The sequence below is a fragment of the Schistocerca americana genome, chromosome 3 (genome assembly GCF_021461395.2).
Source record: "Schistocerca americana isolate TAMUIC-IGC-003095 chromosome 3, iqSchAmer2.1, whole genome shotgun sequence".
Lineage (NCBI taxonomy): Eukaryota > Metazoa > Arthropoda > Insecta > Orthoptera > Acrididae > Schistocerca > Schistocerca americana.
The window spans coordinates 345,531,614-345,819,971 of NC_060121.1; the positions used below are offsets into that span (position 1 = coordinate 345,531,614).

Here is a 288,358-nt window from a genome sequence, read left to right on the forward strand (position 1 = left end):
ATCCCATTGTACCTGTTAAATTAAGACACATGGCCGCAGTAGATATTTTTGGTCCGATTCCGAGAACTAACAGAGGTTTTTGCTACATCTTTGTCGCTGTTGAGCTCACTTCAAAATTTGTTACTTTCACTCCATTACGCAAAGCTACTGCCAAAACTGTTTCAAATGCATTTGTAAAACATTTTCTATCTCATGTAGGGCATGTAATGAAAGTAATTTCTGACAATGGATCTCAATTCCGTAGTAGCGTATGGACACGCATGTTACGAGCCAGAAACATTTCTCCGATTTATATATCCAAGTACCACGCTTCTTCGAACCCTTGTGAAAGATTAATGAAGGAAATTGGTAAGCTGTGCCGAATATACTGCCACAAAAGACATATTGATTGGGATACACACATACTCTCATTCCAAGATGTAATTAATTCCATTCCAAATGAATCCACTATGCTATCTCCGACTGTTATACTGAAAAACGTTGAACCACCGAACAAAATTAAAGAATTAATAGAATTCCCCAAAAGTCGTCGCCTACGACACCACGAAATAATTGACATTGCGCTGAACAACATCAAACGTGCCGCAGAGCGCCGGAGAAGACAGCAAAAACAGGTTTGTACACGCCGCGTCTTTCACGTTGGACAGAAGATACTAGTACGTACACACTATTTATCCAGCAAATTAAAAGGTAAGTGCAGTAAATTTGAACTTCTATACGCAGGTCCATATCGGATTCGCAGCATCCCTCACCCCAATGTTGTACACGTCGAAACTTTGAGAACCAGAAAATCGAAAGGCAATCACCATATATCAAACATTAAACCGTTTATTGAGTGAAACCACTGTATGATTCAACACACTATGATGCCATTTACTAATGCAATTATTTCACGTGACTAATTACTGATGATTATCGTATTTTTTCTTGGCAAGTGCCCGGCAAGGTAAGGTTAGCAGGTCGCTCTTCTTGTCGTTACACATCAGACCGTGCATATTTTTCCAGATGAATTTACACATTTATGACTATTTTTGCAATTATATTTATGTGACTACTTATTGATGATTATCGTGTTTTTTCTTGGCAAGTGCCCGGCAAGGTAAGGTTAGCAGGTCGCTTTTCTTGTCGTTACACATCAGACCGTGCACATTTTCCATTTTTTTGTGTATGTGACTGTACTCCAGTTTTGTTTGTATGGACTATGAAATAGTTAAGATATAACACACACCAGTCGACTTTGACATTTTTTTGCCCTATGACATCTCAACATCGTGACTGTTTCACATTTTTTTGCTGCTGCATTGTATTATTCTGTGTATGTCTTTGTTTTTGAACACTGTCAATGTTTTTGACATATTACGTTTTCTGTCATGTTATGCTGTAGGGTTAATTATGTTACCATAAACCAGTCATTATCTAGTGGGTATATGATTTAAATGCAGGACATTAATCTTTGTTCATCAATTTCAGAAAGGAATGATGATTCTAAGAAATAAATTTAACATAAATGGGAATTTCACCTACGGAATAAACGAAAGGAGATGCAATAACTTTATGAGGAAGAGTAAAGGGATCAGGATTAACAAGCATTAACAAGACTATACTATACTCATCACAGAATAGCAGTCTTAACTAATTTTTTCTTTCAGAATACAAGGTGATTGATGCAGGCTGTCAGACTGAACTACACATCTTAGTTTTAGTGATGAAATATGCTAGAGATAAGGAATAGTTATGAAATGAGTAATGAAGTGATTTTTTGCAGATGATAATGAATACTGATGAATAATGATGAAGGATATGGTATTATGAATAATGAAGTTTTTCTTTACAGGTGATGATAATGGTGAGGTTATGATGATATGGATAATGAAGTTTTTTTCTTTACAGATGAGGATAATGTTGAAGTAATGTATTTATGCTACGTAGTTATTTAAGTATTTGTTGCAGTTTGCTTTGACAGCAGGTGTTACATTGCATAGTAGGATGACTGAAAGTTTTGGAAAGGACAGCTATGGAACACATTTTTATACACACTTCACTGCCTGTTAATTCGAAGTTCACTACTTTTCAGCATAGTGTGCGTTTCTTCTTTCAGGTCAATAATCCGTTTTTGTATTTTTTTTCCAGGAGAAGTTTTTCATGACACTTACTAAACCTGTTACTTATTATACCTGTTCTAGTACTTGCATTTTTATTTTTTACCCATTTGTGTTTATCACTTCTAAATGTGATCACATGTACTGCCTTGTTACATAATCTTGCTACAGCTGACTCATGAGGAATGACGTTACCTATCCTCATTTGTTGCAATAGGTCAAAAGCAAATAGTGTTATGTTTCAGCAATTAATTATCGATCCCAACGCAATGCATTGCTAACAAAAAAAAAAAAAAAAAAAAAAAAAAAAAAATATATAAAATGTATTAACAGTCCCAAATAGTGATACCAGTTTGAGAAAATTCTGAATAATACTGATTAGCTCTGAATAGTACGTCACTTGAGTAATGACCTCTTAATGAGACTATATTCAAAATAATGCTTTGTCACTAGCTAATAACTGCCACTGTCTATTATAATGATACTACGTATAATGCCTGTGATTATTAATGATTTGCCTGTAATTAACTGATTTTAATAATGACTTTGTAATGGTCTGAATACTACTGAAGGAGGAACACTGTTTATTGTAATGTTACCACTTATAATGCTTGTGATTATTAATGATTTGACTGTAATTAACTGATTTTTAATAATGACTTCGTAATAATCTGAATAATACTGAATGATGATTCTATTCAATACTTGCTGGCCACTGAGTGCCAATAATTAATGTCACTCCACGAATTGTTATTAATTATGCCATTGATTAGCTCTTGTTTCCAATGTTGATACTTTGTAATTTGAAATGAATGTGACTGTTTAATAATGCTTTGTAATTAGGAGAAGGCTAATAATTCTTACTATATTGGAATTTCAAATGATTAATTAACGATGCCATACTTTGTTATTGGAAATGAATGTGACTGTTTCATAATGCTTTGTAATTAGGAAAAGACTAATGATTCTTAATAGATTGGAATGACACATAATTAATTAACTATGGTACTGTTTAATAATGCTTTGTAATTAATTAAGGCTAATAATTCTTACTATATTGAAATGACAAATGATCAATTAATTAACTGTAATTAGACAAATGATTAATTAACGACAAATGATTAATTAACTGTAATTATACAAATGATTAATTAACTGTAATTAGACAAATGATTAATTAATGACAAATGATTAATTAACTGTAATTAGGAAAAGGCTAATGATTCTTAATTATACTCTGTAACTGGAAAAGAATGCGATTATTTAATAATGCTTTGTAACTAGGAAAAGAAGATTACTGATTCTATGTAAAACAATTAATGAACATTTTTCTGTAATACTACATACATGGTACAGAAATGTTCAATAACTGGGCTATGAATGCCGCACACTACTACTGTAATTGACAATATTATGTGACTTAATGTCCTTCACCTTATGAGCTAACTACCCTGAATTACTGCAATGTCCATTTGTCCTGTTTATCCTAGTGATCATGGAGCACTATCTTTGGTTTTGCACTAATTCTACGTTGGTGTGCCTTGTAAGAGTGTGGTGTTGACACGACATGCTGTCCACCACCATGAGCGATGAAGACATTATTATGGTCCCACTGTTTGGTGTACCTAATGTACTGCCAAAATGAAAACATGGAACATTACTACGACAGTTCAGTGTCTTGGCTACACTGATAAATTCTGATGGGAAAAGAACTTCAAGTTGTGTCACTTGGTGTTGTACTTCTGTGGAAAGATATGGACTTTCAGAGCAGCTGTGTGCAATCTAAAGTGCTACAACCATGATGCAATCCTTCCCTTCCCTATCCTGATTCTTGTCACATAAAGAAAAAATTTTTTTTGGTAACATCATTTATGTTCATAGGTTATACATTTTTCGATTCGCTGAACTCCAATGCGAATACACTTATGTCACTTGTCAATATAATATTTTTGCCAGTCTGTTCATTTGTTCTGAATATGCTAAAGAATTTTTTCAGTGCCTGTGCACTTTATTATCTGTCAAATAATTTGTATATACTTTTCTGATTTGCTACTATGTTTTGTACTCACATTTTGTCTTTGTCTGATATATTTTGTACTTAGTGCGTGTGCACAACATTTACTTTATGTACTACATCTAATTATTCTTGCCAGTCTGTTTATTTGTTCTGCATATGCTAAAGAATTTTTTCAGTGCCTGTGCACTTTATCTGTCAAAAAATTTGTACATATTTTTTTCTGATTTGCTACTATGTTTAGTATTCACATTTTGTCTTTGTCTGATATATTTTGTACTTAGTGCGTGTGCACAACATTTAAATATTCTGTAAGTTGTAGAATTTTGTTAGTTAAAGAAAAATTTTGCCGCGCTTGGCAAGTCCAAATGACTCACCATCGCTGCCAAATTTTTGCCCCCCCAGTGGAGGGTTATGAAACACGTATGTAACATAGCAGCGATGGCGAGGCATTGTAGCATCTGTGACCAGAGAGTATGCGCTTGACCGCGCGAGTGTTGCGAGCGGTTCTCAGTCAGTAGCAGTCAGTCTGTCGTTGCGAGTCTGTCAGTTCAGTCGTTCTCAGTCTGTCAGTAGTCGTTGCGAGTCTGTAGCTCGTTTTAGTCGTCATGCAGAGCGGTAGGTCAGTAGTAGCAGCCCAGTGCGGTTGTGTGATGTAGGCGGTCGGCAACACTGGTCAAGATGAGGAATAAGGTATACTGTTAATTAATATAATTATTAGATAATGAAAAATTTTATTTATTGTAACTATTCTCCAACAAGTTCCCCAATAATAATTTTTATTTCAAAAGCATTTTTTCAAAAATTTAATTTTTTATGGAACTAAAGATTTCGTTGCACTTCCCTTTTCACTCCACTTCTTTAAAAGAAAATTTTTAGTAAAATCACAAAAAAGGAGAATATTATTATTTGCAATGCAGTTCCTCCAAGCGGTGCGCAACAACAAGAGCAGATATGTGACATCCATTTATTCTGAGGTAAGACTTTAATTCTGATTGTTTTACACAGGGCCAAAGACCGATATTTCGGTTTAATTGTATTTTCTTGTCACTGAATGGACTTTAATTTTTCATCAGGAATTTATATTTGAGTCAGATTGCGTATTTCACATTTTTGTTGCCATTGTCAGTACATTTGATTGTGGGCAGGTTACGCTTAGAGCAATGTCCATCAGCATTTCTAATTAGCATCGTTCTTTCTTTAAAAATTTTGTGGGGAGGTTACACTTGGCTCCCCATTTCTATTAAGTATTGTCCATTTTCTTTCTTTAAAAATTACGGTGGGGAGGTTACAATACACAAGTGGTGGTTTATAGACTTGCTATATTATCCGCAAGACTCTTCAATGGTGATTGTGCACCTGCACAGTCACAACAGATGGCTGCTGGCCATTTCTACAAGGACTACAGTGGGTCTACACCTTTGCTGACTCACCAGTACCATTATCTCTACAAGGACTGCAGTGGGTCTGCACCTTTGCTGACCCACCAATACCATTATTTCTACAAGGACTGCAGTGGGTCTGCACCTCTGGTGGCCCACCAATACCATACTCTCTACTAGGACTACAGTGGGTCTGCTTTGTGGTGACCTACCTACCAATATTCTTAAACTTGGACTGACTCTGCTGTGGGTTTGCTCTGTTGTGGCCCATTACCTGTCTGCATGCCAAGAGTAAGCACTGTCTTTCCGTTGGAAGGACAACACTACTTCTTCAAGACTGCATGGAAACCCACTACTTCCGTATGCATTGTCTTTTACTGCTCAGACTTTGAGAAAAGAAACGGCAGTTTTACTGTGATGAATGATCAGGACTGTCTTTATGGACTGTGAGAAAGTTTAGCTTTTGACCAACATTGTATCAATAAGTGTGTGCATTTGATATCTTTGTTATTGTAATTATGAAAAATTTTATCAAATCATTATTGGCCACCGCCCAAAACAATTTGTAAAATTTTTTCTGGGGAGCATGGGAGCTATGTAAGTAGGCTGTTTAGGTTTTTTTATTGGTAACGCCACCTCTGTATAAAAATCACTGGCTGTGCTGTGTGCAGTCTGTGGCTAGTTTGCATTGCTGTCTGCCATTGTAGTGTTGGGCAGCGGCAGCTGGATGTGAACAGCGCGTAGCGTTGCGCAGTTGGAGGTGAGCTGCCAGCAGTGGTGGATGTGGAGAGAGAAATGGCGGAGTTTTGATATTTGTAAGAATCGATGTTATGAACTCCTATATATATTATGACTTTTGATGATATTAAGGTAAATACATTGTTTGTTCTCTATAATATCTTTCATTTGCTAACTATCCCTATCAGTAGTTAGTGCCTTCCTTAGTTTGAATCTTTTATTTAGCTGGCAGTAGTGGCGCCCGCTGTATTGCAGTAGTTCGAGTAACGAAGATTTTTGTGAGGTAAGTGATTTGTGAAACGTATAGGTTAATATTAGACAGGGCCATTCTTTTGTAGGGATTTTTGAAAGTCAGATTGCGTTGCGCTAAAAAATATTGTGTGTCAGTTTAAGCACAGTCATGTATAATTCTTCAAAGGGGACGTTTCATATGTAGGGAGAAATTCTCCACCACATGACGGACAAACAAGAAACTATGTAAACTACCGACAAAACGACGGACGTGAATTTCATCAGAACTGGCGGGATTCTAACAGAGCTGGGCCCTCTCGGCAAGGCGAATTTGTAGAAGTTAGGTCTCCTAATCCCAATAACAACGCGCGCCAACAAAGAGACAGACAATGACTCGCGCCGCAGGCACCCATGTGCGCCGGCTGGCTGCACAGTCACAACAGATGGCAGGGTCGCCATATGAAACGTCCCCTTTGAACAATTATACATGATTGTGCTTAACCTGACACACAATATTTTTAGCGCAACGCAATCTGACTTTCAAAAATCGCTACAAAAGAATGGCCCTGACTAACATTAACCTATACGTTTCACAAATCACTTACCTCACAAAAATCTTCGTTACTCGAACTACTGCAATACAGCGAGCTCCACTACTGCCAGCTAAATAAAAGATTCAAACTACGGAAGGCACTAACTACTGATAGGGATAGTTGGCAAATGAAAGATATTAATAGAGAACAAACAATGTATTTACCTTAATATCATCAAAAGTCATAATATATATAGGAGTTCATAACATCGATTCTTACAAATATCAAAACTCCGCCATTTCTCTCTCCACATCCACCACCGCTGGCGGCTCACCTCCAACTGCGCAACGCTACGCGCTGTCAACAGCCCAGCTGCCCAACACTACAATGGCAGACAACAATGCAAACCAGCCACAGATTGCACACAGCACAGCCAGCGATTCTCACACAGAGCGCTACGTGGCGTTACCAATAAGAAAACCTAAACAGCCTACTTACAGGCATTGCTTGTTGTTTAATATTTCCGTGCGCAAATTAGTTAAGATTTCGTGTAAAATTGCTCTCTGAATTGGTTTCCTGCCTTTGGAGTGGATGGGAAGTGAGGTCATGTTTCTAAATTTCGATCGTTGTATATAGTTTTACAATTATTTAAGTGAGATGTGTATGTCTCGTTTGACTCGAGGAGGAATTAATGGTTCCCTAAATTTATTCCTCCTCAAGTCCAGTGAGCCATGTATGTCTCCATTTAAAATATTTTCTTACTAGAGACTAATTTCTAAAAAAGGAAGAAAGTAAGTATTTTGATTTCATCAAACAATTTCCAAGATAATAAACCAGTTAGTTTTGTCAACTGCTCACTACCTGAAAAATATAATATTCGTCACAAGATAAATTGAAATGGTTCAGCATCGACTTCATCCTGCTCTGCATCCATAGTAGAGTACACAGCTGTAATGAAAGCTGTAGATCGGTTCGACCAGTGTAGAGAAACATATGCTGTTGACAGTAGGTCACTCAAATGGTGGCATCGTCTTTCTTTTCTTCTTTTGGACATTGCAATAGTAAACAGATTCATTATGTGGATCTGTAATCATGGAGGAAAATGTGCGGAACTTTCTCTTCACATTGATTTTGTAAGATAGAAATCTAAAGAAAATAGGAACATAAGCATTCATCAAACAAAAAACTAACTACAAGTTCGTGGAGTTTACCATTTCACATCAAACGAAGAAAAATAAAATAAGATTACAGCACCAAATAAACTACATAAATGTAAAAATTTAAACTCAAATTTGAACAAAAGCCACAGGTAGACGTTCGCTACACAGACTGGCGATAAGGTGAAGCGAATTTAAAAGTATTTCATCATTAAATATATACACAAATTTAAATATTCCTGACAAACAGTGTAAAAAACACAATAAATACATTACCGAGCTTATCCATTACAGACAGGAAAAAAATTACGTCAAACAGCCAAAACCCAAGGCACACAATATACAACTGAAACAATTAAGCCATATTCCATTAACTTTCGGGATTGCAGCCACTCAAATAAAATTTCTTCCACTGATATTTAGGGCCAAGTATCGTCCAGCCACCCTCAGAGTGAGTCGCAAGACGAGACAATCATTATTCCGCGAAAAGGTGAAAATGCACAACAAATCGAGCGATACCTCGCGCATTAGGAGCCGAACAACGAGCCTGTTAACTCCACACGGTTGATATATTCAACACTAGTTTGCAACACCACACAGAGGTGGGACTTTCACATCCCTGTGAACACAGGAAATCACAATATAGAAAATATATGTCCCATTGGTCATGTAATGGCTAACAAATGCCTATCATTCTGTCCCCTCTTCTTGTCAATTTTTTCAGATGCTTCCCTCGCCATTGACTCTGAGGAGAACCTCTTCACTTCTTACCTTTTCAGTCCATCTGATTTTCACCATCCTGCTACAGCATCATCTCCACCGCTTCGATTCTCTTCTTTTCTGGTTTTCTCACAACCCATGATTCATTCCTATGCAAGCTGTACACCAAATGGACATTCTCAGAAATTTCTTCCTCAATTCAATGCCGATGTTTGCTACTAGTAGACTTCTAATGACCAGGAAGTCTTTCTTTGCCTGTGCTGTTTTTTTTCTTTCATGTTCTCTTCGCTTTGTTCATCTTGCGTTATTTTTCTTAGAATGCAACAGAATTCCTGCATTTCATATACTGTGTGAATCTCCAGTTTGATAATAAATTTGTCTTTAACCTCATATCTGCTTCTTGTCATTAGTTTCGCCTTTTTTTTCAATTTACTCTAATTCCACAGTCTGCGGTCATGTATCCCACTAAACAGATCTTGCAGTTCTTCCTCATTTTCTTGTAAGGATAGAACGTCATCAGCAAATCTTACCACTGACATCCTTTCACTCTGAATTTTTTCTCACTAACGATCTTTCATTTTATTTCTGTCATTTTTTCTTTGAGGATTTGACCCATACTACTTCGGAAGGGGTTGGATGATTTAATATGTCTATGTCATTCGAAACTCTTCAAATGAGTCACATTTCTAATACTGATATGCCTCCACCCATGAAAATGTTCATGCTGTCTAAGTCACATGATCCTACTCGCAGCTGAATTTCTACCAAATCAGTTCTCAGTTGTGTACAAAACATACTTGTTTTCTTCTGGTCTTCCATTCATATTTTCCCGGATAAGTTGCTGTACATATTGCATTTTACCTGTCTTTCCCTTCAGTTTACACCTATATTCCAGAGAATTTCGAACAACTTGTATCATCTTATAATCACGAACGTTTTTTCTAGAGTGACAGATCCTATGAACATGCTTTATTGTTTCTTAATTCTTGCTTCCATTACCAAGTGCAACATCAGAACTGCCTCTCTTGCGCCCTTACCTTCCTTAAGGCCAAACTGACCATCACATATCCTCAATTTTCTTTTACATTCTTCTGTATACTGGTCTCGTCGGCAGCTTGGATGGATGAGCTGTTAGGTGCGATAATTCTCGCAACTCTCTCCCCTTATCGAAATTGTGCGGATGATATTTTTCTGAAAATCTGATGTATATATGGTGTTTTTGCAGACACACAAAGCCTCCAAATCAGTTTGAATAATCATTTGGTTTCCACTTCTCCAAATCATTACAGAAATTCTGAAGTTATGTTACCTGTAAATTTCGCCTTATTTGGTTGTAAGTATTTCAAAGCTCTTCAAACATTGGATCCCTTATGTCTTATGTATCGACTTCTATTTCTCCATCAATCATGACATCACACAGTTCTTCCCTCTTATAGAAGCTTTCTGCATTCTCCGTCCGCCTATCTGCTCTCTTCTGCATGCATAATAGTGGAATCCCTCTTGCACACTTAAATTAGAGACGTTTGTTTCTAATTTTACCTATGGTTGTTTTGAATTTTCTATATACTGAATCAGTCCTTGTGTTGACCATTTCTTTTTCGATTTCTTTGCACTTTTCCTGTAGCCATATCGCCTTGTCTTTCGTACACTTCCTATTGATTTCATTCCTAAGAAACATATTGGTATATTTATGAGTTTTCCAGAACATTTCTATATTTCCTTATTTTGTCCATCAATTGAAATGTTTCTCCTGCTATCCAAAGTTTCTTTGCAGTTATCTTCCTTGTACCTATCTCTGTCTGTCCAACTTATGCAACTGCCCCATATAGAGGTGTTCACTCGTCTTCAACTGACTTACTTGCTGTGGTATTCAGTATCACAGTATCTACAGACTTTGAGAACTTCAGCTGCATCTCTTCATTGCTCCATACTTCTCTATCCCACTTCTTTACTCACTGATTCTTACAGACGAGTTTCTTAATCTTCAGATTACTCTTAACCATGACTAAATTGTGATCATAGGGTATATCTCTCCTGGGTATGCCTTTCAATCCAATACCTGATTTGGAATCTCTGTCTGACCATCATTCAATTTAGCTAAAATCTTCCTGTATCTCCTGACCTTCTTCAAGTGTATCTCCTCCGTTTGTGGTTTTTGAACAATGTGTTTGTTATTACTTGCTGAAATTTCTTAAAGCACTCAGTTAGTTTTTCGCAGTCAGTTTTCTACTTGTGACATCAACTTGTATGCCTGAACTATTGTTGTTGGTGTCGCTTTGCTATCGATTATGATGACAATAATCCTATCCTCACTTTTTGCCCTACCTTTATATTCATCACAAGTTCTACTTCCACCACACCATTTTCTGCTACTGTTGATGTTACCCCATATTTTTCTGACCAGAAATCATTATCTTTTTTCCGTTTCACTTCACTGACCCCTGGATTTTCCTTTTTAGTTTTCTAGCTTCCTTATCACATTCAGACTTGTGACATACCACACTATAAATGGTACAGTGTTACGGTTTCGTTGATTATTTAATCTTTTTTTGTCACATTCCCCTTGGACATATGAATGTGTGACAAATCCAGAATGTATTGGTGATGAAGAGGGCAACATGACACTTTTTCAAACACAAGTCATATATCCTGATGATACAAGTTACATGTCTGTAATGCTGTGGTTTCCATAGTCTTCTGGATATTGATGCCATTGATCACTGCTGATTTTTCTTTCTTTTAGGAGGATTGTCCCATGCCAAGGGTAAGAGAACGTCCTGAGCCACTATTCACTCCTGCTCCCTCTTTGACAAGGTTATTGGCAGATGGGGTGTGACTTCTTTGACTGGAAGTTTTTGGACACCATTCTGCGCTTTTATACAAAATTTAACCAGTGGTTATGTCGGATCCAAGACTAAGGCATTACTCCAGGATCAGATGATGATGATGATGATGATAATGATGATGATGATGATGATGTTTGGTTTGAGGGGAGCTAAACTGCGCAGTCTTCAGCAACTGTACAAAGTCCTAGTTTTTACACAGTACAATCTAGCCACTATCATGAATGATGATGACAATTATGAAATGATGAGGACAACACAAACACCCAGTCCCCAGGCAGAGAAAATCCCTAACCAGGCCGAGAATCGAACCCAGGATCCCATGATCCAGAGGCAGCGAAGCTCATCACTAGACCACGAGCTGCGGACGCCCCAGGATCAGAGTGACTATTTCGTCAGTCTATATCAGTTCATGAACTATGAAGGTCCAAAATGTACTAGTTGAAAAGGCTTTGATATAGGGCAATACCCTGTGACAAGTGAGTGTTAAGTTTACGGAATTTTGCTGCTGTATTTAGAAGGACTATTGTTAAGCAGACGTTTTTGTCAGAGTGTGTTTGTAACATGATGTAGTTTGCTGAGTTTTGTAGGAGACCCTTTTCCGAAATGGATTGAAAGGCAGATATGAGGTCAAGAAACAGACACATATTTCATTTTTCCTTCGAGTCCATTTTCTAGGAGAGTTGTACCTAAAGAAGGCATAACAACTGAGAAATGGTTTGTAAGATAATAAATATTGTAGAATATTACACCACTGTCATATATTTCATCATTCATAATACATAAATTTAAACTAGTTGCCTTTACTCATTTACATATCCAGTAAACACCCACCCTGTTGTTCATGCTCTGCATCAACAGTCAGTGTCCACTGCATTCTGTCTATTGTTGTTTCCCACCAATTACCTACATTCAGAGTCTCCACATTTTTCTTTACATCGCATTCCGATCTCTTTCTTGGCCTATCAAGAAGTATTTTTGCTGTAATGTGGGCAATGAAAGCTTGTTGAAGAAGTAGGCCACTGTAATATGGAGTTGGAGTCATTTACTCTATTTGATATTGCAAAACTTTGGCCTGGTACATGATCTCATAAATTTCATGATTCTTTCTTGCTCTCCGAGTATCTCCGTCTCTCACTGGGCACCAGATACTTCTCTTCCACGTTCTATAAAATGTTAGAAGCTTTTGCATCTTCATTATAGTTAGTGTCCAGATTTCTGAAATGTAGAACACAATGGGGTGAATAATGGCACTGTAGATCATTTTCACGGCATGAGATATGGCTTTAGACTTGAACATATCTCTGAGAGCATACAGACATCTGGAGCTAGCAAAGTGGTTCAAATGGCTCTGAGCACTATGGGACTTAACATCTGAGGGCATCAATCCCCTAGAACTTAGAACTACTTAAAACTAACTAACCTAAGGACATCACACACATCCATGCCCCAGGCAGGATTCGAACCTGCGACCGTAGCGGTCACGCGCTTCCAGACTGAAGCGCCTAGAACCGCACGGCCATGCAAGCCGGCTGGAGCTAGCAGAAATTCTTTTATTTACATCTGTCAGTATTTGATTATAACAATTTACCAACTTCCTAGCTACTTGAACTGATCAACAGACCTGAGCTTGTCTCCATCAACTGTGAGGTGCTCTTGTTCATATTTAGTTCTGCCTACTTGCATGTGTTCTGTTTAATGAGTAGTCTTGCTTTACTTGCTGATATGGCGACATTTTTTACATCTCCCGAAGATCGTGTTCACTCTCGCTGATTAACGCTATGTCGCCCACGTAAGCTACTGAAACGTGGCGCCTTCCATTCACAACCCATTAACTTCGCTCCCACTATGACTTTCTCCAGGATGAGATTAAACATTATGTATGACGGTACATCTCCCTGTCTTAATCCCGTTCAAATGTGAAAATGTTCTGAGCCCGGTCTTCCAGTTCTTAATATCTCTCTTGATTCATGCTGCTCTAATCATTTAAATTGTTTATTTGGTATTCGCAACCCCTTCAAATTTTTATAGAGGCAATCTCAATGAAAACTGCCGTAAGGTCTTTCAGAATCTATGAACAGTACCTGGGTTTTTCTTTTCCCAATATGTCACAAGAACTTACCCGGAATCTAGTCTGTTATTCTGCCAGGACATTTTCTGCGAATTGTTGTAGTATTCTAAAATAATTGCAGAAACGATCTTTAACGCGACGTTAAGTAACCTCATTCCTTGGTAGTTAGAGTAATTCATCTTGCTTCCTTTCGTGTGTATTGGATAAATGACAGCTATCTATCATCTGTTGGGCAGCGTTTCAATCTTCCAAATGAAGTGAATGAGTTTGCACAGCTCAGCCTCTAGTCTTCTTCCTTCATATTGTACTTCAACGTTTTTGCATAGACCTTATCCTCATCAGGCGTTTTATTTTGCTTTTCATCTTCTGTATAGCTTTCACTATGTCATATATCTAATGTCAATCTCTGTCTAATTAGATTCTTTTTATGTTCACTAAAATGTAACTCTCAGTTAGTATAGTTGAATAGTTCGTAAAAATATTCTTTCCATCGCTATAAGACCGATTCAGTATCCATGATCACATTTCCATTTTTGTGACTGATGTACTGATTTCTTACGTCGAACCTTTTTCTTGCTGTTTTCACATGTAGAAATAATGTTCTACAATTTGATTTTCGGTTACGCAGTTCCACATTTTCAAGAACTTGTTTTAGGTATTTTCTCTTTTCACTTCTCAGTACTCTTCACAAGACTGCTCACACCTAGATACGTTACAATCAGTGTCCCATTACCTGCATCCTGTAGCCATAGCTCACACGCTTTCTTGCTCCTCTTAACTGCATCTCCACTTTGCTCATTATACCATCATCTTTTCCCCTGTTTTTTTTTTCTTCCTAAGCAGCACTTAATTCACATTTGCTGTCATTGCTGTCTTCACATTGTGCCACACTTTCTCCACATCTTCTTCATTATCTGCATCTTGTAGCACATCTAAATGGTTGTTTACTTCTAGTTAAAATTCTTTACATTTTTCACACTTTTTAGTTTTGCTACATGAAACTCAGGGTTTCCATTCTTTGTTTTTAGCAAAACAGAACTTTTCTAAGTCTATGTGAAATCCACTCATAGTTACTAATATGAAAACCATCGGCTATAAAAGGGAATGACGACAATTAAATTTGTGCCAGACAAGGACTTGAGCACAGATTTCCCACTTTATGTGGGCAGTTCTCTTAACAACTTTGGCTATCTGTGCACGACTTAGTACAGGGGAGGACATTTTAGTTGAGAGTCGCTGCTGATATCGGCAGATAAATACGATATTGCAGTGCCTATTTTGTTAAGAAGCATGTTGCAAATGATCCTTTGGACATGCGTGCAGGACACATTACATTGGCGGATAAACACGATATTGCAATCTCTGTGTTGGTAAGGAGAATGATACAATGCTTCTTCGGACATCCATGCATGTCCAAAGACACATTGTATCGTACTTCTGAACAACACAGGCAGAGCAGCATCTTATTGCTAGCCTAGTCTTGCTTGCTTCGAGAAATCGTCAGTTCTACACTCCACCCTCTTGGCACTGTAATATCTCTCATTATTTGGGAGCTGCCCCCCCCCCCCAGAAGATGTTCGCAGTTTTTCACTAGTTTACTGTTTTATTTAATAAGAAATGCTGCATGTTTTCTCGGATTGTACAAGTGCATTCTTGTAATTAAAATGTTTCTTAAAAGCAGTTTTTCATTGGTTTACTGTTTTATTTAATAAGAAGTGCTGTATGTTTCCTGAGATTAGTATGACCTGCCCCCCCCCCCCCGTTCAGATCCTGGGTACGCCCTTGCATACGATTTTACCATACAGTGAGCACCATTTCTTAGATGAATTTTCTTGTGTGGGTATGCTGTTGAGCTGATAACCATATTCGTTGTAGCGGAAAATGTAATCATCCTGAAGCTGTTATTATTGGTTAGTTTGTATAAGCTGTACTTTACTGTGGTCAGAGAATAAATATTTTCTTTTCCTGCTTCAGTGACAAAAGCAGTTAGAAGTTCCTGTATGTTTCTTATTCGGACTTCTTCATAATGCTATTTAGCACTTCCTAACAGTCATCTTTATTGTCATCTGTGTTGTCTTCAGTAGGAGATGGATATTGATGATGGTGTTGTCATAGCTCTTCTGCTTGACTGTAATGTATGACAGATACTTGCTCATGGCTTTGAATTCCTTTACTTGCTTTGAATTACCTTTACATGCTTTAAATTTAATTTTGCCGTCTTCTCACCTGTATTTTCTGAGGCAGTAAGAACGGCAGTGTGGCGGCTTTGGATAGTCTGTTACATCACATTTCCGACTGGCAATCCTAGCATTACAGGTCACAAAACTGTCACTATATACTTTCTTTTGAAATGACAACATTTGGAGTAAAGTTTAAGTAAGCACCTTTCGTAGTATTAATACATAAATTCGTTTAGCCATAGTATAGAACTCAAACACATTATATTAATTAAATTCTTAACAGATTTCCACAATCGTAAGTGAGCGTTATTTCTAACCCAGAATAAATAGCTTGTAATACTATGCTTTGTTATTTACTATATGTTGAACGTTCAGAGTGAATTTTGACCATTACTAAATCGCCTGTCTGAAATGTTGGTTCTGTAGCATGCTGGTTGTGTTTAGACAGTCTTTGTACAGCTATTTGAACCAAAACATGCACTAGATTACTTTGTATTATCATCTGATTACCTTCATTAGGCAACCAGGCTATTAATAAAAGTAATGATTGCCCTATTACCTTTTCACCTACTATCTAAAATAGGGCCAATCCTACATTCAAGTGAGGCAGCTCATTCAAAGTTTTCTCAAATTTGACAATCAGCTGGCCCACCTAGAATATTTTGAGCAATGGTATATTCTACAGAGATGACCAAATTCTTTTGTTGTATGTACTACAGGATTTGTTTGTGGATGATATTTGGATATTAGTATACGTTTAATTTCATATGACAGAACATCTCTTTGAACTGGTTACTTAAAAATACACTGCTGTTACCACATAGTAATCTTTTAGGAACTTGCTAATGTATAAAGTAGTCATGAGTTAAACTTCAAACAGCTCCCTGCACAATGGCTTTTTTTAATTTATACAACTCCACATACTTAGACCATGATTCTATAGTAAAAAGTAAGTGTGTAACACCTCTCAGACTTCTGGGAAGTGGTCCAAAATAATACACTGCTACTTAATCTCACAATAATTTTGGAATGATAGATTATAGCTTACACTGCACCTTTTGAGATGTTTAATACTGATCTCACGATTCTTGTTATGTTGTTAAAATAATAATATTTCATCAAATGTTTAACATATTTCCTCACTCCAAAATGGTCATAGCCTGCATTCATGTATTTTTTTATAATAAATTCTTGAACTGCTGAATAAGATATACAGATTTTATAAGAAAATTTCCAATAAAGCACATCTTTATATATCACCCATAGTTTAAGTGGATTGTTCATGTCTTGCCCTTCCATTATTGCCTGAATTATTTTTTCTAACTGTGAATCATTCATTTGCTCAGATTTTATGGCAGCAGCAAGCTATGTGACCCACCGGAAGTGATTTCCAATATTTATAAATATAGTTCCTATATGGTTCCCAGTCCTTTGGTGTTTTTTGTATCACTTATGCCCATAGGAACCTTAGATGTGGTATGAAGACCAACATTCTGTGAAGCTTTCATGTAATGCACTTCATATTGAAATTCTTGAAGACATAGCTTCCATCACATCAATGTATGGTGCAGAAAGTGACTGTCCATCAGAAATGTTAATGCTACATGATCTATGTAAACTATTGTTTCCTATCTGTTAGTACACACCACAACCTTTGAAATACTTTGCCATTGGGTAATAGATCCTCTCATGTTTATTAAAAACACAGGTTGTAAAAACAATTGTATGGTGAAAATATAGCTCATCACATAATTGCCAATGGAAAATTTCGCACGGTGTCCCACAATCTGCACTATCTGTTGTCAACTTTAACACCTACTCAGAACTGGGATGGAACAAAATTAGTGCATTTATTAGTTCTCACTTTATACTATTATAAATGTTTTCATCTTGTGTCCCCCTCCCCGCAGTGCCACATTGCAAGTCTAGTGATAGGACTGTTCAAGTAAGTTCCCGGTAAAAATCACTTAATAAGTTCTACCATTCCCAAAAATGACTTTACCTGTTTTCTGTTTCTTGGACTAGTGCATTGGAAAATTGCCACCACACCCAGATGGGTCAGCCTTTGGCTCTCTACTGCGTATAATATAACCTAGAAATCTCACTTGATGCATTTACAAAAATGATTTGGACAGCTTAATTCTGATTCTTTCTCTTTCATCTTCACAAATACTTCCTTTAATGCTACCATATGTTCATTCGAAGTCTGATTTCTTATTAATCATCAGCAACCAATTTTTGTAACAGCTTCCCTATGAGCTATGTCTAATGCTCAAATAAAAACAGCAGCCAAAATACTTAAACCCAAGGGCAGCACCTCGAATTGGAGGGACCTTCAAAAAGGAATGCTGCATACTTTCTTTAATCCTGTTGCAAAGGCACTTATCCATATCTGACGTTAGGATCGATGCAGTAATATACTTTGACGATTCAAGTTCAACTGAAATATCTTCCATACAGATATAGTGAACTCATGCATTTCGATAATTTTGTTTAATGCCATAGCATCAACGAAATGTACACCCCCCTCCTGGTTTCTTTACTGCTAATAATGGATTATGAAAAATATTTTGTGATCTTTCAACAATTTCATGAGCTATCATTTTCGTGATTTCACTCACAGCTGCTTCTCTTCAAGTTAATGGTATAGGGGATACACATTTAAAGAACAAATCTGGGTTTTTGATTTTTAATTTACACTTGTATTCCCTGATAACCTCAGGTTCACCAAGAACATTGTGCTAAATTCCAAGAACAGTTCTTTTAATTTGTTCCTTTCATCCCTGTTTCGTGAATTACCCTTGTTCTATTTGTTTACTATTCCCTCCTCTGTGTGAAGTGCAGTGTGAAGTGCAGTAAGTTTCCTGAAACAACTACCTAAACATGGGCATTTAGCATAACCTGTTCTTTTTCTTCTGAATTCACAAATGAAACAGCCATGCCTTTATCATAGCTTTGTAGGCTAAAGAGAGCTTTTTAAATCTTTTGTGCATTATATGTTCGAAGCTGGTCGATATATAATAATAGTAAAATGCTTTACACACTGTGATACCTTCAACTTTGAGTCCTTTAATCATTATGATGGGACAGTCCCATTATTTACGTTTAGATCTGTAAAGTTCTTTGGCAATTATCTAACATCACTCCTAGAATCTAGAAAAACGTTCACTGACGGCTCCTAAATCATGCCCTTGCTTATGGCTTCCCTATAAATGGTATTTACAACCTTAATGTTTTCCAAAACCAAATTATGCTGTGAACTCCTTATTTCATCATATTAAATTAAGTTTATTACTACAGGCTAACTATTATTCATTGTTTCATGTCCCACATATCGGCCCTTACCTCGGGTCAACATTAGTTTCCCGAATTTTCAATAATCACTTCCCCTGTGGGATGTGGGTTTTCCCTTACAAACTGATTCTCCTGTGCCCTAAGCATTTCTGAACCATGTGCATTATCTCCTCTTGCTAAGGGATCAGGGTTTTGTCTATTGAGCTGAGAATTATTTCTCTTCCTTTGCTCTGAGTTACTTTCCTTACGGTACCCTTCTCTGTTACTCCTAACCTGTCAACTTCCCTAGTGTTATCAAATATATTTAATTGCTACAGGCATAGCACTAGCCCTTGATCATTCTCTTTCCGTCATTTTTTACCTACCATACAAGGGTATTCTACTAATAAGTACCATGATGAGGTGACTTTCGCTAATATGTTCGTCAAAATACTTTCTTCAGTTCAAGTGTCACTCTATATATTTCCTAAACGCTGCCCATATTTCAGCGAAATGCCCTAGATCTAGTAATTCTAGAATTTTCTTGTACCTTGGATTTTAAATTCTTTGTGTCATTCTTCTGTATCATTAAATATAGTTTTAAATACCATTTTCTGTTTTTCCTATTCCTCTTCAGCATCTGATAATACTTCGTTGATAGGCTCCAAAAACCCTTCATGAACTATATCAGTTTGGTCAAAAAACTCTGTTCTTATTGTTTTTTGTTTTTTGTCAGTTTTGTCTTTCATTTGTATTTTAAAACTCTAAGTGTTCGCTTAACATCAGTATATATATATATATATATATATATATATATATATATATATATATATATATATATATATGCTGTGGAACTGGATGCAGAAATAAAAATCTACACCCAATTCCAGAAAATTATCAAACTTTCGTAGAGACCCTCCAAAAGATTTCTCGAAGACACATACCCCGAGGCTGCAGAGAGCATTTCATCCCAGGTCTCTCTGACGAATCAAAGAACATCCTGAGGGAGTACGAAATGCTTTTCGAACAGGACCCTTTTAGTGAAGAAGTAGTCCAATGTGGAGAAACACTAATGGAAATGATTAGTGAATCAAGACAAAGGAAATGGGTCGAAACTCTGGAAATAATGGATATGACCCACAGCAGTAAAGTTGCTTGGAACTTATACTGATGTTAAGCGAAAACTTAGAGTTTTAAAATATATATACTGATGTTAAGCGAATATGAATTTCTAATTGTGAATACGTATTCTCAGTTCTAGCATGAACACTATATACCATTGCACTGAGATTATCAATCTGTAGATTTCAATTCCGCTTTTGTATTCGCAACTTATGAACTATTTAACTATGAGTTCAAACCGTCTATTTTTATATCAAAAGGATTCACATAAAGACGCATCCTCCTTTCAAAAATTTCGTCAGACACAATAGGTAGTTGTAGTTCAAGTAGGGGGACAAGGAAGGAGCCTCCACGCGTGCACTATCTGAGATAAGAGACCGAGAATCATCTGTCAGATAATGCCGGCATCCCCCGGAAACGTTGCAATAAAAAGCAACGGCCAATACTTCCAACACCGGAAAAGCAAAAAGAATGGGCCCTTCTCAGAGCCAACTCTGGCGATAGCAAGCCTAAACGTAGAGGGTATCACCAAAAACAACAAATCATATCACAACTTTGCTGCACGCACAGATGGGACATACTGTGTATACAATAAACACACAATAAAGAAGGGGCAATAAGACCAGAAATAGAAGGAATGAAATTAACCATAGAAAATCCACATCCTAAATATGGCAGCTCTGTCTTCACAAAACCTGAGATGGCCATAATATCAACTAACAGAACTACATACAATAACATAGAATTACTGACTGTCGAGTGTAGCACCTTCACCGTAACGTCAGTATACAAGCCGCCCGGAGAGAAGTTCAACTTGACTTTGGCGCCAAACTTCAACAACCAGAAAACACAGTTCATCTTAGGAGACTTCAACTGCCACAGCACATCATGGGGCTGCAAACATACAGACGACAACGGACATAAATTAGAGCTATGGGCGGAAATAAATAACTTATCCCTGATCCATGATCCCAAGCTACTATGCTCGTTCAGCAGCAAAATCTGGAGGCGCGAATACAACCCTGATATTTGTTTTGTAAGCGCAAACGAGGAAGACCGATGCTTAAAAACTGCATACGCACCTCTTCCTAAAACACAACACCGACCTATCAGAATCCAAATATACGCTGCTTTGAGAACAACGAAAATACCATTCCGCAGACGCTTCAACTTTAAAAAAGCTAAATGGATAGAATATGCTGTGGAACTGGATGCAGAAATAAAAAAATCTACACCCAATTCCAGAAAATTGTCAAACTTTCGTAGAGACCCTCCAAAAGATTTCTCAAAGACATATACCCCGAGGCTGCAGAGGGCATTTCATCCCAGGTCTCTCTGACGAATCAAAGAACATCCTGAGGGAGTACGAAATGCTTTTCGAACAGGACCCTTTTAGTGAAGAAGTAGTCCAATGTGGAGAAACACTAATGGAAATGATTAGTGAATCAAGACAAAGGAAATGGGTCGAAACTCTGGAAATAATGGATACGACCCACAGCAGCAAAGTCGCTTGTAACTTAATAAACAAACTTAATTGTGACTCTGGGACAGCTAAACAATGCTCTTCAGTAACACCCAATCATATTTCCCATCAGCTCCTACTAAATGGAAAACCCAACAAGAAATGTCAGAAAATAAAAATCAGCAGAATTCAGAGTCAAGAGTCAAGCATGTTCGAAATACCATTTATCATGAAAGATTTTAATCATGGAATGAACTCAATGAAAAACGGGAAAGCAGCGGGAGTCGACGATATATGCGTGAAACAGATCAAACAGCTTGGACCTAGTGCCAAGCAATGAATCCTGCAGCTCTTTAATCATTGCTTAAAAACGTGTAAGATCCTAAAGATGTGGAGGAAATCAAAGGCAGTGGCGGTACTAAAACCTGGGAAAGATGCAGGTCAACCGAAGAACTACCGCCCAATAGCACTCCTGTGCCATCTGTACAAACTTTACGAATGAATAATACTAAACTGCATAGCAAACATCGCAGACCAAAAGCTCATTCCCCAACCGGCTGGATTCAGACCCAGGAAATCATGCACCAGTCAAATCCTACCACTCACAGAACACATAGAGGAAGGGTTTGAAAACAAACAAATAACAGGTGTAGCATTGGTGGACTTAAGTTCTGCATACGACACCGTCAACCACAGAAAGCTCATGGAAAAACTGTACTGTACATTTAAGGATCATCAGTTCACAAAAATCATTGAATCTCTGCTGCAAAACAGACAGTTCTATGTAATGCTGGACGGAAAAAAAAGCCAATGGCGTCGACAAAAGAACGGTCCCACCCAGGGCAGTGTGCTGGTCCCCCTACTATTTAACCTATACACCAATGATCAACCAACACCGGAACGTACTACCCATTTCTTTTATGCCGATGGTCTGGCCATTACAGCGCAAAGAAATAGCTTCGAGGAAGTAGAAGGGAAATTAGAAAGCTCGCTAAACGTAATGTCTGAATACTATAAAGAGAACTCCCTCAAACCAAATCCATCTAAGACACAGGTTAGCGCTTTCCACCTCAGCACAAAACAGGCAAACCGGAAGCTGAACGTCACCTGGAGTGGCAACAAAGTGGACCATACGGACAAACCAACATACCTTGGTGTCGTGCTGGATAGATCACTGACGTACAGATATCACTGTGAAAAAACCTGCCAAAAAGGTGCTGCCAGGAACAATATTTTAAGAAAACTGACGGATAGTAAATGGGGAGCTAGTCCTACTATATTACGAGCAACTGCTCAAGCACTTTGCTTCTCCACGGCAGAATATGCATGCCCTGTATGGTCTCGATCCACACATGCCAAAAAAGTCACTCCAGTCCTTAATGAAACATGCAGGCTATCAACAGGATGCATGAAACCCACTCGACTTGGGAAAATATACAAAGCAGCTGGATTCTCATCTCCTGAATCCCGAAGAATTGCGCACGAACATACAGAAAAATTTAAACAGATTTTCGACGAGCACCACCCGATGGATGGTTCTTCATGTGGACGTAGCAGACTTAAATCCCGCAAGAGATTTCGCACTAGTGAATTGAACGAGCCTCCGAAGGACTACCCTGCCTCACGAGAAATACCCAGTGGCAGTACATCAAGCTGGAAGATTTGGAGAACACTGAACCGCATCAGAACAGGTGTAGCACCAGTTAAAGCAAACCTAGTCAAATGGGGCTTCAAGGACGAAGGAGACAACAAATGCGACTGTGGTGAAGTTCAGGATATGGAACACCTTCTACAGTGTTCCATCTGCCCCACAAGGTGTACCCTTGATGAACTATGGCTTGAGAAGAGAGAAACATTGGACTCGGCCCGACATTGGGCTGAAAGGCATTGAAACAAATCTCCGGACACGAAAAAGTAAAGTAAAGTAAGTGGTTCAAATTCTTTATAATGTAATATAAAATACCCACAACTATTTGTTAAGCACACATAACACTTCACACTATCGTTTTACACTGTACCATATAATTATTTCACTGCCAACATGAATTGAACTCATCGGATAAAATAATTGTAAACTGTTGGCTGGAATGTGGTGGAGACCACCCAGTCCCATGTAGCAAGTTGCCCTGCTGCCACCACAAGGTCATGATAGTAGTAGGGCAACAGAGTTTCTGAGACAATTGGTTAGTGTAGGTTCCATATATTCAGGGGGAAGTACACATGCAGAAGCAAACTTTATAGATTGATAAATTAATTAATTAGTCAGTTAATTTTATATCAAAGGTGTGCTTGTATTGGCGAGGGGGAGGAGAGGAGTAGGAGAGAAGAAGTGGGAGGCAGAAAGGTGGGGGGAATGGGTTCTCAGAAGAACAGGTTATCCCTAGGAGGCCATAAATCAACCACCAGGGGATCATAAACCACGTAGCCGAGTAATTGCCCCTGAATGTATGCAACCTGCAATAACGAACTGTCTCAGAAACTCAGTTGCCCTACTACTTAAAACACATCCACATTTTTGCCCTTTTGTCATTTGGTTCAAATTCTCCATAATACATACTTCCAACTAAGAGAATGTTGAGTAGCGATATATTCCATACTATTCCATTTCTGTCTTGAAATATGTATTATAGACCTCGCCACCAAGGTCTGTACGTAGATTATAAGGGATGTGGCTGCTTCCTGTCTGCAGCAATTTCTCAGACATCTGTGCAAATGGCTTATCTGTCTTTGTTTTGATGCGTAGAGCCTAGGCAAAATTCGAGTACACATCAATGACCACCAAAATGTATTTGAAATCTTTATTCCCCATGATCTACAAGATCCCCTTGCCATAAGTCATCCTAAACTCAAATTGTATCCTGCCTAAGTGAGAACTCCTTGCATGCTGGTTTATAGAGTTCTTGAACAATTGTCTCCATAATTATTTGACGATATGTCTTTCTCTGTGCTCTGAAATGCAGAAATTACAGAAATGATTTCATTCAGATGTGCTATATTCTCAGTTGCAGACGATGCTTGAGCAGCTGCAATCTTTCAACTATTTTTTTGGGCTCGTCGTAATAAGTGTATTTGTTGGGATCCGTGGTTAATTCTCCTATTCTGAAAGTCGTTAATGTCACTGCCGAGTACGTCTGCTTACATACTTTTAATAACGTTTTTCTATTTTCAACTCTTCATGAATTTTGCTGATACTCCTTTGGCCTCCTTAAATCCCTCCATCATATGTAACTTCTGACCATAATTTTGAATAAATTTTGGAGAATAGCTGTCTAGTTTCTAGTTTTTAAGAATATTAGATTCAGTAGCCCAGGCATTCTTATGAATGATCAGTCACCAATCTGTATTGCACTCTTGGTTGAACTATGGGTGTCCAGCATATATGGTTTTTCCTTATTTTGTAAGTTCTATCTTGCTGACTATCACTGTAATGTTTAATGAAATCACCATTGGCATCTTCCTCCACCTCTTCTTTAGCCGCCAATAGTCATTCAACAGGTTTTGTGACAAAACTAAATGTTTCCAGAATGAGATTTTCACTTTGCAGCGGAGTGTGCAGTGATATGAAACTTCCTGGTAGATTAAAACTCGGGACCAAGTTCGAGTCTTGGTCCGGCACACAGTTTTAATCTGCCAGGAAGTTTCAAAACTAAATATCTCTCTGAGCGATTGGTCTCTTTCCGAAATACCTAATTTCAACATTCACAGTTTCTCTCGGTTAGCCATATGTGGTTTATCGACTTTATGTTTTATTGACAAGTTGTTTTATACTAAGAAGACTTTGGAACAGTATACAACTCAAACACATTCCTGTTTGCCTTCTTTTCAATTACTTTAATCTGTGCAGTTAACTTGCTTGTCTTCTTTTCAGTTGCATCAAACCTTGCAGTTAATTCGTTGATTAGTTTCACAATGGCCTGGGAATAGGTATTTAGCCGCGTGATACTTTTTTTATGGCTTCAGGTCTAAGAGTATTACGTTTAATACTGTCACTGAGTGTCCTTATTTTCATGTGATGGTATAAACGAATATTCTGAGTTTCCCTCTTAGACGGACTGTAGGAGGACGATCTTACAAAATTCTTCATAACATAAAGAATAATGACATAATTAGTCTGTCATTTCTGTATACATACACTGAAGACACAATGAAACTGGTACACCTGCCTAATGCTGTCCAGGACAAGCATGCAGAAGTGTCACAACACGATGTGACATGGACTCGACTAATGTCTGAAGTAGTGCTGGAGGGAACTGACACCATAAATACTGAGGGCTGTCCATAAATCCAGAAGAGTACGAGGGGGCAGAGATCTCTTCTGAACAGCATGTTGCAAGGCATTCCAGATATACTCAATAATGTTCATGTCTAGAGAGTTTGGTTGTCAGCCGAAGTGTTTAAAAGCTCAGAAGTGTGTTTTTGGAGTCACTCTGTAGAAATTCTGGACGTTTGGGGTGTCACATTGTCCTGCTGAAATTGTCGAAGTGCACAAGGGACGTGATGGAGGTAGGAAATCAGATAGGATGCTTATGTATGTGTCACCTGTCAGAGTCGTATCTAGACATATCAGGGTTCTCATAGCACCCCAGTTTCACACACCCCACACCATTACAAAGCTTCCACCAGCTTGAACAGTGCCCTGGTGACATGCAGGGTCCATGGATTTATGATGTTGTCTCCATACCCATACATGTCCATCTGCTCTATACAATTTGAAATGAGACTCATCTGACCAGGCAACATGTATCCAGTCATCAAGAGTCCATTGTCCGTGTTGACATGCCCAGACGAGGTGTAAAGCTTTGTGTCGTGTAGTCATGAAGGGTACATGAGTGGGCCTTCAGCTCCAAAAGCCCATATCGATGATGTTTTGCTGAATGGTTCACACGCTGACACTTGCTGATGACACAGCATTGAAATCTGCAGCAATTTGTGGAGGGGTTGCACTTCTGTCACGTTGAACGATTCTCTTCAGTCGTTGCTGGTCCCTTTCTTGCAGGACCTTTTTCTGGCCGCAGTGATATCAGAGATTTGATGTTGTACCAGATTCCTGATATTCACGGTTCACTCATGAAATGGTCGTACAGGAAAATCCCCACTACATCGCTACCTCAGAGATGCTGTGTCCCATCGCTCATGCACCGGCTATAACACCACGCCCAAACTCACTTAAATCTTGATAACCCGCCATTGTATCAGCAGTAACTGATCTAACAATTGCACCAGGCACGTCTTGTCTTATATAGGAGTTGCCGACCGCAGCGCCGTAATCTGTCTGTTTACATATCTCTGTACTTGAATATGCATGACTATACAATTTCTTTGGCGCTTCAGTGTGGTCTATGCACACACAAACACACAATTATTTTTTAAAAACATCCTGAAAGCTCCAACGCTGTGGACCTACATTAAACTGCATTACATTATCAATAACTCAAAAGCTATACTATGAGTGATCCTACAGATCTCTACATAAAGTTGTAAATTCATCAGATGTAATGTCAGATCTTATATGTGGAAGGTAAATATGTTTTAAATTCGTATTAAATTGTTTAAGATAATATTGAGGTTTAGATAATCTTCTACTGTTTACTTTGGGATCCTTGAATATTCTGGCATAGATTAAAAAAAAGATCTCTTTGACGGCTGGAACAGAAATATTTATGTATATGGTGGTCGTTTTTCACTATGACATCGTCGAATATGAACACTGTATTAGGTTTTAATCCTTGAGGTACTGGGACACCATGCCGGCCAGAGTGTCCGAGCAGTTCTAGACGCTTCAGCCTGGAACCGCGCGACCGTTACGGTCGCAGGTTCGAATCCTGTCTCATGCATGGATGTGTGTGATGTCCTTAGGTTAATTAGGTTTAAGTAGTTCTAAGTTCTAGGGGACTGAAGACCTCAGAAGTTGAATCCCAAAGTGCTCAGAGCCATTTTTTGAACTGGGACACCATGACATTGGATGAAAGTCTTATAAGTAATACCATCAACACTTGAAAGTATTTCATTGAGTAGGTGGTACTTGGGTTGGAACGTTGATTTTGAAATTATATGTATACATTCTCGAATTGAAGACGATCTGGAAGCACTAGCAGGAACGTGAGAATGTTATTCTTCCTGCAGTCGTGAACCAACGACAATCAAACTGTAACTGCTTCGCAGTAGTGACCCATTCTTGTTATTCTGCTTTTCCAAAGTATCCTCAGACCATTCAGTTACTGCCAAGTCCTAGTGAAGAGGCTGTTTTGTTAATCCAGTCATCATGAATACTATAAGACTACACTAGCATACAGGAGGATTTGTAAGGAAAAAAAGAACACTGGTATCATATACACGCTTCATTTATTTCTACATGTAGCTGGGTATATATATATATATATATATATATATATATATATATATATATATATATATATATATATATATACACTCAAATAAAATGGCAGTTCTATGCCTGAATCATATAAACCCATGCAAATGAGGGTCTACTGAAAAATAATGCCTCCAAATTTATCATGTGAAAACTCTAAAGATTTAAAAAAAACAAACGCTATTAACATTCCACTTCTTTATTCTTCATATCTACATATTTATTTCTCAACACAGTCAAATGGTAATGAACATATTTCTCCCAATGAGAGACCCCTTTGATGATATAATTACTGTAGAATGATTGACTTTGTTGATGGAGGCACAATCTCACCTCTGCTTTTATTCTTATATACTAAAGTTCAGAGCAGTCTAGTGGCAGTGGGCTGCGAATATGTAATGTTAATAGCGTTTGTTTTCTTTCTTTCTTTCTTTCTTTCTTTAAAAACTTTAAGAGAGTTCACATAAAACATTCTGAGGCATTAATTTTACACACGCTCTTGTGTTAAGGTGCATCACACATCGAAATATGGAGGTACATATTCCTCCATGTTGTAAGGCTTATTCACTAAATGAAATAGAAGTAAATAACAGTTGGTATGGTGTATTACCACTTGGTGCATCTTTTAATGCAAATATAGTGAAAATCATCTGTTTATTCAGAATATTGATACTTTAAATACTGTTGCATGCTGAATACATGAGCAGTACACAGCCTATGGTTTACGGAGGTTGCATTATTGAGAAAAGTGTGAGCAAGCTAGTGGGTAATAGGCAAATCGAGTCACAGCCCTTCACAGTAGCAGTTGTGGAGTCTTGGAGAGAGGGTGCTGAATCAGGGGGGAATAAGCAGTTTGAACAGTGGAGGTGGCACACAGAGATTACTATTTGAGATACTCCATGATGTGTAATCTGAGGAAGGGAAATGATTTTTAAAGTCATTGTATTAAGAGACAGCGCAGTTAGCTGCAAGTGCAAGTTTAATAATTGTTGTTCTGCAAGGATTTCATTGTGTCCAATAACATCGAAGTGATGGCAACCTGGAAGAACTGTCAATCATGTTTCAGTATTCTAATTAGTCATCCCCAGTTAACATTAGATAAATAATGTCATATTACAAAGCCAAGAAAGGAAATGTTTGTAACAGAAATATTTTGTAGACACAACATTATCTGGCATGACAATATAGAGGCAGAGAATGCTGGTTATTCGTATTAGTAGGAATTCACTTTTGTGTCATGCAAAGGATTGAGTTTCAAACCACTTTCTTTGTCATTTACAAATCTCACACAAAGTGTATCCCCATTGTTCAAAGAAACATGCTTGGTAAAATTTGCGTTGCCATGCCTAGCACTTTTGAGTGACAATAATTGATAATTGTGAAAAAAAACAGAAACTTATTTGCTAAAACAGCAATTTAAATAAAATAAGAATAAGGAGGCAAACTGCTGTGCAATGATTGATTTGAGATCATCAATTGCAGTGCAGCCAGAGGAGAGTCAAATTATCTGTTGGAAGATAAGAATTTGTTGTAGGGCCTTAGCGAACATCTTTGACAGAATATTAGTAACAGTTTCCAATTAATGAAATTTCAGTAAATTCAACATATACGTTTTTGTAGTAGGGCACATTTAAATTACATAACAGTTAGTCATTGTGAGTATTCTTGTAAATCATTCCTTTATGCAATTTAATTTACAGAGAGTTAGGTACATTTCAGATTAATTAAAATCACATTCCTAAAAAAGTAATTTGCTTAAATCAGTTCATGTTCAAATGTGTGGAAGCTTTGCTAGTTCTAGATGTGAATCTGTAATCAGAATTTTAGAAGTCAAATAGTTTTCAGGTCGTTAACGAGAAATTCAGCACACACAGTTTCAGTATACAACTCACAAACTACAGACAACTTTCACCTTCAGCTTTTCTGCTCAGGATACATTCCTTTGCACTTTTTTGGCTTTGTGGTTAGATGAAGACACTCTACTCTGCAACTGTATTCACAATTTAAATTAACTGACCTGTTTGGATCTATTTCATGCATCACAAATAACATGCCTCTGCACTACAAAACATTTCTGCAGTCAAATAATTATCTGTGCCTTGTAATTACCCATTGGCTGTGTTGGAATATTTTGAGATTTTTATGTGTTGTCGTCTACAATTGTGTTACTATATTGATGACTACCAGATCCAAATGAAATGCTAAAGGTCTGGAAGAAGCTGCTTCTGATGAGACAGAGGCCTGCTCAGATTATCAGTGCAAATGAGGTAGGCGTGATAATGACAGGCATACAGGATAGGAGTAGTAATACATCAGTAATTATACATGATCATGAGAATATGATCAGAGATTTCATACTCAAAAATATGTTTCTAGTGCGTGATTTGTGACAGTATACAAATTCAGAGATTGGAGACCTAGCTTTTGCCACTGTAACACAAATACACACTGATGCAGATTTACTGTCTTCCAGTAATAACATGGAGCTTGGTAGGAATGAACCCCCACAATATACACAGGTGAATCTAATCTCTTCTCGGTAAATAGTAATTCTGCACAGCCAACCTAAGTACAGCAGTGAATGAATTCAAGTATTTGTATAAATCACGGTCGTTCACAAATGATTTACACTGACAACAGTTCAGAATGAAAACTTTTTTATTTTACTAAATCACATCCACAAAAAAAACTGATGGCCACGTGATGCTATATCAGCGGACCTTAGCCACAACGACCTTACCACACCAATGGACCATGATCAAAGACCACGACCTAAAAGACAATAACTTATTATGCAGAAGTTCTCAAACATCCTTACAACTTAATTTTTATATAAAACATGTTGTTTAACGTCCAAAATATTATACCTGCTACTATACTTGAAATTTGAGTTTTGAACTATTTCGAAGAGCTCTTATGTTTATGGAGTACTCCTATTTCAGTGATCAGATACCCAACAAATCCAATGATTAGCAAGACTAGCACACCTTACATTATTAACATATGTACCAAGTTATGCACTGAGATATAGGCAATTATGTAACTAAGTATTTCAATGTGAAACTGTTATATGCTGCCTCCTCTCTTTATCAAGAAGATGACTCCATAAATATATTGACTTGTGCTTGCTACACCCCAACTGTTCTTCCACAGTAAACATTATCACATCCAGCAAATTAGTTATATTATTACAGTATCCCTTGTAACCTCACATACCCCCACTTCATGGAGACATTTCCTTAGTAATGGCTACATGAAATAGCACCAAACACTCGCATCCCATTTTACTATAATCGGTGTGGGTACTGTTATCAGAAACACACAAACATATTACTGAACACTGTATCTAGCATAAACATACAATTTAAAATTAACATGCAATTTGATAGTTTCATATTGAGTCTTAGTGGGCTGGAAAACTCACACAAATTTATATCAAATAAATGCCCATGTTAGTCTTTGTAGGGTGGATACATTTCACATACGAACACGTCCACTTCTACACAGTTGTTTCTGTAGTTGTACCAGTGTGATTCAACTAGTTCTTTGCGTCCATAACCGTATTAATTGGAACACAGCTCTCAAACATCTCAGCCAGCAGTGCTGTGTCTCCTCTCGTCAGCCAAGCCATTCTATCAAAATTCAAACAGTTACCCCAATGAGTGATCGCTCAAACAAAAGACCCACAACTTCCCCAGCGATCAGTCAAAGTAAACCTTCCCATGGTCAGCAAATGTCTGCTGTGCATTGCTCGAGTGGAGCCTCCAGATAACAGTCACAAAATACATAATATATGAATACAAACATCTGTTTAGACCTACTAGTCTTCTTACAATAAATGTTCCAAGTGACTATAGCAGCAACAATCCTACCCCCACGCACCAGTTTCAACTCCAGGTGCCACTGATGCAGCCATAAATTTTAAGAAAACTGTAAGACTAATTGTAACACTACTTTAAATTTGGCCATCTCATAACCTGCACCACCCCCAGCACCTGTCTCAAGCTCAGAGTGCAACTCTCATAGGCATATTAATCAAACAGTCCCTCAGTTATAAATATACATTTGACATAATAGCCCCACAATAACAACAATCACACAAAACATGGCGAATCATTATGTACTTTATACATCTGAATATTTTTTTTTTCAACATACAATTTTAATTCGGTTACATTTCTTAAGCGAAATGGTTTCCTTGATGTAGGATATACTAGTCTATATGCATTTGGGTGAGGACATTCAGACACCACAAATGGTCAATCATATATTAATGTCTCCATCCAGAGTACTTGATTTTTCTTTGGTTTTGACCAATACTTTGTCTCCACGTTTGAACTTTGTTACTTTATATCTTCCATCATGCCTTCTCTTTCTTTCTAGTCCCCCTTCTCTCATTTGTTGCATGAACTTTCTCATCATTAAATAATGCACTTAGACCCATGTCTACTACCTCCTTGCAACTGTCTTCATTGCTGTTTATATTTTTGTTATTTGCACCCACAACCATTACCGTCTTTTCTTCCATTGTTTTAACAGATTTTTGTGAGCATAAACCTACATTATCTTCAACATTTATTGGCTGATTCCCTTCATATCTATCAAACATTTCCTTGATGTGTAAATTGGATTGATCATAAAATCTGCTTTTATTCCACTGCCCATCTTGTTCTCTTCTATGCGAATTTCTGTATTGTATCCCCCCCAAAACCTTTCACTTCCTATAATAGCATCCATGTGACATATATCCATTTCTACACTTCCCCTGTGATACTGATTCTTTGTTTTATTGCATCCCTGCCTGGTCCTTTTCCCTGCAGTGTCACCAGCCCCCCCTGCAGACCTTGAGTGAGGCTTCAGTTAGTTTTCCAACTGTTTTTTCTCGAAATTAGCATTTGGTGGTCCCTCATGCCTTTCCCCCTGTTCATCATTTACTCCTTCTCTGCTCAAAGCTATCCCTCCTTCCTACAAAATTCATATTCCCTCCAGGCTGTCTATTCCTCCAATTTCTGTCATGATTACTGTGGCCATTTCTGTCATCCCTCAATCGATTACCATTGCTTCCTTTAAAGCTATTATAGTTTCCCTTATCCTGATTTCTATCATTCTGTGCAACATACAAGGGCCTGTACCAGAGAGCTCTATCCATATTTTCAATGAAATTGAGAAATTCTTCCATAGAATCGTTTGGACTATGAATCAGCTCCCACTGTAAAGACTGAGGCAGCCTTCTCTTCATAGTTGAAATCTCAGTCAACACAGCTAATGGCCAGTCCAAATGAGTCAATTTGTTTAATTCTTCACACAAAACTCCCTCATGCTTTCCTTCTCAAATTTGTACTCTGGCCCATTCAAAAAATCATTTTGTAGCCTCAACTGCTTCGCTTGTCCCCAGAACTTATTCAAAAACATTGTCTCAAATGTCTTAAAATCTTCAAATTGTTCAGTATGTTGATTAGCCCAGGTTTGAGCTGCTCCTCTAACTGCCTTTTTATGTATTTAATTTTAACACACTAAGTCATACAAGGTATAAAACAGTCTTTGCAGGCAGCCATGAAATCCACTGCATGACATCTGCCCTCTCCACTAAAGGTTTAGTGGGGTATCCTTGGCCCATAGGTGACCCTAATTATACACTTCCTTGTCCAGCATCTACGCTGTTTATGGTTTCTTTTAAATTATTCACCTCCCCTTCCAATTTATTATTGTTATCTCTAATCCATTTGTTGCACTCATATACACTCCTGGAAATTGAAATAAGAACACCGTGAATTCATTGTCCCAGGAAGGGGAAACTTTATTGACACATTCCTGGGGTCAGATACATCACATGATCACACTGACAGAACCACAGGCACATAGACACAGGCAACAGAGCATGCACAATGTCGGCACTAGTACAGTGTATATCCACCTTTCGCAGCAATGCAGGCTGCTATTCTCCCATGGAGACGGTCGTAGAGATGCTGGATGTAGTCCTGTGGAATGGTTTTGCCATGCCATTTCCACCTGGCGCCTCAGTTGGGCCAGCGTTCGTGCTGGACGTGCAGACCGCGTGAGACGACGCTTCATCCAGTCCCAAACATGCTCAATGGGGGACAGATCCGGAGATCTTGCTGGCCAGGGTAGTTGACTTACACCTTCTAGAGCACGTTGGGTGGCACGGGATACATGCGGACGTGCATTGTCCTGTTGGAACAGCAAGTTCCCTTGCCGGTCTAGGAATGGTAGAACGATGGGTTCGATGACGGTTTGGATGTACCGTGCACTATTCAGTGTCCCCTCGACGATCACCAGTGGTGTACGGCCAATGTAGGAGATCGCTCCCCACACCATGATGCCGGGTGTTGGCCCTGTGTGCCTCGGTCGTATGCAGTCCTGATTGTGGTGCTCACCTGCACGGCGCCAAACACGCATACGACCATCATTGGCACCAAGGCAGAAGCGACTCTCATCGCTGAAGACGACACGTCTCCATTCGTCCCTCCATTCACGCCTGTCGCGACACCACTGGAAGCGGGCTGCACGATGTTGGGGCGTGAGCGGAAGACGGCCTAACGGTGTGCGGGACCGTAGCCCAGCTTCATGGAGACGGTTGCGAATGGTCCTCGCCGATACCCCAGGAGCAACAGTGTCCCTAATTTGCTGGGAAGTGGCGGTGCGGTCCCCTACGGCACTGCGTAGGATCCTACGGTCTTGGCGTGCATCCGTGCGTCGCTGCGGTCCGGTCCCAGGTCGACGGGCACGTGCACCTTCCGCCGACCACTGGCGACAACATCGATGTACTGTGGAGACCTCACGCCCCACGTGTTGAGCAATTCGGCGGTACGTCCACCCGGCCTCCCGCATGCCCACTATACGCCCTCGCTCAAAGTCCGTCAACTGCACATACGGTTCACGTCCACGCTGTCGAGGCATGCTACCAGTGTTAAAGACTGCGATGGAGCTCCGTATGCCACGGCAAACTGGCTGACACTGACGGCGGCGGTGCACAAATGTTGCGCAGCTAGCGCCATTCGACGGCCAACACCGCGGTTCCTGGTGTGTCCGCTGTGCCGTATGTGTGATCATTGCTTGTACAGTCCTCTCGCAGTGTCCGGAGCAAGTATGGTGGGTCTGACACACCGGTGTCAATGTGTTCTTTTTTCCATTTCCAGGGGTGTATATCAGTTTTAATTAACTTGAATTCTGTATCTGTTTGCTTTTCATATAAACGAGACCCTTGTTCCTGAACCTGAACCTGCCTCACCAGATCACTCTGTACAGCTTCAATTTTATCAGTTAGCCCCTTTTTTACTTCCTTAACCTTGTCACTAACTCCCACTACCAATTTAGCCTTGTTGTCAAGTCTACTCTCAATATCTAGAAATTTGGCCTGTAATTGACCAACTTTGTCAGATACAGTTTTTAGTTCATTCCCAAGCACGGTTTTTAATTCCTGAAATTTTGTGTTCATACTACTTTCTTGAAATCCATATTTTCTAATTTTTTATTCAATTTATCAAAAAATTCAGAAAGTTGACTTCCTGACACCCAACCGATTTCTTCCTGTATTCCACGATTACTAATATCACTCCCTACTTCTCACTCACATTCGCCCTGCGAATTTTCAGTTTCCTTGGCCATGGCTGATGATTTGAAACACTAATAAAATTACGCAACTGCTGCTGTTACTTATCTCGCTTGATGCTGCTGCACGATGTACTCCAGATGCGACGTCAGTAATCGCCGTCTGCGGTGAGGAGATGCCGTGGCGACGCTACAACGATGATGCGACGGCTGCGTCGAGACGGAGGCGGCTGGGCCATGGCAGCGTGGTTTGGCCGCGACACGCGAAGGTGACGACGATGCGGTTGTTTGTGTCGCGACAGAGTCGGCTGGGCCGCAACACGTGAAGCCAGCGACACAGGAAACAAACAGCGACACTCGGACAGCGGTGTAGCACGTGAATGTCGTGGCACCGCAATGAAAACAGCAACACTGGCGGGCAGCGGTGTACTTAACAGCGACCCGCTACTGTTGTCGGGACGTGGCACGTGGAAACAGCGACACAGCAAACAAACAGCGGTGTAGCATGTCAATTCCGTGGCACTACGATGAAAATATTAAACAAAGGCGGGCAGCGGTGTATTTAGCAATGTCCCGCTACTATTGGGCATGGTCTTGTGGTGGCATTGACACAAACACGACAGTTCTCAAATCTTATGAGACACGCGGCGGCTCCGACTTTAAGCACACATCCAGGTACTGTCTGCACTATAGTCTTATCCGTAGCCACTTATGCACATCAATTATGGTACACTGCAACTGCTGCTACTATTGCTCTGCCTGTAGCTCTGAGCCCCCACACTGACTATACATAGCCCTTAAATCTCGCTGGAACACTCGATCACAAAATAATATGGAACAGAACAGTCCTATCCCGGACGAGTCCCCAATTGCAACTTCACTCACGATTGTACACAACCTTTTATCATGACTCGTCTGCAAAAGGGGTTCGGTTATGCACAGTTGCATTCGCGCCCTATGTTGAGTAAATAGCCAGCCTAAGTACAGCAGTGAATGATTTACACCGACAACAGTTTAGAATGAAAACGTTTTTATTTTACTAAATCACATCCACAAAACAAACTGATGGCCGCGTGATACTATGTCGGCGGCTCTTAGCCGCACCGACCTTACCGCACCGACGGACCACGATCAAAAGCCCGCGACCTTTGTCCCCTATCCTCTGTCCTGTGTCCGGTCACATGACACTACGTTAGTCAAATATGTTATTTCTAAACATGGCTATCATCCATTTACAATGTTAGGACATTAAACTACGTAAAACTGAGTACCTTATATTATTTTGTAGACAATCATCAGATTATTTACATTTCAGGGCACTCCACTTTTTGGCAGTTTCACCCCTCTTCTTTTGTTTAATCACGTCTTTGCCTACAAGGTGTGGCATAGGAAATACTCTTTTTGTTCTACATAGATCGAAAACTGAACAGTACCTTCACAATAAAAGACAATAACTTATTATGCAGAAGTTCTCAAACATTCTTACAACTTAATTTTTATATAAAACATGTTCTTTAATGTCCACAAAATAATCCCTGCTACTATGCTTTAAATTTGAGTTTTGAACTATTCTGAAGAGCTCTTATGTTTATGGAGTACTCCTGTTTCACTGATCAGATACCTAACAAATCCAATGATTAGCAAGACAAGCACACCTTACATTATTAACATATGTTCCAAGTTATGCACTGAGACATAGTATTCAATGTGAAACTTTTATATGCTGCCTCCTCTCTTAAAAAGGTGACTCCATAAATATATTGACTTGTGCTTGCTGCACCCCAACTGTTCTTCCACAGTAAACATAACCACATCCAGCAAATTAGTTATACTGTTACAGTATCCCTTGTTACCTCACCATCGGAGACCTAGCTTTTGACACTGTAACACAAGTGCACACTGATGCAGATTTAATGTCTTCCAGTAATAACATGGAACTTGGTAGGAATGAACCCCTGCAATTTACACAGGTGGATCTAATCTCTTCTCAGTAAATAGTAATTCTACACTTGGTCATGGGAATATTTTGCAAAGTATACGTGACATGCTTAGACAGATCACAAAAAGTAGTAAAGCACAGGAGGAAAGCAATAAAGAGCTTGGGAAACAAGTGGCAGAAAATGGCAGTACAGGAAGAGAATCATAGAAAGTACAAAGGGAACTTCAAAGCACAGGAAGAGAATATTGGTTAGATGTTAGAAGAGTGTATCAAAAAACAAGACATTAACATTGGTAAAAGCCTAGAAAGGAATATCAAACAATTCAGAGAGGAACTGGTAGTTTACTTTAATGAATTATCAAAGCAGATTAGGAAAGAAGTGACTGAAGATGTCATGTCTGTGATAAATGAAATAGAGTCCAGACTTGAATGGTTCGATACTGTCAAAACTGCATAACTGTAAGAACGAGAGAGCCAGCATCGCATGTGCCCACAACAATTAGAAACAGAGTTTTGCATCACCTTGGTTCCGAGACTTCCGGAACCTGTACAGAAAATTGGAGTAGAGATCAACCTAAACATCATCTCTGCCCTTTTTTATTGCTCATGGAAACCACACATTGCATGTTGTACCACCACACAGTGAGACCTTCAGAGGTGAAGGGACTGTGTCTGTGATACAGTATTCACAGTCAACGCCTGTCTTCAGGAGTTCTGGGATCTGGGGTAATGCAAAAATTTTTTTGCTGTGTGTATTAACCTGCATTTCAGTATCGTCACAAAGCAATTTCAGAAACTTAATATAAGTATGGCATGTTTGTCGACAAATGCAGGTAAACAGTCTGATGACACTCAGCCTACCCACTTTGCCAATTCTAAACAATTTTTGCGGTTTAATCTATCTACAAGAATGCATTTACAAATACGTGACGTCAAACGACGAATTCTATCAAACATTCTTGTCTTCATATTGAACAGAGACAACACTGGGCCACATTAAGCACAGTGCTACTATGCTCGAAAACAATGACTATTCTGATTTTGGAAGTCCTGCACGCTTGTTCGAAATCGCGGTTGACAAATCCTACAGTCCCTCAGAACTAATATGATTTTTTGACAAAGATATCTATTCGTACTAAGACACACGGTATTAGTTGTTGTCCAGAACTGAAACCGAATTTGATAACAAGGAACGACAGCCGAATAGTAACCATTACAACAATTACAGCATAATGAGGAAATGCCACCGAGTAACAGTCGCTATAATGATAATTGCAGAACAAATTACCGACCACAGCGAGACCAGCCACAACAATGGCATTCGAGAGAGAGATTTTATTATAATTATTACAGTCAAGATGACAAGAACATTGTGAGACATCAGGACAATGGCTGGCGCCGGAGCCCACAAAAAATACGTTTGCCGACACATACAACATTTCGACTTCAGAATAAATATAGGGTCATGGAAGACGTTAGAGATACTCTGTTAGAATAGAACGACAATACACAAAATACATTAGCTCACTCAATCTTCACCATATCTATTGCAAACATCTCGTTATCGGCCATTTTGATTCCGGGAGTCCATTTACGGTTATTAGCGACACATAATTTAGTAAAAGTGAGAAAGAAGCAGTTTGTCCGACATAACAGGCAAAGAGAAAAGGAGCTATCACTGTCAAGAGCGTGATATGAGATACCAAATACGTTTAGATTTCATATGTCAAGGCCATGAATTTTTGGCCAATTTTTTAAACAATATCTCTACTTACTACAGAGATAATTTTAGGTATTGATTTCCTGAGTGAGTGCAAACCCATTTTAAATTTTAAAGGCGCTTAGGCATAAATAAACGTTAATCGTGTATTATAGCCAGGCCCCCACAACCGCACGAGTGGTCGACTGTGAAGAGCGGACAAATTGAATAGCTGGGCGGCGGCCATTAGAGTGGTAAACTGACGCGCGGAGTTCGGATGTTTATACATCGCTTTTGGTTATAAAATGCCTTCCCTTGAGATAGGTCACAAACACAATGCCTCATTTAAATACGTTACTACAATATACTTTTTAATTTATGAACAAACAGCAACTAGTCACTGTTTATGAATTTATCTTACGTACTACATGGAATCTGCCGTAGCTAAAAGTTACGTACTGGACCCCTAGCATTTTTCGTAGTTCATTTACGATAGATGTACGCAAAATGCATTAAAATACTCGAAGATTTGCCCACTATATTAATAGATATTTTCTGACTCTACCTTGCTTTAGATTTTATGACGAGAAGTGCGTTATAGATGGCATAGTGCTTTGGCAACTCACGACCAAATTATCAAGTTTCAACCTAACCTAGACCATGAAAACACTCCAGATCAGCCAACTTTCTTCAAAATGATCAGAACATATAAAATGGTATTCTGTCGGTCGGAAATGTTGCCTCCTGACAGCGTGAAACCATTTTTGTAACAGCTATGGTTTTGAGAAAGGAAACCTGCAAATAGAGGCACAGACATTATACTAATACCATGTTACAAAACATTTATTAAGCAAGTGCACTGACATACAAAAGAACTTGAAATATTCACTTACCTGTGAAATGTAATATTCGTTCCTTTCTCGAATTTATTTGTACAATTAATCGCTGCACGACTCTTCACCACTGTACTTCTTTTGGTTGGAACGTATAGACAGTAGAATTACGAGTAACAAATACTGTATGTACGTCCCAACAAATATACAACGTTGAATCAGGGTTTTCATAAACAACAGTACTACACAACACATCAGATTACAACCACTATAATGGCGTCCAGCCGAAGGTTCAAATTATCCCGCGACTGCAGCGCCATCAGTGAGTCTAGTTATTTTTTACAAGGTCTTTGATTATAGCTGTAGTCATAAACAATCGCAGTCGAGTTTAGGCTTGTTCTGCACACCTATGTCACGCGTTCTCCAAAAGCTAATGAACGTTCAGTAGCATTGTGAGGGCTTTGCTGTTGATGCTGTAGCTAATGTGAACATTAAATGTGATCGTAACAAGATGTTTAATGAATTTCTATTCCACTTGTTGGAAGTTGTCATCAGTGACCGTGGTCGTAAAGTGATTCTGCAGAAGCAAGTTTTCTTCAAGCATAAAGCACGCACATGCTCGTACCGCAACTGTCGTTTGGGATAGTGAACAATGCAATGCCTGTCTGTCCCTCGACATCCGCCAACCGCCATCGTTTGTGCATCATACTATACTGGATGTGAAGTTTGAAGATTGGATTACAAGGGAAGAGGAGGATATGAATTGCTCAGGGTTTCTTTCTCCACTTAAGTCGAAAAGTTCGACTAAATCCGTTTGTAGCAACATGCGATGCATTGTTATGTTATGTGAACCATCACTAGACTCTCAAGAAATGATACAAAATAAAGTAAATAAATTTCAGGGTTCTTCTGAGGCAGACCAACGAGATCTTACTGAATGTCTACATTCTTGGTCTGATGTTTTCACTAATAGAACAGGAATGATAAAAAATTTCCTGTACGAATTCAAAGTGAAGGAACACACAAAGTTTTTCATGTTATTCCTCTTGTGCATAGGAAAAAGATAACACAAGAAAAAATGCAGTTGATGCTAGATCAATGAATTATTGAACCAGCAGTAAGCTCATACAATAATCCATTCCATCTTGTGAACAGGAAAGATGGAGCTATAAGATTGGAACTTTATTCGAGACAATTCGGTACTATCATTGTGTGAGAAACAGGTCGACCACAAACATTAGAACAGTTATTATACATTTACTATTTGGTTATTGCCAAATTAACTTTCATCCTGATTGCTTTTCTGTGTTCTGGAATGTGTTTCCAGTTTTAACTTTTGGACTCAATATTTCGTCTGCTGCTTTTATCCGAGGGCTAAACACTTTTCTACCAAATACTTTGAATGAACAAATTACACCTTATGTTGATTACATACCAATTGCAGAAGAGCACAGTCGTGTAATAAATTTATTGTTAGAGGTTTTTTTTCAGATTTTAGCATTGTAATTGAGAAACTGAAATTTGGTAGATTCAAAATTAGGCTCCTTGATCACATTGTTTCAGCAGGAGGTATCCAACCAAACTCTTATCGTGGTTCAATGAATCTGAAGGCCTTAGCCACACCTACATTGTGTGAATGCACAGGAAAAAACACAGCTTGGTGCCAGGATGATACAACTCTGTCTGAATTTCAGAGTTTGAAGGATGCACCCCTTGCGGTAGACATTTTATATCAATTAGGTCAATCACTGACTGCTCAAGGGACCGATGACCGTAGCAGTCTGGTCCCTTTAATCCCCCAAACCAACCACCCAACCAACTGACTGCTCAAAACTGAGTATAGGCACAGACCGATTCCAAGAAACTGAGGAAGAAATCACTATTACCCAAATAAGCATAGCATTTGCTAGACATAAACTATCCAAGTCTCAAAGAAAGTATTCTGTTACGAAGCTAGAAGCACTGGCCACGGTCTAGGCTTTCACTAAATTCCGTTAGTATTCTGAGGAAAACATATTTGAGTATACGCAGGCCACTGAGAAATGGTATTTTTAATGATGATCAAGCTAACTCATAACGATTGGCAAAATGTGCTTTGCATTTACATGAATTCAATTTTACTGTAGTGTAGATTCATGGGTCTCAAAACAATGTTGCTGACACTCTGTCAAATGCTCCTATTGGGTTCGTTAGAGATAGTGAAGCGGATTGCTAAGAAAACAACTTTAGCTTAAGGTACATTCTGAAAGTATCATTTGAAAATTACATGTTGTTATCACACTGTGACATTGAAAAAGAACGAGATAAGGACCTCATTTGGAAAGAAGTGAAAGAGAAGTGCATGACAAGACAAATGCGACATGAAATAACGTTCTTTTCTGTTGTAAAAATCCTGCCAGTTCTATTTGGACAGTTTTCATACATTATGAGATAATGAACAAACGTATTTGGTGTGTACGCCTTAGCTGCTCTTATTATGTACCCAAAAAAGGCTTTAATAAATTATGTGATATATGATATTTCAGTAACATGCAAGAAAGTATTCATAGTGTTCTAACGAAGTGCTAACGTTGCCAGAAAGCGAAACCAACTATTGTTTCACACTGTGCTCTATTATTTTCGATTATTCCAGGCAAATTAAAAGAACTAGCCGCCACTGTTATTCTCGGGCCTCTGCCTACAACAAACAAAGATTTTTCTTTCATGTTTGTAGCAGTAGAACTTACCTTAAAATTAGTTTCATTTACTCCTCTGCAGAAAGCAACGGCAAAGTCAGAGTCGGAAGCATTCAGTTAACATATTTTAAGGAAAGTTCGTCATGTTGACGAAGTAATCTCAGACAGTGGATCTCAATTTTGGTCATGTTACTGATCACATACATTTCATCAGAGAAAGATTTAACAAGTTTATATCTCATACTATCATCCCAGGCCAGATCCCTCCGAATTTATTAAGAAAGAACTGGGAAAGCTGAGCAGAGTGTACTGCTATTGCCAACACAGAACTTAGGACATATATCTAAGCTTATTCCAGAACATAATAAATGAACTACCCAATGACTCTACTCTTTACCACACACTTCTAGTACTGAAAAATGAGCAGCCACCAGATCATACAAAGGAAACATTGCCTTTGTCACCACAGCGACGACTATTCCATTGTGATATAATTGACTTTGAGTTTAACCATATTAAGAGAAAAGAAACAGATTGTAAAGCGGTACAATAAATGTGAGTGATTTACAAATGAGGTAAATCTGACCAGTTATCCCATATAGGGAAACTGCTAGATACAAAATTCTCTTAGTGTATAATGGTCCAGTATACATTTGATGAATTGCACATATGAATGCAGAAGAGGTGGAAATTCTAAAGAAAATGCGAATCTACACCATGTGTCTAACATAAAGCTGTTTACCAAATAACTTAAATAGTAATTGTAAATACGTGTAAATAAATTAAAAAATGGATTAGAATCAGTGAGTAATATGAAGCTCTTAATGATGTTTGTATTTTCTTCTGCTAATGATAGTTTCATATGTTTATCCTCCAGCACTTTTCTTGTGCGATAGTAGATGACGTAAAATTTCTTGATTTGTAATGGATGATATTTGTGTTTGGAATATTTGCTAATTATGGTTACTGTTTTAGAAAAATGAAAGAGTCCACACAGTACATGCATTGCAATTAGCTACATATTTGTTCGATAGGAGAATTTATTGTCATAACGTTAAGGATACTAGAACATAAGTTTTTGTTATATTCAGATGATTATGAAATTAAAACCGATTAAGAGGAGAGAAGGCAATACAGCTTGGTGAAAGGTGTGAAAAAGAATAAGAATCACATTGACTGCAATAGAATTGTCTTCATTGATGAGCCCTGTTTCGAAGAGTCCCGATGACCACTAAATACGTGTCTGGATATACCATGGACAGTGGTGGGATATCAGTGTGACTGTAGCCTGCCATACAAACTGACAAATTGGAGTTATGGTCTGGGGTGCCATGGCTTTTCATTGTAGGATGCCTTTGGTTGTCATCCATGGCACCCTTACAACACAATGGTACAGCGATGATACTCTGTGTCCCATTTTATTACCCTTCATAGCAAGTATCCTGGGCTTACATTTCGACAAGATAATATCCTCCCAAACACCATCTGGGCCTGCAAGGTCGCTGGATCTCTCCTCAGTCGAGGACGTTTGGAGCATTATATGGCTCTGAGCACTATGGGACTTAACTGCTGAGGTCATCAGTCCCCTAGAACTTAGAACTACTTAAACCTAACTAACCTAAGGACATCACACACATCCAAGCCCGAGGCAGGATTCGAACCTGTGACAGTAGTGGGAGCATTGTAGGTAGGGTTCTCCAACCATCTTTGAATTTTGTCTGTCTAACTCGCCAGTTTGGCGTGATATCCCTCAGGATGACATCCAACAACTCTGTCAATGCAAGCTGAATAACTGCTTGCATAATGGCCAGAGGTAGACTGACACATATTGACTTGCTCAGTTTAGAAGTTTTTCTCTTGAATAAATCATCTAATTTTCAATTGTAATCTTTTGTTTGTCTGTACTTGTACATCAGATCTACCAATTACAGTGTCATTTGGACAAGTCCCTCATAGAGAGTTGTTTTTTGTCTTAGAGTGTATATGTTAAGAAGAATAAGGTAGCAGTACTGCTAATTTCTATATGAGACAAGAAAGAATAAAAAGCACTAGGTATGTCGAAAGTCAGAGAGAGAGATTCAGCGTGTATAAGTAAATAAATCAAAGAGGTCTGAATTTCATAGTAAATTTTCAAATGTAAGAGACAAATTGCTAAAGTGCAAATGGCCATTCCACTATCACACAAATAGAACACTTATATGAAACTTCCTGGCAGATTAAAACTGTGTGCCCGAGCGAGACTCGAACTCGGGACCTCTGCCTTTCGCGGGCAAGTGCTCTACCATCTGAGCTACCGAAGCACGACTCACGCCCGGTACTCACAGCTTTACTTCTGCCAGTATCTCGTGTCCTACCTTCCAAACTTTACAGAAGCTCTCCTTCGAAACTTGCAGAACTAGCACTCCTGAAAGAAAGGATATTGCGGAGGCATGGCTTAGCCACAGCGTGAGTCGTGCTTCGGTAGCTCAGATGGTAGAGCACTTGCCCGCGAAAGGCAAAGGTCCCGAGTTCGAGTCTCGGTCGGGCACACAGTTTTAATCTGCCAGGAAGTTTCATATCAGCGCACACTCTGCTGCAGAGTGAAAATCTCACTCTGGAGAACACTTATAGTTTACAGGTTTTCTTATGATATCATAAAATGATACTATGCTTGGGCAGTAAGATAGTATCAATTCAGAAATAAGAATAATGACTGACAACTGACTGACTTTTTTGCAACTGTGCGCAACTGTGCACATAGTAGTTACCAAAGTCATAGTGATCACCCTTTCTTTTCCATAACTGTGTTTAATACTTGTTGTAGTTTGAAAGCATAGTTTAGAATCAGTTTGTAAGTAGATGCATTAAAGGGTACCTTTCCTCTTTTATGATTGTTTCCTAATTGAAGTCTCTATATAATATACATAGATACCAGCTTGTAGGTACACAAGGCTGTTCATATTGCTTTGTATAGCTACGAAATAACTTTAACACAAGTTGCAGATTTTTCTGTATTTCATTACACATATAAACTATTTCCATACTTATGCCTTATGCACAAAACACAAGGTATTATAAGCAAACTCTGTTTTATGAGACAGCTGATTCTCAGTATACTTAACTAAATATGCATATATATCCAGTTAATCATCTGTTCCAGTATGGAATGTAAATTTACTTAACATAAAATCTAACTATTGTTATGTTACATGTATCATGAACAAGTATGGGAGGCAATTAGTACTACAAGTATGAAATGCATGCACAGATTGCATTGAAAGGCACTCTTACATGGGTGGTATTAAGATTGGAAGTTCCCTTTTGATTCAATGGATGAACAGATGTTTGCCTAGGCACCAAGACAAGTCTTCCACTATGGAAATACAACAACAATGTAAATTCCCTGCTTTGTCTTACTGCCTGGCATTTTATCAAATATGGACTACATGCGACACAGCTGACAGAAAATGATGGAAGAGCCCGTATTACTGTTATTCTGACAATTACTGGCTTGTCAGTGGAGGAAACAATTCAACTCTCTGAGTCTGCCCTCATGTGCACTGCTGATTTTTGTCATATCTTTGGGTTGTTGGTAGAGAAAGTAATCACTTTATTTACTCCCTGAGTCTGCCCTTTGGTCTGTAACTACTCATCCTCCTCTGTGCTGCGTTTGACTTTGCCTGTAGTCAAACATTCTCGCCTCGCATTACATGACATTGTTCCACAGGTGTTTTATATCTCAACTAAAAAAGGCAACTCATTTTTTGCTAAATGGATTTTAAATTTTTCTGTCAACTTAATGTTAACAGTTGTGGATAATTTAGTTCAGCGCATTGTTCCAAATGCAAATCACTTCATTGCCATTTTTATGATTACACTGTTACTAACTATTTTGCTTTACAAGTAACATCATTATGATGTCATTGTTTGTTCTCATGAGGTGATGTTTAAATTGAGTTGAACCACCAATCGTCTGAACTGTGCGTACTGGGCGAGAAATAATTCCCATACTATCGAGAAATGAGCTGTTAATATTCGTGGGTAATTAGTGTGGTGCTGTGTGGTGTCTCAGTCAGAGGACTTGTAGGGCCATTCGTTTTTGAAGGGCAGTAACAGGTGTATAAAGTATCTTACCATTTTGTAGGGACGACTTGTACCAGCTGTTCCCCAACTACAGTGATGAATATTGTTTCTTTCCAACAAGACAGTGTACTGTCACGTTACCATAGTGTCGTGTAGTAATTTCTGGATGAAACATTTGTTGAGAGGCAGATATACCGACAAAGAAGTGTTGAGTTTCCAGCCACATCTTCCAATCTAGCACCTTTAGACGTCTTTCTGTGGGGAACTCTGCAGGACACCATGTATGTCACAAAGCTACTTATACTGGATGACATGCGAAAGGCAGCTGTAACTGCCTGTGAGTCCATTCCAGTGGCAATTATAACACATTTGTGTTGATCTGTTCCAAGGCATAGCAGATACTGTGTCATCGCTGATGGAGGACATTTCGAACAGCTTCAACAGTAAAACATCATCAGTAATGTCATGATCATCAATGTGACGCAAAAATTCATAGCCTTTTTCTTTTTTGTTCGACTTGTGAATGTTAAAACAGTGTAAACCCCTTTGTGGCACTCATTGTATATGTTTTTCAATAGTGGAAAGTTAAAAAAGTGTAAACACCATTGTGGGACATTCTGTGTATGGGGTTTAATAGTGAAAAGACGATACATTCTAGAGGTACATGTTGTCAAGACAAACCGCTATATTCTCCTACAAGTGGATCGTACTGCATCAGGAATAGGCAAATTGGAAAAAATTTGCTTTGAAGTACTGGAAACCATTTATGGCAACGTTTGTTGACTTGGATGTTACTGTGCATGGTTAAAAAGACATCATTTCATTCCTTGCAGGGTGCTATTGGTTAAAAACAGGTTCTAATAAGAAGTACTTCATGTGTCTGTGTGTGTGTGTGTGTGTCTTCACACCGACACCACCCATAATGAATCATTGTATGCTAGACATGAGATACCTTCACCCTGCAGTGCTATCTTTCTGACAGCCAGTGAGTGATTGTCTGTGTTTTATGGTTCAATGTTTAGCGATTACATAATGAATTATTAATTTTTCAAATAAATGAATACACTCTTGCTACCAAGTGTAAAGGATCGACGTTGAAATGAGTGTACTATTGGAATATTTTAACAGCTTAGAGTAGATGTTATGTATATTGTTCATAAGACCCAAATTATTGTTAATAAGCAGGAGAAACATATGTTAGCTCTGTCTATATCGCACCACAGTTTGTAAAGGAATTACTGCTTATGACTAAGTTGCATTTGACAGGTGGAGATCTAGTGCAAACTATTATCTGGCTCTCTATTGTTTTAATTATTTAATGTGGAAATCGAGATGCTGCAGTGTCAATGGTGGTGGTATCATTTCTTGCAGAATATAGCTGATCTTAATGCACTATTTTTTGTTTCTTTGTACCAAAGCCGAGATTTTCAATATTATTTTGTCAATATAATGTTATTAGTTCCACTTAAAACGATATCAAAGTCATCCATACATTCTTCTATAGACTTGCCAGATTTGTATGTAATATTCACTTGGGAGTGACACCTCACATTTATAAGACATGTGAGCTGATACTTAAATAAATATATGCCATTAAATTACCTTCTTTTGTATTCATTTCTTATGTGGTGAGTAACACTACACATACAAAAAACACACATGCAAGTTGCTTGTCATTGCTGATGGATCCACTCTCCCACCTTAGCCCTGACCCTCAGGTATCCGTAACACAGCACACAGAAAGTGGTGTAACTGGACTGTGAGTTTAGAACTGGATTGCAAGTACAAGCAAATTTAGAAGGTGTAACTGGAAGATCATGCGACCAGAAGTGCTGCCATGTCTTTAGGCCATATGGTGCATATGTGACACTTCTGTCATTCTGCAGTTTCTGTCTCCTGGGGGAACTCTCTGTCTGGCTATGGCTGTTTTTAATGTTGTACCTATAAACTAGGAGGAGGATATTGTTAACAAAGGTGATATAGTTATCCTTCCAAGTATGAAACATATATGTAGCGCTATTGCTATTCAGTAATATGAGCACACAAAAGTTAGCTGTGTAGAAGCACACACCTTCCAGACAAACAAGACCTAGGACATAAATTGTATTCTGTCTATGTACAGTTTTTAGTTATTTGTATGTAAAGTATGCAGTAATCTATGTTATACATACAGTTCCATTTCTCTGCTCGAATACTGGGTATCCTACATAAGTAAATCGCATTTCAAAATCAGGAGAGACTGTATATACCATATAAGACTGTACTTTTAACAGAATATTTGATAATGGGGGGTGGGGGGTGGGAATGTCAGAAGCAAATTACATTTCAAACTCAGTATGGGACGTATAAGCATGTATGAGTATATCATGTAGAAGCTTATAGTTTTAATGCATATTTGTTAATGGCAGGAGGGAGTACCACACACAGAATTATACAGTCCTCTATATTATGCAAAAGCAAATTATATTTCAAAATCAGGAGAGAGTCCAATTTGCTACAGAAGACTAGATTTTCAATAGAACAAATAGCATTTGCTGGGGGTAGGCATTCTGATCATATTGCCAAGTATAGGACTATGAATGAACAAATGGTAGAGAGAGGAAAGTATTAAGCTTCGATTTATAATGGCAGTATTTAACGGATGAGGGATCGAAATCAACACCTTCTGGTCCATAGCTATCACAGTTGTTTGTACTGGTGTGACTGGTATCAGTTAACAGTCAAGTGCAAAGAAGATGTAACATAGAGCTGCCCAACATCTTTTGTGTAATGACAGTCATGGTGTTTGAATGTTAATACTGCATGCATTTCTGCACTATTTGTTAACAGGTGTTTTGTGATGAGGGATTAGCATTTCAGAAGAAACTTGTAGACTTAACTAGCTGAACTTACTTATTTTGCATATTATCATCAGCAGTTCTATTTCTATAAATTTTACCTTACAATTTGGCAGTTGGTGAAGAGGGCGAAGTCTACATGGTATAGATATTTCTTTCGACAATATTAGGAAGCACTTACTTCAATCTGCATAAAGAGGGTAGTTTCATTGAATCTAAATATTTGTCTTGTTATTCTATAGATGTTGAGAAAAATGCACCTATTAAAGTGATATACCACACATTGAAAAATTCTGTATCAGGTTGGTTAGTACCTAAAAGGACCAATGTGTCGAGCAGACTTAAGCCATTCCATATGAAAGAGTTCAAGTGTTATACAGTATGGAACATAGCTCTCATTCTACAATTTTGTCTTCTGGAAAGAAATATGGACTTATAAATTGGTCACGTGATTATGAAGTCACTTCTAGTTATTGGCGCTAATATTAGAATACATGTTAACACTGCTGACAAATATTGCGTTATGTGATTGCTTGCTAGTGATATTTTTGTCGTGTGTTAAGTCCTCCTGTCCTACTGCTCTAATGCTACAACAAATAACAGTAGAAGTGAAAATGTGTTACAGTTCCACAATGCTGTGCTAATGTCAGTATGCTGTTGTAAATTATCTCTCTTGATCGATCTAATCTATAATTATTTATTACTTGCTTAACACATTTCAGGCTAATGATTCGGATTATAAAGTGTGTTTCTTGTGGTGTATTACCCAAAAATACACCAAGTTATGGTAATCACCTGTCAGCCTGCGATCCATACCAAGTAGAATTAATACATGAGTTGTATACCATTGTGTGGTCTATAATTATTGTGCAACCCACGTGAAATGTACATTCCCCAAAAATTACCTAGCGGAGTTTTGTGAAAACTATAAGTCATTGTCTCATGACAGCAAACCTGAGAATGCAAAGAACAACTATACATCTCTGGTAATGAAGGAGAGACCTGACTGTCTTGCTAGCAAGAGGACCTCTGATGCTAAATGTAAGCACACTCAAAATAAGACAAGATTAGTAACAAATCAAGACAGTTCGCCCATTGTTACTAATTGCCTGTGTGATATAAACACAAAACAGTATCTGTTGCAATTTCACTGTGCTACACTACTGGTAATAAGCCTGAGTAAAATATGTACGACTATAACATAATCCTATAGTGTCAAACGTGTCTAAGGCATCCTTAAAGTGATGACATAAACTAATAATGTTGGGACAAGACTTGGTATGTATTTGTCACAGTGTGTTAATCTTTGTTGCAGTGTGATAATTGTTTAGTCCTGTATTTATGTTTGTGTTTTTGGAACGTTGACGGAGAATCTACGACTCAGATTTTAACTGATTTTTGCTTCATTTTCAGTGGCAGTGACATATACCTAGACGGCACCACACTGCACAAATTGTCAAATGCAAGATACCGGCTTATTTCATTAGACAACGGTGTGGGCGATTTTGTTTCCCATCAAAAATTAAACTTATTTCCTTCTTACAAAGCATCCTATCAAGTGTGGCTAAATACTTTCTCTGCAAACTGCTTCTAAGCAGGTCTAACAGATAATTCAGCAGTCAACTCAGGGTTGGGAATTCACTGTTTGACAAAAAAGATTGAAGGACCCAGAAGGGGAGGAGGAAACGAAATGAAACTTCACGTTTGGGAGCGCATGTGATGTTATTTCAATGGTTACAAAATCGAGAAAATACTTTTGAAGAACTTGGGAATATGACCTTCTATCAGTATGGCATTGCACCCTATCTGGCCAGGATTCAGGCACTGATTCAATTGGAACAGGTCTCAGAAAGTCACTGCACCTTTTCATGAGACAAGCTGGTCCACAACCCTTGTAGCTAGTCATTGATTCCTTGGATAGTGGAATAGGGCAGAGGTGACATCTCACCTGGTCCCACACTTGTTCTACTGGAAACAGTTTTGGGGCTGTTTTTGCATGTAAGAGTACCTCAACATCATATAGACAGTTCACAGAGACACGTGCCATGTGTGGACGAACATTGTCCTGGTGAAAAATGGCAAAACAATAATGTCATATGAGAGGCAACTCATGAGAATGCAGGATGAACATGATGTACCCCTGTATTGTCAGGGTTCCCTCAGTTATTACAAGCCGTGATCTGATCCCTCCTCACTTTCTGGCACCAGGAGTAACATTGCTGCAACACTCCAAAACATTGAATGAATGGGCCCTATCGCCAGGTTGCACCCATACTTGTCGACGATGTCCATATGGGGTAATGAACAAGCAGTGCTGTATTACCAGTTCTGGCTGAGATACCATCCGGTAACACATTATTAATAATGTAAGATATGGACTTCAGTGGTAGAATAAGGAAGTATCATGTTACACGTGAGGCAACTTAGCGAATTTTATTTAAGGTCACCTCCCCCTCCCCCAACGCCTTCGAACTCCATCCCCCTCCTCTCTCTCGTCCTCCTGGACCAATAGGAAACATGCTCTATCTCATCCCTTACCCTTTGATTAATAGAGCAAACGTGTGGGCAGCATCATTCTTGTTCTGTGCACCACAGTGAGAGCATCAGGTTTGTCTGAAGTCAGGATTATTATTCATTGTTATAAATAATAATAATAAAGAATTTGATTAATTACTTTTCCAATAATGTTACATGTTTGCACCTGTCACTGTCCATCAAAGTAGTCACCAGCCTTGTGTAGAACCTGTTGCCAGCGATGTGGATGGCGTAGTATACCGTTAGCAGGGCGTGTTCTGCTGATGGTGCGAATATAGCGGTCTACTGCCTGTCGAATCTCTGGAACAGTTCTGAAGCGAATGCCATGAAGTGGTTCCTTCATTTTCAGAATCAAATCAAAGGCACAAGAACTTAAGTCCAGGGAGTATGGTGGATGGTACAGTACTTCCCCGTTCCATCGACTGAACAGAGCAGCCACAGCTTGCTCTGTATGCGCCCGTGCATTGTCGTGCAAAATGACGGGTGGATTGCACAGAAAGTGCAAGACATAAGAAAGCCTCTCCTTCGCGCTCATAGCGCTCCAAGTGCGTCTGAGCAGCGTCGTAACGCATCCATTTCCGCATTTCCGTCAAGTCATGCGGAACCCATCGTGATGCAATTTTTCGCATGCCCAGGCGTTCCTTCAGGATGCGAAGCACAGTCGTTTGCCCTAATCCGTTCTCATGGGCGAGCTCACGAATCGTGTGGCGTCGATCACTGTCATGCCAATAGCATGCACTTCTTCTTTAGAGACGCTAGGACGATCTGCTCGATGCATGTCTGCCACAGTTTGCCGACCTTCATTGAAAGCTTTTACGCAGTGTACCACTGTTCTGTATGGCAATGCCGATTCCCTGAACGCCTCTTGAAGACCTTGATGACACTGTCGTGCTGTACGACCTTTGGCACATTCAATTTTGATCCAACTTCGTTGTTCCTGTTTCGACAACACAGTGACACCATTACATTAGACCGCTCGCTCACAAGTGGCTGTGTGTCCCTCGATTGTGCGCACGCCTGTGACGCGGAACGGGCGAGTCCATTTGCTCAGAGGTAAGGTAGGTATGTCAACAATGTGTGCTATCAGCGACAATAGTATATTCCACTGTATAGTGTCTCCACAACAGTGTTGCCACTATTTAAGTTCCAACCTACATATTAACGTAAGATACTCTGATGTTACAGTGTGTAGTTAAACACAGTAAATCAATGACATAATGGGATATTTTGCAAAATGGCTAATAATTTTGACAAACTGGTCCAGTAAGGAGAAAGAATCCAACACACTCATTACAAAGCAGGACATTATTCCTATATTGGGTTTTTATGAGTTACTAGGTTTCTTCATTTCAAATTCTACAAAATGTCGGAAAGTGTTACACCATTCACTCCTCTAAGTGAATTGTGTATTTGTGCTACCCTACTTAAAAATTGTAGCCAATTTTACCATAGTTAACTGTCCAAAAATGCAGCTTTGAAATGTCTTAATTAACACAATTAGCACCAAAGTATTGGCCATTTTTCTGTAAGCACTCCACATCTCAATGTTATGTATGATATTAACTGTTTTTTGCACAAATATCTACTCCAACTATGACACTGTGCAAAAAATAAACTATTGTTATGACGAAACAAATGCTCTGGATTTTTTGTGGTTGTTTCATGAATGTCTCTGTTAATCTTTCAGTGTCCATCACCTATGTAAGGTTAGCCTAGGGAGATTTGGCACAGTTAGATTAGAATAGATTAGATTTATTTTCATTCCAATTTATACATAGTGAGGAGGTCCTCCAGGATGTAGAACATGCCAGAAAAACAATAATACATGACAAATATTTACAACTGAAACAAATAAGATAATGTAGTTCTAGTAATGAAACTACCATATTGCTCAACTTGTTAATCATATTGTGTCAGCAAAAGGCATAACGAAAAATATTTAAAGTCAGACACACTCCTGCTTATACGTTCTGCAAGGACACTGACAAATGATCACATCCCTCCGTTACTGTTTATTTGTATCTTGGAAACGTGACAAGAGGCTGCCAAAATATGAAAAACTCTGCCATGCCCCTATCACCCAAGAAAATCCTCCTCTCACCCCTTTCTCTTTGGACCAATAAGAATCAAGCTCCCCCTCCCACATTTATTACTATAGAATATTTGTGGACAGTGCCGTTCTTGTTCAGTTCACCAAAGTGAGAGGATCATCATGAAGCACCAGCAGTAGGAGACAAGTAAGTACAATTAATCAACCACAACATGATATTTAAACAAATAAACTCTTGCTACATACCATATATACATCACCCTTACATTACTAATGTGTGTGTGACATCATAGTGTGTGCTCAAAATGCATGCTTTTCTGTATAAGCAGGATCACTATAATTTAATAATTTCATGGTGTTTTGTGTAAGCACGCCAAACATGACCACCATCTAGTATTCTGACGATGGTGAATGATGCCTTCTGGCATGCTCATTAGCTGCCAAAGATGATGCTTCCCATTACTTACTGCAACTTCCCTGAGAGGTAGCATTATTGCTTGAACAACCGATGATTAACAGATCCCCCTGCCATGTTGACCTTGCTCCTCAAAACTGTTAGTTAGGGAGCAAGGTGAAGTACCTGGAGGTGCCCTGGTTGCCTAGTAGAAGCCCTCTAGACCTGCCACTGACACCAAAGTCACAACCAACTTGAAGAATAATGATATGTCCAATATCTCTGGATGAGGAGACATTGTTGTTCACAGTAGAGGGTAATAGCTAAGGTACTTTTGATACCTCTGGTACATTTATCTCTGAAGCCCAGCCATTACAGTCGTTTTCCAGCAGTCAGTGTTATTTCCAGCCGTTTACAATACAGCAACTAACTCATTCAGTGCCCAAGAATGGCAGTTTCAGTTGGACTTTTGTCACTGGTGTAATGTTTTGCCGAACATTACATACTTTACTTTAAACTAAGCTTGCTGCATCTCTTAAATTCTTCAGTTGTTACACTTTGATATCTAAACTGATCAACACATAAGAAAGTGATTATACATAGGACAAAAATTTGCAACAAAATTTAGTGATTCTCTAAAGCACTGTATTACCATTATCATAATCAAGAGACATCTTGGACACATTTTGAGATCGTTAGGTTACATGTGTACTTAGCAAACACTTAGACACTATTTATAAATTACCAATGTGATCGAATGTGATCGGAACATGGTATGAGCTTTGACAGTTTTCGTAGAAATCTATCATTTGTGTAGTGTTACAGATCACTGCGTCCACAGCTCGTGGTCTAGTGGTCAGCATCGCTGCCTCTAGATCGCGAGGTCTCAGGTTTGATTTTTAGTAGGATTGGAGATTTCTTTCCACTTGGAGCCTGGTTGTTTGTGTCACTTTCATCATTTCATCTCTTCTTCGTCGACGCGCAAGTAGCCGAGGTGGCGTTAAATAGAAGGACTTGCAGCAAGTGGAAAAACAACTCAAGACGGGGTTTCTGCACCAAAGTGCTAACCGATCATTTTATTTCACATATTACCGCAGATAACGTTGCTGTCTTTGATACATGAGTGACGACAGGTAAAAATTAATGTTTTCATATGTGTAATACAACTGCCTTTAAATCTATGCACATATGTCTATATTTGTTTCAGTTGGAATTAACGGGATTGGAGGCAACGGGATACCGTCCTTTTCACTTGAGGTACACATTCGTAGTGCTGGTCACTCCGATCTGCTAACAGGCGGCCAGGACCCTGAGAAAGATCACAGTAATATTGTCAAGACCCCTTTGTTCTTTGTTATAAAAGTAAAAAATAAAATAATTTCTATTCATAACTAACTCTGTAAGTGCTGTAGAAGAAAATGTTCGAATTCGTCTTTCTGTCAAAAGATTCAGTTCATAGTGCATTGTACTGAAGCAGTTCAGTGGACAGCAATTATCGGTAACGAGGAGGTGAACGAATTATGATTCTGAACGACTTACTTAGAAGAAAAGTTTTGTAACTACGAGTATATATTTAAGAAGAAATTTGCTTATTTACAAAATAAACGTGCATCTTCAGAAATTTCAAACTAATGACAAAAACTAAATTTGCATAAATGAGTGATTCGAATTGTAACCACTGTTGTTCATTATAACGAGATGGGGCAAACGTTATGAAATATTTTACTGAAGACTCAGTCTTTCCCCGATGTCTTGCTTCTGTATAAGGCACTATAAGTGAATCTGGAAGAAGAAAAAGAAAACAATCTTATAAAATTTACAAAATAATTTTGTTAGAGAGAAATTATTTAATTTTGTCGAGGTTCCTTGATATTCATACTGAAGAGTCCATTACATACACAGTCATCGAATCTTCGGAAAGCGATAGGAGCTACTGATAATATATCTTTATATGAATGCACTATGAGAAGAAAGGAAATTTTAAGCAACTATATCAAGAAAGTTGCTTCGACTTACATTTTTTAGTGAAGAAAATGTGTAGAGGAAATTTAGTGCAGTAATTGTGTAAGAAGGCGAGTTACGGAACAACTATATTACGTGTTTTATGTTGCACTGAGGATGACAATTATACCGTAAGTGCAGCCTTAGTGATTGTATAGCGGAAACAGAATACAATGTATTTGTACTCTATATAGAAAATTTAGCTCAAGTGGAACAAATTGTTGGCGAGAAGTAATCGATCGAGGCAGCGTTGCGAATGCAGAGATGACTGAACTGTTTGTCAAGTATCTGTGATGGAGGCAGCGTTGGTAGAATGTGATTTTGTATGCTGTGATACGGAGTAAATAACAAGGTATTGTGTTGAAGTTTGCGTGCAGGTGTGATCGTGAGCAGGTGATACGAAAGAAAATGTGCGTGTACTTTCATCGACTTTTCATCCATTTACAGGCGAGTGACAAATGCCACAGGACAGCTGTGATAAAAATATCTACTCTTCCTTCATCCAGTTGTGCATTCATATTTTAAAATGAGTAAATCGCTCATTGACATATGCAAACATTAAAATGCGCTTTAGAAGTTGTATTTATTATTTGAAAATTGGGAGATTGAAGTGTGGCGTCATAGATAAGTCTCTGGAAGAGAAAAGTATTAATCGTTACCCTCCCATGAACAATGTGAACTGAAACGTTTCTGGCGGCGGCGAGCCTTAAGAAACACATAATGTTGAGTGGACTTGAGCGTTTGATGCTTGCAAGACTTTGAAGATACAAGGCAAGTAGCGTATAAGGTGAGTGAAATATGCCACGGTTTAAATTGATGTATGTGAATTTTGTGTTTATGGTTCAGATCGCATGAGTGAATTATGTTCGTTTCACACATGGCACGTAAGCTTATTAAATAGTGTTTCTCGTATAATCATTTTCATTTATAGGCTGCACTGGAACCGGTTGTTTGAACATATTATAGTATTGCCGTAAGGGTTGTTAATTAGTGCGCGATGTGGTTGACACAGAAAGCAGGTGGACGAAGAAATGATGTATGTGGACACACTCCCGATGTAACTACTAGTTTTTGTCTTTATCAGCTCAGTCAGCTGTCTTACACCTATAAATATGTCCTATGCCATCTCTGGTAACACAAGCCGTACTTACAGATATTCATACACAATCAAAGGGGTTCAGAGTAAAGACAGTAAAAAACTGCTTTCTGTGAAATTGTATTATTAGGCTATAGGGTTTGACATAAGTGTGTTGGGACAAAGCTGGTTACCAGGTTATTTAAATTATTTCAAAGTAGAGCATAAGAATAGGCTCCATAATACAGGTTTGTGGGTGGTGTTCATCATATTTTCAGATGTGCCAGTCACTGCATGTCACTTTCTTTTAGCGATCTTCTACTTCCGGCATTATATGGGCTAATGCTCTCAGCCAAGTATATCAGTCAAAAACTTGTTTTAAATTCCTTTCACTGACATATTCCTATCATTACTACAGTTTTATTAGAATTATTTTTATGAAAATATTATCATGTTGGATTGAGGAATGGTTTCATGGATTGTTCTGTATTCTTATGTAGAAGTTTGTTGCTAGTGTGTGCAGCTCATTCAAGTTGATCCTTTGTTTGGCTCTCATAAATTGTTAGAATAATGATATATTACATGCAGGGTTAAAGTTTTTTTTCTTTTTTTAAACTATGAGAACTGGAAGGATTCTATGTTAGTGCGAGATGCAAGGCTGTAGAATTTTATCCTCTGGATAAAGCCTTCTGCCACAGTGCGTAAGAGAAAGTGCGAGACCCACTACTCTCCAAGTACAAAGTGGTCAGGTGTTTGCAAGTACAAAGTGGTCAGGTGTTTGCAAGTACAAAGTGGTCAGGTGTTTGCAAGTACAAAATGGTCAGGTGTTTGCAAGTACAAAATGGTCAGGTGTTTGCAAGTACAAAATGGTCAGGTGTTTGCAAGTACAAAATGGTCAGGTGTTTGCAAGTACAAAATGGTCAGGTGTTTGCAAGTACAAAATGGTCAGTTGTTTATTAGTGGTGCTAATTATTGTTTTCAGAGTTCAGGTGTTTTGAGTGTTTGAAATTGATACCACTCAGTCTTGTCTTTATAACTATAGACTCTAGTTTTTACTGGTTGCATTTGATTCTGTTAGCATACTAAAAGTGGGTCAGAAATACCTGTTTTCGTCTTTCGTATTCATCCCCATTGCCTATGGGCCCACTAATGTGATTTGATACTGGTGATAAGCTCTTGTAAGTGACCATTGTTTTGTTTCTTCCAAAGATTGTTTAATGGGGCATTATCATATGCCTTCTTCATAATCACTTTGTTGACCCAGTTTTATATACAATATAGAAAAGTGTCGTGTACTTCTGCGTCAAGAAATTCGTTAAGAGTTTTGTGTTTGTATTGATCGGCAACCTAATAACGAATTTTGCATTCAAATTCGTTAGTATTAAATATTTCACAAGTTGGTATTTCTTCCTCTATAGTTTTTGCCTCCCCCTCCCCACCACCACCACCACCACCACACACACGCACCTCCCTCCAGTATTAAACTTGTGAGACCTTGACATCTCAGAATGTGTCTTGCTTCCTTTAATCAACCTCTGCCACAAATTTCTTGTCTCCACAATTCTTTTCAGTACCTCCTCATTAGTTAGTCGATACACCCATTTAATCTTTAGCCTTCTTCTGTAGCATCACATTTCAAAAGTGACTATTCTGGTTGTGTCTGTACTGCACTTCTGTACATCGCTGCACTCAAATACCTTCTGAAAAGATTTCTTAATACTTAAATCTATATGAAGTTTTAACACATTTCTATTCTTGAGAAACACTTCTCATGCCATTTTATATCCTCCCTATTTTGTGTATACTCAGTTATTTTGCTGCTCAGATAGCAAAATTAATCTCTTACTTGAAAGTGTCATGTTTACTAATCCCATTTCCTCACCATCACCAGATTTAATTCGATTACACTCCATCGTCATTGTTTTGCTTTTGTTGATGTTCATCTTACATCCTCCTTTCAAGATACTGCCCTTTCTGTTCAACTGGTCTTCAAAGTCTTCTGTTGTGTGGTAGAATTACAATGTCACTGACAAGCGTCAAAGTTATTTCTTCTCTGTGAGCCTTAAATCCTACTCCTAATTTTTGTGTGGTCTCCTCTACTGCTTGCTCAACATACAGACTGACAATGGTGATAGGCTACAACTCTGTCTCACTTCCTTCTCAATCACTGTTTTCATTTCATGCCATTTGACTCGTACATCTGCTGTCTTGTTTCTGTACAAGTGGTAAATAGCTTTCTGCTCCCTGTATTTCCCTCTGCTAGCTTCAAAATTTTAAAGATTATGTTCTAGTCAGTATTGTTAAAAGTTAACTCTGCAAATGCTATAAACACACGTTTGACTCTACTTAATCCATCTTCTAAGAGAAGTCGTAGGATCAGTATTGCCCCGTGTGTTCCTACATTTCCCTGGAATCCAAACTGATCTTCCCCGAGGTCAGCTTCTACCAGTTTTTCCATTCTTCTTCTTCTTCTGTAAAGTATTAATATTAGTATTTTGCAGCCATGACTTATGAAACTTTGTTAGACATTGTTCACACCTGTCAGTACCTGCTTTATTTGGAACTGGAATTGTTACTGTTGTGAGTTGGCAGGAGAGCCAACACCGGGTTACTAGAGGAAGCCGAAAGGCATGGTGAATGTCGCTCTTGACGGTACATTATTCATAATATCAATAGTAACTGGTAATGGCGCCTTGCTAGGTCGTAGCAAATGACATAGCTGAAGGCTATGCTAACTATCGTCTCGGCAAATGAGAGCATATTTTGTCAGTGAACCATCACTAGCAAAGTCGGTTGTACAACTGGGGCGAGTGCTAGGAAGTCTCTCTAGACCTGCCGTGTGGCGGCGCTCGGTCTGCAATCATTGATAGTGGCGACACGCGGGTCCGACGTATACTAACGGACCACCTAGCAAGTGCGGTGTCTGGCAGTGACACCACATTCCTCCCCTGCAAATCGGCGTACGGTTGTGTTATAAGGCTTCCGCCCGCCGTGCGGAGGACCCCATGTTGTCGTATGCGACGAGGTGGGGAGCCTAACAATAGGTGAGGCTGTGCCACCCGCACCCTGCCATTTGGATCGTGGGGAGCTAGGAAACACCTGAAAACCTGCTCCAGGGTGCACGCCAACATGCAGTCTATGCGCCCGCAGAGAGACAGGAGGGGCCGAAGGGTCGACCTGCATCGGGCCGGGGCACCTGACGGGCGAAGACGACATACGGTCCAGAGCGGGCAAGAGTTCCAAGTCGGAGGACAACTGGTCATGGAAAGCGATCAGCGGTGCGTGACCCAGGGAGGCGACCGGCGATTGCAGCGACGCGTCCACGGCGGGCGTCACCAGCGGGAGAACAGGCGGCGGTGCGTCGCCATGGGGCAAAATGGAAGGCAGCGTCGGTAACACCTGGGGCTGAGGCGAGCCAGTAGATGGGTCCCCAGGGTGCTGACCGGACGGCGCCGTCGCTGAAAGCAGACGACGAGCGGCTGATCCCATGCAACGGCAGAGGTGCAGCTGGTTGAGATGCCAGCGCACCTCACCAGAGGCCCCCAAAACCAGATACATAGCGCGACCCGAGGCTGCGAAAAATGTGCCCTTCGAGCCAACGCCGTGTACCTCGGTAGTGACGATAGTAGACAATGTCGCCTGGAACAAAAGCAGGTGTCTGCCGCTGCACAGGAACCTGATGCGGCAGATGTAGCAAAGACATCAAGGTTTGATGATGACGACCGTGGAGCAACTCAGCCGGCGAGCGACCATCTCGGGGCTGAGGGCTGAGAGCAATACGAGGACAAAAAGAGCAATAACGCGTCCTCCCGAGAATGCGACTCTTTCAACTTCAACATCTGTGACTTGAAAGTCCTGACCAATCATTCAGCAGCACCGTTTGACTGTGGTGAAAACGGCGCGGACGTCAGATGTTGAATACCATTGGCCTTGCAGAATGACTGAAATTCTGCGGACATTAATTGTGGGCCATTGTCGGAAACAATAGTCTGTGGAAGACCTTCAATAATGCTTGGATGGTGACAGATGACGTCGTGGAAGACATTCGGACAACAAAAGGAAAATTACTGAATGAATCTACCACAACCAACCATTGAGCATTCCAGAATGGACCAGCAAAATCGATGTGTAAGCGTTGCCAAGGGGAGGTGGCTTTTGGCCATGCAAAGAATTTCCGCAGTGGTTCTGATAGTTGTTCGGCACACACCATGCAAGATGAGCAAGTATTCGTAATCACGGCATCGATTCCGAACCAAGTACAGTGCTGACGAGCAAGTTGTTTCGTTCTCACTATACCCCAATGTCCTTGGTGGAGAAGCTGTAAGACAGAGGACTGTAACGAACATGGAACCATGATCCTGGACTGATCATTATCAGAACGCAACAACAAAACACCACGTCGAACAAAAAGTCTCTCCTTGTGAGCAAAAAATCGGCGAACCAACGGATCCCCGATCTGTGACTTTGACAAGGGCCGTTGCGTAGCAACAAAATGCAGAACGGTAGCAAGGACAGGGTTGGCAGCTGTGGCGGTAGCTACACGACGAAAATCAATCGGAAACGATTTGACCACGTCATCGGTTTCCGAATCAATGAACATGCAAGCAATTTCGGAGGAATCGAATGCTCTATCCTCAGCAACAGGCAAACAGGGCAACGCATCGGCATTTCCGTGATTAGCAGTGGACCGATACAAGATATCGTAGCGGTACTGCGAGAGGAAAATAGACCAGCGAATGAATTTCTGCACTGTACGTGGAGGTACAGGCTTGGTCGGATGAAAAAGCCATGTCAAAGGTTTGTGGTCTGTGATGATGGTAAAGTGACGACCATACAAGAAATCATGAAACTTTGTAACACCAAATACGAGAGCCAATGCTTCTTTCTCGATCTGTGAATAATTTCTTTGCGCAGACGAGAGCAATTTGGACGCAAAGGCAATAGGGCGATCGTGCGATCCATCTTTGTGTGCAAGCACAGCACCGATCCCAAAATCCGATGCATCCACCATCAACAAAAGGGGCTTCCAGGGATCGAATGGCGTAAGGCAAGTTTTGGAAAGCAGCACCAATTTCAACTGGCGAAAGGCACATTCGCATTCCGTCGTCCAGAAGAACGGAACACCTTTACGGCGTAAGCGATGAAGCGGAGCTGAAATGGAAGAGGCGTGCGGCACATAGTTATGATAATAGTTGATTTTTCGCAGCACACTCTGTAGCTGCTTCAAATTCTGCGGCGAAGGCAAGTCTTAGATGGCACAGAGGTGCTCGGGACTGGGATGTATGCCTTGGGCATTGAGTACATGTCCCAGGTAGGGCAAGTCCCGGGCAAAAAACACACATTTGTCCTTTCACAAACGAAGACCATTTTGTCGCAAGACCTGAAATAATGAAACTTCCTGGCAGATTAAAACTGTGTGCCCGACCGAGACTCGAACTCGGGACCTTTGCCTTTCGCGGGCAAGTGCTCTACCAACTGAGCTACCGAAGCACGACTCACGCCCGGTACTCACAGCTTTACTTCTGCCAGTACCTCGTCTCCTACCTTCCAAACTTTACAGAAGCTCTCCTGCGAACCTTGCAGAACTAGCACTCCTGAAAGAAAGGATATTGCGGAGACATGGCTTAGCCACAGCCTGGGGGATGTTTCCAGAATGAGATTTTCACTCTGCAGCGGAGTGTGCGCTGATATGAAACTTCCTGGCAGATTAAAACTGTGTGCCCGACCGAGACTCGAACTTGGGACCTTTGCCTTTCGCGGGCAAGTGCTCTACCAATATCCTTTCTTTCAGGAGTGCTAGTTCTGCAAGGTTCGCAGGAGAGCTTCTGTAAAGTTTGGAAGGTAGGAGACGAGGTACTGGCAGAAGTAAAGCTGTGAGTACCGAGCGTGAGTCGTGCTTCGGTAGCTCAGTTGGTAGAGCACTTGCCCGCGAAAGGCAAAGGTCCCGAGTTCGAGTCTCGGTCGGGCACACAGTTTTAATCTGCCAGGAAGTTTCATATCAGCGCACACTCCGCTGCAGAGTGAAAATCTCATTCTGGACCTGAAATAATGTTCTGAGATTGGCTAAATGTTCTGCTTCCCTCTTTCCGGAGATCACAATATCATTCAGATAGTTTTATGCAGTAGGGACCGACGCACAAACAGTTTGTAGATACTGCTGAAACAATGCTGGGGCGGATGCACACCCGAATGGCAGTCGTTTGAAGCAATACAAACCAAGATGCGTGTTAACCACCAAAACGCGCTGGGACTCTTCGTCAACCGGTATTTGCAAGTACTCATCTGCTAGGTCCAACTTCGAAAAATATTCGCCGGGCACAGTTTGTCATAAAGATCTTCCGGGCGGGGTAAAGGAAAAGTTGCAATCACTAGTTGTGGATTCACTGTTGCCTTGAAGTCCACACAAAGTCTCAGTTTTCCCGAAGGTTTTGGCAAAATTACTAAGGGTGATGCCCAGAGAGAAGCCTGCACACATTCGATTACACTGTGTGATTCCAAATCGTGTAATGTTTTTGTGACCTCATCACGCAATGCGTGAGGAACATTGCGCGCTCTGAAAAATTTCGGTTGCGCGTTTAGTTTCATTTCCAAATGTGCTTTATAGTTCTTAGCGCAACCAAGGGCCGGTGCAAAAATGTCTGCAAATTCTTCACATAGACGAGAAACACTGTCTGACGGCACAGTCTGGTTCACTGATAGGACCTGATTCACTATAGACAAGTTAAACAACTGAAATAATTCGAAACCAAACAAGTTCACTGCAGAAGAAGAACGAAGGACGTAAAATGACACAAGTTTTGTTTGTCCTTTGTATGTTGCAAGAAGGCTGCACTGTCCTAACACTGGGATATTTTGACCCGAATAACTAGTTAACATTTGCGGCACGCAACGGAGGTGTGCCCAGCTGTTTGTACGTGTCTTGATTGATCAGTGAAACTGCAGCTCCGGTATCGAGCTGGGATTGTATCACTTTGCCGATAATGTCCAAGTCTACAAAAAGTTTATTGTCCTGCTGACGACAAGAGTGACTGTCTCGTGTAATGTGATCTGACACTGGTACAGAATCACTTGCGACTTGACGGGATTGCCGATGATGTCGACGCACACTATTTGTGGGACGAACACAGTCACTGTTAGAGAGAGTTGCACTAGGCGGAGTGGAATGGACTAGATGAATTTCCATGGGCGAAGTTTCGCGAGCCTGAGTATCCTTGGTTCGAATTCAGCGTGAAGCAAAGGGCCTGGAATGGTTGTGAGTGTCCGATCTGAGCTTTTTCTGGCAAACACTCTGAACATGTCCTTTTTTATTACAGAAAAAGCAAATAGCTTGGCGTGACGGGCAATTCTCACGCGAATGTCTAGTAGCACACCGCGGGCATGATTTTAGCACTGCATTTGCTTGCTGGCGCGGTACACGTGGCTGAGAGCCTGGCGGCAGCGGCGCGGCTGGGCACGAGGGCTGTTTACTGCTCCGTGCAGCTCGCCCGGCGGGCCAGTTAACCTGACACACGGCTGGTGAAGTTTCAAATGATTCCCGAGCAAAGTCAAGTGTGTCCTGCCGACCCAATATGTTCATCACTTGTTGAAGGGAGGGATTGACTAGTTTCAAAATCTGTTCCCTTATACGAACATCAGAAATGTTCTGTGCAATTGCATCACGTACCATAGTATCTGAATAAGGGAGTCCACATTGGCACTCAAAAGCACAATCCCTAGTAAGGCCTTGCAAGGTTGCAACCCACTCCCTATTAGTCTGACCTGCCGCACGTTTTGTACGAAAGAAGGTATACCGCTTCGCAACTACATTGACTGATTCTTTGAAATATGCATCTTATGCAGACAAAATTTCGTCATAGGACATAGTTGCTACGTCGCGTCGGGGAAATAATTTGACTATCACATGGTACGTTTTCACCCCTACTGAGGACAACAAAAAGGGCTGCCGCTCGTTACCTTGAATTCTGTAGGCGGCAAGATGGAATCCAAATTGGCGTGACCACTCCATCCAGCTTTCCAGTGCAGCATCAAAAGGTCGAAAAGTGGTGCAACAGCGTGTTGTGGCTGCGTTAGCAGTGGAGCGGCGGCTGCCGCATCGTTTTGCATTGCGTGTTGACCTTTGACGAGCTGTCCAAGGGCATCCAGTAATGCCTGTGTCTGCTGATTCTGTAAGTGATAAAATTTGGACAGTACATCTGGAGATGGTGGCGAAACCATTACACAAGTAAATCAGGGCAATATCGGTAAGAACGCGGTTTGGCCTCATCGCCAAATGTTGTGGGTTGGCAGGAGAGCCAACACCGGGTTACTAGAAGAAGCCGAAAGGCACACGTTTTAGCTCACTCAGGCTGGCGTGAGGTCTGGAACAGGACAAGGAAATTAGAATTTAGAAAAAACGGACGTAGGTGGTGGAATACTTAACTTTAATCCATAAATGGTGAATGTCGCTCTTGACAGTACATTATTCATAATATCAGTAGTAGCTGGTAATGGCGCCTGGCTAGGTCGTAGCAAATGACGTAGCTTGAAGGCTATGCTAACTATCGTCCTGGCAAATGAGAGCGTATTTTGTCAGTGAACCATTGCTAGCAAAGTCGGTTGTACAACTGGGGCGAGTGCTAGGAAGTCTCTCTAGACCTGCCGTGTGGCGGCACTCGGTCTGCAATCACTGATAGTGGCGACATGCGGGTCCGACGTATACTAACGGATCGCGGCCGATTTAAAGGGTACCACCTAGCAAGTGTGGTGTCTGGCGGTGACACCACAGTTACATTCTTCTACCAGCCAGTTTCCTCTTTCATTCCTTTACCCCAAGTCCATATTTGCCTACTATTTTTCCTTTTCCTTCTCCTATTATCGATTTCCAGTCCTCCATCACAATTGAATTTTTGTCTCCCTTGACTGCTTGAATAATTCCTTTTATGTAGTCATACATTTCTTCAATTTCTTTGTCTGCAGAGCTAATTGGCGTATAAATGTGTGGGTCAATCAAAGTGAAGTGATCCATTAAAAATTAGGTTAGTTAGTTGACCATTTTTAAAAATTCTGTTTTTTTATGTGATTACCCTATAGTTGAGAAGTTCAAAACAGTTTTTAAAAAGATTTTACCGTGCACCAGTACTGAATTTGGTGGTCATTTTTACTTGTAAGCACACAACATTTTTGAATTAGGAGACATTATTGGTAATTTGAATATTTATGCACTGGATTAGGTTACAGCATTGCAATTGACATGATTGTTTTAAGCAAAGTCTCCTCTACAAAATTGTTTATTACCTAAAATACCTTACATTCAAAAATAGATAGTCAAAAGATCTCCAAAGTTTGGTATAGAAAATTTAGAAAATACTCTTTTTAAACTCTAAAATACCAGTCAAGGAGTGATTTATCGGAGAGGTTTTTTTTCCCCCTCTCTAGTTACATTTCATAAACTACTAGCCTTACATAGAGCAAGAACAGTGACAAATGTTTCCTTAATTTTTTTAGTAGATTTTTGAAATTTTAAAAATTTTATTTTTTTAAGTTTGGGCTAGTTATTTCTGGTTGGACTGAATATAAAACTTTGACTTTTCCACATTTTGTATGCCTATAAAGTACTATATAAACAGAAATACAGAAGCATCCGATTCCACCTGTCTGCTTTGACCCATGACGTCACAAATATGGCGGAAACAACCATACACTACGACTCCAATATGGCGCCTAAGACACCATTATGTAAACATGACCACAAACACGAAAATACATTGAAAAACCAACACACAGACACAGTCCACAAAAAACCTGATGAAACTAACAGTACAAGTGTGGTAATTTGGGGTTTTTTGGGTGGGGTCAAAGTAAATATAAACAAATTTAGACACACGCCACCATACCAAACCACACAACACAAAACTCCCCAAATTCCACTCAACACATCCTCTGGAATCGGACACTTCCCTTGACTTATATAGCTCAACAGCAGCTCCCGATCCCACAAAATGGGAATTGAACACATCCCTTGACCTATGTAGCTCAACATCAGCTCCCGATCCCACAAATAACACTTCCCTTGACCTATATAGCTTAACAGCAGCTCCTGATCCCACAAATAACACTTCCCTTGACCTATATAGCTTAACAGCAGCTCCTGATCCCACAAATTGAAATCGAACACTTCCCTTGACCTATGTAGGTCAACAGAAACTACCGATACCAAATCATAAAACCCAAAACTACAACCACGTCCACAATCATCACTACCTCAAAAAACACAGCAAATCATCAAAATTGGAATCGAACACTTCCCTTGACCTGTTATCCTTACGGCATCTCCACATACAGCCATCCCTGGTCCGAGCCGAGATGCCGGAACTTTAGTGAGCCTCATTTCTTCATGACATGCTGAACACTTCACGACTTCATCCAAAAATCCGAACAGTTGAAGAAATTGTATTAGAGACAACGCACTGTCCCCCATCATTGCCGACAACCAAAAACTGTTGACCTTGTCAGTCATATCCATACCTGCCAAAGACATAAAAAAAAGCAATTTACCAAAATTCACACACAACGAACAGAAAAAACTGCAATAACGTCAAAATGACAAAACTCTTGGTAGAGCACTTGCCTGCGAAAGGCAGTAGTCCCGAGTTCGAGTCTCGGTCCGGCACACAGTTTTAATCTGCCAGAAAGTTTCATATCAGTGCACACTCTGCTGCAGAGTGAAAATCTCATTCTTGCTAGATGTAATCAATTATTATTGCAGTTAAGGTACTGAATTACATACAAAAACTTTAAAAATTGCTGAACTAAACATTTATGTTATCTTGACATATTTATTTTTCCAGGTAACATACTTTCGAGATGCAATGCTTCCTAATCCTAGTGGTGACTGTTAAGAACACTTATTCCTTCAGACATCTTTTGTGATATACAATAAGACTTCCCAGTTGCTGTTTTAAGTTCAAGCACTGAAAGCTTCCTCAATAAGTTTTTCATTGGTATTCAGACTTCGTCACCAGTAGATTTCTTGAATGACATTATTGGGTCAACAGTATGGTAAAACTGCACAAAAACGTCATTATTTTCTAAAATTATTCTTTCAGCCTGTGCAAGCCACCATTGCCTATCATACATACGTGCCACTATGTCATACAGTGTTAAAGAAAGACATGTAATTTTACTGACACAATGATCCTTGTAAATTTCAGTTTCTGGTGGTGCATAACATTGAACCATGTTCTCTGCAGTGCCAAAGAATTTGTGGAATTGCCTTGTTCTTTCTATTGCTGTACAGTTTTCAAATCTGCTTTGAAGTGTTGTGATATGAACAACTGGCTCTTCTTCCTTGGTGGTAAGAATTTGGTCTTTGATCATTCTTTGTAGGCTGGCTTTACTCACTTCATATTTTGTGGTACCTCCTACATCATCACAGGCATTTTTACCATGGCAAGGGGCAAAAAACTGTCATTCGTCCTCCAACCTGAAGTCTACTTTGTGGTTGCAAAGATTCGGATAATTCTTTTTGTTTTTGCATTGACTTCCACTTCCATCTGAAAAGTGTATGAGCTTCTCAACCTTGGGCAACTTTTAATTCGTGTAATTTGTTCCTTATATGTGAAACACATGTACAACTGAAGTGCTGTGCTCCAAGTAGTTAGAATGCAAATTGAAGAACTGCAAACTTCCTCTTTCTCATTTTTGAAGAACAGAACAAATAAGTGCACTGTTGCCTGATCATTGATACCGTGGTAACGTTGTATTTCATCCTGAACCACAGATGAAAAGTTTTCTGTAAAATCAGCTAGGACTATGCATTCAGTTTTGTAAAGTTGTGCTTTTTTGTGCTTCAAAAATTTGCTTTGCGTGTTAGAAACATAGTGGTGACTTCTGATATTTTCTAAGTTATCAATTAAAGATTCAAAGTACTCTTCCTGGGATTTAACCTCTGTTATCATTCCTGCTGTGTCGGTTGTGACCCCACTGTCTGAAGGTAACATTGTTGGACATTTCCTCCTCAGAGTTGTTAAACAATCAAAGAGCAGGTTCTTTACCACGGCATTTATCACACAAACTCATCATGCAGTCATAACCGTTAGTGTCGCAGACCATTAAATCTAATAGCCCCTAACTCCTTGTAGTTAACATAATTGAGTTTTGCATTGTTTCTTCACTTATACCTATTCCTTTCTTCTTTCTTAAAGCTGGTTGAATGCCTTACTCTTTCACTAATTTTCTGGTTAGTCTAACCAAATCATCAGAAACATTTGAACTAGTGAACTGTTTTCTCTCTTGACCATGAGTTAGGGAGCAAATTTAAAATTTTACCTTTATTCTCTTTAGGTGTCACTGAACACTTACTTCGTAATTTCTCGATTTAGCTCCAATATTCAGTGTCGAATGATCATTTAGATGTTTTTTTTTTTCTTTTTTAGAAATGCTGTTTGTATCTGCATTATTAAAGCGTGATTCTGTCTTTTCTAATTTTGGCTGAAATTTGTTGTCCCTTGCTTTCAGTAGCTGTGTTTTTGTTTCTGCTACTCAATTTTCTTATTTTCGAAGCGGTAGATACCTTTAAATTAGAACAAGAAAAATCCCATTTGCTAATAGCTTCCTCATTACGAATATAAATGCCATTAAGAATGTGTGATTGTGTTCTGGATCATGATAAATATTTTTGAGTAACAATTTGGGCACAGTGAATTTCCAAGAGTCACATTAAGTTTCACTGTGAAGCTGTTTTACTTGCACTTAACAAGAACAAATGTTCAAGTTTTATTTCCCTCAAACCTTTAATAACTGGTTTTTAATGAATTTTGAGTTGAGAGCATTTGATTTATCCAAACTGCAATTGTACTTCAGAGCACATTTTGTCCATAATACAAACTGAATGTACTGTCAGATGCCAAACTTGATGAGTGAGTCAGTCAGTGAGGCCCTCCAGTCAGCAGCAGTGGCCTAAATACAAATACATGCTGTCGAAAGGGCATTGGTGGTGTGTTGATTGTTCATGTCTCTCTGGCCTCTCTCATGATATGCGTGCTTTATCTAGCGCCTACTATCGATCTTTGCACTACATCTTTGCTGAGTGGTGTGCTGGTGACAGCTTATACCATCACATTCCTTATCCCTTGACCCCACCCCCCAACCCCTAAAAAAAATTCCGCATCGTTTTCGTGTAGGGAAGATGCGAATGACAATGAGGAAGGAGGCAGAACACTGGACGTAGAGACTGGAGGATGGCGTACTCCCAACCGTACCCAGCCATCTGGCTTGTGAGGCAACAGGAGCATCCTCCGGGAAACTGCTACCAGGGCACCCACCCATCCAGGCCTGAAGGCATGTCCTGGGACGATGACGAGGGCACATCATCCATCTGCTCCTCCTGGGGTGCCCTGGTGGCACCAGTGAGTGACTGTGAAGGCTGCGCGGTCCTGTGAAGTCATGAATCTGGGAGAAGAAAAGCAGCAGAATCATGCATGGGCAAATGGCAAGCTCGAATTTGGCTTCAAACTGTCGGGACCTGCAGTCAAGTACATAAAAGAGTCAGTGTGTTCCTCGATCACACCTCTCTCCCAGTGCCCACAGTTGCCATAAATCCTGAAAAGAATAAGATGGCATGGTGCAAAGCGATACTTGTGGGCCATAGGCAGCACCAGATGCTGCAGTGGTGTAGTAAGTGAAGCAGTGTCTGATGGCGGCGACCACGCAGAAGTTCTGCCATGATGGTCCATGGGTGGGAGTGATAGGAGGCGAGAAAGAGTTGTAGCCCCTGTTCCTGTGTGTGGGTAGTGCAAAGCTTGGCCATCTGTTGTTTAAAAGTGCGTACGGCGCATTTTTCCTCTCCGTTGGACTGGGGGTGAAATAGAGCTCTTGTTAGATAACAAATGCCATTTCATTCTCAGAACTCCTAAGAATCACATGGTGTGAACTGTGGTCTGTTGTCCGACACAAGTACTTCTGTCAAACCTTCTATGCAAAGTATGGAGGACAATGCTACGTGTCGGGGTATAGCTCCACAGGGCGAGGTAACGGATAAGTGTCAGCTACTGGCTGTGTGTTCGACTGTAGACTTGAAGTCAACACACATGCGAATGCAACCAGAAGGCATAGGCAACACAACTAGAGGACTTGCCCATTGACTAGCTTGAATGGAGGCATAGTCCATATCAATTAAGGCAGGCTAGGGAAAAAATCTTACCTTCATAGTCTCGGATGTTGTTGAATTTAGCATATGTTAAAATGAAGGACTAAGTAAGGAACACAAATTTTTTTTTTTTTCCCCCAGAACAAATTTGTACTCAGACATTATATATATATAAAGATGATGTGACTTACCAAACGAAAGTGCTGGCAGGTCGATAGACACACAAACATACACACAAAATTCAAGCTTTTGCAGCAAACGGTTGCTTCATCAGGAAAGAGGGAAGGAGAGGGAAAGACGAAAGGATGTGGGTTTTAAGGGAGAGGGTAAGGAGTCATTCCAATCCCGGGAGCGAGAAACACTTACCGTAGGGGGAAAAAAATGTCTGCTTGTGTCTGTGTATGTGCAGATGGATATGTGTGTGTATGCGAGTGTATACCTGTCCATCCACACATATACAGACACAAGCAGACATATTTAAAGACAAAGAGTTTGGGCAGAGATGTCAGTCGAGGCAGAAGTGCAGAGGCAAAGATGTTGTTGAATGACAGGTGAGGTATGAGTGGCAGCAACTTGAAATTAGCGGAGATTGAAGCGTGGTGGATAACGGGAAGAGAGGATATATTGAAGAGCAAGTTCCCATCTCCGGAGTTCGGATAGGTTGGTGTTAGTGGGAAGTATCCAGATAACCCGGACGGTGTAACACTGTGGCAAGATGTGCTGGCGGTGCACCAAGGCATGTTTAGCCACATGGTGATCCTCATTACCAACAAACATTGTCTGCCTGTGTCCATTCATGCGAATGGACAGTTTGTTGCTGGTCATTCCCACATAGAATGCGTCACAGTGTAGGCAGGTCAGTTGGTAGATCACGTGGGTGCTTTCACACGTGGCTCTGCCTTTGATCGTGTACACCTTCCGGGTTACAGGACTGGAGTAGGTGGTGGTGGGAGGGTGCATGGGACAGGTTTTACACCGGGGGCGGTTACAAGGGTAGGAGCCAGAGGGTAGGGAAGGTGGTTTGGGGATTTCATAGGGATGAACTAAGAGTTTGCGAAGGTTAGGTGGACGGCGGAAAGACACTCTTGGTGGAGTGGGGAGGATTTCATGAAGGATGGATCTCATTTCAGGGCAGGATTTGAGGAAGTCGTATCCCTGCTGGAGAGCCACATTCAGAATCTGATCCAGTCCCGGAAAGTATCCTGTCACAAGCGGGGCACTTTTGTGGTTCTTCTGTGGGAGGTTCTGGGTTTGAGAGGATGAGGAAGTGGCTCTGGTTATTTGCTTCTGTACCAGGTCGGGAGGGTAGTTGCGGGATGCGAAAGCTGTTGTCAGGTTGTTGGTGTAATGCTTCAGGGATTCCGGACTGGAGCAGATTCGTTTGCCACGAAGACCTAGGCTGTAGGGAAGGGACCGTTTGATGTGGAATGGGTGGCAGCTGTCACAATGGAGGTACTGTTGCTTGTTGGTGGGTTTGATGTGGACGGACGTGTGAAGCTGACCATTGGACAGGTGGAGGTCAACATCAAGGAAAGTGGCGTGGGATTTGGAGTAGGACCAGGTGAATCTGATGGAACCAAAGGAGTTGAGGTTGGAGAGGAAATTCTGGAGTTCTTCTTCACTGTGAGTCCAGATCATGATGATGTCATCAATAAATCTGTACCAAACTTTGGGTTGGCAGGCCTGGGTAACCAAGAAGGCTTCTTCTAAGCGACCCATGAATAGGTTGGCGTACGAAGGGTCCATCCTGGTACCCATGGCTGTTCCCTTTAATTGTTGGTATGTCTGGCCTTCAAAAGTGAAGAAGTTGTGGGTCAGGATGAAGCTGGCTAAGGTAATGAGGAAAGAGGTTTTAGGTAGGGTGGCAGGTGATCGGCATGAAAGGATGTGCTCCATCGCAGCGAGGCCCTGGACGTGCGGGATATTTATGTATAAGGAAGTGGCATCAATGGTTACAAGGATGGTTTCTGGGGGTAATGGATTGGGTAAGGATTCCAGGCGTTCGAGAAAGTGGTTGGTGTCTTTGATGAAGGATGGGAGACTGCACGTAATGGGTTGAAGGTGTTGATCTACGTAGGCAGAGATACGTTCTGTGGGGGCTTGGTAACCAGCTACAATGAGGTGGCCGGGATGATTGGGTTTGTGAATTTTAGGAAGAAGGTAGAAGGTAGGGGTGCGGGGTGTCGGTGGGGTCAGGAGGTTGATGGAGTCAGGTGAAAGGTTTTGTAGGGGGCCTAAGGTTCTGAGGATTCCTTGAAGCTCCACCTGGACATCAGGAATGGGATTACCTTGGCAAACTTTGTATGTGGTGTTGTCTGAAAGCTGACACAGTCCCTCAGCCACGTACTCCCGACGATCAAGTACCACGGTCGTGGAACCCTTGTCCGCCGGAAGAATGACGATGGACCGGTCAGCCTTCAGATCACGGATAGCCTGGGCTTCAGCAGTGGTGATGTTGGGAGTAGGATTAAGGTTTTTTAAGAAGGATTGAGAGGAAAGGCTGGAAGTCAGAAATTCCTGGAAGGTTTGGAGAGGGTGATTTTGAGGAAGAGGAGGTGGGTCCCGCTGTGACGGAGCACGGAACTGTTCCAGGCAGGGTTCAATTTGGATAGTGTCTTGGGGAGTTGGATCATTAGGGGTAGGATTAGGATCATTTTTCTTCGTGGCAAAGTGATACTTCCAGCAGAGAGTACAATTGTAGGACAGTAAATCTTTGACGAGGGCTGTTTGGTTGAATCTGGGAGTGGGGCTGAAGGTGAGGCCTTTGGATAGGACAGAGGTTTCAGATTGGGAGAGAGGTTTGGAGGAAAGGTTAACTACTGAGTTAGGGTGTTGTGGTGCCAGATTGTGTTGATTGGAATTTTGAGGTTTTGGAGGGAGTGGAGCTGGAAGTGGGAGACTGAGTAGACTGGGTTTGTGTGCAATGAGAGGTGGTTGAGGTTTGCTGGAAAGGTTGTGAAGGGTGAGTGAGTTGCCTTTCCGGAGGTGGGAAACCGGGAGATTGGATAGTTTTTTAAGGTGAAGGGTGGCATGCTGTTCTAATTTGCGGTTGGCCTGTAGGAGGATGCTCTGAATAGCCGGTGCGGATGTGGGAGAGGAAAGATTGAGGACTTTTATTAAGGATAGGAGTTGACGGGTGTGTTCATTGGCTGAGTTGATGTGTAGGTGAAGGATTAGGTGGGTGAGGGCAATGGATTGTTCAGTTTGGAACTGGTATAGGGACTGATGGAAAGAAGGGTTGCAGCCAGAGATGGGAACTTTAAGTGTGAGGCCTTTGGGGGTTATGCCAAATGTCAGACAAGCCTGAGAAAATAAAATATGCGTTCGTAATCTGGCTAGGGTGAAGGCATGTTTGCAGAGGGAATGTAAATAAAACTTAATGGGGTCATTGTGGGGGTGTTGTGAGGGTGACATGGTATTAGAAGGTGGAAAGTGTAACATGAGGTTGAAATGAAAATGAAAGATAAAAATATATTGGGAGAGATAAGGGTGAACTGGAAAGTAACTGGAGATCTGGTATGAAAAAAGGCGAAAAAGTGTCGGTTAAGTTGATCCTGTGGTGAACTTTGGTTGGTAGACAGCGATGTGCATGAAGGTTAGGTGGTTGTGTTGCCGCTAGAACACGTTAAAGGACGGATAAATTTGGGAAAATTTTGAAAAAATGTGTAAATGTATTAAAAGGAGTGGTGTTGTGGTGAAAGATTACGAAAATGGGGCTAACAATTGTATGACGAAGAAATAATGACGTTAAAACCTGTGGGGAGCGGCTAAAAATGATCAGTGATGTGCGAAAAACGGAAGTGGAAATAAAGTGAAAGTTATCAGAACTGGCCGAAATGGTTGTTTAATACGTGAAAGCAGCTGTTATTGAACTAGAAACGGTGGATTTTATAGCAGCGGTAGTGTTGAAAGCGGAAAATAAAATTTTTTTGGTTATGCTTTGGAAGTGGGTTATGTATTATTGAGTATATGTAGGCAGGATAAAATTGTATTACGGTAAAAAGGGGAAGGTGAATACAAAGTGAGACTACTGGTAAAAACAGAAAGAGAAAATAAAGAGAAAATTAGACGACAGGAAAGATTTCGAAATGCAACAGCGACAATAACAAACGTAATTGTTGGGTTCAAATTAATGATATGGTTATGATAGAGGGAAACATTCCACGTAGGAAAAATATATCTAAAAACAAAGATGATGTGACTTACCAAATGAAAGTGCTGGCAGGTCGACAGACACACACACAAACAAACACAAACATACACACAAAATTCAAGCTTTCGCAACAAACTGTTGCCTCATCAGGAAAGAGGGAAGGAGAGGGAAAGGCGAAAGGATGTGGGTTTTAAGGGAGAGGGTAAGGAGTCATTCCAATCCCGGGAGCGGAAAGACTTACCTTAGGGGGAAAAAAGGACGGGTATACACTCGCATACACACACATATCCATCTGCACATACACAGACACAAGCAGACTTTTTTCCCCCTAAGGTAAGTCTTTCCGCTCCCGGGATTGGAATGACTCCTTACCCTCTCCCTTAAAACCCACATCCTTTCGTCTTTCCCTCTCCTTCCCTCTTTCCTGATGAGGCAACAGTTTGTTGCGAAAGCTTGAATTTTGTGTGTATGTTTGTGTTTGTTTGTTTGTGTGTGTGTCTGTCGACCTGCCAGCACTTTCATTTGGTAAGTCACATCATCTTTGTTTTTAGATATATTTTTCCTACGTGGAATGTTTCCCTCTATTATAACCCCATATATATATATATATATATATATATATATATATATATATATATATATATATATATATATATATATATATATTTTCAAAGAAATCCTCCATTTGGACTTGTGTCAAAGTTCTGAACTTTTATATAATTTATGGATTTTTTTTTTTCCAAAATGCCAATCCATAAAATATTTTGATTTGAATTTTTTTTTTTTTTAATTTTTTTTTTTAGTTGATTGGTTGCATATAGTTCTACATTACCTGATAAGGAGAGCTTCCATTTTTAGGTTGAACAGATTTTATAAACAATTGAAATTTTTGCCATACATAAAACCTTCTTTTATTACCACATTATCACACAACAGGCTCATAAAAATCAAAACCTAACGTTATTTAACATAATTTTTGTTTTGAAAGATGAGTAAGAGGCTCATTTTTCAAGCATTTTAAATGGTTCCAAAATGTATGAGAAAGGTCTAAAGACATAAAGGTTTCGATTTATACAACTTCTGTGCATTCTATTTTGTATTGAAATTAACCAGTCAATGAACTAAAAATGTGTTCCGCTGTTTCAGTATCTTCCTTTGATATAGAGTGATGCCTTCCTGTTGAACCAATAGGAACTGGAACACTTCCAATCTTCAAAACATTGTAAAGAGGAAGTGAGCACTGATGGTGTTGTTGCTGTCCTTCAGCTGGAAACCTATATCCAGCAGCTGGTCCATTTGGTAGCATAAAATTCACTACAATTTCATTTAACTCATAACTGGTGCCTATAATCTCTGTAATCCACCAGTCAGTCAGACACACATGCCACAAACATTTCCCTTTTCAGGTTGTGAATCTGAATATTATCCTGCTGTTTCTGAGGTGTTGGCTGAACAAACAAAATTTCTTCTTTCTTGCTCTTTAAAGTGCGTGCAATATGAGTTCGCCCATCACTTTGAGTCCAAAAATGTTTGTATTGAATTCCTAGTAGTTTGTTTGGACCATTTTTCTTTTTTCTGTTCATGGAATTCTTCGATTTCCTCTTTGGACAAAAGAATGAGGGCTGTGGATGTGTAAGATTTCACGACTCTTGTAAAATCTTCAGCATTCTGAATAGCAGCTGTATTTGGTCTGGAAAGATTGTTATGTAGCATGGTGCTTCAGCAGGCCTCCTAAACCACCACAAGGCCCCTTCTCGTGACCAGTAACACTGTATACCCAGTCAGTTGACACAAGTGACTTACTCAATTCAAACAGCTGGTAACTATTTTTAAGATGACTGGGAGCTTCATCAGAAGTAATGATGATCTTCTCTGCCCCTGTTTGCAGTTGAAGAATTTTGCGCATTACTAGCAAAGCATGTGCTGAGTCGTTTCCTGTGTCAACACTTATAACTGCAACACTTGTGGTCTTGTTTTGAAAATGTGTCACTCCTGTTAAAATTGAAACCGGGTCATTACTCCAATGATACCCTTGTACTTCTTGTAGGAGAATTACAGACCAATTTTCAGCAAAATCACAGTAAAGGTATTAAACATAGTTCTTTGTCCTGTACACACTCTTTCACTTCTGCGATGTGTTGTTGCTGCAATTTCTTCAGATTTCATCCATAACTTAAGTAATATCTCTGCGCTTTCTTGATGCATAGAGCTTACAACTTGACTTCACTGACCATAGTTTCTTAACAGGATTAACACCTACCTCTGTAGTTGACTGATTCAGGGTATTTAATTCTTCCTCTATGATGCAAAATCTGCATCATCTGCACCATGGGAGGCTTCACCTTGTTCAGATACTATCGCTGTTGTTATTCTGTCAAAACATTTGGAACAAAAAAAGTTGTCACTGGAAACATCTTCACTTTGAAACAGAGTCTTCAAATGAGAACACTTATTCCTAGCCAGAACAAAGTCTGTTTTTTTTTTTTTTGTTTGTCTTATATATCACTCTTTCATGGATATGCAAATAGTCAGCACATTTCACTCTCCTGTGGCCCCAGTCAGAAAACATTTCAAACAGTTCTTTTCCCGAAAAACACACTGCAACTGCGTCAACTGGCAGATTCCTCACGAAATCACAGAACTTACTGGATGTCTCAGATTTCTTAGAAGCCTCCTCACTATACAATTAGCACTGAACAACAACAATACAGAAACCTGCAATGAACAGCCACGACAAAGAAATTGACAAGAAAGTGTAAGAAATACCTGCTACAAAGAAAGTGATAAGAAATAACTGCAACAAAGACTCTAGAAATAAACATTGTAACAAAGAAATTAGTAAGAAACAACTTCAGTGAAGGTATATATACTCTTGAAAGTTAAAGAAAATTCAAAATGTGACAGTAAAAGAAATTTGACAGATATGTCCAAACGGAGGATACCATTGTAATCATAAATAAATTATCTTTCAAATAAAAAAAATCTAAACAAAATAACTAGAACTGTTACAGAGATACAGCATTTAAAATTTTTTTTCCGAAATTCACATCTTCGAAATGGTGTTCGCAGTGTCATCTTCAGAGGCCTGTATCTCGGAGCAGGAATTTTTTGGAGAAAACAAAAAATACGTGTTTCTTACGTGCTCCTGAATTTTCACATACATTAAATTCAATAACATCCAAGACAATGAACGTAACTCCCCTGCCTGAGGTGATGCTGATTATGCCGGGAGCAATTACACCATTATCTTCCAATACTGGCTACTTTCTCTCTTAACCCTCTGCTGGGCACGCCTTCTTATGTCACATGAGTGGGTGTGCCGTGGCATTTACACTGCAATTTCGTCTTCACATTGTCATCATTTTTAGGTAAACCAAAGGGTAAAAAGTGAAATAAAACAGCATGTCGTTGCATTAATTATTTATTTTGGATAAAAGTAAAAGAAGAAAATCAGTCAACTCTATTAAAATAGGTTACTTAAATAAACATCTTCAGTCAGAACTAATGTCCATCTGCTTGTCATTAGCATCGCAAGAGAAACACACAATGTTCTGATGAGAAAGCTTCTTGCAGACATTGTTTCCACAATTGTTGCACAATTTCGTCATCCTGACAGTTTTGTTTCGTCCACAAATGTGATGTGTTCCAGGTTTAGGTTCGTCATGAACTGGGCCTCCTTTTCTGAACTTTTAAAGAAATATTTGTATATCTTTCAGAAAGTTCGTTAATTTCGCTCTTTGGAGAAACCTGCCATCTGTCTTTATTGTCTGGATTATTGTGGCTAAAGATGATAATCAAATTTATTCCTGCGATATCAAGATGTTGATAGAACAGTGCCAGCGGCTATCTCCTGGTTATTCTGGCTGTTGTATATGGTGCATGCATCCGTTCCACAGTATCCACTCCTCCCTTGGTTCTGTTATAGTCCAAATTTAATGCTGATTTCCCACTTTTGACGTAAATTTCAACTGTATCATGCATCGTATAGAGGAGGATCACAGCTTTGTTTTTGTAGTGACTAAACAGAAATTGTGCTGAAAGCTATTGAGTGTTGATTTGCTTTCCCTTGTATTACTAGCCTGAAATTCAGATGGAATTTCCTTTTTTCCCCAAAGTGCCAACGGTGACCAACTTTTTATCTAGTAGATTCTGAGCTAGAATATAACTGGTGTAATAGTTATCAGTCGTAACAGTCCTGTTCATGCCCTCAGTGGGAGTTTCCAGTCTTTCGACAACGTCTTCGGGTTTATTTGATTTTAGGATTGGCCCAGTGCACTGTTTGCCACAGTACACTTCGAAATTGAGGATATAAAATGTTTTTGCGTCACTAAGGGCATATATTTTGATACCATACTTCGCAGGCTTATTTGGAATGTGTTGTACAAACCCACAATGGCCTCTAAAAGCCTACAGCATTTCATCAATTGCCACAAATTCACTGACATAATAGTAAGCAATACAGCTTTTTGCAAATTCTTGATGAAACTCACGAAGAGGAGCCAGTTTATCTGTAGACCTTCGTTCAATTCTTGTTTCAATATTGTCAAACCTAATTGCTCTAAGAAGAAAACAGAGATGTTTATAACTGTAAAGCGATTGTAAGATAGACATGCCAGTACCATCAGGTGTCCACAGTTCACTGCAGTTGGCATGATGTCCTTTCTTTATACCAATCAAAAAAAGTGCACCAAAAAGAGCATGAATTTCTTCTGCAGAAGTGTCTTTGCAATTGCAAGCTCTAGAGTAGTTGGTGTCACTACAGCTTTTCCCAATCCATCTGTTGGTATGAGCTACGATGTCTCTCTCATTTTTGGTGATAAATAGATAAAATGCACGTGAAGGTGTAAGTGCGTCTCTGGCAATCTCTTTTGGGCCTGGCAAAGCTCTGATAATGTTTTTACCACTTGTTTTCTCTGAAATTAGGGGCTGACTAATCCAAAGAGTTTCACCGTCTTTTCAAATATAAAATGTATAGTTACCTTCCATAACATCATGTGACGCTGTTTCTGACTGCCCCCCCCGAGGGGGTCCACAACTGTTTTGTGGATACGTGTGTGTCGAGCACGGGACCCCAAGCTGGTGCAGTTCTCCTTCCTTTCCGGGCTGCCCTTCCCCTTCCCTCCTCATCCCCAATCCTTCCCCCACCCCCCTTACCTCCCCTTCACACTCCCTCTTCTTGGGAGTAATGTATCAAGCCTTCGTCCGGAGACGTATGTTTCAAAATTCCAGGATCCTGTTTCCTTTGTTTTTCTCCATCCTCACGCTTTCTTCCTCTATTGGTCTTTCCATATGTTCACTCTTCTCCTTGCTTTCATACCCTTACTTCTATCTCTGCCTCATCCTCTTTGCCCTATTCTCCTTGTCTTCTTTCTCGTGTCTTATTCTCCGTTTCGGCGTTTGAGATTCTTTCTTCTCTTTCTCTCTTTCTCTCTTTCTCTCTTTCCTCTCTTCCTTCCTCCCTATGCATGTCTGAAGGCCGACCCACACATTCGCACGCATAGCCGGTGACGGATAACACGTAATTTCCCGCCCTGGGTAGACAATTAAGGCACGCACGTACCCCCTGGTAAAGGCCAGGTCCAGGGAGGGGTGATTGCCTGAGCTGTTTCCTTCCGAATGTGCCAATTGGTCCCACCGTCCGTTTCTCAGGAGGTGTGACCTGAGATGTGAACAATCACCTAAGGCAGGAGTGCCCTCTGAGAGGTCCCCCACAAGGAAGGAGCGCGCCATCAGAGACGCTGGCAAACATGGGGGATTCATCCGCAGTGGCTTTCTCTTCTTCTTCTTCTTCTTCTTCTTCTTCTTTTTCTTCCCTGTCTTCTGCCCAAAAAAGAAAGCTGGATGAAATTCCTGTTCCAAAAATTCTACCACCAGCACCAAAGTTTCTTGTTGTCACAAGATCTGACGGTCACGATTTCACAACAGTCAACCGTTTCGTCATTCAGAAGGGTGTAGATGTGATTGCAGGACCAGTGAAATCTTGTACTTGGTTGCGCAACGGTACCTTGCTGTTGGAGACAGAGAGCGCCTTCCAGGATCACTATTCCTTCGAACCACTCCCTTACACACATTTCCTGTACGGGTGGAGGCCCACTGCACCTTGAATTCGTCGTGTTGCGTGGTATATACCAGGTCACTCGACGGACTAACTCGAGAAGATTCTGTCTTCCTCTCTGATCAGAGAGCGGCGGCCGTCCATTGGGTCATGAAAAGGGTCAACAAGGACCTCATACCAACCCGAACCATATTCCTGACATTCAACAATGTGGAGTTGCCTTCACGAATTGAAGTGGGTTACGAGATCATTTCTGTTCGGTTGTATGTACCCAGCCCTACAATGTGTTACCAATGTCGGCGGTTTAACCAGTCTTGTTCAAGTGCGGCTAGATGCGTTACCTGTGGCAGGGACGCCCATGAGGGTGACTGTCCACCTCCGTCCCCTCGTTGCATCAACTGTATGCGCGACCATGCAGCCTCCTCTCGCAACTGCCCCATCTACAAAGATGAGAAAAGTATACAGGAAATTCGAGTGAAAGAGAAGGTGTCGACCTTGGCTGCTTGCAAGTTATTCAATAGCAGAAAGTCCACTGTGCTTCCGGCAGGTGAATACAGTACCGTTCTCGCCTCTCCTCGGCCTGCCAGGGAGGTAGCTACACAGATATGCGATCTAACATTTAGCGATTTGGTTATCAGATCGGCCAGTGCTAAGATCGCCCGATCAACATCTCCTCTTCCTCCCAGCAGCCCTAAGGCTCAAACATCATCATCTGTTACTGATAAGACGAGGACATCTAAATCAGATGCTCGGACCTTCAAAAAAGAACAGACATGTGAAGGTTTCTTGCGTACACAAACTTCAGAGCCATCAACTGTTCTTTTGACAAAATGTAATTCTTCAAAGAAGGGTCATAGAAAAAGAGTTCTCCATCTCTGCCGAGGCGCGTTTCTTCTCCTGCGCCACCCAGCGGTTGTCGTCCCCGGCTGTTTCAGTTTCGCCCGGCCCCATCGCTGGTAGCCGATCATCTGGCCTTTCACCAGTGGAGGAAGCTGCCCCTCCTGACCAGCTCAGGAAGGTAGCAGACGCAACTGTTGAGTCCCCCCCCCCCCCCCCCCCCCCCCCCAGGGGGTCCACAACTCTTTTGTGGATACGTGCGTAGCGAGCACGGGACCCCGAGCTAATGTGGCCCTCCTTCCTTTCCGGGCTGCATACCTTCCTTTTCCGCATCCTTCCCCATCCCCCATCTTGCCCCCCCCCCCACCCCCGCCTCTTTACTTCCCTTTCTCCCCCTCTGGGAGTATGTTTTGTGCCTACGTCCGGAGACAGACGCTCGAAAATGTAACACATTCTTCGCTTTCTCTGCTTGCAAGTCTTCGTCCTTCCTTTGTCCTTCTCTTTTCCTTGCCTCTTCTCTTTCCCCTTTTCTCCGCTGCGGCGTTTGAGACCTCTCTTCTTTCCTTTCCCTTTCTTTGTTTTTCCTTTTCTCTTTTTTCCTCCCTGTGCGTGTCTGAAGGCCAACCCATGCATTTCCATGCGTAGCCGGTGATGGGGTAACGCGTAATTCCCCGCCCCGGGTAGACAGGTAGGACACTTATGTACCCCCTGGTAACGGCCAGGCCCAGGGAGGGGTGATTACCCGAGCTGATACCTGCCGAAAGTGCCGATTGGTCCCTCCGTCCGTTTCTCGGCAGGTGTGACCTGAGGTGTGAACAATCACCTAAGGCGGGAGTGCCCTCAGAGAGGGCCCCCACCAGGGAGGAGCGTGCAATTGGAGACGCCGGTCATCATGGGGGATACTTACGCAATGGTTTCCTCATCTTCTACTATGTGTGCTCACAAGCGTAAGTTCAATGAGTCTCAGCCACAGACAGTTCTTCCATTGTTGCCACAGTTCCTTGTTGTTTCTCGGTCTGACGAAGGTCACGATTTCTCCACGGTCAACCTTTTCATTATTCAGAAAGGTGTCGACGCAATTGCAGGTCCTGTAAAGTCTTGTTAAGTCTTGTTCCAGATTGCGAAATGGCACCTTGTTGTTAGAAACAGTCAGTGCCCTCCAGGCACAAAAATTGCTGTGTACTTCATTGCTACACACCTTCCCTGTCCGGGTGGAAGCGCACCGCACTTTAAATTCCTCACGTGGGGTCGTTTATACATGCGCCCTCGACGGATTGTCCGACGAGGAAATTCAACAGTACCTGTCTGACCAGAGTGTAACGGCTGTTCATCGAGTCATGAAAAGGGTTGACACGAACATCGTTCCAACCTGTACTGTCTTCTTGACATTTGACAGAGTTCAACTCCCATCGAACATAAAAGCGGGCTATGAGATAATTTCCATTCGCCCTTACGTCCCAAACCCTACACGTTGCTATCGGTGTCAGCGGTTCAATCGTACCAGCCAGTCCTGTTACAATGTGTTACTTGTGGCAAGGATGCCCATGAGGGTGCTTGTCCACTTCCATCCCCTTGTTGCATGAACTGTATGGGTGACCACGCTGCTTCCTCTAGAGATTGCCCCATTTTTAAAGACGAAAAACTCATTCAGGAAATCAGAGTGAAGGCAAAGGTGTCGACCTTTGCTGCTCGAAAATTATTCGCCAGTCGAAAGCCCACTGTGCATCAGATAGGTAAATACAGCACTGTCCTTGCCTCTCATCGGCCAACAAAGGAGGCAGCCACGCAGACTTCTGATCTCACCTTTAGTGCCACGGTCGTCAGATCGGCCAGTGCAGAGATCGCCTGTTCAACCTCCCCAATTTCGCCTGCTTACTCTATGGCTCACCCTTCATCGGGTTCTGCTAAATCACAAGCCCAAAAGTCAGACACCCGGACTTCCAAAAAGAGCCTACTCATGAAGATTTTTTACGTACTCCAACTTCACAACCATCGGTCCTCCTCCATCCAAACATCCTGTTTTCAAGAAGGCTAATAGCTCCTCTCCTTATCTGCCACGGCGTCTCTCATCTACAGCACCACCTGGCGATAGCTGCCCTCGGCCATGTTCTGTGTCGCCGAGGCGCACTGCTGGCGGCCGATCAACCGGCCGATCGCTGGTGGCAGCAGCTGCTCCCGAACAACTTATGGATCAGGATCTTCTGCCTTCGGCTGAATGCCGTTCCACGCTGTCGGTCGCCGGCTCTGAGCAGTCGTTGAGTTGACAGCAACCTTGGTCACATTCTTCCATTTTCTGCCCACCCTATGTCCATTATCCATTGGAATATCCGCGACATTCGAGCCAGTCGGGATGAATTGTCGATCCTCAAATGATCCTACTCGCCGGTCATCTTCTGTCTTCATGAAACAAAGCTGCGTCCGCACGACCGCTTTGTTTTCCCCCATTTTCAGTCAGTCCGATTTGATCTCCCCTCTGTTGAAGGCACTCCAGCTCATGGAGGACTCATGATTCTTCTCCATGATACTCTCCATTATCACCCAATCCCCTTAAACACTTCCTTCCAAGCTGTCGCTGTCCATCTTCCCCTTTCTGGATTTACCTTCTCTCTTTGTATTGTATACAATCCATCATCCACACCAATGGCACGAGCTGATCTCCTTCATCTTCTTGGTCAGCTTCCACCCCCCCTATTTGCTCGTTGTCCATGTGGCTCACTATTGATAGACGTCTTCCATCAAGCGGATCTTGTTTGCCCCAACACTGGGGACCCTACATTTTTGTCTGCCTCCACGACAAATTTCTCTCATTTGGACCTTTCGGTTGGTACTGTTCCGCTAGCTCGGCGCTTCCAATTGGTTCGCCCTTGCTGATACACACTCGAGTTACCGCTTTCCATGTGTCCTTCGATTGCAGCCACAACTTCCATATATGCGCCCGCAACACTGGAAGTTTGCCCAAGCTGATTGGACACTTTTTTCGTCTCTTGCAACATTCGATGACTGTCACTTTCCTACCGTCGACGATGAGGTTACTCATATTACAGACGTTATTCATACAGCTGCGGAACATTCAATACCTTGCACCTCCGAATTGCCCCGGAGCCCCCCGGTTCCTTGGTGGAACGAAGCATGCCGTAACTCAATACGTGAGCGGCAACGTGCTCTTCGCGTTTTCAGACACCATCCTACTTTGGCCAACTGTATCCGCTATAAGCAGTTCCATGCGTGATGCCGTCGTGTCATCCGTGATAGCAAGAAGGCAAGCTGGGACTTCTTTACTAGCTCAATTAACAACTTCACTCCCTCCTCGGAAGTTTGGAGTCAGATTCGATGGTTATCTGACGCGCCTAGTTTCTCCCCGGTCTCTGGGCTCACTGTCGCGCATGATATATTAGTGGACCCCGTCGCAATTTCTAACTAATTGGGTCAACACTTTGCTGAGATGAGATGTCGAGCTCTTCAAATTACCCATCAGCCTTCCTCCCAAAGAAACGTGCAGCGGAAGTGCAACCTCTTGCTTTCACCTCTCAAAATCGCGAAAGCTATAATACTGTTTTCTCCATGCGGGAACTCCAACATGCACTCTCTTCTTCTCGCTCCTCCGCCCCAGGACCGGATGGTATAAACATCCAAAAGTTGCTGCATTTATCATACCATAGTCTGCGTTACCTCCTTCACCTTTATAATCGAATTTGGACCGACATTACTTTTCCCAGACGATGGCGGGAAGCTATCGTCGTTCCTGTTCCGAAACCTGAAAAGGACAAACATCTCCCCTCTAGCTATCGCCTCATTTCTCTCACGAGTAGTGTATGTAAGGTTTTGGAGCGTATGGTGAATTACTGTTTAGCGTGGTGGCTGGAATCCCGCAGTCTTTTAACACCTGCCCAATGCGGTTTCCGAAAGCATCGTTCTTCAGTTGACCATCTTGTTGCTCTCTCCACTTATATCATGAAAAATTTTCTCCGGAAACACCAAACAGTAGCAAAATTTTTTGATCTAGAGAGAGCATACAATACCTGATGGAAGACAGGCGTCCTCCGCACACTGTTCTCTTGGGGCTTTCGAGGTCGGCTGCCCCTTTTTCTTCGCAAATTTGTAGGAGAGCGCAGATTTAGAGTGCGGGTGAACACTACTCTCTCCCGTACTTTCTCCCAATAAAACGGGCTACCCCAGGGCTCCGTGCGAAGTGTTGTACTGTTTGCCATTGCCATAAATCCAATTATGGATTGTCTCCTTCCTGATGTCTCGGGCTCCCTCCTTGTGGACAATTTTGCGATCTTCTATAGCTCTCAACGGACCAGCCTTCTTGAACGACGTCTTCAAGGATGTCTCGATCACCTCCACTCTTGGAGCATCGAAACAGGCTTCCTCTTTTCTCCCAGTAAGACCGTTTGTGTTAATTTTTGGCGTCGTACGGAGTTTCTTCCACCTTCCTTACACCTAGGACCTGTCGACATTCCGTTTTCGGACGTGGCTAAATTCTTGGGTCTTAAGTTTGACAGAAAACTGTCCTGGTCCTCCCACGTTTCCTATCTTTCGGCTCGCTGTCTGCGATCCCTCAACACCCTCCGTGTCCTTAATGGTACCTCCTGGGGAGTGGACAGAGTGGTCCTTCTCCACCTCTATCGCGCCTTAGTGTGCTCGAAATTGGACTATGGAAGCATAGTTTACTCCTCTGCTCGGCCGTCTATTCTTCGGCGTCTCGACTCTATCCACCACCATGGATTACGTTTAGTGTCTGGAGCTTTTTACACCAGCCCTGTGGAAAGCCTTTATGTTGAGACTGCTGAACCTCCACTGTCCAATCGGCGAGCTGTCCTACAGAGTCGTTATGCTAGCCATCTGTCTTCCATGTCTGCTAGTCTGGCTCATGGCATTTTTTTTGACGCCTCCTTGGATTTAGGGTATGCAGGCCGCCCTTCCTCCCTACTACCGTCAGGAGGCCGCTTCTGTCAACTGCTCCATTCTCTTTCCTTCCACTTTCCTAAAACTCTCTTGACAACTTGGGGTAGAGCACTGCCTTGGCTCCATCCCCAGACCTGCCTGCTCCGTGACCTTTGTCAGTTTCCCAAGGATGGTATCCCTTCACTTGTTTATTGTCGGGCGTTCGTTGCTCTACGTGCACAAATGAAGGAAGCCACATTTATTTACACTGATGGCTCAAAAACATCGTTTGGTGTAGGGAGTGCCTATATTGTTGGCGACACCCCAAATCGATTTCGGCTTCCCGACCAGTGTTCGGTTTATACTGCGGAGCTTTACGCTGTTCTCCAGGCTGTCCAATACATACGTCGCCATCAGCGGATACAGTACGTTATCTGTTCAGATTCTCTCAGCTCTCTCCTCAGTCTCCAAGCTTTCTACCCTGTCCACCCTCTGGTCCACCGGATTCAGGATTGCCTCCACTTGCTCCACTTGGGGGGGGGGGGGGGGGGCGTCTCTGTGGCGTTCCTCTGGATCCCAGGACACATTGGTATCTGTGGAAATGAGGCGGCCGATATAGCGGCCAAGGCTGCAGTCTATCTTCTTCGGCCAGCTGTTCGCACGATTCCCTTCGCCGATCTATGGAGTGTTTTATGTCGTCGTGTTGCTCTTTTATGGCACGCACATTGGTCGACACTTCCCAATAATAAATTGCAGGACGTGAAAGCTCTTCCCTGTGTGTGTGGACCTCTTCCTCCCTAACGCGTCGTCGGGAGGAGGTAATTTTAACTAGACTCCGGATAGGGCACTGTCCTTTTAGCCATCAACATGTTTTAACTGGCGATCCTCCCCCACTCTGTCACCACTGCTCTCAGCTGTGGACGGTAAGACACCTTTTACTTGGTGCCCCTATTTTACTCCATTACGCGCCCGTCTACAGCTGTCGCCTGATATATCTTCCGTTTTAGCAGATGACACGCGCTCAGCCGATCGCGTTCTCGAGTTTATTAGTGCCAGTGAGATGGCGTCAGTCATTTGACACTCCTTTTGGGGACAACCAACCCCCTTCTATAGTGGTTTTTTAAGCTTTCCTTCTGTTTTTATTTTCTCCAATTTTTTGAGTTTCGTTCCCATTGCTGCTGGTTTCCAGTTTCGTTTTTTTACCTTTTCCTAAGTCACAGACCGGGCGCTAATGGCCGTAGCAGTTTTGCGCCCTAAAACCATAACAAAAAAAAAGCAACTGTTGAGTTGATGGACCATGACTCACCACCTATCGATTGCAGCAGCAGTGCTCCCTCAGAGCCAGGCCCTCAGCGGCCACTGAGGTGACCCTTTCTTGTTTCTTCTTTTTCTTTTCGTTTTCATAATGGCACTTCTTCAGTGGAATATTCGCGGCATTCGGTCCAACCGAGAGGAACTAAAATTGCTCCTTTGAATGCAGTGTCCACTTGTCGTAGGTCTCCAAGAAACGAAGTTATGCCCATGCGATCGTATTGGCCTGGCACACTATACCTCCCTGCTTTTTGACCTACCCCCTGTGGCAGGTATTCCAGCTCATGGAGGGATCATGTTGCTGGTTTGGGATGATGTCTACTATGATCCAATCACATTGCACACAGATCTGCAGGCAGTTGCCATCTGAATTACTCTCCCCACTTTCACATTTTCCATTTGTACTGTTTACACTCCATCATCTGCCTGTACTAGGGCAGACATGATACAACTGATTGCTCAGCTTCCTATACCATTTTTGTTGATTGGAGACTTTAAATGCCCACCATCCCCTTTGGGGCTCTCCAGCATCCTGCCCGAGAGGCTCCCTCTTGGCAGACCTTTTCAACCACCTCAATCTAGTCTGCTTAAATACCGGTGCACCTACCTTCCTTTCGGACGCAACGCATACCTATTCCCACTTGGACCTCTCAATATCCACTATCCAACTTGCACGTTGGTTCGAGTGGTATGCTCCGTCTGACATGATCGAGCGACCATTTCCCCTGCGTAATCCATCTCCGGCATTACACCCCTTCTCCACGTTCCACTACCTGGAACATCTCTAAAGCCGACTGGGGCTTTTCTTCTCCCTGACGACCTTCCATGATCAAAACTTCTCCAGCTGCGATAGTCAGGTCGCATACCTCATGGATGTTATTCTCACTGCTACTGAATATTCCATCCCTCGTACTTCCTCTTCTCCACATCGAGTCCCAGTCCGCTGATGGACTACAGTATGCAGCAACACTACTCGTGCTCGGCGACGTGCTTTACGCACCTTCCAACACCACCCTATGATGGCGAACTGTATCAGTTACAAACGACTCCGTGCTCTATGTCTTCGTGTTATCAAAGAAAGCAAAAAGGCTTGCTGGGTGGCTTTCACCAGCTCATTCAACAGTTTTACTCCTTCGGTTGTCTGGGGTGGCCTGCGCCGGCTATCTTGCACCAAGGTCCACTCCCCGATTTCTTGCCTGAGGTGTAGCGAATGAAGTCCTTGTGGATCCTGAGGATGTCTCAAATGCCTTTGGCCGCTTTTCGCGGAGATTTCGAGCTCTGCTCATTACCACCCTGCCTTCCTCCCCCAAAAACAAGCAGAGGAGGCACAGCCACCTTCTTTCCAGTCTTTCAGTCGTGAAAGTTACAATGTCACCTTCACCACGTGGGAACTCGAAAGTGCACTCGCCTGGTTCCGATCCTCTTCTCCGGGGCCCAATAGTATCCATATTCAGATGCTGACGAACCTTTCTCCTGCAGGTCAAGGCTTTCTTCTTTGCGCCTATAATCGCATCTGGACTGAAGTACATGTTCCTACACGCTGGCGTGAAGCAATTGTTGTTCCCATACCCAAACCAGGAAAGGACAAACACCTTCCTTCCAGTTATCGCCCCATCTCCCTTACCAGCTGCGTCTGCAAGGTGATTGAGCACATGGTAAATTCTCGATTGGTTTGGCTCCTTGAATCTCGACGCCACCAATATCCAATGTAGCTTTCGTAGGCACCGCTCTGCTGTTGACCACCTAGTTACCTTGTCGACCTTCATTATGAACAACTTCTTGCGTAAGTGCCAGACAGTGTCTGTGTTTTTGATTTGGAGAAGGCTTACGACACCTGTTGGAGGGTGGGCATTCTCCGCACCATGCACATTTGGGGCCTTCGTGGTCGCCTCCCTCTTTTTATTAATGCATTTTTAATGGATCGAATGTTCAGGGTACGTGTGGGTTCTGTTTTGTCAGATGCCTTTCGTCAGGAGAATGGGGTGCCCCAGGGTTCCGTTTTGAGCGTGGCCCTTTCTGCCATAGCTATCAATCCAATAATGGATTGCCTTCCAGCTGACGTTTCAGGCTCCCTTTTCGTGGACGACTTTACGATCTACTGCAGTGCTCAGAGAACATGTCTCCTGGAGCACTGTCTTTAGCGTTGTCTAGACTGTCTATATTCCTGGAGTGTCACTAATGGTTTCACTTTTTTTTTTTTTTTGGTGAGAAAACGGTCTGTGTCAACTTCTGGCATTGCAAACAGTTTCTTCCACCATCCTTACATCTTGGTCCCGTTGCTCTCCCATTCACAGAGACAACAAAAATTTTAGGTCTTACATTTGACAGGAAACTTTGCTGGTCTCCACATGTGTCTTACTTGGCTGCTCGTTGTACCCGTTCCCTAAATGTCCTCCGTGTTCTCAGCTGTACATCATGGGGAGCAGACCGAGTGGTCCTGCTTTGCTTATATTGGTCCATTGTCCAATTAAAGAGCTTTGTCAACTATTCTGCCCGGCCGTTCATCTTACGCCGTCTAAACTCTATCCACCATCGGGGGTTACGTCTGGTGACTGGAGCATTCTACACCAGCCCTGTTGAGTCTGTATGCCGAAGTTGCCGAATTACCGCTAAACTACCGGTGCAATATGTTGCTTTATCGGTACGCCTGCCGACTGATGTCAATGCCCAACCAACCGTCATATTTCTCCTTCTTTGACGACTCTCTCGACCGCCAATACAGCCCGTATGTCTCTGCCCTGTTACCTCCTGGAGTTCGTTTTTGTCGCCTGCTTCAGAAACTTGAATTTACCCTCCCTACAACTTTTCGAGTGGGTGAGAGCCCGACGCCACCTTGGCTCCAGGCTCAGGTTCGCATTCACCTTGAACTCAGCTCGCTCCCAAAGGAGAGGACCGCGGATTCAATATACCGAGGTTTGTTGAACTTTGTTCGAGGCTGGCAATATCTTTATTAACACAGATGGCTCCAAGACTACTGCTGGCGTTGGATGTGCCTTTGTCGTTGGGGATGACACCTTTCAATACTGGCTCCTTGACCAGTGTTCAAACTTTACAGCTGAGTTTTTTGCTATCTATCAGGCTGTTCAGTATATCCGCCGCCATCGTCATTCTCCTTATGCTATCTGCTCTGATTCTTTGAGTGCCATTCAGAGTCTCTGGAACCCATATTTGGACCACCCTCTCATGCAACGAATTCAATGGTCCTTTCAGTCACTAGTTGATACCGGTGCTTGTGTCCCCTTTTTTTTTTTTTTTTTTTTTTTTTTTTGTGGATTCCTGGCCACGTTGGTGTGCCTGGGAACAAAGCTGCTGATGCTGCGGCAAGGCTGCTGTCGTCCTGCCTCGGACAACTTCCTTTTGTGTCCCATCAACTGATGTTAGTGGGGTTCTTTGTTGGCGCGTTTCGTCATTGTGGCATGAGGCTCTCCATGAAAATAAGCTTAGGGCTATCAAACCGATCTCGACGGCTTGGACGACCTCCTCACGCCCTTCCCGTTTTGTTCACTCTCATGTTGTCCTGTGTCTGCCGTCTATCTTACAGGAACTTTTAGCTGATGACGCACGAGCAGCTGCTCATGTCCTTAGTTTTATTACATTGATGGACTTGTCCAAAAAGATCTAACTCTTTTATTTTGTTTCTCTGCGTCTTTGTAAGTACTTTCTGGTGTTGCCCCCTTGCGTTTTTCTACGCTATTAGTGCACTAACGTTTGTGACTGGGTGCTAATGACCTTAGTAGTTGAGTGCCCTAAACAAAAAAAAAAAGAAAAATCCTGACTGTCATCTTCTTCCTGAGACTGTTCTGATTTATTACTGTGGTTGTCAGCAACAAGAATTTTCTCTTCCCCATCAAAATTTTCTTTAGATTCATCTCACATCAACTCATCTTTCGAAATTTCTGCTAGAATTTGTAGGATCTCTTCAGGATTCCTTAAAATATCACTTTGCCAGGAAATAAATATAGTATACCCATAAAACAGTAAGTTAACATTTTAAACAAGCATAAATGATGAAAATGTGTGTAACAAATCATAAGCATATAATGTTGAACAAATACTTACATGACTAGGCACGTTGTGGCAATTGCACCGCAGAGGTGTAACTGAAGTTAACAGTGCTGTTACAACAGAACAATGGCCAGGTCTGGTTTCAAATGAGCTTACACACACTCCATCTATGATGAAAATTGCATACTATATACCATGGAAACCGACAACTAGCGCCAACCAGTGGACACTCAGAAAACTAAAATTTGCGGTGTGTATGCTGCAGCGTGCACGCCGGAGGGTTAAAGCAATTGGAACAGGGCGGGCCCGGAAAAACTTAGGTTGTGCATTGTCTTTCAATGTAACATGTGCTACAAAGTTATTAGCTTTTCCCATTCTGTCTGAAAATAGCTCAGGTAGTTCTCTAAGAAAGCTAGCTACACTGGCTTTTGGATTAAAAGCAGTCACCGAAACTACATTGTCTTGGGTACTAAGTCCAAAGAAATCAAAGGTATCTAAACCAAATATGTTCTCACTGTCTCATGATTTCAACACAGTAAAATTCACTGTCCTAGTGCGAGATTTGTAAGTGGCAGGCAAACTACACAGTCCAAGCACTGGAATTTCCTGTCCATTGTAAGCAATGAGGTGCTATGCATGCATGGGTTTGAATCCCATCATCTTCGCCACTGTAGAGTCTTGTACTGCAAGGAAGCAAGGGAAAGGATGTTACAGGTGGCTGGTATCCTCTTTCTTCAACACAAATGCACATGGATTAACACAGTTCTTTATTTATATTGAATGTTTACTTAACTTGAATGGAGCCCATGTGTTATGGTACAAGCTCATTAGTAATAGTCCTCTCGCAGGCAGTATCAATAATCTTGTTATTAAAAACTTTAGTCTCACTGCAAGCCCTGCTAGAAACACTAATCTTGTTGCTGTGTACTGTTGTAACTTGCAGTGTGAACTGCGCCCGCTCTGAAATGTACTGACAGACGCCAAACTTGATGAGTGAGCCATTGAGGCCCTCCGATCAGAGGTGGCGGCCTAAATACATGCTGTTTAGAGGGCGTTGGCAGTGTGTTGCTTGTCGATGTGTCTCTGGCCTCTGTTGTGATAGGCGCACTGTATCCAACGCCTACTATAGATCTTAGTACTACATCTATGCTGACTAGTGTACTGGTGACAACTTGCACCAGCACAAGAAGCCACAGACTTTCGCCTCATGGAGCAAAGTCACCTGCTACACAACTGGCAGGTCGGAAAGGACAGAAGGAATACTCTTTCGAAGACTTCTTATGTCCCTCCAGCCGACAAACATGTTAGTCTTCCTCTGCCAACCAGGAAGTCTCCAAGAACTCAAAGGCAAATGGTCTTCTCCTTTGCTGACTCAAAGATCCTCTTCGACCATGTCGCCACATGATACCCTCACCTGGGCGACCTCCATGTTGCTGGTGCACACTGCCAACTGTTTTTCTGCCCTGGACTCCACAGATAGACAGAAGGAGCATGCTGACGCTTCTGTAGATATTATGGAGCAGGATCCTCCAGCCTCTGTGCCCTGTAGCAGTGTGTCTTCGAAGCCTGGCCCTCAGGAGCTGCTGAGGTGACACCCCTCTATTATTTCCCTTTCCTCTTCATGACTCTTCTCCAATCGAGCATTCACAACCCCTCGATCCAACAGAGATAGTGTCGGAAGTTCCATGTGGCTTTTCGTGGATGATGCTGTAGTATACAGAGAAGTTGAAACATTAGAAAATTGCAGCGAAATGCAGGAAGATCTGCAGTGGATAGGCACTTGGTGCAGGGAGTGGCAACTGACCCCTAACATAGACAAATGTAATGTATTGCAAATACATAGAAAGAAGGATCCTTTATTGTATGATTATATGGTAGCGGAACAAACACTGGTAGCAGTTACTTCTGTAAAATATCTGGGAGTATGCATACGGAACGATGTGAAGTGGAATGATCATATAAAATTAATTGTTGGTAAGGGGGATGCCAGGCTGAGATTCTTTGGGAGAGTCCTTAGAAAATGTAGTCCAGCAACAAAGGAGGTGGCTTATGAAAAACTCGTTCGACCTGTACTTCAGTATTGCTCATCAGTGTGGGATCAGTACCAGGTCAGGTTGACAGAGGGATCAGTACCAGGTCAGGTTGACAGAGGAGATAGAGAAGATCCAAAGAAGAGCGACGCGTTTCGTCACAGGGTTATTTGGTAAGTGTGTTAGCGTTACAGAGATGTTTAGCAAACTCAAGTGGCAGACTCTGCAAGAGAGGCACTCTGCATCGCGGTGTAGCTTGCTGTCCAGGTTTCGAGAGGGTGCGTTTCTGGATGAGGTATCGAATATATTGCTTCCCCCTACTTATACCTGCCGAGGGGATTACGAATGTAAAATTAGAGAGATTCGAGCGTGTACGGAGGCTTTCCGGCAGTCGTTCTTCCTGCGAACCATACGCGACTGGAACAGGAAAGGGAGTTAATGACAGTGGCACGTAAAGTGCCCTCCGCCACACACCTTTGGGTGGCTTGCAGAGTATAAATGTAGATGTAGATGTAGACTTATGGCTGCTCTTGGAATGCAGTGTCTGCTTGTTCTCTGCCTCCAGGAAACAAAATTGCATCCTCGCGACCACTTTGACCTTCACCTCCCTCCCCCCTTCCCCCTCCTGCCCCTGAGGACAGCATCCCATCTCATGGGAGAGTCATGCAACCCATCAAGGATGATGTTCATAGTCAACCCATCTCCCTGACTACCCGGCTTCTAGCTGTTCCAGTCCGCATTTTCTTTCCTCACTTGACCTATTCCCTTTGTACCGTTTACATCCTTCCATCATTTGGTGTCACCAGGGCAGCACTCCCTCCATCTTATTGGGCAACTGCCTCACCCCTTTTTTGCTGCTCAGCGACTTTGATATGCACCAGCCCCTTTGGGGTTCTCCCAGAACCTGTCTGAGACGTGCCCTCTTGGCTGACATTCTCAATTAACATAACCTCATCTGCCTTAACATGGGAGCACCCACATTCCTTTCAGACTCCATGCGCACCTGTTCCCAGTTGGACCTCTCCTTGTGCACTGTCCAGCTTGAGTGGTCCGTTCTCTGTGACACCTACTCAAGTGACCATTTCCCTTGTGCTATCCATTTGCTGACTCCTACCCCACCTATGTGCACACCCAAATGGCAGCTTCCTAAGGCTCACTGGAAGCTTTACTCCTCCCTGGTGACACTTACTCTTTACTTTGCTGTGTACTCGACTCTTGGTGGACTGAGGCGTGCCGCTACACAATTCACGTGTGGAGATGTGATCTCCGCATTTTTTATCGTCATTCTACGATGGCAAACTGTGTTCGTTATAAACAGTTACATGCAGTGTTGCCATGTTTTTCAGGGTAGCAAAAAAGCTAGCCAGATTACCTTTACTAGTTCTTTTAACAGTTCCATTCATCTTCCGTTGTGTGGGCCAACTTCCGACGTCTCCACCCCAGGAATGGATGATGTTCACTTTCAGATGTTGCAGAACCTTTCCCTTGGGGGAAAGAACTGTCTCCTTCATATGTACAGTTGCATCTGGGCAGAGGGCACGTTTCCCAGGTTCTGACGTGAAGCCACTGTCATACCCATACCCAAGCCCGATAAGCACAAACACCTTCCTTCTAGTTATCACCCCATTTCTCTCACCAGCTGTGTTTGCAAGATGATGGAACATATGATTGATGCCCAGCTTGTATGGTGACTCGAATCTTCTAATTTATTAACCGCTGCACAGTGTGGATTTAGAGTGCACCGCTCTGCAGTTGACCATCTCATCACTTTTTCAACCCATGTCATGAATGATTTTCTGCAAAATTTCAGACTGTAGCCCTTTTGATTTGGAGAAAGCCTAGGATACATGCTGGAGGACTGGTATTCAGTGCTTCCTACATGTGGGTCTTCCATGGCCGCATGATACATTTCTTTCAGAAATTTTTGAAAGACAGAGTTTTCAAAGTATATTTGGGTTCCACCTTGTTGGAAACCTTTATCCAGGAAAACAGTGTGCTTCAGGGTTCTGTCCTGAGTGTCGTCCTCTTTGCTATTACCACTAACCCTATGATTGCCTGTCTCCTGCCATGCATTGCCAGCTCCCTTTTTGTTGACCATTTTGTGATCTATTGCAGTTCTCCACAGATTGTCTCCTTGAACGGCATCTTCATCAGAAATGTCTCGATCATCTTTACTCATTGAGCATCAACAATGGGTTTTGCTTTTCCAGTGAACAAACAGTTTGTATAAATTTCTGTCAGTGCAATTTGTTTCTTCAACTGTCTTTACATCTAGGACCTGTTGCTCTTTCGTTCATTGAAACTATGTATTTCCCAGAGTCATGCTCGATACGAAACTTTCTTGGTCCTCCCACAAGACTTACCTGGCTGCCTGCTGTATGCATTCCCTCAAGTCCTGTGTGTCCTCAGTGGTACTTTGTGGGGAGTGGATCAGATCACCCTCCTCTATTTGTACCAGTCCGTTATCAGTTCAAAACTAGACTATGGCTGTTCTGTTTATGCATCTCTACGTCCGACCCTGTTACCTCATCTCAATACTATCCACCATCGTGGCATCCGGGTGGCCACTGCTGCCTTTTACACTCACGTGGTTGAGAGTCTGTATGCAGATGCTTCCGAACTGCTGCTGTCATATGGCTGTGACTTTCTCCTCAGCTGCCTAGCCACCCATCATATACCTCCTTCTTTGATGACTCCTTTGATCGCCAGTGTGGGGCGCGTCCATCTTCTCTGTTACCTCCTGGAGTCAGTTTTCGGCTCTTGCTTCGGCAGCTTAATTTCACTCTATCTGCCACTTTTGCGAACATTTTCACCTTGGCCTTCTTTTGCTTCCTAAGGACACTACTCCAGCCTCACTCTATTGCAAGTTTTGTTGTTTCACGACATTTGCATGGAATTCTCAATAGTACCTTTGTGTACACTAATGGCTCTCGGAGTGACTGTGGTGTTGGGTGTGCCTTCACCATTGGCTTCGACGTTTTTCGCTATCGGCTTCCAGAACACTGCTCAGTATTTACAGCAGAGCTCTTTGCCCTGTATCAGGCCACGCAGTACATCCGGCGACACAGGCTTTTCAATTGCGTCATCTGCTCAGACTCTCTCTGTGCCCTTCAAAGCCTCTGTGTATTGCACACTGTCTATCCCTTAATGCAACGGGTTTAGGAAAGCTGCCACTTGCTCGCACATGATGGAGCCACTGTAATGTTTATGTGGATTCCTGGTCACAGCAGTCTGACAGGAAACGAGGCTGCTGACACTGCCGCCAAGGCTGCAGTCCTCGTACTTTGTCCCAGTAGTCCTTCCATTCCCTTTGATGATGATTGTGGGGCTGTTTGTCAGCAGGTGGTGTCATGGTGTCACTTTGGCATTACCTCTGGTCCTTCATTCATGGAAACAAGCTCTGCGGAATTAAACCTCTCTCAATGGCTTGGACAACCTTCTCTCATCTTTCTTGCCAGGAGATCATTTTAGGTAGGTTGAATATTGGGCACTGTCTCTTTAGCTATTGTCGTATGTTAAGTGGTGCTCCCCCATCACTTTGTGCTCATTGCCCACAATCTTTGACGGTTTGCCATTTTGTGGTGGACTGCCCATTTTTCACCACTTAACATGTTCATTTATGTTTGCCGTCTGAATTCTCAACCGTTATAGCGAACGACGCGCAGGCTATCGACCGTGTTTTACTTTTTATCTGTTGTATCAATATGGAAAAGCACATTTAATCGTTAGTTCAGGACCTCTGTTTCTGTCGTATTTTATGGAATTTTATCCAAGTCCCTGTTTTTAGCTGTCTTCACTTCCTTCAGCGGGGCTTAACATTGTCATTTTTAACTCCTTTCTTCCTTTGTGTTCTACGGTTCTGACATGGGCACATATAACCATAGTTGTTTTTGTGCTGGAAAAAAAAAATCCAAGATGTTTCTCCTCCATCTACTGAAAGGGGTTCTGCCCCTTTTACAGAACCACACATTTGTTTGTCATCTGAACAAATCTCTCTCTGTTGGGGTTGCACCTACAGTATATGACAATATGTATCACTGAGGCGTGCAAGCCATCCTGCCAGGTCTGCAGTTCACTGGAGAATACAAAATCCTATTAGTAATATACTTAGCTGCAGCATAGCTCATCCTCCAGGGTAGCTGGGAAGGAGACAGTTTGGTTGCAAATTGCCGAAACAGTATTGAAGATTTCAGTTAATCTGTGATTAAAAGTATTCTTCTTTGAAGATTCAGGTGTACTTTCTCGAAGTGCAGGCTGTTTCGTGTCATATAAAAGGTCAGTCTTTATGTGATCACCTTTGCAAAAATGTTGGAAACATTAAATATAGTTCAGAGATAATTTCAATGTCTGTATTTCATTACTGTAATATCTCCTCCTTGCTTTGAATAAACACTGTTACTTATCCTAGTCTTTAGTGCCTGGTATTGGTATACTGTAGCAGACTAATCCCATATCTCACTATGTTGAGCTCTGTGAGCTTTCAACTAGTCCATATCGTGCAGAATGATTTTGTTTTAACTATAGGTCCTACACATTTTCATTATTGTACGTTCTTCCACTGATAGCAGCAGTTTCTAGATCTAATATTTGGTGAATGATTGTGACTGCTCCCAACCCGCTCTCATCTCACACTTAGACTGTCTCAATTTTGCATTTTTGTTTCAGGTTTTTGGGAATTGGTGCAGCTGCTTCAGAGTTATAATGAGTGTAAGTGCCACCTAATTAAAAAGACTGACCTTCAAGAATAAGATACATTATTACGTATCACTTGCAGTGTTCTTTCTCCCCCTCTGGAATAATACGTTTGAAATTGCGTGTGTAAATTTTTAGAAATATATTTACATACCATTAAATAGTGATTTTCAATGAAAAGAAAACAAATTATTTTCCACACACTGCCTGTGAGCTAAGGTTCTCTAGACCTCAGAGTCCATCCTGAGAACTTTGGAATGGGATCGCCAGTCTTTACTGTCAAGTAATGGTATAGTGCTGTAGTAGCCAATGGTGAATTCTCTGTGTCATTTCATTTTGCATTATTGTGCTTGTACACATGCAAGGTAGGTTTGATTTCTCAAAAAATTTTATGTGTTCATTAGTGCTTTGTGTACAGACTGAGTAACATAGGGGTTACTACAAAACTAGATTATTCCTTTCTCAACTATATCCTCCCTTTCATTTCATTTGACTCTTAGAAATGCAGCTAAGTTTCTGTTGAAACTGAAGATCAAGTATTGCTCCCTGTATTTTATTCATGACATCTTAGAATTCAAGAGCATATTTCAGTTAACATTGTCACTGTTTGTTTTTAAATGTGGAAATGTTATTATGTGGATTTTCATTTCTTCTTCTGATTTTCTTAGCTAAGTCATAGGTTAGTGCTGCTTTGTGCATATCTATGATTCTCTGGAACTCAATCTGATCTTCTCTGTGGTCAGCTTCTCCAGATAGTTTCAAGTTTCTGTAGATAATTTGTGTTAGTATTTTACTATCTTTATTAAACTGATGAGATCTGTAGTACTCACACCTGTTAGTACATGGTTTCATTTGTTTTGAGATTATTACACTCTTATAGAACCTTCATATATTGCACGCAGCAGCTGTAACACTTCTCTCATGGTTCTGTGTCTCAAAGATTGTAGTTGGGTGTTGTGAACTCTTATTAGTTGCCTTTTTTCGACTAGGATCTTAATGAGCCATGTGAAATTCTTCTTGCATCAGCATCTCGTGTTTCTCTACTTCCTTTTCCTTTCAAAGATATTGCCTTAAATGTTCTTTCCTTTGTGTAACCATTCTGCACATTTATTCCACTTTTCAGCCTTCCCTTCTTTGCTTGGTGTTGGCGTGCTGTCTGATCTCTTGATATCCACACTAATGTTTCTGTTTCCTGCGAAGGTTTCATTAATTTTACTATAAGGCCATGCCCTACATGAGTGACAGAAGCGAGCGACAGCGAGTGACTTCTGGATACACGACACTCCAGCGACAAGCAGCATCATCAGGTGAAAACCTTGGGTGTCCTGCGTGCGAGCGACTCTCGTGCTACAAGATGGCTGCTTAGAGCCAACCAGCTGTTTCTATAATACTGTAGCTGGGGAGTAAGGCTACAGAATTATTTTTACTTAAGAAAATAAAGTGAAAAGTAATGCTGTGCCTGAAATTTACAAAGGGAGGAATCTCCATGGAGAATTTCATAAGTATCGTCAACTACGAAGATCACCAGACAAGTTCTTTGAATACACATGAATGAGCAGAGGAGTAATCGACTATCTCATGAATAAATTAAATACGAATGTTTTTTTACATGATCAAGAACTTTTAACAGCCAATAAATGTGGAGGAATGAGTATTACGTGACTAACCATGCTGAATCCAAATATAAGTACACAGAGTGATATGAACGATCAGGAGCTAGCTGTGGTGCAGCGGTAGCGTGATTGGTACATAATTTTTGTGTGAAGAAAAGGTCCTGTGTTCAATTCCGGGCCGTTCATGTGTTTTTACGGACTCAGTTACAATTCTGTATACTAAGTTTCATATATACCGTTTACACTGCATCGCTAAGTATATTTTTAAGGTCTTACCAAAGAACTTCATCTTCACACCTAACCCAGTATATCACACACATTCAGTTGCTAATAAATCACAATGAACCATGAAATTTTACAGATATTTGACGTTGCAAATGTAATTCATCAACAGTCAGTGTTAGGCCAAGTGTTTTGTTACTCTAAATAGTCTGTAAAAGTAAAGCTTACAAAATTTTTGAAACGAAAGTCAAATGTTTTGTGTAATGATTTGTCTAAAAGTATGAAATAAAAAATATTAGGGAAGCATTTGGTGGACCTCATTTTCTGTTCATGGTTTCGAGCATCTTTCAAAGGCACGTATAACGTTTCTCTGATCTACTTATTTCTTTTACACAAATCATTTCATAAAATATTTGACTGATTTCTTCCATTTTTGAAATTCAAGTTTTATTCAGAAAGCATGATCTTACTGATTCCTCGTTTGCCTTCCTAACATACTTGATTCGAAGGAAGCCTTTTTGACATTTAAATATCACACCAATGTATCTTTTTATATGCAAAATAGCTAGGTCTTGAACAGATGACATTTTTTGCACTTCATTTACAGCATCTTTTTGTGAAATATTTAAATTTTTCCTCAGCTTATTAAGTTTTTGTTCATTACCCTGATTGCTTTCAAGTAGTTAAATATTTTCATGCAAAACTAGACCTCATGCTGGTCATTTTACCTGTTTCTCTCCCTTTAATGGCTATGAAAATTTGGACAAAACCTCATGGTGTAAGCTGTAGAGAGTCTTGTTTTCGCTCTGCTCACACGTTTACAAAAACGTATCAACTGTTAATCATTTGACAAAATAGTCCTTTCTGCGTGCTCTCATTTTCAAAATTCGTTGTTTCGATATCTTGAACCTTTTATGAGATACGGCAATTTTTATGACCATTTGATTCCTGAAGCGCAGGAAAGGTACGGACGCGCCGCGTGAGACCCGTCCACGGATGTGACAACCAATATCTCAAGAATGAAAAGGGATATCATTCCAGTCTCAACTTTAAATACAATTTAGATATATTGGTTACATTTCATATGGAATAATTTATGGCCTTAAATAAACTATACAGAAGGTCTACACAATGTGATTTTCCTCTGCAAATTCTTAAAAGTTTTGTTCAGCCGTGTACTCAGTTTTGTGCTGCACAGTAACTATGATGAATAATGAAAATAAATTCTGACCTTTATCGTTGAAGGATATCAAGCTATAGGATGCGGAAGAATCAAATTTTTTCACTGAATATTTTTCTTAAAATCGGTTGTTAAGTAATTCATAGCTGCCATCACGTCTGCTCCACTGCTTTGCCAAGAAGACACGTGGCTATCGCTCTGTGTCGTGCGTGCTGCAGCGACAAGATTTAAACATGTTTTAATTCAAACATCGCCAGTTGCAGCGGGAGACAAGCACCGACACAGATGTTGCTCGTGTAGGACACCTCCGTAACTACACCTGCGGTTGTGTTTTTGTCGCCTGAAGCTGTCGTGCGCTGGCACTCCCTTCTGTCACTCACATAGGACACGGCCTAAGTGCCATCCACTTTCCCAGTAGTCATTTGTGTTTCTGCAGCTTTGCATTTCTCCTCTAGCCATTCCTGCTCCCCATTTTATATGACCTGTCAGCCTCATTTTCATATAAATATTTTTCCATTTTTCTGCTTCGTGTCGTACCGTTTTCTGTATTTTAGTTTCATTACGTACATTTGGTGTCTCCTGTGTTATTCAGGGATTTCTTCTGGACCTCGTCTTTTTGCTAGATTTTCCTCCATTGCTTTTACTGTTTTATCACTTGAAGCAACAAATTCATTTTCTATTTTATTCCTTTCTCCTGTTATTTTGGTTAGTTATTGCATAATGATCTCTCTGCAGCAAACTCTGCTTATTTCAACCTATCCAATACCCATCTGCTTAATTTTCTACTCTTTTGCAATTTATTCAGCTCTGCAGTTCATAACAAATAAATTATGATTAGAGGTCACATTTGCCCCTGGAAACATTGGTCTGCAATAGGTTTCTAAATATCTCTTACCTTTATTTAATCTGTTTGAAACCTTCCGTGTCTTCGGGTCTCGTCCCCATATACAAAATTCTTTTGTGATTCCAAACTGTTTGCAGTGATTAAATAATGTTCTGTGCAAAATCTACATGCTGCTTCCACTTTGGTCCTGTGCTCCCCTCCTGTAGTCCTTGTTATTGTACATGTCTTCTTTTCCTTTTCCCATTATTGAACTGTGATCACCACCACAATTACATGATCAGATCTCAGTGTAGTGTAAATTTTCATTTACCTTGTCAAGCATTTTGTACTGTGATGGATCATGGCTTTGTCTCTATCCTGGCTGAAATAATCCACCATGTGTTATTCACAGTGGTTCTCTTACTTATTTCTTTATTCATTGTTAGAATTACTTCTGCATTACCACACATTACCAGCTGACTAGAAATTCTGTTCTTCTGCTGCTACACCCACTAATTCTCACTGTACATGACTTAAAACTATCCATTTCTCTTTAAAGTTTTCGAACTCACCTACACGATTAAGGGATCTGGCATTGGAACTTCACTCCTTAGAAAGCTAGATCTGTGTTTTTCTGATAACAAAATCTTCCTAAGTAATCCCCGCCCATGGATTCGATTGTTGGGACCTGTTTTAGCTGTGGGATATTTTAGTTGAGAGGGATGCCCTCATCATTAAAATGTACAAGCCCTTCAGAAATTTAATGACTTTAGTTAACCCTTGCTTTACTCTGACACAGTACCTAAATATTAAGGCCCTAATAATTGTAAGACAGATCTTTGTGTGTCTTCAGTAACTGAATAGTGGGGGGTGGGTTTGTGATCCAGTAGAAATTAGCCTACTTATTCTCCGTTGTTAGTAAGAATTTTCAGCATTTGTGTATATGGTTAATGAATCATTCTGAGCACCACTCTCCTCAATTATATAAATGTCTGCATTCTTGTCATGGGGTTAGGTTTGGTAGTTACTTGATTTCCAAAGTGCTTTTTTTATCTGGGCTATTCTGTGTGCTACCTTCAGCTCTCAAATTCAGCCTTAATTTTAGTCTCTCCGCAGCATAGTTACAATCTGTGCGACTTTCATTTCTAGCTGTTGCTAGATCTATGAAACTCAAGTGAATGTATTGACAGGAATAGGTTGATGGTTAGGTGTCACAGTTTCATTTGGGACTAGTCTAGTTAAGGTCCATTAATACCTAGGTATTCTGTCACTAAATGAATTACGGTGACTTCTTGGAGGGGCCTCTTTAAAAAAGACCTAGCTAGTTACTGATAAACCAGTTCCTTGTCCTTTTTTTAAATTAAAGCTGAGTTGTGCAGTATTAAACTGTGTTGTCTCTTTCTTTCTTCCTTTATTTAGTTCCGCTGTAACATTTAGTTTGATGCAGTTGCTATTGTTATTTTTTTGCTTTTATCATATCAAGCAAGTCCAGTTCATTATTAGAGAATATCTAAAAGCTTTCTGTGTTAATGTTGTCAATGCGTTGCATGAGGGTTATCCAGTATTGCAGTAAGTGAACAGCGTCAGTTCTGGTTCCTTCTCTCTCCAACTAAGAGGTAAAGTCTGTGAAAAAATACTCAGGTGCATGTAACAGAGCACCAATTGAAATTCAGTGTCAGCTCTGTCCAAGTAGACCTCTTTCATTAAACGTCTCACCAATGACAACTTCATGGAATGGATCTGGCAGCACTTTGTGGAGAGACCAGTTCTTCACACTAATGAAACTACACTCCTGGAAATTGAAATAAGAACACCGTGAATTTATTGTCCCAGGAAGGGGAAACTTTATTGACACATTCCTGGGGTCAGATACATCACATGATCACACTGACAGAACCACAGGCACATAGACACAGGCAACAGAGCATGCACAATGTCGGCACTAGTACAGTGTATATCCACCTTTCGCAGCAATGCAGGCTGCTATTCTCCCATGGAGACGATCGTAGAGATGCTGGATGTAGTCCTGTGGAACGGCTTGCCATGCCATTTCCACCTGGCGCCTCAGTTGGACCAGCATTCGTGCTGGACGTGCAGACCGCGTGAGACGACGCTTCATCCAGTCCCAAACATGCTCAATGGGGGACAGATCCGGAGATCTTGCTGGCCAGGGTAGTTGACTTACACCTTCTAGAGCACGTTGGGTGGCACGGGATACTTGCGGACGTGCATTGTCCTGTTGGAACAGCAAGTTCCCTTGCCGGTCTAGGAATGGTAGAACGATGGGTTCGATGATGGTTTGGATGTACCGTGCACTATTCAGTGTCCCCTCGATGATCACCAGTGGTGTACGGCCAGTGTAGGAGATCGCTCCCCACACCATGATGCCGGGTGTTGGCCCTGTGTGCCTCGGTCGTATGCAGTCCTGATTGTGGCGCTCACCTGCACGGAGCCAAACACGCATACGACCATCATTGGCACCAAGGCAGAAGCGACTCTCATCGCTGAAGACGACACGTCTCCATTCGTCCCTCCATTCACGCCTGTCGCGACACCACTGGAGGCGGGCTGCACGATGTTGGGGCGTGAGCGGAAGACGGCCTAACGGTGTGCGGGACCGTAGCCCAGCTTCATGGAGACGGTTGCGAATGGTCCTCGCCGATACCCCAGGAGCAACAGTGTCCCTAATTTGCTGGGAAGTGGCGGTGCGGTCCCCTACGGCACTGCGTAGGATCCTACGGTCTTGGCGTGCATCCGTGCATCGCTGCGGTCCGGTCCCAGGTCGACGGGCACGTGCACCTTCCGACGACCACTGGCGACAACATCGATGTACTGTGGAGACCTCACGCCCCACGTGTTGAGCAATTCGGCGGTACGTCCACCCGGCCTCCCGCATGTCCACTATATGCCCACTATATGCCCTCGCTCAAAGTCCGTCAACTGCACATACGGTTCACGTCCACGCTGTCGCGGCATGCTACCAGTGTTAAAGACTGCGATGGAGCTCCGTATGCCAAGGCAAACTGGCTGACACTGACGGCGGCGGTGCACAAATGCTGCGCAGCTAGCGCCATTCGACGGCCAACACCGCGGTTCCTGGTGTGTCCGCTGTGCCGTGCGTGTGATCATTGCTTGTACAGCCCTCTCGCAGTGTCCGGAGCAAGTATGGTGGGTCTGACACACCGGTGTCAATGTGTTCTTTTTTCCATTTCCAGGAGTGTATCATCACACTAATGAAACTATCTTAGCAGAAGACCCAGACAGAGACCAAATGAGGTTTGGAGATTCTGATCTGTAAAATTTTTCTAGTAAATCCGTAAATTAAAAGCAAGAAATGTAACCGTTATTGCAAGTTCAGAAGTAAATGGAAGCAATTGTAGGCGTAATCGTTGCTGCTTGATTGCTGAATCAAGTTGGGAGAGAAAACAGCTATTTATTTTTATTTATCTACATCTACATGATTACTCTGCTATTCACAATAAAGTGCTTGGCAGAGGGTTCAATGAACCAACCTCAAGCTGTCTCGCTACCATTCCACTCTTGAGCTAGAAAACAAGCACTTAAATTTTTCTGTGTGAGCCCTGATTTCTCATACATTATTATCATGATCATTTTTCCCTATGTAGGTGGGTGCCAACAGAATGTTTTCACAATCGGAGAAGAAAACTGGTGTTTGAAATTTCATGAGCAGATCCCGTCGCAACGAAAAAGGCCTTTGTTTTAATGATTGTCACTCCAATTCATGCATCATGTTGGTGGCACTATCTCCCCTATTTCGCGATAATACAAAACGAGCTGCCCTTCTTTGTACTTTTCGATGTCATCCGTCAGTTCCACCTGATGCGGATTTCCCACAGCACAGCAATATTCCAGAATAGGGTGGACAGGTGGACTTAGATCTGTTGCACCTTCTAAGTGTTCTGCCAATGAATCGCAGTCTTTGGTTTGCTCTACCCACAAAATTATCTATGTGATTGTTCCAATTTAGGTTATTTGTAATTGTAATCACTAAGTATTTAGTTGAATTTACAGCCTTCAGATTTGTGCGAGTTATCATGTAATCGGAATTTAGTGGATTTCTTTTAGTACTCATGTGAATAACTTCACACTTTTCTTTATTCGGGGTCAATTGCCACTTTTTGCACCATGCAGATATCGTATCTAAATCATTTTGCAATTCGTTTTGGTCATCTGATGATTTTACAAGATGGTAAATGACAGTCATCTGCAAACAATCTAATAAGGCTACTCAGATTGTCTCCTATATCATTAATAAAGATCAGGAACAATAGACGACCTATAACATTTCCCTGGGAATGCCGGATATTCATATTTCCATCATGAATAGTTTAAGAGCATTGCTAACTCCATATAAGAGTGATAGAAATCCTGAACATTTCTTATTTTCTGTTCCAGGATGCTGAACAACTTTGGGAGGCTGGCTGATTTGGTACAATGATTGAAAGTGTTTCACGGCGTGCATTTAGTGGATCAAGTGGCACATACAATGTGCGAGCTTCGGAGCTGGCTCGTGATAGGCGCCTCAAGACCCTTAGTGCTACAGTGGTATTTCTGGATGATACTCAACATTCTTTCCAAATTGAGGTATTTATTTTTGGTGTTGTTCTTGTAAATAGAGTTGTTTAGCCAATTACTTGTCAATTTTCAGTCTTTGCACCGCTGTACTGGTCTAGTACATAAAAGATTATACAGGGTGTTTCAAAAAGGTACGGCCAAACTTTCAGGAAACATTCCTCACACACAAATACAGAAAAGATGTTATATGGGCATGTGTCCAGAAACGCTTAATTTCCATGTTAGAGCTCATTTTAGTTTCGTCAGTATGTACTGTACTTCCTCGATTCACCGCCTGTTGGCCCAATTGAAGGAAGGTAATGTTGACTTCGGTGCTTGTGTTGACATGCGACTCATTGCTCTACAGTACTAGCATCAAGCACATCAGTACGTAGCATCAACAGGTTAGTGTGAATCACGAATGTGGTTTTTCAGTCAGTGCAATGTTTACAAATGCGGAGTTGGCAGATGCCCATTTGATGTATGGATTAACACGGGGCAATAGCTGTGGCGCGGTACATTTGTATCGAGACAGATTTCCAGAACGAAGGTGTCCCGACAGGAAGACGTTCAAAGCAATTGATTGGGCAGGGAACATTCCAGCCTATGACTCGCGACTGGGGAAGACCTAGAACGACGAGGACACGTGCATCGGACGAGGCAATTCTTCGTGCAGTTGACGATAACCCTAATGTCAGTGTCAGAGAAGTTGCTGCTGTACAAGGTAACGTTGACCCTGTCACTGTATGGAGAGTGCTACAGGAGAACCAATTGTTTCCGTACCATGTACAGCATGTGCAGGCACTATCAGCAGCTGATTGGCATCCATGGGTATACTACAATGTGTCAATCCTCATTTCAGTGCAAATGTTCTTTTTACGGATGAGGCTACATTCCAACGTGATCAAATTGTAAATTTTCACAACCAACATGTGTGGGCTGACGAGAATCCGCACGCAATTGTGCAATCATGTCATCAACACAGATTTTCTGTGAACGTTTGAGCAGGCATTGTTGATGTCTTGATTGGTCCCCATGTTCTTCCACCTATGCTCAATGGAGCACGTTATCATGATTTCATACGGGATACTCTACCTGTGCTGCTAGAACATGTGCCTTTACAAATACGACACAACATGTGGTACGTACACGATGGAGCTCCTTCACATTTCAGTCGAAGTGTTCGTACGCTTCTCAACAACAGATTCGGTGACCGATGGATTGGTAGAGGCGGACCAATTCCATGGCCTCCATGCTCTCCTGACCTCAACCCTCGTGACTTTCATTTATGAGGGCATTTGAAAGCTCTTGTCTACGCAACCCCGGTACCAAATGTAGAGACTCTTCGTGCTCGTATTGTGGACGGCTGTGATACAATATGCCATTCTCCAGGGCTGCATCAGCACATCAGGGATTCCATGCAACGGAGGGTGGATGCATGTATCCTTGCTAACGGAGGACATTTTGAACATTTCCTGTAACAAAGTGTTTGAAGTCAAGCTGGTACGTTCTGTTGCTGTGTGTTTCCATTCCATGATTAATGTGATTTGAAGAGAAGTAATAAGATGAGCTCTAACATGGAAAGTAAGCGTTTCTGGACACAAGTCCACATAACATATTTTCTTTCTTTGTGTGTGAGGAATGTTTCCTGAAAGTTTGGCTGTACCTTTTTGTAACACCCTGTATACTATCCTAAAAGTGTGAATGAAATATGACACTCATCATTGGTGTGAGTATTAGAGGACACTGGTGTGATTATCAATACTTGCTTCCTCTGTATAGTGTCATTACGGCATTTATGCCACACTTCAGCCTGTGTTTTATCATATTTGATTTGTTTGGTTCCTGTGTATCTTCCGTTTGTTATTCCTCCTATGTGGTAGTGATACATATTGATAACATACCACACGTGCTTCACACATTGATGTCTGTTATGCTCAGTGTGTTGGGTAAGGGTTACAAACTGCCACCGCAGGAATAAGAGATGCCCATTAAGAGATCAATCTCTAATGATACTGTTTTATATGATTTTCGAGTAATAGAAACACAGATGGTCACCAATACACGAAGGACACTTATTGTATTTTACGTACTATGATGCTGTAGACTATAGGACGTACCATAATTTTTAAGCAGTTATGTTAAAAAAAATTTTTTTCACTATTTTTATTATTAGACTGCAAAGTCAGACTAAAAGAAAATATCTTAGTTTATAAAAACAAAAATCCATGAGAGTTGTCCTCTTCTAGTTTTGGCCGTTTTGCCTCCAGTCCCCGATTTCTTCATTTAGTCTTCCTTGGTTTTCAGTTCTTCTTTACTAGTCAGCCAATTGTGGATGTTTTTTTCTGTTGGTGGAGGGCCAAAATGCAACTCACCTGCTCTGCAGCCTAAAGTTATGATGATCCTCGTGTACGACTGTGATGGTGTTATCCAAACGCATTACGTTCCTCTGCGGCAGACTGTCAGTGCACAGTATTACTGTTCATTTTTGGAGCATCACCTGTGACCAGCTTTGCGAAAGAAACGGCGACACTTTCTGCGCAACCCGCCCATCAGTTTGCGCGACAATGTACGGGTGCATACAGTGCAAGCTGTGGCTGCTCTGTTCGGTCTGTGGGACTGGGAAGTACTGTACCATCCACCTTACTCCCTGGACTTCAGTCCTTGTGACTTTGATTTGATCCCGAAGGTGTAGGAACCACCCCATGGCATTTGCTTCAGAACTGTTCCAGAGATTTGACAGGCAGTAGACCACTCCATTCGCACCATCAACAGAACAGGCTCTGTTAACGGTATACTACGCCTTCCACATCGCTGGCAATGGGTTCTACATAACGCTGGTGGGTACTTTGAAGGACAGTAACAGGTGCAAACATGTTACGCTTTTGTATCGTCGGTTGTGAATAAATAGTTGCCACTATTTAAGTTCCAACCTTCGTACAAATGCGATTCCTCACCCCCCCCCCCCCCCCCCACTCCCCAATATTTTTTGAGAATTGTGTCTCACTAATTTGGGAAATTAATATGTAAAAGGATTAGGAGCACCAGCCACAAGAATGTGAGGAGATTAGTCACCAATATTTACTTATTTACTTTTAGAAACAAAAGTGCATTTGGACCATAGGTATTAAAATAAAATTTACAGATTATAATTTTCCTATTATCAGTTTCAAAATTCTCAGAGTGTTTAAAATTGTGGTTGGCCTGTGACAAAAGGAACTGGCAGGCGGACTTCGGTGAGAGAGCTGTCTTGCAGTTTTCCAGGCCATTAGTGGTGTGGCAGATGAAACACTGAGATGACTGCAGCATGTCCTTGAAGCAGCTTGAGGTCGATGGCAAGGTATGTCTGGCAGCAGCAGGAGTCTGTTGCGGTTCTGGGTTTGATAGAACTTCGGGAGGGAGTTTCACAGGATGTGGTAAATGTAAAAGGTCAGCAAGGCTTGATCTGAATACTACGAGGAGTTCCTAAGGAAGAAGCGGTCACTGGTGGTGGGATGGTTATTGATGAATATTGATACTTGAAGGGGGGAGCAGACTACCAGTAAATTAGAAAGCTTTTGAGAGGTGGTTACTGGAGTGCTCTTTCAGTTGCCTGAGGAAAATGGTTTCAAATCAATTCATATTTGACGCTGTATTGTTTTAAACATTCTTGTAAAGATATTTTCTTCTTTTCTTTCCTATTCTTCTCAGTAATCAAATGTTGAAGTTTTATGCAATGTGAATAGAAAGTGTAGCTGTTGTGTAACAAATATTTCGAAGTAAAGGCATAAATAGCTATTCTCAACAAGTGATAAAAATCCGTTGCATATTCTCTCCATATGATGACTGAACCCAAACCTTAACATAGTTCTATGTGCAACCGCTGCCCTCTCCATTAGGAGTAACATATATCATGGAATGTGGTGTGCGTATCACCCTGTATCGTCACTCTTACAAAATATTCTTTTGTTAATTTTTCTTTAAAAAATTCCTGATTGGTATTTCTGTTTATGTAATAAATTTCAGGAACATTTTGAGTATGTATATTTTCACAATAGAGAATTTATTTTTACTGTTTTTTAATTTCATTTCAGAAGCGATCGAAAGGTCATGTTCTCCTTGATCTGGTTTTTCAACATCTAGAGCTTATTGAGAAGGATTATTTTGGTCTCCAGTATTCTGAAAATGGAGCAGCACCAACACCCAGCAACTCTGATCTTGTGGTAAGGACATTCACAAAAATAACTCTTAAAGAAAATAAGAAAGTTTACTAGAAGGGAAAACATATTATGAATTTGTAATCTCTCATAATTCATTTTAGTATATCTAAGTGACCGTTACAATATTAGTGTTTAATGCTAAAAAAGTTGAGACAGAGGAAGATGATACACCAAAATGAATTTGATGAATTTGTTTCTTTTGGCCTATTCCAAGTGTCACTTACCGTGACATTGACCTTGCATAACTTATTGTCATTATATCTAAACTAAAGACTGGTTTTATGCAACTCTCCATGCTAATTATACTGCGTAAGTCTCATAAGTTATGGATAACCGCAGCACTCTACATGCATTTGAACTTGCTTGCTGTAATTAGGCCTTAGTCTCTTTACTTACAACCTCTCCCCAACTTTCACTCCATTACCAAGTTAACTATTCTTCAGTGTCGCAGTATGTGTGCTTTCAACCAATCCATTCTTTTAGTCAAGTTGTGCCATAAATTTATTTTCACTCTGGTTCATTTCAGTTCTTCTTCACTAATTCCTTTATCTACCCGTATAATCTTCAGTCGTGTTCTGTTCACCATACTGTCCACATCACTTATCATTCCATAAAAATTTCTGTCTATACTAAATCCATTAACAAAAAAATTACCTCCACTTTGACAGCTGTGACACACACACACACACACACACACACACACACACACACACACACGTTTATATATTTTCGTAGCCACATTTGTGGAAAGGAAGAAGAAAATGTGAGTGAGTGTTGAGAACAAGTACTTCAGATCTGTGATTTGTTTGTATAACACCTAGCTGTGCACCTCCTGTGGATGGGCATGAAACCAGTAAAGAATAATAAAATAAGTTGTTATATAAATAGTGACTGATCGCTGCAATTATGAATTAGTAAAATGCCACTTTGTAATACTCAAAGCTGTTTTATATGTTTTTAGACAGTAAATTACACAAAGCAAAAATAAAAAGGCACTAATAGAAAAATTTCCTTTATAGCGTTGGCTTGATCCTTCAAAGCCAGTGAAGAAGCAAATAAGAAACAGTGAGTATTAAAATTTATGTACTGTTGTTAAAAAGTATCAAAGGCTAGAAAGCAGTTGAACTCACGTGTGGTGTAGGAGGGGGCCGCCTTATGTACCAGAGTTTGAAATGTGGAACATGGACAGCTTGGGAAGGCCTGAGAGATGTTGTAGTCAGGAGTAGAACTCATGTGCTTTCAGACTATAGAAGTAGTACCTTTGAGAGGAAAAGTGAGCTAGAATATTAAAAAAAATAATGGAAGTAAGTTTGCTATGTATCATGGAATGTTATTAGCATTTTGGCTCTTAATAATTTGTTTTTGCATGTGACTATTAACCTGAAGCTTTTTGTCTCCAGTTGGAGATGTATTTCCCAGCCGACGATAATATATACTTCTTTTTTTTTTTTTTTTTTTGCTGCTCTGTGCTCCTTGAAGAAGCTGCCAAAATTTTATTGTTGGCTACTTCAGTTGTTCTTGTTCCAGTTTTTCTGTTCCACACATTGTATTATATTGCCATTATTTTTGGTTATCAATTATTCATCCATATTCATTGATTTATTCAGTCATTGCACAAACGGAAAGGCAGGGAAGGCATCACTTGAATTGAAACTGTGTCTAAGTAAATATATGCATACAGATTCAATATTTGCTGTACCACATAATTATGACCTCGAAGACAGAATCTTGTGTAAATCAAAAAGTAAAAATACGAGTATTTGTTTCTCAAAAACCTGCAACTGATGCAAAAATGTTACTATTTTAGATTCAAATAATATTGGACCAGGCCTTCACACACACCTTGGGCTTCATTTCAGTGCTCTTAGAAAGAATCATTTGTACATTCATTACACTGAGGTGACAAGTTGGGGGATAGTGATGTGCACATATAGAAAGGGCGATAGTATCACATATACCAAGTGTAAAAGGGCAGTGTATTGGTGGAGCTTTCATTTGTACTCAGGTGATTCATGTGAAAAGGTTTCTGACAGTGTTATGGTCACACAACGGGACTTAAGTCTTCGAACGCAGACTGGTAGTTGGAGCTAGATGCATTGGATATTCCATTTCAGAAATCATTTGGGAATTCAATACTCCAATATCAACAGTGTCAAGAGTGTGCTGATGGTTTCACTTACCTGGAGACCATTTGCAACCATTCATGGACTTAAGCTCCCAAACAACAATGAAACTTTCATGGATGCCAATATGCCATGTCAGAAAATTCTGGACAGTTAAAGTGACTTGATTTGGCCACCCAGATTGCCCAAAATGAATCCCACCAAACATTTATGGGGCATAATTAAGAGGGCAGTTTGTGCACAAAATCCTGCACTGGTAACACCTTCGCTGTTACGGATGGCTGTATAGGCAACATGGCTCAGTATTTCTACAACTACCAACGACTTGTTGAGTCCATGCCACATCGAGTTGATGTATTACACCAGGCAAAAGGAAGTCCAACAGGATATTAAGAGATGTTTTTTCTACAAGTAATACAGGTAAGTACTGGAAAATCCAGAGTATTAATAATCAGAACTGCCTGTGACTCTATCCATTGAAAACTATTAAGCAAGAGTTACCATCCACATTAATGTGCCCACAAAGCATTGCTGGTAGCAAAGTGGTTACACTGTTATTAAATGTGTAACAACTCCTGAACCTAAATGCGCTAAAGAGTCAACCGACTCTTCTCTCTGTATTTTCTATCAAAATGTACAATCTATAAAAAGTAAATTCTGGAAATCCAGTAGCACTGCTTAAGTGAACTTAAGAATGTATATGTTTGTGCAGTATGGAACATTGACTTAAAGCTGGTTAGCTTACAGTAACTCATATTACAAATTATAATATTGGCTCATATTATAGCAGAACTTCCAGCACAATTGGTGGCTGCTTGATGTTTGGTAGGGAAGCTACCCAGTTTGGTTAAAATACACACACACACACACACACACACACACACACACACACACACACACACACAAATAAAAAAAACTAATTGCTACATAAATGTTGGGAAACGCTTTGAGCATTATGTTCCAGAGATTCGGCAACAAAACCTAATCTTTCTACAGGGCACCAGGTCGTAATTTGTCAGCATTTCAGGATAAATTGGAGCAAGTTGTGAACTTCTACATAACCTATTGCAACACAATTATATTGTGTGGGGATGTTAATGTAAACTTTATAGCTGAGTTAAGTGACTCCGTTGACTGAAATAATCTACTGAGTACATTCTCTATATGGAACATGATCAATTTGCATATGATTGTAACACCTACATCCTGCAGCTTAATTGAAGCCATATTTATTAATCCTGTGTCTACACAAGAGCTCACTTTGTGACACTTGTCCAGTGGGCTTTCTGACTGTGAAGACGTCATCCTTAAAAACACACATACAGGATAAACAAACCCCATTGCCGCAGAACACGTACATTAGATGTATCAACAGCTTAATGTTAATTAGGTGCCGTATAGTAAAACACCTAGGGAATGGAATCTGGTAAATTGTTTGTGAGGCTGATACTTGGAGGAAAGCAAAAATAATTGTTGGGAATCTGCCACTATTTTAATATAGCCTTCCTTTCACAAGACACACAGAACAACCTGTGAGAAACGGTGGCTACAAAGGATGGACTGCCAACAGAATAATCACTTCCTGTGTAAGACACAGAGTGGAACTAACAGTAATCCAAATTTCCAAAGATACTTTAAGAACTATAAAAATAAGGTCCCTCAACAATGTCATATCAGAAGCAAAGCAATCTCAAACTATGGGTTTATTGTTAACTCAAATGATGTGTAAAGCCCTTGTCAGAGTTACTGTAGAAATCGATCAGACAGGCTCACCAGAATACTTTCAGCTAAATGAAACAAGAATTTCATATGCAAAACAGTTGAATGAACTGTTTAACTTGCTGTTGTCAAAGATAGCTTATGATCTCTCATCAGGAATCATTGTATCAGTAGAATCATACAGAACTTTTCCCAACATAAGACAGGTCGTTTTTCCTGATCCCAGTAACTGAACAATAGGTATTAAAATCATAAGAGCCCACATCATTATTTTTCTCATCTGGAGTTGACAGTATTTAAATTTTTTAAAATGAATATTTCTGTGGAGATTGTTTGCCTACATGTAATGTGATTAACAGCTTAATAAGCAGAGGATGTTTCCGTGAAGTTCTAATGGCTTGAATCCCATTATTAAAAAGGCAAACAGTCATGATGTCAGTATTCATCCTCATGTTTCCACGTGCCCAGCTGTATCTAATCAAGAAAGTAATATTCAATTTAATAACAGCATTTCTCGATAAAATTGCGTCAGTGACATAACACCAGTTCAGCTTTTGGAAAAAATTGGGTCTGTTAATAGAATGGATTTTTCGCTCTGCAGTGGAGTGTGCATCGATGTGAAACTTCCTGGCACATTGAAACTACATGCTGACAGAAAATCGAACTTGGGACCTTAGTCAATCATGGGGGAAAGTGCTCTTGCAAGCTGAGCTACCCAAGCACGAATCAGTCATTTTTCCACAATATCCTTTCTTCCAGGAGTGCTAGTCCTGCAGGTTTTGCAGGAGAGCTGTGAAGTTTGGAAGGTAAGAGGAAAAGTACTAGGAAAATGCCTAATGAAATTCTGCAGTAAATTTCAGATGGTAATAGTGAATACACTTCTTAAAAACCATTAGAAGTGATATACATGTATAAGACTGGGAGACAAGAAGATTCCAGCCAGATTATGTCAAGGTGAGACAGATTCCGAAATCGGATACTAAATTGTAAGGTGTATCCAGCAGCAGATGTAGACTTGGACAACAATTTAATAATGATGAAGATTAGACTGAAGTTGAAGGAAATCGTCTGGAAGAATCAGTATTGGAAGAATTTGGATGCCAAAGTAAAGTTGGATACCAAAATACTGAAGAATGATAAAGATGCTTTTTCAAGTTCTCTAAGACTGTAGACAATTCAATAATGAGTGCTACAATTGGTTTTTCAGTTGAAGAGAGATGGGTATTTCAAAAAATGACAATTGCCGAAGTTGGATAGTTTAACATAGTTACAAGATAGGTAACTATGAAGGAAGCTTTATCAGTGAAATGAGGAGTTACAAAAAAGTTCAAGAAAAGACAGGGATACAGCAATAAGTCACTTACAATCAAAGTAAAAAGGAAGTGTACAATGTCCCTTCGGGGATCTTGCTCCTACTCCTCATGTCACATTCCTTTCAGTTCCAACAATTATGATGCAGTAGTAACTTCCGCCAGGGCATTGGCAATGTATGGCCATTACCTTTGAGTGTGACCTGCTATCATTTGGACCGGGAGGGGGGGGGGGGGTCACTCTTTAGCCCAACAACTTAACATAAAAATATTTATATCAATACCTTACACAAGCAGCAAGACACATTAGCGAATAATTTAATAAAAGAGGAACTGAAGTTGAATCTGTTAGTTGAAATCCCGAAGGATAACAATGGTGCTCAAAATAGACTGATTTCAACTTTGATGTAAATCCATTTTATTTTTCAGAAATGCACGTTGTATGTGAATGGTGGCCACATAAAAACAACTCAATGGATAACTAGTTGTTAGTATGTGTCAGCAGTGCAAAATTTGGAAGTATTTTGTGCAACCATAGCTTTTACAACCAACAGAATGCAATAAATAATTAAGTACATCGGTGCAATGAACTCCAGAAAACCTAAACTCACTCTCAACATTTGTTAGCATAAGCTTTATCATCCTCGGTGAATCTAAATCTCATAGTCATCTAAGCTGTTCCAACTAAATCAGTTAGTCCATCACAACGCAAATCCATTAGACCACTAGCCCTTTTAAATTCACAATTGCAATGAAGTACAATAGCAACTAAAGTCATTCATCTGTGATCTTGTCACTAACTAAACTGTCTGTAGATTCAAATCAGAGTCTTGAGATTTACAAACTATTGCACATGCCCAAGATTATGCTAAGTTTCACTTCACGCCCAAAACTTTACCAACTCCAGATGAAACAAAGACAGAAATACCTCCCCAGAAACTGCAGACCCAAGACAACAGACAAAAAACCATGAACTCTGCCCTGCACACTTCTTTAGAGGTTGTCACATGACCATTCCTGAGTTCAGTGTAGATACTTTTGTCCTGACCACTATTCATAATTTTCATTATCATTTCATGTAAATACTAGTGATAAAACATATAGAAGGTCTCTGCGGTCAGTTTGCGATCTCTTAATAAAGTTACTTGTGCTTTACTTCAGCAGCTTTAAATAAATCGTGAAGATATAAATTGGCACCCAGCACTCAAGTCAAAACATTGACTTGACCTATTTTATAAATCCCAAATATAATTACACTACTGACCATTAAAATTGCCACACCAAGAGGAAATGCAGATGATAAACAGGTACTCATTGGACAAATATACTAGAACTGACATGTGATTACATTTTCACGCAATTTGGGTGCATAGATCCTGAGACATCAGTACCCAGAACAACCGTCTCTGGCCGTAATAACGGCCTTGATACGCCTGGGCATTGAGTCAAACAGAGAGTCAAACAGAGCTTGGATGGCGTGTACAGGTACAGCTGCCCATGCAGCTTCAACACGATATCACAGTTCATCAAGAGTAGTGACTGGCATATTATGACGAGCCAGTTGCTCGGCCACCGTTGACCAGATGTTTTCAATTGGTGAGAGATCTGGAGAATGTGCTGGCCAGGGCAGCAGTCGAACATTTTCTGTATCCAGAATAGCCCGAACAGGACCTGCAACATGCAGTCGTGCATTATCCTTCTGAAATGTAGGGTTTTGCAGGGATCGAATGAAGGGTAGAGCCACGGGTCGTAGAGCCACGGGTCGTAACACATCTGAAATGTAATGTCCACTGTTCAAAGTGCCGTCAATGCGAACAAGAGGTGAGTGAGACGTGTAACCAATGGCACCCCATACCATCACGCCAGGTGATACACCAGTATGGCGATGACGAATACACGCTTCCAATGTGCGTTCACCGCGATGTTGCCAAACACGGATGCGACCATCATGATGCTGTAAACAGAACCTGGATTCATCCGAAAAAATGACGTTTTGCCATTCGTACACCCAGGTTCATCGTTGAGTACACCATCACAGGCACTCCTGTCTATGATGCAGTGTCAAGGGTAACCGCAGCCATGGTCTCAGAGCTGATAGTCCATGCTTCTGCAAACGTCGTCGAACTGTTCGTGCAGATGGTTGTTGTCTTGCAAACGTCTACATCTGTTGACTCGGGAATCGAGACGTGGCTGCAGGAGCTGTTACAGCCATGCGGATAATATGCCTGTCATCTCGACTGCTAGTGATACGAGGCCATTGGGGTCCAGCACGGCGTTCCGTATTACCCTCCTGAACCTACCGATTCCATATTCTACTAACAGTCATTGGATCCCAACCAATGCGAGCAACAATGTCGCACTACGATAAACCGCAATCGCGGTAGGCTACAATCCGACCTTTATCAAAGTCTGAAAGGTGATGGTATGCATTGCTCCTCCTTACACGAGGCATCGCAACAACGTTTTACCAGGCAACGCCGGTCAACTACTGTTTGTGTATGAGAAATCGGTTGGAAACTTTCCTCATGTCAGCAAGTTGTATGTGTTGCCACTGGCACCAACCTTGTGTGAATGCTCTGGAAAGCTAATCATTTGCATATCACAGCATCTTCTTCCTGTCAATTAAATTTTGCGTCTGTAGCACGTCATCTTCGTGGTGTAGCAATTTTAATTGCCAGTAGTGTAAATATACATCGAAAGTTATCAGATCATTAAAGAAGGGAACCCATGCTGATAAGATCATTTGTTTCTCTGTGAAGTATTCCATAGTTATGGTACTTTTAACATAAATAAACTAAATTGTTTATAACATTTTTGCATGTTTGTTTACTTAGAAAAAGTGATCTATTCATTATATTGCTGTGATTATACCTCTTTCATCAGTGTGTCATAAGTGACTTTTGTGATGGGTTCAGTTGTTAAGAGTTGGTATGAACAATAACGGTAATAATAACAATAATTTTTAACTATTAAAGCTTCAAATATGGATTTATGTTTAGAGAGCTTGTCCCATTACTTTGATTCCAAACATGTCATTGGTTTCTTTCTACTGTGTTTATTAGGTATTTTACATATTTTTATTAAAATTACAGTAGTGATGACATTCAAAGTCATAGGCCCCTCCATCTTAGGTTATCCTGCAACCATGCCACTGGAACACACCTCTCTTTCCGCCTGAGAAAACCTGGTTGCCTGCTGGGCCTCATGGCTTCCTAGCTGCCTTTACCTGTACTCAGCTCACCTGTCACAGTCTGTTTGTCAGCTAGTCACCCCAACATACATCCACGCCAGCTCTCAGCTGACCTGTCAGATTTAGTCTGTCTTGTGGCAATCAAACCAGCTGCTTGTAATGTTAAAAGTGCAAGGAAATGGCTACAGGCAGAATGTGAAGAAATTGAAAAAGAAACAGTCGTCTGAAGAGCAGATTCAGCGTATAGGAAAGTCATAACAGTCTCCAGTGAAATTAAAAGCAAGGTGTGAGTGTTAACAGCATAGGAGAAATACTGCTGTTAAATGCAGAGGAGAGAGTAGAAAGGTGGAAAATCTGTGAGAGGGCCAGAAACTTCTTGTTTATGTGATATAAAAAGAAATAAGTCAATTTCAAAGACATAGGGGTTAACTGTTAACATTCAGTTTGACAGAGATTTGGAGGATTGGTGATCAAATAAATGGTAGCTGCAGATGATATCCCTTCAGAATTTGTAATATCATTGGGGAAATGGCAACCACATAACTATTCATGTTGGTGTGTGGAATCATGACTCTATAGATGTACCATCAGACTTTGGAAACATATCATCTACACATCTACAGTTACCAGTGCCAGCTCATAAATCCATGTTACTGATGAGAAAAATGTACAAAGAATGGAAAACAAAATTAAGGATTTGTTAGATGATGATCAGTTTGGCTATAGGAAAGTGTAACAAACACTTGATAAAGGAAGCAAGACTTAAGAAAAATAAAGACATTGTCTTAGGATTTGTCGACCTAGTAAAATCATTTGACAATGTAAAATGATGCATGATGTCTGAAAGTTTAAGAAAAATGGGTGTGAGCTACAGAGAAAGACAGATAATGTGCAATACACACAGGAACCAAGATGGAACAATATGAGTGTAAGAGCAAGACCAAAGTGCTTGGTTTAAAAAGGGTGTATGATAAGGATGTATTCTTTCACCTCTACTCTTCAATCTACACATAGAAGAAGCAATGATGTAAATAAACAAAGGTTCAAGAGTGGGATAAAAATTCAGGGTGAAAGGATACCAATGACAAGATTTGCTGATGACATCAGTATCTTTCAGTGAAAGTGAGGACGAATTATGGGGCGTAATGAATGGTATGAACAATTCCTGAGCACAGAATGTAGATTGAGAGTAAACTGAAGAAAGACAAAAGTAATGAGAAGTAGGAGAAATGAGAATAACGTGAAGTTTAATATCAAAATTGATGATCATGAAGTAGATGAAGTGAAGGAATTCGGCTATGTTGGAAGCAAACTAACCCATGACAGACAAAGCAAGACGGACATAAAAGACAGACTAGCACAGGCAAAGGAGGTGTTCCTGGCTGAAAGGAGTGTATTCTCATCAAACATCGGACATTGTGAGGAATCGGTTCTTGAGAATGTGTATGTGGAGCACAACATTGTATCGAAATGAATCATGGACTTTGAGAAAAAAGGGAAAGAAGGGAATCGGACTGTTTGATGTGTACTGTAAAATTAAGAAAGGATTTTGAAAATTAGTAGAATGTTGAAATTAGGTTGACTGGTAAGGAATGAATAGATCCAAAACATAATCACAAAAAAAAAAATGTGGAAAAAATTGACATCAAGAAGGGACAGGATGATAGGACATGTGTTAAGACTGCAGGAAATAACTTCCATAGTACTATAGGGAACTATAGAAAGTAAAAACTCTGGGAGAAGACGGATTGCAATGTATTCAACAAATAATTGAGGACATTGGGTTTTAAGTGCTAATCTGTGATGAAGGGGTGGGAAGTTGTGGTGGGCCACATCAAACCAGTCAGTAAACTGATGCTCAAAAAACTAACAGCAATAAAATCTTCTCGGTTTACAAGCTGGTCAATTTGAATAAACACTAGAGCTTACGACAGCTGTCCCCATCTTCATCATCATATTCATCATCATCATAATAATCATCATTACCATCAGTTGAAATCACTGACTGCCGGGGTTGGCATGGTGTTCTACTTGTGTGGCAGTGTCTGAATCCTTTCAGAGAGGGCCAGAGCGGCAAATGCACGGATGGCAAGTTGGGCACATCCTAGTGGCTCTTTCCCACTACAGGACTGAGTGATATCATGGGGTGCGAGCAGTCGGTGCCATGTTTGAAATTGATGCTCCTGCATCTCTGCAAGTGTCAAGCCTGTGTCTTTGCTTTCACTCAATATCCAAAGCCCATCTCCATGCCCTACTAAGTGTGTACCATTGGTCTCTGTTAAAATTGTTGCTGTTAATTCTAATTTTGGCAACTTCTTTAATAACAGATTCCAGAATTCTATTGTTTGAGTCCTTTTTTTCCCAAATTGTTTTTATGCCCATTTTCTAGGCGTTGTTACTTTATTGGATATGTCGTGAATGCTCTGCGCAATGATAAGAAAACAGTGCAAATGGTTTGACCTATGTAAGTACTACCATAAATACTACCACATCCACAGGAAACACCACACTTGCCAGGCTCTCGAAGAGCTGTGTTGTCTTTAACGAGATGTAACTTATCTCTTATCTTGGAGGCAGGCCAGAACACTGGTCTCAGTCCGTGTATCTTCAGCATGCACCCTATCTTGTTCAACAGTATAGAAAAAATTCAGCTGGGTTGGCCTGTTGACTCACGAAGCATCTTTCATTGCTGGCACTTTAAAAGCTTTAACAATTTCTCACATGCTGCAACCATTTTCTCTGAACAAGTGCTTCAAATGCTGAAATTAAGACTCTTGATGGTCTTCGTCAGAAATAATCTTTCTCCTGTGTACTAACATTTTCAGTACCACTTTCTTGTGTACAAAAGGCGAAGATTATTTCTGACAATGACCGTCTAGAGACTGAGTTTCAGCATTTAATGCACTTGTTCAGAGCTGCCCAACCTGCGCAACTCCAGCCCTTTCTGGAAGCTTCCAGACACTGCCTTTACATTTATGTGAACAAAACACTGTGCTAATCTAGACAGTCAGTAATTTCAGCTCCTGATTTGATGGTTGAGACAGCTGTCGATAGCTCGAGTGTTTTATTTGAAATGGTGCAGCCTGTAAACTGAGAATATTTCATTGAAGCAAGCCAGTGTGAAAGGCTTAAGAGGACACAAAAAATACCGTTCCTGGACTTCAATAAATCAATGAAACTACGACTTGAAAAATTTTATTATCCATCAAAAATAGGAAATTAGACAAGATTTTGAGTAAGAAAGTGTCTTGGTCCTATTTGTCAAGCTTCATCTGGTGCTAAACCATCTCCTAAACCATCTCATAAGCAACACACTGGTTGCTGTAGAGTGACAATGTGTACTAATGCTCCAAAGTCAATGTTTCACATGATGTCACCTTGGTCTACTGGTACTCATTCTAGTAAGTGTATTAGACTGATTTGGTTATTGTTGTCTCTGACTACGAGGATGGTAAACAGTGACTGGCATGAGGATGCATATAAAAATTGGTTTTATTAGTTGCTGCATATTTAGTTGACACTAAAGATGATTGGATTTTGTTGCAAGTAGAAATATTAATAATTACAAGTAGTAAATCTTTGATGTTTGCCCTTGACTAGACAAGTTTTCTGATGTGAATTTTTATACTGCTTGCAGATGGAAACTTCTACTTTCGTGTTAAGTTCTACGTATCAGATCCTAGCAAGTTACAGGAGGAGTACACACGTTACCATTTCTTTCTTCAAGTTCGCCAGGACATTCTTCAGGGACGGTTACAGCTACCACCAAGCACTGCATGTCTTCTCGCCAGTTACATTGTTCAGTGTAAGTTATTGCAGTTAAGTAGTGGTTAAGTATTCAAACAGCGTATAAAATTAAATACAAAGCCCATAGTTGTAGAAAATGAAGATTGGTTCAATAAATAATTGAAACTAATTTAGTTTCTCAGTTAGTAATGAATAGCTGAATATCAACAACATGGTCATGTAATGTTGAAATAGTGATGATTAGCAAGCAGAAATAAATGAGCAAATAAATTTATCCACAATACATCTTACGAAGTTGATCCTGGGATTGTGCAGACAATACATAGGAATAAAAGATTGTAAGAAAGAGAGAATGTAGCAATAAGAATGGAGAATGAGTGTGTTAAACAACAGAAGAGGCTAAATTTAGTTAGGCCTCTAAACCTGCCCACAAAAAATGTGTGTTTGGGAAAGAGCCTCATCTCTATAACATTGGTACTATAAATTTTTTTAGGCATCCTGATTGATAAATAGTGTATGTCTTGAGTTTTTTTAACTTGTAAATGGGTAGATATTGAAAACATATTTTAAACTTTTTTCTTTGTGTTAATGTGGCTTTGTATAATGTACTCTCTTTACCTCAAACCATAGGAATACAAAGCAAAATGAGGACTCGGCCACAGTGGGAACTAACTTTTTCCTTCAGGCTTGGAACCACAGTACAGAGAGATACTTATGTTAAGATCTTTGTTGTAAAGTGAGCCAATTGAAAGAAATCAGTAACTGCAAACTCTCTTCATGGAAAGAAACAAAAAATTATAAATTTGCATATGAATACAATTAGAAGGCTGCTAAAGAATACAAGGCACAATGCTTTCATTGTGTATCAAGCCAGTGAAAAGGCGAATGAATTTGCATGTATAAATTTCAAGCTTTTCGTTGTACCCAAACTGCTGGAAACTTGCAAGAAGAGACTGCAGTGTAGTACTTTGTTTTGAAGATTGCTTTCAAGTACCAGGTGATCAAAAAGTCAGTATAAATTTGAAAACTGAGTAAATCACGGAATAATGTAGATGGAGAGGTACAAATTGACACACATGCTTGGAATGACATGGGGTTTTATTAGAACCAAAAAAATACAAAAGTTAAAAAAATGTCTGACAGATGGCGCTTCATCTGCTCAGAATAGCAATAATTAGCATAACAAAGTAAGACAAAGCACATATGATGTTCTTTACAGGAAATGCTCAATATGTCCACCATCATTCCTCAACAATAGCTGTAGTCAAGGAATAATGTTGTGAACAGCACTGTAAAGCATGGTGAGGCATTTGCGTCGGATGTTATCTTTCAGCATCCCTAGAGATGTCGGTCGATCACGATACACTTGCGACTTCAGGTAACCCCAAAGCCAATAATTGCATGGACTGAGGTCTGGGGACCTTGGAGGCCAATAAAACCTCGTGTCATTCCAAGCATGTGTGTTATTTTTTACCTCTCTATCTAAATTATTCCGTTGTTTATTAAGTTTTCAAATTTGTACTGACTTTTTGATCACCTGGTATACCACATTAGTTCATTTTATGTGATCACATATGTTTCAGGTGTAACTGAGCAAAGTGGTTAGCACACCGAACTCCCATTTGGGAGGACGATGGTTCAAATCCCTGTCCGACCATTAATAGTTAAGTTTTCTTTAGTTTCCTAAAATTACTCCAGGCAAATGGCTGGGTGATTCCTTTGCAAAGGGCATGGATGATTTCCTTCTCGATCATTTCGTAATCTTAACTGTGCTCCAATGACCTTGCTGTCGGCAGGAGTTTAAACTCAAATCTACCTTCCTGTTTTAAATATACTAAAGATTTATTATTAACAATTCATGGAAATTTCATTAAATTTTGACAAACAATTTTCTGTGAGATAGCAATTAAAAAAAAAAAACTACATTCTAGTATCAGCTTGCGCCATCAACTTCTGCCAGTAGACTAGATGCAAGTGTTGTGTCTACCAGATTAAAGGTTTATTACTTGATAAAGTATAGGCATGCTTCAATTGAAAGTAGTCTCTTAACTTACAGTGCAGCGATTGCAGAAATCGTCCTCGTGTAAGGATATATTTGCTTGTTGTTAGCGTTATTAAATTTGTTGGTGAGGAGAAAGAAAAAGGGGAGTGAAACTGAACTACCTACACCCAAACACACAAATCCATAGATAATTGTTTAGTATATGTACTGTTGTTCAAGGGAGATGTTCATTGTGTCTTCCATTCTACTTCCAAATTCGTGGTTTAATTTCAGTGTATTTGTACTGTTCAGGATTCTCAGTATATTTTCCTCGTAACTTATGTTCTTATTTCTGTTTATCTTACCCTTTTACATATTTCATGGAAAAAGCATTCTCGAAAAACTGACATTTTACACTGTCAATTTCCTTATTCCCTTGTCAGGGCAGTCATGTTTCTCTTAATTGATATCCTAAGTTTTCTTTCGATTGATTCCCTCGAAGAACTTTGTGTTGTTTCTCTTTTCATAAATAAGAATTGGGAGGACAGGGAACAGTCAAAAACATCTCTGATTGCAAAGGCGATCATTTGAATTTAAATATTCAATAACTGCAGGTAGACATTAAATTTAATTCTAAGTTATGCTCCTACAGTATACAGCAGAAAATTGGAATAATATGAGGAAGAAAGGACAGGTCATCAAGAAATTGGTCTTAAAAATATACCAATTATAAAAAGAAATAGACTAATTTCTATTGTCTTTGGCAACTAATGAATGTTGGTAGAGAGTGAATTTAACACATGATCTAAACTAAGTCATTACTAATGACTACAGTTGTTGAGCCATTATTCATAAAAGAGAATGTGAAAATTAAGCCCATCTCTTTACCTAAATGGTTGGAGTACTTTCAGAATCTATGGTTTCTAACATGAATCTTTTACAATCCAAATCACAGGGAACTATTAAAGAGACAACATTTCCTAATTGTGAACTAAATGGTGTACTAAATGAAATAAAAAGTGTCCCCAAAGAAGATTACCATATTTTATGGACTATAAGATGCTACAGACTAGAAGACGCACCTTAACTTTTAAATAATTTAAAAAAAAATTAACATTTTTACCATTTTCATTATTTGGTTACAAAGCCAGACCAAAAAAATCTTCATTTATAAAACCAAACTGACTTTTTAAAGTCCCTGAAAATTGTCATCTGAACTACTTCTTCTTCCATTTCGTATGTGAGATGGTCTTCACTGTTGTTGAGAGCCTTACATATGCCGCGCTTCTCGAAGGTCTTACAATAGTGCCTTCTCTCACTCCAGGTGATGACTTGACTATCCACCGACACATTTGTCTGATAGTAGGTAGATAGATAAAAGATCTACTCACCAAGCGGCGGCAGGAAATGCACACAAAAGAAGGTTTAACTTTTACAAGCTTTCAGAGCCAGTGGCTGCTTTACCTGTCAGAAGAATTGAAGGAGAAGGAAGAAGGGTGAAGGAAAAGGAATGAAGAGGTTGAGGAAAGGGGGTACAGTTCATAAAAGTCACCCAGAACCACGTGTCAGGAGAGACTTACTGGACAGGATGAGGAGAGTGTCTCCCAAAAATCAGTCTTTCCCTTCAACTCTTCTACCAGGAGGAGGCAATGGCTCCAAAAGCTTGTAAAAGTTAAACTTTGTGTATGTATTCTCATGCCACCATTTGGTGAGTAGAATTTTTTGTCTAACCATTTACATTATACTGTCAATAATTATTTTTGTTTTTTGATAGTAGATTGTTTTAAAGCTCCCTTCAGTTTGATTTCATGTTGGGTTTCATCCATTTGTTCCATTCCTCTCTCATATATCCTTTAAATTGTTTATTTATCGAGACATCAAGAGGTTGCAACTGTGGAGTAAGTCCTCCCAGAATAACAGCAAGCTCTGTATTTTCCTGTCTCAATTTCTCATTCACAGCATTTTTCAGATGACTACTAAACTGATCCAACACAAGAAGAGAACTCTTCTTCAGTAAAGCACCTTTCCTTCTCACAAACACTCTGTTAATCCATAATTTCATACCACTCTTGTCCCTCCAAACCGTTGTCATGTACATGAAGACCACCACCACCACCTGGCAGTATTTCAGAAGGTTTTGGCATTGTTTTGTACTTGAAAATGATCATTGGTTAAGTGTAGTATAGTTAGCACAACATGAAAGGACAACAGTGTAGTGCATTTTTTTTCATATTCACGTATTATAGTTACAGTTTTATCACCTTTCACGGCAATAGTTCTGTTACTTGGCGCATCGAATGTCGGAGGAATTTTGTTCATATTCACTATTTGTCTTAGTTAGACACTGGTTTTCTTTCAATGCTGAATAATAAAGCAATGGAAAAATAATATTTTCTCTTCATACCCTTGTGGCATTTTGTGAGATATTTTAGTTCTGATTTGCATGTTAAGTCCATGACACTGCAGCACTAAGTTATGAGTGTGTATTTGAATATTTTTATATTAATTCTAATGCCATTTTGACAGTGGCCTCTAATCCACTTCAATATGTCATCTTTTAGTTTTGGCATTTTGCATTCAGTCCTGTGTTTACACATTTGGTCTTCATTTTCTTCTTCTTCTTCTTCTTCTTCTTTGCTAGTACACCAATCGCAAATGGCTTTTTCTGTTGGTGGAGGGCCGAAATGCCACTCAGCTGCCCTGTTTCCATATTCTTCTGCATATGCCATTACTTTTAATTTAAACCCAAATCATATGAATAACTTTAATTTTTTTTTCCTAATACGAAACTTGCTACTAAAAAAATGTGTACTGTTACCGATAACACAAATCACTTTAAATTCAAGATCACTGGCACCTTAGACTTCAGTGACACGTCGTAGGCTAGACAGTGTTCTGGGTTTGTGACATTGGGGCAGGAGGCAAACAGTGTTAGCAAACTTATGAATCCCCACAACTCGCGTTCATTGTATTGGTGCACTGCTGCTACCAGTTGAATACAGTGTTGCCAGACAGAGATAGGTTTCCTGCAGCATTGAATATATGGCTATTTTTAAGACTGGTGGGAATTTTAAATCAAACACTGGACATTTTGAAATTAATTTAGAGTATAAGAAGCACCTGAATTTTGGACGCAATTTTTTGAAGAAAAAAGTGTGTCTTAGAGTTCATCAAATATGATAAATCAATCAAGAGCTGTTATATTATATAAGCAAGTCTGTATGCAAATGATTCCTATACATTTTAAATATGATCTGGTGCCTGAGAGCTTGACTAAATCAGTTGTCATTCCTATCTTAAAAAACGGAGATGAAGAATTGTAATAACTACTGAGTATTGCTATGTTTCATTGAAACTGCTTACAGAAAAAAGAGAATTGATTTGTAAGTTTTGTAGTTTATGCAGCAACCAGCTAGAAGTGTGGCTTTGAAAGGGTTATTTAACTCAAACTATTACCAGTTTTGGATTTTACAAGTCCACCTTCAGATGGCTTGTTATAGCTTTCCTTTTTTTCTGCTGGATCTTTGTTCAGTACTAGTTACTGGTGTGGTGCACTAGACAAACAAAAGATTTTTCATTTACAATACTATAAAGTTAGGGTTTTTTATCTTCATGGAAACATTAATGAAATGATTCTATGAAGGTAGATAAAAGGTACCATAACTTTACTGTATTGTGAATGAAAAATCTTTTGTCTTAGTACATCACACCAGTAACCAACACAAAAGAAGACTCCAGTGGGAAAGAAAGGTAAACTATAAGAAGCCACTTGAAGGTGGGTCTGTAAAAATTTGAAACTGGTAGGAGTTGAATAAAGTAGGCTTTTTTAAACTGTACTTGTGGCCGGTTGCTGAGGACACTGGGTGCTATTCTGAGATGGAGGTTGGTGTAGGAAAGGAATCTGTGGCAGGCTGCATCAAGTGATTGGAAAGACTGGATTTCATCAGTCTGTCGTCAGAAATGCATCTGCCTCTATTAGACTGATACAAAACAGTTGTCTAAGAGCTCTAATTTCAGATAGGTGAAAAGAAAAGTCTTACGGGGTAAGATGTAAACTGTATGGAGGATGATGATCACAGTGGCTTCCTTTTGGCCAATACTAATTAAAACTATTGGCAACAGGAGGCTGTGTACTATTTTACTGTAGATATTAAGTAAATTTTTCACAGTTCAGTTAATTTACATCAAATATGGGCTAGCAGGATCTTAAAATTTATACATAACAGACTATTGCATGGTGGTGGATAGTTTAAAGTTGATAACCTTATCAACAGGAGTCAAAAGCAGATAAAATTGCATTTCTAACAAACCCGATATATTTATGATGTTGGCCAACTGGCTGATTATTGTATTGTTCTTACAAGTTTACTTTCAGTGACCCAATAATGCTGCCTGCTTCAGAGCCACCCAGAGGTGCTCAATCAAGTCACAGAAAATGTCATATAATCTCGACATACATCTGTTTCATTTAGTTTATGCAGTGTGTCTACCTATAACATGGAATTATATGTCATTCACAAGTGAGCTGAGCTTGACCAACTGTTGAGCACACTCCCAGTGTATCCAATGATACCAGTGTATTCAGCGATACACTCGTGCAGTGTTCAGATGAGCTTTTGTGATACCATTACTTGTGTTGGCTCCAGACCACACTGAGGTAGTTAAAACCTGGTACTGTTGCAGGACTACCAAAATATGGTTGTCTTTAAGGTGTGCATTTGTTTAACATTTTTATATTTCCATGACAATTTTATGCACATAAAAGCAAAATTTAAATGTCGTGTACTGCTGATTGCAGTCGGACTACATTTTCTGTAGGCAACTGTCATTAATTTTGCTTTGTCCTGGCATAATGTGAGATTCAAGTGATTAAGCTCGGATTCCAGTAAGAAACTTGTTTAATGTGACATTTAGTGTCCTATACAGGTAAGTAGAACAGTAATGACCAGAATGTAATGTAGATGATGGAAAATGGTGTACTTCCTAAATGAAAGTAAACCAATGGAAAATACAGGATGGACAGTAGTTCTGAGCATAGGGCACTACTCGTGAAATAAGAGAGGTGTTGGACAGCTGCATTACAGTTTCGGGATATTTTATTATTTCCCAGTTTTTCTGTCTGAACATCAGAAATTTCTCTTATTACATTTTCTTTTTGCCAAGTTAGATAATTTCAGTTGCTAGCTGCTACAACTACATCTTGTTCTTTTAACGAAATGTCAAGCTGCTATTCATAATTTGATCACCAAGGTGGGTTGCTTCACAGATCAACAGCTATAATGAAGGTGAGGGTATATTGTGGGTAATAAATTAATGTTGTATTCAGGCAGTCTGTATAGTTCACAGCTATTTTTCCTCTTACTGGAAAACAAAGGCTGTAGGTAGGAATTACTAACTTGCATATAAATGTTCAGGATAGAGCAGCATTAAAAAATTAATTTCCATTGTGCACATAAAATGACTCACTCCACATCAAATGATTTGTTGTGCAAAGGAACCATTTAACATGAAACTAACTAACTAACTTCGCTACTTCCTATTCTGGAGACACACACAAGAATGATTTTATGCTTTTTGCAGCTGAGCTGGGCGACTATCAACCTGATGAACACCTTCCTGGATATCTTTCTGGGCTACAGTTGATACCTGGTCAAACAGAAGAGATGGAAAAGAAGATCACAGAGCTACATAAATTACACAAGTATGTAAATGCAAGTTTTCAGCATATTATCATCAAAGTGAACCTTCAAAATGGAGTGTGTTAGTCTTGAGGCGCTACAGAACTTAATTTATTAGCAAAAGTGTGCTTGTGATGTTGGTGGCAGGTGCATTGCATGCTGAGGTTAACAACTCGTATGATGAACAATGAGAACAGAATACGAAGAATTGTGAGTCAGTTGTTGCTAGCAGTTCAAAATGCCTGTTCATAAATAAAATTAGCTGATATTTTATTCTAGTAGGTTAGAATTTAATCCCACTGTCGCAAATTTTGCCAAAGTCAGAAGTAAGACATACAAATAGGATTTTGCAATGACGAATGTACATCTTGGGCTACACTAAACAACATTCTATTATGGCAATCATATTTTCATTTTGAGTTCGTTGACTTCACCACCTCGCAAGGGGATCGTCACATTCCAATCTAACCTAGGTCTGTCAGCACATCTAATTTCCTTCCATTCAAATTCATTAGCTTCGCTGACTGGAGCAGACTGTCACATTCTAACATAATGGCTTTGAGCGTAGCTGCAGCTCAGTCTGTCAGCACATCTAGTTTTTTTTCCATTTGCCAAATAAATATTAAAATCAATAAAAAACTTTAAAATTCATCCTTTTAATATTTAAGAATCTTCAAAACTATTTTTTACTAAAAAGGTCATGTGAATTAATAGGATTTGAACCGCTGTAGCTGCTCTGTAACCCTTTAGTGGGAACGTTACCAGTTTTGCTCCGTTAAAAGTGCATCCTCAGGTGGTCCACTGTTAATTAAAATGCAGTTTTTAAAATAAGATTTTATAAAAGTAATTTTTTTGTAAACTTTCAAAATTTTTTGTTAAACATGCATTTTTTGAATTTTTTAATTTTACTCACATGATAGTCCTTAACCAGTTGGGAAGCTACGGTGTCCAATAGTTCATTTGTAAATAAAAAGTTTTAATCCATCATAGGTTACTGTCTGTAGTACAGTTGGCATTAACCACCACCCCCCGTTGGTGAATTCCAAACTGGACACACGAGATGACAAGACGTAATATAAAAAATAATTACTTACTTACTTTACTTTACACGTGGCTAAGGCCTTATCGACCATACACCTGCTCTACGAGCCTCTTCCAATTATTTCTATCCAGGGAAATTGTTGTCCAATCAGAGTTGATGCCCATCCTAGCTGCATCTTCCCGGATATTCTCCATCCACCTAATTCGAGGTCTTCCTCTTCTTCTCTTTCCTTCTAATTTCTTAGTGGATGCTATTTTGGGTAGTCTGTTCTCCGGCATCCTTGCTACATGACCAGCCCAGTTCAGTCTTCTCTTCTTTAACATTTCCACAATGGTACTATGTACAGCTCCCGTAGTTCTTCATTTTTCCTTATCCTCTACTCCGTGACATTTTCATCGAAGATTGGTCCAAATATTTTTCTTAGTATTTTTCTTTCAAATATCAACAGTTTTTCTTCATCTTTTTTCCTGAATGTAATAGCTTCACATCCATATAATGCTACTGGTACAATAGTTGACTGATAAAAACGGATTTTGAATTCAGTACTAAGTGATCTCATCCTTAAAATTTTGATACAGCTGTAAAAAGTTCTATTAGCTGCTGCTAGACGGCCGTCTATTTCTATTTCTGCTCTATTGTCTCTGCTAAAAAGACTCCCTAAGTACTTGAAGTGGTCAACTGCCTTGAAAGTGAGACCATTTACGGTCAGTGGTGTATTCTTTTGGAGTTTTTTACTTATGACTAGATATTCTGTCTTTTCTTCATTCACATGAAGTCCAGCTTTCTCAGCTATTTTGTAATAATTTTGCATCATCCTGATTAATTCAGCTTTTGAAGTGCTTATTAAGGCTACATCATCTGCATAAGCAAGTCTAGTAATGTTCTGTCCCTGCAGTTGGATCCCTTGTGGATTAGTTTTGGTGAATTCTCTATCAATCTTCTCTAAGATAATATTAAATAGAATAGGTGAGATGGCATCCCCTTGTCTCAGTCCAGTGTACACCTTAAAATTTTCAGTCTCTCCTGCAGGTGTCTTAACTTTGCATATGGTTTCTTCCAAACACATTTTAACTAATTTGATTAATTTTAATGGTATTTCAAATTCTTTCATGGTGTTTAAGAGTGTCTGTCGGTGTATGCTATCATAGGCCTTCTTGAAGTCTATAAATAGAATATGGATATCTACATTAATTTCCCATGCCTTCTCATTTATTTGTCTCAATGTGAATAAGTGATCCAAAGTGGATCTGTTAGTGCGGAAACCACATTGGTAGTCCCCAATCAGTTCTTCGGTTATGGGAATCAGTCTGTGTAGTATACACATCGACAAAATTTTATACGTGACATCGAGTAGGGCAATTCCTCTGTAGTTATCACAGACAAGGGGATCATTCTTCTTAAAGATGGGGCATATAATTGCAGTTTTCCAATCGGCCGGTATGTTTTCTGTCTCCCAAATTGTTTCAATTAAGGAATGTAGTTCTATTTCCAATTGTGGTCCTCCATTTTTTAAAAGCTCAGCATATACCTGGTCTTCCCCACAGGCCTTGTTGTTCTTTAATTTCTTTATTGTTTGTCTTATTTCATTTACTGATGGTGTGGTGACTTGTATATCAACTGTATCTGGTTCTTCAAATGTAAAGTAATATTGTGGATCATTGCAGTTGAGCAGCTGTGTAAATTATGTCTTCCATGTTTCTTGTATGTCATTCTTGTTTGTAAGTATTTTCCCATTATGGTCCTTTATAAACTGTTCCCTTTTAGTGAATTTTCCCAAGGACTTTTTTATATGCTGGTACATCTGCCTTGCTCTGTGATGCTTGAAATCATCCTCCGCTTCTCTTACCATTTGTTGTAGTGTTTTCTCTTCTCTTGTCTTAGAGTTCGTTGTGTTTCCTTGCGGATTTTATAGTATCTCTCCTTTAGTGTAATATTGTCCATGTCTTGTAACCATGCCTTCCTCGCATTTTGCCTCTCCAGTACTCTTTCTTGGCACTTTATATTAAACCAGATTTTGTTAGTTCGTTTTCTTTTACCTATAGTTTTGGAAGCTACATCTTGGATACTGTTTCTGAGGTGTCTCCATCTACTTTCCACGTCTTGCTGGTCACTATGTGTCAGTCTAGATTCCGATAGGTTAATTTCCATTTCTTTCCTAAAGTTTTCTTTTATTTTTTCTTCTGCCAGATTTTCTACATCGTACCTTTTAATTTCAACCCTATTTGTACTTTGTTTCTTTTTTAGCTTTATTTTCATTTGAGCTATGATTAACATATGATCTGTCTCACAATCTGCTCCCCTAAAAGTTCTAACGTCTTTAATACTGTTTTGAAATCGTCTTTGAATGGCGACATGGTCAATCTGGTTCACTACTTTTCCATCTGGTGATATCCATGTCCCTAAATGAATGCGTTTGTGTTGGAATTTTGTGCTGCTTAATGTGAGACCATTTGCCATTGCAAAGTTTATGAGTCGCACACCATTCTCTGAACTTTCATCATGTAAGCTGTAATTCCCAATGGTTGGTTTGTAGATTTCTTCTTTTCCTACTTTGGCATTAAAGTCTCCTAACACTATTGTTACGTTATGTCTACTTATTGAATTATATGTCTGTTCCAGTTGACTATAAAATTCTTCTTTCACGTCATCTTCCTTATCTTCTGTGGGTGCATGAACATTTATAAATGTAATATCAAACCACTGAGCCTGAACTGTAATGTGTGATATTCGGTTATTAATTGATTTGAATTCCTTTATTGTGTCAATTGCTGTTTTATGAATGTAAAAGCCCGTTCCAAATTCATGGCGCTGACCGCAGTCTCCATACATTATTGTCCCGTCTCCTATTTTCATTGATCCCGTTCCCTGCCATCTTATTTCTTGGAGCGCTACCAGTTGTACCTTGTATTTTCCTAGTTCGTTTATTAGTATTTGTGCGCTTCCTGGGCGGTATAGACTTCTGACATTCCACGAACCAAAAGAGAAATCCTTGTAACTTTGCCAATTTCTGTTCCAGTAAATTCTGTCCTGTTTCCGAGGCATACTTTGAGTGTCCTGACCGGCCATTGTTTTACATGAGTGGATTGGTAGCCCTCTGCACAACCCCCAACCTGGAGGACCAGGAGTCTTGATTTTGGGGTACTCTACCCCTAGGGATTTGCCTTCACCATGGCTTAACGAGTCTTCCCTACCCGTGCTAGTTTTGGTCCACCCCGGGTATTTTATTTGCCCGGTACCCCCCATATCTGGAGAGCATTTCCCGATCCGCCACCCGGGGAGGCGCCCGATGGGGGACTAGCAACCCCACACGGGATAAAAAATAATTATAGGCATAAAAATTTATTGTTAAAGTATGTAAAAAAAATTTGTACAGTGTTTTTGGTATGTAATTTTTCTGGGTTTTACAGAAGTAAATAATAACACTTACCAAAAATACAAAAGCAATTAAGGATCATTAAGCAGAAATGAAAACGGGGTGGTTTGTTGTGCTATTGCAAGGGACTGGTAATTGGTGTTGTTATAGAAGCTCACATTGGCAAACATTTATTCAGAGTTTGACACCACAAATCATGTTATTATCTGTAATGAAAAAATATGAAAAGGAGCAAATCTTTGGCAAGCTACCAGTGCAGTATATCTGGCTGACAGTTATGGTAGACCTATGGCAAGTGCCAAAAAATGAAAGTGACATTACTAACCGAAGGTCTTTTGCTGAGATACCTTGATAAAAGCAAAAAGTAGTTAAACACATTCCTATAACAGGTGTTTGCTCTTGCAGACATGGAACCAGTAGGTTATGATATTGGTTGGCCACATATACTGCAACTAATTCTTTACCATAGGTTCATTGATGTTCATATTTTCCATCACAGGAAATTGCATGATTTGTGTTTTCGAACTTGGTATAAATTATTTGCCAATATGAGCTTCTTGTACACCACTGCCAGTTACCGATCCATAGCTTTGGCATGACAAACTTTCGCCATTTTCACATTTGCTTAATTGAAGTGATCCTTCAATGATTTAGTACTTTGGGTAGGTGGTACTATTTACTTTTAAAGAAATCGCAAACTTCACAGACCATAAGCATTGTCCAAAAATTTTTTTACGTGCTTCAGCCATAAATTTTAATGGCTGCAATTATTTTTTATTCTAGATCTTGTGGCTCTGTGTGTTCAGTCTGACATTCACCTGCTGATGGTTAATGCCAATTTTACCATTAATGACAGCCTATAATGGATTACCATTTTCGATTTACAACAATCATGAGACATCGGATCTTCTGATTATTTGAAGGCTATCATGTGAGTGAAGGTTTTTTTTAAAAAATTAAAAACTTGTTTAGGTAATGCATGTTTGACAAATATTCTTAAGAAATTTTATTAAATTATTTTCATTTTTATAAAACCTTATTTAGAAAATTAATTTTAATAAACAGTGCTTCACCTGAGGGTGTACTTGTAATGGTGCAAAACGAGTAGTGTTACCACTATAGGACTACAAAATTGTGAAAGCAGCTTGGAGAGTCTTCTTTCACTGTGAATCCCATTAATTCATAAGAGCTTTTCTTTAGTAAAAAATGGTTTTGAATATTCTTAAATGTTTACAGTGTACTTGTTTTACTTGTGACTATACTATGTACAAAATAGTATGTTAAGTCATAATAAACGGATCAGTAAGTCATACTCTTGGTCTGAGAACAAATGTAATCGATTCATATTTTCTGCCAAAAGTCATTAGATTCAGCAGTTCTCATTGGCTACCATACACTGTCACCTGATTGCTTTCAAGCAGCATCAGCAAATTTCCACCAGCACACAATGCAAGAGATGCCGACACTGTAAGTGCAATTTACGCAATTAATCTTATGCATTGTGATTACTCCTTCTGAAATAGCCTCTCCAGTATCCTCTGTCTATGGTCTTCTCATTGACTTCGAAATTCTGTCAAATATCATAGAATTTGCTAATCTTTATCACATGTGCCAACCGCATCTGGAAATTATGTAATTACCAGTTTTTTTTTTTTTTTTTTTTTTTTTTTTTTTTTTTTTTTTCAAAACATTGGTGAAATAATTTAAAATTCAATTCCTGTTGTTTCGGACACTGTATAAAAGTAAGCACAACCAGTAAAACACACACACACACACACACACACACACACAGAGAGAGAGAGAGAGAGAGAGAGAGAGAGAGAGAGAGAGAGAGAGAGAGGGGGGGGGGATTTCATGATTTGAAAATTTCAGAAATTCCATTCATTTGTTCAGTTCTGTGTTGGTAAATGCTGGTCAAATTTTTAATTCGGTAGTTGACTTAGCCAAATGCTTCAAAGTGAGGATGTCTTTGTGTATGATTTTGTTGCCCATGATTTAGTTGCATCATAGATTAATACCATTAGATTTTGATAAATGTGTTAAAGAATGTTTAATCATATGTATTGTTTCTACCTATTGAGGTGTTTGCAAACAGTAGCCCCTGTAAGTTCCCAATTATACCTTTCAAAACTCCACAGAAGATATGGCATCGTGCGGAAAATGGTGTCTTCATAATGATTTTCCTGCTTTGCAGCAGAATGATGATTCTCCTGCTTTGCAGCAGCATGTGCTGTTCTATCTACAAGTGATCATCATGACCTGAAGCACAGAAAATATGAGAAAATGTGGAACTGTTTGATGGAGGGAGACTATTATGCAAACATATTTGTTGTGGTAGAGCTCTTTTCAGTTGAGCTGCATGCTTAAGACAGTCTTAAAGCTTTACTTTGCCACTAGCTCCTGTTCTTCTGTCCATACACCATTGGAGTTCTTCCATGGCACTATGGATGTAGAATTTGCGTGAAAACCAGATAAAGCAAACAGTGATGCACCATAACCTTCGGGTTGTTAATGAAATTTTCTGTCTAAATTCTTCAGCATAATAGTTTGTTGGAATTACAGCTACCAGTGTGGTATCATCATTCTAATGAGAACTTCATTTTGCTGGGTTAATATTTTGATTACTCAGTCAACACATTGGACTACATACAAGAATGTGGGTCGACAGCCCTGTTTGAAATCTCTCTGTACAAGCAGTTTATTATGAGACATGCTGAAGCAATTCTGTCATCCTTCCTGAAGTTTGTAAACACATAAATGTGATGTAATTTCAGTAATGGAACTGTTTTTGTTTTCCTGTGATTCACTAAAAATGTTGTTTTGACAAATGGGCCATTATGATGTCATTTGAGATTAATGGCAACACATGTAAGTGCAGTAAAAGAAATTCCTGACCTAACATAATACTTGTCTACAAGGTGACTTTAATGTCTTTCACCATGTCCTTGGCGTCTCATTTTTTTTAGGGGGGGTGGGGGTTGGGGGGGGGGGTGTTTGTATTAGTGCAAATCTCTGTCTGTTTTTATCACCTTGTATATAGCATTGATGCTGAACCTCACACTAATTTTTAATTGCCTTCAATGTTTTTGTGGTGAGCCTGATCTTACCTTCCACTGTCCCTCCCTCCCTCCTCTCTCTCTCTCTCTCTCTCTCTCTCTCTCTCTCTCTCTCTCTCTCTCTCTCTCTCTCTCTGTGTCTGTGCGTGTGTGTGCGTGTGTGTGTGTGTGTGTGTGTGTGTCATGGATTCTCTTTTTTCCCCATTTTAAACTTACAAGGAAGGTATCGGTATAAGTATATTTGTAACTTCATGGCGTGTTAACACATTTCTTCCCTTTATTCCCATCATTATGATGATCACTTATACTGAGGAAAGGGAAGAAATGTGTTAACACGCCACGAAGTTACAAATATTACAGAATTAGCACTGATATTTGTATACAGGTATTAATTATGCCTACATAATTGGTGACACCGATTTAATTTCACGGTATATAAGTATTTTCTGCGTCCTGCGAAATGAGATTTTGACATGGAGGACATGCATAAACTGTTTCCCACCATTGGCAGCAAAATGCAGCAAGAGATAAAGATTTAGGAGCTTCTTTCGACTGTACAGCAATCAATGAACTCAGTGTAATCAGTAAATCCGAACTCGAACCAAATACAATCATCCCTGTTGGGTAACCCTGCTATGCCAAAAAGCGACATCAAATATAGACATAACTAGGTTACTGGTTCCAATATTCTCATCCACATTGTGACCACTCACGTCAGACTTCCCGCCCACAGGCTTGTGTGGTTTTTCCTTGTCAGCCATGTTGTTTATGCCTGCACAATCTGAAATATGGTTTGTGGTTCTGGAAAGCATTTTCGCACATAACAGGCTACTGAAGACCATGAGTAATTTACACAGCAACTTGGACCAGTGAGTGACCACTTTAGCTTTGGACACCCACTCAACAGTGAGTCTACCACACTCTCTCTACATCTACATCTACATCTATACTCCGCGAGTCACCTTACGGTGTGTGGCGGAGGGTACTTATTGTACCACTATCTGATCCCCCCCTTCCCTGTTCCATTCACGAATTGTGCGTGGGAAGAACGACTGCTTGTAAGTCTCCGTATTTGCTCTAATTTCTCGGATCTTTTCGTTGTGATCATTACGCGAGATATATGTGGGCGGTAGTAATATGTTGCCCATCTCTTCCCGGAATGTGCTCTCTCGTAATTTCGATAATAAACCTCTCCGTATTGCGTAACGCCTTTCTTGAAGTGTCCGCCACTGGAGCTTGTTCAGCATCTCCGTAACGCTCTCGCGCTGACTAAATGTCCCCATGACGAATCGCGCTGCTTTTCGCTGGATCATGTCTCTCTCTTCTATTAATCCAACCTGGTAAGGGTCCCATACTGATGAGCAATACTCAAGAATCGGACGAACAAGCGTTTTGTAAGCCACTTCTTTCGTCGATGAGTCACATTTTCTTAGAATTCTTCCTATGAATCTCAACCTGGCGCCTGCTTTTCCCACTATTTGTTTTATGTGATCATTCCACTTCAGATCGCTCCGGATAGTAACTCCTAAGTATTTTACGGTCGTTACCGCTTCCAATGATTTACCACCTATGGCATAATCGTACTGGAATGGATTTCTGCCCCTATGTATGCGCATTATATTACATTTATCTACGTTTAGGGAAAGCTGCCAGCTGTCGCACCATGCATTAATCCTCTGCAGGTCCTCCTGGAGTACGTACGAGTCTTCTGATGTTGCTACTTTCTTGTAGACAACCGTGTCATCTGCAAATAGCCTCACGGAGCTACCGATGTTGTCAACTAAGTCATTTATGTATATTGTAAACAATAAAGGTCCTATCACGCTTCCCTGCGGTACTCCCGAAATTACCTCTACATCTGCAGATTTTGAACCGTTAAGAATGACATGTTGTGTTCTTTCTTCTAGGAAATCCTGAATCCAATCACAAACCTGGTCCGATATTCCGTAAGCTCGTATTTTTTTCACTAAACGTAAGTGCGGAACCGTATCAAATGCCTTCCTGAAGTCCAGGAATACGGCATCAATCTGCTCGCCAGTGTCTATGGCACTGTGAATTTCTTGGGCAAATAGGGCGAGCTGAGTTTCACATGATCTCTGTTTGCGGAATCCATGTTGGTTATGATGAAGGAGATTTGTATTATCTAAGAACGTCATAATACGAGAACACAAAACATGTTCCATTATTCTACAACAGATTGACGTAAGCGAAATAGGCCTATAATTATTCGCATCTGATTTATGACCCTTCTTGAAAATGGGAACGACCTGCGCTTTCTTCCACTCGCTAGGTACTTTACGTTCTTCCAGCGATCTACGATAAATTGCTGATAGAAAGGGGGCAAGTTCTTTAGCATAATCACTGTAGAATCTTAAGGGTATCTCGTCTGGTCCGGATGCTTTTCCGCTACTAAGTGATAGCAGTTGTTTTTCAATTCCAATATCGTTTATTTCAATATTTTCCATTTTGGCGTCCGTGCGACGGCTGAAGTCAGGGACCGTGTTACGATTTTCCGCAGTGAAACAGTTTCGGAACACTGAATTCAGTATTTCTGCCTTTCTTCGGTCGTCCTCTGTTTCGGTGCCATCGTGGTCAACGAGTGAATGAATAGGGGATTTAGATCCGCTTACCGATTTTACATATGACCAAAACTTTTTAGGGTTCTTGTTTAGATTGTTTGCCAATGTTTTATGTTCGAATTCGTTGAATGCTTCTCTCATTGCTCTCTTTACGCTCTCAGAACGTATTTAGTTGCTCATTACACTAAACTCCCTGACTAAAAGCTTAAAAACATGTTGTACCATGAAAAATGTGATGGCAAAATCCCATTGGAATTTTGAAGACATTTATCTGCTATGGTTGACAGTATTGTGGTTTCAGATGACTTGTTGTTACATGTCTGGCACCAGCAGCTGCCTCCACAGATACAGCTAGCTTCGATTGTGCATGGAGGACAATGTTTTTATAAGTTATTGCAAGTTGTCGATAGGCTGTGTGCAGTGCTAGATTCCACTGCTATGGTGACTGCGGTTCAGCGGCAGCTGCCAATGTTTCAGCTAAACACAGCTCACAAACACCGTGCTCACCCAAAGACATGACTGCTCAGTGCACTGTCACCTTGTACCAACACTCGGTGAGCTTATCCAAATAAATCAGAAGTCTGTGTGTCATGGGTGAGATGATGACCAAGCGTTTTCAGGTGTTGCAGCTGCTGACTGGCCCTAATAAAAGGTCACATTCACGATGTTCTTCTGTTCTTCAAGATTGCAGCAAGTACTGAGCTAACTTGACTAACATCTTCTGGTATCATAGATGTTTTATATCTCAAGCTGCGAAGTGCACAAAGCCATGCGGTTACTCAAATACTGAGACCAGTTTGGATTAGGTGTGACAGATTGCCACACCTACAAACAGCACCACCAGGGAAAGGAGTGTAGTCCCACAACTGGTTACTGACAGCAGGATAGTGGCAAATAAACCATTTATAACAGTATAGCACCTGGTCATATAACTCGACCATTACTACCTCTGGCATTTGTTGCAAACATATGGGTCATTCCATATCAAATCAACCAATTGTACTGCATGATTTGAACCATGACCCCTCAGATTTGGATGATTTTTTTTCAGGTAATGTACACACTAACACTAGTTTAAATTTGAGATTTCAAATTTTTCTGATCTTTGGCTTTTGAGTTTCAAGGGTTTAAAAATCAAAAACCCTCTGTTTTTGATCAATCGATGATTGTTTTAAAATGCTGTAACTCAAATACTATACAACCTAGAGAGCTCAAAATTGCACCATTGTTTTCCTCTAAAAATTCCCTTCAATTTGATATGTAACATGACTGTGCTACCCAGATCTGAAAATTTTAAACTATTCCAAAAAAAAAACATGTTTTGAAATTTCCAAAGTATGTACCCTTGGATTTCTTTATAAAAATTATATGTGTTGTCCAGTCTGACTACATGCATGCAAAATTTCAAGATGGGATCTCAATGGGTTCTTGTATAAAATAATATTTTACTACCGCAATACACACTAGAGAGGTGAAAAATAGACTATTTCTAACAAACTTAAATTATTATGTTAGCCTTTTTATGCAACATTACCTCTTATTTGTAATCATTTACAACATGTTCCTCATATTAGAAATTGACATATAAGTAATTGCACTTGGGAAAAAAATTAACTTGTTGATATCTGCATGGATAGAACTGTATTTCTAATACCAATTGGTATTTACAAAGTTAATACATATGGTATCTATACAACTTGGTGTTTAGTGAAGGTAGGTGTAACATAATTTAAACATGCTTCTTTTATGATCTTTTAAGATATTTTTTCAAAGCAAGAGAAGACAACTTGATTTCTTTAGCACTTAAAGTGTTGGTTATTCCCGTAGCTGTTGGTGGATTCGCTGTTTGGTAAAGAGTATTTCCTGGAACATCTAATATATCTCTGGGTTGTGGGTAGTAAAAAGACTGGGCTACACCCTTTGGGTGTAAAAAATTTATTCAGTACATGTCATTGTATTTTTCTTCAATGCATCCTAGCCACCAAGAGTCATCATATGCTACTGTCACAAAACCAGCAGTAATATTTTCCATATGTGACGGTGTTATTTGGTTCAGTATTGTCACATATTCAAGAGACTCATGCAGACTAAAATGATAAGGCTTGACAATAATTTGACTCTCTGTGCAGGGTTTTATGAGTGAAACTTTTCTGTTCCCACAATCGCTTTTGAGTCACTAAACCGAGGAAGTAAGTATTCTTTGGTCAGTTCGTCATCCTCTGTTGCGCAGTATTCAAAGTCAAAGTTTTTATGTTTTCCACGGCAAAAACATAAAGTGATTTGGGTGTTAAGATTTGTTGATCATATGGCCTTTGTAAGCTGGGTGTTAGGTGGCAGTTCTAAAATATGGTGTGATGTCTCAAATTGGAAGTGACCACCGTACATTTCATTGCAATTTTGAAAAGTGTGTACAACTTGGCACGTTCAGGTGAAATGCTATGACTAAATTATTAACTGACCATGTTGTGTGGCCATCAGTAAAAAATGATGCTCTCGTCTGGGCTTGCTTGTGCCTTCAGTGTTGGCAATGCAAGGTGCAAGGTGGGATACTGTTTTGGTGCAGGTATGGATGTATCCCCAGTTCCTAGTGAGGTTTGGTCACTTAAACATAAACATTTGTGGGCCCTCTACTGTCTTCAGAAGGTAACAAGTATCCAATGACAGCAGTAGACAGATGGGCAGCAGCTATACTACTGACGTATCGGCTGAGATGTTTGCAAAAACATTCATTACAGATTGGTTAGCATGCTATGGCTCTCTTCTTTGCATTACATCAGACCAGGACCAGCAATTTGAGTCCAATCTTTTCAATATATATATCTAAAAACAAAGATGATGTGACTTACCATACGAAAGCACTGGCAGGTCGATAGACACACAAACACACATACATACACACAAAATTCAAGCTTTCGCAACCAATGGTTGCTTCGTCAGGAAAGAGGGAAGGAGAGAGAAAGATGAAAGGATGTGGGTTTTAAGGGAGAGGGTAAGGAGTCATTCCAGTCCTGGGAGTGGAAAGACTTACCTTATGGGGAAAAAAGGATGGGTATACACTCGCGCGCGCGCGCACACACACACACACATATCCATCCGCACATACACAGACACAAGCAGACATTTGTAAAGGCAAAGAGTTTGGGCAGAGATGTCAGTCGAGGAGGAAGTAAAGAGGCAAAGATGTTGTTGAAAGACAGGTGAGGTGTGAGCGGCGGCAACTTGAAATTAGCGGAGGTTGAGGCCTGGCGGATAACGAGAAGAGAGGATATATTGAAGGGCAAGTTCCCATCTCCGGAGTTCGGATAGGTTGGTGTTAGTGGGAAGTATCCAGATAACCCGGACGGTGTAACACTGTGCCAAGATGTGCTGGCCGTGCACCAAGGCATGTTTAGCCACAGGGTGATACTCATTACCAACAAACACTATCTGCCTGTGTCCATTCATGCGAATGGACAGTTATTGCTGGTCATTCCCACATAGAAAGCTTCACAGTGTAGGCAGGTTAGTTGGTAAATCACGTGGGTGCTTTCACACGTGGCTCTGCCTTTGATCGTGTACACCCTCCGGGTTACAGGACTGGAGTAGGTGGTGGTGGGAGGGTGCATGGAACAGGTTTTACACCGGGGGGGCGGTTACAAGGGTAGGAGCCAGAGGGTAGGGAAGGTGGTTTGGGGATTTCATAGGGATGAACTAAGAGGTTACGAAGTTTAGGTGGACGGCGGAAAGACACTCTTGGTGGAGTGGGGAGGATTTCGTGAAGGATGGATCTCATTTCAGGGCAGGATTTGAGGAAGTCGTATCCCTGCTGGAGAGCCACATTCATAGTCTGATCCAGTCCCGGCAAGTATGACAGCTGCCACCCATTCCACATTAAACGGTCCCTTCCCTACAGCCTAGGTCTTCGTGGCAAACGAATCTGCTCCAGTCCGGAATCCCTGAACCATTACACTAACAACCTGAAAACAGCTTTCTCATCCCGCAACTACCCTCCCGACCTGGTACAGAAGCAAATAACCAGAGCCACTTCCTCATCCCCTCAAACCCAGAACCTCCCACAGAACAACCACAAAAGTGCCCCACTTGTGACAGGAGCTTTAAAGGGCGCTCACAAGTGTCATCAAGAGAACTGGATGGAAGCACTACCTCTGGTCCTTTCAGGACTACAGATGGCTTATTAATCTGACATGTGATTCATTGTTGGCTGAAATGGTTTGTGGGAAGCCACTGAGGATTCTGGCTGACTACCTCACATCTGCACCATTGCCAGATCAGGTGGAACTACCACCATTGATACAGCAAATTTAGAAACATGTCACAAAGCACCAATAGCTACATGCTTTGCACCATGATGAACATGCAGTTTTTTCATGCAGAGCATTGGTGGACTGCTCCTGTGTTGTGCTCTACACTGATTTAGTTTGGGCCCCTTGTCACCCCTGATACGCTGGACCTTTCCAAGTGTTGCGATATGGAAACAATGTGTTACACACCTTGCAAAACGTTAAATGCAGCAAGGTGTCAATAGAGAGAGTGAAGCACTATGCTGTCACCACCTTTGGATAGCATATGACAACCATGGTTACACAATGCCTCTACACATCCATGCAGGTCTCAACTACAAGCTCTACATCCAATTGCTCAGTATGGGTTGTGCTCGGGACCGTAACTATGGCTTCTCTGGTGCTGCAACCAATTATTCACAAAAGAGCCGGATGTCAAGTTAGGTTCATTATGCTTATACTCCCCAAGTACCTCACACTTAAGGGGGAGGAGGGCTGTGTGTGAAGAAACAATGCATCAATGGAATTTGATATATTTTCTGTGAAAGTGTTGATGGTTCATACTCCGATTTGTTGTTTGCTGGTTGGCACTTTGTTTTCCTTCTCTCAAAAAAAAGTGATTATCGTTATACGCAAAATAAGTGTTGATGTTTGTATAAGAGGTTTACTTTCGCCTAAAAGTTCATCAGAGTCTCTTATACTTACTATTACTGTCATTATTTCTCAGTGTTTTACAATTTTTTAAAGCCAGTCTTGTTTTTAGTGCTATGTTTTTATCACAATTTTTATAATGCTTACTGTTTTTCTCCACAAGGCGCCAGTCACCAGCCGATGCTGAATTCAACTTCCTTGAACATGCAAAGAGGTTGGATATGTATGGTGTGGACTTGCATCGTGCTAGAGTAAGTATAATATTGAAGAAATCGAATTCACTTTCTTTTTCTTGAGGAGGAGATGTACTGTCATGTTCTGCTGTGATGCAGATACAGCAATCATTGAAAGAAAGAAAACCAGATTACATTTGGTTGGTGGGAGCTGTCTGTAGCAATTGATGAAGCTGTCACTATTTGATTCAACTTAGTTTCTAAGGCCAGTTTTTTTATTCCCTGTAGTGATTCTCTCAAATGGTGAAATACCATATTGCTCCTGTAATGAAAGCATTAAGATCTTTGGGATTCTGTACTACTGAACTGGCCAGAAAATACAGGCTTGATATTTTTCATAAGGAACGTGCAGTTAGGACATCATTATTTTGTTTTTTGATACTGAGTGAGATAGGACATTGGTTAGCATGTTGGAATAGCATTCAGGAAAAGCTGGGTTAAAAACGCTGTCTGAGCATCACTGTGAGATTGTGTGTGGTGTTTTGTATTGAATCAGTTGAAATGTCAGGATAGTTCCACTGAAAAGAACGGGTCTTATTTCCTTCCTTATTCTTGCTATCTCCGACGTGTGCTCAGTCCCGAATTGTCATCAACATTCCTTGACGATGGTTGGATGGTTTTCAACTGAAACTGATGAATTCATAGGGGAAACTTAAAAATACATTTATATAAAATTGAGCTTTTTTTCCAAGTCTGTTAGAGAATTGGCTGAGCAACTGGATGGAAAATTGGTGTGTTCCTTCACACTAACAGTCGTACTAGCAGAGAATGTTTAACGTGCACAGTCAGGCATTCTTTTGTATCATATCAGTGCCGTTTGGTGGCTCACAAAAAGCTTGGGTTTATTTCTTATAAATTTGATATATCACTAAAGTCTTCTTGCAGTGTGGCACTATTGAAAGAAAATGTAGACATCAGGTTATGTGCCAGTTCCGTTGTGCAGGTGAGAAAGATGGAATATGTAAAAATGTGTGCAATAATCAAGAACTTTTAAAGCTGCTGACTTATTTACCTCTTGCATTTCCTAAAATTGAATGAAGAGTAGTTGGTTGACATTTCTCGTATGTCGTTAATGTACCTGTATGTCCCAAGAGTCTTGAAGACAGATGGTGTGTGTCATTTTTCAGAACACTTGTTAAGACTTGCACACCATTGCATACATTTTTCACTAACACACATATGGAGCAGATTTCTTAAATACAAATTATATATAAATGTCTGTCCTTTAATCATCAGGGATTTGGGAAAAAAGTAATTTTTTTAAACTCGTGACTGCTCATATCATGAAAGTTGTAGACTGATGGCCAGGAGGATGTTGGATTTTCTTGTATCTCGGAGAGATTAGGGTGTAGTTCCATTTTAACCTGTTTTTAAACAAAGCATGTGTTCCAAGAAGTTTTTGTGTCATATTTTGTTTGAAAACTTGCATACTATGAAACTTCAGTTAAAGTTTAGAGACCTTGCAGATGTCATTGTCAACTGGTTTAGGCAGGAGTCAGATAATTTCAGGAATTTACCGCGCATTACATCGAGGTTGTTGTTGTTGTTGTTGTGGTGGTGGTGGTGGTGGTGGTGGTGGTGGTGGTGGTTTTTATTTATTTATTTATTTTTTTTTGTTTACGATGCCCAAGTCTGTCTCTTGTGAAGTATTTTCAAAATATTTTGTGCTATTACTGTTAATTGTCCTTGCTCATTTGATTGAACTTTGATATTTTACTAATTCTGTACCATAATGATATACATCAATAAATGATCTTTTCTAATATAGATTTAGCACACTCTGAGCTTCATCTGTGAAGAAGTTACATATTTGTTTTTGTGTGTAATAGTGTTTCAAATAAGAAATATATTAGATGTATTAATAAATCTGCTTTTATATCCTGTCTCTGACTGCTTTTCGATGGTGTACACAGGATTCAACAAATAAAGATATACAGCTTGGAGTTACATCTTTAGGACTTGTAGTATTCCACAATGGAATAAGAATTAACATTTTTTCATGGTCCAAGATAGTTAAGATATCTTTCAAACGGAAGCAATTCTTCATCCAACTTCGAAGGGAGCCAGTAAGTCATTTGTAATTTTAAAAAAAAGTAGTGCCCTTATATAAACACGTTAAATTTGTTTCTATTAGTTAATAATTAGTGAAATAATATTGTAAAGAAAAAGGCATATTTTAGTATTTAATGTCATCTTTGTTACAGTCTGAGGATTATGATACCCTGTTAGGTTTCAATATGACAACGTACCGATCATCAAAAAATTTATGGAAATCGTGTGTTGAGTATCACACATTCTTTAGGCTGCATTCACCACAGACTCGAACCAGAAGGTTTCACCTCTCTCTTGGCTCTAAATTCACATATTCTGGCCGCACAGAATTCCAGACAATAGAAGAAGGAAGACACAGAGCCAGGCTTGAAAGACATTTTATCAGGTACAGTAATAACATGTTTTATGCTTTTTGTTGTGATTTTAAATGTTCACATAGAGCCATTTCTGTATGAAAGTGAAAGAGTTTTCGCTGGTTTTATTGTTGCAGTTGTTTTATGATAGCTGTTTGTTGTAATAGTGTTGTCACTTAAAAAGAAAAAGATAGGTGTGTGTGACTAAAGTTATTAGGAAAACAAAAGCTTAAAAAGGTCTTCATGTGAGTCTTCTGTGCCTGTGACACATCCACCAATTGTCTGCAGTTGATTGGAATCCTCCTCTCACTTTTGTACATTGTTTTCATTCACTATTTCCAAATTTTAATAAATTTTTTGATAAAACTGTACTCCATTCAGTAATATGCCTCTGCGTTAACAAGAACAATGCCACACTCTTGCAGTGGCCCTTAGACACTGTAGAATTTTTGTCACTTGAAAACTGAGATATTATGTACTGTTGCAGGTCTTCTCCCAGCAAGCGGCTTATTCGCCAAACAGTCCCTGCGCCAGTAATTGCTGAAGAGAAATCAAAACTTATTCCTTCTACACGACCTTCTCGTTCATACGATAACAAAGTAACCTCTTTGGGTGCTAGAGAACCACGCAGGGCGTGGGGTGAAGCCTCCCACCCTTCAGATGAGTAAGTACCTTTGATCATGGAAGTAGAATAGGAAAATATAATTCAGACATTAAAAACTGAATATAATTTTTTTCAGTGAGGGTGGATTTATTGATCGCACTGAAGAAAGACCTCACTTCTCACCTCTCTCAGCAAGCCGTACATTGAGTTATGTAGATGATGAGCCTGAAACCGATCGAAGTGTGAGCACTGGAGTGTATGAAATACCTGGATATGTAGATACACAATCACAGGTATCTCTCTCTCTCTCTCTCTCTCTCTCTCTCTCTCTCTCTCTAGTGTCGATACTTACCTTAATACATTCTACTTAACATACATGTAAGACTGTCTTTGGCAATATGAAATATTTGTCTTTTTATCTTTCTACTGTTACAGTGTGTTATAGAGCACATAGCTAACTTTTATCACGTGCTAGAGTGTCAGGAATGAAAGATATACCAGATCATTTCTTGTAAAATCTGGGTATTAAAAGTTCAGTGTGGGACTAGCATTTCTATTGTATATACGTTGGCCAAAAATTTTCATCATTGGACAAGTGACTCATTCAACTGGCAATGAATTTCAATAGGTGTCACACTGTGCAAATGGAGAAAGCTAATGTTTACATGCTGTTCTTGTAATGGAAACATCACCATTTTAAGTATCAAAAACAGTCTTCAGTCTCATCACTGTCCCTCAAGTCTGTACAGCGTACAGTGCTGCCATCTCATGGATGTCGTCTATCCTTACTGGTGACAGACACTGACTCGGCACAATGATCGATTCTGGCCTGTTTGACCTCCATCTAGCCTCTTGTACTACTCTCCAGTGGAACTGTAATAGTTACTATCATCACCTTTCAGAATTGCAGTCTCTTCTTCCTCCTCTCTATTCTGTAGCTTGTGTTGTACTGCAGGAATCTCGTTCTGTGGATACTCATTTGCTGACTCTTTGTGGTTTCCAGGCCTTCTGCCAGAACTGGGTTGGTCCTTTGCAAGCATCCTATGGTGTCTGTCTGTTGGTCCACATGGACTTTGTTAGCTCTTCATACTGTGCTGGAAGCAGTGGCCTTTCAGACCCATTTAGACTCAGCAGTAACAATATGCAGTTGTCCTCTCCTCCCTCCTATGTTTCCTGCTCTTCTTGCTCTCCTTTGGAAGCTCCCTCCCTTCTCCTTGTGGATTTTTACACCCGTAACTCTCTATTTGGTGCCACTATGACTGCTGTTTGATGCAGGATTGTTGAAGGCCTGCTGGCAGGACGTGCACTGGAGCACCCAAACGCTTTAGTGTGGCATGTGGAACTTTTTTGGCCATTGATTTTCCCTTCTTAGCTCATCTGTTCAATGGGGAGTTAATGGTGATTTGTGCAACACAATCATTTTCTGATTTTCTTACCTTTTCTTCAGCATTACTCGCCTGGACGCCCTCCCACGTGAGCCTTTGCTAATGCAGAGTGGGATGCCTTTTCTTCGACTGCCATCCCAACTGCTCCACCACCGTGACAGCATTGACGAGCCTGTATGGAGTCTGACCGATTACATTCTTTCAGCAACTACTTCAGCAATTCCTTCTTCCTCAGGTTTTCCCCAACAGAAGACTGTCCCACTGTGGAACCTGTAAAATTGCTTGTTAGGAACGTCAACAAAATTGTGCGTGCCACTAAAAGACTGACTGTCAGAGAGATTGCAAAAGAATATAACATTTCAGTTGTTCAGTCTTCTCAAACACCACGTGGATTGACTCCCTTTATTTTTCATTCCCCACTGCCTGGAGCCTTACAATGCCAACTGGGGAACTGGGAATTTGCCAGAAACCTTGCTCTCTGCCCGGACACTGCTCCTGTACTTATCGGTGGCTAACCAATGTCATATACTTGCCCTTTATAACAATGTCTAAAGTGAGGGCTAATTCCCTTCCCAATTGTGAGAAAGTGTCATTATTCCAGTTTTTAAATTAGGTAAACCACATCTTCACACACTGAGCTATCGTCCAGTCAGTTTAACCAGTACCCTTTGCATGTTACTTGAATGTATGGTGAGTGGAAGGCTTTATTGGATCCTTGAATCCCAGGACCTTTTGACTTCAACCCACGGTTGTTTTCGCCAAGGCCACTCTACTGTAGATAATTTAGGTCACCTGGAGTCTGCTATTCAAATGGCTTTTGTCTTGGGTCAACACCTTGTTGCAGCCTTGTTTGATCTGCCCAAAGCTTATGACACCACATGGTGCCACCACGTCCTTGCCACCTTACACGATTATTGCCTCTCTGGCGTGCTCCCAATTTTTATCTGGAATTTTCTTTGATGGCGCACTTTCCAGTTGCAGATTGGCACCTCCCATAGCACTTCCATTCTGCAGGAGAGTGGGGTTCCACAGGGTTCTCTTTTTGAGTGTCCCTCTCTTTTTAGTGGCTGTCAATGGTCTTGTGGTGGCTGTGGGGCCTGTGGTATCCCCCTTTTTGTATGCTGATGATTTTTGCATTTATTTTTGTTCATCTGTGATGATTGTTGTTGAACACAGACTGCAGGGAACTATATGCCGAGTGTACTCTTGGGCTCTCATTCATTGCTTCCATTTTTCAGCTGCCAAGACCTGCGTTACACATTTGTCATTAACGTGCATCCAGATCTGTACCTCGATAGCCAGTCCCTCAATCTAGTGGACTCTCATCATTCTTTTAGGGACTGGTCTGTGATGTGTGGTTGAGAAGGCTTCCCTGTCGTTGTAAACTCCAGCGGACATGTTGTCACACCTCGATGCTTTCTGATACCTCAGAAACACCAACTGGGGTGGGGACCACTCTACTCTGATATGGCTCTACACAGCATTTATGCAGTCCCATCTAGAAGACGTGTTGAGTCTTGCATACAGCTCAGTGTCACCTTTGATATTACAGATGCTGGATCCGATATATCATTGTGGAGTAGGACTGGCTGCTGGTGTATTGTGGACTAGCCCCATGATCAGCCTCCTTGTGGAGGCAGGGGTTCCACCATTGAGAGTTCTGCACTGACAATAGTCGATCGCTTATGTATGTTACGCATATGTTGCTCCCCGGTGCTACTGTGGTCTCTTCTTTCTAGTTACAAAGATCCGCCTGCAGTGGTAGCCCAGGTCTCCAGGTTTGAGGTTACAATTGCCATGCACATCTATTCCCTGTTTTCTAAACTCCAGCTTTCCCCTCTTGCACCTCTTCTCCGGGCCTTTTCGTGTACAACTTTGTGGACACCCTCCATCCAACCTCTGTCTTGACTCATTGCAAGGTCCGAGTAACTCTGGTCATCCTGAAATCCACAGCCACCAGTTCTTCTTCATTCTTGGCATGTTTCGGGGTTCAGAAGTAGTCTATACTAATAGCTCAATGGTTACTGGTCACACTGGCTTTGCTTATGTCCGTGCAGGATGTAATGCACTCTGCTCCTTGTCGGATGGCTGCAGTGTTTTCACTGCGTAGTTGGCGCTGTTAACTATCTCTTGTGCTCTTGAGCATATCCTTTCCTGCATCAGTGAGTCCTTTCTCATGTATAGCAACCTTTTCAGCAGTTTACAAGCTCTTCACCGTCGTTACCCTTGCCATTCCTTGGTCCTGACTGTCCAGGATTCCCACTTGGTGTGGTCTGTGTGTGGGACGTGTGTCACTTTGGGATCCTGGGGGATGAACTCACTGACATGCTGGCCAAACTTGCTACCAGTGAGCAGCTTCTTGAAATCAGTATCCCAGAATTGGACCTTCGAAAGTTCTAAGAATTAGGAATACAGAATGGCATACTCTGACTTAGCTGAACCACCGACGGGCAATAAAGTAGGTAATGAATTTGTGGAGGACCTCCATGCGGGCCTCTCACAAAAACTCATCGTCCTTTGTGAGCTCTGTATCGGACATACTCGGCTGACCCATGGTGATCTCCTCCATTGCCTGGATCCACCACACTGTTGTTGTGATGCCCATTTGATGGCAATCCACATTTTGTTGGACTGTCCTAACCTAGCGATAGTGCAATGGACTCTTAACCTTCCTGACTCATAACTCCTGGTGTTAGTGGACAATGCATCAGTGGATGACCTGGTTTTACATTTTATTTGTGAAGGGGTTTCTACCACTCCCTCTTAGGTATTGCACCTCAGCCTTTTTGGCGCATTGAGGGGTTGGTGGGACATGGTGTTGTGTCATCTGCCCTGAATGGGCACCAGCAGTCTGGGCTTGGTGGTCCGCCCCAGCCCTCACCTTACCTGCTCGTTTGCTTCTCTCCCTCCTCTTGCATATTCTGTTTGACTTGGTGTTCTTCCTCTGTTTTCCTGTGCTTCTCTTGCACTGTCTATTTTGCTAATCTTTTCTTAGTATTGCTGGGTGGGGTGCCTGTGGTAAGTGGTGGGCAGTATGGCTCCCATCACAGTCTGCCTTTGGAGGCCTCCAGCTGCTCCCTGGATGTGGCACTTTGCCCACTTTTTTCTTTTACCCCCATTTCTTTTTCCTTTATATAGGCTTCGTTGACCTTGGGGTTTTCGTTCCTTGGGTTTCATGCACTAGGCCCTTATTTGGTGTGTAGTTTCTTCGACTTACCTGTTGCAGGTGGGAGTGACTGATGACCTCGTAGTTTGCCCCTTTAATCGTTAAACCAGCCAACTATATAAATTGAAAGAACTGTGTGTTCCTTACTTTTTTATTCCAATGAACCAAAAGACTTAATTAAGTATTATATTTAATTTAAACAAATAAAAAAAAACTGTATAGGTTGGCTTGCTTCTTCAGCTGATAACAACAAAGATTAAAATGGAAACCAAAAGATGAAGGATAACAGTTATCAGTTTGAAGCTTGATTTAAGACCATAACAATTAACGAACATTGGCTTGTTGTACCTGACAATCTTGGTCTTCATACATACAATACTTACTGATGTGCAAAGAGAAGAAACTGGGGTGGGAGGGGTCCATCATGACAGTTTCAGCTTTTGTGCAGGCTGCCTAACATTTGTTCACCTAATTTGTTAACAGTGTTTGCTATCAACTAGATGTTGACTCACCACTCTGCCTTAGTTTGTATTGTAGGTTTTGTTGTTGGCCTCTGAAACTAATTTCCACTGACTGTATAGTATTACTTGTGCTTTTGTGTTTGTATGTGAATTAAGCTGGAAGTTACAATTAAGTGCAAGTTCCAAGGGGAGCAGTGTAACATTCTTTGTTCGTATTCTCTTGGCGTAATAAAACTTGTCATTACTGTACAGTAGCAGTTTATTTTAATTACTATTGCTTATTACATTCTCTAGGTCCTTGATTGTCATTGTATTTCCTCTTATATAATGCATTTATGTTATGATATACCCAGTTTTCCAGTTGCACTTTTTATAACACTGTGTGTGTGTGTGTGTGTGTGTGTGTGTGTGTGTGTGTGTGTGTGTGTGTGTTTTCAAGATTTATATTTTTCAGCTTGATACTAAAAACCCAGCAGTGGCTTGTTAGGGTCCTAGTACATTGTTGTTGCTGTAGTCTCAGTGGTCACCACTTCTCTATAAATTTCTTCTTGTTCATTCTGTGGTATTCCAATGCTGATGCAAATATTCAGTGGGCACTTGAGTATGTATTTGGGTGTCTGTGTGCTATTGCTGAAAAAGAGCTAATACTCGAAATATAGTGTGAATACTGTTTTCTGTTGACATCTGTCATGGTGTATGCAATTTCATAACACTGCCGTTTCTGACTCTTGCAAAATAGGTGCACTGCAATAGTCCTTTTGATATTTCTAGATTATCTTTGATTTTCTTTATTTCCTTTAATTTTTAAATATAGAAGTTGTGTTCTGTTGATACTTTGCATCTACTTCCAGTGTTTCAAGACACTTGTCTCATTTTGGAAACTAAATGAACAACTCTGTTAATATACACAAACAAAACAGCAAACATCAGAGGTAAAGTGGCGTATGTTATTTTAGTCAATCATACACAGTATCCCCAACACATAATATATTGCTAGAAGCAGCAGCATGTTATGGTCAAATACCAATTCAGATGTGTCATACTTCTATCAACAACAAATCTTTCTGGTAATTTGCACTGTAGAGTGCATAATCTCTATTTACCAGAATGAGCTGATTGTTATTTTTCTGATTTCTTCAAACTATTGGTACCACACAACAGCAGCGTAAGATTTTCCAGCTGAACTTGGCTATGATGGAAATAATTTGTAGTGAAACAGTCTTGTAGGTAGGGCAACCACAGCTCTGAATAGTCATCTTGGGTATCAATAAACCACTTCAGCTGTATTTAGTCCTTTATTATTGTATCACTGCCAGTTTCATGATCTTAAGAGCCACACCTTCAGGTAAACATCTGCATAACAATAAATCCAGAAGGAATAACAACCATAAGATGTACACCAGTTAGGTAAATTATTTTAAGATTTTAAAAAAATTAAAAATATTAAAAAATTTTGCATTAGAGTATCAAAACGTTAGTGCTCACATAATTAAAACATTAGATCATAAAAGCTCGGAACTTTGTACCCATCATTTGATGTCTGTCAGAACAGAAAACCACTAAAGGTGGTGTGTTACAGAATAAAACAGCCAATTCCAATATAGTGGATGGGCCCTAAACAAATCGTACTATAGTGATCCATTGGTAACTTGAAAATAAATCAAAAACAATTAAGACCTAATTTTGGACTTGAATGGAAAACCAAGAAGTGGTTGCCGTGAAATGGAGGGATGTTGTAAGATCAAACCTCTCAAATAAATTGCCATTGATGGAAAGGCAGAACCTGAAAACTGCCCTTACTGCTTCTCCAAACTAATTTTTTTTTTTTAAGTTTCATGTACTCTTAATAAGTAACAAATTCACTACAGCCTTGGATGCTTTTCATGGTCAAAGTGAAGAATTTTTAAAACATTTTTAGGAAACAATTTTTATAACTTTAAAGTTCTTGAAGTCTTTTAGTTTTAAGGTTGATTCAGTGGATCCTGCCGGCAGATCTGGTTCGTTATTGTAATATATGCATATGATTATCCTCTTTTACGTCATTACATGCTCTAGCTTTAGCATAACTTATGGGTGTGGTTGTTGCTGCTGTGGTCTTCAGCCCTGAGACTGGTTTTATGCAGCTCTCCATGCTACTCTATCCTGTGCAAGCTTCTTCATCTCCCAGTAACTACTGCAACGTACATCCTTCTGAATCTGCTTAGTGTATTTATCTCTAGGTCTCCCTCTACGATTTGTACCCTCCTTGCTGCCCTCCAATACTAAATTTGTGATCCCTTGATGCCTCAGAACATGTCCTACCAACCGATCCCTTCTTCTAGTCAAGTTGTGCCACAAACTCCTCCCCAATTCTATTCAGTACCTCCTCATTAGTTATGTGATCTACCCATCTAATATTCAGCATTCTTCTGTAGCACCACATTTCGAAAGCTTCTATTCTCTTCTTGTCCAAACCATTTGCTGTCCATGTTTCACTTCCATACATGGCTACACTCCATACAAATACGTTCAGAAACGATTTCCTGACACTTAAATCTATACTCGATGTTAACAAATTTCTCTTCTTCAGGAACGCTTTCCTTGCCATTGTCAGTCGGCATTTTATATCCTCTCTACTTCGACCATCATAAGTTATTTTGCTCCCCAAATAGCAAAACTCCTTTACTACTTTGAGTGTCTCATTTCCTAATCTAACTCCCTCAGCATCACCCGACCTAATTCGACTGCATTCCATTATCCTCGTTTTGCTTTTGTTGATGTTCATCTTGTACCCTCCTTTCATGACACTGTCCATTCCGTTTAACTGCTCTTCCAAGTCCTTTGCTGTCTCTGACAGAATTACAATGTCATCGGCGAACCTCAAAGTTTTTATTTCTTCTCCATGGACTTTAATACCCATTCCAAATTTTTCTTTTGTTTCCTTTACTGCTTGCTCAATATACAGATTGAATAACATTGGGAAAGGCTACACCCCTGTCTCGCTCCCTTCCCAACCACTGCTTCCCTTTGATGTCCCTCGACTCTTATAACTGCCATCTGGTTTCTGTACAAATTGTAGATAGCTTTTCGCTCCCTGTATTTTACCCCTGCCACCTTCAGAATTTGAAAGAGAGTATTCCAGTCAACATTGTGAAAAGCTTTCTCTAAGTCTACAAATGCTAGAAACGTTGGTTTGCCTTTTCTTAATCTAGCTTCTAAGATAAGTCGTAGGGTCAGTATTGTCTCACGTGTTGTAATATCTGTACGGAATCCAAACTGATCTTCCCCAAGGTCAGCTTCTACCAATTTTTACATTCGTCTGTAAAGAATTCACATTAGTATTTTGCAGCCATGACTTATTAAACTGATAGTTCAGTAATTTTCACATCTGTCAACACCTGCTTTCTTTGGGATTGGAATTATTATATTCTTCTTGAAGTCTGAGGGTATTTCGCCTGTCTCATACATTTTCCTCACCAGATGGTAGAGTTTTGTCAGAACTGGCTCTCCCAAGGAATGTTGTTAAATCGCGGGGCCTTGTTTCGACTTAGGTCTTTCAGTGCTCTGTCAAACTCTTTACGCAGTATCATATCTCCCATTTCATCTTCATCTACATCCTCTTCCATTTCCATAATATTGCCCTGAAGTACATCGCCCTTTTATAGACACTCTATATACTGCTTCCACCTTTCTGCTTTCCCTTCTTTGCTTAGAACTGGGTTTCCATCTGAGCTCTCGATATTCATGCAAGTGGTTCTCTTTTCTCCAAAGGTCTTTTTAATTTTCCTGTAGGCAGTATCTATCTTACCCCTAGTGAGATAAGCCTCTACATCCTTACATTTGTCCTCTAGCCATCTCTGCTTAGCCATATTGCACTTCCTGTCGATCTCATTTTTGAGACATTTGTATTTCTTCTTGCCTGCTTCAGTTACTGTGTTTTATATTTTCTTCTTTCATCAATTAAATTCAATATTTCTTCTGTTACCCAAGGATTTCTACTAGCCCTCGTCTTTTTACCTACTTGGTCCCTCAGAGCTACCCATTCTTCTTCTACTGTATTTCTTTCCCCCTTTTGTGACAATTGTTCCCTTATGCTCTCCCTGAAACTCTGTACAACCTCTGGTTTAATCAGTTTGTCCAGGTCCCATCTCCTTAAATTCCCACCTTTTTGCAGGTTCTTCAGTTTTCATCTACAGTTCGTAACCAGTAGATTGTGGTCAGAGTCCACATCTGCCCCTGGAAATGTCTTAGAATTTAAAACGTGGTTCCTAAATCTCTGTCTTACCATTATATAATCTATCTGAAACCTGTCAGTATCTCCAGGCTTCTTCCATGTATACAATCTTCTTTTATGATGGGTATATATATATATATATATATATATATATATAAAAAAACAAAGATGAGGTGACTTACCGAACGAAAGCACTGGCAGGTCGAAAGACACACAAACACACACACAAAATTCTAGCTTTCGCAACCAACGGTTGCCTCGTCAGGAAAGAGGGAAGGAGAGGGAAAGATGAAAGGATTTGGGTTTTAAGGGAGAGGGTAAGGAGTCATTCCAATCCTGGGAGCGGAAAGACTTACCTTAGGGGGAAAAAAGGACGGGTATACACTCTCGCGCGCGCGCGCACGCACATATCCATCCACACATATACGTATATATATTTACATTTTACACCAATATTCCTTGTTCTCATTCACCATTATTGTATCACCCAAAAGACCCCCAACCATTTGGTCGGGCCGGTATATCCTCAGCTCATTTGTGAGCCGTCCACAGGCAAGTTGTTTACTTTCCTGCCGTCAGTATGACACAGCATGTGGCTGCGTCCCCCTGTTCATGATTCTGTATCGATTGGAGAAGCTGTAAGTGGGGTATTTAGGTTCTGCTTTTCTGGAAATAGCTATTTATGTGTTTGGTTCAAATTGAACATGCCTCAATTTTGGGGCAACCACTTCTTGGTTTTTCTTTCTGGCCCAGAATTAAGTCTTAGCAGTTTTTCATTTATTTTTGCCTTACCATTGGATCACTATAGTATAATTTGTGTAGGACCCATCTGCTATATTGGAATTCGGCTGTTTTGTTCTATGACACACTGTCTTTGAGCAGTGTTTTGTTCTGAAGGACAATAAATGTTGAGTTCAAAGTTCTGAGCTTTTCCGCTCTTAATGTTTTAGAGACACAAGCAGACATTAGTAAAGGCAAAGAGTTTGGGCAGTGTATGTGCGGATGGATATGTGTGTGGGCGAGTGTATACCTGTTATTTTTTCCCCCTAAGGTAAGTCTTTCCGCTCCCGGGATTGGAATGACTCCTTACCCTCTCCCTTAAAACCCACATCCTTTTGTCTTTCCCTCTCTTTCCCTCTCCTTCCCTCTTTCCTGATGAAGCAACCGTTTGTCGTGAAAGCTTGAATTTTGTGTGTATGTTTGTGTGTGTATCAACCTGCCAGCGCTTTTGTTTGGTAAGTCTCATCATCTTTGTTTTTAGATGTATTTTTCCCACGTGGAATGTTTCCCTCTATTACACACACACACACACACACACACACACACACACACACATCATCAATGCTTCTTTTATATGTAGCTGAGTATGGACTACTGTTAGCAATTTTGGTGAATATCTGACTTGTGCCAGTGATGAAAAGTAAAAGGTTTGACATGCAGTGTGGGCTGTGAAGAATGTTGCTTGAAGTCAGCATGCCCAGTGAGTTAATTTTATTCTCTGAGAGGAGAGTAGAATGAAATTTTCTCTGGGTACAGCATTTGGCACAATGTTTAGCTCATTCTGAGAAGCTACTAAGTGGTGATAAAAACAGTGCCATACATATCCCTAACTCAAGTGTAAATGTATGTTACAGTTAATTATTAATTGATTTTCAAAATATATTTCTCGTTTTTATACCATCACTATACTCTCTCAAGCACAGTAGAAATATGCAATTAAAATGATATACTGACATTATTTAAATGGAGGGCTACTTTCAGCCTGTTGAGCCATCAAGTGATTTTGGTGGATCATTTTGAATTGCATACTTCATCTTCCCCATTTCAAGTAACCTTTTGGATATTTGTTGTTGTAGTAAATTTTATTGTGACATCCATTTCACTTGCTGTTAGAATTATCAATTGCTTTCTTCTGTAACTTCTCACAGTTCCCCTGTGTGATATGATGAAAACTGAATCTGAGGCACTAGCAAATTAATAAATTTTGTTATTAGCTAACATAAATGCAACAGAGATAAATAGTTCAAAGTAGAGACTGACTAAATGATATAGATAGAGAGATTTTAATTAATGTATTGGAATCCATTACAAACAAACCTAATTCTTACCTCAATATAATGGAAGGAAACATTCCACGTGGGAAAAATTATATATAAAAACAAAGATGAGGTGACTTACCGGACAAAAGCGCTGGCAGGTCGATAGACACACAAACAAACACAAACATACACACAAAATTCAAGCTTTCGCAACAAACTGTTGCCTCATCAGGAAAGAGGGAAGGAGAGGGGAAGACGAAAGGAAGTGGGTTTTAAGGGAGAGGGTAAGGAGTCATTCCAATCCCGGGAGCGGAAAGACTTACCTTAGGGGGAAAAAAGGACAGGTATACACTCGCACACACGCACATATCCATCCACACATACAGACACAAGCAGACATATTTAAAGACAAAGAGTTTGGGCAGAGATGTCAGTCGAGCCAGAAGTGTAGAGGCAAAGAAGTTGTTGAAAGACAGGTGAGGTATGAGTGGCGGCAACTTGAAATTAGCGGAGATTGAGGCCTGGCGGATGACGAGAAGAGAGGATATACTGAAGGGCAAGTTCCCATCTCCGGAGTTCGGATAGGTTGGTGTTGGTGGGAAGTATCCAGATAACCCGGACGGTGTAACACTGTGCCAAGATGTGCTGGCTGTGCACCAAGGCATGTTTAGCCACAGGGTGATCCTTATTACCGACAAACACTGTCTGCCTGTGTCCATTCATGCGAATGGACAGTTTGTTGCTGGTCATTCCCACATAGAATGCATCACAGTGTAGGCAGGTCAGTTGGTAAATCACGTGGGTGCTTTCACACGTGGCTCTGCCTCTGATCGTGTACACGGGTATACGACTTCCTCAAATCCTGCCCTGAAATGAGATCCATCCTTCATGAAATCCTCCCCACTCCGCCAAGAGTGTCTTTCCGCCGTCCACCTAACCTTTGTAACCTGTTAGTTCATCCCTATGAAATCCCCAAACCACCTTCCCTACCCTCTGGCTCCTATCCTTGTAACCGCCCCCGATGCAAAACCTGTCCCATGCACCCTCCCACCACCACCTACTCCAGTCCTGTAACCCGGAAGGTGTTACAGCTCATCTTTCTATCCCATATTCCTTGTGGCCTCAGTTTACATTGGCCCTGCTGCCGTACCTCCCACCTAAGTGAAATTACACCTATATTGTTCTCTGGTGTCTCCCTCTTTCTCTATTCAAACTTATCCCTGGCCTTCCCTCTTCCCATACTTGCGTTCATGACATAAGAAAGAAACTCTTTGCAGAGTCAAGTGGCCATCGCAGATTGGCACCCAGTGATTTGTGGGAATGCCTCGATGCAGATCTTTTTATGCCATATTCATGATATATTTCAAAATCGTCTTAAGGTCAGTGCTATAAAATACACAAATCAGCCACACACTAATATACTTCGAAACAAAGAACGGATGTACAGATTTATACTTACAAATATAACATAAAGTATACAACGTAAATCATCTAAAACTTGAATTGTATAATTTTGTGAATGCGTCAAGACATTAAAGCAGCAATTTGGCAAATGATAGTAGGCAGGGAGGCACTTATTTTGTTGTGTAGCTAATTAAATCTCTTACTAACCTTGATATTGAAGGAATATTTTTTAAATGGAATGATATAATTTTTAATGGCATTCAAAAGCTCTTGAAAAGATCGAACTATGATGTAACGCTGTTTAACGTTGGTATTAACACTTTGCCGTCTGCACGTCTTGCTTGGTGCCGGCAGTGCTAATTCGTATTACTTGGCTTGTCGCTGGCAGTTCTTGACATTATCGGGAGATTATAAATTGTTACGTTTTACTAATCTCATAATTAGTTCTCATAAGCTCTCAACCCTGTTCCCCTTCTTTCATGAAACTTCGAAGATGTGCATTTGTAAATAAATACAAAATTCGTTTGTTGCATGTATTTGTTTATTTGCATTGTCTTCGGTACTAAGTATTTGTCTTTCATATGATAACACAGCAAAACAGTCTCAAAGATGTAACGCAACTCCACAAGACTTGCACATTAAGTTGGTTGTGGTTCTTTTTTTGTTTTTGGAACACAAATGGCAGTTTCTTCATTTTCATTTATTCGTTACAGAAATAAGTATTAGTTGGTGTTGCTTTATGTGACCAGAAATTCTGTCAACCGGATCATGATGAGACATACGCGATGTACTGGCAATCTCCAGGTTTTGCTCAGAACCAAGTACATGGTTTTTTTTATCTATGAATCGGACACTATCAATAAAAAATTGTGAAATCGGAGACGCTTGTGTTCTGTAATGAAATTTTGACATGTATGGAATGCATTAAATAATGTGCAATTAAAGAGGTACATGCAAACCTTTTTTGACCATTTTATAGTTCTTCTGTATAGAGGGTGATAACTCAAATATTGGTCTGCCCAATCCACTCCTTTCATGTATTTGTTGTAGTCTAATATACTTTCATGGTTTTTTTAATTGTGTAATTAGTTTTTCTACATTTTCTTTGAGTGTCAGTTAAAGTGGTGTTATGTATTGTAGAGACCATTTATATCATTTTAGTTTTCGAAGCTCTCCATACCTGTGCGAGTACTTCACCTTTCCCTTGATGACGAAATTCAAACACATTGACTTTTGCGCGTTTTAATTTTTCCGGAATTCCTCTATTTTGCCTTATCATTCCAAAAACTCGTATTTTCTTTTCAAGTAACGTCTCTGCAAGTTCTGCACTGTTATAATAATTATCCATAAGAAGGCGTCAATAGTTCCATCGCTGTTTTTGCTGAAGGCTGTCCAGCACTGGAATATGTCTTGAACGAGGAAATGTATCTCGTACTAGAATCACACAGCGTCTGAATGAGTCTACCATATTTTGTAATTTTCGGCAGATTATAAACTTTAAAATTTAACTGTCCACACCACGGTATCATTCTTTCATCAGTTGAGATGTTTTGTCTTAGATTAAAAGTTTCTTTAAACTTTTTGGAAAAATTATCAATTACAAATTGCACTTTCAAAAGCCAGTCGGCATTATCTGGTTTGTTGTTGTCAGAAAAATGTACTAATGGTAATATTTGTCTGAATCGGTTGCGGGACATTGTTTTGCGAAATATCAGTGTGTCCATCAATGGATTCATTGACCAGTAATCATCGATCCTTGCTTTTTTTTACACTCCCCATAAGGATAGCAAACCCAAACCATTTTCTAAGTTCGGGTCCCGTAATGTCAACAAATTTGGCATTTTTTAAAATCCAGTTTCCTTCTATTGTAATGTAGACTGTAGTACTTGTTGGTTTTGTTACTAATGTATTCAAATAGATAATTACCAGTATATGATTCTAAGACATCATCAACCTCTGTGTATCTTTGGGAAATATATTTGGACCCAGAGATCCTTCAAATTTATTATTGGTCCTTGGTAAATCAACGTCTGACCACATTGCACTGTCTTCCGAATCAGTTGGCAACTGTAGTGTTCGCTGAATTCTTTGTGGACGTGTTTCACTATCATGCGACGATTCTGCTTCACTTTCATTTTTTTGATATCCAATGTCCTCTTCCCAATCGGCCATGTCGTCCATAACATCAGACAAGACGTCCACACATTCATCGTAAATAATTGTATCATCTCTTTCATCTGCCAAGATGAAAGGGCACAAATACTTTAAAAACAAAAAAACTTGTTGATGTGCGTAACTTATTGTTACCGAAACAAAACGCCAACAGAATGCAAAAAATACTAAAGTGCTGTCGCTGGCCACTGCGTGATACTATGCTCACAATACCACTTAGGTTTTGCCAGCCACTGAGTGATACTATGCACCCAACACCACTGTGGTGTCGCCGACGGTTGTCTGCTATTTCCTGCACGACACCACTGTGGTGTCGCTGGCTGTTGACCCCTACTTCGCGCATGACATCACTGTTGTGTCCCCGGACCGCAAAGTGTTAAAACGTCTTGCGGAATTATCCAAGAAATGTGCTAAACTTGAAAGGCAAGGTGGTCAGAAACAGCTACTGTGGTGTAAACTTCACCATTGGGGCTGTCAGGTCGGGCTCCATCATTGTATGTCACACGGAGATAGGCCTACACTACTAGGATAAAATGAATCTTCTCTTGCTCCTATGTTATGCAGAATAGGTTTTGGGTCAGATATTATTGTTGTTAATGAAACTGAATGTTGACTTCCACTTTACCAGAAATGGCATGGGAAAATTATTTCAAATGTGTGTTAAGTACTCTTGTTTCAATTAAAAGATTTCATGGAAACAAACAGTCGAAAGACTTCATGTGGCTGTGGAGCATGCGACGAGTGCTCCACTTGGCAGACTTTACACTGAAGTAGATTACTTTAGCTGCCTTGCCTTTCAATTTTAGCAAATTTCCTGGATACTTCTTGCAAAAGTTTCAGTGTAAACATTAACAGGTATTACAAAACTGTACTTGCCTTTCAAGAGCTTTCAATTTCCATGAACAGTAAATTGTTCCATAAAGAAAAAAAAAAAAAAAAGCCATATTTGCTTCAATATCTTCCTTGATAAAAGAATTAAGAATAACACCCATGCAACTAAATGACGTACCCTTCTGTGTACTATCATTTGCCAAAGGCCACGTTTTGATGTCTAACCATTTGTGAAATAAAAGGCTTGAAATTGTAGATGATTCACCCAGTACACCTGATGTTGTATTTCTATGCATAACTTTGTAAGTCGTCATTTCTTGTTTCATTTCCAAAGTACATTGTGTGTGTCTGATATATGTATTTTATAACACAGACTTGAAGCTGATGATGATTTCAAAACCTGTGAAATAAAAAGCTTTGTGAGCTAGGTATTCCTACATATCATTGAATTGAACTTCATGTATCACGTAACACTTAACTCTGGCTTGTCAGAGTTGGTGGAGCTATCTAGTGCAAAATTGTTGTCCAGTTCACTTGCTGTTTGTATCTTCCAGCCTCCATCTGTCCTTTCTTGAGTCCCTCCACCTCCTCCTCTTCCTCCTCCTGACACAAAACCTCATTCCCAGTCAGGTAACTTTCTCGTTATTCGTGTTGTGGTGCTCCGATGCTGATGCAGATATTCAGGTTCTGCAATAACAATTCAGATGTGCTGAAACAAATGAAAGTAGACAAATAAGACTTACTTAATATTAAATTTTTGTGACTCGTGCAGAATGGTTCAACATTGGATTGTTCTGTTTGTTGGGGTAATGTCCTTGCAATATTTCAATTATTTTCTTTAATTTCCCTAATTTTTTAAATATCAGGAGTTTTGTGTTCTCTCGATACTTCATATCTGCTTTGTTCTTTTGATACTTCGTACCTACTTTATAGCACTGCAAAACAGGTACTTGACTGATTTTGAAGGCTCAAGATAGCTTTTATGAAAAACTAAAGCAACTATTTAATGTACACAAATGGGACAGCATGCAAAAGAGGTAAAATGAAATACGTTATTTTCATCAACCACTGGCGAGATCTCCAATACACAATATATTGCCAGAAACAGCAGCAAGTTATGGGCAAATTATAATTCAGATATGTCATGTTTTTATTAACAAAAAATATCTCTGGTAATTTGCAGTTGACTGTCTCTGGTCTCTAATGTCGGATCTCTTATTTATCAGAATGCGCTAATTATAGTTAGTTTTTTGATTTCTTCAAACTATTGGCTCCATTGTTTTAAAAACACAATTGCAGCCTAGGATTTTCCAGACAAACTTGAGTATGATGGAAATAATTTGTAGTGAGGGCACAGTTACATTTACCTTAGTCAATGGTATGTCAGCAATGTAGCTTTTGTATGTTGTTAAGAATTGATAACTGTGGTGGCAGTTTTAGTGAGCATCAAATTTGTGCCAATGATGAAAAGTAAAAGGTTTGACATGCAGTTTGGACTGTGAAGAATGTTACTTGAAGTCAGCATGCCCAGAGAGTTTATTTTATTCATTTTGAGGGGAATAGTGACATTTTCTCTGGGTACAGATTGCGGCACTATATTTCCCCCACCCTGAGCAGCTGCTAAGAGGTGGTAAAAGAGTGCCTCGCATGTCCTTAACTCAAGTGTAAATGTATGTCATAGTTTATTATTAATTTATTTTAAAATGTATTTCATTTTTTAATCCACCTCCATACTTTTTGAAGTACGGTACATGAAATATGCAGATACAATCTATTGAAGTTACTTGCGTGGAAGGCTACTATCAGCCTCTTGAGATCAAGTAATTTCAGTGGAAAATATTGAGTTGCATACTTCATCTCCAGCAGTTGACATTACCTTTTGGATAATTATAGCTTTACTGATATTATTATTATTTTTTTTAAAATTTTTTTTGTGACATCCTTTTCACTTGCTGTTTATTCAGTTGCTTTCTTCTGTAACTTCTCACAGTTCCCCTGTGTGATAATGACGAAAATTGCGTCTGAGGCACTACCAAATTCATAAATTTCATTACTAGGTAACTTAAATGAGACAGTCTGGGATTGGAAGTAGAGACCCATCAAGTTATCTAGACACATTCTTGAAGTATTTGTGTTGTATGAGACAAGTGCCAACTCGCCTTCAGAGCTCTTCAGAAGAAATCCACACTAAGAAAGTTAACTAATGTTAGTAAGTCAACTTAGATGCAATGAAACTGGGTGAAATAGAAATGAACAGTTGTTATCTGCTCTTAAAAAATGAGGAATCTTAGGCTCCATATTAGTTGTTGTTAATCTCATAAATGTAGAGATTGTTTTTTGTCTGCTGCTGGGTGGTGAGTCTTTCTGGATTTAGTTGCATGTAATTTCAGTCTGGACTATGGATTTAAGTATTTACTGGAAGTTTAAAATGACTACCTGAAGAAAGATATTAAGTTTGCAATATTTTATTCTTAGATTTCTGAAGAAGGTCTGGTTGTTATAAGAATTACACCTGATGAACAAGGAAGATTTGGGTTCAATGTTAAAGGAGGTGCCAATTTAAATATGCCAATTGTTGTATCCAGAGTGGTTCCTAATACACCAGCTGACAGATGCTGTCCAAAACTGAATGAGGGAGATCAGGTATGTCATATGGAGATTCTTCAATGTTAACCTTCTTCACTAGAAGCCTAAAATGATTTTAACTGTGCAGTACAGATTGATTATTTTGCTAGATAATGAATTTACTTGTGGATTAATAAGAGAATTTTTTGCAGTTTGCTTTGAAGTCTAGTCTCTATCTTTCAAACTGTCAAAAAATTTTGTTATGTAATTATGGTAAATGTGTGTAGAGTTTGTAATTTGTAGGTAAGTGAAATTACAACTTCATTAATGTAGTTATCAGTTACGTTTCATATGCATTCTATGATTTCTTGAGAAGGTGACCAGTAGAGTGAATTCAGAGGTGTGATGTAACAACCAATAACAGGTTAGATTGCCATATAGATGGTTAAGCAACTTAAATGAGGGTTGCTAAAAGAAAAGTGACAAGTCAACCGGACATATTCAGATAACTAGTATTTCATTTAGAATTAAAGATTGTTTTATCTTCTGTATTTATTTTGCCTGTAAGATAACGATAAATAGAATTAGTTTCATGATGTGTTTCTTCTAACTTTTAATGTTTTTCTGTTTGTTAATGAAACAAAACAAAAATTGAGCAACTGACATTGGTAAGAAATACATTCTGCCAAGCACTTTACTATGACTTTTTGAAAGTCTGTGCAGATTATTTTTTGAGTCATCAGTCTTCTGACTGGTTTGGTGTGGCCCACCAGGAATTCATGTCCTGTGCCAACCTTTCCATCTCAGAGTAGCATTTGCAACCTAAGTCCTCTATTATTTGCTGAATGTATTCCAATCTGTTTTTCTTTTCAGTTTGTACCTGCCAAAGCCCCCTCTAGTACCATGGATGTTGTCCCCTGATCTGTTAACAGATGCCCTATCATCCTATTCCTTCTTCCTTGAGTAACCACATGGACCCCAAAAATGGGCCCGCAAAATCGATACGGATATGATCGCAGGGCCGGCGAGGCACAGGCCAGGGTGCAAACGACTGAGGAGGGCTTGCCTGGTGACGCGCACAGACTGTACACCCACGGACCAGGCGCTCAATATCGCCATCGATGCCGGGCCAATACACATGCCGGCGAGCCAGAACTTTCATACGGGACATAACCCAGTGCCCGCAGTGTAACAAACTGAGCACTCGAAGCCGCAATTCCAGAGGGATGACCACCCGGTGGGCATCAGACTCCATGGCCAACAGGAGGACATTATTGACCACGGAGAGCCTGTGGGACAGGTGGCGCCAGGCGCTGAAATCGGACTGCATCCGACGAGTAACATAGGATGGCCACCTGTGGGCCACGTAGTTGAGAACCTGCCGCAAGACAGGGCTGCAGCGGGTAGCTGCAGCAACATCAGCAGCAATAAGAGGTTGACTGTCCAGCGCATCCCGGTGGGTGGAATCAGAGCAGAGGACCTCCTGTTGGTCAAAGGCAGGATCGGGGCCTGCTGGGAGGTGTGTCTGCATTAGCATTGTGGGCGGTGAGCTTATACCGGATGGTGTAAGCGTAATTACGTAAAAACAATGCCCAGCGCTGGAGACGTTGAGCTGTCTACTTGGGAAGGTGAGAGTGGGGTCCGAAAAATGTAACCAAGGGTTTATGGTCCGTCAGGAGGGTGAACTTTGCCCCAAAGAGATAGGTGTGAAATTTCTGGACGGTGAATACGATCGCCAGGGCATCCTTTTCAATCTGGGAGTAGTTCCGTTGTGCTGGGGTCAACGTCTTAGGGGCATAAGCGATGGGCTGTTCGGAGCCATCGACATCCCAGTGCGTGAGGACGGACCCAGTGCCGTATGCTGACGCATCAGCTGCCACAACCAAGGGGCGGTCCGGAGAGAAGGGAGTAAGGCAAGGGACGGACTTCAGCATCACCTTTAAACAGAGAAAAGCCTGGTCACAGGCAGGAGTCCAAACAAAAGGTACCCCTTTGCGACGCAAGTGATTGAGGGGTTGAGCAATGGAGGCAGCATTGCCCAAAAACACCTGCAGTTCAGATAAGTCCTTGACGAGGAAGGGCCTCGATGCTGCGACATTACAACCCGAAGGGTGAATGCCATCTTTGCTAAGCCAGTGGCCTAAGTATTCCACTTCCGGCTGGAAAAAAACAACACTTGTCCAGCCAACAGCGTAGACCAGCAGACTGCAGAGCATGAAATAAGGCGCTGAGGTTTTGCAAATGTTCCTGGTGGGAATGCCCGGTGACTAAGATGTCATCCAGATAATTCACACATGCAGGGATAGGCTGTGTAAGCTGCTCCAGGAATCGCTGGAAAATGGCCGGCGCCGAAGAGACACCAAAGGGGAAGGCACTTGCACTTATACAATCTGAAAAGCATGTTGATAACCATGATGTTCTGAGATTCAGCATCCAAGGGCAACTGGTGGTACGCTTCAGCCAGGTCGATCTTGAAAAAATACTCTCCCACGGCAAGCTTGGCAAGAAGGTCTTCCTTTCGGGGAATGGGGTAAGTGTCAACGAGGGACTGAGCATTGGCTGTAGCGCTCAAGTCCCCACACAGCTGAAGGGACCCATTGGGTTTCCGTATGACCACCAGTGGTGTTGCGCATGCACTGTAAGTTACAGGTTCCAGCACGCCAGCGGCCTGGAGCCGATCAAGTTCCTGCTTGACTGCTGGCCGTAAGGCCACCGGAAGGGGCCGGGCCCAGAAAAAGCGAGGCTGTGCATCCCGCTGTAGGGTGATGTGCGCCTGAAAGCTGGAAGCACATCCGAGATCCGGTGCAAACAAAGACGCAAAAGCAGAGCACAGATCGTCCAAGTCCTGAAAGGGAACAGCCGTGGAAACGACCTTAACTTCATCGGAAATTGAAAAGCCAAACAGTTGAAACACATCCAGGCCAAAAATATTCGAAGCCGATGGATGGTTGACGACAAAGAGGGTAAGGAGCCGTGGAACATGCTTGTACGTCGCCTGGATGACGAACTGCCCACGAAGGGGAATGGAACCGTCTCTGTAGGTGACCAAACGACGAGAGGGAGGCGACAACGCAGGAGAGTCCAGCCGCGTATGTGTTGCCATATTAATCAGGGAGACGCTGGCCCCAGTGTCGACCTGAAAACTGACATCCTCTATGAAAATGCAGAGTTTGAGGAAAAGCTTCCATGCTGATGGGTCATCATTTGGGACGACCGATTGCAGATCATGGCGGTATCTTGAGGCCCCTGTCGACCGGGCCACGTCGATGTCGCGCCATGACACCGCGATCGCTGCCATCTGCGGGCGCACCATAAGAGGCTCGTTAGCCGCTTGAGCAATTTCAAAGGAGTGGGCAATGCGGAGAATCTGTTCCAAGGAGGGGTTATCGAGTTTCAATGCCGCAGTATGGGCCTCAGGGTCGGGAGCCAGCTGAACCACCACATCCCGGTTCAGGGAGTCCGCATACGAAGCCTTACACTGCTGATTGGTGCATGTAAAATCGCATCGACGGCTGAGACCCTGCAAGTCCATGACTCAGGAACGACACAATTGACCAGGCTGTTTATGTTACTGGTGGAACTCCAGCCGAGAGCCAACTACATGGTAGCGCTGGGAATAATAGTTTGTCAGCCAAAGGCAGATCTCCTGGAAAGAGAGAACCACAGGATCGGACAACGGTGCCAACTTGCGGAGAAGAAAGAACGTGTCGGGAGAGGCCCATGACGAAAACAATGACCGCTGCAAGGAGTCGTCCGTGGCTTGAAAAGCCGTGAAATGTTGTTTCAGCCGTTGTAAGTAGGTTTCCCAGTCCTCTTTAGCATCATTAAAGGGTGGAAACGATGGCGGACGCGGGAAAGCATCGGACACCCGAGAACTCTGTAGCCAGTGCGGTAACACATCCTGGCATCAACTTTGTCCAATATCAACTGCAGCAACTTTTGTAAGATGTCTAACTGGAGCTGCTGCTGTTGCTCCAGTAGACAGGATAACTTCGCCTCCATACCAACAACGACCACTGTTTACCTCGTCGCCAAAATGTTGTAACTGCGACCAGGACGGTCACGGGGTACCAATGATGGAAAGTGCGGTGGGACCCGCGTAGAGGCCCATGAACATCAACACAACGGGAGAGGACAGACACGACCAAGGAAGGGAAGAACGAATACAACACAATCGAAAAATGGAGTCACAAGGAAACAAACACGTCCACTTGTACACAGAACAAGGAAGTAAGCTGTCTAGCATGAAGCGAGGTATAAACCAGCGTACACGAGATTAGACTCGCTGGCTCAGCGCAAGGCAGGCGCTTAAGTACGCTATCGGGAGCGCCACTATTGGCCACTGGGACCACGTGTTCCGTTGTGGCGCCCTCACACTAAATGCAGACCAGGAGGCACGTGCCACCACAGCTTACGGCGCGATGATGCAGAGACCTCTATGGGTCTTTGACGTCCATGACATCTGGTGCAGATTCAAATTTCATGGCGCGAGGTACCAGAGTATGTTGCGATTGTCAAACTGCGCATAGTGAAAACTGGTGGTGATCATGAATTATGCAAAAGTAAATCACATATTTTTGCATATTAATGCTATCCACATTACTTCCAGTAGTAAATATATAGCTACCTTGTCACAGAGAGAAAGTGGAACTCATTGTGACTTGTTAACATTTACTCTGGCTTGGTTGTAGCAATTATGGTTGCCTGCAAATGTCAGAAAATACATAAACCCTTTCCTTGTAGTTTGAGTTGGTTGTCCACATCCTTGCGCCATGTAATTGTGTGAGTGTGCAAACTATTTTCTTGCACATTGCTGGTAGCATCTTGTTGTGACAGCAGATTCCCTATTTGTGTGCACAATGTTATAAAATGATGCATCAGAACACCATAATGCAACCTTCTTAATTAGCTTTTAACTGTCAACTGTGTGTCATGTTATGCATTGGCAAAATACTGAGAGAAACGCCAAACATTAATCAGAGGGATGTTTGATGTGGTGTGTAGCTTCCAAGTTTAAATGAATTCTGTTGATCACTTCTGCAAGCAGTTATATTTAGTTGGTGAGTATGTTCATACTTTGAGATAACCTCTGGCAAGTAGATTGAAGAAATTCTACAGAATAAAAGTTGATCACACTGGGAAAGAACATACTACTACTCAGTAGTTTATTTTCTTTCAAAATAAATTGCTTCAAAATAAAGTTTAATCTCCTACTAGGCACTTAAGCATCATACGGGCAAAAGTAGCTTCTCATCTGAAGTTCTGTGCAACAATAGTTTATAATACTTAATAGTACTATAAAGATACGGAAGGCAGGAGGAAGGAGGGGAGTGTAGATAGCCCAGTAACTGGACTGCATTGCCCCTGTGCAAATTGCAAATGACAGAATTTCTTCACTTTATAAAACCAGTAACCTGTTACATTTTAAAGTCTGTGACTGATGTTACTCATAATATTCAGCAAATTTTAATTATTCATTTAAAATATGAGAATCTTGTGTAAACACAAGTACAGGAAGTGTCAGTGAGGTTATGGAAGGTTCCGACAGGCACATGGAGCCATGGCAACCCTGGTGCTGTAGCCAGCTGCGCTAGATTTCTTGGTTGAAGATTCATGGCATGACTCTATCAAACCAAATGGTCCCATGGATTCTTGATTGGTTTTAAATCTGACTAGTTTAGTGGGCAGGGGAGTACAGTAAACTCATGCTGGTGCTCTTTAACCACTCATATATGCTGTGAGCTGAGAGACACATTGCATTGTCCTGTTAGTAGATGCAATCATGCTGAGAAAAAACAAGCTTCCTGTAGCGAAGGACATGGGCCCCAAGGATAGATGCATACTTGGGTTGATGCACTGTACCTTCCATAGTGATGAGATCATTCCAAGGAATACTACAAAACATTCCCCAGCCCACAACACTCCCTCCCTTGTTGCAGGGTGTTTGTTTCCAGGCTTTTCACTTTGTGCCCTCCAATGGCGATATGTCTGATGGAGCATAAATCATGATTCATCTGAAAAGGTCACCTGTTGCCACTCAGTAGATACCCAGTTGTGGTCCTGACTTGAAAATTCCATTCTTGGTCACCAATAAACAGTAGTCAACATGGCTGCATGGACCAGGTGCCTGTTGCAGGAGCCCATACACTGCAGTGTTCACTGAAATGTTGAGGAGACATGGTTGGTTCATCTGGGTGGTCAGTTGCTCTACAGTTGCCAGTCTGTATGTCTATATGCATTGCCACAGCCATCGTCAGCCCCCTGTCATATATGGTCTGTAGTGCATCACAGCTGCCGTGGCACCAGTTTGGCATAGTGCCATTTTGCCATGCAAGATGTACTTTAACCATGGTGGCACACGCACATTTTATAAACATAGCCATTTTGGAAATACTTCAATTCTTGGCAAAAAGCCAATGATCATGTCCATTTGGACATAATATAAATCACTCCATTTCTGCATTATGACAATGTCTTCACTGTTTCTCACTTTATACACCCTTCACTGCTAGTGCTGCCCTGAGCCGTCTGTGAATGGTTATTGCACATTGATGTCAACCATAGGCAGTGATCACATTAATGTGACTGGAATGTGTACATACTGGGTGTACATTTGTACCACCTCTGTCATGGTATTACATGTTCCTTTTTTAAATATTATAAATGAAAGACAGTTAAGGAAAATAATTCCTGAATATTAACAGAAGCGTGTAAATACTTTCAGGGTAAATAATCAGTTGGCAGTCTATTTTGTGACAACATTTTCTTGCTTATAAAAAGTGTGTTAAACAGACCTGTTCATAGAAACAGGTCAATGGATTTTTCTACACAGTAGTTATAAAATAGTTTCTTTATTTCTCTCTCTCTTAATATAGGTAATAAAGTAATTGCAAATTTCGGCCACTGTACAATGACTTAAGTCTCCCAGATTGTTTGCCACCAAGCTTCAACGTCTCTTGTATGCTGCATAGAAATTTTATTTACTCTTGAGAAGAGGAGTTCGAGACTAGCTATTTTGATTTGTTTTTAGCTATAACTAAAAGTTGATGTAAGTGTGAAGTTTATATAAATTTTCTATTTATTTCCTTGTAGGTACTCTTCATTAATGGCCAAAACATCAGTGGTATGTTACATGAACAGGTAGTTAATTTGATCCGCGAAACAAGAGATTCTGCTTCTGGAGAACTGATACTGACTGTAAAACCTAGTGGTGAGTTAAATAAATGCAATCACTTTTTTGTGTGTGTACATAAACAGTTAGTTTGTGATTATGTAATATTGTTGACAATGTCTTTCTTATTTCAAGAGTTAGGGTAATGTGTAACTCCCACCAGTGTACACAGATAGGGAAAGTGACCATTGTGGGAACTTGGTTTCTTTACTGCTGTTTATGAACAGCTGGATTTTTTTTTTTTCCGAACTGTCAGCTGAATTCTTAGGTCCATTATGAACTGTGCCGATTGAGGAATGGTGTAACGATTATCTGTTGTCATGAATGGATTGTAGAATTTATGAATTATTCGTGTTGCCAATGTGGTCCAGATCTAGCACCAAATGTGGGTGGTGGGCTATAGCCTGATATGGGACTGCTTTGAAGGAAAATTTGTATGTATAATTTCAGACATCCAGTGAAATCTTGATAATATTTCAAAAGTTGTGCAAAGGTTAGCAACTTACATTTAATGTTCAGGAATGTAACATTGTGCACTCTACAAAATACAAAAATCTATGCTATGGTTCCAGTATGAATGAGTCTCAGTTTAAATTATGTAACTCATATTAATATCCGGGTGTAACAGTTTGTGGGTATGAGAAATAGAATGAACATGAAGGCTCAGTCATAGGTATAACAAGTGGCAGAGTTTGGTTCATTGGTAGGATGCTGGAAAAATGCATTCATTGTAAAAAGGAGACTCCTTACGAATCATTCACATAACCAAACCCAGAATATTACTCAAGTGTGTTGGACCTGTACAAAGTTACACTAACAGTACAAATCGCCACAGGTTTGTTTGACCCGCAAGAGAGCATAATAGAAGCACTGAAGAATCTGAATTGATAGATGCTTGCAAATAGACAACTATACCGTAAAAACCTAACTTAAAAGTTTCGAGAACCAGTGTGGAGTATACTACAGCCCTCTGCATATGATTTCCATAGAAACTGTGAAGGCAAGATTAGGTTAATTACTCCTCACATAAAGACATTTTAGTTGTCCTTTCTGCCCTCTGTGCAGGACTGGAACAGGAAGAAGTCGGATACATGGTACAATGAGAAATACTCTTTGCCATTTGCTTCTCACGGATTTGCAGAGTATAAATATAGCATCTAAAGTCTGTAACAGGATGCATCTTGTATGTCATAATGTACTCATTAGCACTAAAAGGTAAGTTGATACTTGAGAGGTAGTGGCACCTTTCTGTATTCAAAGTGATACTGAAGGACTGGCTATCCCTGTGAGATTTGTTTGGAAAATGAATAATACAATGGGGACTAACAACGACAATAGTGTAACAGGCTATCTTCTGCAAGCAAAACAGCTAGGAGTACCCCATTGCAACAGATTATATCAAGTCACTAACGTATGCAACTATTAAACATATGAATTCTGCACAACTACAGTTCAAACCCCCCTGAGATGATTTAAGTGCCAGTTCGCACACTTCAATATTTAATGAAATTGGCTGGTCAGAAAACTAGTGGGAGTATAGAATGGAGAACTAAGACATAATACATAACTCAGAAAATACCTGTTACTGTGGTGTGATGGTGGTGGTGGTGGTGGTGGTGGTGTGACAACAGCAACATGCAAATCACTTAATAGATTGGAGGGTACAGGAAAATGTGTCATTTGTGGATAAGAAAAGAAGAAGAAAAACGGAACTTTCCTGAATGTTCTCACATGAATATTCTCATGTGATTAGAAAAAAAAGCATACCAAATACCATTGATCTCCAAAGCATTTGTCAGCAAGTGTATGATGGCTGCAGAGAGGATTTGTCATTTTTACAATATCACTTCTATGCATATGTATGTGTTTATATTAGGCTTTTCTAACACTGCCGCACGGGGGAGGGTGCTGGTGCTTACCCACAGCTATGCTCACTGACAGGCAGAAGTAGTTTAGTCTACCTGCCAGACAGCCATAGTGCATGTATTCTGTGCATGCACATGCTGCTTAGCCACCTCTGCCCCTTCGGCACTTGGCCAGCAGAGTGTGATCACATAAGCTATGGCCCGGCTTTAAGATTGCCCACATGTGTGTGTGTGTTTGCACCTGTGCACGGTTTTGTGTGTGTGTGTGTGTGTGTGTGTGTGTGTGTGTGTGTGTGTGTGCGTGCGTGCGTGCGTGTGCGTGCGTGCGTGCGTGCGTGTGCGCGCGTGCAACTAGCTGCTCCTTGGACAGACATGCCAGCTGGAGCTGCGTTAACCGTATAACAGATTTGAGGGCTCATGACACAAATTTGAAAAAAAAAGTAAGTAAACCATAAGATATTTTGTCCTATAGCAGAATGACAAGTGTTGTTTCCCTGCTAGTGTGTCTACACAGTGGGAATGTCAGCAGCCTCCTGGAATGCCACAGCCTTGCAGTTGTGTATTCAAGCGTGCAATGGATGATTTGAAAGAGCAAATGAGGGTGATAGTTTATGGACTTAATCAGCTGCTTCAGTAGTGTTGCAAAGCTGTGGGAAGTCTTTCCCACTAATTGTTACAGAAAAGTAATTGCCCAATAACTACCATATTCACACTGAGAAATGCCTCCAAACAATACTTGAGTATATTGCCTGCGCAGTTCGAGTGAAAGCAGAATCCAACTTTGTGTAACTGGCATTTTCGTTTTTGGGCGTCTGTCGGTTGTATTTCTTTCTTTCTTTCTTTCTTTATCTTTCTGTGTCTCTCTCTCTTTATTATTATTATTATTATTATTATTATTATTACTACTATTATTATTTAAAAGGGTTGTAGCTCATAATAGTCCAAAGCACTTTTGAAATATAATGTTCATCACCTCAACTTGCTCAAATCTAAATGTTTTGTATAGAAGGAACTGAATTTTCTTCATAAATTAACATGTATGTAGTGGTATGTAATGCTAACATTGTAAACATGATTATAAAAAGGATAGATTGCTACTGCTCATATAATGGAGATCTTGAGTTGTAGGCAGGCATAACAAAAAGACTGCTATACATTTTAGTTTTCAGACAAAAGATCTTCTTCTAAAGTTGAAAACACACACACACACACACACACACACACACACACACACACACACACATTTACGCAATCACAGCTCATACAGGCCTCAGAGGCTAGACATTTTTTTACAAACATTTGAAATTAAAGATACTGATGTTTGACACTGATTTTGTGTTCTTACTGTTAAAGTATTAAAATACTGTGTGGAGGTTAAGGTTAGTAATTATGAGCACAGGTACAGTATTTGATTAAAGTCTTCTAACACCTATCACTTGAACATTAGGGCACTTAGGATAGATAAAGAAGCTATACGTGGGTGTGAAATGACAACCAGTTTTAGGCTAATTAAGACGTTTCTTCTTGTCTATAAAGTAGAACTGAGTGGGATGGTGCCATGGTGCCATGGTTCTGACGCTTGTTTCCCATCCATTGAGGAGTGCTGTTCAAATATCCATCTGGTCATTCAGATTTGAATTTTCTGCAGTTTTTCTGCTCCAAGGAGGAAGGCCAGAATGATTTTTGAAAAGGATGTGGCCTATTGCTGTTCATCTCATAGTTGTATTGTAGCTTGTGCTCCATTTCTAGGGCACTTGTTATAAGCAGGCTGTTAATGAGCTTCCTCATTTCCTCACATTGAGGGAAATTTATATTTCTTCTGGCACAGAGTGCTGTACAAGTTTTCAACAGATCAACCATGCTCCTGTAGTGTTTTAGGAAGAAATTCATAGATAATGCTTCTTTATTTGAATTTAGGTTATCTGTTTTGATTTGGATTTAGTAACTACAGTCTGTCAGTTTAGAAGCGGTATTTGCAATTGGAGAAGATTTTTTTTTTTTTTTTTTTTTTTTTTTTTTTTTTTTTTTTTCCGGCTGTTCTTTGGTGAATTCAGTGTGATTCCAAAATACTTCAAAAACATATTAAAAATAGTCTTGGCCACAATACAATATTTATTTCCCTTTTTTAATTGGTTTTGGTCAGAACTGCTCATAGCAGTTGACATTCGTGGAGCTGCGACAGCTGCTCTGTTTGCCGCCATTTCCGACCATCATGGTGTAAATGGTCTGAAGAGTTAAATTCTGACAAACCAGTTACCATTGCAAATATTTTATTGTAGTCAAGACTTTTTAGTCCATCTCTGTGAGAAGTATTCTCAGAAATTACTGACACTAAAATATTTATGTTCAGTAATAAATTTTTGTCCTTCTTTATACTAATACTAATTGTACTGACTTTTAACTGAACTATTTTTTTAGCGGTTTATGAAGCTCAGGATATCGAGGAACCTCCATATCAGTATGTTCCTGATCGACCACATACAAATGGAATAGACCAGGCTGATGCATTGGCTGAATCCATGCTGCTACTTGCCGATGGACTTGCAAGTGGAGCTCTCATAGCACAGTTTGAGCAGTTGTACAGGAAAAAGCCTGGTTTGACAACAAATGAATCCAGGAAACAAGAAAATGTAAACAAAAATAGATACCGTGATATTTCACCATGTAAGTTTGATTTCAATGGCTGGTTAACAATCCTTGCCATTAGAATTCTTTTCATCATTATTATCTTTTCCGTATTGTGCATGTGGTCCTCATCTTGTAACAAACCTTTTGTTCCCATTGCAATCTCAATTAGTTCCTGTGCTTCTTTCCTTTCCTCTCCTCTCCCCCCTCCCACCCCTCTAACCTTGTTGTCCCTCCCCTCCCCTCCCCTCCCCCTCTCACCATATCCCACCTCCCTGTCTTTCTCACCAGGATCTCACTCCCCCCTGTTTCTTCTCCATTCTACAGTGCTCCCTGCTCCCTCCTTTGAATCTTTGTCTCCTGTCTCTTTATCCTGATTTGTGTCCTTTCCCTGCTATACCCTTCTTATTCCTATATTGGCTCATTATACTTATTCTCTAATTTGCTCCCTCTTGCAGCTACCTGTTGCAGCGCAGCATGATCTTTCATGACACTGAACCTGTCCTATTCCTCCCCATTCTACATCTCACTTTTCATTTATCGATATTTTGCTGGAAGCACCTGCTGCCCGGCATGTCCATTTGGTTAGCAGTTACCTATCCTGTACTACATGGTATCTTTCATCCCAGCTTTTACATTATTTCAGAAAATTATCTCACATCTGTATTATCCTTCTTTTTATTATGATTTTGTACTGTAAATTTGAGTGATGGAAGATGAATGTGTGTAACATTGGGTATTTCCATGACCATTGACGAGTGATGTAAGTTTAGTGAATGTGACATCAAAAAGTTAAAGTGTTCAACTAGTGAAGGTTTACTCATACATGCACAACTTTTACAGGTATTTCATCTATTTCAAACCATTTTGTGATACATTGTTTCACTTATTCCACTTGTGGCTATATAAAGATTTAAACAAAGCCATTTGAAACGTAAAATGTGAATTGAATTTACTTTGTTGTAGGAAATCTTCAGTTAATTGAATTTGTGATAAATATGTTAACAGTGAGAGTTATTTGGTTAAACCCGCATTGTGAATTTTCTTTATATCACTGAATCTTTCATCTTTTCTTTCTGTTGGCAACAGTAGAATATAAAAAATATTATGTAGATTGTGTAATTTAAGTTACATATCTTGAATATTTTACTGCTTGCAGATGATGCAACAAGGGTAATTTTACAAGGTGGGACCACTGGTGATTACATAAATGCCAACTATGTTAATATGGAAATTCCTGGATCTGGTATAATTAATAGATATATTGCAACACAAGGTAAGAACATACATATTTGTTATTGTAATTTTGAAACTTTAGCCTTTTGATAATGTCCATACAATGTTGTGCATACAAATCAAGTCTTTACCAATGAGTGGTAACATTGAAAGAATGTCAAGGAATCTCGGAATCCAGAACACTTGAAATGCCTGTTTTAAACTCCAATGTTGTTTATATGAAGAGTACACATAATAGAGAAGCTGTGGCAAGAAGTATGGTTTGGACAGTCTAATGAGTGATGTTGTATTGCATTGGAAAATAAGCTGCAAACTGCTGTGTCAAGGGTATCCTACAGAGGAACAAAATCTGAGAAATATCTTGAACTTGAAGCTGAGTTTCTTCCCTTTGTAGAAGATAAAAGAAAAGAGGGAATACTTTCCTGTCGACAAAGAATACAGTTAAAGACCTTAAACATACCACAGAGATTTTTATGGGTATTGGGAGCAGCAGGCCTTGCATGGAAATAGCCCCTCTATCTGGTGAATTACTTCAGTAGCATAGATTTGCCAGTAAATTTACCAAGAAACTAATCAACTTCATTGCCATGTAATGCATATGTGGCAAGACCCTCTTATCGTCTACGTCAGACTGACTAAATCAGTGAAACACCAGTTATGTTGTTGATGCTTTCCGTGTGTAATAACTGCTTGACTGGATCCCGGGCATTAAGTCAGATAGTGTTCTTTAAACTGCACAATATTTCCGCGAGATGACTGCTTGTCTTCAACAGATGCTACTGATGCATTACTGTTGTGGTTTTCTGATTTATGTGCTGTCTTGCTAGAAAAACCCAGACACCAAGGGGATTCTATTCCTCACACTTCCTCTTTACCACACTATGTCCCGGTCCCTTGGTGGACTGAGGCGTGCTACTATGCAATTCACACATTGAGATGTGCTCTCTGTGTTTTTAACCATCATCCTATGAAGGCAAACTGCATTCATTATAAACAGGTGCATGCGGAGTGTCGTTTTCTTTGGGACAGCAAAGAAGCTAGATGGATTTCATTCACTAGTTCTTTTGACAGCTACACTCCCTCTTTTGTCATGTGGGCCACCCTCAGACATTTTTCTGGGACCAAGATCCATTCCCCAGTTTCCGGCCTGACAGTACCAGACAATGCCATCGTGGACCCTATTGCTATCTCCATCTTGGGCTGCCCTTTTGTGAAGATTTTGAGCTCCTTCCACTATCCCCCTGCTTTCCTCCATCAAAAACGAGTGTAAGCAGCTCAGGTGATAACTTTCTCAGCTCAGAAGTGCTACTGTGCGGCCTTCACTATGAGGGAGCTGGATTATGCCCTCACTTTGTACCAATCACCACCCCAGTGCTAGACGCCATTAACATTCAGATGTTGCAGCACCTTGCAGGCAAACACTTTCTGCTTAATACATACAACTGCATCTAGGTAGAGGGTATGTTTCCCAGACGTTGGTATGAAGCCACTGTCATACCCATAACTAAGGCCGGTAAGGGCAAACACCTTCCTTCTAGCTACTGCCCCATTTCTCTCACCAGCTATATTTGCAAGGTGATGGAACATATGATCCTTGCCCGGCTGGCGTGGTCACTTGAGTCTCACTATTTACTAACTGTTGCACAGTGTGGATTTCGAGCACGGCGTTCTGCAGTTGACCACCTCTTCACTTTGTCCACCCATGTCATGAATGGTTTTCTGTGGAAATCCCAGGCTGTGGCCATGTTTCTCGATTTGGAGAAAGCCTATGACACCTGCTGGAGGGCTGGTATCCTTCATACTCTACACACGTGGGACTTCTGTGGCCACATGGTCCGTTTCCTTCAAGAATTTTTAGAAGACAGAGTTTCCAAGGTGTGTGGGTCCTACGTCGGTCACCTTTATCCAGGAAAATGGTGTGCCTCAGGGTTCCGTCCTGAGCATTTTTCTCTTTGCTATTGTCATAAACCCCATAATGGCCTGTCTCCTGCAGGGCATCTCCAACTCTCTTTGTATTGACAATTTTGTGATCTGTTGCAGTTCTCCATGAACTTTTCTCATTGAGCGGCATTTTCAGTGATGTCTCGATCATCTTTACTCATGGAGCTTCGACAGTGGTTTTTATTTTTCCACTGTCAAAACCTTTATGAATTTCTGGCAGCACAATTGGCTTCTTCCACCGTCTTTACATCTTGGTCCTGTTGCTCTTCCGTTCATTGAATCTATGAAATTCCTGGGGCTTATGCCCCATAGGAAACTCCCTTGGTCCTTCCACGTGTCTTACATGGCAGCCCGCTGTATGTGTCAGTCTATGTCCTACGTGTCCTCAGTGGTACTACCTGAGCAGCAGATCGAAGCACGCTCCTCCATTTGTACCGGTCCCTTGTCTATTCGAAGCAAGACTATGGATGTTTCATTTGTGCATTTACAAGTCCGTCCCTCTTGTGCCATCTCAGTAGTACGCACCATCATGGCATCTGTTTGGCCACTGGTGCCTTTTACACTAGCCTGGTTGAGAGTCTGTATGCAGAAATTGCTGAACTACCACTGTCCTAATGCCATGACTTTCGCCTTGGAAGATATGCATACTGTGTGTCTGCCATGTGTGGCCACCCATTCTATGCCTCCTTTTATGACTCCTTTGATCGCCAGTATGGGGCTCATCCTTCTTTGATACCTCCTGGAGTTCGCTTTCAGTTTTTGCTCCGGCAGCTTAATTTCATGCAGCTTTTCCAGTGGGTTTGAATCCTTCACCACCTTAGTTCCACGCAGTGGCCTGTGTTCACCTTGGCCTACATTTGCTTCCTAAGGACGCTACTCCAGCCTTGCTATATCGCCTTAACTTTCATGACATTCACATGGGATTCCACATTAGTATGCTTGTGTACACTAATGCTCTCAGACTGACTGTGGTGTTGGGTGGACCTTCATCGTGAGCACCAACATTTTTCGGTATTGGCTTCCAGAACACTGCTTAGTATTTAAAACAGAGCTCTTCACCCTGTATCAGGCCATGCAGTACATCCGGCAGCACAGGCTTTTCAATTGTGTCGTCTACTCTGACTCTCAGTGCCCTACAAAGCCTCTGTTTGCTGCACACTGTCCATCCCTTAATGCAATGGGTCCAGGATAACTGTCATTTGCTCACACTTGATGGAGCCACTGTGATATTTATGTGGATTCCTGGTCACATCAGTCTGACGGGAAACAAGGCTGCTGAAACTGCTGCCAAGGCTCTAGTCCTCATACCTCTGCCTGGTGGTTCTTACATAGCCTCCGATGGTCTCTTGTGTTGCCTTCTGTCAGCAGGTGCTGGCCCTTTGGCATCACCACTGGTCCTCCCTTCATGGGAACCAGCTCCGGGTTATTAAGCCTCTCTCAGTGGCTTGGATGACCACCTCTCATCCCTCTTGTGATTTTAACTAGGTTGCGTATTGGGCACTGTCTCTTCAGCCATCGCCATTTGTTAAGTGGTGCTCCCCCACCACATTGATATGAAACTTCCTGGCAGATAAAAACTGTGTGCCGCAATATCCTTTCTTTCAGGAGTGCTAGTTCTGCAAGGTTTGCAGGAGAGCTTCTGTAAAGTTGGAAGGTAGGAGACAAGATACTGGCAGAAGTGAAGCGCTGAGGACGGGGCGTGAGTCGTGCTTGGATAGCTCAGTCGGTAGAGCACTTGCCCACAAAAGGCAAAGGTCTCGAGTTAGAGTCTTGGTCCGGCACACAGTTTTAATCTGCCAGGAAGTTTCATATCAGCACACACTCCGCTGCAGAGTGAAAATCTCATACTGGATATTTTGGATTGTAAAGAGGAAAGAGGGATTTTTGATTGTAAAAGGGAAAGTGGGCAGCCTCATGAAAATTTCCGCTTTCTATATTCTAAAAGGTTTAGATGACATCGCTGGCACTTTGAAATCAGCCAAGCAATTGTGAAATGGAACACTATTGGTTTAAATGTTAGTTCCCAACAAATAAAGAACTTCTAGAAAGCAAGATGCTTCAGGGAATGACATTGAAATAAAGTGCCTTAACACCTTGAACTGCAGCAAAGGTGTTGTGAAGCAGAGATCTGGTAGGTATTCCAAAAGAGGAACTGAAAGCTGAATGAACCCAAGAAGGGTTGTTGATGTGAAATTTAATGAGAAAGCTGGACGGTGATCAGGCCAAATCAGACTCATTTATTCTTTCTTTCGACGGCATGAAACTTACACGTAAAGGCAGATTTCCTCCACCTAGCCCAGTGAGCTTTTACAATACCAGCACTATGGGCATACTGTTCTCAGTTGTAATGGCAAAGCAACTTGTGGCGAATGTGGTAAGCCCACTCACGAAGGAGTTGGTTCTTCATCTGCCCTAAAGTGTGTCAATTGCTCTCAGGATCATTGTGTATGGAGTAGAGACTGCCGTGTCTTCCTTGTATAATGAAAGATACAACAGTTGACAACAATGAGACATGTCCCGATTTGTGAAGCCAAAAAGATCTGGAAGGCTATGCAATCTCCCACATTCACAAAATCTTTCAATTCAGCCTTTAAAAATCCTATTCCAACAGCCAATGCCTCTACACAAAAGGGGGTTGTTAGTGTCAGCACTACCACCTGTGCTTGTCAATGCAGTTGTTTCAGAGCCCATAGCCGCCCCCCCCCCCCCCCCCCCCCCCCCCCCCCCCCCCCCGCCACAAGAAAATCATATAAAGACACAGTTGCCAACTTTACAGAGCTTCTGGCACCTCTTAAGGCAGAGTGCGATAAACAATCCAGCACTGCCTCTACCATTGCTGCGGTAGATCCTATTGAGCCTTTCTAGGCCAAAAAAGCAAACGAGAAGCTTCCACCAGACGCAAAAACAAACCGTTGTACAAGGTCGATGTCATTAGACCTGACAGTTCTACTGTTTCTGCTTCAGAATCCAGTTGATGTGAAGTCTGACCAGGGCAATCATCTCGTCCCAAGACCGAACCTCTGTCTATTGCAGGCTTCCTATCCTGACATAGAGACGGGGTGAAAGTGCAAGGCCGATGATAAATGGCTCCAATACTACAGTGGAACATGAGTGGATTCAGGACTTATGTAGAGGATTTGAAACTCCTAGTGCAGACGCATCCCCTGTGCTTGTGTTTACAGGTAACACATTTTAAAGCTACTGACACCCCAATGCTAAGGGGCTGTACCCTCCACTGCCTGGGGGAAGAGCAAAGGGCAGTGTTACTGTGTTCATCAATAACTTGCACCACTCCTCAGGTCTCTTCTTGGTTACTGACCTACAAACAGTAGCAGTTAAAGTTCGTGTGGGTCAGAAGATCACTATCTGCTCACTGTATTTACCTCCATAGGATGTGATAGATTCTATTCGGGCCTTGTCAGACAACTCCCCCACCCGTTCCTCCTGCTGGGTGACTTCAATGTCCATAATGTTTTGTGGGGCTCGAACTCAACTTGCTCTAGGGGTTGAGTTTTGGAGAGTTTCTTGTCTCAGGAGCTGTGCATCCTCAATACCGGCAATCCTACTTATTTCTTGGATACTGTGTTGTCCTCAGCCATTGACCTCTCTTTCCGCTCTTTCTCTTGCAGACTCTGGTCTGTGGGAGTAACTGATGACCTTCATTCCAGTGACCACTTCCCATCGTTCAGCAAGCTAGCTGTGTTTGAACACCAAGTGTCCAGGAATGGGTGGACCCCATCATACAAGTGATCCACCATGGCAGTGACTTATCCATCCCAAAGTCCTCAGGTCGTCTTAGGAGGCAACCTGTACCTGAGGCAGCCTGTACCTTGGTGGTGTGATGAGTGCCGCTCAGTAATGTGGGTCAAGAAAAGATCATGGCAAGTGTTTCTGGGGTCTGTCAACTGTTCCACTTGTTTTACAGAAGTATAGGAAGGAAAGGCAAACCTACGTTTCTAGCATTTGTAGACTTAGAGAAAGCTTTTGACAATGTTGACTGGAATACTCTTTCAAATTCTAAAGGTGGCAGGGGTAAAATACAGGGAACGAAAGGCTACTTACAATTTGTACAGAAACCAGATGGCAGTTATAAGAATCGAGGGGCATGAAAGGGAAGCAGGGGTTGGGAAGGGAGTGAGACAGGGTTGTAGCCTGTCCCCGATGTTATTCAATCTGTATATTGAGCAAGCAGTAAAGGAAACAAAAGAAACATTTGGAGTGGGTATTAAAGTCCATGGAGAAGAAATAAAAACTTTGAGGTTCGCCGATGACATTGTAATTCTGTCAGAGACAGCAAAGGACTTGGAAGACCAGTTGAATGGAATGGACAGTGTCTTGAAAGGAGGATATAAGATGAACATCAACAAAAGCAAAACGAGGATAATGGAATGTAGTCGGATTAAGTCGGGCGATGCTGAGGAAATTAGATTAGGAAATGAGACACTTAAAGTAGTGAATGAGTTTTGCTATTTGGGGAGCAAAATAACAGATGATGGTCGAAGTAGAGAGGATATAAAATGTAGACTGGCAATGGCAAGGAAAGCGTTTCTGAAGAAGAGAAATTTATTAACATCGGGTATACATTTAAGTGTCAGGAAGTCATTTCTGAAAGTATTTATATGGAGTGTAGCCATGTATGGAAGTGAAACATGGACGATAAATAGTTTGGACAAGAAGAGAATAGAAGCTTTCGAAATGTGGTGCTACAGAAGAATGCTGAATATTAGATGGGTCAATCACATAACTAATGAGGAAGTATTGAATAGGATTGGGGAGAAGAGAAGTTTGTGGCACAACTTGACCAGAAGAAGGGATCGGTTGGTAGGACATGTTCTGAGGCATCAAGGGATTGCAAATTTAGCATTGGAGGGCAGCGTGGAGGGTAAAAATCGTAGAGGGAGACCAAGAGATGAATACACTAAGCAGATTCAGAAGGATGTAGGTTGCAGTAGGTACTGGGAGATGAAGCAGCTTGCACAGGATAGAGTAGCATGGAGAGCTGCATCAAACCAGTCTCAGGACTGAAGACCACAACAACAACAGGAAGCCATTAGGTTGATTTCCGGTAAACAGTCATTTAACTGTAGCAGCAGTGCTGAAACAAAGTTGTCTCCAAACAATGCTCGGGACATTGGCCAGATGATGGCAGAGCAATTTGCAATGACGGTTGTCATTGCCAGCCAGGATATGGCATTTTGCTGCTACTGCGTGACCATATCCAACAATTCTGAGTCTTATAACTGCCATTCCTCCATGTAGGAGCAGGATTTGTCACTGCCTGAGGCCCGTAATGATGCGTCCGATCACGACCACACACAGTACAGCTTGTTTCAATGTTCGGCAGCAACATCAAATGAAATTCTCCTCAGATATTTTAATTTGATATGGCAGACAGGCCACTTTTCGAACCCATGGAAAGAGGCAGTTTTGACGCCTCTTCTCAAACCAGGTAAGGACCAAATGTCCCCGTAGCTACTGGAGTGTAGCCTTAAGGATACAGGGTACTTTTCTGGCTCAATATTATGTAAAAATCAATACCTATTTCTTTCAGGCACTGTTTATAATGTATATGTTTTACAGATTTTTTGTTGATATCAGGTAATGCAGCACACTTTCTAAACAAATTAGAAGCATTTTGAATATTTTTGAACCTGATTAAGGTTATTAAAAAAATTACAAAGAAATTGATGCAATTTTTTTTTACAGAGTGCTTTCTCAAATTGAGGTACCATTTAATCCAATGTTATACATTTGAAGGAGAACAAATTTTTACCAGATATGCATGACATGATGGCTGAGGTACTAGACCTATTGAATTCCACCCATTATATATATATTACAAGGATAAAAAATACATCTTACATTTTAATTTTTATAAATTTTTTCCTAATAAAAATGTTCTTTTTTTCTATAATTCAGTTGATTCTGCGTTAAAGCTTAGGTCTACCATAAGTATAGACTGTTGCAAGTTACAGAAAAAATTAGAGCAATGCTTTATAAATTTTAGGAAATATTTGTACCTGAATTCTGAAAAATACAACTTCCGGGAAATTGCGAATAAAGATGTTAGTCCAATTAAACTGTGCCTCACAAGCGAACCTCCCCATCGCACCCCCCTCAGATTTAGTTGGCACAGTGGATAGGCCTTGAAAAACTGAACACACATAAATTGAGAAAACAGGAAGAAGTTGTGTGGAACTATGAAAAAATGAGCAAAATATATAAACTGAGTAGTCCATGCGGAAGATAGACAACATCAAGGACAATGTGAGCTCAGGAGCGTCGTGGTCCCGTGGTTAGTGTGAGCAGCTGCAGAACGAGAGGTCCTTGGTTCAAGTTTCCCTCAAGTGAAAAGTTTAATTTTTTATTTTCAGTTTATGTGACAAACTGTTATGTTTTCATCAGTTTTTTTTGGGAGTGATTATCACATCCACAAGAAAACTTAAATCGGGCAAGGTAGAAGAATCTTTTTACCCATTTGCCAAGTGCACAAGTTAGGTGGGTCGACAACAAATTCCTGTCATGTGACGCACATGCCGTCACCAGTGTCGTATAGAATATGTCAGACGTATTTTTCTGTGGAGGAATCTGTTGACCTATGACCTTGCGATCAAATGTTTTCTGTTCCCATTGGAGAGGCACGTCATTTCGTCTACTAATCGCACTGTTTTGCGGTGCGGTCGCAAAACACAGACACTAAACTTATTACAGTGAACAGTGACGTCAATGAACGAATGGACAGATCATAACTTTGCGAAAATAAAGTAAGTAAATTTTTCACTCGAGGGAAGACTTGAACTGCGGACCTCTCGCTCCGTAGCTGCTCACGCTAACCAATGGACTACGGCACTACTGCACCTACCGTCTCCTTGATGTTGCCTATGTTGCATATGGACTACTCAGTTTGTATATTTTGCTTATTTTTTCATAGTTCCACACAACTTCTTCTTGTTTTCTCGATTGATCTTTGTTCAGTTTTTCAAGGCCTATCCACTGTGCCAACTTATAACTAAATCTGAGGGCGGTGCGATGGGGAGGTTTCCTTGTCAGAACATTCCTGAAGCATAGTCTTCATCCTGCAGCATTTCATCATCTTCAAGCTTCCTCTTGGCATTCCTATTAGCACTTATTGCTTCTTTGGTAGCTAGAAGAGTGAATCTTTCAGCTTTATGCACCCATTGTCTGTCACATGCAGGCAATTGATCTTCCATATTAGAGCCACATTTTATGCCTAAATTTCTCAGGACTTCCAACCTTCTTATCACTCCATCATTTAAACATAACACTGCATCTAGTACACCAACTTTTAATGTATTTAGACCTACAAAAACATTCTTGGGTAATCTTTCCCACATGCAATGGTTGAAACTTTCATTTGTGTTCTGAGTGCCCCCATGATGACATTTACTAAGGAAAACAGGGTCATTCAGGTCTCTAAAAATTGATTTTATTTCATTCATAACAGGCTCTGGAAGAAAATGCTTATGATGGTATCCAGAACGAGATTTTCACTCTGCAGCGGAGTGTGCGCTGATATGAAACTTCCTGGTAGATTAAAACTGTGTGCCCGACCGAGACTCGAACTCGGGACCTTTGCCTTTCGCAGGCAAGTGCTCTACCATCTGAGCTACCGAAGCACGACTCATGCCCGGTGCTCACAGCTTTACTTCTGCCAGTATCTCGTCTCCTACCTTGCAATTTATGATGGTATATTTGACCACCTTCTTTTGTGTTTTGGTAACCACACCATGAATCTGCTCCTTTAGGGCAAAATCCGTGAAGAGGGTGGTCATCTGTGGACAACTTAATGTAAGTAGGTGGTCCATACAGCTTTTCTCATTGCTGTAAAATTATTCAGAGGTGCAGTTCGTCTAATCGCCAGCCCATAATAACTGAGGACGTCTATTTCAGGACAGACAGAGATTTTCCATTAGATAGCAACTTTCCTTTCATTTCTCTTTGTAGCTTCCTCAATCTAGCACCCATCCTCTTTTGCACATGTCCACAACACTCCTGTTTGTCACCAAGGTATCACCATAAACATTGAACTCGTTAATTTTATTGAAAGCTTTAGAGACCCCATCGCCTAGGTACTTTGTATATCTAACGTTATAAATGGGCACTGACCTCTGAAATAGTTTTAGAGCTCCATCACACTCCATACCTGCACTATAACCATCATAATTCTTAGAACACTGATGTTCAATATGTCCTTCAGTGTTATCAAGGCAGGTGTGGCAGTACTTGCACTCAACATCAACTACTTTTCCATTCTCCAGAGAAGTAGCACTTAAAACACCATTCAAGGAATGATATCCTCAATGTTGCCATATCCCGTCAAGTGGAACAGCAATGTCCTTGGTTCCACTAATATTTACAGTTTCTTCTACTGCACATTTCATTGATGCTTTACACACAACCGTCAAGGCACCTAAAAGTATTTTTATGTACTTGCTGAACCTACTGGGAGGAGGAGGAAGGTCCATCAAGCCACAAAATGTTTGAGCAGCCTTTTTTTCTTTTCTTATTGCACACATTGCATACACTAACTTCAAATTCACATCATATGAATTATGCACACTGTTCGAAGTCATTTTTGAGGTAGATATGCAGGATCTACACAGAACAACTAATTTTGACACTAAACCCTACCTGCTACTTCGTTGTTCAGTTATTTCCAGACAGCCTACACCATCACGTTGTTTACATTTCGCCACTTCCTTTATCAGAGAAGATAAGATACCCATATCAACAACAACAAATCAACTTTAAACAGCATCATTGTTAACACAAAAATTTGAATCAACAGGAGGCTTGCCATGTGGGAGTTTCTTCTCTGAAGGTCTGATACATAGGTCACTTTCAAAAGTGTTGCTTGCTTTGTTTGTGAACTGGTTACCACGGAATTTCCTTTTATTGAATTTCTTGATGCGTAGCTTAGTTTATATTTATTGCACACTAAAGGATATGTACTCCCACAAATATATGTAGCACTTGGGCAACAAACATTCAGTAACGTGTGAACAAACTGCTTCAGCGAAAAAAAGTAAATACTAGCAAAGATAATCATTTACAGACACTAGAAACCTCCACTGTTGCTGACACATTCAATGTATCATAAGCATAATCGCTGGAATCCGAAAGTTCACGGTTCTTTTTGAAATGATACTGGTTTCAGTAACAGAAATAAAGGGGGCTTGGCGGCATACACGACTGTAACTTTAAAATTTGGTATATATAGGTCATTTTTCATTTGAAATCGTATAATGTGTATATTGTAATCAGGAAAAGACTATAGAATTTAATAGTCATAAATGGTGGAAAAATCTATTTTTTATTTATTTCTTATTTTATTTATTTATTTATTTATTTATAAGTACCCTGTATCCTTAATGAAATGTGTAGGAAAGACCCTGGAACTAATGGTCAACAAACATCTGGTCTAGATGTTTAGAGACTGGGCAGCTCCGTAGTTGCTCTGTGTGGATTCAGGGGATTTAGACCTACTGTTGGCTACCTGAGGCCTGAGGTGTCTAATCAGCCAGCCTTCATATGTAAACATCACTGTCTTGGTATATTCTTTTGATATCAGTAAAGCATATGACACTGCTTGAAGTCAACAGTTTTCCAGGGCAGATCCACCAGTGGGGCTTTCCTACTACCTGCCCATCTTCATAAGGTCTTTCCTATTTAAATGCTTGTTGTCGAATTGTTATGAGCAGGACAATGGTGTTCTCAGGGCAGTGTTTTAAGTGTTATCTTCTTTGTCATAGCCATAAACAGTATCATATATGTAGTAAGGAGTGCTGTACAATGCAGTTTTCTGTTCCTACTCCACTGCTGCAACAGTGATGATGTGTCAGTTGCAGTTTACAGTGCAGAGGTGAGAGGAGTGGGCTGTAAAGGTGGGTTATCAGCTTTCTGCTGGTGTGTGTGTGTGTGTGTGTGTGTGTGTGTGTGTGTGTGTGTTTGTGTGTATTCTTTCATTCATGTGTTGTTTCATTCGTTTTAATCATTGTCATCACATTTCTAATAGACCTGATTTGCAGAGGGACACTATTCTACATTTTAATCTCGGTGAGGTTTATAGACCTTATTTTATGAGTGTAATCTGTCATGGTTGTCATACCTGAATGCCAGGACCCAGAAGGCACTGCACAACTTAAAATGCTTTAGCCACAGGTCTTGGGGAGTGGACAGGGTGCATCTGGTCCAGTTTTATAGGAATTTCATGTGATGGCGGCTAGACTATGGGTGCACAGTGTGTGGGTCAACAGGCCTTCTTATCTGAAGATTATTGTCACGGTCTACTGTGGAGGGGATTAGGCTGGCCATGGGTGATTTCAGGACCAGTCTTATACCCAGTCTCTGTGTTGAGGCAGGGGAACCGCTACTCTCACCATCCGGCAGCTGCCGCTCCTGGTGGGTCAGGCATGTAAGTTCCTCGCTGTTCTGAATTCACTGCATACCATGCTGTTGCATTGGTCTTTCCTTGTCCATTGGTCTGTCATTTTCTCGAATCATCAGTGAGCAACAAGGCCACTTGGGGTCTGGTGCAATGGGTGCTGGATTCACCTGGTGTAGAGGATGTGCAACCCTAACTCCAGGGTTTTAACTGCCTGCCACTGTGGCTACTGCAGAGGTCCAGAGTAATTTTAGAGTGCAGTACAGGAGATGTTGCACTCCTGCATTTGTTGTTTTTAATACGTTATTTTATGACATTCTAGCTTATTACCACACTACTCTGTAGCTGTACAGATGAGTATAAGCAGGGTGACTCCGTTGGTTACTCTGTTGTTGTCCCTGATCATGTCCTCAAGGTCTGACTGCCTCAAGACTTTACTATCTTTGAAACAGAATCATACACACTCTTGCTGGCCCTGGAGCAGACGAGATGTGTCTGTTTAGATTCCCTTAGTGCCCTTCACTCTCGATGACACTTGTACTCAGCAGATAAAGTAGTCCAGAATATTTAGGTCGCCCTCCTCCAGTTGCAAAGGCTGTGGAAGGAGGTGTCTTTCTGCTGGTTCCCAGGGCACAAAAGTATTGCAGGGAATGAAAGAGAGGATGTACCATCCAAGGAGGTATGTCATGATCCTCAGTTAGTTCACTGTGGCATCCCCATGCATGCTATCGCTTCCCTGTTGAGCTGCGGCAACTCATTTGCTGACAGATTTGCCCTCTATTTTTGCTATCAATTAACCGAATGTGATAAGACTTTTAAAATTTTGTGAATTGTCTTATTTGTTTCCTAAAATTTTATGGCGACATTTTTAATGTGTTATTGGTGTAGTCAGCTCATCTGTGTTTTTGGTAAGTGATCAGCCAGCCACACATTCACGTGACTCTGTTTTAGTTTTCATCTCATATTCCTGAGTTTTACATAGCAGTTTTAGAACATGAGAACACTTCTAAAGCCATTTTCCATTGTGATGTGATTGTGCTGGTGATCATGGGTGAGATTGGGTGAAAGTGAATGCAGTTTTATCTCGGATTGGTTTTTATCTCTCTCCTCGCATCTCCTCCATTTTAACCACATTTAATTCTACTCATTTCATAAGGGCACTCAAAACCTCATTGTTGGATGCCCCTGACACACACACACACACACACACACACACACACACACACACACACACGTAATTATACACACACATGATCTCCATAGTTCCTGCTGTGTTCTGTGCCAGGACAGTGATCAGCAATAGCAGATTTTTTTCTGGCTGCTCCATCTGGTGTAATGTCTACATTCATCACATCTGTCTTTAACAGTGCAGTGTATCTGGCCTATGTAAGATTTTCCACACAGTTACAGAATTTTATGTATTTTTGATCTCTATAGACATAGGTCATTTGCAATAACAGTTTAGGGCGGAAGACACACTTTATTCAATGTTGTTTGAATAACATGTCAATCTTAAAGGATACACATTGTGAACATAGGGTAGAAAAAAAATAATCATGGAGTACTCCATTTCTTCTGATTGCTCTTGAGGTTTAGTGCTTGCTAGTCAAAATGCATTGCAAATACCAGTTCTGGACAAACACAGAGCAGAGATGGATAAGCTCTTCTGATAAGCTCTTAGGATCTAAGATAACTCGAGCCCTATGTATTAGAGTATGTAATACACCACTGCATTGGGTGATGACAGCAAGTGCCTCGTAGATACAGGTCGGTCTGTGTATGTTTATGAAACACACTGTAACCCAAGCAGCCGTCATCTTTTCTAAGAACTTTGACATCCAGGATCAGGAGGCTTCCATTTTTCTCCACTTCCATGGTGGAGCAGTCGCTCAAGGGCGTAAAGATGTTCTAAAAATGGAAGTAGTGTTGCTGACCCATATGGCCGTACAACAAGGGTATTCTATACATACCTCCAAAAACCTTTAGGTTTCAGAACTGCCTAATGAAGTGCTTTATCCTTGAAGTCTTCAACAAAAAATTAGAGGGCAACCCATAGCAAGACTGCCAGTTTGCTCAAAATATTGGTCATTAAATGAAAAGTAAGTTGAGGGAAGCACTTCCTTGAAAAGATGTAACATGTCCTCTTACAGATTAACTGTGAGCAAAGGGGTCATATCCAAAATCTCTAATAAATTGCTTGGCGTATACCACAGGTTCTTTAGTTGTCAGGGAGCAGTAGAGGATGAGCGTGTTGGGCTAAACAGAGCCGAGTACAGATAAAATTCTGTAAACTAAGTTTTAAAATCAAATGACAATTCGGTAATGTGCGTATAGTGGAATCGCATTAATACGTCCCTCATTACAGCATTTTGCTGCAAAGTACCTCCATTTTTGGAAGTCCCAGTCCCAATTGCATTAAATGCTTGTTAAAATGACTTGTTTGTACATTCTCCCTCCCCAAATGGCACTTTCAATTTTTGCGCTATCAGTACTATTTGGCTGCAATTTTTGCCATCAGGAGTTCTGGGAGTGGTGGGTGCTGGACATTTGCATCTCTGGGGTGTGGAAGAATGCAGGAAGACAGTGCTGTTCAGTGCTGGCAGCTTTATGCATTACTCAGATTGTCTGCTATGGTAGTTATGATGTGTGGAAGTAGTTAATATAGGTGGCAGTAGACTTCCACCAAGTATCGATCGGAGGGTGGAGCAAAGTTGTGGTGGCCAGACGATAAACTGAATGTTTATTGGTGTATAGCTCAGTCATTGGTGTTCTTTGTTCGTGCTTAGTGTTTGACTGACTCTCAGTCCGTGATTGTTTTGAGTTCAATGGTTTACATGTCATGAACAAAAATGCAGTGAGACAGTTAACAAAAGAAAAGTGAAACATTATTCAGGAAGTGGGCAAAAATTGACACGTGAAGCGTGTTGATATTGCTTTTAAACTGAACATTCTTCCATCAACAATAAATGCAATAGTGGTGATCTGAGAAGTAATTGAAGCAGCACATTTGGAAGGAGGATTGTGTGACTGTCAGTTTCTAGAAGTGGGGAAAACTGCTGTTGAAGTGGATAGAACAACATTGTGCTTAGAATACTTAAAGTAATGCTACTGTGGTTTGTGCTAAAGTGGTATATTTGGCACAAAATATGGGACTCCACAAATTTCAAAGCATCCAGTAGTTGGATTGAAAGTTTCAAGAACCAACATAATGTATAAATGTCTTCGAAATTAGACTGGAAGTTTAAACATTGAGACTGATGGAGAGTATTTTTCCATGACTGAACAGTCATAGGAAGGTACAGCACCAGTGATGTTTTTAATGCAGAGGAAAAGGGCTTTTTCTTTCACCTTGGACCTGACATAACTTCAGAGGAGTGAAAAGCCACAGTGGAAGATTTAATAAAGAGAAGCTATCTGTCTTATTATGTTGCTGTGAAACAATGAAAGTGAAACAGAATGGTTTGTTCCACTAATAATTGGAAAGGTAAAAAGTTCACAATGCTTTAAAAAGTTGCATATATTTTCATGTAAATATACATCATATGTGAAATTATGGGTAACATCAACTTTTTTCTAACAGTTCTTGTGTTCCTGGGATACAAGGTTGTGTTACAAAAACCATCCTGTTCATTGACCAATGAGCAGTGCATCCCCAAGATATATCATATGTACCTAATATAAGTGTAGTGTTTCTTCCTCCCAACTGCACAAACCACCTTCAGACCTTTGACCAGTGTATTACAAAACACATGAGGCTGGCCTGTCATAATACTACAATGAAAAAGGTAAAAATCTTGGATGGTATGCATTTTGTAAAATGTGTCTGGGATTCAGTGCAAGAAAACAGTCAAAAACTACTTCAAGAATGCTAAAGTGCGCGTCATTTATGTTGGCGGCCGAGTTTAGGTTCATTCTGCGCATCTGACGTCAAAAAATACAGTCAGCCAATGAACAGAGAACGACGTTGCCAGATCTCGACTGCAGAGCAGAGCACGGACAAGTGTCTTCAGTTTTAGAAACGTTCAGTCGTAAATAAAGTAATAGAACAAAAACAATGTCTTGATAGCAGACTTTGTTTTATAGAAAGTTTGGAAAAACCTTGCTTTATACCAATTGCTTCATATTCTATTAATTAATTAAACCAAACAAGCAATAAGACTCCTAATTCAGGCGATAGCAAGGAAAGGTGTTTGTATCAATTTCACGAACCGCTTTTTCGCAATAAAGAACAGCGGTAATTGTTTATTTCCTATTGTACTTCGACGATGTGCGAGTAATTCATAGGCATACCAACAGTGTTTGTCAGAATTTTGCGTGAGATATTAGAGTCCTTCTGGAAGTACATTGCAGGACGAGCTGCGCTAGCATAACGGTTAAGGCGTTGGGTTAGTAAGCGAAAGGTAAAGAGTTCAAACCTTGAGCGATGCTAAATATTTTCTTCATTTAAAAATAATATCGAAGTGTCTTACTTGACGAATTTTATTCGTTTGAATGCAATTTTTTGAAATTTCTAGTGCTTTGTCTCTTCATTAACCCTTTCGCTGCTGCAGTCACGTGCTCCCCGCATTCCGCTCTGTGCGCGATTTTGTCATCACTGCACTGCCCGCCTGTGCAGACACATGGTGTTCCCACTACTTTGACACACTTATCATTCGATTTCACAAAAACTATTTGGCCCGAAAATTAGATTTTTACACATATTCTTGACTGATACCTTCCCCCCATAAATGACTTAATTTTGTTTCGATGTTTAACCCCGTTATTGTGCAGCATTAAATGTAGTAAACCATTGCACGAAATTTTGAAGAGTTTCAGAGGTAAAAGTCAATGGCGTATACTTTCCGTATGGTCGATTTTAGTTGCCACAATGTTGAGAATGAAATGTGGACAAGGTACTTAAATTTCATATAAAATTTACTGTATAACAATATCTCATTTAATTTACGTACCACATAGGTGTCTTATGTAATATTGAGATATATTCCGTCTTTCGCGACTGTAATAAAAGTTTTATTTACACCGGGCGCGTTTGGCTTTATTTTAAAGCACGCCAATCAATGAAAGGTATGGTACATACACAATGGTACTCATGTTCTCTTTCTTGTTTTTGTTCCACAGTCGCAGTTTTACCAATGATATTGAAATATATTCCTCTTCTGCAACTGTAATAAGCGACTTATTTAGACCAGACGCGTTTCTCTCTTTTGAAGCATCTTCAGTAGACAGTATTTTGTCTCCATTGCCAAGTCACCTTTCGTAGTTTTGTGCTGCGGTAACACAATATTCAACATTTGTGTCGGCTGTTCAGTGTTTTAGCAAATAAATGCTGTTTGTGTGTGCCACACACAAAAATTACATTTGACATAGCTCTGAGCACTTCACTGATAGACGGTATATTCAAGTCCTAATGTTTTTGTAAGTCCGCAGTTTTGTTTAATGTATTTGGTCTACTTCCTTTTGATTGATTGAAGTGCTTTAAAATAAAGCCAAACGAGCCTGGTGTAAATAAAACTTTTGCTACAGTCGCAAAAGACGGAATATTTCTCAATATTACATACGACACCGCTGTGGTACTTAAATCAAATGAGATATTGTTATACAGTAATTTTTATATGAAATTTAGGTATCTTGTCCACATTTCATTTTCAACATGGCAACTAAAATCGACCATACGGAAAGTATACTCTATGCACTTTTACCTCTGCAAACTCTTCAAAATTTCGTCCAATGGTTTACTACATTTAATGCTGCATAATAACTGCGTTGAACATCGAAACAAAATTAAGTCATTTATGGGGGGAAGGTACCAGTCAAGAAGATGTGTAAAAATCAAATTTTTGGGCCAAATAGTTTTTGTGGAATCGAATGATAAGTGTGTCAAAGCAGTGGGAACACCATGTGTCTGCACAGGTGGGCAGTGCAGTGACAAAATCGCGCACAGCGCGGAATGCGGGGAGCACGTCTCTGTAGCAGCGAAAGGGTTAATGCGGCCATGGTGGCTTTACTTCATAAACTGTGCGCTCCCCCCTAAACGTAAGCTTGCGAACTATATGCTATACTATGGTGCTGCTTCTCTTGGCGCATGCAACTGGCAGCGCAGCAATCTCCCATGTCTGGGCGGGCATGCGCGAGCCGCCAAGATAAAAGAATTCAACTATAGCTTTCATCAGATACTTGCAGAAGATATCACACCAAAAAACAAAGGAATTTCAGCTGAACAGTAGCAGTATATAATGGGCAAGAAGAAAAATAATAGCTACCTTACCTTTTATGCATATGTTGAAAGTGGCACATGTGTTGAGGTCAGTCAGTCTGTGACAACTGATGAAGTCTTGTTATAATAAATGAGAGAAACATGAAGAAATTGAAGACGAGGATGAACCATAACCTTTGCCAGTTCGTACAATATCAAAAGCTTTTGAAGCAATGGACACAGTTGAGCGATGTGTGTTGAGTTTTTAAGTAGAACATATTAAATGAGATAGACAATATTGTACTAAAATTAGGACAGAATAAAGTGTCAGCTATTGCTATGTTCTTCAAACCTCTATTAAGACAGGACTATGTAGTGTATTGTACTACATTGTGGTATAGTTTGGCTAAGATGTACAATACACCAATAGTTTGTTAAAATGACAACCCCTGTTCTATTACCATTTGTGATTCACTGATGGAGTGACAAAAAAAGAATGACATTAATTTGTGTTGAGAAATGTTACTGAAATTGCAGTTTTAGTGTATTATTATTTTTCCTACATCATGGGCCAGATTTGTATTTTGGACACTAGAGGCTACACTCTGACATCATGTGATTTTTGTGCCAATGACAGAAGTGCACACATCCAACACATTGGATTTAGCCAATGTCACCACATTTAACACATTTTTGCTACTTGTATATTAACACATAATTTTGAGAATTGCTGGGTGGATGTTCTGAACGTGTTCCCAAAAAGGCTCATTTTGAACTATAATTCATTGAGATAGCATGGCATGAAGTATGACATTTAGAGAGCACAAGTTCCCCAAATAGGGTACCATTAATTCTACATTTTCACTAATGAAAAAACTCAAATCGATACCACTAAGTATTCTCTGGTAGTTCATTTTTCTTATTATGTCGTTTGAATGCCGTGGTCCCTTCAAAAATGTGATAATGAGATTTCACTCTTACTTAGATACAGTCAGAAAGGGGGGGAGGGAGGTTTCAAAGTGCAAGTAGGCTTTAATACTTATGCTCCGAGGGTTCTGTACAAACTTAATTATTTGTGTAGATAGTTGATATATAGGTTTTGATGAGTGAATTTGCGAATATCAAAATATCTACATCTACATCCATATCTTGAAAGTCACTATTCCCTACATGGCGAAGGGTACCACATACTACAAGTAATGTCCTTTCTTGTTCCAGTTGCAAATAGAGAGAGGGAAAAACGACTGTCTAAAACACTTTGTATGTGCCCTAAATTCTCGCATCTTATCTTTTGTGGGCCTTACGCAAAGTGTACATTATCAGCAGTAGAATCGCTCTGCAGTTCGCCTCTAATGCTGGTTTATCTAAATTTCCTCAATAGTGTGTCATATTGTGAAAAGTGTGTCGTCTTCCCGCCAGGCATTCATAATTGAGTTCATGAAGAAACTCCATAATATCTGCATTCTGATCAAACCTGCCAGTAACAACCAATCAGCAAAGTGTTGAACTGTGTCCATGTCTTCCTTTAATCTAACATGGTGGGGATCCCAAACACTCGAGCAATACTCAAGAATGGGTCACACTAGCATTATACATGCTGTCACCTTTACAAATGAGCCACATTTTTCCAGAATTCTTCCAAGAAAACCAAGTCAAGCATTTGTCCAATGTACTACCAATCTGACATGTTCATTCCATTTCATATTGCTTTGCAGAGTTACACCAAGATATTGAATTGATGGGGCTCTGTCAAGCAGCAACTTACTAGTGCTGTATTCGAACACTACAGGATTGTTTCTCCTACTCATCTGCATTAACTTACATCTTTCTACATTTAGGACAAGCTGGAATTATATCACACCAACTAGAAATTGTGGCTATGTAATCTTGTTTACTCCTACAACCACTGAACGACACCTTCCCATACACCATAGCATCACCAGCAAACAGCTGTTAAGTGCTGCTCAACCCATCTGTCAATAATTTATGTGTACAGAGAATAAGAATGTTCCTATCACACTTCCCTTGGCACTCTTGATGGTACCCTTGTCTTTGAACACTTGCCATCGAGGACAACATACATGGCTCAATCTTTACATCGCCAAAGGACCACAGGCCTTAGTATTTGACATCAGTTTCATCTTCATACTTCTACTTGTTCCTGAAAAGGTTCCGTTTTTATTCATTGAGGTGTGTGAAAGTAGTACACTTTAGGATAGTACATGGTCCATATTATATGCGGAATTGTTTGAGATGTGAAAATTTTTTTTCCTTAAAATAACTCTTTTTATAGTTTAAGAGTAATTTTTAATCAATTGAACAAAGCAGTAGAATTTGTGTTCAGGCCTTTAATCATCATGAGCAGTTCTACATGCTTTGGCATGTTTTGTATAAGTCATGAGCATGAAGTTATGATACCTTCACCATGATGCCTGAATTTGGATAAATTGCATGATGAGTTGCTACTTTGTTGAAATGTTACTGTTCCTCAACTTTTGTTTGGCAATTGCCTATAGATTCTGCATAAGTTTCATGTGTGAGCTTTTTCCAATCCATGGAAAAGTTTTCTCATTGCTTACCTAAGTACTGAGTAACTAACTAATTCTATGCTAATAAGCCTGAAAACCATGGAGGCACAACCACTCCATACTTCTCTGGGGACTTCTTCAAGTCTTGACTGGTAGCTCTTCTGTTGTCTTTGGTCATCTGAATAAGTTTGCATTGATTTCATTTGCTCTTGCATCCACATTTCCCTTGTTGTACATCACTGAAGTTAAGACCTTGCTTTGCTGCCTGAAAAATGCTGTGTACAGTTTTTGAATACAGTAACAACTTTATTGTCACAACTTTTCTTCGCAAAGGGTCTCTTCTCTGATTCATTAAAAAACTGGCTAACAAGATAATGAAATAATGAAGAAATATAGATATGGTGATGCTGGTAGTGATTAGACAAAAGACACCAGTCAATCTGGAAGGAGAGCCTCAAGTGGGGGACACTAGAGTGCCAGTCCTGTAGCCCTGATCTCTAGCCATCTGAATATCACACATTTGGTCCCTTAAAAAACTGTGTTGAAGTGTCAACAGTTCCTCTCACATGAGGATACGCGGCAAGTGGTAACGAACTTCTTCATGCTTCAGGACATTGTGTTGGCAGTTTTGTGTGGTACAGCTAAAATACGAATATACACATATTTTATTATGAATTTAAGATAAAACACACACAGAGCATCTTCCAAACGAATTAAACTCTCCCTAAAATAGCAACAACCATGAAATCAGCACCACTAAAAAAACAATTATCTGCTTAAGCAGGGCTGCCAAGTGTTTACCCCCCTAGTGCTACCAATAATGAAGTTAAAGGTTACCACATACATTAAATTGAGTGAAGTTCCCAGTATCATGTGGGTCAATAATTCTAGAGTATGGAGAGCTAGAAAATATAAAATTTTTTGTTCTGAGTCTTGTAATTTTCACACTTCTATACAATACATTTTCTAAAGTCAAGCCATTAAATTATTCACTGTTGACCCACTTCGGAATTTCATTCTTCATGTTCAAAGAAGTGAACCTGGATATTGTAACTATAATGTAATTGGACAGATAAAAAATACTCACCAAGCAATGGGAGGAGCACACGCATATAAAAGTTATTAAAGTTTGCAAGTTTTTGGAGTCAGTGGTTCCTTCTTCTGGTAGAAGGGTTGAAGGGGAATGAAGAGGGGTGACGGAAAAGGGACTGGTGAGGTTTAGGAAAAGGGGTAGAGTCCAGAAGAATTTGCCCAGAACCTTGAGTCGGGGGAAAATTACTGGACGGGATGAGAAGGGAGGTCTGTCCTCCTCGTACCGTCTGGTAAGCCTCCTGTGGCCAAGGGTTCGGGGTGACTTTTCCAAACTCCACCTCTTTTCTTAAAACTGACCAGTTCTTTTCTGCTACCCACTCCCTTCCTCTTAAACCCTTCTGCTGGAAGGAGGAGTCACTGGTTCCATAAGCTTCCAAACTTTAATACTTTCTCCTGTTACCACATGGTGAGCAGATTTTTTTTTACCTATCCATTTACATTGTGTTTTCAGATATTGTAACTGATATACATCATAATAGCCTAGAAGATAATGAATTTTTGTTATATCTGTGTGTTTATTTGGCTGTACCATGTTATGCTTCCTTTAGCAAAGAATAACAGAGCAAAATTGATAATTTTGAACAGTGAATGTCATGAATAATGAAGCTTTGAACATTGTTTAGAGTAACTGACTTCTGTAGCAGATACCCCAGTTTGCATCAGTGACTTGTATTTCTTCTTATTTAGCTTTGTTAGTGTTTTTCTCCACTGCTGAACAGTGCCTCCATCCCCTCTTTGTCTTGTTATTCTTGTAAAATTACTGGTTCATTTACTGATAGTCTATTTACTTTTATCTATTTTTCTTCCATCAGTACATCTTAATTATTATTTTTACTCATTTACTTATCTATTTTCCTTATACACTATTTACATTTTCAAAGGGGGATGTACTGTTCCCGGGTAAGGCTAGCAGTACCATTTCTCTTTTAAGGCGCTAGATGCCTCTCTCTGGCTGTCTCCATTCCCTGCTACCCTCTCTCGACGTTATTTTATATTAATACTACCGCTTAGCGTCACCTTTTTGTCGCTAGATGGCTCGCGCTGGCTGCCTCCAGCTGTCGCATTGTTGTGTCACATACTGTCAACCAGATTTCATTCAGTTTTGCACCACAACATTTCATAAGGATTGGCAGTGAGAAATGTGTGTGCTTTCTCTTAGTGCCTGAGTATTAGTAGACCTGTTTTCCTTCATGCTGCCTTATAATAACATGGCATGGTCATGTGTTTTGATAAACCAAATTCTCTCTGTGATGATGTATTTTTAAATTAGAAACCTGTAATGGCGCTTTTTAAGTAAATTGAATCTAAACAAAATTGTAGTTAGTTGGTGGCGTATGAGGGTAACATTCTGTATCACATAACATTTATTTTTGTTATTGTAAGTGATTAGCGTGAACAACAGATGTGAAGAGAACATGAAAGAAACACCCCCCCCCCCTCCCCCCCCTCCCCCCCCCCCCCAAATGTGTGGTGGTGTTTTCTTCCAACAGGAAACATTTTGAGCAATGATGACAAAATATGAGAAATTTTGATAAGAGGTATACTTCATTTTGATATCTTTCTTCAGTTGAATACAGTTTTTGTCTACAAAAGCCCACTTAGTCATTTTGACTGGGTCATATGCTACCTAGGACAGACAAAATAAGATTAGAAAAGTAAAATTATGTGAGTCATATCGATGCTCATTTTTGAAAGAAAAAAAAAAGAGCTTTGGGACCCCTTTAATTCTGACAGGAAATACTACGGAATACAATAACATAAAAATTGTGATCCAGCCTGAGAGTTTCGTAGAGTCCATTCAAAAATTGTCTCTGAAATTGTTTTACATAGTCATTAATTCTGGAATGCTAGTTTCCTTGTCGATAGGGTCTAAGAATCTGTAGCTATGAAAATGTGTTTGAAGTTCCCCCAACATTGCTAAGCATGTAATTTTGAATCTCACCTGTTGCCAAACATTGTTGTCTTGTATTTCTTCATGGATGGTATTCCAAACCATTTTCAAACACACCACTTTTATTTAAATATGTTGGCCTGTCGACCAGTGTGTAAATTACAAATGATTTTTTACCTCACTTTCATTTACAGAAGATAGGGACATTTAGTTCGCTGTAGAAGTTTGCTAGTGGACCCAACTTCAAATTATATGCCTGTAACTGAAAAATTCCATTACTGGAACTCCTGTATTCGAGTGTCAGGCTAACTGTTTTACGCAAAGTGTTCTTTTTGAATAGACAGCTGTCACTGAAAATGAAAAAATAAATAAATAAAAGTTCCCTTTGTTCATAAAATATATTGACCCTCGCTAACTACTGTACCACTGTGTGGATCTTGGGAGCACAAAACTGTTGCCTGAGCTTGTACCCTTGCAGTCTTTGATGTGGTGTTTGGATTACCTTTGTGGACAGACTTGGATCATTTTATCTTGCATGTATCGTGACAAAATTTATATTCTATGGTGTCAACCAAAAGAATGTTTATTGCAGTAAATGTAAAATATGATGAGCAAAATTGCACATTTGAATCAGTAGAAGCATCTGTTTATATAAGTAAGTAGGTGCTCAGTGAAAAATTGATTCTTATTCAGTTGTGTTTCTGAATTTTTGTTTCACTGTTGTTTGTTTGTTTCAGAGTATAGAATAAATGTATTGGCTCCAGTTCACACACTATAGGAAAGTTGAGAATTACAATGAGCATGTCTCATTAAATACCAACTAAATATAGCGATTTCTTTCAGGTCCTTTGCCAGGAACAGTTGCTGATTTTTGGCAGATGGTTGTGGAAGCTCAGAGCACTCTAATTGTGATGGTAACTCCAGTTGTGGAACGGGGTCGCATAAAGTGTCACAAATACTGGCCTGCCCTAACACAAACTTTGGAATTATCTCATCTACACATCACATGTACACGAGAGGAGACTGAACCTACAGGCAGCTTCATATTCAGAGAATTTCGACTCACCAATCTAGAGGTAAAGTGAATTTGTCCATTCACTTGTTAGCCAGTTGCTTCAGTGGCAGCACAATAGTAGGGTATCTTAATGTGAAAGTGAGTGCATGTCAGATGCATTGAATGTGTTACCCTATAATCTGTACTTAAATTTGGTAGAAAAATTTTTCAGTCTGTGTTCATGAACAGAATTAAATGAGTTACCATGTTTGAGGAAGGCCAGAATAAAAATACTGTGGGATCATAAAGATCAATAGAAGGAATCTGTAAGGCAGAATCCTGCTTGATTTGTATGAATATTAAATAAAAGATGCAAAAGAATGGATAAGGAAAGGTGCTGTTGGCATAATTACTTCTGATTGTTGGTAGGGACAGTGTTTTGGGTGAAAGAGAATATTTCTTGCCAAGTGGAGAAATGCAAGCAAGCCAAGCACAGAAATTGCTTTTCAGACACTGCAGATGGACCTGTGCCAACAGACACCATAGTTTACTATGCTTGAAAAATAAATGAAAAAAAAATTATATAAAGCAGGGATATGGCTTCAGCATACGAAAAGTACCAAACATGACCTATGTCTGAGATGACACACATCACCCACGTGAGCTTTTGATGAGGCAGGAACCACAAGACCTGCAGTAGAATGCCATTCTATTTAATTTCCTGTACTATCTTTGCCATAGTGATGAGAAAACTTACTTGGTGTTGAAATAGGAACAAACTTTTGTCAAGCTGCTTGAATGCAGAGAACGGAGCAACAAAGAGATGTGACATCGTGTCAACATTTGTGGGTTCACTGGTTGGTGAAAAGTGAATCTCATAATTGTAGATGCTGTGACATGATCTCGTTTTATTTACTATGTTGCAATAGACCCAAAATAGTTAAAGTGTGACTAGCGATCCATTTGAAGGTGTGGCTGGAATTTTGCACAATAATGTATTTTCTTCGAGGAGGACAGAAGTTCTGTGGTATAGGCTAGTTGTCAGTGGGGGCTAAAAATATATACTTGATACATGAAGGAAAAGGCCGAGTTGCTTAAGATATATTGCAACAATCCATGGGTGCTAATAATATTGAATACTAATTGTTAGAAATGGTAAGGCTGAAGGGTGTGTTGATCATTTCCAACACTGTGAGCCTTTATCAAGAGGTATTTGTAAGTATGCATTGGTTAGATCGGTCTTGAAGAGCTTTCACCTACAGGCTCGTGTTGATAGTTGCTTCGAAGTCACCAGGGGGAGAGGGGTAGTTTGTTTGGGTTTCTCGATGATAACCAACAGTGTGCCGCCTTTCTTGGCGTGCTTGGTTTGATAACATATTCTTGTCAGGCTGGTCTAGCTCAGATTTCATACTTCCAAAAAGTTGGAGCAGACTATACAAGGAAAAGTTGTCAGGGTCTTAGATATTAAAGGAATCATTTAGAATTTTTCTCAACCCTGACCCAGTGGAAAAGAGGCCTTAAAATTGTGTGCAGAGGGTACTTGTAGGCTGAAAAGGGATTATTTGCAAAAAAAAAAAAAAAAAAAAAAAAAAAAAAAAAAAAAAAAGAAGAAGAAGAAGTCATCTAAGCCAAAAACTCAGTTGTTGGCTATCGAGTAATGCTGCTGCTGTCTGTTCTGTCACGATGTGTAAAACAGTTCTGTTATGAAGGTAATACCTGAGCTAGCAGTGTGTAGATGCTACTGTGCTAAATTAGAGGAGGAATCTGTGAATAGAACTGAACTCAGACGTTGCGAAACCTGTACTGTTGCTACATTTTTAGGGAGCTGTAAATGCTAACTTCTGGTCGTAATTAATTCAAATGCCTGTGCTATTGACATCTCTTACTCGAAAGTAGATTTGGCAGAAAAGAATGCTTTGTGGCAGGTTTCCTTGTCAGAGCAAATCAGGTAATCATTCCATGAATAAGGCACTCTGCATAGGATTGTTTACAGTGAAAACTACCCTCCTGGCTGAGGCTGCAAATGTCAGTTGCCCACATTAACCCTTTAACCTCTGGTGACTTTCCGTAGTTCTGGAGCAACAGAAAAAGATTTGACAGGAAAATTGTTGTCTAGGATGATCCAAAGCAAAAGAAAAGTATTCAACAGGAATACTTTGACTTCAGACATGAAAACAGGAGAAATTACATCCAATGCAAAAGTCATTGGGCTTGTGAACTTGTCCGAAAATAATAGTGCTGAATGCACACATCCACATTGCCTGCAGCTGGAGGGTTAAATAAGATTTCTTGGCTATTTTTTTATGCTGGTGGTGTAACATGACATGGCACTTTCACTAAAAGTGTTCCTGGCTGGCTATGGATTCCATATATTGGAGTCTATCAATAAGGAAGTTTGTTCCTAAAGCAAACTGCAGTCTAAGCATGGTTAAAACACTATCTGAGGATTTGGGTTGTTAACCTTGAGTGCAGCAAAATGCTGGTGCTGCCAGTGAATCTTCTAGTTTAAAACATCCCATGTCTTGGGGAAGAGTGGGAATGCAGGCTGGGACATGCTGCTCCATGGCACCAGTTCCTGAGGAAGCTGTTGATGTAGTAATTCCATATAATGTCTAGGCAACTGCTCCTGTTGTGCCTAGATTTGATAAAGTTGTTCAGCCTGCTGTTCCAAGTACTTCAGCAAAGCAGAGTCCATATCAACTAATGTTGCAAATGCACAGAATTCCATAACCTGTGGTTGCAACTTTACTGGCTCAGTTGCCAGTTATTGCAGAAATATGTTATACAAGAAGTGACAGTGCAACCAGTAACAAGCAGGTCATTACGAACAGCACAATTGTCACTCTCAAAAATTTAACGAGGGAAGTCGTGGGGAATTACAATGTCATTATCAGGTTTAAGTGCTGATCCAAATAGCTGCCATTGGAGAATCCAAGTCAGCAGTACACTTGCAACAATAGTGTCAGGTTGAGATGTCAATGAGGAAGTGGCAGAGTTGGCTCTATTTTGCCTTGTGTACCGATCAGGTGAGAGGGCTTGTCTACTGGAGATAATGGTGGTGTTGCTGGTGTTAAGGAATTCCCCATTAACAGGGAGAGGTCCCTAGTGGCGTGATAGACTTTTTGAAATCGTCTTTACAGTTGCAAAGGTTAAGGACGCAAGGACTGCTCCCTGCAGCCATTCAACCTGGTGAGCCCTTGTTTATTAGTAATTAAAGGAGGAAAAAAAAAATTGCAATTATGCTTGATGTTCTATAGCTGTGAAAAAGTAAATTTCAGCAGATCGGTTGCATAGCATAATGATTAAGGTGTCAGCCTCCCATGCGAAAGGTTGTCAGTTTGAAACCCGTTGGGTGCTGTCTAAATTTTGTATTTTTAAATCTTTAGATTTCATTTCTACCATTTTATTACCCTATATTTTTGACCATGTAATTGCACTCATTCTCTGCGTACATCACTCATTCTTTGTGTCACTAATTTTGTTTTATTTAAAATCATTTATTTTGTCTGAATCTTCATATGTATTTCTTTGTCCATAGTGCAATTCAAAAAATGTATATACTGTAAGGAAACATACATTTTCGACACCATTGCACAGTCAGTATGAATAATTATTTCATCTTTTGTTTTTTAATCGATACATCAGCAGTTTCAAACATTTAAATAAATATTATGATAGGTAAATAAGAATGAATTAAATTAACATGGGCAAAGATTCCAAGTAGAAAAAATTAAAAGAAGAAAAAAATGAGAGCAAATGAACAAGTTAATACCATGATGTGATAAAGGAATAGAAATCAAAAAATTACATCTAACCCAGTTAATTGAATAAAAATAATGAACTAAGTCATTTTGATAAGGATTTAAAAATAAAAACTGATAGCAGCCAATGCATTTTGTGCCGACCACCTTTTGCATAGGCGGCCAAACCTTAAACATTATGCTGTGAAACTGATGTAGTGCATACTTCATAATCACAGCCATAGAATATCGTGCAAAATTTCGAAATTTATGTCGTTGATTACTTGCAAACAAGGGCTCACCAGGGTGAATGGCTGCAGGGTGTGATAACCGAGACCTAAACCTACACCACCGCATAGAAGTAAAACACATTTGCTCACACATGCACAATGTTTACTCAGTTGGAATTACTAGTTGTAATTTAAGAGTGCATAATTTATGTAATATTAATTTTTGCAATTAAGGGAGGTATGTATCCTTAGAAGGTTCTTTCCTGAAAACGTATTTAGATTACTTAAGAAACAAATTTAGAATGCTTATAAGTGTTTGATAAGGAACTGAACTAGACAAATATGAATTCCGTAATCTTTTTCATGGAATAAAGATGCTGATAATAATGATAGAGGAAAGATTTGGCAGTCATTTGGTGATGAGACAGGCACCCAGACATTGTATTTTTATATTTCGCATACAGTTTTCCATTACTGAATTCATTATGTTGAGTAATATAAAATGTCGTTCCTCACTAGCTTAGAATATAAATGATTTTGAAATAGATCATTGTGTACTGATACTACTTGGCAACAGACTGAAGAGGAGCGGCACATCAGCCACATGCAGTACTTGGCATGGCCAGACCATGGTGTTCCTGAGGATCCCACTCAGTTCCTGGAGTTCACAATGCGTGTGCGCAAAGCTCGGACTGGAATGGTTGAGCCCACCATTGTCCATTGTTCTGCTGGGATAGGTCGTACTGGAGTTCTTATTCTCATGGAAACTGCAATGTGCCTCATTGAAGCTAATGAACCAGTTTACCCTCTTGATATTGTACGAGCTATGAGAGATCAACGTGGGATGATGATACAAACAGCGGTAAGAAACTAAAAATATCAGTTTCTGTTAAGTTAATAGATTGTGTAACTGTGTAGAACTTCTGTTGCTGAGATTAACAATTTTTTGTTTGCATTATAGCTTTTCTTTAGAAAGTAATAATTTGCTTCACATTCAGATATCTCCTATTGTATTTGGTACTGTGGTATGCAAGACACTTATTAACACCAGAGAATTAAGAGTTACTTGATCTTGCCAATTTAGTACTTTCCTGCACCTCTAAAGTGTTTACGATGAAAATAAAAGTAATACCACAGTTTAAGATATATTGTCTCATGCTCATTTTAGTTCTTCACTGAGGTGGCAGTGCACCAAGCAGCCAGAAATCCAGATTGTTGTCTAGGGCATGGTGTTTTACAAATTGTAGTGTCGAAATTTTTTTCTCCACCTCCTAATGGAATGGATGTGCCGCTGTTAGGTATCAACACCTATTTCTCGAGAAGCCTCATGTGAAGAGTCCTGGATTTATTCAGGGTATTTTCGTCTTTAGTGTAGTGACCTGCGGTCAGCAGGAAAAAACTAACAATCTAGTTTGAACACACTTTATTATAATAAAAAAAAGCCTTCATGGCATGCTCTAAATCCCAAATTCAATAACAATAAGAAACTCCTCAATTCTTGTGGTTACAAAACAAGATAAGAGTACAAAACAATGAAAAGAAAATAATGACCAAAATACTACTCTAGCAATTACAAAGGTATAACATTCTACTGAATGCTACAGCGAATGTATACCATGCTAGAGCTGGTGTAAGTATTGGCTGGAGCTGTCCTAGTTGTAGGTACACACTGCCGGTCTGAATCTCCTGGCATGCTTATAATGCTGATTCGGCGGAGTCCCACATGCAGTCACTTGAGTTCCAATTGGTGGATCACTGTCACATGGCTTTTCGCGAAGCAGTTCCATGTTTATGCGGAAAGCCTGTTATTGTTTACATCCACTGGCGATGTTTCAATCTGAGCTCTTGAAAGGAGGTCAGCAGCCTACCTTGCTTTTCTGTTGTGCAGGCCCTCTAACTGATAAAGGGCCAGCAACTTGCTTGTCTGTTGTGTGGGCCCACTAACTGATAAGGGGTCACTACGACATTCAGTAACAGAATGCGTGCTGCAGATCAGAATGTATTTTTAATAGTTAAACAAAGGGATGGAAGCTTTGAGAAAGTTCCCCCTTTTTTTTTTACATTCCAGATAGCGTAGAGGACGTAGAAGATATATTGAAGTCTGTCAGCTGGTTGCACAATGAGACATTATTGGTCAAAAACTGCACGCAGTGACAAAACTGGAGAAAACGAAAAGTCTTGGGAATATGCCATTGAAAGTGAGCTCCGCACCACCTTGAACTAAACCAAAGGTGTTGTCATGCAGGGATCTGGTGGACATTACCAAAGAAGAACTGAACATTGAATGGGCTTTGTTGATGTATGGAATATCATGAAAAGGGTGGTATGGTTGTCTGATCAAATTACTCATTCATTCTCACTTCCATTAGCACGAAGATACCAGAGTATGTGAGGGCAGGGTTTTCTTTAAATGTGTGCCCCTATAGCCCCAATCCAATAAGCTGTTTTAAATGTGAGTGCATGCAAGAGCTTTGGGCACACTTCTTGCAGATGTAAGGGAGAAGCCACTTGTGACAAATGTGGTAAGGCCATTCACCAAGGAGTCGTTTGTTCACCTCCTTTGAAGAGTGTGAATTGCTCTGGGGTCACCTTGTCTGGAGTAGGAACTGCAGCGTATATCTTAAAGAACGGAAGACACAAAGAACTCAAAACTATGTAGCACAGTCCATTTTCTGTACGAAAAAAAAAAAGAAAAAAGAAAAAAAATCTCCCGAACAGGCCATGGAGGTCCAATGGTACCGACTGGCTGCCGTGTCATCCTCAGCCCAGAGGCATCACTGGATGTGGATGTGGAGGGGTATGTGGTCAGCACACCACTCTCCCCGCCATATGTCAGTTTCTGAGACTGGAGCCGCTACTTCTCAATGAACTAGCTCCTCAGTTTGCCTCACAAGGGCTGAGTGCACCATACTTGCCAACAGCGCTCGGCAGACCGGATCGTCACCCATCCAAGTGGTAGCCCAGTGTGACAGCTTAACTTCAGTGATCTGGCGGGAACCAGTGTTACTACTGTGGCAAGGCCGTTGGCAGCACAGTCCATTTTGTGAGGACAAAAAGGTGTGGAGGTGTAAGACCGTGTTGTCTTCCACATTCACTACCTCTTTCGCTTCAGCACTTACAGAGCCTGTTCAGAAAACTAATGCTGCTACACAAACAGAGGTTGCTGGTGTCAGCACTAGTGTTTGTGTTTGTCAATGCACTTGTGCTGCTGTAGTTATTTCAAAGCCCATAACTTCCCCCAGCACATAAGGAAAGGCCTTGATTGCCATCAAAAGGTTCGTTCTGGTCCACTGCCCATTGCTACCGCTACCACGGCCGTAGTTATGGCTCTGAGGCCTCCCAGGCCAAAAAATCAAAGGTAAAGTGTCAACTGCTGACGGAGAGAGAAGTAAAGAGTGTGATGATGTTGATGTCCTATCTGATGTCTCTCACAATTAGTCTGTTGAACCAGTGGACCTTTATGTTGGCCTGGGGCACTCATCTCGCACCAAGACTGTGCCTTGTGGGCACCCCCATCTGTCAGAAAGACTGGATGAAAGTGCAACCTCCATGATAAATGGCTCCCACAGTATTGAAACATTAACCCCTTTTCTTCTGTGGATTATGTGCACTGCTTGGGTTTTCCTGCAGTGCTACAGATGTCTTTATATGTCCTGAGCTGGTGACCTCTCTCTGCTGTGGATGAGTTACTTCTTGCAAGGCTCCTGTCTTCTTGATGCACACATTTACCTTCAGCTGGCAAAATTCCCCACTCCTTCCAGAGGTTCTTTCTGAAAATTGCTTTTTACAAAGAACAACTATTCAACTGCTCTGGATGATTATCTGGCTTTATTTGCCAGATTATAGACAGAGTTGGATACACAACTCAAGTTCGAAATCTTTAGTAATACAGGTATGACTGAACTGTTCCATTGCTATTGACAGAACCCTCCTTTACATCATTAAACACTGTTAGGTCAGCATTGACCATTGTCATGGAACTTACTCATGAAGGGACTCCATGGTGCAACGCATGGCACTGTAGACTCTGTGACTATCTTTGATGATTTGGTTTCGTGATGAGATGGTCTTTCTCCATCGCACAATATCCTTGGAACACCTCTGACAAAAAGTCCAAACACAATGAACCCAGACTTGGTTTAATACTCTAACCAACCGTAATAACAACCTAAACTTAATTGCCTACCAAATACCGTGATTTTATCATCTATTGCTGGGACAGATGTTTTATGAATTATTAATTCTATTATTATTATTATTATTCTTTCTCTTCTCAGACGTTATGTCTGGTCAAAAATGGAAAGTGACGCGGACCTTGATCAAGCGTGACTTCCTTTTAACTGTACGGTATATGTTACATTGCATTTAGGAACTTTCGGGTAATTGAACATGTATCAATAATTACAGATTTCTGTAGTTGTATATATAAGTTTGGATGTAGCTGTATTGCGTTGATGTATTGGTGGATATTGTGTGGTATGACTCCTGTAGTTGATAGTATAATTGGTATAATGTCTACTTTATCCTGATGCCACATGTCCTTGACTTCCTCAGCCAGTTGGATGTATTTTTCATTTTTTTCTCCTGTTTTCTTTTGTATATTTTTTGTATTGGGTATGGATATTTCGATTAGTTGTGTTAATTTCTTCTTTTTATTGGTGAGTATGATGTCAGGTTTGTTATGTGGTGTTGTTTTATCTGTTATAATGGTTCTGTTCCAGTATAATTTGTATTCATCATTCTCCAATACATTTTGTGGTGCATACTTGTATGTGGGGAACGTGTTGTTTTATTAGTGTATGTTGTATGGCAAGTTGTTGATGTATTATTTTTGCTACATTGTCATGTCTTTTGGGGTATTCTGTATTTGCTAGTATTGTACATCCGCTTGTGATGTGATCTACTGTTTCTATTTGTTGTTTGCAAAGTGTGCAAGGCCAGTGGCTCCTCCTTCAGGCAGAAGGGTTGAAGGGGAAAGAAGAGGGGTGAATGAAGGAGAAGGACTGAGGAGGTCTAGGAAAAGGGGTAGATGTCAGGAAAATCACCCAGAAATGTGGGTCAGAGGTGACTTATGCACAGGAATACAGGGAAAGACTAATTGTTGGGGACTGTATTGGAAGAGATTTGAAAACCTGAGAGCCTAAAGGTGGAAGACAGGGCAAGTTACAGGACAGAGATTACTATTTAAATATCATGTGTGAGTTAATAAGAGTGAAAAGCTAAATGCATTGAAAGTAACAATGTATTCAGAGATACCAGGAATTTTAACAGGTCAGCCTCACCATGAGTCAATATGGTAAAAACTTTATACTTACTTATTTATACGACTTTATACTTACCAACTACCACTTCACCTTTTAGCGGCAGACACACAAACAGATCAGGATACAGCCATGGGAACCAGGATGGCTCCTTCCTATGTCAACCTTTTCATGGATCACTTTGAGGGGCCTTTCCTGGGATCCATAAATCATCAGCCCCTGCTTTGATTTAGATACATTGATGATATTTTTACCATATTGACTCATGCTGAGACTGACCTGTTAAAATTCCTGGACCTCTGAATACCTTCTCCCAGTTAAATTTCACATGGTCCTATTCTGAATCCCATGCCACTTTCCTTGATGTTGATCTCGTCCTCTCCGAAGGCCCGTTACACACTTCTGTTCCCATTAAACCTATCAACAAACAACAGTACTTACATTTTGACAGTTGCCATCCTTTCCATGTCAAATGTCCCCTCTCATACAGCCTTGGCATCTGAGGCAAACGTATTTGTTCGGATGCAGATTCCTTACAGCAATACAATACATTCTCACCCCAGCCTTCACTGCACGTAGTAACCCGGCCAGCGTAGTTAAAAAGCAAATTTCCTGGGCCATCACATCCAATCCTGATACTGCTAATCCCTCCAAAAAACAGCTTCGGAGCACACAATCGGTGACCCAGTATTTTCCTTGTCCGGAATGTGTTAATCGGCTGCTTTCGACAGGGCCATGACTTCCTAAGATCATGCCTTGAAATGAAATACATCCTGTCTGAAATTTTGCGCACCACACCTAGAATAGCTTTTCATCACCCTCCCAATCTCCACAATATTCTTGTCCAACCCTATGCTCATTCTGCACTCATCTCCCCACTCTATGGCTCCTAATCCTGTGACTGTCCCTGCTGCAAGACTTGCCCTATGCACCCTCCTACCACCACCTATAACAGCCCTGTAACTGGCAAAACAAATTCTATCAAAAGGAGAGCCACCTGTGAAACGACACATCATGTACCAGCTGTTGTTATGTAAACACTATTTGGCCTTTTACACCCGCATGACTACCACTAAATCATCAATTAGGATGAATGGGCATAGAGAAGGTGTGTACTGGCAACATGCAATATCCTGTTGCAAAGCATGCTCGACAACATGACAGTCATGACCTCGGCGCATATTCACCACACGCGCCATCTGGATTCTTCCCACAGACATCAGTTTCTCAGAACTCAGGAGGTGGGAACTAGCACTACAACATGTCCTTGGTTCTGGCCTTAATTTACGTTAGTTTCTTCGTCTCAATATTTCTTCACAGTAACTATTTTCTTCGCTCCGTTTTAGTTTTCTGCATCCTTCATTGTCTTATCGACTATTTTTCACTGCTCCGCCCACCTCTGTTACATTCAATGCACTTAGCTTTTTACTCTTATTGTGTGGGTTTGAGGTTTTCGGGCGCTAAACAGCATGGTCATCAGCGCCTTTTTACTCTTATTAACTCATACATGATGTTTAAACAGTAATCTATATCCTGCATAGTACCCTGTCTTCCACCTATAAGCTCTCAGGTTTTCAAATCTCTTCCAAGGCAGTCCCCAACAATCAGTCTTTCCTTGTAATTGCGCATGGTAAGTCTCCTCTGACTCCGGTTCTGGGCGACTTTCCTGAAATCTATCCCTTTTCCTAGACCTCTCCAGTTCATTTCTTTCATCCCTCTTCCTTCCCCTTCAACCCTTCTCCCTGAAGGAGGAGCAACTGGCTTTGAAAGCATGCTCAATGACAACCTTCTTTTATGTTTGTGTGTTCTGCCGCCAGTTGGAAAGTAAATTTTTTTATCTACCCAATTCAATTATTCTGTCAAAAATTGTTTTTGTTGTTGAATTATCAGTTTGTAACATCACATCTGCACCCCCTCCCCATAATTGAATAATTGTGGTAATTGGGACTAAGTGTAGTTACTATAGCATAATTACATGTCATCCATACAATCTCAATAAATGTATTCCTCTTGGAATGAAATCTTACAAGCTTCTGATATAATAAAGAAGTAACATTTTAAAATGGTAACTTATGACAAGTGTTTGTGTCCATATTCCCTAGGCTAAGAACTCCCAAAACCGATAGACCCTAAACTGTATGCTGTTATCTGAAATATACATTCTTAAAGTAACGGTCCCTTATTATTATGACATGGGCTGCATGTTGTCATTATTTTGCTTATAATAGTAAACATAATCTTAAAATAATGTTCCTTTATCTGCATCATAAACTTCCTTGTGCCAAAATATTAAATCCTCTAATGGTTTGCTTATCTCATGTCTGATATATTCAAAGTGTAAGTAAATATTGCTGTGTGAGTAGTGCATAAAAGAACTCTCATGTTCCTCATTATGCAGTGAGGTTTATACCTCAACTTGTGCAACAGTTATGTATGATGGTAACTTACATTAGTAACAGCAGATAGTACCTTATTAGTAGTAACAGATGTTAGTAATGTATCGGTAGTTACAGATGATGGTAGGTTTTCAGTAGCAATACAAAGAGGTAAATTTATAGCAGTAACAGAAGATATTAACATATTAACTAACAAATCTCTATAATGATCAGTTCCTCCACTATCACTACTTATCTTACCATTTAGTGAGGAGGTGAAACTATTTATCAGTGTCCGCTTGATCTAGTCTGGTTTCTTTATTTATCATGTGGTTCGTAGTTTTATGCTATACTGTAGCTTCAACTATCAATCTTATTTTTAGTAAGTGTGATGTAATAGTTTGTTTGTGAAGTAACTTCTCCTGCTAACACATTATCATGTTGAAGGTGTTTGTTTTCTGTCAACTGAATGGCATGTATATGTTCTAGCTTGATTTCTGGTTTATACTATACTATTTCTAGTTTGGTGTCAATTTCTGCAATATGCTTGAATACAATGTCCAACCGATGATCTAACCTATGTTTATTGTCACTGTAGTTGTGTATTATAGTGCCAATTTGGCAAATTCGAAATCACCAATTTGGTTTGACAGCAGTCACACTGAATAATACAATTATAATATTTATTGTTGTGAAAATAATCTTCTGGAAGATTTCTCAGTCGTGTCCAGTGAATTAATCTTGCATAAACCCTTCTCAGTATGTTGTATCAATGGTTTGCCTTTTTGTTTATTTGCCGGGGAATTCTATTGCTGTTGCCATGTGAAACTTTGTGTATTTATTGCCAATTTTTTTTTCTTCTGATCAACCCCTACTCAGTGTTCAGGCAAATAATTCACTGTATAATATGCAGTTGTTGTAACCTTAACTAATAATGTTGCACAGTTACTAACACTGCAACACTGTTACTGGTATCAATGCACGCGCATCATGCTTGTTTGAGAGTTGTATCACTTTCTTCTACTTTTTAACACTTGTTCTGTTTTTACTAAATTTCCACTGCCATTATCAATTCTATCAGTTCAGTTACTAATGCAGTCACCTCTTGAAAGGCTGCCACACACATGTTCCTGTGTAATATTGTTGTCTTACAGTGTCAGGTTCAAGACATCATTTCCATATTGCCGTTCTCTTTTTATCAAAGACCCATGTTCACCACATGGGAGGATTTAGCAATCTTGAAAGCTGAAGGTAAAACTTCAGCTAGCAGAACTTCCAACTTCTTCCAGAAGTTCCTTCTGAAAATTGCTTTTTACAAAGAACAAAAATTCAACTGTTCTGGAAGATTATCTGGTTTTATTTGCAACATTTAAAAAATGCTTGAATTCGCAACTTAAGTTACAACTCATTAGTAATATTAGTTGATAGAATCCTTCTTCATTTCATTCAACACTCTTAGGTCAGCGTTGACCATCTTGTGGAACTTCATCATGGAGGGATTCCATGGTGCAACGCATTGTGCTGGTGACCCTGTGGCTACTTGCGATCATACAGGCTCATTGTAAGACGGTATTTCTCCACCGCTCAACACCCCAGGAGGACCTCTAACAAAAAATCCAGACTCAACAAACCTAGAATTGTATACTTGAACTAACCCTAATGTCCTAACTTAAACATAATTGCCTACCAATTAACCATGATTTCTCAATAATATCACCTGTTATTGACACAGGTGTTTTACGAACTCCTGAATTATAGTCATGTTTTTGTACCTTCAAATTCCATACCTTGAAGAATGAAACAGTTTTGATTATTTATCATGCAACATATGTGCCTCATTTGCAATGATTTGCGATTGACAAGAATGTGAATGGGTGTGCTGCGTGCGGCTGCCTGTCAGATAAAAAATACGATAACTCGAGAATGAAATGAGATTTTTCTGCTCTCAGTTATAAATAAAATTTTGATAGCTTATCCACACGTCGTGCACTGCACTGTATGAGCTAAAATCCATACACAAAGTTTACATAGTGCATTTTCACCTCTACAAACTCTTTTGCTGTGCTATACTTAATTTGATGCAGTGCAGTATGTATGATGGATAACAAAGAGAAATTCACATTTTTACTGAGTGAAGATATGGGACTGTAAGATGTACAGACATCTAATTTCTTCACCTAATATTTTTTTCAAAGTCAGATAGCTATTGCATTTCAGTCAGAACACCGTCTCTAAGCCCTGGCGACCAGCATTTGGTGAGAAGTACAGCTGTAACAAAAGTAACCTCCAGCATGGAATTCAGAGAGCACTTCTACAGCAGCAAAACATTGATGGGTTCAGGACACATGTGGCGGAATTGGAACTCTTACAACAGGACTGTCCCCTGTGCTTGTGTTTGCAGGAAAGTCGTTGTAAAGCATCTGATGCTCCTTTACTATGGGGCTGTACCCTCCATCACAAACATGACCTGACTGGGGAAAGAGTCAAGGGAGGGGTCACCATATTTATCAGTAATGCACACTACTCCCTTGCTCACTTTCCCTAGCTACTGACCTGCAAAAAGTTGCTGTTGAAATTCATATGTGTTAGAGGATCACTGTTTTGCTCAATATATGAGGGTGGTTTGAAAAGTTCTCGGAATCGCCACGAGAGGTCAGCACTATTGCAACGAGTTGTTCAAGTGATATTCAGTGGGCTGTTGCCTGTAAACTTGTGCCACGTCAGTGTTCTTGGAAGAGAGCTGTGGCGGTGACGTGCTCTGTTGTTCCTGCGTAGTGATTTGCGAAAATGGAAAAAATCGAGATGGGAGCAATGATTAAGTATTTTGTAAAGAAAGATATGAAAGCAAAGGACAGCATTCATCCCGATTTCCTGAATACACTGGGGGGACTCTGCTCCTTCATATTCATCCGTTGCCAAGTAGACTGTCTGATGCTCATGGTCATGACCATATCTGGTGCAGCATGCTGCAGCACTTGCAAACTGTGTCAAATAAACTCCTCTTACAATGTTTTAATTCAATATGGCTGACAGGCCAATTTCCCAACTTGTGGTGAGAGGCAGTTTTTTGATACCTCTCCTCAAACTGGGAAGGACCAGACAAGTCCGAGTGGTTAGCATCGCCTTAATGAGCTATGTGGGAAAGACCCTAGAGTGCATTTTCAACTGTTGTCTAGTTTGGCTATTAGAGACCAGCAAGCTTCTTACCCACTGTCAGTGTGAATTCAGGAGATGTCAAGTACCTGACCCTGCTAGAGGCAGCAGAAATCAAGCAGGCTTTCCTCCGTAATCAGCATTGTGTAGATGTACTTTTTGACATAAGGCGTATGACACTACTTGGAGGCCCAGTATTCTGTCAGCTACATCAATGGGGCATTCATGGACATTACCCCGTCTATATTCAGTCCTTCCTGTCAATATGCCTTTTTAGGTACAGAGTTGGTGATATGTTGTGATATAGTTTTATGTGGGAGAGTGGTGTTCCACAGAGCTGTGTTTAAAGTGTCACACTCTTTGCCATAGCTGTTAACGGCATAACATCCACAGTAAGGAGTCGTGTCCGGTGCTCATTATTTGTGGATGATTTTGTGGTCTTCTGCTCTTCCTCAAGTACTGCAGCATTTAGCAGTGAGTTATCAGAAGCAACTTGCAGTGAAGAGGGTTGCAGAAATGGGCTTCAAAGACTACCGTATTTACTCGAATCTAAGCCGCACTCGAATCTAAGCCACACCTGAAAAATGAGACACGAAATCAAGGAAAAAAAATTTTTCCCGAATCTAAGCCGCACCTGAAATTTGAGACTCGAAATTCAAGGGGAGAGAAAAGTTTTAGGCCGCGCTTCCAAATCGAAACAATGTTGGTCCATTGTAATATGAGACACAATTTAGGTCGAATGAATGACGATACAGCTACAGTTGTTTGGTTCGAGTCGTAAGCTTAGCAGTTTAGCTATACCAGGTAGCCGTTGCTAAGCATCAGGCACTCCGTCTGTATTTATACGGGTACCCTTCCTTTTTCACGTGCTTCGTCTGGTTTGAATTGATTGCTTATTTTTCTGTGATATGATAAGTGCCGTTCTCTTTGTTACAGGTGTTTACGTCACTCTAAGCTAAAAATGTATTACTATACTGTGTCATGCATTGTTGGTTGCATTCTGTGTTTATGGCCTGTCGCCGCTCGTGGCATGGCTTGCTTTTGTGCACGCTACTGCCGCTTACAATTTAAAAAAAAGAGAGAGAGGAATCGTCTCACTAGCGAAACAATGGCAAGAGACTGCTATTTGTAGTTACTTACACTGCTGCTTTCTTTGATAATGATCAACAAGAACCAAATAATAGAATGCGTATGATAGAAGATGTTTTGAACGAGAGTTTAGCGAAAATTTTTCTCCATTTGAAAATCTTTACAGACGCCTCTTTAGTACATTACATTCTGCACAGAAACTAGAGTCATCTTAGATTTAAAAATCTAGTCAATTGCTGTGCTTCATTTCTGACTGTATCACTATTAGGCACAAGAATAATACGAATATAAACATGACATGATATCTACAGGGTGTTTCAAAAATGACCGGTATATTTGAAACGGCAATAAAAACTAAAGGAGCAGCGATAGAAATACACCGTTTGTTGCAATATGCTTGGGACAACAGTACATTTTCAGGCCGATAAACTTTCGAAATTACAGTAGTTACAATTTTCAACAACAGATGGCGCTGCAAGTGATGTGAAAGATATAGAAGACAACGCAGTCTGTGGGTGCGCCATTCTGTACGTCGTCTTTCTGCTGTAAGCGTGTGCTGTTCACAATGTGCAAGTGTGCTGTAGACAACATGGTTTATTCCTTAGAACAGAGGATTTTTCTGGTGTTGGAATTCCACCGCCTAGAACACAGTGTTGTTGCAACAAGACGAAGTTTTCAACGGAGGTTTAATGTAACCGAAGGACCGAAAAGCGATACAATAAAGGATCTGTTTGAAAAATTTCAACGGACTGGGAACGTGACGGATGAACGTGCTGGAAAGGTAGGGCGACCGCGTACGGCAACCACAGAGGGCAACGCGCAGTTAGTGCAGCAGGTTATCCAACAGCGGCCTCGGGTTTCCGTTCGCCGTGTTGCAGCTGCGGTCCAAATGACGCCAACGTCCACGTATCGTCTCATGCGCCAGAGTTTACACCTCTAGCCATACAAAATTCAAATGCGGCAACCCCTCAGCGCCGCTACCATTGCTGCACGAGAGACATTTGCTAACGATATAGTGCACAGGATTGATGACGGCGATATGCATGTGGGCAGCATTTGGTTTACTGACGAAGCTTATTTTTACCTGGACGGCTTCGTCAATAAACAGAACTGGCGCATATGGGGAACCGAAAAGCCCCATGTTGCAGTCCCATCGTCCCTGCATCCTCAAAAAGTACTGGTCTGGGCCGCCATTTCTTCCAAAGGAATCATTGGCCCATTTTTCAGATCCGAAACGATTACTGCATCACGCTATCTGGACATTCTTCGTGAATTTGTGGCGGTACAAACTGCCTTAGACGACACTGCGAACACCTCGTGGTTTATGCAAGATGGTGCCCGGCCACATCGCATGGCCGACGTCTTTAATTTCCTGAATGAATATTTCGATGATCGTGTGATTGCTTTGGGCTATCCGAAACATACAGGACGCGGCGTGGATTGGCCTCCCTAATCGCCAGACATGAACCCCTGTGACTTCTTTCTGTGGGGACACTTGAAAGACCAGGTCTACCGCCAGAATCCAGAAACAATTGAACAGCTGAAGCAGTACATCTCATCTGCATGTGAAGCCATTCCGCCAGACACGTTGTCAAAGGTTTCGGGTAATTTCATTCAGAGACTACGCCATATTATTGCTACGCATGGTGGATATGTGGAAAATATCGTACTATAGAGTTTCCCAGACCGCAGCACCATCTGTTGTTGAAAATTGTAACTACTGTAATTTCGAAAGTTTGTCTGCCTGAAAATGTACTGTTGTCCCAAGCATATTGCAACAAACGGTGTATTTCTATCGCTGCTCGTTTAATTTTTATTGCCGTTTCAAATATACCGGTCATTTTTGAAACACCCTGTATATTCTTCCGCATTTGCTGTTGTCTCACTCTAGTTTCGTAGTTTATTAGGCAGACAGGTTTTAAATGAGATAGCAGCAAACACGAAAGAATACACAATTCTTAATTTGTATTTACCCAAATGCAGTGGTCGAAACTCGTGGCGGAGAAAAAAAACTCGTCTTCCACCTCCCTTTTTTTTTTTATCGCAGAGGTTTTGGAGCCAGTATTTATCTTTGTGCTTGCAAAGCACCCCTGTGTAGCACTATATATATATTCGAGGGCAGAAGTTAGTTGTGGCGGCACCTACAAACATTTTTTAGAACTTCCGCTTACTTTGCACTCGATTCTAAGCCGCAGGTGGTTTTTTGGATTACAAAAACCAGAAAAAAAGTGCGGCTTAGATTCAAGTAAATACGGTAGTTCTACATTTTCTACAGATAAGTGTGTGTGTGTGTGTGTGTGTGTGTGTGTGTGTGTGTTTTCATTGTTCTCATCATCTTTTTGATATACCTGGGACACTGCTGCTTTCTTTGATAATGATCAACAAAAACTGTCTGAGGTTTTTGGGCCTCATTTTTGACCCCCAAACTGTTGTGGTTACCACGCCTCAAGGGCATAAAGACCAGGGCCCAGAAGGTGCTGAATATTTTGAAGTGCCTTAGCCACAGGTCTTGGGCAGTTGACATGGCATGTCTGCCCCTGATTTATAGTGGCTTCATGGGATCGTGACTGGATTATGGGTGCAGTGTACAGGTTAGCGAGACCGTCTTACCTGAAGATCATTGGCCCTATACACCATTGGGGGATTACACTGGTCATGGGCGATTACAGGACCAGCCTTAAACCCAGTTTGTGCTGAGGCTGATGAATCACCACTTGCCGTTGGGTGGCAGCTCCTAATGGTGCGTCAGACCTGGAAGTTTCTCACTACTCCCAATTCACCATCATGCCATACCATTGCTTGTCCAGCTGTGTAATGCCCTTTACCATACATTGATAGGCAACGAGGCCATTTGGGATGTGTGCAAATTGTGTGCTGAAGTCCCTTGGTGTGAATCAAGTGGCACACCAAATTTAGGGTTTCAGCCACCTGCCATACTGGTGGCTGCTGAAACCCAGAGTAATTTTTGATTTAATGCAATACAGGAGAGGTTGAACTCATGCATGTGTTTTTAGTGCATTTATTTATGACATCTGAAGTGAACACCCCAACTTTTGGCTGTGTTTACATATAGGTCTAAACAGGGGACACCGTTGATTGCTCTGTTTTATCTGATTGTGTCCTCAGGATTTGAAGACTTGACTGTCTTCAACACAGAATTATGCATGACCTTGCAGGCACTGAAGCAGATGAGACATGTTTAGAGTGCTAAATTCCTGGTCTGTTCAGATTCCCTGAGTTCCCTTCATTCTTTACAACACTTGTCCCCGCCAGATAAAGTAGTCCAGAATTTCCAGGACGGCCTACTCCAGCTACAAAGGCTGGGTAAGAAGGTCTCTTTCTGCTGGATGAAATTGTACATGGGTATTGCAGGAAATGAAATGGCAGATGTAGCTGCCAAGAAGGCATGTCGTGGCCCTCAATTAGTTCAGTGTGCCCCAGCTGTACTTGCTAACACTTAACTGTTGAGATACAGAGTCACACATAGGTGGGAAGAAGAATGACTGGAGTGACAGACGTTAAGCTGCATCTGGTAAAGCTCACAACGTGCTCACGGTGTACTTCCTTTTCACCGCACAGAGAGGATGAGGTTCTTCATATAGGGCATAGCCCTTTGACGCATGGCATCTTGCTCCAGCGAGAGGACCATTTGATATGTGGGTGCTCTTTGCGTACAGATCACTGTGCACCACATTTAACTAGACTATCCAGACCAGAGGTCAATAGCAGAATTTTTTGTCACTTTTGACTGAAAAGAAATGTGTTCCACAAATGCAATAAAATGTTAGCATTTATTGCTTGGTAGAATTTTTCAGTTAAACACATCCTGTTACAATTGCGTTTGCTAAGTCTTGGTCATTTCACAAGCCGGTACTCTTGTGTACAAAGTGTGGACTGGCTACATGTGAGCAGTTTCCTCATACTTGTCTATCTCTTCCTGCTGTTGCTCGGCTGCCCCCAAGTGAGCTCTTGAGCTGGAACTGCCTACCTCGTGCAGCATTCTTCGACAGCACTTGTTTCTTTTTTCTGTTTTTATGATCATAATTTGCAGAACCAGAAAGTTGATTCTGAAGACCAATCACTAATTTAAGTCAATATAAGTTGAAAAAATAATAGTTATCACGGCAGTGTGAAATAAGATATCAAAATAGCAGTAACTGTCTGCAGCTATGTGAACTGCCTTAAGTTAAGACATTAATTAAGAGTAATGTTAATTTTTTCCCTTCTTCTTATCAGTCACAATAATATGTAAGTCCTAAACCAAACGGCCCAGTTGAAAACTGAGAACACAACATAAAACTCGGTGAATTTCTCAGGTTCTAATATAATACATATGGTAGTAATAAGTCTGGGTGTAGTTCTTATTTATTAAAAAGTCATCAGGCAGTGTGTGAAAATTCACTGTAGCTCCATTCATTGACATATGGTCACGACACATTACAGATACGTAGAAAAACTCATAAAGTTTTGTTCGGCTGAAGCCGCACTTCAGGTTTCTGCCGCCAGAGCGCTCGAGAGCGCAGTGAGACAAAATGGCGACAGGAGCCGAGAAAGCGTATGTTGTGCTTGAAATGCACTCACATCAGTCAGTCATAACAGTGCAACGACACTTCAGGACGAAGTTCAACAAAGATCCACCAACAGCTAACTCCATTCGGCGATGGGATGCGCAGTTTAAAGCTTCTGGATGCCTCTGTAAGGGGAAATCAATGGGTCAGCCTGCAGTGAGCGAAGAAACGGTTGAACCCGTGCGGGCAAGTTTCACGTGTAGCCTGCGGAAGTCGACGAATAAAGCAAGCAGGGAGCTAAACGTACCACAGCCGATGGTTTGGAAAATCTTACGGAAAAGGCTAAAGCAGAAGCCTTACGAAAATAAAACTTAAGTCACAAAGGAAATGTGCCATATACAACAACAAAACACAGTACTCTTACAAGCGTCTGCCAACAGGAAAGGGTCTCAAAGGCTTTAAGAAGACTATGCAACGCTTCCTAACAACAAATTTCCTCCGATGAGTGTGATGTGGGTGGCAGCTGTTTACATTAGATTCGTTTGAGCAGCTGCGGGTGGGCCATAGCAGAACACAGCATCAATTAACAACACACCTTCAACTTCGAAAACACGAAGGTACTGTACCGAGCATCTGGCTTTTGGGAAAGCGTTATCAAAGAATCCATAGAAATAAGGATTCACGACAATCTGGTCAATAGAGATGAGGGATACCAACTCAGCGCAGCATGGAACCCTGCGATAGCGGCAATCCGTTGGGAGTGCGCCCGTCAACGTCCTCCGCCGCGGACGCAGACAGAATGCTTACACTGAGAACCGAATGCGGCCGCCGGGGGCGCTCGCCATCCCCAACACCGCGCGCACGCCGCTGGTCAACCACAGCCACCCGAGGCCCAGTGGAGGGGGGTTGACCGCGCATATAAATAGCCCGCTATCCGCGAATCTTGACACTTCGCCAGAAGATGGGTAGTATGACACTTCCCGAAATGTCGCAAGATATCAACACTACTATCCGGCTGGAGACCCGAGAAACCTTCATCAATAGTTTACGCCGGGAAAGCCTACAGTCACATATACGTCCTGCTTGTAGTTCATGTCTGACCTACTAAGGAGAAGACGACAGTTCTCCACCTGGCAGCAGAGGGCAGAATCGTTTTGAGCCTCTGGTTTATATCTTCCGCTCTGCTCCAAACCAGAGGATCGTGATTGGTTTTGGTAATGCTACTGCAGAATGATAGCTCTGCTTCCACCCCACGGGTGAGGCAAACTATCTTCACCAAGTCGGCCAGCTGCCTGCAGGAACCAAGGATGACTTCTGAACCCAGGCAGCAGCCATCATTTGCAACCAGGTGTACCATACACCCTCAGTCACTGCCGACAGAGCCTCCTGGACCATACAGTGACAAGCATTCCTATCCTTTGCACTAGTCCAGACCTTTTAGGAAGATTGGCCACAGTCCCAACAGGCAAGGTGTCCTGTGCTGGGTCAGATGTATGTTCAGCAGTAGAATTTTTAAGATGTAAGTGACAGTAGTGTGCCCGATACCCACTTTCACGTTCCGCCCAGAGATTTGCAACCTCTCAATGTTTGGCAGTCAGTAAGTGTCGACCGGCCGGGATATGGGAGTCGGAAGAAGACGCAGCAGCAGCAGCAGCAGCGATACCAAATGACACTACAGGCTCCAAAGGTGGCAAACCATTCATCTTGGATGTCTCAGTGCAGCCTTTGCAGCAACCTGAATCCTGTTGACCATGGCCACACAGTGTTTAGCTGTTTATGAACAGTGGTCAATTACCCCAGCATCCTTGCACATCAGGCACAGTCCCTATCCATCTTCGATCAGTTATTGTCTGAACTGCAAGTGATGCAACAGTAAAGCAAAAAATTAAACTCACTGAACACAAGCAATGAAAAAATATGCAAACTCTTAACAACAAAAGTAAATAGCACAACTATAAACCATTACATAATCGGCTACTGCTCATCTCTATTCAGAAATATGTAGGAATACCACAAAAATAAACAACATATATGATATGTATACAGTCGATAAGCTATTTATGCAGATTCTGCCCTGCTCTGAGGCTTCATCTCTACCACAGTACCACAATGTGTTCTTGAAGGGATTCCTTATGTCTTCTGGTCACATGATGTTACAGGGTGAGAGTTTCTTGATCAATCAAAGCAGTCTTTGTGACTGTAGTACATCATCCACAGTTCCCACACTCTGGCGGGATCAGTTTAGAACATACCCCCCCCCCCCCCCCCCTTCCCAATTGTTTCTGCACTCTGTCCCACATCCAAATGATCCATCTATCTATTGGTCTTCGTTTAGATATCTTGCCTCCTATTGTCATTTCATGAGCCTGTTTCAGTATATTGCTGACTCACACTCCTGTAACATGCCCTTTGCATTTTAATCATGTATATTCTATGGTATCTTGTATGGGGTCCTCTTTTACTATTTCTCTCGCTGTCCAACTCCTTATTCTATCCATTCTAGTATGTCCAATTCTGCATATTTGAAATTTCATCTTGCAAGCCTCAAAAAAATCAATGTTGTTGTTGCATATGTGAATATTGGAGAACAACGTGCTTAGTATAGAATTTACTTAATTTTTGGCAGTGTATCCTTACTCCATACTGGGCTTCATATACTCCACAGGAACTCGTGTACTTGCTTTCCAATTCGTTTAATCTCCAATCATTGCTCCCACTGTTATCAATTGTGCTCTCCAGGTACTTCAAACTTCCCACTTTCTTTAGTACTTGGCCTCTAATATTTGTATCCATTACTACTATCATCTCATTTGTTATTGACACCCTCAATTCACACTTCTTTGCATTAAATTTAATCCATAATGTCCCACCACCAATACATTTGGCCTTTCTTATACCTCTACCTCTCCATTTCCGCACACTATTCCATCATCTACAAACACCATTGCTGTCATATTTTTATTCTGTGCCACTCACGCCATTATGCCATCCTTAATGGTGGTGAAAAGTACAGGGGGGGGTGTGCACTCCGTTGCTTCAGCCCAATTTTCTTTTCAAACCAGTCTGTCTTCCCTTCTCTTACTTTTACACGCCTCACACTTCCTTATACATCTCCTTCATTCTTCTCCTAGTCAGTCTTCAGATTTGCCTTTCCTGAATGTTTTTCAAATCGTGCCTCTCCTCACACTATCACACTCCTTTTCAATATCCAGGAACAACAATACTAAGTCCTTATCATATTTTTAATGTATCTCTTGTAGCTGCCTTATGGTAAAAAGTAGATCCACTGACAGCCTTTGTTGTCTACCTCTCTGTCTTCCTATCATCTTCCATACTCTCTTTTCCAAGACCTTCCCAAATTCCTTGATAGCATGACACGTCAGTGTAATATCCCTTTAATTCTGACAGTTTCCTGCAACTCTTCTTAAAAATTGACAGTATGATTCCATTTTTCCAGTCATTGTGGTCCTCCCTTATTTCCCTACTGTTCTCCAGTCCAGATCTTTTCCTTCTTTCATGGTCTGTTCCCATTTGGCTTGTGTAAATACTGTCACAGAACCCACATCTAATGCTATTAACAACAGTATGACTGAATGTATCAAATTTTTTTATACAAACTATGGCATAAAATATTTAGCAGGTCATCTGATGAGGGGCTATGCCCAAATAGTGTTATGAAAATAAAGCAGTTCCATTAACATCTAATGACTATTTTTTCTGACCTATCAGCTTTTTGAATCACAATAAAAAAATCATTCAAATTGTTGCAGGCTTTACTAATAATGTTGTCTTCCATCCGTTTCTTCTTTTTCCCCTTCCACCTTCTTCTCAGTGTATTCCTTTCTTGTTTTATGTGTTCTCTGTTGAAACCATATACAGAGTGCTTTTTTATGTGCAACTTCCTTGTTTCTTAATCTCTGGTTCTTCTGCACACTTTTTCTGCTGCTTCCATATTCTTTGTTTTGAACCCTCCCAATCCTCCTCTGCTATCTGCTTTTCATCCCATTGTAAGTTGCTCTTTACTGTTGTCTGAAATTTTCTTTGCATTTCACTTCTTTCAATTTCCGCACCCTTAACATTCTGTTCTGTCTTTCTGCCCACCTCACCCTCCTTTCTCCTCTTTAATACTTACAACATTTACTGCAAAAAGATACTGATTTCCATCTAGGGCTTTGGAAGGTGTTACCTTGACATCAGTGACTGTTCTCTTTGTGTTCTGTTCACATATTATGTAGTCTACCACACATTTATTCAACAAATTGATTGCTGTACCACGTTACTTTATGACTTTCATCCTTAAACCAGTTATTGCGGCCTGTTAGTCCATTCCTTTTACAAAATTCTAACAGTTTTCATTCTCCCTCATTTTTCCTTCCCCATCATGCCATTTCTAAAACTTCCTCATACTCTTGTCTTTCCTTGTCAGTATGTGCATTTAGGTCTGCCAATATCGTGATCTGTCCAGCCAGTTGTCTATGCATGTACTTGAAGAATTTCCATTTCCTCACTTTACCTGTGACGACAATCATTCTGTCACATATTCTCATCATCTCCTCTTTCAGTGTTCCTCTGCCACTGCATGTCCTCAGTTTTCCTCATTCCCATTCTAATACAGCGTATACCGACTTTTCAGTTCCTTACTGCCTTTAACCTTCCACCTGATTTCTGACAAAGCTAGAATATCCAGTCTCCTCTTGGGGGACTGATGCCCTTAGCTGTTTAGTCCCCCTTAAACATCCCAACAACAACAACAACAACAACCATCACCACCACCACCACCACCACCACCACCAGTCTCCTCCTGATCCTGAAGTCCAGCACCCCTCCCTGTTTCCTCTGTATGTTCACTGTGCTAAATATTAATCCTTGTGAATAACTGTATCATCCTTTATATGCATTGTTTCCCAGACTTGTTCCGTGTTTGAAACCGTGTATTTTATCCACTACTGGTTTGCTAGGCCGATTGTAGCTGGATTTGTTGTTGTAGTTTTCTACCTAGCTTTTTTTTGGTCCAGCAGAGAAGGTGTTTTATTTCCCTTCTATACTTCAACAGGCAGCTGCTGCTGACACATCCCATTCTACCACCTAGTGATATGCTCTGTAGGGTTAAGGCTCCCCCAGGAGACGATAACACTGTGTGTAGTATTAAAAATTTCAGACTTTTCTGAATTTGATTCATGCATAGAAGATAATGTGACCCTGCATCCATTTCTGTTTTACTCTTCTGGGATTGGATGTGGGGTGAGTACTGTTGCCAAGTCAGAAATTTGTGCTTGAGAGGTGTCCATATGTTATTTTAAGTCTGTGGAGCTGCAGTTGCTCATCATGCATTTTGTCAGCATGTAGCCCTTTCAAATAACTTGATTTTGTTAAATGTGTCCCAATTACTTGGGTAAAATACACTGAAACGCCAAAGAAACTTGTATAGGCATGCGTATTCAGATACAGAGATGTGTAAACAAACAGAATACGGCACTGCAGTCAGCAATGCCTCCATAAGACAATGAGTGTCTGGCACAATTGTTAGATTGGTTACTGTTGCTACAATAGCAGATTATCAAGATTGAAGTGAGTTTGAACGTGGTGTTATTGTAGGCGCATGAGCGACAGGATACAGCCTCTCCGACGTAGTGATGAAGTGGGGATTTTCTCGTACAACCATTTCACGAGTGTAATGTGAATATCGGGAATCCAGTAAAATATCAAATCTCCAACATCACTGCGGCCCATCAGCACTGACATTGGGCTGTTGGTGACTATAAACATGTTGCCTGGTCAGATGAAATTTTATCGAGCGGATGGATGTGTACGGGTATGGAGATAACCACATGAATCCATGGACTGTGCATGTCAGCTGGGAACTGTTAGAGCTGGTGTAGCCTGTGTAATGGTGTGGGGCGTGTGCAGTTGGAGTGATATGGGACCCCTGATACATCTAGATATGACTCCGACAGGTGACACGTACAAAAGCATTGTGTCTGGTCATCTGCATCCATTCATGTTCATTTTGCATTCTGAGGAACTTGGGCAATTCCAGCAGGACAATGTGACATCCCACACATCCAGAATTGCTACAGAGTGGCTCCAGGAACACTCTTCTGAGTTTAAACACTTCTGCTGGCCACCACACTCCCCAGACATGAACATTATTGATCATACCGGAGATGCCTTGCAGTGTGCTGTTCAGAAGAGATCTCCACCTCCTCATACTCTTTAGGTTTATGGACAACCCTGGAGGATTCATGGTGTCAGTTCCCTCCAGTAGTACTTCAGACACTAGTAGAGTCCATGCCACGCTGTGTTGTGGCACTTCTGTGTGCGCACAGGGGCCCTACAGGATATTAGGCAGCTGTACCAGTTTCTTAGGCTCTTCAGTGTAAAAATAATGGGTTACAGTAAAGTAAAGGGTCTCTCGTGCTTACAACAGGTGGATCTGTCTCATCCTAGGGTCTGAGTGACCTATCCTCCCCTTTTAACCTTCCCGAACTGTTAGTTCTTGAAACTTCATTGTGTTTGTACTTTTACATGTGTGTATCAGCAATACTGGCCTCTTGGCCATCTCATAATTTTAGTTTTCTTGAGTGAATATTCTTTTTAATGCACTTTACATTGGGTATGGCCCTTGTGTTTGATGTTTATAAGGAAAACGTTCACTCTTTAGTGAAGGGAGATATTACTGCTACAGAATAGATAACATCACTGTTGAGAAGAATAAAGATTGCCTCCATCTGTGATAAATACCACTCCGTACCTTGTAGCCCTTACACTAACGATGTGGTGCAGTTGTTAGCACACTGGACTTGCATTCGGAAGGATGATGGTTCAGTCCCGTGTCCGGCCATATTGGTTTAGGGTTTCTGTGATTTCCCTAAATCACTCTAGGCAAACGCCGAGATGGTTCCTTTGAAAGGGCACGGCTGACTTCCTTCCCCATCCTTTCCTAATCGTAGGAGACCGATGACCTCGCTGCCTGGTCTCCTCCTCCAAAACAACCCAACCCCACTTATACTATTGTACTATTTGTAGTTATCTTCTTTGCCAAAGAAGATATGTATCCTTTGAAGTATCTCTCTCTCTCTCTCTCTCTCTCTCTCTCTCTCTCTCTCTCTCTCCACCCCACCCCACCCCCCACCCCCTTCATCTATTTCCACTTATGCTTGACATTGTATAGCATTCTTCCTGTAGCTCAATGACCGTGTGCAGACCTATCACCTGGTATTCCAGAGTTCAAAGTAAATCAGGGAAGATTCTCTTTACTCAATTTCCTCGAAAATTCATCTCATTAACAAAAACTATGTTTGGTTTTCGTGGTACAAACATTGCCAAATATATACTGTCAGTTAATACAAAGAATCTGCAGAAATGTAATTGAAAGTAATGCCTAAATTGTAAGATCCATCATATTTGTTTGCAGGCCTCAGACTTCACAGTGCAATTAGTGTGTCTGCACTATACTAAAAGTGTATACAGGGCCTATGGTTGTTAATGTTAATGGGTTCCTAGTCTTTTTTTTATTTTTTGCGCCCCCCCCCCCCCCCCCCCCACACACACACACACTCTCTGCCTAATATCATGTAGGGCCTCTGTGAGCACACAGAAGTGCTGCAACATGACGGGCATGGACTTGACTAATGTCTGAAGTAGTGCTGGAGGGAACTGACACCATGAATCCTGCAGGGCAGTCCATAAATCTGTAAGAGTACAAGGGGGTGGAGATCTGTTACGAATAGCACATTGCAAGGCATCCCCAGATGTGCTCAATAATGTTCACGTCTAGGGAGTTTGGTGGCCAGTGGAAGTATTTAAACTTGGAGTAGTGTTCCTGGAGCCACTCTGTAGGAATTCTGGATGTGTCCTGCAGAAATTGCCTAAGTCCGTCGGAATGCACAATGGAGATCAATGGATGCAGATGATCAAGCGGGATGCTTATGTACGTTTGACCTGTCAGAGTCTTTTCTAGATGTATCAGGGGTCTCATATCATTCCAACTGCACCTGCCCCATACCATTACAGAGCCTCCCTCAGCTTGAACAGTCCCCTGCTGACCTGCAGGGTCTGTGGATTCATGAGTTTGTCTCCATACCCCTACATGTTCATCCACTAAATACAATTTAAAATGAGACCCGTTGGACCAGGCAACATGTTTCCAGTCATCAACAGTCCATGGTAGGTGCTGACAGGCCCAGGTGAGGCGTGAAGCTTTGTGTCGTGCGCTCATGAAGGTTACACAACTGGGTCTTTGGCTCTGAAATCTCATATCCGGTCCATATACAGTAATTTGATTTTTTACCGGTGACTGGCAACAATCAAGTGAAGCTGCATGTGGCTAGATATTCAGAAGCCTCGTTTTTACCCACTTTACATTTCTCCATATGCGTGGAATGTTCTCGGTTCTATCTTGTGCTCAGGTGGACAGTAGACACAGTCTGTACAAGCTGGCATTCTTTTTAATATTGAGCTGTACTCTCAAAGTTATTAGATTTTCATGTAGTCGAGCGTGTGATGTTATCTAGTTGTGATCCACTTCCATATTATTTGCACAAGTACACATGAGGTCTCTGGATTTTCTGAGCAGGCTACAATAGTGGTTCTTGACTTACCTTCACAGGAAGCTGAGTTACGCCCAAATGAGACATGTAATCTGAGGTGAAAGAGTACTGTGAAATGTGGAGAATGTTAGCGCTGAGTAGATCTTATTTTGTAACCTAATGATTTTGGGCAGGTTGTGCGACATATCTCATACTGTTGCTGACTGGCCTCAAATGCTATCCTGCAGTCCAGTCAATCTTGTAAAGGGTAGAATCGCTAATTGAAGCATTTAGTGCAATGCTAGGATTGTTTGTGGTACTAATGTAATGGACTATAATAAGTTCAAATATCTTGACTAGAGAATAAAATATTTTCACACAAACGAATTTGCCAGGTTTGATAGCTGAGCTTGGTTCTTCAACATCTCCACTAGGAAGGTGTGTGTGTGTGTGTGTGTGTGTGTGTGTGTGTGTGTGTGTTTGAACTGATGAAAGTATATTTAGTTACTTGGATTCAAATATAAACATATGTTAAATAACTGGCATATTACCCTGTTGCACTGTAATATACATTTCATGTGTAGAGAACTGATTAGGAAATTACATGATTACAATAACTGTTGTTTAATGTTCATCTTACAGTTATTATGTGCATCTCATAGCTCAGTGGTTTGTATGTCTGGCTGCTACACTGAGGACCCAGGTTTGATTCCTGGTACTGCCAGGGGTTTTCTGTTAGTGGGACTGATATGGGATTCACTCTGCCTTGTGAGAGCAATTGAGGAGGTACTTGAATGAGAATTAGTGGCACCAAGGTCAAGAAAGCAGACAATGGCCGGGAAAGTGGTGTGCGGACTTCATGCCTCTCCATACTGCATGCAGTGATGCCATTGGCAGAGGACACATGGGGATCCGTTGTTCCTGATTGGCCCATCAGGGCCAGTATGCAGAGCTTTGCTTTTGTTTCCAGTTATTATAGTGCTGCTACTAATTTCCCAGTCTCTTTTTCCTCTTTGTAGTCATTAATTTGTAAATTCTACTTCTATATGAAGAAGATTTTTTTTTTCTCTTGCAAACAAACATCAGTTGCTCAAATGAAACAAGCTGTTTTTGTTTATCATTTCTTTGCAGGCCCAGTATAGATTTGTTTGTGAGAGTGTTCATCGAGCTTATAGCGAAGGCCTTGTCAAACCTTTAGAAGAATTTCAGAGGTGAGGTGCTTGGAGTAAGATAAATGTTGTACTTATATTCACTGTAGACAGAGTAATCTGAAGTGGTGTGAGATTGTACCATTGAGATATACTATTCGTAATTTGATACAAAATATTTATACTTTGTGTTACGTAACAATTTGCCACTACCTTTAGGGTAGCTGCCTCTAAAGTGTGTGCCACCCTATTGCTTCTGGGTTGATATGTCTGTCAGTGAAATAGTGTTATAATTCACATGAGAAAAGAGAGGGCTATCTTACTACCAGTTTTGAATCTCTGAGAGATTTATATGGCTTTAAGTTAGTTACCTGCAGTTAGTATAGCCAGTAGCAGTTTGCTGCTAGCTTTATTCTCAGCTGCAGAGAACGTGAATGTCTTTGGCAGTCAGGCTGAATGCGCCTGGGGATCCGTCCTGGTAGTACAGGTGTGAGGAAACAATTCCCAGCAGCAATTGGGGATATAACCCCCCCCAGCCGTCCAGTTCATAGTCATTACCTGGATATTGGGCAATGACTACCACTTACTTGTGATATAAACTGTGTGATCTGGAATGACCATTATTTGTTTTATATCGCTTTTGTGTTGCCGGCATCAGACTTAAATCTGAAGCTATGTAGCATTACTGCCAAGTGTCGATTATATAGAGTACATTAGTTTTGCAATCTGTGTACATCGTTAGCAGTGAATGTGAATTGGTCAGAGAAACACCTGTCCATTTTAAATCTATTAATTGTGTGCATTAAATGTTGTAAATTTGTGAATTGTGTGTGTCATATGACTGTACTTTTAAAGTACGTCCTTGTCATGGATGCTGTAGATTACTTTGGATACCAGTGACATTTTACCTGCCAGAAAATAATTGTAAATGTAAATTTTATAACATTGTGTATTGTGTCCAAAAGGCGTTGAAAGATATTCGTGAGACAGTGTCAGAGTTATAATTCTGCATTCTCACATTTGGTGTTGCTTCTTTACTGCCGCCTAACAGAGGCCTTAGGATCATGTGAAAAATAGTTTTTACTTGATCTTATAGGATTTTGTAATAATTTTGTACATTTTTAACATGCAACTAACTCTTTAAAGAGTAACGATGTGATAATATGAATTTATGTTATTTTGTAAATTTTTATTCACTTTTGTAAAAAAAAGTAAATGTCACTGCATGATGCACATGAGAATATGAAGTTGTCAGAAACCAATAAAGAAGTTTTAATTTCCCTTTTACTCATAATCTGCTATACTGAAGCAATGGTTTGATGCAGATAAATAGATGCATTATTGCCTCTAAATAATCTTGGCTTTAATATTACATGTAACTTCATTGCTCTGTAGCCAGCAGCAAAGTGTGAAGCAGTTCGGAATGTTTTATCTTTGTTATAGAACTTCAATTTCTCATGTGTGCTCGTCCACCAGCGACACCAACATATCTCACAATACCAGTACAGGAGTGCCTTGCACATGTTGTCCAGACAAAGACATTGTTGAAATGTCTTAAACACATAGTTTATTCCATAATGAACTGTGTAGTTTGACATTTTCTAGTATTATTAATTGCACTTAGAGTGATGTGTTCATAGAACTACCAGTATTAGTGTAACATACAAAATAAAGTAACATGCAGCTGTGAACTTCTTGCAATGTTAACATGTTTTATAAAGGTGTGAACGATATGGAGATAAAATGTAATTTTTCATAAAATACAATGTGAGTTGAAGTGTGTGTACTGTAGACAAAAATTGCTTATTACAACTTCCCTTACTGAAACATTAGCATAGATCTGTAGTTCCTCAGTTAGCTTACTTTTATAATGAATAGTTACTTGCACAACAAATAGTTATCATCTATTTACAGGCTGAGAAATTTAAAATATTAGCCTGTTATACAGTTAAAATAATTGAGTTTTATCAGATTGATACTGTAAAGAACATTCAGCCCCCTAATGCAGCTGAACTTCAATTTGTAAACAGATATGCACTGAATTATGACTTGCTTCTTTTGTGAACCTTCGATTATTCTGCAGTTTAAATCCTTCCCACCCTTTATCCTGTCTGCACCTCTTCAACCACTGGTGAATCAGATGTGCAGAATTTGAATTTTTATAAACTTCAGTTGTTGTTATAAACCTTATTGATGGAAGTGTGTTATCAGGTTGAAGCTCGTGACATTTTTCTTAAAGATTTGGCTCCTGTTTTTCAGTAGGAGAACAACACAATGTTAGACACACAAAGTATTACAACAAAAAATAATTCTGGAACTTTCCCAAGCCTCATATAATGCTTAGTAATGACCTAGAGCAGATGTTATTCTGTAGCTTATAAAGAGTAGCTTGCCAACAGATATGTAAACTAGTGCTAAACTACAAGCATGCTGTTAATTTTTTAATGAAACAAACTATTTCTCTGTTTGCTGGTAATCGGTACAGAGATGGAAATATCATTTTAATTGGAAACCTATGTTGCTTAACATTACACAACACTCAAACAAATGACAAAAAAGTCCTAACTCACTAGTCACTTCTAGAAAGTGTGAAATTCTGTATTTCTGTTTGTTTCTCATTAGCAAATTTTGACATACTTATATCTTTGCATGTGTTAAATTTTTTCCATGCAGTTACATTGTTCATCAGATTTGTTTTTGATTAATGCATGCTCTTCCTGGCATCTCCTCCTGTGATTTCATTGTACTTGTTCACCTAATCCAATCCTCTCCATAATTGTGAGCCTATGATTGTGATTCTTATTGTGTTTGTATGGGGAAAATGATAAGGGAAACTATAAGGTCTTGATTAAAAATGAGTCATTTAACTGCAAGAATGGCTGTAACAATCATTGCACTTAGAGCTACTTCAAAGTCCTTAACTGAAATCAAGGCTGCTAGGTATGATATACATTCTCTTTTATTAAGTATGATTAATTGTTAATTTTGATACAGAGCTTAATAATTCAATGTGTGATTTCTGCACAAGCCAAGAAATATTCATTTTTATGTGCTGTAATTTATTTATTATAAATGTAGTTCAGCTCACAACTGAATCCAAGGCACTGAAGTTCTATATTATTTTCATTAAATATGCAAATGCACTGGCATACATAATCAAACAACTCCACATTTGGCTTCGTAGGCTGATTTGTCGCTTTTTCCAAACCTTCCTTCCCAAAAGAAGTGATAAGAGAAATCTTCACATTACCAGAATTAAACATGTAACTTCATGTGCATACCATTCTTTTTGGGAAATTTCTTGTCATAGTAACTAATTTTGTAAAATGATTAATGCGTTACAGTGTCACTGTCTATATACTAAGATGGTATCTGTTCTTTCAGACATGTCCGAAAGAACAGATACCATCGGTGACCATGCAGCTCGCTAGAATGAAATTACAATGAAATGAACATCCTTGGCCGCTTACAGGTGTTGACGTATGTCAATGCCTGTAAGCAGCTAAGGGTGTTCATTTCATTGTAAATGTCACTATCACTTCATAACTTGACAAATGCTCTGCAGTCAGTACCCCATTTTCACTGGCTTATTTCTTTTGCAATGCAGAACCACATTTGTTCTAAACTGAGTTACCTCAGGCTATTACACAATGATTTTGTAAAGAAACTGGTTTCACAATGTTTCCAACCATATGCCAAGTTTCCAATTGTACTGCATCCATGTAATGCTGAAGACAATAAAAATGGATTTAAATGTGAGCTTCCTTTACCGTGGCCATAAAAAAAACTAACTTAATAAAAGTTCTTACGTTATAAAATTTTACATGAAGTTTGTTATCTGAAAATTACAAACCATTTTGTAATAATACATAAAGGGAGATGATCAGTTACGATAATCCACTCTTACATTGTATTAACCACCGTCAGATTTGTACCCTCAATTTAACTATAAAGCAACACTCTGTTTACTATCTCTAAGATTAAAGCCAACAGTTTCATTCTAGAATGCCATAATTTAACTAGCATGTGCAACACCCTACATGGAAAAATGCCCAGATAGAATTACAAAAAGTACACAATATTCATGGCTTTTAGGAACTTACGTTGTTTTGTAAGGCACCATTTAGCTGCACTGGCATATGATTTACCCTTTGAGACAGGCGGTGAATCTTCCTTCCTTCCTTCTCTCTCTCTCTCTCTCTCTCTCTCTCTCTCTCTCTCTCTCTCTCTCTCTCTCTCGTGTGTGTGTGTGTGTGTGTGTGTGTGTGTGTGTGTATGTGTGTGTGTGTGTGTGTCCGTCCACACACATGTCATGCTACTCCAATTGAAAACCTTGCAGTCTTATTTGTGAGTGTGTTTTGTGGATTGTTTATGAGAAGCTTATGATAGCATTATTCAAGATTGTGATGCAAGAGAGCTAGTGACTTCAAACCAATAGTGTAGCTTCGTTTTATTATAAATGATTGTCAGTGATAACATCTGTGATAATGAGTTTCTTATGAATGTTATATCTGAAATTCTGCCCTTCTGTTCACAGACTGGCAACATACTGTATCATAAGAAAAGAAGTTTCGTGATTTAAGTAAGGGTTGTGGGGAGTGGCAGTACAATGTCTTTTAGCAAGTGGTTACATCTGTCTTGTAGAACAAGGATTGTTTTTTTTTTTTCTGGAAAAACATTCTGATATTGGAGACTGATATATAAATTATTATCACTGACAGTTTAAATTTGTGTTATGAAAAAAATTACGTGAAAATTCAGCCTTAATGAATCCAGTGCTATAGCATAGCATTCTGGTACACATTCAGACTGGGTTTGGCTCTGAGAGTCTGGCAGAAGTAGATACTATCTTAGGCATTAAAAAGGAAATCGTTTAATATGTTCCTTTGGAGTGAATGATAATTCTACAGCATTGTCAAAACTACTACTTAAGAAGCAGTTTATACAAGAATTGATGTTGTTACAGTTCAGTAGTGGTACCTCAAAGTACCAAATTATGTTCTCTCCGTGGTTACCAAAAAATTCTCAATTCACTGTCGCCAATCAATTGAATATCCTTCCCTTCTCAGTTACCTCATCTGTAACAGTGCATTTTGAGCTTTGTGAGCCATCAGCAGCACTGTGCCCATCACTTCATTAACAGTAGCCTATTTTTGAAATTTATCGTTTATAGTGCTTCTTTTTGTTCCTGTGCTTGCTTGATGCTACTTTGAGCTCTGATAGCATGTTAATCCTAATTGTTTGTGCAAAATTAAAACATACTTAATTTCCTGTTGGATAATAAAGACTTACATGGCAAGTGCAGAGATTTAAATTCTTAATTATTGAAGTGTTTTATTTTGTGCAGTTGTTAAAACATTAGCCTGAGGAAACATCTTTCTGACTTCGCTCTTAATGTGTATAATACAATGTCAGAATTTTTAAGTATATAAGGATAAAAGAGTAGTTTTACCAGGTAACAGAAAACTGACATGTACAAAGGGAATGGAAGCCCGTAGATACACTGATGTTACAAATGTATATCCTTCATCTATCAAAAGGAGGAGAGGAAAGGGTTCAAGAAAGTGGAACGTGATGTAGAAAGAAACTCTGGGTGAATATTTATAGGATTTATTGCACCTATGGCAGTAAAAATTATTAAGGGCCACTGTTATGAATGCAGTCACTAAGCGAGCCTTTTGCAGATAATTATTGATGACTGCAATGTATTACAATAACACAAAAGTGATGGTACAGATCTCAGGCTTCTTTAAAGAAATGATTAATTTTTTCCATCTTATAAGTTATTACTGCAGTTACAAATTCAAAAACCTTAATTCCACCCATGAAAGCCACTATGCTACATTTGTTAGGGACAGTATCACAGGAGCACCCATCAATGACAAGATTTTGTGCTTGGAGAGTGGGTAGGGCAAATTTATCTGTGGACAATATATGTACAGATGGATGTTCTGTCTTAACCTTTGGTAAAAGGTGCAATGATTAATGTAGAACATTATATTCAGAAGTTAGATTAAACACACAGCTGAGGTTTTCAGATTCCAGTTCCATGGTTTTCCTGAATCACTTCAACGAAATATCAGGATTGTTCCTCCAGCTAGGCAGAACTTGTTTCATGCTTGATTTTTGCCTTATTGTGAGTATCTGTAATGACCTTGATGTTGATGGGATATTAACTCTAACCTAATTACCTTTTTATTATTTTCTCTTATGCTGAGATTGCTAGAAGAGAAGGAAACAGCCTTATGACAAGATGATGGTTAATTGTTTGATTGGTACTTTGTGACAGTAGTAGTGCTTTGACTGTGGTTAGCTGAAGTACCTGCCACATTTTTCACACGTGAAAGCTCTGTTGAGTTTCATAAATCTGTCCTTACCCATCTGAAGTTAATGTCATGACAGTGTGCATTTCACTGTGACTGTATTGCACGTCACATTGGAAGAGGGCACAATTTTGAAGCAGCAGCCCAGTGAGTTTGTCCCATTTTGGACACTTACTGTCAAGACTACTGACAGCCTATGACATGGCCATCCTTCATTGGCTGCAAAGTTATATTCATTGTTATTCACAACAAGAGCTCCCTCTATTGTCCAGTGTAAGCAAATCTCATCTTCACCATACTTGGTCCCCCACCTCTCTCTTTCTCTATATATTAATTGTGCTGCATGTGCTCAGGATAAATTATTGCCGTGCATGGCAGACCATATGCGAGTTGCATTGATGGTTCTGTAGTGATCTCTATTTTACTGGAACGTGGCACAATAATTATACGCTGCCCATTACACACAGTGTGATTAGATACGCTTGCTGCAGTGCTTTTTATATTTCGTAATTTGTACATCTTGAATAAGCATTGTGGCTTTTCACTTGTGTTTATGTTGCTTATTTGCATTACCACAAAAATATGAGGAGGATACAGGCCTTAACTTACAATCAAATCAGAATTAATTTCTAAATATCAGAAATTATGTGGCTGACAATACTTTCCTATAAAAATATTTACATTTTTAGTATGTGAACAATGGCACTTGAATTATGAACAAGATAAATCATAACTTATCGCTTTCCTTATTGTCAACTGACTAGGCAAGTTGAGGACTTTACAAACTACTGAAAAATGCAAATGGGGCCATATAGAATTTTGTGCTTGTACTTGTCGAAGGGGACCATTTTGGCAAGTCAATCAGGAGTTAGGCTTTGTGTAAACTGGTTGTTTTTACATGAAATTCCTCACTGTGAAACTTAACTTATGCAGCACAATCAACAGACTATTACTGAGATACATAATGGAATTCAAATAAATGGCTGTAGGACATTTATCTAATTTCACCTATTTGTCAAAATGTATAAAATCTTCTTTATAAGGATATTATCATTTTTAATGTTCTCAGCTGTAACAGTCAGTTTCCTATTCACAATAAATACAAAAAAACCTTTTTGTAAATTGTTATTTTTTCATTTTGTGATGTAAGGAGAGGAAAGATGGAAAATTTTCCTTAAAAAGTTACTGAAATGGGAATTCCACGATGCAAGTTGTATAAAAATCTGTTTAGTATCTGACACTTCTGTGTGTCTTTCTTTATATAGCATCCTCTGGTGTTTCTTACAGGGTTAGAATTCTTCACCTATCTTGCAAAATGTTTCTTGAGTAACACACAATTGTCATATTGCCTTCAAACTTTGATGTTGAGACTGTGTGGAAAAAGATCTGACTTTAGAAATATAAAATAATGCACCCTCATTTCAAACTGATTTGTTTTTACAGTGAGTGTATTCTTACGCATGAAATTATAAGTCTGTTAAGCAAATACAATTAGAAATGCACATGGTTTCAAAATGTGCTGAAAACATTACACACCCGTTTACCCTTCTTGAAATCATGGTTGGATGCCTGAATTTGGAAAATACCTGTATCAAGTAATTTTGTACTAATTAATACTTAACAAAATTTTGATATTATTTATGAGAGGAAAACAAGAAGGGTTTAATTGCCTTTGCTATTATTGCTACAGTACTGGTCTCTTATACTGAAAAAGAAATTTGTATGCATTTACATTTGTAATGAAATTGATAAGTTCTTTACATCTGTAGACCAGTGTTGCTGCATGTGGAAGTGGTTGCAATAATGATAGTGACAATGAAGTAATTTTCGGTTAATACAGATCTACTTTGGCACTCGTTTTCATATTTTTGAGTCAAATTTCAGTAACAATTGTGTAACACTTTTGTAAATGTAAATTTTCTGTCCTATAATGTCAATGCAATGGAAGACTGCAGCATATTACACATCCTTTTACAAAAATGTTAGTATGAGTTTACAAGAAGAATAATAAAAGAAAATTGTATTTTAGTGTATATTTAACCGTTATACAAATTATTCGATACCATTTTAATATGTCAAAAACATTAATGTGCAGATAATAGCAAAAAATCTTGGTGCAATGTTCGTATTATTCTTGTAGGTGTATGAAAACAGTTTTTGTTGATTTAATAAAATGAGAAAAAAGAACCAACATTTTTATAATTTAAATGTGATAGTTGCAAATCCTGGATTTAATGTAATCAATAGTATTGGAAAAACAGTCATTCACTCTGCAGGTTGGTATGGTTATAAATTCTTACTCAGAAAATGTAATGAAACACAGTATGTTAAAAAAAATGTCGTCATGTATTTTGAAAGGTACATTTCATTTGATATATCTAATAAAAAAGCATAAATCATTACACACCTAAAATACAGGCATACCAAAATGATTGGTGGCTGTACGGTATAGTATTAGATACAACCTAACCAGTGAAATATTTTCATAAATTAATAGATTTTAAGGGTACATGGAGTAATGATAAAGGTCCATCAAAACTTGAAATTTGGTTAATACCACCATCTTATAGAGGAATGTAAGTACTACAGTGTGTTTGTTTTTTGTAAAAATGATCTAGATGTCTGAAAGTCTGTGGTGAAGTGTTGATGCATTTGTGAAAAATGATCAAGGTCCACTTGGTGCTAAAGTAGAAGGATGAAGGCCCATTTTTACAGAGAACATTTCTTTGTTCTTTTATGGTTCATCTTATTATGTTGTTTGCTTCACGTTACTGGCTTTCCGACAATACTTACCAGTCACACTCACATTGTTAATGAAGTTTTAACTATTAATTTTGTTTAATAATAAAGCAAAGATGTGTAACAAATTGTGACACATTGTATGTCCAAAGTAGACTGGAAAAGCAGTTTCACTTGGTAAGTTGAGCATCATTATAGAGATTGTACATAAAGTTACCTCTTAGGTGAAATAAAGGCAGCAGCAATGTTGCGGAACGAAGATGAAAGTTCTAGTTCTTTTCCTTGTACAAGTACGAGGAAGTGTTGGGGCATATTTCTGATTCTTCAGAAAGATCATGGACCATGAGTCACGTTATATGTGAAGATTGTCAAATGCTACTGATTGAGATGTTTTCAGAATGTTCCATTTATAGAAAGGAATAGATTAATAAAGGAGTTGATACACCAAACTGTAGCCTGATAGACTTACTGATGGGATGCCTCCTCTGACATGGGGTTCTGGATGACTCTTTTTGAACTCTCCCCATTTCTTAAGGTTCACCAGTCATCCTCCTTCACCATTCTTCCTTCCACTTCAATCCTGACAGAAGAAGGAGCCATTAGCTCCAAATTTTTGCAGATTTCAGTTTCTTTATATGTTTTTTCTCCTGCTGCCACTTGGTAGCATAAGTTTTTTATGTTCCAATTACATTATATTTTCAAAAGTTGATTGTTTTTGTTGATATACTAGACAATTAAAAGTATGTTAACCCACACATGAAGTTGCCTACATACATATAATAAGTTTATTATGATGTAAATGAGTTCAGCAGAAATCTTTTTCCTTTATCCAGATCATAAATACTAAATCAGCTTGTGTTTTAGGTGTAATTTAACTCAGGTATAACATGTGTTCTGGATCCCATACTGTATGATGGATATGAATTGATACGATTCATTAGTTTGTTGACACGCTGAAGTTCTCTTTTCACATCACTTAAATTATACTTCACATTGAGTTAAAAAATCACTGCTCGTTATTACCATACTTGTTAGATGCTGAACAAGAATGCCGGATGTGCTAGGGAGACTGGCAGACAAACAAGTGAACATAGTGAAGCAAAAACTTGTCTTCAAGTAGAATGTAATATCATAACTGCAGTTGCCCTGAGATAACCATGCACTAAGTTTTTAGCAAAGAAGGTTTGTAAGTGTCATCATAATACCTGTTAATGGAACGTCAGTAGTGTGTCAACATCGTGTGGTTTACTGTGATAAGTTTCATTTGTAATGTATTAGTGTTGTTCGTTGTTATTGTGAGAATGGAAGGAAAGCCCAAAGCAATGTACCAATTCATAACCCACAACTTAGTAGCGACAAGGAGCTGTTCATCCTTCTCCAACTGATGTATTATCAACAGTGTCACTTGCACACCAATGTGCAGTGTGAAGAGTTCTGGGGTGCTATCCAGAACACTGGTGACCAGAAACTATACCACCCACTACCAATTAAATTTTGATGATAAAATCTCTTCAGGACTCTTAACTGGGTACTAGAGTGAGTATACACTAGCAAGCATCAATGAGTGAGGTTACTGAAGTGGGTTATCTGGATTTTAATTAAATGCAGAAGTCTCAGTGGAGAGTACTGCTATTAAAGGGCAGCCAGACCCATGGATGACTTCTGTTTAAAAAAATTGACCATCATAAGACAATGTCCAGTGTGAGGCATAACTGTATGTGATTACAACGAAGCCTATCTGTGTTCCACAAGCCATGGTGAAATGTGCAGTGAATTGTACACAGCATACCAGAATAATTAATCCCAATTTCCTTTTCATTTGTGAGTGGCATGAAGAAAGTTTGTCAATGTTCCTCAGCAGAAGCCTGGTTAATTTTACTGTAGCTTGAAGTGTTTTTAACTTCTGTGAAACAACAGTGTATTTAGACTATGACTGCTGTTACTGTCAACTGCTGCTTTTTGGTTCTACATTCAGATACTGTATTTTATTTTTAAGGTGAACTTTTCTTTTCAGATGCAACATCTCCTGTGCTGGAACCTGAAAACTTGTTATATAACTTAAACTTTCTACCAGTAATAGAAAGTCCTTTTTCTGAATATGATTATAATGGTCCTTCAATTACAATAAGTTAAAACATTGTGTAAATTTGTTAATGTTTATCAGTTTGCTGTGGAGTTGAATCTGTATGACAAGGAAAAATTACAGCATTGAACTATCTAAAAGCTAAGCTACATCTCCCCCTCTGTGACACTGCTTCCTTTGGCACAGTATGCACTGTTCCGTTGCTTGCCTCACTTCTCTGAGCTGGGATGTTGTAGCACGAAATAATTGCTCAACCAACAGGTACACGTAGCAAAACTGCCATTGGCGTTCCACCTTGGAGACGTTCTGTGTCCAGCCAGGCCAATGTACATGGACAAAATCGTACAACCCCACCAACAGTTCACCACCTTTTAGTATTATAAATGAGGATTACCTGAACTTTCTGTGAAAGCTACTGGGGTGTATGTTATGTCTCTAGCAATCCTGTGATAGGCATAAGTAAACTGGCGAGAGAAGAGTTTCTGCGGCGTAAACTACAGAATGCATAAGGGAGTGGAACAGTAAAGGAAAAAAAGAACACGGATGTTAGAAATGAAGGCAATGAGGCCAAAGACAGATTCATGACCCAAACCCCACCTCAAGGATACCTCCAGGGATGTACTCTGCTGAGTGGGCCAGAGGATGAATGTATGCCAGCCCCATAGAATAGGTCCCAGAAAACTGATTCTAATATTCTACCGCAGACAGCCTTTGGGGATAGTAGCAGCACAAATAGTAACCTCCACCCACTTAACTGACTATCATATCTGGGGCACTCCTACCTTGTAGTATGGTAGCCCACGACCAAAATGATTTCGATCTAAGCAATACGGCAAAAACCATACCAAATCAAATTCGGTTGCCCTAAAGCAAAAAATACCATTTACAGAAATTTTTCACATTGCGTCTGATCCAACTGCATTTTCAAAAATGTCAACAAATCTTGCAGAACTATGTCATAGCAATATGTGTAATATTTGGAATGTAGTTTAATGAGAAATTTAAGATTCTTAAAACACATTTTAGACACCTGTTGCACCCGGTGGGGAACAATTTGAGATAATACACTACAGGCCATTAAAATTGCTACACCACGAAGATGACGTGCGACAGACGCGAAATTTAACTGACAGGAAGAAGTTGCTGTGATATGCAAATGATTAGCTTTTCAGAGCATTCACACAAGGTTTGCGCCGGTGGCGACACCTACAACGTGCTGACATGAGGAAAGTTTCCAACCGATTTCTTATACACAAACAGCAGTTGACCAACGTTACCTGGTGAAACATTGTTGTGATGCCTCGTGTAAGGAGGAGAAATGCGTACCATCACGTTTCCGACTTTGACAAAGGTCGGATTGTAGCCTATTGTGATTGCGGTTTATCGTATCACAACATTGCTGCTCGCGTTGGTTGAGAACCAATGACTGTTAGCAGAATATGGAATCTGTGTGTTCAGGAGGGTAATATGGAACGCCGTGCTGGATCCCAACGGCCACGTATCACTAGCGGTCGAGATGACAGTCATCTTATCCGCATGGCTGTAATGGATCGTGCAGCCACGTCTTGATCCCTGAGTCAACAGATGAGGACGTTTGCAAGACAACAACCATCTGCACAAACAGTTTGACGACGTTTGCAGCAGCATGGACTATCAGCTCGGAGACCATGGCTTACATCTTAAGGACAAAACAGCCTTAATTTAAAAATCGGCTAGAAGCCATACAAATACAAACAGCAAGAACAAATAAGAAAAGCAGTACACCCAATGTCGCTCAGAAGTATCCAAGGATCGGCCTGGAATACAAACACTAATGCTCACTTAGGTGAGACAGGCAGTCGGCCCAACCATTCTCGATCCGACGACAACTCAACCGACAGATAGTCAACGGACCCACCCACAAGATAACTTCCGCTCCACCTGACCAGCACACAACAGGAAGTTCAATGGAACTATGTAGAAGGTATTGGCGCCCACAACCAATTATACATTGAGCTGTCAAACTTTACACCATGCTGGACAGCGACAACACGATGAGGAAAATACACTACCTGAATTTACGTCAACGGCGAGGGCAGGTAACCGGAACATTAACGGCCACAAGGCAGAAGATTCCGCTGGTGCACTTCAATTCAAGATAACCAAATACAGTTAAACTCCATCGGAGGGTGGCTAAAATTTGCCAACTTGAAAATACACGTTGTTGCTTGCGGATATGTCCCAACAGCCAACAACGAAATTCAAACGACACAGTGTGAACAGTCGTGACTTGCTGGTAGATTAAGTCAAAACTCAGCTTTCGTGTCCAGGATCGGTGATCCACAGACCTCATAGCAATGGGAACAGCACCACACACTCCGACCGCGAGTAGACGCCACCAGCGGTCCTGGCCAAACCACGCGCCGCAGTGATTTCCTCGCTGCTCCACGCCAACCGACCAACTGGTCGCACACAGCACAGCTGGAAACTATAAGCGCCAGGCCAAAGATAGTACAAAGTGCGAATATGGATACACATCGCTACTGCCACTCGCAGAGAGAGAGGATAACAGCATAATCGCGATAACCGCGGGAGACTAAACACAGAATAGCAACCAAGGTTAAATCCAACGCATAACATGAGCGAGCCACAGCTCAGTTTTACTCGCCGAAATCCATCCCCCCCCCCCCCCCCCCAAATGATAAGAGGGGAAAAAATTATCGCTTACTACATTTCCGCTGTTCATGTAGTAAAACTTCAGCATCAAGAATGACGTTTTAATTTATTACCTCTTTGCTACTAACTCTATTCCTAACACAGTTTGCAGACAGTATCCATGTATACCACTGAATGTGTCTGTAAAATTATATCATTGTACGAAACATAATTCAGGAGATGTGACGTCATAAACATTGAGTTACGTGATAAACTAGCTTTTGATTAAAATGCAGCGCAAATTACCCAGTTTATATTCGTCCAGTGTGTCATAATGAAGGCACTTTGTGACTTCTAACAAAGTTTCAGCATAATTTCAAACCGTTCCACAGTTTTTCTCCCTTACATGTTTAAAGCAAATATTTAACTCATTTGTGAACAGAATTTTTTAGTTGTTTTGTACATGGAAATTCGATTCTTAAATCACAAGAATAGGTGGACTGGAGATTTTGCAGTTGACCTCTTTTCGTGGATGCACTATATTTTCTTAGGGTTTTTAGAATAAATCTCAGTCAGGTATCTGCCCTTCTCGTCGCTAGAGATGTGTGGTCATTGCATATTAAATTGCTGCTGCTAGGTACTGGTAGATACTTGACAGCTGTATCCGTTTACAGTGCCTCATCGCTGATCATACAGTGAAACTATATAGCTTTCCATCATCTACTGTATTTCCCCACATTACGTTACATTTGTTAACGTCAGCTGCATAAAATGTCGATTAGTTGAAACTCTTTCTGAATTTTGCATCAGTTTTCTAACGTTATTTCTTAAGCACGTAACTGCATCATCTGTGAAGGGCCTCAGACAGCTCAGGGTGTTTAAAAAATGCGAGGGGCGTTTATTACGTAATGCAACACTTTTTTTTAAACAGGTTGATTTTATTCAGGATTCTAATCCACCATATCATTCCCCTTTCGTTTGGTTGTTATTTTTCAACATAATCTCCGTTCAATGCGATGGCCTTATGCCATCTTACTGAGAGGGCCTGTACACCAGAATGTTACCGCTTCACTGGTCGACGTCGGAGCCAGCGTCTTGCTGCATCCGTAACCTTCCCATGATCTACGTACTGCTTGCCGAGCGACGTGCCGCAATGGTAAGCACACTGTACTCGTATTCAGGAGGTCGGCTGTTCAAACCCACGTCCGGCCATCCAGATGTAGGTCTTCCGTGATTTCCCTAAATCGCTTCCGGTGAATGCCGGGTTGGTTCCTTTCAAAGGGCACGGCTGACTTTCTCCCCATCCTTCCCTAATCTGATGGTACTGATGACCTCGCTGTTTGGTCCCCTCTCCCGAAAAAAACAACCAACCACGAACTGCTTCCCACAGAGTGCATTTTTCATTGGGCCAAACAGATGGAAGTCGGAAGGTGCGAGATCTGGGCTGTAGGGTGGAAGAGGGAGAACTGTTCAAAAAAGTCTTGTGAATTCCTCTCTGGAGCGCAGACTTGTGTGAGGCCTTGCATTTTCTTAGAGAAGGAGATGCTCGTTTGCATTTTTGTGGCGACGAACACGCTAAAGTCGTTTCCTCAATTTCCTGAGGGTTATACAATACACTTCTGAGTTGATCGTTGCACCATGAGGGAGGACATCAAACAGAAATGCACCTTCTGAAACGGAGAACACAAAATGTCCTTCGTTGCTGCATCATCACCACATCGACATAAGCTAGCTGCACCATGTAGACCCCTATCGGAAACCACATGAAATGGAAACTTACAACTAACGCCGTGGTAAACTTTCACTTTCGACGCGTCTTCATTCATGTTAAGGACTTTTCCACATCCCACCTGAGTTAGACGATTAAGGAACATTCAGAAAACGTTCACACACTTTGATGTGTGATGGGGGGGAGGGGAGGGGGGGGGAACCTGCTGACTCTGTGAAGATATGGGGTAATGGCTACGAAGAAGAAGGAGAAGAAGAAGAAGAAGAAGAGAAGACAAGAATACCACAACAAGCTAACTGTCCAACCTATCCTACCTTTTTCTAATAACAGGGAGCGACCTATTGGTCCAGCGACCGGTAATAGACTGTTCCTAGATCAAGGGCCAGTTATTCTGCATATTCGACGGAGAGTGTAACACATGCCCAGTCACGTCCAGAGATTTTCATTATTTTGATTAACTTTATCTTTAACGGGCGAGGCAAGCTAGATTCAAATTCGGGAGGAGCGGAGTTCAGACACACGTCCCAGAACCTAGATTTGGGTTGTTTATTGTTTCCCTACATTGATTAAGGCAAATTCGGGAATGGTTTCTTTCAAAAGGATACAATCGAGTTCCTTTCCCATCGTCAGCAGCTCGTGGTCTAGTGGTAGCGGGTACGGTAGCTCAGCGTGTTCGATCAGAGGGCTGGTTGTCCTCTGTAAAGAAAAAAACTGAGTGCAGTATTCAACAACCATCACGAACAGTTGTCATGTGACGTCCGCCCAGACCAAATGCCGAGATCAATAACAATGATTAAAAAAAAAAAGTGGTTACCGTTACTGACTACAGATCACGGTAGCCTGGGTACGATTCCCGGTCAGGTCGCGTATTTCTTCCACTCGGGCCTGGATGTGTGTGTTGCTCTCATCACGATTTCGTCATCATATACGCACAAGTCGTCGAGGTGGTGACAAATAGAACGATTTGCCTTAGGCGGTAGAAACTCCCCAGCACGGACTTCGGCCATATATGCCATACGCAATTTCATTTTCTTTCCCACCGAGGGTTGGCAGGTCTCCCAAATCCTTCGCAGTCTCCCGTATTTTACCCAAATATTCTCCTGTCTTTCGACAAGTCTCCCGTATTTTACGGGTTTTCCCGTATTTTACGCATCTCACGTACTTGACGTATTTTATAACGTTTTCTGGTGTTTTATGAAGTTTTATTTATTTAAGTATGCTAACATTTCCGTGTCATTGTAAGGTTATCGTTCCCAAATCAACAATCGTACTCTCAGTTTACCATGCTTGTATTCTCTCTTTTTCATGTCGGCAAGCTTGAAGCTTCCGTCACGAAACTTTCGTCTTGTGCTTCGGTCATGTGTAGACGTGCAGCTCTGTATCAGTTCAGTGCGCAGTTTTTATTGTGTTTAGTACATCTGGGTAGCTATGAGTGGGGAATGTGACGGCGAGGGTCACTCGAAAACGGTTATTTTGTTGTGTTTTACAGTGAGAATTTCCGGATCCAATGCCCATACTGAAAGCATGTTTCCACTGATGACTGACAAATGGTCTGATGTAAGAAACAGAAGTTCTGTTGAACTTGTTAAGGCTGAATTACAAATTGTTTCAAATGTCAGCTTTTCTTCTAGAGAGTTTTTCAGTTATGTAACAGCTGATTTCACATTTTTGAAACAGTGCAAAGCAAATGGTAAATACGACCAGAGCCATGATCCTATGAAAGTTGTTGTAATTGAATATTCTGGTAAATATGAATAGTGCTATGATGCTATGAAGATTGCTGCAATTAAATATTACGATAAATGTGAATAGTGCTATAATAGTATGCAAGTTGTTTTAATTAAATATTTTTAAGTACCATGTACAGTGATGAAATCTCGTTAATTTTCAATCTGTTTTTTAAAAGGACTTTCAATATGTAAACATTTTAGGAAATACTCCTTATTTGTGTACACTTGTATACAGGGTGGTCCATTGATCGTGACCGGGCCAAATATCTCACGAAAAAACTAAAAAAACGAAACTTGTCTAGCTTGAAGGGGAAAACCAGATGGTGCTATGGTTGGCTCGCTAGATAGCGCTGCCAGAGGTCAAACACATATCAACTGCGTTTTTTTTTAGTAGGAACCCCCATTTTTTATTACATATTCGTGTAGTACGTAAAGAAATATGAATGTTTTAGTTGGACCACTTTTTTCGCTTTGTGATAGATGGAACTGTAATAGTCACAAACATATGGCTCACAATTTTAGATGAACAGTTGATGACAGGTAGGTTTTTTAAATTAAAATACAGAACGCAGGGGAACATTTTATTTCGGTTGTTCCAATGTGATACATGTACCTTTGTGAACTTATCATTTCTGAGAACGCATGCTGTTACAGCGTGATTACCTGTAAGTACCACATTAATGCAATAAATACTCAAAATGATGTCCGTCAACCTCAATGCATTTGGAAATACGTGTAACGACATTCCTCTCAACAGCGAGTAGTTCGCTTTCCGTAATGTTCGCACATGCACTGACAATGCGCTGACGCATGTTGTCAGGCGTTGTCGGTGGATCACGATAGCAAATATCCTTCAACTTTCCCCACAGAAAGAAATCCGGGGACGTCAGGTCCGGTGAACGTGCGGGCCATGGTATGGTGCTTCGACGACCAATCCACCTGTCATGAAATATGCTTTTCAATACCGCTTCAACCGCACGCAGGCTATGTGCCGGACATCCATCATGTTGGAAGTACATCGTCATTCTGTCATGCAGTGAAACATCTTGTAGTAACATCGGTAGAATATTACGTAGGAAATCAGCATACATTGCACCATTTAGATTGCCGTCGATAAAATGGGGGCCAATTATCCTTCGTCCCATAATGCCGCACCATACATTAACCCGCCAAGGTCGCTGATGTTCAACTTGTCGCAGGCATCGTGGATTTTCCGTACCCAATAGTGCATATTATGCCGGTTTACGTTACGCTGTTGGTGAATGACGCTTCGTCGCTAAATAGAACGCGTGCAAAAAATCTGTCATCGTCCCGTAATTTCTCTTGTGCCGCCCGCATCTCGTGGTCGTGCGATAGCGTTCTCGCTTCCCACGCCCGGGTTCGATTCCCGGCGGGGTCAGGGATTTTCTCTGCCTCGTGATGGCTGGGTGTTGTGTGCTGTCCTTAGGTTAGTTAGGTTTAAGTAGTTCTAAGTTCTAGGGGACTGATGACCATAGATGTTAAGTCCCATAATGCTCAGAGCCATTTCTCTTGTGCCCAGTGGCAGAACTGTAACACGACGTTCAAAGTTGTCGCCGCGCAATTTCTGGTGCATAGAAATATGGTACGGGTGCATTCGATGTTGATGTAGCATTCTCAACACCGACGTTTTTGAGATTCCCGATCCTCCCGCAGTTTGTCTGCTACTGGTGTGCGGATTAGCCGCAACAGCAGCTAAAACACCTACTTGGGCATCATCATTTGTTGCAGGTCGTGGTTGACGTTTCACATGTGGCTGAACACTTCCTGTTTCCTTAAATAACGTAACTATGTGGCGAACGGTCCGGACACTTGGATGATGTCGTCCAGGATACCGAGGAGCATACATAGTACACGCCGGTTGGGCATTTTGATCACAATAGCCATACATCAACACGATATCAACTTTTCCGCAATTGGTAAATGGTCCATTTTAACACAGGTAATGTATCGCGAAGCAAATACCGTCCGCACTGGCGGAATGTTACGTGATACCACGTACTTATACGTTTGTGACTATTACAGCGCCATATATCACAAAGCGAAAAAAGTGGCCCAACTAAAACATTTCTTTACGTACTACACGAATATGTAATAAAAAATGGGGGTTCCTATTTAAAAAAAACGCAGTTGATACCCGTTTGACCTATGGCAGCGTCATCTAGCGGGCCAACCATAGCGCCATCTGGTTTCCCCCTTCAAGTTAGACGAGTTTCGATATTTGTAGTTTTTTCGTTTGATGCTTATTTCGTGATATATTTGGCCCAGTCACTGTCAATGGACCACTCTGTATATATATAGTCAACTATTTCGAAATACAGGGCTCTTTCTTGATCAGTCTCTTGACCCTTACTGTGCCTTTAAAGACTAAATTGAAATTTTGACTTGATTCCTTTTACACACCATTACAGACGCCCCTCGTGGCGAATGTTCCGTCAGAGCCTTCCTTATATCTAATCCCTTTCATTTTATGTATTCAGTTAACTGATGTTACTATCCTAATGCAGTTTGATCTTTGACTTGGGAAAAGAAGTAAATGGTACCATTCGTTTTAGATCAGAATGATTTCCAAAACAAACTCTAATTATTTTAACATAGCAACAGACTTGTATTGAATGGCTGTTTTTACTTAATTTTCCACTTTTCCTTCCTTATCCACCCTATAGCCCGCATCTCGCACCTTCCGACTTCCATCCGTTTGGGCCAATGAAAGATGCACTCTGCGGGAAGCAGTACGTGGGTGGTCAGGAGGGTATTGATGCAGCAAGGCTTTGGCTCTGACGTCGACCAGTAGAGTGGTGCTATGTGAGCATACAGGTCCTCACAGTAAGTTGGCGTCAAACCGTCGCATTGAACGAGGATCATGTTGAAAAATAGGCTCCTTTAGACAGAAGTGTGGGGCATAAAATGGTGTTTTGGGATCCTGAATAAAACCAACATGCTTTCAGAAAAACAGTACTGAATTAATTATTGAACGCCCCCTTGTACAGGTTGCTCATTCTCATAAGAAATTTTCGTCCCAAATAATTTCTACTTTCACTCGTATAGACATTATTGGACGAGACGAGTGTGTGAAAGCGGTGTCTTGACACACAAATTTCCACGAGCATATCGTAAGAAATACGCATTTTATAAGAAATTCTAACGATAATAAACGAATTTCAAATATTAATCTGTATTTCTGTCAGCATATAATTTGTCTTTTAAATCATAGGTTTTTACACTACTAACCATTAAAATTGCTACACCACGAAGATGATGGGCTGCAGACGCGAAATTAAACCGACAGGAAGAAGATGCTGTGATATGCAAATGATTAGCTTCTCAGAGCATTCACACAAGGTTGGCGCCGATGGCGACACCTACAACATGCTGACATGAGGAGAGTTTCCAACCGATTTCTCATACACAAACAGTAGATGACCGGCGTTGCTTGGTGAAAAGTTGTTGTGATGCCTCGTGTAAGGAGGAGAAATGCGTACCATCACGCTTCCGACTTTGATAAAGGTCGGATTGTAGCCTATCGCGATTGCGGTTTATCGTATCGCGACATTGCTGCTCGCGTTGGTCGAGATCCAATGATTGTTAGCAGAATATGGGATCGGTGGGCTTAGGAGCGTAATACGGAACGCCGTGCTGGATCCCAAAGGCTTCGTATCACTAGCAGTCGAGTTGACAGGCATCTTTCGGCATGGCTGTAACGGATCGTGCAGTCACGTCTCGATCCCTGAGTCAACAGATGGGGACGTTTGCAAGACAACAACCGTCTGTACGAACAGTTCGACGACGTTTGCAGCAGCATGGACTATCAGCTCGGAGACCATGGCTGCGGTTACCCTTGACGCTGCATCACAGACAGGAGCGCCTGCGATGGTGTACTCAACTACCAAACTGGGTGCACGAATGGCAAAACGTCATTTTTTCGGATGAATCCAGGTTCTGTTTACAGCATCCTGATGGTCGCATCCGTATTTGGCGATATAGCGGTGAACGCACATTGGAAGCGTGTATTCGTCATCGCCATACTGGCGTATCACTCGGCGTGATGGTATGGGGTGCCATTGGTTACACGTCTCGGTCACTTCTTGTTCGCATTGGCGGCACTTTGAATAGTGGACGTTACATTTCAGATGTGTTACGACCCGTGGCTCTGCCCTTCATTCGATCCCTGCAAAACCCTACATTTCAGCAGGATAATGCACGATCGCATGTTTCAGGTCCTGTACGGGCCTTTCTGAATACAGAAAATGTTCGACTGCTGCCGTGGCCAGCCCATTCTCAAGGTCTCTTGTAAGGTGTCAGGCAAATCCAACACCTTCCATGAAAACCCTGACATGATAAGCAAATCCAGTAGTATGTCACATAGCTCCGAATAAATCGTGACATTAAATTAACCAAAGTAATACGAGTAACGAGTGAGCAAATGGAATACCACAGACTAACACAAGAATGCCTAAATGCATGTCATACCTTCCCACTGTGAGACAGACGCAGTTCCGAGGGGAGAAACGAGAAGCCGAGAGCAGAACCGTGTTAAGCGAGAAGGTCCTACGATAAGGGACGGACACCCACGTCGCCAGCTAACCGCTACGACCACACCACCCGCAAGTTTTTAGCGTGAGACTTTTTCGCGTCTCTGTTACGTTAGGACCACCCCCAAGCCCATGTTAAAAGCTAGAGCCCTCCAGAAGAACAGTATAGATCTTACGATAACACAAAAAGGGCCACACCACCCGCAAGTTTTAGCGTGAGACTTTTTCGCGTCTCTGTTACGTTAGGACCCCCCCCCACCCCCCCCCCCCCCCACCCCAGCCAATGTTAAAAGATAGAGCCCACCAGAAGAACAGTATAGATCTTACGATAACGCTAAAAGGACCACACCAGCTGCAAGTTTTAGCGTGAGACTTTTTCGCGTCTCTGTTACGTTGCAAACTTTAAAAACATTGTTCCACCACGAAAAGTATAACGTTTCTCATTGGATAGACAGAATTTTTGTAGGCGGAGCTTAAGGTTAACATTGAGACCCTGATTGGTCAGATGAAAACACAGCCAGATAGTTTTTTTTAAACCAACTTCGGTAAATGGTAGTAAGGAGAAGTTAAGAACAGAGTTGCTTCCGAGAGGGCGAGCTGGACGGAGCTGCGCCGGCCGCTGCCCCCTGACGAACACCGACAAGGTAATGAACGCACGCGATGTCACATTTTTGAGCGCATAAGGCTTCACTCAGAACTGCAGAAGTCTCATCTGTTACATCCCCTTTACGTAATACTAGTGTCGATCGTCAATTAAAGCTCATGGTGTTCACATTTGCCACTTGAAGTAAAAATCTGAAACGCAATGATTTCTCTGTTGTGTAGTTATTGAGAAGCCATATCAGCCACTGTAATTTACGACAAGTTAGATAAGTAATTAAAGATAATTGAGGGTCACTGTAGACCATTTTCATGGTTTTCTCTCATGTGAAACTTAATTTAAACCTAGATAATAGATGTGATATGGCATAGGTCATCCTTTGATCCATTGTAGAACTTGGAAACCCACTCAGGGAATATTCGTTCACATTTTTGTTGAACGCAGTTGGTTTTTACCATCCTGTATTAAAACATTTCCTTTTATCAATAGTGCAATTTATAAACAATGTTTTGTGAGTAGAATAAAATTTCCAATGGTAAACTTAACTGCTTTTTCGAAGTTATTTTACCAGCTAACTAAAAATAGGAAGGCCTTGAACCCCTTCCACTAAATTTAGTTAGTATTAAGATTCTTTTACAGGGAGTGCAGTGGAGCTGACGCTGAAATCGTTAAGTATTTGGTTATATCATCGCTAGTCTCACTGAACTCTTCTGAATTCTACATGTCATGTGTGGTCTGGCGTCTCCTTACCAGCAACAGGTCCCAGGTTCAAACTAGTCAATTCCCTAAAAAACACGCTCAGAGCGTCGTTGCGCGAAAGTGGTAGGGAGACACGATATAGAACAAACAGACACCACGCAGAATGTTTAGACTCTAACCAATTGAAAACGTCTGGTCAATGGTGGCCGAGCAACTGGCTCGTCACAATACGCCAGCCACTACTCTTAATGAACTATGGTACCGTATTGAAGCTGCATGGGCAGCTGTACCTGTACACGCCATACAAGCTCTGTTTGACTCAATGCCCAGACGTATCAAGGCCGTTATTACGGCCAGAGGTGGTTGTTCTGGGTACTGATTTCTCAGGATCTATGCACCCAAATTTTGTGAAAATGTAATCACATGTCAGTTCTAGTATAATATATTTGTCTGTATTTCTTCTTGGTGTAGCAATTTTAGTTTCCAGTAGTGTATAAACGGAATGAAATGCCGTTTGAAATGGTTGTTTCCAGTTGCGTATAATTGAAATGGTGGACGAGCTTTCATCTTTGTGCGAGAGCAGCTCTCCTATTCTCAATTCCAGTAAACACACCCACATTTTCTTGGCTTCTTGAATGCCTAGTATTGAATCGGCAGTGGTCGCTGGAATTCGATTTGTTAATGTTGATTCTTCTTGCTTCATCGATCAAACGACACTGTGCGCCATAGGTCTAACACTATAGTCGTCATTGTTTAATGCTGTGTTTCATTTCGGTTAAAAATGATTTATAACGCCGAGTATCATTTGTACAATACCTTTTACGCCGTTGTGTACCGCCTGGTCCGACACAAGAGTCAATTGTTTGGTCCGAGAAGATTGTCGGTACCTGATGGAAGTAGCTTTTTCGCCAGAAGTCGAAAGTCTGTTATGAATTCGGACATATTCACATGTTATCAGTCGCTACCACCCTTAAGTTTCAATATTGTGTGCAAAGACCACCTTGCGAAAGACGAGCAAAATCGATATCCCCTTGGGGCTTACGTGTGTGCCTCCCTAGCAAAATTTTCTTTTTTCATTTCATCAGGATACTACGAAACACTATCGTGAAGGGGAGAGGCAAACAATCAGACAGCCTGAGAGCATTTGTAAACGTTGTTATGACGATGACAGTAGGCATAAACAGGTGGAAAAGCAAAACTAATAATAACTGCGTAAGCTGGACTCTGGGAGGAGAGAACACATTGGCAGAGACTCCGATCCCAGCCTGAGTCAGCGGCTTCCCTCGGGAACAGCCCGCTGACGTCACTTCTTGGCACACGGCTGGCTGTCGCACGAGACCGACTGGGACGGCAGACGGATTTACCCCACAGGTTATACAGTCTGTCTCTAAAACGAAAAGCGAGCGGCGCTGGTGGAGGGGGGAAGCGGCCTTTTCCGGAAGGAGAGCACAAATTCTCATACAAGCACGCTAGTAATTCGATTCCCGTTTATTCAGATAGTTAATCGACGCACAAGTCGCCGAAGTGGCGTCAAATCGAAAGGCTTGCATCAGGCGAAAGGTCTACCTGACGGGAGGCCCTAGTCGCACGACATCATCATCATCATCAGATAGTTAAAGGAGAAGAGCATTCAACTGTGATGGGTGACTAGATTTCGGTAAAAATAAAAACAAAAATGGTAACAGAACATTGACTGCGGAGAAAGGAATGAAAGATAGTCGCCAGTCCGTCCAAAAATTCCGATACTGATTTTATTCGTGCCATATAAGCAACGTCAACATAGTTAACTATGGTGGCGGCTTGAACTAATAAATGTGAGCAACAGATGTTCGTTCGACCAGTCGTTGTGAGCAAGCAATGTTAGGTGGTGGACGTGGGGCCAACGCTGTTGTGTCACAAATCACAATGGAGCAACATGTCTAAATTAAGTATTCAAGACATTCTCTAGAATGTTTTGATGTTTTGAAAGAAAGTATGTGCAAAGGTGTCCCGCACTCCTTGAATCACGAAAAAAACACCTGCCGCAACTTGATTAAAAAAGCGAAACATGTACAGTTCAGTCCTGCAGAAAATTATGGGTGACAAGACAGTATTATCAATACAAACCTACCACAAAACTACAAAGTGCAGAAATTCACATGAAGGTTCACCTCTTTGACGATATAACGGACATTCAGGCCAGTGTGGCATGCGAGTCGAAGAACATCCAAGAGAAGGCTTTTTATGGCAGTTTCTTATGATTGTATGAACATTCCGTGCGTTGTTCTGAAGCGAGGGGAGGCTATGCAGAACACCTGAAGCATTAAAACCATCGTCTTAATGTTTCTCTATCTTTTATTCATCCAGTCTCCTCTTCTGCATTGGTGGGGTAATTTAGTCATCACGAACACGTGGTTTAAAAGTTATGAAAGAAGGTTTTATATCTGGAAGAGCCCTGAAGATGGTTGAAGGTTTTTGCTCGACTATATAATGGTAAGACAGAACTTTTGAAACCAGATTTTAAACTCTAAGACATTTATAGAGGCAGAAGTTGGCTATGACCGTAATTTATCGGTTGTGAAGTGCAGACTACAAAACAGGAAATTGCAAAAAGGAAGGAAATTACGGAATTGAGGACCTGAATAAATCAGAGGAACCAGAAGGAATACAGCATAAGATGTAGGGGTAGCTCCAAGAGATGGCATAGGTAAAAAGACGAGGCCTAGTAAAAATCTATGTACACTCCTGGAAATGGAAAAAAGAACACATTGGCACCGGTGTGTCAGACCCACCATACTTGCTCCGGACACTGCGAGAGGGCTGTACAAGCAATGATCACACGCACGGCACAGCGGACACACCAGGAACCGCGGTGTTGGCCGTCGAATGGCGCTAGCTGCGCAGCATTTGTGCACCGCCGCCGTCAGTGTCACCCAGTTTGCCGTGGCATACGGAGCTCCATCGCAGTCTTTAACACTGGTAGCATGCCGCGACAGCGTGGACGTGAACCGTATGTGCAGTTGACGGACTTTGAGCGAGGGCGTATAGTGGGCATGCGGGAGGCCGGGTGGACGTACCGCCGAATTGCTCAACACGTGGGGCGTGAGGTCTCCACAGTACATCGATGTTGTCGCCAGTGGTCGGCGGAAGGTGCACATGCCCGTCGACCTGGGAGCGGACCGCAGCGAAGCACGGATGCACGCCAAGACCGTAGGATCCTACGCAGTGCCGTAGGGGACCGCACCGCCACTTCCCAGCAAATTAGGGACACTGTTGCTCCTGGGGTATCGGCGAGGACCATTCGCAACCGTCTCCATGAAGCTGGGCTACGGTCCCGCACACCGTTAGGCCGTCTTCCGCTCACGCCCCAACATCGTGCAGCCCGCCTCCAGTGGTGTCGCGACAGGCGTGAATGGAGGGACGAATGAAGACGTGTCGTCTTCAGCGATGAGAGTCGCTTCTGCCTTGGTGCCAATGATGGTCGTATGCGTGTTTGGCGCCGTGCAGGTGAGCGCCACAATCAGGACTGCATACGACCGAGGCACACAGGGCCAACACCCGGCATCATGGTGTGGGGAGCGATCTCCTACACTGGCCGTACACCACTGGTGATCGTCGAGGGGACACTGAATATTGCACGGTACATCCAAACCGTCATCGAACCCATCGTTCTACCATTCCTAGACCGGCAAGGGAACTTGCTGTTCCAACAGGACAATGCACGTCCGCATGTATCCCGTGCCACCCAACGTGCTCTAGAAGGTGTAAGTCAACTACCCTGGCCAGCAAGATCTCCGGATCTGTCCCCCATTGAGCATGTTTGGGACTGGATGAAGCGTCGTCTCACGCGGTCTGCACGTCCAGCACGAACGCTGGTCCAACTGAGGCGCCAGGTGGAAATGGCATGGCAAGCCGTTCCACAGGACTACATCCAGCATCTCTACGATCGTCTCCATGGGAGAATAGCAGCCTGCATTGCTGCGAAAGGTGGATATACACTGTACTAGTGCCGACATTGTGCATGCTCTGTTGCCTGTGTCTATGTGCCTGTGGTTCTGTCAGTGTGATCATGTGATGTATCTGACCCCAGGAATGTGTCAATAAAGTTTCCCCTTCCTGGGACAATGAATTCACGGTGTTCTTATTTCAGTTTCCAGGAGTGTATAATTCAGGATATACTGAATTTATAAGGGGCAGTCAAATGGACAAAAGTAGGCAGGCTGTTTATTATTTCAATTGTAATGCCCATAAGTGTTAATGCAGGCAGAAAGAATATACAGGGTGATTTTTTCCACCTATACAAACTCTAGGGATTGATCGATGAGAGGATACGGAACATACAAATCGAATGAACTATGTCCGGAAATGCATGGTTTCCATGCTAGAGACCATTTATTCAATCATTTACAGAGACTGCAGTCTAATACCGGCTGTACCATGAAGACATAGTTACAGTATGCATGGTTTCCTCCTAAAGGGTGGTACCCTTTCAGTACGGGGTAAGCCAGACGACTGTATGGAACATTCTCCATGGCAACTGCTACTACCGTTATCACTTAGAGCGTGTGCAAAGCTTACGAAAGACAGACTTTCCACATCTGGAGCAGTTTTGTCACTGGTTTCTTCACCAGGCAACCATGATCCCGGGATTTGTGTCATCCACTGTATTCACAGACGGGGCCACCTTTACATGGAGTGGTATCTTCAATTTTCATAACAGTCATCTGTGGGATAGTATGCAGAACCCCCATGGTATAGTGACAGCAAATCATTAGCATCGGTATAACCTGAATGTGTGGGCTGAGATAATTGGCGGCCGTATTTTGGGACCAGTCTTCCTTCCATGTCGCCTAACACGCCAGAACTATCGGCGTTTCTTGCGGGTGAGTTTGCCTCCCGGCGGAGGTTCGAGTCCTCCCTCAGGCATGGGTGTGTGTGTTTGTCCTTAGGATAATTTAGGTTAAGTAGTGTGTAAGCTTAGGGACTGATGACCTTAGCAGTTAAGTCCCATCAGATTTCACACACATTTGAACATTTTGAACTTTGCCTCCCGTGCTGGAAGAACTGCCATTGATTCGAAGGGTTGGATGCTACATTATGGCGGTCCAGCCCACTTCGTCGTTAGCGTCCAGACACATCTCAATCGTATCTTTCCTGGCCGATGGATCGGACGAGAGGCTTCAGTTGCATGGCCCGCTCGTTCACCGGATCTCAACCCGCGCAATTTCTGGTTTACGGGTCATCCTGAAAGTATTATGTATACAGAGCCCATTCCAGATGTGGAGACATTGGAGCAGCGCATCCATGCTGCCTTTGACACTGTTCGGATGCAGCCGGGCCGATGTGAACGTGTGAGACAGAACATGCTACGGCACTTGCACGCATGCGTCGAGGAACATGGTAACCATTTTCAGTACACACTGTAACTGTGGCTGCATGATACAGCGTGTATTAGAACCGCAGTCTCTGTAACAATGTATGACTGAATAAATGGTCTCTATCATGGAAACCTTGCATTCCCAGACATAAGTTCATTAGACCTCTTCTGTTCCGTATCCTCTTACCGATCAATCCATTGAGTTTGTACACGGTGGAAAAAGTCATCCTATTACAGGCTTCTAGAAATCGTAGAGTGGACTTAGAAAGTAAAGCTTTCCTAAGGAACCAATATCTGGAAATGTAACGCTTGGTTATAAAATAAGTTTGAAGATCGGACATCACCCAGATATTTTTTAGCTGGTGCTTGGAATCGATTGGATGGGTCTTTTTCTAAGCAAGTATGTTGCTTTCGCTGAAACATTCTAAGCTGTGGTAATTTTTGGTTTCCTACTTTTGTATGAGCTGGTTTATTGGCAAATTGTATGCTACACCTTTCTGTAATAAATCGATTTTCTTACTATTAAATTATATTTATCAGATTTTTTACTCTATCGCAGAGTTAAATTTTGTGTCTCATTCTGCTTCTGTTTTGTCGTACTTATAATTTTGCATTACTGCATTAAGTTTTTTTATGCCTAAGTTTAACTTTTTATGTTCATTTCTGTTATACTCGTTACTAGATTTGATAATTATATCAAACATAGGATCATAGGATTTAGTAATAGCTTTCCTTTGTCTCGAATCACTTCTTTTACCCACATCGCTTCACTTTTTTTTTATTTGCCTGGTTATCTTAATCGTTGTTTTTATCTTCACACATGCGGATTTTGGCATAACTCGATTGGAGAGAAATTTATTATTGAAACATATACCTTCAGTGGTTCTTGTTATCTTCAGTCATGTCTTCTGGTCATAGAGAACAGCCCCTTTTATTCTATTTGCAGGTAATAAGACCGTCTTGTACGCTTCATACTTTGTAGCTTGTACAAATCATAAATGTATCATATTAATAATTAATTGTTTGACTTAAGCCGCTTGTTGGTGGCAGTATATTGTACGTGATAAGTTTTTAGCGTTGCCCATCATAGTTGGTATCTGTATAGCAAAAGACACATATTAGTTTTAATACGTTACTTACAGTATATGTAGTACATACGTGAATTTTCACATCAATGAAATGTGACTTGCCATATTCATAATGCTTTTTAACATATACCAATGATGATATTTTGTAATAATCATGTAAATATTCGATTATATGCTTTATATGTACACATATACAATCAGCGTAAGGTATTTTTGACGAAATTGTACACATTTATCATTGGCAATTGCCGTACATGCAATTGTTTTATTCCATACATATAATTACATAATGTGACTTTTAATTCATCTTATCTCTGTTACATATAAAGTAAGTCACATTATAATGATATGAAAAGTCACATACACTTAAAAACTCTACTACGTATATTGCCAGTACAATACTAAAATAAATGTATTTTGTAATGCAGATACTTCTGATGATGGGAAATACCAGAAGCTAGTCCGATAAACTGAACTACAGTACCAACAATCAGCTTACACCAATCAATTACTTGTGAACATACCATGTGTACAATTGTACATAACACCAAATGTACCAGACATTCCTATTGCTCCCAGACAGGATTAATGGAGCTGTTCCCTGATACCAAACGAAACAGTTGAAGATAACAAGGAACACTAAAGGTATACATTTCAATAACAAATGTCACTTCAATTAAGTTACACCAAAATACGCACATGTGAGTACAAAAATCGAGACAAATATAGAGAGAACACATATATTTAGCACATCTAGGAATAGGAAGTCTATTAAAAAATCCTATGTTTGACATAATTATGTAACTGGTAAATGAATATGAAGAAAATGAACATAAAAAAATTAAACTTAGGCATTTGTAAGAAAAAAACTTACAGCATTAACCCAAAATAATAATTAAAATGTAACAGAAATAGAATGTGATGCAAAATTTAAATTTTTGACAGAATAATAATTTGACAGAAATAGAATTTAATAATAAGGAAATAGATTTGTTACAGAAAGGCCTAGCATACAATTTACTAAATAAATCAACTGGTACTAATGCAGAAAACGTTATCACGTGTATGAAAACAGCCACTGATGCAGCTGAGCATTCTATTGCAGAACAAAACTACATTGCTGGCAAAATATCCAAAGTGATTAGCAGACGCAATAATGACAGTATAAATAATAAAGTCTACAAGAAAGAAAACGAAAATATCCATACAGAGTGTGAAAAGTACAAACAAACTGAAACCAAAGAAGAGTGATCATGTTCCAAACAGACTACATAAATAAAACCTTAGAATTTTTTTAACAAAAACAACATTACCCGCATAGAAAAAGACTCAACCAGTCAATTCCAAGCCCTCACTAAAAATCCCTTAGTAAAACTGATTTTGTACTCAGTAAAAGAGTAAGAGTGTGCTGCACCACGATGAACCTTCCAAATCTCCCATTTCACGGTGTGCACGCAAACTGAGAAGAGGGAGCTATTGTCATTCCCTGTTGTAATTATGACATCATGTACAATTTTTTTCACACTACAACAACAGTTGCAAGAAACTGGTAAGGTCACAGCTAGAAAGCCTGACTGTGGTGCTCCATGGAGCTGCCAAGCTCTCGACTTTAAAAAACCATTCCCCTATCCTTGATGTCCTCCTAGGATTATCATTGACTTTCAGAATCACAGTTTTTCCGGGTCTGCTTGCTGCACCTACATCTTTAAACTGGCAAGCAAGATAACCCAGTTAATAAAACGTAAATGTCATTATGGACATAATTAATTAAAAATCGATGAGTCGGTGATAAGCAACCAATCAACATCTTGCTTAAAAGATTTTGTCGAAGCTGTATAACAAACAAACATATATGTATGATAGCTTGCATCAGCATTTCAACAGATGTTGGATTAATGAAGAAATGGAGGATCTTCACCTATCAAGTTAGTATCATTCATGAAAAGATAACCTCACGCAGTTGGGGTGAATGTACAGATGGCAGTAGGGTGAACCTCTAAGGTGATTCCTATTGTGTGCCAAGACAGATCACGTGGAAGAGCCCAACACAAGAACAGCAGATGCCCTAGCACCACATAATATTGTAGCCCTTTTGTTGTTTCTGTGCTAAACATTTTTTATCAATAATGCCAACCGGCTCTCTGGATTTCATGGCGATGTTATTGTAGAATTTCCATTCGGTTCGATTTTTCCGGGACAGTCCCTATTTTTAAGAAATGACCTAGTGTCTTTAAACCCTGTTTGCAGACAGCGAAGTCTCCCGGGTTTCATCTTGTATAGGCTGACTTTTGTTGTTTTTTATTTTTTCATTTTTGAGCTAATCACTTAATCTTTCAGGTTGTCTTCTATCAGAACAGTAGAAACAATTTTCCTTTCGATACTGCGATAATTGAGTGAATGTAAGAAATGTGTTTGGCTCTCAGGAAGCCTTCAAAAAGTACTGGAGGAAAATCTTATTAAATAGACCTTACAAAAAACCCAAAGAAATTTTGGTCATTCGTAATGGGTGTCAGAGGCAGCAAGGTTAGTCTCCACTCGTGGATGACACGAGAACTGAACCCGAGGGTAGCAAAGCAAGGGCAGAAATTGTGAATGTTATCAAATATTTCTTTACTACAGAAAATCCATATGTATTTTCCCAAATGGATTCGAGCACCTTACAAATATGAGTATTGTAGATATTAATGTCAATGTCGTTGAAAAACAGATGAAATCACTAAAATTTAAAAAAGCTCTAGAGCACGTTGGAGTCCCTGTTATATCCCATACAGAATTTATAGCTGAGTTATCCCCTTGTTAACAATAGTATACGGTAGATTCCTAGAACTAAATACTGTGCACAAAAGTTGGAACAAAGCACTGGTCACATCTGTCTACAAGAAGGATATCAAAAGCGACCCAGAAAACTACCGTCAAATATCTTTAACATCTATCGTTTGTAGAATCTTAGAACATATTCTGAGTTCAAGCTTAATGACATATGTGGAACAGAATGACCTTCTTCATGCCACGCAACATGTATCTCGAAAATATCGATTATGTGAAACACAATTTGCCCTTTTCTCAAATATATATCCTGTCCGGAATCCAAGGGTGAAGGCATCCAAGTATGGACAGTATTTCTTGACTTCTATAAAGCATTTAACTCTGTACGACACCAACGTTTATAAAAGAAACTGTGATAGTATGGGGATATCAAAATGTAATTTTTGACTGGATTGGGGGTTTTCATGGTAGGGAGGACGCAGCATTTTATCTTGAGTGAAGAGACATTGACCGATATAGAAGTAATTCAGGTGTGCGGCAGGGAAGCTATCTATAATGTTGTGCTGTATGAAAAAAAAGTGCACTTATAATCTGTCAGAGCTTGATATGATTTCAAAATGTTGCAAAGACTGGCAAGTTGCATTAAATGTTCAGAAATGTGAAATTGTGGACTTCACAAAACGAAAAAAACTTAGTATCCTATGATTTCAGTATCAGTGACAACAACTTGAATCAGTCAGCTGGGTGTCACTATCCGCAGGGATACGAAATGGAACGATCACGTAGGCTCAGTTGTAGATAAGCAGGTGTCAGACTTCGCCTCCTTGGTAAGATAGAGAGCAAATGCTGAGTGTCTACGGATGAGGTTTGTTATAAAACACTCGTCCCCGTTCTAGAATATTGCTCATGTTTGTGGGATCTGTATCAGACTGGACTAACAGGGGACAGAACGGTCCCAAATTAATCTATCGTCACGTATTTACAGGGATAGTAAAAAAAGAAGAAAAATAACCAGAGCTCGAGGAGCGACATCTTCGCTCTGGTCCGCGCTGACTGCTATCGCCATACAGAATCGAATGACACGTAAAATTCCTGTTTAAAAATTATTTTATTTGTAACGGGAAACAACCGATGATTCCCGTTGACGTTGGGCGCCGCACGAAAGACGTAACGAGTAGCGTTTGGATTGACTCCAGTTAAACTGCAAATATCTGCCGATACACCAGAGAAAATGCCCCTGACGACTCTTAGGTGGAACACACTGTACGTATCATATACATCCAACCAATCATAAGTATATACAATTACATAATTTTGTTACAATATGCAACCATTTCAGTATACAGTACAATTTTTTAACATTATTCAACCATCTTTTCAGAATAAATAACGCAGCATGAAAATTGTAAAGAACAACCATAGAATTGTGATGTTCACAACTGTCAGCACTTTTTTGCCTTCAGCAAGCGATAGCAACTCCTCTAGACAGCTCGACACCTCATTGACATTGACGAAATGAAATGCGAGATCTCACCTTGAGAAATGTTCTGACAGTAATTTCTAAGACGAACTTGCAGCTAATGCGGACAAAGCGTGCTGTATACCTCCTTCAAATTTTTCGTTTAGAAGTTTATGCCAAAGGTGCTTTATGGGGTTTAAATCAGAAGACTGAACAGGTCCCTGCAGCACTTTAATAGCGTATTGTGTCTTTCAGACCTTTCAGACACCGTTCCGGCAACATGTGGTCTGGCATTATCATGCATGAAGAGGAATTCAGGCCCATATTTTTCAGAGATCGGAAGTACTAAAGGTTGCAGTATGGAACATTGATTCCTCTTAGAGAAACGAGGTCCGTTCTTGTATTGGTCATTATTCGCCCCCAGACAATGATAGAAGCTGCTCTAAATTAGAGGGTCTCCTGTGAGTTCCTAAGCCTTTCTGTGTCAATTGGTCGTTTCCATATGAGAACTCTTCTTGAATCTGGGCTCAAACCGAAGGGTGATTCATCTGTAAAGAGGACTTGTACTCAATGATTTATTGTCCTTGATATCCACGGCAAACAGCTGTAAACCTTAAAAGTCGACTCTATTTCTGATAGTTTGGGTGAAAACAGTTACGTTACATTTAGCAAGGCATTTATTACCATTCTGGCAGTTCAAGTTCTTTTTCTCAGGGCTCTCAGGGTCAGAAATTGCCATGCCCTGCAGTTGTAGCCCTTGATTTTCCTCGGCTGCTTTCTTCTTGACTGCCAAATTGTTGATAACAAGTCAACATTATTGAAATTACATCTGTTTCAGTATTCGGAGCACTTGAAGCATCAGCTTGTTTTCCGCCATTTTCAATTACTCCAATCGCCTTAGACATTTCGTTACCATGTTCTTCCATCATTAAATCTATTCATAACTGTTTATTAAGATTTTACACAGTTATTAGTTACTTAATGCCCGCTGTTAAAAAGGGGACTGATGACCATAGATGTTAAGTCCCATAGTGCTCAGAGCCATTTGAACCCGCTGTTAAAAACTCGCGTACTTAATTCTTTCCAACGTAACAATACAAAATAACAACAATGGTTAGTAGGGTAACGTGGTAGAATGATAAATGACTATAACTTTAATATTCACTTACATTCAATTTTGTAACATCGTTAATTTTTTTAATATTTCAGATCTTTTAGTTGTTTCTTAGGTAATGTTGATATGATTTTTTTATAGTAAAGACAGCCCACTGTTGCAATGAATTTTATAGTCGAATTGACCATGGTTTCGACTCCTAAACTAAGGGAGTCTTCATCAGAATTTATATTACCTAAATAAGGGGGATACAAAGTTAGTCATTAATAAGAAAAGTACAAGACAGTAATAATTAATATTCGTATATAAAAATGTACTTACATACATAAAAAGTTGAGTATAACAGCTCTCGTCATACAATTTTAACACCAAAAAGGCCGCGTCACGTAATAAAACATCCTACGTAGAAGTTTTACTGTCAGATATAACTGCAATGTTACATTCTCCACTAATAATAACCTGAAAACCAATCTCCTTCACAATTTAAAATCAGTACGTTTCCCTTTGTTACATTCTGGAATCTATAAAATTATTTGCGACACATGTCCTTCATATTATATAGGACAAACAGGGCGAGCTTTTTCAGTTAGATATAAAGAGCATCTATTGGGGAAAAAAAGCACTACCATTCATAATTCTTCTTTCGCTGATCATTTGCTGATCACAGGCCACAAACCTAAGGAAATTAATGAAATTAATATTCTGCACACAGAGAAAAAAGGTCGTAGACTTGATGTTCTTGAGGAAATGGAAATATTCAAACACTTCTCTCTCAATGATAACCTTATTCTTAATGAACAGTTACAGTTACGTAACAAGAATTTTTTCAATAGCTTCAAACCTTTACTGAAGGATCCTTAAAAGATATTTTTCATCTGTGTCAATTTTTCCTTGTGTTTTTTCTGAAATGTTGTTTTCCTCCCCATACTCTTATTGCAGTTTAATCACTTACTGTATTTTACTGTAACAAATTATTGAATTTTTTTTATAATTTCTTACTGCTTTTAAATTATAATATGTCTTCATACTATAAAACGTTTAAAAGTTGTAGACACGTCTGCTGTGCAAACTGCTGTAACCTTTCTATCACGTAAAGCAGATGTTACCAATTTTCATCACTAGATGGCGTGACACCTCATGTCCACATCGCAGTATAGCCGGCGCACGCGCCACCCAGTCTGATGCCAACTGTTTCAGTATACACAAGCAGCCCTTAGCGGCAGTCTCCAATTTTTAACTAGAAATGACAGTAAAACTTTTACGTTGGATGTTTTATTATGTGACGTGGCCTTTTTGGTGTCTAATTGTATGACAAGAGCTGTTATGCTCAACTTTTTACGTATGTAAGTACATCTTTATATACAAATATTAATTATTACTGTCTTCCCTCTCTTCTCCCCCCCAGTCCTTTTGTATTCCCCTCCTCTGCCTACCCCACTCCCTGTCGCGTCTGCCCCCCACCCCTCTTATGGGTCCTCATCCTCCTTCAGCTCCTTTCCCGGTTCCCCCCTTCGCTTTTACTCACCTTTCCCCCCTTTTTTGTTTTCCCATCTTCTGTCCAGTTTCCCCCCACCTGCTCTCGACTGTGGTGTCACATTTGCCAACTTTTTTGTGCAGTGTTCCAGTGACTATTCAGTGTTGTTTGTCTTTCTCGTGTTGCGAACAGAAACCATGCTGTCGCTAGGTATGAATTTTATGTCCTTTGCGAACAGAATCCAGACTGTCGCCGTGTTTTTTTTTAATTGTCTATTGTTTTCCCTGTCTGTTTCGTATGTATTTTTATTAGCGTCATCATCCCTGTGTTGTTGTTTAAGTTCCACGATTTCTTTTCGCCTTGTTACTCTCTAAGTCTCCGATTTTATAGCCTGTTTTTTATTATTTGTTCTCTTGATCTTTGTCACAAAATCTGTCGGCTGAAGAGCGGCATACTAAGCTGCTGCCAGCCCGCCCCCTTCGGGGGGAATTGAAATTCAATAAATGAAAAAAAAAAAATTACTGTCTTGTATTTTTCTTATTTGTGACTAACTTTGTATCCCCCTGATTTAGGTAATATAAATTCTGATGAAGACTCCCTTAGTTTAGGAAACGAAACCATGTTCAATTCGACTATAAAATCCATTGCAACCAGTGGGCTGTCTTTACCATAAAAAATATTTTCACGGTTGCTGCACACAGCTATGTTTAAAGTTGTGCTGATACGTGTATCAGAGAAGATAACGCTAATTATATCGTGCACAGGGCGTTCAAGTAGTTTTTACCGCGCTCTGTACGTGAATGGGAGAGGAAGGGAACGTAATAAGTGGTACAATGAGATGCACCCTCTGCAATGCACTTCACAATGGGTTGCAAAGTATAGATGTAGATGTAAATGTTGAAGATGGATAGACTGGAATCGACAGTTGCTTGAGGGCTACCAGTTACTTTACTTCCGAGGGGCATTCGATACAGTTCCACACTGCCGCCTAATGAACAAAATACGAGCATTGCGGATATCAGATCACCTGTGTGACTGGATTGAAGAGTTTCTAGCAAACAGAACACAGAATGTCATTTAGAACAGAGAGATGTCTTCAGACATGAATGTAACTTCGGGCGTGGCGCAGGGGGGTGTTGTAGGACCATAACTTTTTACAGTACTCGTATATATAAATAGCTAAGAAGATAACATTGGAAGTTCCATGCGTATTTCAGAGATTATTCTGTTGTATACAGAGAAGTCGCGACGCTAGAAAACTGTAGCGAAATGCAGGAATACCTGCAGAGGGTCGGCGCTTGCTGCAGGGAATGGCAATATAAACAAATGTAACGTATTACCAATACATAGACGGAAAGACCCATTATTGTATGACTACGCGATTGCAGAACAAACCCTGGAAGCAGTTACTTCCATGCAATACACTGACGGTAAAAAATCGCAACACCAAAAAAATAATTAATGTAGAATAATGAAATTTCAGGAGTACGTTTGCGTGGATAACATATTTAAGTGGTTAACATGACAAGATCACAGGACAATGTAAGAGCGAGATAAGCCTTTGCAAATGCTGGTTCATTAATAATCGGTGTAGAATGCAAGCATATAAACGTGCATGCATTGTGTTGTACAGGTGATGATGATGATGAGGTCCCATACTCCGAGGAGTGTAGGGGACGATGTGGGAGATCCGCACCGATGTACTACGCAAGGTCTTAGTGGAGGTGGTTTTCCATTGCCTTTCTCCGACCGTAATGGGGATGAATGATGAAGACGACACAACAACACTGTCACCTCGAGGCAGGAAAAATCCCTGACTCCACCAGGAATCGAACCCCGTGCGCGGGAAGCGAGGACGCTACCGCAAGACCACGAGCTGCGGACGTTGTACAGGTGCCGGATGTCAATTTGTGGGATGGAGATCGATGCCTACCGCTCTTGGTCTGTCAATACAGGGACAATTAATGCCGTTTGTGAACAGCTCTATGTGGGCGAGCGTTATTCTGTTGGAAAACGTTTCTTGGAAAGTTATTAATGAATGGGAGCACAACAGGTCGAATCATCAGACTGACGAACTATTTTGCAGTCAGGGTGTGTGGAATAACCACGAGATTCGTCGTGCTCTCATACGAAATCGCACGCCAGACCATAGCTCCAGAGACAGGTTGGTTGCGGGTCCTCATCTGGCCTCCTTCGAAACAATACATGGCCATCACTGGCTTCGAGGCAGAACCAGCTTTCATCAGAAACCAAACGATCTCCACCATGCCCTCCAATGAGCTCTCGCTTGACAACACCGAAGTCGCGAATGGCGGTGGTTTGTGGTCAGTGACATGCAGGCCAAAGGGCTTCTGGCTAGAAGCTGTCCTTGAAGTGACGGATTTGTAACAGTGCGTTCTGTCACTGTGTTGCCAACTGCTCCTCAGGTTGCTGCTGCAGATGCAGTACAATGCGCCACAGCCATACGCCGAACACAATGGCCTTCCCTCGCAGGAGTGTCACGTGCCTTCCAGAACCCGGTCTTCTTACGACCGTGCACTCTCGTGACCACCGCTGCCAGCAGTCATGTACAGTGGCTACATTCCTGCCAACTATTTATGCAGTATCGCAGAAGGAAATCCAACTTACACACTACTGGCCGTTAAAATTGCTACACCACGAAGATGACGTGCTACAGACGCGAAATTTAACCGACAGGAAGAAGATGCTGTGATATGCAAATGATTAGCTTTTCAGAGCATTCACACAAAGTTGGCGCCGGTGGCGACACCTACAACGTGCTGACGTGAGGAAAGTTTCCAACCAATTTCTCATACACAAACAGCAGTTGACCGGCGTTGCCTGGTGAAACGTTGTTGTGATACCCCGTGTGAGGAGGAGAAATGCGTACCATCACGTTTCCTACTTTCGTAAAGGTCGGATTGTAGCCTATCGCGATAGCGGTTTATCGTATTGCGACATTGCTGCTCGCGTTGGTCGAGATCCAATGACGGTTAGCAGAATATGGAATCGGTGGGTTCAGGAGCGTAATACGGAACGCCGTGCTGGATCCCAACGGCCTCGTATCACTAGCAGTCGAGATGACAGGCATCTTATCCGCATGGCTGTAACGGATCGTGCAGCCACGTCTCGATCCCTGAGTCGACAGATGGGGACGTTTGCAAGACAACAACCATCTGCACGAACAGTTCGACGACGTTTGCAGCAGCATGGACAATCAGCTCGGAGACCATGGCTGCAGTTACCCTTGATGCTGCATCAGACAGGAGCGCCTGCGATGGTGTACTCAACGACGAACCTGGGTGCACGAATGGCTAAACGTCATTTTTTCGGATGAATCGAGGTTCTGTTAACAGCATCATGATGGTCGCATCGGTGTTTGGCGACATCGCGGTGATCGCACATTGGAAGTGTCTATTCGGCATCGCCATACTGGCGTATCATCCGGCTTGATGGTATGGGGTGACATTGGTTACACGTCTCGGTCACCTCTTGTTCGGATTGATGACACTTTGAACCGTGGACGTTACATTTCAGATGTGTTTCGACCCGTGGCTGTATCCTTCATTCGATCCCTGCGAAACCCTAGATTTCAGCAGGATAATGCACGACCGCATGTTGCAGGTCCTGTACGGGCGTTTCTGGATACAGAAAATGTTCGACTGCTGCCCTCGCCAGTACATTCTCCAGATCTCTCACCAATTGAAAATGTCTGGTCAATGGTGGCCGAGCAACTGGCTCGTCACAATACGCCAGTCGCTACTCTTGATGAACTGTGGTATCGTGTTGAAGCTGCATGGGCAGCTGTACCTGTACACGCCACCCAAGCTCTGTTTGACTCAATGCCCAGGCGTATCAAGGCCGTTATTACGCCCAGAGGTGGTTGTTCTGGGTACTGATTTCTCAGGATCTATGCACTCAAATTGCGTGAAAATGTAATCACATGTCAGTTATAGTATAATATATTTGTACAATGAATACCCGTTTATCTTCGTCATTTCTTCTTGGTGTAGCAATTTTAATTGCCAGTAGTGTAGTAGCTGTGTTACACGACCTTGTTCAAGCTCTGCGTGATGTCGATAATGGTGCCTTTCTTGCCTTAAAAGCGTTCTTGTCGAAGATCAACTCACCACGTCTAAGCGCAAAGGTACCTAACGCTCACGACCGTCACAGCGTTTATTTAAAGCAAATTTGATTTGCATCCACATAGTGGCGCTACGTGCGCCGCGAAATCTCAATAGACATCATCTTTCAGACGTAGAAACACGTTTACCAAATTTCCCTTATGTCGCACGGCTCGTCGATGTTTCGATGTTTTCCGTCGTGTATCGTGGTGAACACATACAGAGTATTTTGATGTGGAATGATCAAATAACATTAACTGCGGTTAAGACAGATGCCAGACTGAAAATCATTGAAAGAACCCTCAGGAAATGTAGTCTGTCAACAAAGGAGGTAGCTTATAAAACACTCATTCGACCAATACTTGGATATTGCTCGTCAGTCTGGGATCTGCACCAAATAAGACATAGAGGAAACAGAGAAGATCCAAGGAAGAGCAGCGCGTTTCGTTGCAGGTTTATTTAGTAAGCACGAAAGCGTCATAGAGATGACCAACGAACTCCAGCAGCAGACACTGTAAGACAGGCGTTCCGCATCGCGGTACGATTTATTGTTAAAGTTGCGAGAAGTTCCTAGAAGAGTCAACAAATATTGCTTCCTCCTAAGTGTATATTGCAAAAATACCATGAAGATAAGATTAAAGACGAGAGGCGTACCGGCAATTGTTCTTCGCGCGAATTATTCGTGGTTGGAACAGGATTTGGGGGAAGTGATTGAGATACCCAAAGCACCCTCCGCGACACACAGCAAGGTGGCTTGCGGAGTACAGATGTAGGTGTAGATGCAGGGTAGTAGATGTTTCGTCTGGGATGGCAGTCGGACGTAGCGGTTGCGGAAGCAGAAGATCGAGGAAGTGGTGAGCAGGCGGCAGTGTGGTGTGGGGAAGGGAAAGAGGGCTGCGTGTCGGATTGCGTAAGCGGGCACGTGCCGCCTGGCTCGAAATACCCGCAGCGCGTCCGCCTGTTGACCAAGGAGATGCGCTCCTGCTGCTCAGGCCGACACCCACCTCTTCCTGCGTCTCGCTGTCTCGTCCGCCGAAAGGGAAACTGGAGACGCCGACTCTTTGACCAATATCTTCGCTTCGGTGGTTTTCCTTCATCCGATTTCGTGCATAGACTGGAGGACTCAAATTACAGCATGCGATTATCAAACTCATTGTCTCATCGCATTTGAGCGTATCATGGCTCGGGTTGTTGCCTATTATGATTTAAATCGCAACAGACTCTTATATCGTGTTTCACTGCCGTTTCACTTTTCATTCACTGTGTGAGTGTTCATTGTGGCATTAAGATGTCGAATGACAGATCTTTATTATTACACTACTGGCCATTGAAATTGCTACACCAAGAAGAAATGCAGATAATAAACGGGTATGCATTGGACAAATATATTATTCTAGAACTGACATGTGATTACATTTTCACGCAATTTGGGTGCATTGATCCTGAGAAATCAGTACCCAGAACAACCACCTCTGGCCGTAATAACGGCCTCGATACGCCTGGGCATTGAGTCAAACAGAGCTTGGATGGCGTGTACAGGTACATCTGCCATGCAGCTTCAACACGATAGCACAGTTCATCAAGAGTAGTGACTAGCGTATTGTGACAGGCCAGTTGCTCGGCCACCATTGACCAGACGTTTTCAATTGGTGAGAGATCTGGAGAATGTGCTGGCCAGGGCAGCAGTCGAACATTTTCTGTATCCAGAAAGGCCCGTACAGAACGTGCAACGTACGGTCGTGCGTTATCCTGCTGAAATGTAGGGATCGAATGAAAGGTAGAGCCACGGGTCGTAACACATCTGAAATGTACCGTCCACTGTTCAAAGTGGCGTCAATGTGAACAAGAGGTGACCGAGACGTGTAACCAATGGCACCCCATAGCATCACGCCGGGTAATACGACAGTATGGCGATGACGAATACACGCTTCCAATGTGCGTTCACCGCGATGTCGCCAAACACCGATGCGACCATCATGATGCTGTAAACACAACCTGGATTCATCCGAGAAAATGACGTTTTGCCATTCGTGCACCCAGGATTGTCGTTGAGTACACCATCGCAGGCGCTCCTGACTGTGATGCAGCATCAAGGGTAACCGCAGCCATGGTCTCCGAGCTGACAGTCCATGCTGCTGCAAACGTCGTCGAACTGTTCGTGCAGATGGTTGTTGTCTTGCAAACGTCCCCATCTGTCGACTCAGGGATCGAGACGTGGCTGCACGATCCGTTACAGCCATGCGGATAAGATGCCTGTCATCTCGACTGCTAGTGATACGAGGCCGTTGGGATCCAGCACGGCGTTCCGTATTACCCTCCTGAACCCACCGATTCCATGTTCTGCTAACAGTCATTGGATCTCGACCAACGCGAGCAGTAATGTCGCGATACGATAAACCGCAATCGCGGTAGGCTGCAACCGACCTCTATCAAAGTCGGAAACGTGATGGTACGCATTTCTCCTCCTCACACGGGGTATCACAACAACGTTTCACCAGGCAACGCAGGTCAACTGCTGTTTGTGTATGAGAAATCGGTTGGAAACTTTCCTCATGTCAGCACGTTGTAGGTGTCGCCACTGGCGCCAATCTTGTGTGAATGCTCTGGAAAGCTAATCATTTGCATATCACAGCAACTTCTTCCTGTCAGTTAAATTTCGCGTCTGTAGCACGTCATCTTCGTGGTGTAGCAATTTTAATGTCCAGTAGTGTAATTACACTGTCTGATAAAACAAGTAAATCACCCAGAATACATGGTCGGAAGTCAGCTTCACACACCTGTGCATTACTGCTTTCCATGTTCAGTTTTGTTATCAGGCCTGTAAAACATAGAAGGTGCGAGAACATTATCAGGTATTGATTGATCACTGAAGGATACCGTGATGCTGCGTACCCGTATGAGACAGCGTTATCAGCAGCTGTTAATATCTTGATAGGGGCCCCATTGTGAGCCTTCAATTGGCTGGCAGGCGGAATCGTGCAATATCAAGATATGTAGGGCACTCAAATGTGACTCGCCTTATGTTGGACTGCATGGGAACAACAATTATGCATACTTGTCGTCAAGATGTCAGCCGACCATGTCTGACCACCACAAGGGAAGACCGCCGTATTGTGTGCCAGGCACATCGTAGCCCCTTCACATTTCTGCTGCAATTCGAGAACAAGAAATGCCCTCCTTGCAACACACTCTGTCATCCCGTACGATTATTCGGGGACTATCAGCAGTCGTACTACGTAATTACCATACGACGCGTATGCTGTCGTTAGCACCGCAACACAAAGGGCTTCAAATTAGCTCTCCACTGCGTTAACAGGCCTACGACATCTTCCGCCTTCCTGATGAACCTGTGGTACTATATGCCTAATACCTGCATTGGTATCTGGCCACTACCTTATGATGATCGTTAAACGTCAGATAAATTCTGCACTCATAATGGCGAGTCTCCAGTGATTCAGGTACGATTCGTTTGTTCACATTCGTCGGTGCTCCGTGGATGAGGCCGGGGAAGGGGGAAGGTGTTATCTTTGTGCTGCTATGAAGAAGAGTTCTATTCATTGGTTGTATCACTGACTACTCATGATGAGCATGCGCCTGCCTTTGAATCAACAGATGAAGTACTTCGAGTGAAGCACACCATTTGACGTAGTCGATCTCTGTGGCACTCGAAGTCTTGCATTGTCTGGCAGTTACAAGTATTTTTAATTTGATAATGACATCTCGAAGTTTACACAAAACGGTTCTTCCACTGCTTAAATGTTGTATAGTTGCATGGCTTATGTTTATCCTAATGTTTTCCTTTTTTTTTTTAGACATCAGTTATCTGACTTGATTTTACCCTTTAACGTTCCCTAATGTCTTAACATATGTACTCTCATGGTGCCCCTTCTTCTTCTCTATATGTATCATATGTTCCTCTCTTCGCCGATTCTTTGGAGAACCTCCTCTTTGCTTATCCTATTAGTCAACCTAATTTCCAACTACTTCTGTAACACGACATCTCAAACTTTTTATTCCCCTCTTGTCCGACTTTCCCAAAGTCCGCGTTTCACTAACGTACAACGCTGTCCTCCAAACGTACATTGCCAGAAAGTTCTTCCTCAAATCAGGACCTATGTTTGATACTGGTAGACTTCTCTTGGCTATGAATTCCTTTTTCCCAGTGTTTTTGATGCCCACCTTGTTCCATCCGTCATTGGTTATTTTGCTGCCTAGGTTGCAGAATTCCCTAACTTCATCTACTTCGTGACCATCAATCCTCATGTTCAGTTTCTCTCTGTTATCATTTCTGCTACTTCTCATTACTTTCGTTTGTCATCGATTTACTATCATTCCATATTCTGTACTCATTAAAAAGTTCATTCCATTCAGCAGATCATATAATTCTTCTTCACTTTCATACAGGATACCAGTGTCATCTGCGAATCTTACCATTGGCATCCTTTCACCTTGAATTTTAATTCCACACCTGAGTCTTTCTTTTATTTCCCTCATTGCTTCTTCTACGTACAGATTGAACAGTAGAGGCGATAGACAACAGCCTTGTCTTACATCCTTTTTAATCCGAGCAGTTCGTTCTTGGTAGTTCACTCTTGTTATTCCCTCTTGGCTCTTGTACATATTGTATATTACCCGTTCTCCCTATAGCATACCCCTGTTTTTTTCAGAATTTTCGCTCTTGGTTCTAGCACAGATTAAATTATCCGTCTTTCCCTTTACTTTACTCCTATTTTTCTAGAATTTCGAACATTCTGCACAATTTTACATTTTCGAACTGTTTTTCAGCTCGAAAAAACCTTCGACGCGTATTGACTTTTCTTTAGTCTTGTTCCCATTAACAGTCGCAACGTCAGAATTGCCTCTCTGGTGCCTTTACCTTTCCAAAAGCCAAATTGATCATTATCCAAGCGATCCTCAGTTTTCTTTCCCATGCTTCTGTACAGGATGTCCTTGAAGAAGAATGGTCAATATTCAGGGATATGGCGGGAACGATCATTCGAAAAACTGTGGTAAACGTGGAGTTTGAAATGCACCCCTTAAGAGCTGTGACCACTCCATTATTTTCAATAATGGGAAACAGATCTCTTCTGCAGCAAAGTCTTTGCTTTACACATTCCACATTTTGACGGGCAGTAGTGTCGGGGAAAAAAAAAAAAACTATGAGCGTCACTAGTCAACATGGGTTTAGAAAACATCGATCCTATGAAACACAACTATCTCTTTATTCACATGAAGTGTTGAGTGCTATTGACAAGGAATTTCAGATCGATTCCGTATTTCTGGATTTCCGGAAAGCTTTTGACACTGTACCACAAACGCGACTTGTAGTGAAATTGCGTGCTTATGGAATATCGTCACAGTTATGTGACTGGATTTGTGATTTCCTGTCAGAGAGGTCAGAGTTCATACTAATTGACGGAAAGTCATCGAGCAAAACAGAAGTGATTTCTGGTGTTCCCCAAGGTAATGTTATAGGCCCTTTGCTGTTTCTTATCTATATAAACGATTTGGGAGATAATCTGAGCAGCCGTCTTCGGTTGTTTGCAGATGACGCTGTCGTTTATCGACTAATAAAGTCATCAGAAGATCAAAACAAACTGCAAAACGAATTAGAAAAAATATCTGAATGGTGCGAAAAGTGGTAGTTGGCCCAGAATAACGAAAAGTGTGAGGTCATCCACATGCGTGCTAAAAGGAACTCATTAAACTTCGGTTACACGATAAATCAGTTTAATCTAAAAGCCGTAAATTCAACTAAATACCTAGGTATTACAATTACGAACAACTTAAATTCGAAGGAACACATAGAAAATGTTGTGGGGAAGGCTAACCAAAGACTGCGTTTTATTGGCAGGACACTTAGGAAATGTAACAGACCTACTAAGGAGACTGCCTACACTACGATTGTCCGTCCTCTTAGAATACTGCTGCGCGGTGCGGGATCCTTACCAGATAGGACTGACGGACTACATTGAAACAGTTGAAAGGAAGGCAGCACGTTTTGTACTATCGCGAAATATGGGAGAGAGTGTCACAGAAATAATACAGAATTTGGGCTGGAAATCATTAAAAGAAAGGCGTTTTTCGTTGCGACGGAATCTTCTCACGAAATTCCAATCACCAACTTACTCCTCCGAATGCGAAAATATTTTGTTGACACCGGCCTACATAGGGAGGAACGATCACAAAGATAAAATAAGGGAAATCAGAGCTCGTACGGAAATATATAGGTCTTAATTCTTTCCGCGCGCAATACGAGATTGAAATAATAGAGAATTGTGACGGTGGTTCGATGAACCCTCTGCCAGGCACTTAAATGTGATTTGCAGAGTATCCACGTAAATGTAGATGTAGATGTTGTCCATCTTCGCTCCTGTAACACATCTCTTCTACAGAACAAGTGCTCACCGCTCTTAAGATATCCACATTAGAGCCCATATTTACTTCACAATTTATTCTTGTTTCGTGCCATGCCATACTGCCTCCTGCCAAAATACAGAGAGAAACAACATGTTTTGGGGCTCTGTGGATGAACTTCTCCCATAAATCTGATCATTCATCTCCAGTTTCGTTTAGTTCAAATGTATGGACGAAATTTCTTCTGTTTCAGGAGTATTTCACTGAGGTTACAAATGCCATGAGATGCCTCCTAATATCATGTCGGACCTCCCTTTTCCCGACGTTGTGCATCAGCTCGACGTGGCAGGGACTCAACAAGTAGTTTTTAAGTCCTCTGCAGAAATACTGAGCCTCTACAACCGCCCATAACTGCGAAAGTATTGCCGTTGCAGTATTTTGTGCACGAAGTTACATCTCGATTACGTCCCTGAAATGTTGTATGGGAATCATGTCGGGCGATCTGGGTGGTCAAATCATGTGCTCGAATTATCCAGAATGTTCTTCAAACAAATCGCGAACAATTGTGACCCAGTGACATGGCGCATTGACATCCATAAATATTCCATTGTTGTTTGGGAACATGAAATCCAGGTCTCCAGGTACTCGAATATAACCATTTCCAGTCCGGTTCAGTTCAACCAGAGGACCCAGTCCATTCCAAATAAACACAGCGCACACCATTATGGAACCACCACCAGCTTGCACAGTGCCTAGTTGATAACTTGGGTCCATGGCCCCGTGGGGTCTGCGCCACACTCTAATCTTGTCATTATCTCTTACCAACTGAAATCGGGACTCATCTGACCAAGCCACGGTTTTCCAGTCGTCTAGGGTCCAGCCGACATGGTCACGAGACCAGGAGAGCAGCCGCAGACGACGTCGATCTGCTAGCAAAGGCACTCGCGTCGGTCGTCTACTGCCGTAGCCCATTAATGCCTAATTTCGCCGCGCTGTCCTAACGGATACATTCGTCGTACGTTCCACATTCATTTCTGCGGTTATTTCACGGAGTGTTGCTTGTGTGTCAGCACTAACAAATATATGCAAACGCCGCAGCTCTCGGTCGTTAAGTGAAGACCGCCGGCCACTGTGATGTACCTCGTGAGGGGTAACGCCTGAAATTTGTTATTCTCAGCACACTCTTGACACTGTGGATCTCGGAATGTTGAATTCCATGACGATTTCCGAGATGGAATATCTGAGGTGTCTAGCTCCAACTACCATTCTGCGTTCAAAGTCTGTTAATTCCCGTCGTGCGGCCATAATCTCGTCGGAAACCTTTTCACACGAATCACCTGAGTGCAAATAACAGCCCCGCCCATGCACTGCCCTTTTATACCTCGTGTACGCGACACTACCGCCTTGCGTATATGTGCATATCGCTGTCCCGTGTCTACTGTCACATCAATGAATTGTGTGGTTGTCCTGTTCTGACTAAGCTTGCGATGACCCTAGAATGAAGACGTATCTGCCATCAGTAACGCAACAGCAATGATCGGAAGGGATGAAAACTGAAAATACGATAGGAAATATAAAAGAGAACGAAAATTTGACGGGAATTAGATTTTTTTTGAGTCATTAGTCTTCTGGATGGTTTGATGCGGACCACCACGAATTCCTCTCTTGTGCCAATCTCATCTCTTAGGGTAGCGCTTACAACCTACGTCCTCATTTATTTGCTGGATGTATTCCAATCTCTGTCTTCCTCTATAGTTTTTGTCCTCTACCGTTCCCTCTAGTACCATGGAAGTCATTCCCTCGTGCCTTAACAGATGTCCTATTATAAGTAGGCTGTTTAGGTTTCTATGTTGGTAACGCCACGTAGCGCTCTGTATGAAAGTCACTGACTGTGCTGTGTGCAGTCTGTGGCTGGTTTGCATTGTTGGAATTTTAGCTATTGTAGTGTTGGGCAGTTGGATGTGAACAGCGCATAGCGTTGCGCAATTGGAGGTGAGCCGCCAGCAGTGGTGGATGTGGGAAGAGAGATGGCATAATTTTGAGAGCGGACGATCTGGACGTGTGTCCATCAGAAAGAGTAAATTTGTAGTACTGGATATCATGAACTGAGATATATATATACGAGGGCAGTTCAATAAGTAATGCAACACTTTTTTTTCTCGGCCAATTTTGGTTGAAAAAACCGGAAATTTCTTGTGGAATATTTTCAAACATTCCTGCTTCGTCTCATATAGTTTCATTGACTTCCGACAGGTGGCAGCGCTGTACGGAGCTGTTAAAATGGCGTCTGTAACGGGCAGTGATCGAGTTTCTTTTGGCGGAAAACCAGGGCATCTCAGATATTCATAGGCTCTTGCAGAATGTCTACGGTGATCTGGCAGTGGGCAAAAGCACGGTGAGTCGTTGGGCAAAGCGTGTGTCATCATCGCCGCAAGGTCAAGCAAGACTGTCTGATCTCCCGCGTGCGGGCCGGCCGTGCACAGCTGTGACTCCTGCAATGGCGGAGCGTGCGAACACACTCGTTCGAGATGATCGACGGATCACAATCAAACAACTAAGTGCTCAACTTGACATCTCTGTTGGTAGTGCTGTCACAATTGTTCACCAGTTGGGATATTCAAAGGTTTGTTCCCGCTGGGTCCCTCGTTGTCTAACCGAACACCATAAAGAGCAAAGGAGAACCATCTGTGCGGAATTGCTTGCTCGTCATGTGGCTGAGGGTGACAATTTCTTGTCAAAGATTGTTACAGGCGATGAAACATGGGTTCATCGCTTCGAACCTGAAACAAAATGGCAATCAATGGAGTGGCGCCACAACCACTCCCCTACCAAGAAAAAGTTTAAAGCCATACCCTCAGCCGGTAAAGTCATGGTTACAGTCTTCTGGGACGCTGAAGGGGTTATTCTGTTCGATGTCCTTCCTCATGGTCAAACGATCAACTCTGAAGTGTATTGTGCTACTCTTCAGAAATTGAAGAAACGACTTCAGCGTGTTCGTAGGCACAAAAATCTGAACGAACTTCTCCTTCTTCATGACAACGCAAGACCTCACACAAGTCTTCGCACCCGAGAGGAGCTCACAAAACTTCAGTGGACTGTTCTTCCTCATGCACCCTACAGCCCCGATCTCGCACCGTCGGATTTCCATATGTTTGGCCCAATGAAGGACGCAATCCGTGGGAGGCACTACGCGGATGATGAAGAAGTTATTGATGCAGTACGACGTTGGCTCCGACATCGACCAGTGGAGTGGTACCGTGCAGGCATACAGGCCCTCATTTCAAGGTGGCGTAAGGCTGTAGCATTGAATGGAGATTACGTTGAAAAATAGTGTTGTGTAGCTAAAAGATTGGGGAATAACCTGGTGTATTTCAATGCTGAATAAAACAACCCCTGTTTCAGAAAAAAAATGTGTTGCATTACTTATTGAACTGCCCTCGTATATATATATATATATATATATATATATATATATATATATGAGATCACTTTTGAACATTATTAAGGTAAATACATTGTTTGTTCTCTATCAAAATCTTTCATTTGCTAACTATGCCTATCAGTAGTTAGAATTTTTGGCGCACGCTGTATTGCAGTAGTTTGAGTAACGAAGATTTTTGTGATGTAAGTGATTCATGAAAGGTATAGGTTATGATTAGTCAGGGCCATTCTTTTGTAGGGATTATTGAAAGTAAGATTGCGTTGCGCTAAAAATATTGTGTGTCAGTTTAGTGTTGATCAGAATAAGTAAAGAGAGAAATGTCTGAGTACGTTCAGTTCTTCTCAGCTGTTTGAAAATCAAATAACGTAAGAGGTTTACCAGCACAGTAATTCACTAATTTTTATAAGGGGAGGTTTCACTATCATCCTGTCTCTTCTCCTTATCAGTGTTTTCCACATATTCCTTTCCTCTCCGATTCTGCCCAGAACCTCCTCATTCCTTACCTTATCGGTCCACCAAACTTTCAACATTCGTCTGTAGCACCACATCTCAGTTGCTTCGATTCGCTTCTCTTTCGGTTTTCCCACGGTCCATGTTTCACAACCATACAATGCTGAACTCCAGACGTACATTCTCAGAAATTTCTTCCTCAAATTAAGGCCAATATTTGATGGTAGTAGACTTCTCTTGACCAGGAATGCCCTTTTTGCCATTGCTAGTCTGCTTTTGATGTCCTCCTTGCTCCGTCCGTCACTCGTTATTTTACTGCCTAGGTAGCACAATTCCTTAACTTCATCTACTTCGTGACAATCGATCCTCATATTAAGTTTCTCGTTGCTCTCATTTCTACTGCTTCTTATTACCTTCGTATTTTTCCGATTTACTCTCAATCCATATTCTGTACTCATTAGATTGTTCATTCCGTTCAGCAGATCATGTAATTCTTCTTCACTATCACTCAGGATAGCAATGTCATCGGCGAATCGTATCATTAATATCCTTTCACCTTGAATTTCAATTCCACTCCTGAACCTTTCTTTTATTTGGATCATTGCTTCTTCGATGTACTGATTGAACAGTGCGGGTGAAAGACTACATCCGCGTCCTACACCCTTTTTAATCTGAGCACTTCGTTCTTGGTTGTCCACTCTTACTGTTCCCTCTTGGGTCTTGCATGTATATTACCCGTCTCTCCCTATAGCTTACCCCTATTTTTCTCAGAATTTCGAACATCTTGCACCATTTTACATCATCGAAGGCTTTTTCCAGGTCGACAAATGCTATGAACGTGTCTTGATTTTTCATTAGTTTTGCTTCCATTATCAACCGCAACGTCAGA

The 288,358-nt window shown here is 40.7% G+C and overlaps 1 protein-coding gene across 3 annotated transcripts; it reads left to right on the forward strand.

The window, feature by feature from the left end:
• Window positions 1-57,079: 57,079 nt before the first annotated feature.
• On the forward strand, window positions 57,080-238,533 carry LOC124607116 (tyrosine-protein phosphatase non-receptor type 4). 3 transcript variants are annotated; one of them, XM_047139317.1, is made up of 19 exons: window positions 57,080-57,141; window positions 57,237-57,576; window positions 108,214-108,402; window positions 112,446-112,574; window positions 113,591-113,636; window positions 124,551-124,718; window positions 132,222-132,342; window positions 147,464-147,551; window positions 149,447-149,599; window positions 149,738-149,970; window positions 150,426-150,602; window positions 150,679-150,835; window positions 168,689-168,856; window positions 175,871-175,988; window positions 180,233-180,478; window positions 181,599-181,715; window positions 206,569-206,801; window positions 211,267-211,551; window positions 236,735-238,533. In XM_047139317.1, exons 3-19 carry the CDS (start codon window positions 108,253-108,255, stop codon window positions 236,816-236,818), a joined length of 2,673 nt encoding a protein of 890 aa, XP_046995273.1. In that variant the 5' UTR covers window positions 57,080-57,141; window positions 57,237-57,576; window positions 108,214-108,252; the 3' UTR covers window positions 236,819-238,533. The 3 variants fall into 3 exon arrangements, with proteins under 3 accessions (XP_046995273.1, XP_046995272.1, XP_046995274.1); XM_047139316.1 differs by having other exon boundaries at window positions 57,092-57,576; XM_047139318.1 differs by lacking the exons at window positions 57,080-57,141; window positions 57,237-57,576 and adding an exon at window positions 99,926-99,974.
• The last annotated feature ends 49,825 nt before the right edge of the window (window positions 238,534-288,358 follow it).

Bases quoted from the DNA above. Each gene is read 5' to 3' on its own strand.
- LOC124607116 (XM_047139317.1), top strand. From the start codon at position 108,253: ATGATTGAAAGTGTTTCACGGCGTGCATTTAGTGGATCAAGTGGCACA. The intron at 132,343-147,463 runs GTATGTAAATGC...TTTCTCCACAAG, and splicing joins GAGCTACATAAATTACACAA to GCGCCAGTCACCAGCCGATG. The intron at 181,716-206,568 runs GTAAGAACATAC...GATTTCTTTCAG, and splicing joins TAGATATATTGCAACACAAG to GTCCTTTGCCAGGAACAGTT.